The sequence below is a fragment of the Heterocephalus glaber genome, unplaced genomic scaffold (assembly GCF_053883595.1).
Source record: "Heterocephalus glaber isolate CG9 unplaced genomic scaffold, H.glaber_assembly_v1.0 deba00001610, whole genome shotgun sequence".
NCBI lineage: Eukaryota > Metazoa > Chordata > Mammalia > Rodentia > Bathyergidae > Heterocephalus > Heterocephalus glaber.
Window position 1 is genome coordinate 833,200 of NW_028258381.1, and position 288,358 is coordinate 1,121,557.

Below are 288,358 nucleotides of genomic sequence, written 5' to 3' on the forward strand. Positions count from 1 at the left end.
AGTTTGAGGCTAGCTTGGGCTACATAATGAGTTCAAGGCCAGCCTGAACTACATAGTGAGACCCTATCTCAAAAAAATTAATATTGAGGCAATTCTCTTCTAAATATTTCTCTAAGAGAAATCCCTCCAGCTATCCATTCAAAAATGCAAAGATATAAACTTTTGTTTCTAAAATGTGGCTTTTGGGGTCTCACTCCCAAATCTGAAGAATTCAGGAATCTGGATTTAACTAAATTTTCAGTCCGTGTTGAGTGCCTGAGGCAGCAGACAGCTCAGGAGGAAGCAGCCAGTCAGGGAAGAGCAAATAACTTGACCTCACCAGGGCACACAACAAAGGGAGGGGTATTCCCTGAGAACAGGAGGTGGAGGACCATTCTCTCCTGGAAGGGTTTTCAGCTGGAAGAAAACCAAATGGATCTGGAGTCCGCCAGCTCCTGAAGGTCCCTGGAACTGGCAAAGATGCCCTCTGCAGGGCATGCAACCCCACCTGGGTCCCGCCCCCACCCCCGGGGAGCAGATCTACATCTTGGAAGGGGAAAGAAGTCACTTGAGGTCATTATATTTATCAAAAGAGAGCCTGAGAAATGAAGCTGGTCATCTTGAGTGTGGCCAGCCTAGGGACAGGACATGGATACCACGCCACGTGTAGGAATTCTCATTATGAAAGATGAGCTGGGCAGAAACAAGGCGAAGTTTAAGAAACAGTTTCAATCCTTTCTGACAACGCTGTCAGTCTGCAATCTTTTGGGACTCTCTGCTAGAGGTCAGGCTCATCAAATCCAACAGGATGGTGCTCCCGTGAAGTGCTGCAGTTCATTCCATTACAGTGGCCCTTCCCTGGGGATGGGGACTCATCACAGTCTGTTAGTCCCTGTCATATCAGAGACTTACTTTCTCAGGGGCTGAATCACACAAGCATGCTGGCCTGCCTGGCTCAGTTGGTTTGAAACTGACCTCCCCCTCATCTGGAGGGGGCACCTGCAGTGAGGTCCTGGAGAATTCTGATCAGCAGCCTCTTTAAGGCCCCTGCTTACCAACTATGAAGCAGTTTCCAGGTCTGCCTGGGCTGCTGAGGCTGGGGCAAGCAGGATTCAACAGGAACCTAAGAGTGGGTTGCGCAATCATTCTGCTGCCACAAGTTTCGAGGAGAAAGATGAGAGGAGAAAAGGGAAAGAATGCTGCTATAAACTGATGGTTGTGTCCTCCCAAACCTATATGTTGAATCCTGGCCTCTAGTGTGATAGTCTTCAGAGACAGATCCTTTGGAAGACGATTAGGCCATGAGGGCAGAGCCCTTAGTAATGGGATTAGTCCTGTTAGAAAAGGGAGCTCTCTCATGCCTTCTGCCATGTGAGGATACAGGAAAAAATTGGCTGTCCATGAGCTAAGAAGCAGGACCCCACCAGACACCAAATATGCTGATGCCTTGATCTTGGACTCCCCAGCCTCCAGAACTGTGAGAAATAAATTTCTATTGTTTATAAGTCTATGGTATTTTTGTTACAGCAGCAAGAACAGACTAAGACACATGTTCAGGAAGAAATTCTTGGCATTTCATCTGGGGAGGGGCCTAGACACCCCCTTTATAAAGCTTTTCATAGCTCACACATGGGCAGGTTTGGGAACTTTGCTCCAAAACCCTACGAAGGGTCAAAGATCAGTATGAGAAGATAGACTCTGCTTTGAGAGTATCTCCCTCCCTGGGCTTGGGGCAAGCACTTGGTGCACTCATGTTCTAACACCGCAAGCCCAGTTCCCTAGTGCAGAGGGAGTGTGGAGCAGTCAGGCAGGAGTCACCAGGTTGTGGGTGTACGAAGCTGGAAGAGCATTCCCACGGCTGAACCCGGGCACAGGGCCCATGACCAGCTGCCAGGACATCTGCAGTCAAGATTCTCATTGGGAAACTCCTACATGTTTGCAAAATGCAGCTAGTGTTTCAGGCACTGTTGCCCGAGAAGCTGCTTTCTGTTCTTGACTCCAAGTGGACACGTGTCCTCCTGTGATACACACATATCTTCTGGTAGGCCCAGAACTGGGCCTCAGGCTTCTGCAGCCTCCCTGGTCAACATGGAAATCTTCTGAATCAGGCTTCCAGATGGCAGCAGTAGGCCTAGGTACTTTAATTTGAGACAAGAGCAATCCTAACACTTATGTGAAGAGGTGACAGTATTTTTACCAGACTAAAAGTACCAGAAAGTTTTATATTACAGCAACAAACCCAGTGTTATGGTTCTAATCAATTCAGGAAATAAAAAGTCTACAATCTATTTGGATCTGTAAGACTCAGAACTCTTGGCCAAAAAAGTGCCCTTTGATCCTCATCCCTTTAATCTGAAGTGTTCTCTATAAATGTATTTCCATTTTAACAAAAAATGTCTTATATTGGCATTTTTATTGAATAAATTGAGATTGCATTTTAGAATTCCAACCCTTGTATGAAAGTCAGTGTAACACTGAGTGCCTAAAGTGTGCCAAGTTCCTACCCTCAGTGAGCTTTGAGGCAAGAAGAAAGACCCAGGGACATACACTAACATCCAGAGCAGGGGTACAGCTGTAAATGCTGTGGAATGACAAGAAGCCAGGGTCAGGATGTTCTAAGGAACCTGTCGGGAGGCAGCCATCACGAGATGTTTCAGTTGGGTCTGTAAGGGTGGATGGATAAGCTTTTAAGAAGAGGAGAGAGGGCAAAAAGAACATCAAAAAGCCTGGAGGAGAGATAAGCATTCCTGCGAAGTAGTCGTTTATTTGGCAGAACCAGAGTGTAGGACAAGGATGATGGTGAAGATGATGCTATAGATGAGGCTGGCAAGACATTGAAGCCACAAAGTAATAAAGTGAAACTCCCTTGAATGAGCTCAAGGTGTACCGCAGTGGTTTAATAGTCTCAAAGAAATGTGTTCAAGTAAGGCATTCGATCTCCAGATGTGAAAGCATGGACAACAGCTGTTCCCATTGCTCTCTCTGGTGACCTGTGGTCTCTCTATGATGTTTCTTGTTATAGACCATGTCTTCTGCTCCTCTAATGGGACTGACTCTGGCCCTGACTCTGTGGAACCTGTTCCTCAAGCATCCATCGCCACAGTCTCTTGACTCTTAGCTCCAGCTCAAAGGAGACAATTTGATAGCCAGTGCCCAGTGGATTGGTTCCCACAATATGACCTCTTCCTTTCATAGAGCAGCTGTGCTGGTTGGTGGGCAGGCAGGGGTGTTTTGTGGTAAGAACATGACTGGGCCCACCCTTCAATGGAGTCAGTATGTGGAGAAGTTTAAGAAAGGGGCATGGGCTAGGCAGGTCCATTCCAGTAGTGGGGATAGGTTGGAGCCATTGCTTCTTTTGAGAAAGAGATGGACATAATCAGAGATATAATTCTGGAAGCTTACTCTCCACTGTGAGATGGAAGATGAATGGCAAGTTGCTAACACATACCAGTCTTCCACCATGCACCAAGCACTATGCTAGGCACCGTACACACACTGCTCCTTTTAGTTTTTACTGGCACCCATTTTATATGTGAGGACACTGAAGCTAGCTAGGTAACTTGGAAAGGTGAAGTCACTTGGCCCAAAGACACACTGCTAATGAGTGGCAGAATTGTGATTTAAACCTAAATTCTGCTCAGACTTGAAGTTCTCACTTTCCAAGCTCATTCAGCAGGAAATCTGTTGAGATAGCCTCTCACAGGTGGTGGCAGCTGCTTCATTTGCCCAGACTTTGCACCTGTCCTCTTCTGCCTAGTTTCTGTTCCTCCTCCTCAATCTTTTCTTTGTTAACGGGATCTCCATCTACCCAGTCACCTAGGCTCAAATCTCTCGAAATCTCAGCTTCCTTGTCTGTAACACTGAGATAATAATTTTGCATTCCTGTGGGTGTTGTGAGAATGAGCAGAGAGAATTTTCACCAAGGCTCCAGAGCTTGGTGCAGAGTGCAAGGTGTCTGCAGAAACCATAGAACAGCTGAGTGGGTGTGGTGACTCCAGACTGGGAGTCTAGTTTGTTTGTATCAGTACATGGTGAACTTTTCCTCTAAAGGGCCAGGTGGGAAGCAATGTCAGCACCGAGGTCATACAGTCTCTTTGGCAGTGACTCAGCATCACCAGTGTGGGGCAAAACCAGCTGTAGGCAAGAGAATTGAACTGGAGCAGCTGTGTCCTTACAGGAAAGTGGATAAGTGAAAAAAAAACTTTAAAAAGGCTGAAAAGGAACAGAAATTTGGGAATCATCTGGGAATCAGCTGCAGGAGTCAGTGTAGGAAACGGAAACCACTCTAGGGTTTACAAGCAAAAAGGAATTAAAAGATGTTTTAAAAATTTTTATTAGTACAGTACATGTCTGTACTACCTAATGATTGTACTCATCATAGGAGTTGGTACAGGTACATAACACATCTTCATTCTTTTTACTTCCCCTCCTTCCAAAGGAATTTTATATGATGAATTAGGAACTTTTGGAAGGGCTGGGAGAGAGTGCTCTGGGTGAATCCCAGAATGTGGCAGAACCAATCTGCCAGAGGAGCTGCCACCTCTGCCACAATCAGGAAAGTGAGACCCAGGAAGCTGCCATTGTTACTGTTGGCCTGGAGAACATTGTAGCTGCAGAGAAAGAAAAGAAAAGAAAGGCCAGGAAGTGGTTAGGAAGCCAGGAATGGTGTGTGCCTCCACCACCACTGCATTTGCCTGCCTGTTAGAATGTGGAACCCAGCTGCTGTCACCTCAGCAGCTGACTTTTAATTGATACCCACGAAGCTGGAGGCTGGACATCAGCAGCTCTAGACCTCGTTTCCCAGCACGAGATGGCCACAAGCTGCAGGAAACTGGTAGCTGCCTTCAAAATTTTCTGCAAAAATGTCTGTTGGTGGAGCCTAATCCACAGACATGATCCTAGCAGTAAGGGAATGTGAGAAATGTAACTTTTTTTTTTTTTTTAGCTTCCTAGATGCTGTAATGTAGGGAGGCATCCTAGAAAGATGTGGAGATGGAGTTACAGCACATTTGGTATAGCCTACATGCTCTGCTGAGTGGTTGCTGCAAAACAAATGATCCCAAACATTAGTGACTTAAAACCACAATCATTTATGCTGTTCAGATGTTTGAAATTTGGGCAGGACTCGGTGGGGCAGTTTGTCTGCTTTTTGATGAGTCAGCTGGGGTATTTGAACATGGTTCCACTGTGTAAGTAGCCCACACAGCCACGTGGAGCCCGAGTGAGGAGGAAGAGTCTCCTCCCCAGCTGGCCAGCTGGGCCCCCAGGGAAGCAGCCAGCAGCAGCAAGCGCCATGTGTGAGGGCCATTGTGAAAGCAGATCCCCAGTCACTGCTGAGCTGCCTCAGCTGATGGTGTGCACAACAGACATGTGCTGTCCCTGATGAGCCCACCCCAAATTATAGCTTTGTGAGCAAAATAAATGACTGCTCCTATTTCTGGCACTAAGTTTTGGGGTGTTTTGTTATGGAGCAAGAGATTACCAGTATGCACAGTTTGTGCCGAATAGGAAACGGAGCAGAACAGATGGGACAGTCAGCAAGAAATGAGGCAGCCAAAGCCAGAGAGGGGCCATGGTTGACCTAAGTACAAACCAAGTCCACCTCTCTCCCCTGCACCTCAACATTCAGATTTACCAGCTTTTTAGCTTGGATGCTTCCTGAAAGCCAGTTTGGTGTAGTTTTAGCTGTTGGTCTGCTTAGCTGGCTGGTCAGAGCTCAAAGCTCAAACTGTATGTTGAAAAAGTCTTTTTTTTTTTTGTACTGGGAATTGAACACTCAAGGTCTTCCCACTGAGTTACATCTCTAGCCCTTTTCAGTTTTTAAATTTTGAGACAGGGTCTAGCTAAGGTTGCCAAGGCTGGGCTTGAACTTGCAGTCCTCCTGACTCAGCCTTGCAGAGCCCTGGGATAACAGGTATGCAGCACGACACCATACCTAAATCTTTTAGTCTCATAGGTACTGGTGTCTGAGCACTCTGTCTCTTCCTGAAACAATCCTTGTCATTTCCAATAATGGCTGAAAGATTTAGATTTTGAAATGGACAAGAGTTATAAAAAGACAAGACTGATCTAGTGTGGCTGTGATTTTTTTTTAATGCAGAGTTCCAGGGTAGCTCAAGTGATTTCAAACAGTGTTGTCACATATAGTTGTGCCAGTTGTGTAGTGAACAATTCTAGGGAGCATCATTCATGTTCACATTCCAGTCATTATGCTTTAGCATATTTATTATAGCAATATTCTGGCAGATGGGAGCAAAGTGTCTTGAGATAGGGTGGATTTTTCTACTTGCATAAAAGTGATTTACAGCAAGTAGCAGAAGGCATAGGTACAGATCTAGTGTCTGATAAATCTTTGGCCAGTGGTAGGCATTGGGGGAGAGATGGAAGAAATGGGTAGGACTATCAGGACAGCAACTAAGAGATAAGCTGAGATTTGTGAGGTTCAAAGTTCAGCCATATAAGGTCAGCGAGGTTATGAGGTGACAGGATGGGTAAACAAAGGATGACTCTGAGAAACAGACAAACAGCCATGGCTTATCTTGAAAGGTAGGAATCGAGGGGCTGAGTTTAATGAACAAATACATTCTCTGAGGAGAGATGGGGATGTAGAAACAAAGGAACATCTAATAAACATTTTATGATTCTAATGGGATGGGGGCACAGGGTGTAGAGGATGGAAAAAGGAGGAGGAAAAGAGATGAACATTGTTTGGGAGAGCGTGCCATAGTGAAGTGAAGGATATCTGGTGTACCTGCAAATTCCATACAACCTCTGACCACTCCTGGTTGGGAAAATCTAAATTAGTCATGAGTGAGTCTCATGATTCATAGCAATAGTACAGCTTCTGACTGTTGAAATGTCTTTTTATTTCAGATGGATTATAGATTGCAAAAACCTTTATAGTTGGAACAATGTTCTCCATTTTGCATTTGATTTTGAAGCAGAATCCCAGCCAAGCACAGCTTTTTGTTTTATCTATGTATCTTCCAAGGTCTCCTTTGGCTGTATGCATGCTGTTTCTGTTCTTGACTTGCTGTTTAAGTATAGCTTTGCTACATTTCCATTTTCCCCCTACTATTCAGAAACAAGTACTTATTTGAATGAGAGCAGAAAAATACTAAATAGAATGAAGCATTGTTTTTCCACCTCAAACATGGTGAGGTCATGGTTTAGTGATAGCACTGACAATGATTAATGCTTTGCACTTTTACTTAGTGACCTTCAGGAATGTACAAACAAATATTTTCTGAAATTCACAGGTAAGAAGGGGGAGGTGAGGTATCTCACGAAGGATTGTGCTGATTACAGTCAATTCCTCTTCCTCTTCCTAATTATCTCACAAATGATGCTTTGGTGAACAGTCCTGGAGCTGCTCATATTTTAAATCAAACTAAAGTCTATTGAACTAGGAAAATAATTCATTTACATAAATGATGTGGGTAAATTATTATTCAATTTTTAACAGGATTTTCCCATCACTTTCCTGTGCACAATGTAATATGGTTAATTTACCAGAAAGCATTGTTATTCATTCCCTAATTCTCTAGGCAACTGCTGTCATTTGCTTACCATTTCCTCACTCTCTAGGAATTGACAGACCTTCCGGCTCCATTTAGGGTGGTTTGGGTTTCTGGGCCATCTCTCAGGGCTTGGCAACCCTCCTGGTATCTGCGAGTCACACCTCAGAAGGAGTCGAGGAAGTGAAAGGATTCGTGTCCTGGATCCAGTTTACCAGTGTCTTAAATGAATCTTTTTGTAAACACATCCCCCCTACTAAAAGATAAAATCTCTTCTGATATTTCCCCACAGAATTACATTTATGCTTTTCATTAAAACACTATCTCAGTAATACTCATTTCATTCTCTCTTGCTTCCAATTAGCTACTCATTGATTATTACATAGCAAACACTTGATAATTAACCAAAGGAAAAATATCTAGAGAGCCTTCCAGGCTGCCATACCTCTGCCTCCAGCACCGAGGAGCAGAGCCTCCTCTAGCACTGAGGAGGTGAGCCGCATGGGTGCCAGCAGCACACAACTCTCCCCTACCCTTGAGATGAGAATACACACAAACAAATCTCAAAACCAGACTCCCAGATCACCTACAGAAACCCCAATGGGAAACAAGATGGAACAATCCAATCGATACTCAACCACTTGGACACCCTGAACCGGCAAAAAAAGAGGATTTGGAAAAAATGAAATCAGAAATACTTTCTCAGATAACAGCAGAGATTGTGCCCATAGTGCAAGACATGACTAATACATCTAGGAGAACATAGATAAAAGAATAGAGGAACTGAGGAACATGATGGAATCCCAACATAGGAAACAAATGGAATCCATAAAACAGATGTAAACAGATTACCAGGAGATTAAAAACTCCATTGAAAGTCTACACAGCAGAATGAGCCAATGTGAGGACAGAATTTCAGATATAGAAGATAAGATTGCAATTAGTGACCAGGAAAAGAAAAATTGCTTTAAAATTGTAAGGGACCATGAGAAATCAATCCAGCAGCTGCTAGACCATGTAAAGAAGAATAACATAAGACTGATTGGAGGCAAGAAACAGGAAAGAGTGCAGATAACATTAAAAAACTCTTCACAAAAGTGATGGTAGAAAACTTCTCAAGCAGGGGAAAAGAACTTGACATACAGATAAGTGAAGCATATAGGACTCCAACTAGCCTTGATCAAAAAAATCTACACATAGGCATATAATTGTTAGGATTCCAGAAACCCAAGAGAAGAACAAAATTTTACAAGCAGTTAGAGAAAAGAAACAAATCACTTACAAAGGAAAGCCCATCAGAATCACAGCAGACTTCTCAATACAAACCCTCAAGGCAAGAAGAGCTTGGAATGATGTAATTCAAGCCCTAAAGGAAAACAATCTCCAATCCAGATTGATGTACCCAGCAAAACTATCTTTCAAAACTGATGGAGAAATAAGATACTTGCATGACAAAGAGCACCTTAGGAACTTCATGAATACCAAACCAGCACTCCAAAATATTTTAGACAATATCCTAGGAAAAGACAACAAGGATCACAACCCCAGGAAGCCTAGCAGAATGAATCCATCCAGCATGACAAGAAATTAAAGCAAAGGGGGAGAATCCAACAAAAAGAAAAAGTCATGACAATGATAAGTCAATATGTATTAGTTTTAACCAATGCATTTTAACCAATACATTTTAATTGGTCTCAATTCACCAATCAAAACAAATAGGCAGAATGGGTCAAGAAGCAAGATCCAACAATATGCTGCATACAAGAAACACACTTCATTCAAAAAGAAACTCATAGACTGAAAGTTAAAGGGTGGAAAAGTTAAAGGGTGGAAAAAAATACTTCATGTGACAGGAACTTGAACAAAAGCAGGAGTAGCTATCCTCTTTGCAGATCAACTGGATTTCAAACCAACACTCATTAAGAGAGATAAAGAATGACACTACCATCCTTGTAAAGGGAACAATCCAAGAGGAAGAGATGACAACCATAAATATCTATGCACCAAACACTAGAGTGCCCAACTATATAAAAAAAATATTAATGGACATGAAAAATCACATAACCACTAATACAATAGTAGTGGGGGACCTCAATACTCCACTGTCACAAATAGACAGGTCACCTAGACAAAAAATAAGCAACGAAATACTAGAACTCAATTGAACTCTTGAACAAATGGACTTAATAGATGTTTACAGAGTGTTCACTCCACAAAAGAAGAATGCACATTCTTTTCAGCTGCACATGGGTCATTCTCCAAAATGGACCACATACTCGTTCATAGAGCATATTTAGGTAAGTGCAAAGGAATTGAAGTTATCCCCTGTATATTATCAGACCATAGAACGATGAATTTGGAGATCAATAGCAAAAGAAACCGCAAGAATTTCATAAACACATGGAAATTGAACAACACATTTCTGAATAACCAATGCATCTCAGAGAAAATTAAAGAAGAAATCAGACAGTTCATACAATTAAATAACAATGAAAATACAACATAGTGGAATCTATGGGACACAATGAAAGCAGTCTTAGGAGGGAAATTCACAGCAGTGAATATTCATATTAGGAAAACAGAGCTAGCCCAATTAAACAACCTGATGCTGAATCTCAAGCTTCTAGAAAAATAAGAGCAGGACAACCCTAAAACTCAAATAAGGGAGGAAATCATAAAGATCAGGGCAGAAATCCATGCAATGGAGGTTAAGAGAATGATACAAAAAATCAAGCCAAGAGTTTGTTCTTCTAAAGAATAAACAAAATGGACAAACCCTTAGCTAATCTTATCAGGAAAAGGAATGAAAAGGTCCAAATTCATGCAATTAGGAATAAAAAGGATGAAATTACAACGGACCCAGCAGAAATCCAGAGGATCATCAATACCTACTTCCAGAACCTATACGCCAATAAGATGGAAAACACAGAAGAAATGGACAGATTCCTAGATGTGTATGCATTACCAAGGTTGAATGAAGAAGACCTAAAAATTCTAAACAACCCCAATATGCATCAATGAAATTGAAAACGTAATTAAAAACTTATCAACTAAGAAAAGCCCGGGTCCTGATGGCTTCACCACTGAATTCTACAAGACATTTAGAGAGGAACTACTGCCACTACTCTTTAAACTCTTCAATGAAATTGAAAGGGAGGCAATACTCCTGAATTCATTCCTGGAAGCAAGCATCACTTTGCTCCCCAGACCAGAGAAAGACCCAACTGAAAAGGAGAACTATAGGCCAATCTCACTAATGAACATAGATGCAAAAATCCTTAATAAGACAATGGCAAGTAGAATGCAGAAGATCATCAAGAAGGTCATATACCCTGACTCAGTGGGATTCATCCGAGGGATGCAAGGATGGTTCAACATACACAAATCAATCAATCTAATACACTACATCAATAGAGCCAAGGTCAAAAACCATATGATCATCTCAATAGCTGCAGAAAAAGCATTTGACAAAATCAACAGGCATTTATGATAAAAACCCTACAAAAAATTAGAATAAACGGTCTCGACCTCAATCTGATAAAAGCCATCTATGAAAAACCAACAGCCAACATCATACTAAATGGTCAAAAACTGAAATCCTTCACACTAAAATCAGGAACAAGACAAGGATGTCCACTATCACCACTCCAGTTCAACATAGTTTTGGAAACATTAGCCACAGCAATTAGACAAGAGAAAGAAATAAACGGAATAAAGATAGGAAATGAAGAAGGCAAATTGTCATTATTTGCAGATGACATGATACTCTATATAGAAGACCCCAAGAACGCCACCAAAAGTCTTCTAGACTTAATAACCAAATTCAGTAAAGTAGCTGGATACAAGGTCAACACACAAAAATCAATAGCTTTCCTCTACAGAAACAACAGACTCACTGAGAGAGAAGTAGGGGAAATAATTCCTTTCGCAAAAGCATCCAAAAATCTGAAATACCTAGGAATCAACCTAACAAAAGAAGTCAAAGACCTCTTCTCTGAAAATTATAGCACTCTGAAAAGAGAGATTGAAGATGATATCAGAAAATGGAAAGACATCCCTTGCTCGTGGTTAGGAAGGATCAGCATAGTGAAAATGGCCATACTTCCAAAACTGCTGTATAGATTTAATGCAATCCCAATTGAAATCCCAGCACCATACTTCACAGACTTTGAGAAAACAATCCAAAAATTCATTTGGAACAAGAAGAGACCCAGAATAGCAAAAGCAATTCTAGGCAACAGACACATGGCTGGGGATAGTACAACCCCCAACTTGAAACTATACTACAAAACTTCTGTGATAAAAACAGCATGGTACTGGCAAAGAAACAGACCCGAGGACCAGTGGAACAGATTAGAAGACGCATAAACAACTCCAGATATACTCAGCCACCTCATGTTTGACAAAGGTGCCAAACACCCTCACTGGAGGAAAGATAGCCTCTTTAATAAATGGTGCTGGAAAAACTGGGTTTCAACTTGCCAAAGATTAAATCTAGATCTATATCTCTCACCATACACTAAACTAAAATCGAAATTGATAAATGATCTAAATATTAAAACAGAAACACTTAACCAGCTGGAATAGAGGTTAGGTAGAACTCTTGAAGACATTGGTGTAGGAAAAGATTTTATGAACAGAACCTCAGTTGCACATGAACTAGCACAAATAATCAACAAATGGGATCTCTTCTTACTAAAAAGCTTCTGCACAGCAAGAGAAACCACCAACAGAGTGAAGAGACAACCCACAATGTGGGAAAAAATTTTTACCTGCTGTTCCTCAGACAAACGTCTACTATCTAGAATCTATAAAGAACTTTAAAAAGTTGGACCTGTCAAATTTAAAGACCCAATCCAAAAATGGGCATCTGAAATGAAGAGATATTTCTCATACAAAGAAGTAGAAATAGCAAGTAAACATATGAAAAAATGTTCATCACTGGTCATTCGAGAGATGCAAATGAAAACAACACTGAGATTCCACCTCACCCCAGAAGGAATGGCTGCTATCATGAAATCAACCAATAACAAATGCTGGCGGGCCTTCGGGGAAAGAGGAACCCTGCTCCACTGCTGGTGGGATTGTGGACTGGTGCAACCACTGTGGAAATCAGTATGGAGATACCTCAAAGATCTAGGACTGGAAGTCCCTCCCATTTAGCCCAGCTATTCCCCTGCTGGGTATCTTCCCCAAAGAATTAAAAGAATCATACCACAGTGATATTCAGAGCAACACAATTTGTAATAGCTAAAACTTGGAAGCAGCCCAAATGCCCATCAACTGGAGACTGGATACAGAAAATGTAGTTTTTTAAAAAAATAAAATGGAGTACTACTCAGCCATAAAAATGAGAAATTACAGACATTTATAGCTAAATGGATGCACATTGATGTGATACTCTTAATTGAAATAAATAGGACACACGTGTAAATACCGAATAGTTTCTGTAGTGTGAGAAGCTGAAAGTGTAAATAAGGACTAAAAGGTATAACAGATAATGTGAAATAGGAAGAAAAGGGGCAAAGGGGAGGGGGAAGTGGGAGGGGTAGGGGAAAGGAAAGAAGAGAATGGAATTAATATGAGAAAATGGAAAAAATGGAAAGAAAGTCTTTGTAACTAGGGAGGGATGGAGTGGTTGAAGGGGGGGAATGGGGAAAAAATAAGAACCAGGAGAGATTAAAGGTGCCAATTTCCAATGATGAATGTCATTAAAATGTACCAATAAAATTTAAAAAAAAAGAAAAATATCTAGAACAAAACGAGAACACCTTGCAATTGCTAGTCTGTAACTTCATGAATTTACATATTGCATGATTCACGCAAATAGCCTGCCTAATAAGTGGAAGGAAATATAATGAGCTTATAAACAGGACAGAAAGCCCTACTAATTGTTATTAAGAGAGGTAGTGAGAGTTATTACCAGCCTCTTTCCTAGCGATTCCTTTGTTCTCATACTCCATAAATATATTCCCAATTATACTTCAGCTGGGGCACTAGAGACAACAACCTGCTTAAAAATTGTTGTCTCTGGAGTTGAATGGTAATATCTACTGTCCCCTCCATTTAGTCCACTAATCAAAATAAATGATTTTATTGGGGGTGGAAGGGAGAGAGAAAAGCGTGGGGGAGAGATTTCTCACATGATTTTGGTTTTTCTTCATATTTTTATGTTTAAAGCTGAGGTAGCCCCAATTAGGGGTGGGAATCAAAAGGTAACATTGAAAGGCAAGAAATATTAGATCCCTACTATTAAGCAATACACTTGTGCTGAAGACTGAATTCAGGCACACTCCTTCCAGGAAGCCTCCCCTGAATTCTCCATACAGAGCCAGCGGTGCTGCCTTACCAACTTCCATCTGCAAAGAGCACATTACAGCTATATTAACGGGTCTCCATCCTCACTGGGCTGTGAATGTTAATTGTTTCTTTTTAAATTTCTGGTGCTAAGTATAGGATCTAGCCCTTACTGAATATACACCAAAGCCTGGGGAAGGAATGTCTTTGTCTCTGTCCTGTTGCTGAGACACAATACTTGACACCCACAACTTAAAGGAGTACAGGTTTATTTTGGCTCATGTTTCAGTTTTGGCTCCAAGGCAGGACAGCATAGCATAGGGGTATGGCAGAGGAAAGCTGCCACGGCAGACAGGAAGCAGAGAGTGAAGGGAGGAGCTTGGCGGAGGGAGATGCACCCTTCCAGACTGTACTCCCAGTGACCCAAGCTCTTCTGATTAGATCCTACCTCCTAACAGCAAATCAGCTATACCACCCCTGTAATCCAATCATCTTCTCAAAGCCATGGCCATGAGTACATGAAGCTCTTGACTTTTAGATGTAAACCATAAGAAGGAATGAATGGTTAGCTCTTACATGTATCCACAGTTCTTTCCCTCTTTACTCCAGAAGGTTCCTCTCACTCTGCTTTTGGTTTCTTCCCCCTGGTCCAGTGTCTACATCCTTCCTGCTCCCTCTTGCTGCATGTTGATGAAGCAGGTTGAACTGACCAGGCCCCTCTACTTCCAAGTGGCTTTGGGTGGTTTCCGTTCCTTTCCCAGGATCAAATGCCCTCCTTCCCTGTCCTATCTTCAATTGTGGGGCTGTTCTTTCCTGGATAAAAAAGGAAATCAGATAAGAGAATCCCTATTAGTGGGGCTAATGTGAGCTCCCCTACACCAACAGAAAGGTTTTATGGACAATTTCACACTGAGCTTCTCACTGGGCCACAGAAGCCCTTGGTCAGGCAGACATGTGTCAGGGCTTCTTGAAGCCACCGGCTGAGTATATTGTACAGCTGAATGATCTGGGTAATTTTACATGAAGACAGAGACAGGTAAGGAGTGGACTAGCAAGTTTCCATAAAATTACTAAGCTAAAATGAAACCTCAAAGTCACTTTAAGACTATGTATCATTTGGTGTCATTTATTCCATGCGGTCTCCACATTCCAAGAGGTACAGGTTTATCCACACTGGTGTTGGGATGAGTTCTGGGGAAAGCATCAATGGTGTCCACTCCTGGCAATAGATGGGGCCTTTGTGTCACATTTTGAAGATTGGTGACCACACATTCATAATGGGCAGAACTAGTGCTGAGGGCAGCAGGCAGTAAATCTATGTGCTTAGCAAGCTCTCAGGCAGACGTGTCATTTGAAGGTAAACCATTCATTCCCTTGGATGGTGGGCATCCATCTAACACTGATCCATCGTCCATCTGCCATAAACTCATCATTGTTCTAGGCGCAGGGAGGAGGAGGTGAACAAGACAGGCAGTTTCTGTTCTCAAGGAGACACAGTCTAGCAAGGAAAACACACTATAAGAAAAGCAGTATTATTAATACATCAACAGTACCAAATACACAATTTTAAGAGCTGCAAGTATTCAGAAGGAGCATGGTATTCTGGCTGTTGGGGGAGCAGTAGCTCATCACTGAGTGTATTCTTATTAGGATGATTCCTGACACACTGAAAAGCCACTCATTTTTATTTCCAGCCTCAAAATTTTTTTTGATGCTGGGGGGTTGAACCCAAGGCCTCATGCATGCTTGCCAAGCACCTTACCACTGCGATACAACCCCAGCCCTCCCCTGAGATTCTGGATATTTTGTAAATTGGGAAATAATGAGATATGATTTAGTTTATTAAGAAAACTTCCTTTGATATTTCAAAGATATTAAAGATGCTATTCTTTCATTATATTCTCCTGTGGAGTTTTAATCAATTGTTGAGAATTAAATAAACAGTGTAACTGGTAATGCTTTAGTAGTAGTATATATCCTACCATATTGTTTTTGGAATCAAAATTTGCCTGAGGTTTTTCTTCTTCCAAAATCAAAGGTAGCCTTCCTCCCTCTCTAACTTCCACTCAGCAGATGTTCTTGACAGCCTCACTGAATTTCAACATTATAATATATAGTGGTAAGAAAGCCAATAAAAAGATATCTAAATTCATTAAAATACATTTGAGGAACAAATAGACCAAACACTATGTTACACAAATACAATTTGTTAGGATGCCTGCTCTGTTCATCAAGGTTTTCTTGTCCGAGTCATGACAAATACATAGATATCATCCCCCTTTGCAGTGGACTTTAGTATAATTCTGCTGTGCATATTGCTGAAAATCTTATCTTCTTTCAAGACTCATGAAAGAACCATTCCAATTAATATGGTAGAAACTGATAAGGCCCCTTGGGGAATTGCAGATAAAATTTCACAGCTCCAGTGCTACCAGAAAAATCCTCTGCTGCCAAGATTCAGCCACTGGAGGACTCCTGCCTTTCTCAAGGTAGATACACCTTGAGAAGCATCTCTGGTGCTTGTCGGGAAACCTTTAGTACCATGGCTGTGTCTGAGGGATCCTTTATGCCCTTAGCTTTTCTGCTGAAAATACCTGGTTCTCAACACACAGCAGAGCCAAATGTGTCACTTGCCTTGTCTACACCTGGATGCACTAACATAGGCCACCCTCATCTAGCAGGAGCTCTGTGGACTTCCTCACCATCTGCACACTGTGTCTGAAGAAGCCTCTGGGGGCAGAACAAGCTGCAATGAGAATGGGGTGAACAGGAATCCTCCTGCTGTGATTATGACGTCCAAACTTCAGACCTGGCTTCTCCAGTAGGTTGACTTTTAAAGAAATAAAAAGAAATAGTTTATCAGAAAGGCTCCCCATCCAGCACCAATGCCCAATTGCAGCTGTCCTGAGGGAACAGAGCAAACACTCATTACCAGGTTACTAAAGGCAAAAAATATTTCACCATCACCTGACACCAAGGTGCTACCTTTCCTTCATAATAAGGGAACTCTGGTCAGGAAATGTGGGTTTCCTTGCTGTAAACTTCTACAACTGGTGAGTGACAGAGGGTTCCTGGAAGGTGATGGAATTTACTCGAGGTGATTTCAGGATTATCTCTTGAAAGCACATTAACTCCTTGGAAGAAAAAACCTAAATTTATCTGATTTCTTTGCACTTATACCTTCTTTTTAATCTCATTTTGCAACCCTGTTGTAAGCATTTCAGAACAGCTCCAGCACACTGCATAAGCATGCCCTCAAGCTGACCCAAGTCTTTAGATTTTGCTTTATATAAGGGGAATCCATAATGAGCTCAATTGATTAAAGGCTATACTTTGGTTTGAAGAGAGTATTTTTTTCTTGGAAAATGTTGTTTAAAACAAGTTTTTTTTCATATTTTTTGGAAAGAGTCAAAACATAAAAATCCTCTAGAGAGTATTTGCAAATTAGTCATCCTAGTGGGATGAAAAGATTAAAACTAAAGTTATCTTTAAAAAACATCAAGAATGTGTTAGTGAATTACCCAATAATAAAAATTATATGCAATAAGACTTTGAAATTTTATCAATTTACCAGTTTTATTAATACCAAAACAATACCATAATGTTTTGGTTTTGGTTTTTTTCCTCTCCAAATGTTGGAAACCCTTTCTAAATATAAAGGTTATTTGAACAACAACAACCACAACAACAAACACTGTCTTTAAGTGTCTCCATATGATGTCACAGGATATTAGAGCTGTAGGGACCTAAGAGGCAATCTCATCCAACCCCCACATCTCCACACACACAGGCTGAGGTGAGCTGCTTGCCTGGAGCCAGAAGGGCGCTCAATGTTGGAGCTGAATGATGGCACAGCCAGACCCGGACAGTTTAGCTGGGCTCCACCCAAGTCCTTTCTGCCCAAGTCCTTCTCTCCTGGTGCAGCAGCTTCATTATAGAGGCAGAGGGACACTTGGGAATATGTTTACTGATTCCATGATAAAAAGACTTCTTGTCACTGCCCCTTTCTCTTAAAAGTGGGACACAGCAAATTCCAGTCAGAGAAAATGTCTGATAAATGAAAATGTTAAGTCATGCCTACTCTCGCTTTAATAATCTTTGGAATGAGTTAGAAAACTGCCCAGCCTTTTGAGGAGGGAGGCATCTCTAGAGGTTTTAAATGTTTCTGTCATTTGGAAATCATGGCACAATGGCTAAATCCACCGGGTGGCCCCTTACCATCTGGCGTGGGACAGATATGTCACAGAACTACTAGAGTACCTTTTATGATTTAAACAAATGAACAAAAAAAATTCAAATGTAAAATGCTCTCTTTTTAATTACTAAATTAAGAAAGTTAAACAATTTTAAAATGTAAACACAAATAAATCATAACAAAAAAGGAATTAAGACTTCAGAGTTGCTACTCAATATTAAAAACTCAATAGAAATAGGATTTTTGATTTGTTGTTGTTAAACATGTAATTCAAGGTTGGTACAAACAGCAACTAAAAATGTAATACTTTTTTTTCTGCATCCCCATGAAATGTAAAGTAGTGCATAGTTATTCCACTGAAAAACTCTGGAACATATCAAGTCATCATCCATTAGCAGTACAGGACATTTAAAACACTTATTTTACAATGGGACATGTACAACCCCCCCCCACCTTCCCCATAAATTTTAGTTGCATGAGAAAGTTTAGTAGGTTGCCATGGCTACAATGTTATGGGTTTTAGACCATTTAAATCTGGTTACAAGATTTATTAAATAAAAAACATTTGAAACATTTCAGCATTTATATTTTTATACAAGAAGTTTGTGTGGTATCCATCTTCCAGTTCTCTTGGTAGGATTGGTTGCTTGCTTAAATACGTTCACTTTTAAGTTTCAAGAACAAACTGAAGCAAGTTAGAGCAAATACAGGTAACAGAACCTATGAACTCAGCCCAAGGGTTCCTGAAAAGAGTCAAAGTAACAATCATCTAAGAGTACAGTTGGGAACCAAAAAAATGCAATCCAAATGAACAGAAAGAAAGAAAGAAAGAAAGAAAGAAAGAAAGAAAGAAAGAAAGAAAGAAAGAAAGAAAGAGAAAGAAAGAAAGAAAGAAAGAAAGAAAGAAAGAAAGAAAGAAAGAAAGAAAGAAAGAAAGAAAGAAAGAAAGGGGGGAAAAAAAGGAATTATGCCTTCCAAAAACCAAAAATGAGGCCACTGGATTGCAGAGTAACACCAGTGCATCGATGCAGATAAAATCCTCCTTCTGGGTCCTGCAGCTTTAAGGCCCAGGCTGACCACAGCTCCACATAGCACCCACATGGTATATGTACAGGGACATATATTATATATACTCATATTTATAAAAAAGAAAAAAAACAAACATCTGTCCTGATTGGTTTTTGTTAAAACATGAAAAAAAATTTTATTGTTTTAGACAAAGAGGCCACTTTTGGAAAATAATACTTTTTTTTTTTAGTTGAATCAGGTGAAGACAGTTAAAATCACATAGGATTTGCATCTTAAAAAAAGGAAAGCACTAGGATTGTTGGCACTGGAGTAACTATTTACACTGAACAGAGGTTTGGCCTTTTACATAACATCCATACAATGCATTTTTCCAAAGTCTGAGAAATAACAAGGTTCTGTCTCGTATGCTTCACAGAGGAGGTTTGGATTTGGGGACAAGTGTCATTAATGAGGGCTGTGGAAGTTCATCAGCTTCAGAGTCACATGCAATCTGATCCTGGATGGTTCTTGCTGCTCAGGGCAGCTGGCTACAGAATTGAAAGCTAATGGGTAGGGGTAGGGAGCCTCTGGGACAAGGCCTCTGCAGACCTGGCTCTCACAGGTTCTCCCCGGGTTGGTACTGGGGCTCTGTGGCGGTAAAGTAGTCTTCCAGAAAGCCCTGCAAGTACTCAAAAGTGGGGCGCTCTTCGGGGTCCTTTTTCCAGCAGTGGATCATGAGCTCGTGCAGAGAGATGGGGCAGTCCTGTGGACAGGGCATCCGGTAGCCGCGCTCCACCTGCTCCAGCACCTCCCGGTTGTTCATGCCTGTAAAGACAAGGGCAGTGAGAGTGGGCCCCAGACCTTCGCCACCACCTCTGGAGCTCCTCTTTCTTCTACTCTGGACCCATGCATTGTAAGGACATGGAAGGCCCTTACCATACCCAGGGGTCCAAGCTGCCTTTCATGGGACGCCATAGCCTGCAGTCTAACAAAGGAATGCAGAACTCACATATGCAGAAACCTGGTAATGAATCTCAAAAGCATTCTGAAAGAAGCCAGACACAAAAAGCAACATACTACATGATTTCAGTTATATAAAAATCCTAGAAAAGGCAAAAAACTACACTGACAGAAAGCAGATCACTGGTTTGCTAGTGCCGGGTGAGGGGACACCCTGCATTCAAGGGCCAAATGCGCTTCCTGGAAAGGGCAACAGCAAGTATCTCTGCTTTCTGGGCTGCATACAATTTCTGCCTTTTTTTTACAACCCTTGAGGAAAATATAAAACGAAATCAGGCAGGGAAGCAGATCTGGCCTATCAGTGGTGGTTTGCCTGCCCTTGTTCTACAGCATGTGTGTAGTGATGGGTTTGCTGCAACTCACTGAAGTGTGTTCTTAAAAATTAAAACTGAATTTTATTGTATGTAAATTATACTCCAGTTGAGCAGACAAAAATATAGGAATAAAGCAGACCAAAAACAAACAAAAAACCCCCAAACACTCCATGGAATGAAAGCATGCTACCCCTTGTTTATAGTCCCTGGTAGGTCCATTTATGAACTTCATAAATCAGTTTTTCTCATACCTTTGCAAACTCTTGTTGCCCCACTCTCTGGGATCTGCCAACACGGTAGCATGGCTGAGTACTATCTTGCCTGATGACTGCACAGTGCTGGGAGGTTTGGTGACTTAGATAGGGAGATGATGTACCCCGGGCTCCTGTTCAAAGATGATGCCAGTCAGGCCATCTATCGTGGGAGTGGTCCTGACCTCCTTGGCAGCTTCCTTGTGCTAAGGCATCGGGTACCCAGTATAAGAGGGTACCACAGAGAGTACCAGACCTTAATTCACAAAATCAAGAATCTGATTTCAAGCCATACAGATACTTCAGACTTTCTCCCTACCTCTTGGGACTGGCACCAGCAGGAGAACACAACCTATGCATATAGTTCCCTTTAATTTTGGGGGAGAAGGCAACCTGTTAACCAGAACCCTGAATGCCTAGGTAGGAGACAATCAAGACTTTCGGATTTGTAGCCAGTTCTTTTTTGTTGTGCTGCATTTTTCAGCTGGGTGTATCCTGGCTTCTGGGTGTCAACAATGGCCCTATAAGTCACTTGCTTGTCCAAAGCCTTTTAGGATAATTTCTTATCCTTTGCCATTATAATTTCTTGAGGTGATAAAACATACACATTATTTCCACTGGAATGCAGTATACTGCCTTTCAACATAACTGATATAAAACAGCCTTGCTCACAAGTCAGGGCAACCCCTTGTTTTAAGCTGAGAGATTTGACACAGGCAAGGAACCTGCCTTGGGCTTCGTGTGCCTTCACAGACCTCCTTCAATTGGGGGTGTTTGTTTGGAGAGGGACAGCAGCCCTGCAGCTGGTTAGCTTACACTAGTGATGGCGAACCTTTTAGAGCTTTAAACAATACAAACAGCCTGCTGCAGGATGTGTGCTGTAGGTTTGACACCCCTGGCTTACACCCTCCTCCACATGCTGAGAACTCAAGACCTGGGGCAGGAGCTGGCAGTGGGGGACCTGGGGCAACCCTTTTCCGCAAAGCTCCTGCCAGCCAGGGCAAGGGATGTAGGCCAGCATGTCTTTCTCCACCATGCTGAAGTCCAACAAGCTCTGAAAACCAGCAAGTTTTTGTAACTCACTTGGCAGCAAAACTGATGTGAACTGGCTACAAACTTGCCGTGATGGGAGGCAACTGACTGTTCTGGTCCACACCCTCCCAGGGTGTTATATAACATATAGTCTCTGCATTGCACTGACTTTCTAAACACTGTCTGATTCAGAAGCACATCTGCTCCCGAGGGTTTGGCTGGGAAGCCCTGGCATGAGAGATGGCAGCTTCTTTGTCCCAGGCAGCCCAGAAAGGTTGGGGAAAAAAAGGTAATCACATGTCAAGATTGGCATTCTCTGGAGCATGTGCTCTGCATCATGTTTAACAGTCTTCGGTTTCATAATATTTCAGAAACTACAGAATCTGAGCACGCAGGAAGCCTCCTGGTCCCTGCCCCTGCCAGGAGAGGGAGGAAAGGCAGGCAGACGGCCTGAAGCTCCTCAGAGATGACAGGCGCTCCTGGTGGTGGCTACGACCCCTAGAAGGCCTCCCCGGGCTTGAATCTGGCCCTGAGACTCTCAGTCCAAAACGGCACCACAGAGTTTAATTAATCAATCACTCTCCCATGGCTCTGTGGAGCGAATGTCAGTAAATGCTTCATTTCATTAAAAAAACAAAATTACTCAAATGGAAGTATTTCTCTTAAAAAAAACAATTCCTAATTCAATCTCTTCCAATGGAAAGTTTAATTGGCCACTTGGGTCAAGCCTATTTTTCCAATGCTTGGCCCAAGGCTTGGACACAGCAGATGTGGCAACTTGCACCACAGCATGTCACATCTCCTAAGGCAGCTTGCTCCCCAGGCAGCTGCAGCCAGGGGATGGAGCTGTACCCTGGCCTACACTGGTGCGGGCAGGGCCACCTGGTGGGGCAAAGTCAGCTCATAGCACGCTCCTCTCCGCCTCCTTCCCTGTCTGCACCCCGCTCCTCCTCCCTGCTCCTCGCTCCTCCTCCCTGCTCCTCGTTCTCTTTTCATGCCTTCTTCTCCCTAGCATAGGGAAGCATATGTAAGCAGTTCCATGCACTTGGCCAAGTAGAAACATACCAATAACAGCTCTGCCAGAAAAGTGGGATATTCAACACTGCACTTGGCTGACAATGACAAGTAGAACGAGACTTGCTCTCAAGACTAGCTCTCTCCCCAACACCTCCCTGGAGGGGCTGACCTGAGGGCCAGGAGCCTGCACAGGGTCTCCCTGCAGCAACTGCAGTGTGTCCACTCAGCAAGGCTTGGGCTGGTCGTTTCATAAACATCAGCTCAATTAAAATATTCATTTTTAAAAAGTATTTTCTGCTATAAGAACTTAGAAAATCTTATTTACTACAAGAATTTCAATGAATTGAATTTTATTCTTCACATTATGGTAAAGATGGGCCTGTTTCATTTTTTAAAAATATGGTTTCATATTTTTGTTGTCAGAAAGAAAACTGTTCTTTCTTCTCTTTTAGCCACTTCCCCCAAGACAGTGGCTTTATGTGATACTTGGGAGGTAAAGAGCAATGAATGGGAAGGGGACACAAACAAGCCTGTGGGGCAGGGGTCAAGAGGGGTCCTGAGGGGCATGGGGACACTGGAGAAAAGAATTTTTTAAAATGGTCCTTCCAACTGAGGAGGCAGACAGGGAAGACAGTGTCTGGGAATAGTTTTGCTTTTTCTATTTTTAGTGGGCAGAAGGTAAGAGGAGGAATTCAAGACACTGAAACTTTGAAACACGGTGTCTGGCCACATTTTAGGGAAACTCATCATGGTTGGGCCTCCAGGTATCTGACTGGGAGCTGCAATGAGGACCGTTTTTCTACAGGAGGGGTGGCTCCTATCAACCAGTGGTGTCTGACTGTGATATGAGCCAGACTCACCAGATACCTGGATGCCATCTCCAGATCCCAGGCTTCCAGGTGAGAAAAGGTTCAGCTGGGCAGCCAGCAACCATGGAGACCACCAGCCAGTTCTGTCTCCACTCTCTCTGTGGGCTCCCAGGCCTAAGGGAGCCTGCCCCTTCTCTGTCACTGGAGAATGGGCTAGTTCAGAAGGTCACTCTCATAGGACACAAGAACCTTATAGTCTGCCGTTTAGGGGCCTCCCTTCAAATCTCTCTCCCCAGCCAAAAGATGGAGGGAAGGAGGTGGGGAAGGGAAGGTGAAGTGAAAAGAATTGAGATGTGTTATGAGCATGTACCAACTGCCGAGGATGAATGCAATCATCATGTACTGCAAAAATGTACTAAGACAACCCAAACAAACGAAACAAAACAAAATGACAAATCCTTCTCCCTTAGATCCTCCCTGGGAGCCTTCTGTCACACTGGACTTTCCACTTTCAAACATGGTCACACTCTAGCATTGTTTCTAATTGGTCTGCCCAGGTCACTGCAGCTGAGACTGTCCATGTGGCCTATACTCACTTCCCAACTAGATCATCTTTCTTCCAGCAAACCCAAGAGGTCAAGTTTGCAACTCTCACTTTGCAATGCTGACTCTGCACCTTGTTTCCTCCCCTTTTCCTTTAAATGTCCCTATTCCTCTTCTTGGGGCTGTACATGAACTCCATGGATCCTCTCCTCTTTTCTTTCAGATTCCTTAGGGTAGGAATCAAAATTTCTTTTATTTATTTAATTTTTTTGGGTACTGGGGATTGAACTCAGGACCTTGTGTTTGTGAGGCAGGAATGGCACCATTGAGCTAAATCCCCAGCCCGCAAAATTTCTTCCAATGGCAGAGCACTGAACTAGATCTTACTTCTTGACTTCTGACTTTGTATCTCTCTGCAGATGACTTGGCTTCCCCTGGCCTCACTTTCTCTATTAGTCAACAAAATGCCTCAATACTCACTGTGATTTTAGCTCTTGGAGAAAATGTGTCCCATGAAAGAACTGTTTGCATTTTATAGCTTTCCACTTGTACAGCTTCCTTGTACAGACCTCAAAGGGGCCATATCTGCACAATCAGTTTTGACTGTTTTCTGTTCATGTTTGCATCTGGACTGACTATGGCCTACGTGAACCTAGATTTTTGTTTGTGGGAATGATTCCACATTTCATTTGCAAACTGAGCTTTCCATTCACAGGAAGTGACACAATATTGTGCATGAGGCCTTCCGTGTGAGGCACCCGTGATTCTCTGCACAAACCCTGCAGAAAGGACCTCCTTCTTGGGCTGTGGAATACTCCGGGTGTCAAGAAGAAGGAGGCTGAGTTAAAAGGGCACACCTGGCGCCTTCATGTACATTCTCGATACCAGAGTATCATGTGCTCTTATTATCTCAGGGTGGTCAGGCTTTGGTATAGGATCGAGGTAAAAATCTGGGGCAGAGAGATGCTGATCAAAGAGTACAGATGAAAACAAAGGACTGATTTTGAGAAAGCACAGTAATTACTATCTTTTTTCTTTGCCCATCTTAACAGATAACCTCAGGGCAGGTTTTTTTATTAAGCTCACTGTATTAATAAACACAGAAATGAAGGCTGCAGGTACCATAATATACAAGGGTTATTGAAAGTTGATAATACAGGATCATAAAGAGATCCTTTTCCTCAGAAAGGAAGTGAAAAAGAGGGTGAGAGTGGCCATCAGGAGGCTGGGACCTACACAGCTAAGAAGGAAAAGAACCAGATACAGGATGTCCCTCCCAGGCTGCCCTATCCGCAGGCATGCTCCTGTCCTCTCTCTGCCTCTCACCAGCAACACTAGTCATGAGAAATCTTGTAGGGAAGGTGACAACATGACCTTTGTGCATACTAGGCAGGATTCCTCATCACAGGGAACACTATGGGCTGAAGGAAAGTTCAGGGGCCATGAATAGGACAGGGCGGGCAAAAGATCTTGGACCTCAAGTTAAGGTTAGACACAGGAACGTTCATACATTTATAGTTCAGGGCTCTAGGGCAAAGGGAGGACTGTGGTGGGACCTGCAATTCTTTAAGGAAAGTGCTCCTAGGTCACTATTTTCCTTTACCTCTTTTAGCCATTATCAAGTGACGATATGCATTCAAGAAAGTCAAGCAGTTGTCACTTGTTGAAAGATGTGAAAGCGCTTCAAATGCATGAATGAATGTGATTTGTTTCAGAGAACATTCCTGCTCCTCCAGATCCTGCCAAATACACAACGGCAGGTGCTCTGTTAAGGGCCAGGGCACGGAGTGGCCACAATACTCCCCAGAATGGTGCTGGAACATGGTGTCAATTTCCCAGAACAACTTTGAGGACAGAGGCTATCTCATAGCTGGGAAAATACATATTTGATATATCGATATATGTGTGAAGATGATGGACTAGAATTAAAAAGCTTTCCAAGCGATGGTCCGTCCATCCATCCATTCATCCATCTGCTTATAGAGTCTACCATGAGGAAGACACTATGGTAGGCACTGGGAATACATAAAGTGTTTTCTTCTCCCCAACAGAGGGCAGAGCTACTGGGAAATGTGCATACATAATAGAGACTTCCTTTCCTGATAACCTCTCTCCCCTTCCTCATTTTATTTTCTCCCTATCCATTACTACTACCCAACATCCAATATATTTTGTTTATTTGTCTTTGTTTATTGTCTGCCTCCTTCAAGAAAATATTGAAACTATATTCCTGGTGCCTGAGATAGCACTTGGGATATGATAGTTGTTCAATAAATATATTTATAATGATTGAAGTTAAAGACTTAGGAAGGATCTACAAAAAAAGAAGGCTTCTGATGTTTATCTGAGGGGCAAAGATAAGCCCTGAGCATTTTAAACTAGGGAGTGTGAGGTAACTGGGGTTCATGTTCTCTAGGGTAACAATTCTGTTGGTGACAACAATAGCATGGTGGTGGTGGAGGGGAGGCAGAGAGAGACTGGAGCCAGGATATCCCATTAGGAGATCACTGCCCAGGTGGGTGATAGCTTGACGTGGGCAGTGGTGGTGAAGGCAGAGAGGAAAAGGATTTGAGAGAGTTTTTGAAGATGAAATGATAGGTTAAAATGCGTAACTCTGATTTTCTGCATCAACCCCAGGAAACTGCTTTTACTTAAATGCTTTCATTTCTCATACATGACAGTCTATCAGTATAAAATCAGATCTAATTTTCATGCAAAGAGTGGTTCAAAACTCTGGCGTACAAAAAAGCAAGCTAGACTGCAATACTGAGAATGCATTCAGGTCAGGCTGCTGCAGGGAGGGGACAAATGAAGCTGTTCTTTGGATGGGCGTCCATCTCTGTCACAGAGCTTGGAAGCAGCGCTTCTCTCTGCTAAGGTGCTGTGACCCCACTTCACGACCTCTCTGGTAATCACAGTGTCACGCTTCAGTATTTCTTCTTTTGTTTCAAGGCTCTTGTTCAGTTTGAGGTTGTTCTTCTTTCCTTCCTTTTTATCCATTCCTTTCATAAACTGTGCTGACTAACCAACCAAGCCAATGTCGTACTGACTGTTAATCTGTTTGCCCTTCATTTGTTCACACCACACACACTCTATCCTACATTCCTCCTCTGATGCTCATTTCTAGATGTTCATCATTTCTGATGTTTATGCTAGGCAAAAATGCCCAGGAAGCTTTTGCAAAAATAAGTTATAAGTTGCTCCCCTCCCTCACTTTCATTCTTACCACCAGCCAAAGTCCTTTCCTATGCGACAGGGTGGCAGAGGGCCATTCTGAGGTTGAGAAAAACTCAGAAAAATATACCACCATTCTTAAAAAAAAAGAATTACTTGAAAATATATTGTATCCAGCTGAGAAATTACTATACTGAAATGCAGAATGGAGGAAAGTCCATGGTGGGGAGGGACTTGAGTCTGTTCTAGGCTATTGCACCAGGCACCAAGACTCCTCAGCACACTCTCACTGACCTGGCCACACCAACAACCAGCAAGAATGTGGAGGAAGGTCCTTTCTTTACAGGGACATCTGGATAAAGCTTAAGGAACCTATTTGTTCCTTGGAACAGTTATCCTCCATTAAGGTAATAATCCTGTAATTGCAATCCCTCTATAGAAGCTTCTCCCTCAAGAAAAGTTTTCTGTCACAATCAGGAATTTAATTACATACAATTACAGCCAAGTTATAAAAAACCAAAACCAAGCTGGGTGTGGTGGTATGCTGGTGAATGCCTGTAATCCCAGCTATTTGGGAGGCTGAGGCAGTAGGATGACAGCTTTGAGCCCAGCCTGGGCAACTTAGCAAGACCCTGTCTCACAATAAAAAAAAATAAAAAAGGCTAGGATACAGCTCAGTGCAAACACCCTGTATTCAATCCACAGTACCACAAAAACAGAGCAAAGCAAAACAACTTGAAAACACACCCAAGGCTAGGATAACAGAAACAATTTTTGTGGCTCTCAGTGGTGAGGAGCAGCTCATACTACCCCTCTTCCCTGAACAATTCCTTGGGCACTGCCAACCAGTTGGGGCCCAATGTCTCCCTGTGGCAGTGCACCATGGTCCTCAAAAAACGGCTCTTGGTCACCTTTCCAGGTATGTCTTCAAGTTTCACCTCATTTGCCCTCTCCCTCAGACTCCTCTGAGGCTCCTGGAACTGGCTCTGTCCTTCTAGAAGCTAGTGCCTTCCCACTCACCAGGTTTCCCTGTGATTTCCACTCTACTCGCCTTCCTGGGTCTGGTTCACTTGCCTTCTCCACAAAGCTCCATGTCTCCACTGCCACTCTGCATCTAGGGGCAGTCGTCCAAGCCCAGGGCACCTCAGCAGTTGCTCGTAGATGTAACTGCATAATACACTTGGCTCAGTCTCCCTTTAAACTTTGCCATTCTTGCGATTCTCAGTGGAAGCCCTTCAAGGTCCCTGTTGTCTATAGGTACATGAAGCAGGTGCTCCTGGCCCCATTATGAGAATTAAAAGTTTGGGCCATACAGTGGTTAAACTCAAGCAATTCACCTTTAGGAGTTCCTCTAAAACAAAGTTACAAGAAAGGCTCATTTCTTCCTGGAGCTGACACAGGTGCTGGTTGACTATAAACTTCGTGAGTGCAAGGCTACATTTATTTGCTCACTCTTTCTTCTCAAGCCCTTGGAACAGTGCCCTGAGACACTGCGAATGTCTTAGTTGTACTATTTCCCAGGTAGAACAAATACCTGGCATGGTTCAAGCTGACTGAAGAGAGGCTGAATGAATGAATCCTAGTCCAAGTTGTAAAATGAGGATATTTTCTTTATGCTAAGACCCAACCTGACAAAAGCCTCTCCCTCTGAAACACACATGCCTTCCTTCTCTAAGGCCCCCACCTCTACCCCTTTGTCTTGGTTTCTCTGTGTGACCCTGAGAAACAAAAAGCTGCTTTGTATTACTGGAAGGAAAGGCTTCACAGAAACACAAAACAACATTAACCTTTTCCCTCACTGCATTTAACACACCAGGTGACTTTAAACCTGGGGAAACCAGGAAGAAATTAGTTCAAAATGCAGACAATAAAAAGAAGTTCCTTCCCATCTTCAAAATCCTGAGACAATTCAAAAGCACCCATGCTGTGCTCCAGCGTCCCCAGGGCAGCCCTTTCTTCTGTGCTGGTTGGCTGTTCACAAAGAGTCTGACTACTTGTGTAAGCCTGGAGCTGCAGCCACAGCAGCATCAATAAAACTGACTTCCCCCCTGTATCTCCAAATGCCTGGTGCTGGCCCTGTGGAGACAGGATTCTGTCAGTTTCATCTGTGTGCCAACCTGGCTCTCCTAAACAGCTCAATCAAGGCTCTCCCAACCCAGGGAGAGGTCCTCTTTCTGCACTCCCTGTGTTCTCTGAAGAGGACCAGAAACAACCATACAAAATTTGGACAAAGGGATTACAAATTAATCGGCTCTCCCTTGTTCCTCTGACTGCAAAGATAGGATTACAAACCCAGGATTTGCAAGAGACCTACATTCCTCATTAATCTCCACTATCATTTCTATCACTGTGTGGTTTTTTTTAAAGCTCTCTTTTTAGCAGGGAATGAGGCAGAGCTATGTTCTTTCTTTGCTCAGCAGTAACTAAAAAATATGTCCTTAACATTTCAAAAAGCAGATTGTCTCTGTGCTATAACCACTAAAGCGTGGAGGTGAAATGGCACAAGTGTCCTTTATGTCTCCATCTGTCTAAATTAATGAATTTAAGCATGGACAACCTCAACCCATGGTATCTCTGGAGAGCATGAATCTGATAATCTAGAAAAATTCTAGGGCCTAAAGATCCTGTTCCTTTGTATTGCTCTTGCTTTTGGGTACTGTATTTTGACTGTCAGCAACAGGTGTTGAGTGGCCTCTAACTGCTTTCATGTGCCTCTGCTCTCTAGCCATCTGCAGCTGGAGCCTGCAGAGAGAACAGGTCCTGATAGCTTCCTGCCAGGTTCACTCCCCGGGTCAGTGCTTGAGTGTGATCAAAAAGCAGTGGGGGCTTTTCTCCTCTTTCCAGACATGCCTGCAAATTCCATTTAGGCAGAGGTGCTACCAGTGCCTTTCTGCTCTGGGATCACAGACGAGTGCTCCTACTGAGAAAGAAGAGATTCCATAACCTGATGCGGACTGAAGCATTCATACTGGCTTCTTATTACATTCATCCTGGCACGTGGGTCATGGTAGCTGCTTGTTGGCATGCCATGGTGGCTCCCAGCTCTACTTTTCTCTGGCTAAATAAATACCTTTTCATGTTCTCCAAATTCCTGCTGGGCAGAAAGCTGAACGTGGGGCTTAGAAAGGCAAGCTATCAAAGTCAGATTCTTGAAAGACAACCCCAGGCGCATTTCTGAGAGTCCTGCTCTTACCTGGGTATGGCACTCTTCCTTTGGTGACCAGCTCTGTGAGTAAGATTCCAAAAGACCACACGTCAGACTTGATTGTGAACCTCCCATATAGAGCTGCTTCAGGGGCCGTCCACTTAATGGGGAACTTTGCACCTGCAGAGAGAAGACCTGGTTATTTGTCAGGCAGACATTCTGCACTGGGTGCAGGGATTGGAGGAAAAGCACGCAAGGGCCTCTTTCAGGGGAGCATGATGAGAGAGAGGACATGAAAGAAGTCTGGGATTGAGAAGATGTGTGGTCTAAGCCTGGCTTTGTGACCTTAAGCAAATCAGTTTAATTTTAATTTTCCCATCAAAGAACTGGACTTCAAAGTCTCATAATACCTCACTGAAGGGGCAGGGGGCTGACTTCTTGAACTTGCATCTGTGACTACACAGTATTGTAAGTTTGGTCTGGAGTAGATTTCCTGATCTGTGACTTAGGAAACTGATTTTATATTTTGTTTCTCTGTTTTGAAGTAATGTCATACTTTAATAAAAACATAAAGGATTAGACTATCATGTTACTCTCATGAACCCTCTGGTATGTAATACTGCAGTTTGGTCTCACCAGCTGCATAAAACCCATCACCCCAAGATGAGACAAGTCAATGTAGCCCGTGAATTATGTTGAAATAGGATATATTACCCCAAGCCTTCTCACACACGCACATACACACATATATATTACCCCAAGGCTTCACACACACAGACACACACACACACACACAATTTTGCTCTGGCTGCTTCCCTCCTTATACTTTTGTCCCTTCACCTTTCCTCCCTAGAGGAATGGCCATCACCACTCCTGGAGTTTTTTCTTCTGCAGCATGTGGTCCCTTTCTACCTCCCCCTTTCTCCTACCAGCCAGAGAGGGAGCAATTTAATGTTTGTTTTTTAAAGAGAGGTCTTCCCTTGATGACTGTCTTACGAATCTCCGACTTCTCAAGACCAAGGAGCAAATTCATGCTGAAGTCAGTAAGACCATGTCTTTTGAATTTCGCTAACCATTAAAAGACTCCCGTTTCCAAACCAACAGGAAGGGTGGATCCACCCTGTTTTCCATGATGCTAAATGTGCTACGGGAATTAAAATGAACTCAGTAGCTGTGTTCTCACACATTAGGCTCAGCAATTATAAAAGAGTTCCATATATTTCACTGAAAAGATTAAAAGAAAAATAAGGAAACTTTTTGCTCACATAAATACAATTATATCTTTAAAGCATGTTAATTATGCTTAGGAGCTCCTAAAAATCATACAAAGGCTGATGAAACAGAAATTTTCATGATATTTTCTGTGAAAAGTCACTGTGCACAGAAATGGCAAATGATTAAACCTTTAAATTAGCAAGGTTTTAATAACCAGTCATATGATAAATTACAGTAATTAGATCTTTGTTTTAAATACAGTACATGATAACAACTTTAGCACATTTACTATGGCATTTTCTGGCAATATAATTTTCCTCTCCATCTATTCTATGCCAGTGTGAAATGAAATTTTAAAAAATCCTATTTCATTATGTAGAATCTTATATTGGAGCAGAAAAGTTATTCCATAGTTTTCTTCTGCTTTTATGCAGTTATTTTTAATTAGCTATACTTTTCAAGCATAATTATTCACATCTTCCCTTAGGTGCTGATGAATGCATGCAAGCCCGTTAAAACACTCATTTTGTTTTAACGTTTCTTTCAAAGCATTCTTCTTATACTTCCTGTCCTTGAACATTCTGTTCACGCAGACTCTGAGCCACTGGGATTAATGTGATAGATTTTCTTCAATGCTGAGAGCAGACTTTGCTCTGGACCAGACCGTAGTAGGAGTTCTCTTGCCTCAGAGAATTAAAGGTATATTAAATTAATTCCTATTTAAGCTATCTCTCAAGCTAAACAGTTTGGAAATCTCTGACCAACTCTGAAGCACATGGGACATTCTTCTCTGCTGGGCAGACAAATCTTGAAAACAAAATGACAATCACAGGGAGCCTTTTTTTCCTTCTTTGACTCAAGCAACATTGGTGAAGGTATGTGAGTTGCTGAGAGTAAATGATGTAAAATTTGGATGAAGTTATTTTGGTTTTTTTGAGAGATTTCATAATTTCAAGTTAAGAAAAAAAAGCCAGTAGATCAGCCAGTTGCACTAGTCTGCTTTATTATTTTCTCATTTTATAATCTATAATAATAATATGTAAATTTTCAAAAAAAAGTTAAAATAAAGACGGCATAATATAATGCATAATTGATAATTTCCTTTGTTAGGAAATTATTTGTAGATATGTACTTTGACATATTAGTAAGAGCTTACTTAAATAAATTTGTTTTCCATTAGACTTCTTATTTCTAAGAAAAGCTACGTTTTTGTACCAAGCAATGTATTTTTGACAATGTATTTAGTAGGACAAAAAAAATAATGCCTTTGTCCAACTTTTCCTACTTCTTTCCTCCTAAAATAGCACGTACTTATGACAAAAATAAGTTTCTTTAAAGGTAGCTCATATTTTCCTTTTCAAGGAAAACAAAAGGTTAAATTCAAACAATGATTTGCTATTAATAATTAACTGAGGGGCCGGGGATTTAGCTCAGTGGTTCCACTGCCTGCCTTGCAGGCACAAGGACCAGAGTTCAATCCCTGGTACCAAAAAAAAAAAAAAAAAAAAAAAATTAACTGAGGTTCTAACTGAAAAGAATTAATGGATGTGCACTTTCCCACTCTTTTTATTACCTCGGTTTCCCCTTGTCTTGGTTTCCTACCTCCTGTGGGTACACAACTATTGGTACCACAGGGGTCTTTAAAAATAGCCACACAGGTTGTTTAACGGTGGCCACTCCTTTGCAAGTTGTCTTTTCCAAGGTTATCTTCTTCTCTCCCTTTGACTGGCATTCTATATTCCAAAGAGAAGCCATGCCTAAATAATTACGATATTAACTGATAATCTTTCTTTAGATTTCTAGAACCCAGAAAATCTGGTGACCTTCAAGTTACACCAGAATGTGTAATGCCCTCTTATTCTGTAGGTCTGTGCATCTACTAACACAAAGCATGTATAAGTTACTGTGAGGTTTAACTTGCAGAAAAGTAGTATGTCTGTCTAAAGAATACAGGAACTAGCCCAGGAGACTGTGGTCCACTGTGATGTGCTGGCTAGAAAAGGAGATATATGCCCCGGATGATGAAGACCCTGCTCCTCACAAGGCCTTCCTACCTATTATCTGCTGTTCCTTCTTTCCTTCCCTACAAAAATCCTTTGTGTCCCTCAATTCCCTAAGATAAGGCCCTGAGGCAATAGTTTCCCCTCATCTTCTCAGAATGCCAGCCCTTGAATAAAACTGATTTCCTTCCTATCAACTCTTCTCCTGAGTATCGGCTTCCAAATGATGAGCAGCCAGACCAGGGCCCGGTAACAGTTGCACAGTATAAAACCCTAGTCTGTGACAACAATGTCCACAGATATAATGGCAGGTATAAAGCCAGGATCAAAGTTATTTTCTAAGTAGTATGGAGAAAATATCAGGAAAATTATACTACAATTAGCTAGGTATTGACATATAACTAGCTGATTCACCCTTTGAAATTCTTCTTTTTGGGAGCAGGATTCAGATGCCAGCACAAATCTCTCTCCTTTTCATTGCACTGGAGGAAAAGCAGTGAACTAAGAAGGTAATCTTCACTGACATCACTGATACCTTAAGACTGGGAGGACACTAACACTCAGTGTACTTGTTCAATATTTACAGGAATTACAAAAAAAGGAGTTATTATCATATTTTCAATTTCCTACTGAATTAGTTTAACAGCTTAAGATTCTCTTATATGCATGGACGTAGAAGTATCTTTTCCACTGAACTGTTTTTTAGGTAGCATTTGCAAATTCTAACAATCTCTCAAGCTAAATCATTGCTAAAACCTTGACATGGTACTGCCACTGGGAACCATGTCCTAGAACTCCCACGTTAAGAGTGTCTTTGTATTTTCGTTATTTAACTCCTTGGAATGATATACGAGACCAGTTTGTCTTTGGCTGCTATCATCTCATGTGGTGAGTAAACAGATCAGCGTTTTAAATAATTTCTTTTGTACATGTCAATTCCATTTCTCTAAATTCTTGAAATGTGAAATGAGTGGCCATAAGCCCTGTGTAACATAAGCTCTGTGGCTTCAATGACTATCTTGACTCCAATGACACTGGTATTTGTACCACCAGACACAACCTCTCTCCTGATCTCCTGACTCACAACCAATTTTCTTCTCTACACCTCCACTGGGATGTCTCAAAAGGCCCCTTACATACAACATCCGCAATTTATCTTCCACACAATTTGGCTCCTTTTTCTTACTTTGCTGCTATTGATGGTATCAGAATCCTGAGTATCATTCTCATGTAGAAGCTATGTCTATGTTTTCATCCCCACATACTCAGACAGCACCACAGTGCCTGCCTAAGGAGATCAGTAAACCTTTACCGAATAGTTTTTGACCCTCCCCACTTTCTCTCTCTCCATATTGAGTACTTCATTAAATCCTGTCCATTACATACTTTTGGATGTGCCCCCTCCCCTTTCAGTATGGTGATTGAACTCAGGATCTTGCATTTGTGAGGCAGGTGCGGTGCCACTGAGGTAAACTGCCGGCCTAGATGTGTTCTTCTCATCTGTTACCCTCACTCTAGCCTTTACCTGCTTGTTGTCCTCTGCCTGGATCCCTGTAATATCTGTCCAGTTGGATCTATGTGTAATCTGCTCCCTATTACTTCTCCAGCCTCTTATTACCCAAGACATTTTCACTCTGCTTCCCTTTTTATGCCTTCCCCCACCCTCTGGCTGCCTGTGACTGTTGTGTAAATGCAAACTGCTACCTGCTTCAGGTCTTAGGACGGGCAGTATCCCTTGTCAACAGTCCCCATCCCTTGCCACCTTGTGGCTAATTCTTGACCTTCCTTTGCCCTCGACCTAAATATTACTTGCACAAGGCACTGTGCCTGCTCAAAAAGACTAAGTAACTTTCCTAGCTCAGTGCTGCCAGAGCAACTTCTCTTTTGTAGTTGCTATTATTAAAGTGCAATGAACATGTGTTGTCTGAAGTGTGTGTCTCTTGATAGTCACATATCATCTTTGAGGGCTGGAATATGTCTTTTTGGCTGACCACTATGTCTCCACTACTGAGCCTAGTGCCTCGTGCACAGAAGGCTTGTGATAACAGATGCTGAATGAATGAGTAGCTGGACAAGTGATTAGCTTCTTTAGCTTTTCTTTGCAGGCTGAGTAACCATGGTTCCTTATAGGGCTCATTATCAGTCTCCTGCTCTCTGGTGAGTCCTCTCCTTATCCTTGGTGACAGCCCCAGTGTCACTGTTTATCATCATCTGGATGCCCTTATAAGGGTCTAACAACTTCCAACTACAATGGAAAAGCATCTGCCACATACTGGTGAAGCTTAAAAACACCTGGAAAACTGCATTTTTACTGCCAAATGTGTGCTCAGATGCCCTTTGGGTCTTAGTGAGTCTGTCTGAGAGATGTAGAGGGAATTTGGGACTCTGCTTTGACAACAGCATGGAGCACGGTTCGTGGGGGTGCAGTTTCGGGGGTGGAGTGGGGAGATTTTATCAGCAGAAAGAAAGGTGGCAAGAGGTCATTGGGTAATCACAGGAAGAGGAAGTGAAAATCCTTCTCTTAGTACAGTGGAGTGGAAGCTGGTGACTGGACTCCAATTATTTCAATCTCCTGAGGCCCTGGTCTTTCTGATTTGACACATAGGGTTAATAATCCTTCATGCTTCAAGTGAGAGAAAGGAGAAGGTTGTGAGTTCAATTATCAACGTTTGTCCACAAACAACAACAACAACAACAAACCCTGCTACTATTATAAATACTTCTGGAGTTTTCCTCACCTGCTTGACATTGTGCTTAGCACTCCACTTGGTTCATAATGACAAACATAACATGATTTTCATGGAGCTAAGCAGCTTAGTTTGCCAAGACGCTAAAAAGGACAATAAAATAGGGCATAAGAATAGATTTGGGGTGATACCTCAAGCCTCCTTAAGGAGTTTGGGTTCCATATTAAGTGTGAGGGGAAGCCAGTGGAACTTGTAAGCAGAAAAGCAAAGACATTCTTGCTGCCACTGAAACACAGAAGATAAGGTGTCACTACCTTGAGGACTTGTGATGAGACAGAATGTGAAAAGTATTTTGACTTTTCAAAACTCCTGGAAAAGTCATCATGACATCTCAAGGTCCCTGGGTATCTATAAGCAATTAGTAATTGGGTAGATTCTGCTTCTATCATCACTTCTGTCATGTTTGTTTAACTAGTGGCTTTTTATCACATTTGTGCTATGTTAGCATATTTCTCTTACTTGAGTGATAACTATAATCTCAGGAACAAAAGTAAAACATAGCTACTCCAACATTGTATAAAGCTCAAATATTTCTATGAGAAACAAGGTAACTATTTCTTCTGAGTTTATTCTTTCCTGGTGTTTTTCCTTTCTTTCTGTGCATTTTAGTCTGCACTACCAATTCTCCTTCACTATCCTACTCTATTTACTGTCTTAGAGGCTCTGTGTTCCAGATCATCTCTGTGCATTTATCCCCCTGGTGAGCATACCCTCTTGGACTAACCCTGCCCATATTCTGTGTGCAGGGGGCTGGATACACCATGCAGATACCATCTCTCATCTGAAGTCTTGGCTCACAAAGCCTCTACGGTGTTCTGCCTTTATTTCAAATATGGTAACTACAAATTTACATTTATTTTTTCACCAAATCAGCTTACTATGTGTAATATTATATAGGAGATTTCTGTACTATTGGTGGAAAATTCACCTAATAACTGACTTATAAAGGTAATTCTTACTTTGATATTCTAGGATGTAAACTGAATCTTTTTCCCCACTAGCCCCTTTCTGGGGGTCAGATCATCATTCTGTTAGGCCTCAATGTAGAAAAACTGAAGCCAGCTGGAACTCTCTGAACTCTCCAGATCTAGTCCATCACTGAGGCAGCTTGTTTCCTTCTTTGACACATCTCTCCAAGTTGTCCTTTCCTGTTTAAGCTCACTGCCAAAGCTAGATTTGGGCCACTGTCTCTGCTAAGTCCTCCTGCTGTGGTCCTTGACCTTCAGCTCACTGTCTCTCCACTTAATCACTCTAAATTGCAGCTTCATTCCCCCGCCCCCCAAAGTGGGGTCCTGGCTGCATTAGTCAAAATCCTCTACTTGGTTTCCATGGGCCCACATATCTATTCAACTTTAGGTTTTTCCTACTCCAAACATAGTTTAGTTTAGTTTGCTTTCCTATAACTTATACCCTGCACCTGGCATGACTATACTTGATTCTTTTACATTAGCTTGTTTGAAATGCCATCTCTTCTTCCACTTGCTTCGCTAAAGCTGCCTCTTTGTTGAAATCCTCTGCCATTATTCCTGCCTTTGTTGATCTCACCAACATACTTAAGAGTCAATGTTACAAATAACAGTGTAATTCTTGGTAATACCAGCTACTATAATAGCTGAACAAATACCAGGTGTGTTCTAAGTGTCAGGCTGTGTTGAGTGTTTTACATACAGCAGACAGGTACCAGTAATAGTTCCTGTTCTACAGATGAGGAAAGTGAACACAGAAAGGTAAAGTGATATGCCAAAGAATTCATGTAAATGGTAGAATTGAGATCTGAATGGAAAGAGATTGTCCCCAGAGCCAGAACTCTTAAGCACTGTATATCATTCTGTCATATTCACCCTTCCCCTACGGATCTACTAGTTCTTAAAGGTGTTACACGTATTTCCTTTATTAGAGTGTGAACTGTTTTGAGGCTGGAGGCCATACACTGTACTTGTATTACTCCATAGTACCTTGCCTAAGGCTGGTTAAACAGCAAATGCTCAATAAACATATTAACTGAATAAAAGGTCAACTCAGGCAGCAATTTATCCAGCCAGACAATCCACCGTGACAGCCAGAGATTATCTTCCTTTATACAGAATTTATGAAACTAAACACAAAGAAGAGAATGACAATATACTGTGTAACAAACTACTAACTTTTTTCACTCTTAGGGTTGTTAGCTATCAAATCACCTTTACATACTTTAGGCTCATCTGCCTGAATGACCTTATCTTATAAGTGCAAACAGTCTGATGTCAGGACGGCTTATCTCAACCTAAGTCACAGTCCAGTTAGTGGAGTCATTGTTCCTGGTGGCCAGGAAATCTGCTTTTAACCTCTGTCGTAGGTAGAAATGGCTCTTGATTTGGTTGTGTTCTGTAGCTGATGCATATTTGAGCACTAAGCCTATGGCAGAGGCATGTCAAATGCTCAAATAAAGACTACAGATACTTTTGTTTCCAAGTCCCCTTCTGCACTCAGTGTACATTAAGTCAGCCTGGAAACAGGGTGTTCTTCAATGACAGTGAAAAGAGGTCAACTGGAGGCTGGGTTTGGAGTGAATGGTCACTTGCAGAGGGGCCAGAACAAAAATTTGGGAAAAGAGCTTTAGTCAGGTAGACCTGGCCTCAGACGCTGGATTTTCTGGGTGACCTCTTAAAATCATTTCCTTGTCTGGAGCTCAGTGATGATGACAACCTCATAAGGCTGCCCTGAGAAAGACAATAGACATAAAGGGCTCAGCACAATGCCTGGCACCTGTTAACAGCTAATTCAATGCCTGCCACTTTTGTTATTTAGATAGTCAAGAAAAGGCAATGGGCTGTACTATAAATGGTATCAGCAATGCCAAAGCTCTCCAAACATAAAAGAGAAGAAGATGAAAAAACTCACTACACTCATCAATCAATCACTGAGAATTTACTGAGTGTCCATTAAGTCTACAGCTGGTGTAAGCCACTGATGAGAAAACTAGGCATGGGTTACCTTCTGCGGGGAGACAAAGTTCACAGGCAAACCCAGCAGAGAGCTAAACTGTGACCCTGGCTTGAGGAAGATAGTGGTTCAGAAGAGAGAGGAAAAGAGGAAGTGAGCAGGGAAGGAGGTCTCCAGGAAGAGATGGCACAGAGAAACAGTGTAGTGTGACACATGGTTCTCCCTGAGGCAGGGAGGGTCAAGCTAGGCACCAGGACAGGCCTGGTGGGGCCTAACTCATGGCACCAGCTAGACTGTCAAGTCTTTTGTTTTTGGGTTACCAGGCCAATTCCATTGCCCTGTCTCACAGGAAATCCCCCCTGGCTAAAAAACTGGGCCAAGGCGGAGAAGGGTAAAGTCAGTGCAGAATTAAAAAGGCCAACTCTGGGCACAGAATACAAGTTGTGCCCTATTAGCATTTTTAAAGAAGAAAAGCATTAGCTTCAACAATAGACACTATTTTTCTGAACCAAAAGCCACCCAGAATCTTCTTTAATTATGAAGCCACAAACTCTGCAAATCATTATATACAATATTAAATAATATGTTGTACTCCAACTTTAAAGTTACTCTGGGGAATGAAAGAGATCACTAACTATGCCAGTAACAAGCTGATTACATAGTGTGTGTGTTTGTGTTTGTGTGCATGTGCACGTGCACATCACGGGGGGAGAGGACAAAGAGTGACTGGGACAAGGTATCTTGAGAAAGAAATGAAATCAAAGCTGACCTGACCTGGAACTTTGTGGTTATTCAAACACAATAATGATTTCAAACACAGTGAAACTTGGCAAAGCAAAACTCAGAATTTTCATACTAGGCCAAGAGAATGACTTTCAAATTTCCCAAATGCTTCTGAAGTAAATACAATTGTGTTTCTCGTTATCCCTGATGACACATTCTGTTGAAATTTCTACTTTAAGTTCATAAAGGTTTAGTGCCATGTTTTAAAAAACAAAAATAAATGAAAAGCCAATGTTACCATAGATTGAAATAATACTCTATCTGGAATTTCAGCACATTAGCAGGCGAGGAGTTAAAGAAATGAGACAGGGATGAGGAGGAGTGGGATTGCGGGAGGATGTGGATGGAGGACAAATGAGCTATGCCAAGGAAGACTAGACCCAAGGGCCCGAAGGTGGGCCCAAACATATTGCAAAGACAAAGGTTGATTAACTAGGCATGTATCTTGTCTTCCTCACTTTCTTATAACTGGGACAAAATATCCAACACTCACAATTTAAAGGAGAGGTTTATTTTGGCTCACACTTTGTAGATGTTTTAGTTCATTGTTGGCTGGCTTCAAGGCAGGGCAGCATGGCACAGGAGGCTTGCTCATGGCATGGCAGCCAAAGAAAAGGATCAAGGTAGGAGGAGGGATATATGCCTTTGCAGCCCACACCTACAGGGACCCACCTCCCAACATCATACCTAGCTATAAACTCATCAGTGAACAAACCCAATGATGAGTATCACACACCCATGATCCAGTCACCTTCCAAAAGCCCCACCTATGAATATACAGGCCTTGGGGGGACTTCTAGATATAAGCCATAAAAGATCTAAAGTCTGGTTAGGATGAATCCATGGAAAGAATACTCTGGCTGAGAGAAGTGTACAAATTCCCAGGGAGCCCAGAGTTAAGGAGTAGATACAGAAAGGGTGGAAGATCCATCAGTCAGTATTAAAAACCTAGCCCCGGGCAACTAGAAGGACAGAGGGGTGCAAACTCAGCTGGTGGGAGAGCAGTATGGGCACTATCCTGGTCTTGTAGGCAGCAAGGACAGGCAGGAAGGTGAATGGGGAAGGATGTACAGTCCTTACATGGAGGGTGAAAAGCAGGGCATGAGGCTCCTTCTCAGGGAGAGACAGAAGGTGAAGAGAAAATGCTCTGGGACACTCCAGTGGGATGGAATGTGATGTTTGGTTGAGAACAAAAGGAAGAACAGAGCTGTATATAGAGTTCCATAACCACCTGTGTGCTGTTGCTCGGAGTAGTGGGCACTCACCTAAGTGATAAATACACGTCTGGATGGAATGTAGCTCAACACAAAATTGATTTCAAGAATCGGACTACCATCAGAGGGGCAGTGGGTCTTGGTCTGCCTAACATAACTGTGTTCTGGGCAGCACAAATGGCACTGCATTTGACAGTACTGCTGGGAACATGCTGGTCATGCCAGAGGTTGGTTGGGCATTTGGAAGAAATGAAGCTAGAAAGGGTATACAGAAGATAAGTACCAATTTGAAGCTGCTTTTCACGTAGTCCTCATTTTCAGTCTGGCACAGTGTCTGCCTTTGGGACATGCACTGGGAGTGAGGGCAGAACAATGCTCAGTACCCCTCCTTTGGTTGGAAGAAACAGGCTGTAAACTTGGGTCAGTTTTCCTGTGCACTGCCTGTCCTTGATTATCCAGATGATGCAAATACAAGATTTCTTCTGCTAGCCAAGCAAGACAAGGAAGCCAAATGACATTTTTGATGTTTGATGGCAGTTTGCAGTTCCTATTTATACACTATAAAATTACAGAAGGTGACCATCTGCTTCTTTTTCGACGATTATCAAGAAATGTGGGATGTGCTGACCAAGGACTTGCTGACCATTCATAAACAACCACTAAATGGCTCTGCCCAAAACAGCACAAAGGAGAAAGAAATGTCCACATGGAACAAATCAGGATTGCCCAGTGGGCACTGATAAAAGAGGTTCAGAGAAGCCAGGTTCCAGGTGACCAGTGAGGGCACCAGGCACAGCTGTATTCCCTGGGCAGATGCCGAGAGCTGCCCCAGCATGGAAGCAGAAGAAATCAGTCCCCTCTCCCCAGTATTTTTAATCTTAAAGGAGAGAATGGGGTAGGAAAGTGTGATTTAAAGTCCCTTTTCATTTAAATCTGGCTTTCAACACACCCTTTTTAGGAGGGAAACGGATGCTTGCTACCTTTCATCTCCATTTTCCTGCCTGTCTGACCTGCTCCCCCTGACTATTAATCTGGGTCTGCAGCAGTGGCTCGGCAGATAAACAAAGCAGTCCCTCTCAGAAATGCTGGAGAAAGCCTGGCGCTTGAACTGGTGGAATACAAATGAAGGTGATTTCTGCCTGGTGACAGAAGTGTACCAAAGTCAGCTTTGAGAGGCTGGAAGACAAGTGGTGTGGTTTCTGCATGCAGCTCAGCTCAGCAGAACAAGTGCCTGACCCCTGGGAGGGCAGGGGCCCTGCTGGGAGGCTGAGCTTCTCCCCCCAACAGCCCTCAGAATGACAAACTCCCAACATGGACATGGGTCTGTGGTGTGCTCATTTCATGGTGGCTTTTCATGGCTCCCATTGGGAACAAGTGAATTTCCTGCTCCATACTTAAAACAATGGCTTGCTTTGGAGAGGATTTGTTTTTCATCAGAGGGTGGTTTGCTTCTCTAGTATGGAAAGAATTAAATTCAATAATTAACAAGTTTTTTTCTTTTCCCCTTTCCTTCCCTGACATTTGCTGTTCAGGTCACAGTACACCGTCCAAGAATGGTGATACTGATGTTGACAGAGAACAAGAAATTCATGTGCTGTCGGGGGCAGAGGTAGGGCATCTCATGGTGAGATCAACCTTGATCTGCTACAGGATTACAGGGGCCTCAGAAGTGGCTGATTAATAATTCTGCAGGAGCCCTTGAACTGGAAAGCTGGTGCTTTGGGTCTAATAATTCCTAGTCGTTGTAATACAAAGGAAGGACAGGAACTGAATTCCCGGTTCTGAATTGTGAAATTCAAAGTCTAAAAGAAACAGGGATCCACTTCTTCCTGGCCATGTTCATCAACCTAGCTGTCTGCCTGTTTGTGTTAAATGGCCACTGTGCTTTTTTAATCCAAAATTTGATTATATTTAATTAGTACAGGCATCTGGGATTTCTAATACACAAAGAGTTATTAAAGTAACAAATCTTTCTAAAATATGTTCTCCATGAAAGAATGTGTTAATTTATGCAGTAACAATTTTTTTAACATGAAAACTGTAACAATTATGAATTCTTGGTAGTCTAATTTATAGTGAATTTTCCTCCAGACAACAATCTATTCAATTTAAACCCTCAATACTGGGAACATTTGAACAGACACATTTTTCTTCTCCTATTTAATACACAAACTGGCAGTTTTATACAAAGTCCCAAACACCCCTGTTTCTTAGTATATTCCAAAGATCCAAAGATTACATTGTCTTGACATTTGCTTCCTCAGCAACAATCCTGTCACTAATTTAGAACTTACAAAACAAACAAACGGAAACCACAGAGCAACTCCATATTCCTGTTCCTCATGATGACTGCAATGAAGACAGTTATGGAGGTGAATTCTCCACACAGCAGGAGCTCTGATGCAAGTGGATCAGGAACGCCCAATGCAGTGTGGATGTGTGCACACACATGCCTCTGAGTGTGTGTGTGTGTGTGCGCGCGCACACGTGTGTAGTAGCACCTACAGGGCCAATAATAATAATAATACAAATACCAACTACAACTAGTTGCTATGACTTACAAATAACTCAGCATTTGTTTATGTCTGTTCCCAGGGAAGCCATCTATCAATTCCATGATATAGATAACTATTATTAAAACTGTTTTCAGAGGAGGAAATGTCTATACACAAGGCTTGGAGACATTAAGTAGCTTATTCAAGGCTTCACATCAAATTAGCGGCAATGATGGGATTCACACCAAGGTAATCTGAATTTGTGGAACATACTCTTACCCAATCCAGCCCTGCCACCAATTGGAGGGAAGAGAGGCGTGTGTGAGCAGACTGAAGGAGGGCTGGTTTCCAAAAAGACACAACACAAAGTGCTGACAAAAAGTGGGACGGAGGGAATAACACCAACAGCATCTACATTTATTAATTATCTTCTCCAATCCTTACAGCCACCTTAAAGGTAACTGACACCAACTCTATTTTACAGATGAGAAAGCTGAGGCTCTGGGAGGCCAGAACTTATGCTGCAGAACATATGCAGCAGAGTCAGCACTGAATGCAGGCTGTCTAGCCCTGAAACTTCTGTGCTAACCTCAAAGGCAATCTTGTGCTGTGCAGGGAACACTGAGGTAACATACAATCCTTTCTGGAGGTTCTTGGAGGCATAACAGTATTTGATGTAGGGAGTGTTGTGCACCCTGCTCAGAGAGCAGGAGAGCATGTCTGAGATGGGGGGGGCGGGGAGGTTTGTTCTTGGCTATTTCTATTGCTATACACAGATATTCTCTAAATACCTACTATGTGCTCTGTGACCACAAAGGCTCTTTGCTGGTTTTCAGGCTAAGTCATCCCTACAAAGAAGGTGTAAGACTGATTGCACTGATACTCTGCAGAACTGCTACAACAGTGCTCGTGTATGTGTGTGTGCTTGTGTTGATGTGTGAAGTGCTGAGAATGCCCACCTGATACTCAGAGTTGATAAGATCAAAAACAACACGGACAGCACACAGGCAGGTCTCAACAGAGAAGGTAAAGAAGGAAAAAGAAAAGACTGCCCAGGATGGTGGCAACAGGGAGCTGACTTATACCCATGTTCAGGCCAGAGGGTCCCTTGGGGCATGTAGATATTATCAAAGTGGTGAGCACCCAGATAAGTGGCTCTGATTATAAAATAATGATCCTTGTTATCAGTTTCTTTCTTCTCTACTGATTATTAACAGTTTTTCTCTTTAAAAATTCTTTTTAGGTAATAAAGATCTCTCTCCCTCATTTATTTTATCTGTTTACTATTATTTTTGCAGTATTGGGGATTAAACATAGGGTCTTTACAGTGAGGTGCAACCACAGAACTTTTTATTTTTTAATTTGAGACAGGGACTCCCCAAGTCAATAAGTTGCCTAGGCTGGGCTTAACTTGTGATCCCCTGTGTTAGTCTCCCAGAGCTAAGGGAATTAAGGAATTCAGAATAATTTTTATATTTCATAACCCTCAAAGAATTTATATAGATAGCTCATTTAATTCTCACTCTAAGTATCTGAATAATATGGAAATGTGATATGGAAATTTTTATTATTTCCATTTTACAGATGATAAAAAAATGGGGCCCAAAAAAGTTAAGTATTTGCCTGGGGACACAAGGCTTGTAAGTGACAGAGCTGGTTCAACTCAGGGCTCCTAATTTCCAACACAGGTTCCCCAGTAGCCAGGAGTAGAGTACAGCACTGATAAATAGCACAATAACTGCATATTCTCCTTTTAGAGACATGTCCACCAAATCTGTGAGGCAGCACTGACAACTGCTCTCCTCAGCCTTGTACGTAACTAGCTCTTCCACTCTTGAGAATGTACCCTGGGTATATGAGGGCACACTTCCACCTGCACAGCAACTTTGTTCATAAAGGCCCCAAAGTTGAAAATTCCCCACTGCTCATGGACAGCAGGAGGGGTGAACTATGATGTATCTACACAGTGGAACACCAGTTAGCTAGGAGAACAAAAGAATGATGGTTACACACAGCAACAAGGATGAGGCTCCCAGACATGCTAATAGGAAAGGAGCCAAACAGGGTGACACTGCATGATTCACGCATATGGTGGTCACTTACAGGCAAAACTATCTACAGGGATGGTTACTGACTGGGAATGGGACTGGAAGGTCTTCCAGCATGCATCTTCCTCTGTGGGGTGGTTTCAGGTGCATACATGTCTATAAAAATGCCCCGACTGGCATACTTTACTGTATAAATGTTACAGCTCAATACAAAAAATAACAGTGTCCACAAAAGCAAGTTACAGCATTCTTACACTTAAGTCAGGGCTATCTGAACTTGTTAGGTTTAAATCAACATTAGTCAGCACCAAGCTGCCTGGAAGTTTATAAAGACAAAGCAAGGCAGAAGAGAATTCTCACTCTGCTTCTCATCTGCTGTATGGAAGAGCTGGTGGCTGGAGGGACCGCAAATGCCGGGAGCAGCATGTTGGTGGTCACCAGAGACCAGTTACACACAGCAGTGGAGTGTGAGGATGACAGTACAGGCACGGATCCTCACGCACTTGAAGCCCAGGCAGGGAGGTGACTCTGAAGACACTCTGGGGGAAAGGGCAGGTGATACAGAGGGAAGGGCCTAGCTATGGCCACGGAATGTGAGGACAGTTGGCTGTTTTTCGATGCACCACTGCAGCTGCCTCAAGCTCAACCAGTCCCAAATCCCTCATCCTCCCTTTCTGAAAGAAAATGCTTCTTCCTAATCCATTAGCTTTTGTTGGTGATAACTCCATTCTCACAACTGCTCACATCTGACTACCTGGGAATTGCCTTTGATTACTCTATCCTTTTCCTGAATAGTGTTTGAGCTTTTCTACTGCATCTACAACCCATTCTTTCTATTGTTTATTCTCAGTAACCTAGTCTTATGTAGGATATAACAATAAGAAGAAAGGAGAAGGAGGAGGAGGAGGAGGAGGAGGAGGAGAAGAAGAAGAAGAAGTAGAGGAGAAGTAATATTTATTTACCACTCTCTATGCTTGGCATTGGGCTAAATACTACACAAATTGTTTCTCTTAACCTTTGAAAAAAAGCACAAAGCAAGTGAGATGCATTTATATTTTACAGGTTAAGTATGGAAAAGTTAAATAACTTGGCCAAAGCCCCAGGTCAATAGATGAGAGAGTTGAGTTTCAAGCCCTCTGTGTGTCTTCAATGCTCCTAAGTGATCGTCCTCATGCCTGTTGACAGTTCCTGGCCTGCTCATAGGCTGCTTATTGTTCTCTCTCTCTCTCTTTCTTTCTCTCTCTCTCTCTCTCTCTCTCTCTCTCTCTCTCTCTCTCTCGTGTGGGTACTGGAGATCGAACTCAGGACCTTGTGGTTGCAAGGCAGACATCGGCACCATTGAGATAAATCCTGGCCCTATATATATATTTTTTTTTAAAAATTATTTATTTATTTTTGAGAGAGTCTCCTTATTTTTCCTAGACTGGTCTCAAGCTCCTGAATTCAAACAATCTACCCACTCAGCCTCCCTAGTAGCTACAACTCAGGCACAGGCCACCATAACTGGCCTAGCTTCTTTATACCAGCAGCTCTTAGCAAAGTCTCTTTCATAGACAGGGTACTCTAATAATAACTGACATTTTTAGCATTATTTTGAGATTCTACATGGGCAGACTTTAGCAAAAGTTTTATGACCAAAGGATATTTGCTCTAATCGAGTGAGATGTCCAGGCAAGAGAGTGAGCAATCTCAAATCATTTCTAGTGCCCTCTAGAATGCTGTCAGTGGAAGACCACCCTCACAGGCACACGGTCTGGTCTCGACCTCTTCCTGGAGACAGGGCTTCTGCTCACAGTCCAAGAGTGGGGAGCAGATGGAAGGAGGAGAGCACACATGTCACACAGCTCCAAATCCTAACCACTCTTCCGCTGTGTGCCATCAGACCTTTGCACTCAGATGGGGTGACAGGCATTTCACTGCACCCTGAGATGGGAAACTCACAACTGTTTTGCAAACAACTGTCATTCATGGCTCTAAAATATCTGTATTTGGCACGAATTTCTGAACACTGCCTACACTCCCATAATCAAGATGCAGCATGGCTGGGGCCTGCGGGTAACATAAAACCCAACTTGCAAATATTAGGCCCAAGGACCAGCTGTCTAGAGGAGCTGATTAATCCCTGGCAGAAACTTCAGCATGCAGCATGTATGCCATCTGCAGAATACACCAGCAGATACATGCTAGGCCCTTTCTGCCTCCTGAAGAGATGGAGGCAGGGTGGATCCTCGGGAAGAATTTTATAAGCAGCTCGGTTGTCCCTGCACTGGAAAATGAAAACGGCCCTCACATGCATATCAGACGGTGTTCCTTAAAACTCTCCCATAAAAGAGGAAAAGGGACTTAGACTAAACCTCTCCTTTTCACTTTCTGTTCTTTTAGTCATTGTCTTGATGAAAGGCAGTGAGCATAGTTTAAGAGGGTAAATGCAATAAGGGAAGCTATTCTTCAAAACTGGATTCAAATTCTGAGTGCTATTTTCCTACTGTCTGACTCTGTACAAGTGATTTAACCCGCCTGAGTCTGTTTCTATTGTTTTCCTCTCCATCCATCTTGCGCCCCTTTCAGGTTGGGTATTTGCAGGTATTATTTCACAGGTGCCTTCCCTTCCCTGTGTTGTAGGACAGTATTTCTTTTACTCTCTTTGGAAATCCTGGGGCTCCACAGGCTTTGTCTCTCTCACCCCCAGCTCAATGCCCTATGTCATTTATTTCTCCTTACTTATGTCTTTCCAGTGTTTGGCATACATTTAAAGATGTTTGGGAAAGGAAAGAAAGAAGAAAAAGCATTCCAGCAGGGAAGGCTGGGACCTTCTGATGGCAAATCACGTAAAGGAAAAGTGGAACAAAGGGTACGGGGCTGACCCTTGGAGAGGAGGTCAGGCAGCCCTGTGGGCATGGTGGTGGAGGCAGGGAAGCCACCTGAAAAACCAACATGAGAATGATGGAAGGGGGCTGAGGGGTCAGGGCCCAGGGCGGAGTCTGGGGCTCACCATTCATCCGGGCTCCCAGGGAATGATGCGAAGCTGAATCCCAGGCTCCGTGAGGCACCCGCCCAGCGTCCACTGGCTCCTGGCCCCACAGCCTTCATACACCTCTGGCACTGGGACTCATACACAGAAGAAAACTTGTCTGTTTCCCTTTCAGCCCTTCCTAAACCGAATGTTTAAGTCTCACAATGTCGTTAGCCTGCTCTCTTTCCAGGTTGGAGGGGTCACACAGGGCAGGGCTCAGACCATGGTCACTCAGACACCCTTGGCTCACCTTTTCTCAAAGTCAGGTCCACACTCCCCTCTGCACTGCCGTGCCAATCAAGGCTGCTGGGTGCCTTTGATTAGAGATTTGGCAGCCATCTGGATTTGCGAGTGTGTATGTGCTCACTGTGTGGGCATTTGGCTCCAGGACAAGAACTGTCATGTGTCGGGGAAATTCAAATAGCTGAGCTGTCTGACCAATATGTAATCGAACATTTGGCCAGTATCTGTACCAGCCAGGGTCTTGGTTTAACATTTTCCCTCATCACTTGAGACTGCTAAGAATGTTTCTGTTCTCAGAGTCTAATAAAAGGAGGAAAGAACTGGCATGAAATGAAGAATCAAAAGGGAAAGGAGGAGAAGAAAAAGAATTCCAGGGATGGCCAGTATGAAATTCAGTAGAACGTACCACCCTGTCCTGTGTTCCAGCCACTGCTCAACTTTGCTTGGAATGATGGGACTTCAGTTAACAACAACAATGAAAGCTACCCCCCATTCCTGGTGTTATAATCCACACAGGAGCCTACACTTACTCACAGATTTCCTACTTAATTCTAAACATTTTCCTGGTGACTACTACATGAAGATCCAAGAAGAGAGAAGTTATCCCTGGAAAATCCTTCCTGGCATCTCATATTCTCACTGCACCCCAACTGCTGCCCCACTGGAGTGGCTGCTAGGTTGGGCTGTGTTTATTTCTATAAATTTTTGCAGAAGTGAGGCAGATGATGCTGGAGGGTGGGGCTTTCTGAGGCACTTCGCTGTTTCCATCCAGTCCCTCTAGACTTTCTATCCTTCTCCCTGCTTGGACCCATGAAAATTCACCAACGGGCTCCTCTGACCTCTGGCTTCTGTCTGGGCTTGGCAGAAGAGTGAGATCTGGATTAATCTTCAACACATCCCTGTGCCTTGCCTCTTCTCTACCAGGAGGCCCTCTTGTTCTCATTTCTGCTCTCAATCCCTGTCCTTTACCAATCAGGCCCTGGCTCTGTTGCTGTCACTAGCTCTGAGTCACTGTACCATGATCTGTTGGTTTTCCTAAACCCTGCCTGTGCTTTTGTAAAGACTCCTTTATCAACATCTCCATTTTGAGTGTGCCTCCTGTTTTCTGCTGAGACTTTGAGTGAGCAATGAGCTCGAACATGACTTATCCCTTGGCTTTCCATAGCCCTCTTTGTTCAGAAGCAGAGTATCCTGGGTCTGGAGACTTTGAGGAGGGTGGCATGAGCAGAAGGACCATAGAAGTGGACATCACTCACTGAAACACAGTAAGTACCTCATCCATCCACTAAGTGCACTGCAATCTTCCACCTGCAGAGATGTCAAACTCTTGCCAGATCAAAGAGGAAAAAAAAAAACCAGCAAAAGAATGACATTTCAAATATTTTCTGTAGGAAGAGAAAGGAAGGAGGAAGACTTATGCAATAAAGAGCTACTATTTGCAAAGATGCAATCATGAGTCATCACCATTCAAGTGCCCACCTTGTCTTGCTGTGTACTCATTGTCTTCAATTAACCGGGCCAATCCAAAGTCAGCGATCTTGCAAATTAGTCCATTTCCCACTAGAATGTTTGCTGATCGCAGGTCTCTGTGGATATAATTCATGCGCTCAATGTAAGCCATTCCTGCAGCAACCTGTGAAAATCAGGAGAGAGGGCACACCCATTATACCATGACCTGATGTTCTGTGATGCTGTGACATCTGTGGCATTAATCAGATACCACTGGGCCCTACCTGTGCTGCCATGTCCACAAGATTTGGTAATTTCAGAGCTCTTCCTTCACCATCTTTTAAGAAATCAAGTAAGCTTCCTATGAACGAAACATAAAACCATTTCAATTTACTTTGAAAGATAAAAATCCCCAACAGTAGGCTATATTTGGTTTTCTCACTCTAAGTAAAAGGTAGTTGAATGGAATAATACTATCAATTAAAAAAGGGTTCATATAGGGAGCTAGGGCAAAAAAATTCTATGCATGGCAGGCAAGCTTTATCTTTTGAAAATAAACAGTATTGATTTCATTTCTGAGGATGACAAAAAATCCGATAAAAGTAGAAGAAATGAAACTCAATGTCCTTTTATCTCACAAGGAGCATGTGGGGATCTGTACTCCTTGAAGCTCATTCCCCAGTCAGCCCTGCACAAAGGAAATGATATGGGGAAAATTCAGTCCAATTGAATTGTCTAAAAATGTGGTTCCGGGCCGGGGCTGGCAGCAACAGTACCAGTAGGCTTGGGAGAAAAGCACATTCTCAGGCACCACCCAGGTCTACTGAGTCAGAAACTCTGGAGGTTGGGCTCAGAAGCCTGTGGGGTTTTTTTTTTTGTACTGTGGATCGAACTCAGGACCATGTGTTTGCAAGGCAGACGCACAGTGCCACTGAACTAAATCCCCGGCCAGGAGCCTGTGTTTTAAGAAGCCCTCTTGGTGATTCTTGCACAATGTGAGTTTGAGAATTACCACACTAGCTTATGTACAGATTTTAAATCAAGAAAAGGATATGTGAGGAACATGTGTGGGGCAGGCAGCTCCCCCTAACCAGAAGACAGCCAGCCAAGCCTTAAATCAGACCTCTGAAACAAAACAGCTGGAGCATCAGAGCCAGTGTTGCAAGGCAGCCCAAGTAGGCTCAGAACTAACACCAAGACAGAAATAATCATTTGCAGAGCCTGGAAGTTCATGGTGGCCATCAGTGATTTTTTAATGCTTTAATCATAAAGTTATTTACAAAATAACCCTGGATACAAAGGACAAACAATATGCCAAGGAAAAATTCTAATTATATTTTATAAGAAAGTATGTGGCAAAGAAAAATACACTGGTGTCTTCTGATGTACAATGCATTGCCTTTTAAGGCTGTTTCTTGTTTGGTTCATCTATTTTTCCAAAACAAAGTGATCTCTGGCCTTATCCTGAAAATGTTGGTTTGATTATAAAGACACACACACACACACACACACACACAGAATAAAATACACATCATTTCTTCATCTGATATTTAAGAAGCGAGCTGAAAAAAACAAACAAAGATGTTGAAATGATGGAGACTAAACTTAATCCAGAAATCAGTGCCTGATATTGTTTAGAGCTACAAAAAGGAAATTTAACAGAAGTTACTGTGTCCTGAGTCAAAGAAAGTAATCAAAGCTTCTGTATCACCCCTAATATTAAAGTGAATGTTTTAATTATGGAGAGAAACTTGAATTCCTGAAATGTGCAACATGCAGTGGCACTGCATTTCACAAGGACTGGGGGATAAACTCAAGGACAGTCTGTTTTAAAAACGTGTTCATTAATGAGCACAAACTGATGGGAGTGCTGGACTCCTGGAGAAAGCAGGGGCAAAAGCAACAGCCTCTAAGTCACTGTGGGGCGGAAACAGGAGAAGCACTGTCCAACCTTTATTCATGTACTCGGTGACAATGTAAATGGGTTCTTCAGACACCACTGCATACAGCTGGACCAACTTGTCATGCTTCAACTTCTTCATGATCTGTGCTTCCTCGAGGAATGATTCAGGGGACATTGTGCCTGGTTTAAGAGTCTTTATGGCTACTTTTGTATTTCCATTCCAGGTACCTACAAACATCCCACAATATTAAGTCAAACCAGAGATCCTCTTCTGATGGGAACAAAAATTTAAGACTAATAGCTAAAGTGAGACTTTAAGTTTTAAAAACCTAATGTAGTTTTTGTGAGCAAAGACAGTCAATTGTAAGGACTCTGTCTAGTATTTCAATAGGAAAAATGAATTTACTTATGGCTATGGCTATATTATTTACTTTTTTTCAATTTTTATCTGTCTGCCTGTCTGTTTATGTGGCTCAGCCATATGCTTGCAAATTTACATCAAAAGCACTGGACCCCTTGTTCAACAATGTAGAATGTCCAGGGTTTAGAACGGTACTGACAATCCAATAGCCATTCCTTGGATCATGGAGTAAGTATAGATAAATTTAGACTAAGTTCCATTGTATGGGTTACAGCATTCAAAAGAACACACTGAAACTGACTAGGCTTTCAGCTGTCTGCTCTGGATGAGTTACTGGACAGAGACCTTGAGCAGTTGAGCTAAATAAGCATGCAGATAAGCACTAGCAAGGCCTCACAGCTCCTTGTCAATCCTTCCCCCAGGCCAGGCACGCTTCTCAGGTTTACTAATGATCAGCCAAGACAAGAGCAATGGCTCCTATCAGATGGACTGGCAGCTAAGGAGAAACAGAAATGTTTAAATTTCCCATGTTAAAAAATCTAGTTGATCCAAAGGCAAGGGCCAGTTTATGATCATGGTCAGTTATATCATCTGTAAAATACAGGAATGGGATTGGATTATCTGTTGAATCTCTTTTAGCTCCCAAATTAAAACAAAACATAACAAAACACTGGGTTTTATATGTATTCTATTGTTAGTCCTCTAACTTTGAGGGATAATTTTATTGCTTTTTCTTGTTTGTGGTTTTTTTTGGTACCGGGGATTGAACTCGGCACCTTGCACTTGCAAAGCAGGCGCTGGAACCACTGAGCTAAATCCTCAGCCCCTTTTGTTGTTTTTTGATTTTTTTTTTTTGGTACCAGGGATCGAACTCAGGTCCTTCTGCTTTTGAGGCAGGCGGTGGGACCACTGAGCTAAATCCCTGGCCCCCCTTTTGTTGTTTTTTGAGACAAGGTCTTGATACACAGTTCAGGCTGGTCTTGAACTCACTATGTAGTCCAGGCCTTGAACTCATGGCAATCCTCCAGCCTTAGCCTCCCATGTGCTGGGATTACAGGAATGTGCCACTACACCTGGCTCTGAAGGATAATTTTATAAAAGGAAAAGAAAAGCTGCTGTTTTCTATTTAAAAGAGAAGACTAGTGTAAATTAAGATTCATTTTTATATTTAATTTATGATTTTAGGATCTAAGAATTCTATGAATTGGAGCAATTTTCATTATCCTGTTAAAAATGTGTTCCTGTAACTATATGCAACCTACAAAAATATAAATTATGGAAGAACCAGTGGCTTAAGGAAGAGTTCGTTTAAATGTCATAAAGTACCTTCCTCTAAGAGTAAATGGGAAATTTGACAGTGTGTAAGTGATCTTTGTGATTGGAGTCTTAGCAACCTCAAAATTTAAATACTGTGAGATCCTCTCGAATAGTAGTCTGGGTAATTGCATAGGCATCCATTCTGATTTTGGTGGTGTATTGTTTTACATTACATGGGAAACAAAGTCTCAGTGGTCTGGGTAATGATTTAAAATTGATAATTAAAAGTTTGAAAATAAATTTTCTTACAGGGTCCAATTCTTCCTGTGTGAATGATTTGATTAAAATCCTTGGGATCCACAACTTCAGTTAGGAATTGGGTAAATAATGGGGAAGAAAATACAAATATTTCTTACAGCACTTGAAGTCCAGAGAAGGACACAATAATCTGAATTTATTATAGCAGTGAATGCATGCATGTCTATGTGTGTGTCTGAGTGTATTTCTGTATCCTGTCTATTAAGGCATCTATCAATTTATGTATATATGTGTGTGTGTGTGTGTATAGTACTTACTACCTGTCACGCCCTCTTTTACCCAAAGACCTCTGCAGGTACCTTATACCTATCTATGTTGCTTTTAATAGACTCGAAGGAAGGGAGATTCCACAAGTTTTAGTACTGTTTTATTGACAAACATTTTTGGGTGGGGCTTAATTTCATTGAATGTTTCTAAGCAAAGCTACAACTGACCCAAAGTGGTTATAAAAGCAATTCCGAGGGACCACCTACTATTTGCAAGGGATTTTAAACATATTATCCTGACAGAATCCTGAAGCAACAATCCTGAAAACAATCCTATGAAGTAGGTAACACTTCAATTTACAGATGAGAGAACTGAGGCTCAAAGATATTAAAAAAAGCCACTTATTAATGGCCACTCAGCTCATAAGGATTCAAACCAGGCCCAGTGAGCAAAAAACCCATGGTCTTTAATTGTGGTCCACATATAGTATCTTACCTTCCCATTTCTTAGGAAAATATCACATTCATAGTATACTGGTTTCTAGTTGGGTAGGTGCTTAATTGACCACATTGAGTAGGACAGCTGAACACAGCCAGGTATCACCACATTCTGAAAATCTGGATGGCCCATGGCCATCTATTTATCCAGGTTAAATCTCTTTGTCCTAATGGCAATGTGTGTATTTTTGTTCAAAACTGTCCTTTCAATTGGCTTTTGAGATGCAGCCAGAACAAAATGTGCCCTCTGCCTTACCAAGCCACACTTCAGCGAAACACCCCTGACCCAGCTTCTTCTCCAGAAACAATGAATCACGTGCAACTTCCCAAGCATCTTTAGCCAATCCAGAAGTTTGTGGGGCACAACTCGATGAAATCACAGTTAAGTTAAAACACAAACCATCAGCTTTCTCTACAGGAAAGGGAATTAATAAAGAAAACACAGTCCTTATAATCCATAATCACGCATGCACTAGGAAAGATGGAAGGTGACATTCAACAAATATTTGGCTCTGGAAATAGAGGCAGGGCATATTATGCAGGCTGGAACACACCTCCTACCATTTACTGATTTATGAACTGAGGCTCATGTTATAGCACCACCACCTGGGTGTTCTGACAATCTTGCCAACTTATCTCTTTTTTTCTAGAAATTGTAGAATTTTGAAATCGAAATCATTATTCCCCTTTTAGAGTAATTCAAACTTTCTTCCAGGACATCAAGTCTTTATTTTCACCTTCCATCTTTGATGTTTGGGATTCCCAAACCAGGAAGCTAATAATAGAGTAACTGAGTCTCAGCATACCCATCCATACTTCCCCAAACTGCCCATTGCCCAGTCTCTTGATCAACTGCAGGGATTCTCGAGGGATTTCCCAGACATCTTTGGTTTTGACAGACAGATCGGTAAGCCTTGGCATCCCTTTGTGACAGGGGACTACTAGGCGGCAGCAGAGACCTGCGGCTCTCTCTGATGGAGTAGGGGTAGCAGCAGGAGAGGAAAGAAGAGCAGAATACATGTAACAACAACATGCACAGGTACAAACCCATGCCCCATGGTGCACAGCATACCTGGGCAGGCTGTGTCCACAGGGAACTACACACACCCAGATTAGACGCCTCATGGTGAAACATGTTCATTAGAAGTGGGATGGAGGGCATTTCAAATTAGGACTACTTTGTGTCACCAGGTGTAATATTGTCTATGCACAGATACAGATACAGAATGTTTTGATTTCTGTACTAGTAAGAAAACTGTTTTCAGCCAAGGTACTAACGACATGTCTTTTGGAATGCTAAAAATGCCTTTAGTGATTTCAAAAAGAGCATTTGGACTAAAGCATGTCAGCATGACTGTCCTTTTTTCCCTCTGGTATCTGGATTTCCTAGGGGCTTGGGGATCTCTCTGGTATGAATATGTTTAAAGCTGCAACTTCAGTACAAGATTCTTTCAAAGAATGGAATGTTATAAATGAGTCGGGGTGAAGATTATACCTGGAGGGGGAAAATGTCACATTTCTCTAGAGATTTCTTTGGCATTCTAACTGACTTCATTCTACCAGTTAGAAATGTGTGTACTGCTTCTTTGTGATTTTCTATTAAAAAAAAAAACCTTTTTAACAGTCTCCTACATGTAATGTCGCAGTCTGGATTGAAAGGAGAAAGAATGGAAACTAACATATGAAAAAACTCAATGATGTTGAAATAGGAAGGAAAACAGTAGTCATCACTCAAGAGGTTACTGGGAGGCTTTTTTTCCCCCTTCCTTTCTTTTCTAAAAGAATATACCTTTTAGGATCTAGCAATAGTAGGGGGAAATTAACTAAATGCCAAATTGAAAATCAGACGAGAAGAGGTAACAAAGAATAAGAACTCAGAGAAGCGACAAAAGCAGCACAGAGTCTAGCTTGCAGGTGGAGAGAGGCCCCACTCTCTCCGGAAGCCCTCAGATCAGATCTGGGCAGAGCATCATGGCACTGTCGCCTCATCTCTCGAATTAACTGTAACTCACTTTTCCTTTTTTTTTTTCCCGATGGAATCAGGTTCTGAGATGTTTAGGCAGGAAATTATTTATGTGTCAATATTTCAATTGCATTTTATGTGCAAAAGAAAAAGAGGGAAGAGGAAAAGCCAATATAAAAACAAATCTAACTTGAGATGGTTTTTTTCCCCAAGATTAAAAAATGTCTGTTGTTCTTCATATCCCTTCTCGCCTTCCAGCTTTAGGAACACAATATTGTGCCCTTTCCAACACAATATTTTCAAATGATCCAAACCCTGGGGATCCTGCTGATGTTTGGCTGTAATGAAATATATTTCAGCATCTGAAAAATCCTTACAACATACAGACATTTTGAGGATATCATTTAAGCTTAAGGAGATATTCTGCTCCATTTCTCTCAAATACTTCATTAGAATCACATAAACCAAGATAGCCAATGCCTGAACCAACCAGTATCAAGTACTGTTAATGCTTTCAATTTCTCATTAGTGATCAGGATCAGTATACAGGCACTTCTTATTGTTTTCAAAAGACTGCTTTTTTTTATGCTAAAAAACCTCCCACACATATTTTCCATCAATGTGTAGAGCAACAGTAGAGGTCAATGTTATGCTACTCTGGTGTTGTGCCATTGCTGGGTGGAACAATGCCAAATACACGGGTCACACTAAAACCTCCTGGGTTTAATATGATATAGACCTGCATCTGTATATGTGTACCTGTATCTATATTCACAGGTGGATATGTATGGTATAGTTGGATGTATTTGCTAACCAAAGAAAGAAAGAAAGCAATTTAACAATTTTACATAAAACCACATGTACAAGCTGTATACTTATTCACCTAATAATTTCGTTTCCAAAAACCAAAATAATATTTGTATGTGGTTATTAGGACAGAGAATAGTCTACCTTTAAAAAGTTCAACACAATAGCTGAAATACATGAAAGAGGTATGGGTCACATAAGTCCAACTCTAGTTAGGAAACAGAGGTACTGGTGGGGAAGTAGAACCTGATAAATGAATTGATGACTCCCCTTGTCACCAGCACGAAAACGCATATTCAGCTGTCCTGGAGCAGAACTGAGTGTGAAGTGATGGCAGGAACCAAATGTTACCTGAAACAGTCCCCAAGAAGTATCCTCCCAGTGACCCTTCCTTCTTCCCTTTGCAGGAAGGGGAGTGGGAAAAGGTAACTCGCAAGAGTTTTAGGATGGAAATGATACAAACAACTTTAAAGATTTAACTGACTGCTTTCTTCTTGGAGAACTAGAATGTTACAGAATCTTCTGACAACCATATGGAACTCATAACAACTGGTAGAACCACAACAGGAACACTCAGCCAAGCTCTACTGTCAGGGGCTGGCAAAACAAACAAAAAAAACCCAATTTGACTAGACTTTATATATATTTGTTATATCCCTCTCCCTTTCTCTTCCCTTTTGGAGCTCTGCGCCTAACTATTCCTCTAGCATTTATACCATTAATACAAAGTCAGAGTTAAGGTTACCTGAGTAATGTTGTACAAGCTGCTGAAGTGTTTCAAACTGGGCCCGGGTGGTGATATAGTATCCACCATTGTCAAGTTTGCGAATTTTATAATGTTTGACATGGTCTCCTTTCATATCATCCCAATCACGGATAGAAAGTGAATAGGCACCTGATAAATATGCAGATCATTAGGAGCATCGATTAGTTTATCTGGTCTCCTTTACTTGCCTATTCTAATTAATAATAATCATGTACACACACTCACACACTGATTCCATCGCTATTCTTTTTTAGCAACAAAATAATTTTGCCCTTGAGACTGGAAGCTTCCCAGCTATTTTTCTAACATCCTCTCTTAGGTACCTTTGTATTGCCTAATACAGCACAGACCCAATTCCTGCAGGGGAAGGTCAAGAGAAAACCCCGACTCCCAGCTGAGTGTGCCTCCCTGGGTACCTCTCCCTGGGGGACTGGGGGAGACAGGGCTGGAAGCCTGTACAAAGGAAATCCACACGCAATCTCTAGAGTGAGCTTCAAAGTTCTGATTCATAACACTATACAGGCACAATCAGTGTTTGACAGCTCAAGCTAGAAGGCCTGTGCCCTCCTTGACCTATCTCCTCTTCTGGGATTTAACAAGTTGTTAAATAACACAAAGGAAGAGAGAAAGTCCTCAGTTTCTAAAAAACAAAACAAAACAAAATGAAAACAAAAACAACCTGTATGATTGGCACCTGAGGAACTAAGAGTTTCAAAAAAAAAATCCTAATTTTATAGGACTTCTGAAACTGTGATCTATGTACCAGGAGCAGGGGGGCTGCCCAGCGCCCACTTCAGGAGGAAATCTCAACTCTGAGCCTCTGTAGCAGTTCTAGAGCCTCAAGGGGAAACTAAAAACAGAACTCCCCTCACAAGGCAGGGAGGAGATGTGCCATTGTAAAATCCTTGTACATTAGAGATAAGCCTTTCATCCCCTCTGACTAATCCACAAATTTGAATGACAAGTCAACTTCTTCAACTCCTTATCGTACCTTTGGTGGTTTCGCTCTCTCGGATAAGAAAGGTACCTCTTGGATTTCCAAAGGACAGAAGCTGTCTCTCAGCATCTTTGCGGCCAAGTTTTCCAAAGTACCACCTTTAAATGAGATCGAGGAAAGGAAATGACGATCATCTACAAAATGAAAAGGACAGCCTTCTCTGTCCACGAGGCTCCTTTTCTCTAATTCTGCCCTCAGCCTTTCCTGATATGTATATATTTTTCTAGCTTTATTCAGTTCTCTTTCAATCTATCCCTGCTTCTATACTACTCCATCTCTCTGAAAAAAATCAGACTTGAATTGTGGCTTGTTTTTCTTCTCCCCAGGAGGACAGAACTGGTTTGTGTTAAAACTGCCACCTGCATGCACAGAGAAATTGAAGATCTTGTTTTGAAATGGCAACTACAAGACCTTTGGTTTCTGAGCATAATTACAACCCCTGGGAAATAACAAAACAGTCTTAGTGTGGAGAAAGATCACTAATCAAGCTTTTTTTTTAATATATAAAAAGAAATCACTAAGAATGGATAAAGAATAAAGATGTGACATTTTCAATATACTCCTACCTACTGGAACTCTGAAAAAATTATCAAGTCTACCTCGATATGATGGCTACCTTTGGATGTTTGTTTTGACTTTCTAGTCCTATCCAGCAAGTGTGAGGACTTGGATAAGTAAAAGCCGTTCCCCAAGCACCTGGTCTGTTATCCCCTGCATGGCTTTTCTGGCACAGCTGCAGGTACTGCTTACTGTGCATGCTTCAGATCTATGCAGTCAATGAGCATGTCCCTAAGAATAACACCGTGGTGTAGGTATTTTAATATTTGCTTGGAACAAATTAATGGTACTTTGTGCCACTTCAGAAAGCATCACTTTAGGACTTTTGCTGTCTTTTATCTTCTCTCTGTACTGGTAAGCCCAGTCTCCTGGCAACTAGTTTACACTTCTGCCCTAGATGCTGAATGAGCAGCAGGTGCATCAAAAATCCAATTCCATTGGAATCTGTGTGTAGGAACAATTTTTAGAGTACTGAATTCTGAAAGGATCCAGATTCTAAAGTGAAGTTTCAATTCACTGCATGTAAACATAGCTATTATATGTTCACTGTCAGTCTTTGTGAATGAAAGAATTGCACTAAAGAGAAGAAAAGATAGCAAATGTTAGCTTTTCAGTGATTTCATAGATACCAAAATGTGTCACAAGCCCTAATCTGGCACTACTGATACAAAGAATATTACAGCAATTATTTGTGAGAAATGTCTTTCTGGTTTTGTATTAATGATCCAATTAAAATGCTTTGTAAAAACAAGACTGAAAAGGGACTTTCTATAACAATGGATTGCACCCAAACAGTAATATTTTAAGATAACTCTAATTGACTGCATTATGTAGAATCATAGGATTATTTTAAAATATTTTATTCTTTTAAAACAAAATAAAAAAACTGATCACTATAAATAAAACTTAAATATGCAATGACCAGATTCCTAGTTTAAATCAAAGTAAGGCTACATTTTAGTGGGATTTTTATTCTGAAAGATCACAGGTATTTGCAAATCTGGCTTAAAATATAAATTCATTACAAACACCCTTTCTCACTAATGATGAAATACATTTACTAGGAGGAAAGAAAAAAAAAATCAACTAGCTCAGAACCACTGAGTATTTCAGAGGGGGAAAACAAAACACATCTTAGGAGAAGAAATACAAGGGAATTAAAGAGCAGAGAAGAAGCCAATTGAGGATATGGATAGAGCTAAGAGACTAATCCTCCTTGCAGTACTTCAACAAATCCATGGCAAAATTCAATAACAGAGCCAAAGGCTGGGCTCTGTGGCTGACTTTTCTCTACCCCTTTTCTGGTGAGGGAAGTCCCTGAGGTGTCAGGGAAGAGGCCAATTTTCTGCATTTGGAAAATCACTGCCCCAGCTCCCTTCCCCCAACTCAGAGTTAGGGTTGGCACAAGCCATAGCAGCAAGTCTCTCCACTGGAAGTGCCAGCTCATCCGCACAGGTCAGAAGGGAAAGTGGTCATTCCTTCCAGAACCCCTCAGCTTACTGACTGCCTTCCTGAACACCTCTCAGTGGAATATTTGGGCCAAATATCTACTCATCAATATTTACTATCAAAAACAACTGAGATCTCAATCAAAGGAAAGAATCATTGGAAATCCGTCACTACAGGATTTCCAAGTTGTGGGATGCATTGTACTTAAAATACTTTCACTGGGGCATGGAAGGTAGCACTTTTAATATTTCTGATTACATCAAGGAAAAATAGAATCTTCCTTTAATCATTAATAATTATTTCCCCCTCCCCCAGGGAGCAGACTGTAGGCCAGTCTGGGGCTGTCAATAATATATACAGTAGTGAGAATTTCATCATATTCTTATGAGCACCTTTTAATCTATAAGAAGTTATATTAAGTTTCATTAAAGATGCTGATTTAAAGTTTCCTTTCAAAATAATAAATTAAAAAATGAGCAGACTTAGAGGGAAATATTCAGTTAATAACAGTATAAGCACTGCAGAAACATGACAAAAACCAAGGTATAAAACCTGGAAAACACAGAATTATCGTAACCTCTCAACTAGTGATTTCTTAACACGAGTGAAATTCTCCCTTTTGCCCAACGTTAATGGTATTTTACTGAAGCAACTTTTTTTTTTTTGGTACTGGGGATCAAACTCGGGACCTTCGGCTTGTGAGGTAGGTGGTGGAACCACTGAGCTAAATCCCTGGCCCAAGGCAACTACCTTTTAAAAGCATGTAGTTAAGTGAAAACAACAAAATAAAACATACTCCTCTGCTTGTATAGAGTCAACTGGTGCCACATAATTGCTGGGAATGTAACCTGTCTCTCCAGTTGTCAAGGAGCGGGCTTCCCACCAGTCTCCTTCCCTGGAAAGAAAAGAGAAAAAGATGTTAATGTTTTCCATTTCAGCATCTGATAGCTGGACTTGCTGCTATGAAAAGTTTGAAACTGTTATTGAGTTGTTCTTTCCCTCAGTTGCTCCTTTTCTGGAAACTGACACATCCCTGACCCTGCCTGTGCAAGTTGGATGCTTTACAATCAAAGTCACTCAATAGCTGAACCCAGTGCTGTCTCCTACCTTCTTTGTGAAATCTGGTGCTCTGGTCAGGAGCAGTTCTCTTGTTGAGGAGGCATTCTGCCTGGTAAGAGGCAGACTTGGAGATCTAGGAAAGGAGCCCAACCTCAGCTTCCTTTAGAAAACCATTGTGGCTGCAGATATTCTGGGGAGGGACACTGTTAGGAGGCCTGGTGAGGGGTGGATGCATACTCTGAATACTTGCCGTACTTGATCTCATGGAAGTGGGGGGACACACCTTTCTGAAGTGGAATTTTCAAGACTACACTAAGACAGGCCTTCCTTGGGCATTTTCAGTCTAAGGATATTCCATTAAACATTCCCAACACTGCCCTATTTATGTCTCATGGACAAGGGGGGGTGGTACGGGCACAGGCAGGGGGAGTACAAAAACTCACAGGGGCATGAGATTTTCAGTCACATTTCATGCCACAGTACAGTCTCATCCTGGAGAGTCTTCATAAGATGTGAAAGAGGGGTTTATAACACTAAGTCAATTAAACAGTGTAAGTTCACATCCTTAGATTCACATAGGTATGAGTGTGACAAACAGCAAGGATGCAGTGTGTCTCTTTTCATTAACAAGTGGGTCACATGCTGTGGGCCATGTGTGTAGGCAATAGCTGTGGCTTGGGCTGCATGTCCCTCCTCCTGCAGCCTGAAGTGAGGTGACTGCCCTCCAGCACAACAGACCTTAGACTCTGAAAACCACAGGTTGGGTACCTTCTTTTCTTCCTTTTTTGGTCCTTGAAGATGGCAAGAAATTTGAGCAAAAACTCCCATCCTCTTTAAAATGACTTTTTTTGGCCAGGCTCTGTGTGAAAGGTGGGAAGAAAATGTGTGGGCTATGGGATGGGGAATGATCCTTCTTAGACTGACTAAGCAGCCCCCATGTTATACCTGGGCCTTCCTTTAGTGTTCCTCAAGATGGCACCTCTGAACAAGGTGACCAATGAGTAAGACACCATGTAGGACTTCCTAAAGCCATGGCACAATGGTGACAAACCATCGTGGGTACAGTTAGGGGGATGGACTTGCTGGCCTAAATAACAGAATACCTCACAGAAAGCATGATGCTGGTAGGGACTTTTAAAAACTTATGCTTAGTTTTTCAATCACTTCTTTTTACTCTAGTAAACAAAAAGATCAATCAAAAGAGAGACATAATTGTTCTTAGAAAGTCTTTAAATCATAAGCTTAAATTCAGTTTCCACTGGTCCCATTTCTATGCACCCCAAAAGAAATACATGCAGTTGTAAATTTATACTCTAAGACCACATATATGAGTTTACTTTCTGTGTTTAAAATTACACATTGAAAAAAATGGGCCTGGAGACAATACTTTAATTTTAATACAGTGACAATGCTTATTGCTCTGAAACTCCACTAGATGGAGACATTTCATCACAGAAAATAACAATTCCCATCTCCCTCAATCCCCCAACCTGGGAAATGCTCCAAAATGGCGTAAGTGCTTGTAGTACAAGCTTCTTTTTAATGCACGAAAACCTTCATCAAGTTAGTTCTAATTGAATTAAACTGAGAAAAAGAAAGGCTAGCATAAATTTCAGGGGATGTGGGAATGTTAACAGGAGCAGGACGCCAGTATGTTTGCAGCAAATTGAAGTAATTTTAGATTCAAATTCACCATTAGCTAACTCATTTTGGTCTAGGTACCTAAACAGTTTCGCACAGATTAGAATCTAACTATTGGCTTGTCCTAAAGTCAGGTATCAAGAGTTTATGACTTTCTTATGTAAACCCACTAATCTTGCAAGAGTTTCCAGTTACTCGTAAGAAAGGTATCATCCTTAACTTCTTCATTTCTAGGCCATCCACAAGGCAGCAGACTCAATGAATTATTGGTAAACATCTTATTTTACTACATTTATCTCACAATTTACACACATTGGGCCCAGAGCGGCTGGTACAGATAAAACATCTATCAGAAGTAACTGAGCAAGTGAACAAATCTTTTTAACAGGCTAGAATCACCAATTCACCTATGAATAAATAACACACCCTACAAGTCACATTTGTTTAGGAGAATAGGATCTCTAATATGCTACCTTTCATTGTTTTACTTGAGTTATTATGGGTAATTAGCATTATTAAAGCTGCATTTCTTTTTTTTTTTTTTTTGGCGGGGGTTTTGTTTGGTACCAGGGATCGAACTCTAGTCCTTGCGCTTGCGTAGCAGGCAGCGAAACCACTGAGCTAAATCCCTGGCTCAAAGCTGCATTTCTTTAAACTGCTTTTACAGATCAGATTTTTTCATTAATTCACATTTGGTATGAGATTCTTTAGTTTTTATGCTAATCTGATTCAAATGTATGATTTAAACCCTAGTGTTGGTGTAGAATGGCTTATAAGTTTTTATAACAGCTTCTCCTCTTCCTCTGATTTAAAGACATTAAGAAAGCCTGTCCCCAATCCCCAAAGTCACTCACAGAGCTTATGGTCTCAGCAGCTGGGCTCCCAAATACTCTGGACCCCTCATGGAGCTAGGAAGTGGCCTTTGCCAGCTGAAGTCAGCCTTGATCTGCCCAGCCACAAAGCATTTTTAATACTGTCTGAGCAGCTTTATTCTCATTTGATGGATTCCTTTTACATTTGGTCACTGCCCATCTTACTTTCAGAGAACATATCTGTAAAATTTTATCAAATGTTTGGGTGGGTCTCAAAACCAGGATTTATTTTCATGACAGAAAAGAGCTCCAAAGCTCTCTGACCTCAGCAGTGACCACTACTCTACTGTGTATTTATTAAAGAGTCACTGTTTTGAGATAGTAAATCACTGCTTATGAAATGTGAAAAAAGGGGCAGAAAAGCCTTTTGTAACATGGGCTCAAGCTGAATAATGCCCTGGAGACACACTACACTGAGCTCCAGGGGAGTCATGCTGAGCATCAGCGCCTCTGCCCTCTGGACACATTTGTGCACCGCTAGCCCAGAGCGGATGCTGCACTTTGAAATAAAAACCCCAGGGCCTCCCAACAGGGAAAGGAGTGAAGGTCACACGCTAAGGGTGTGGCAGCTGCCCCAGGGAGAACAGAGCCCCATCCAGGGAGCCAGAGGTTGGGGGAGGGGAGGAGCAGCCTGCCATCTGCTTCTCTTAGTGCTTTGTTTATCCTTCACCTCTTTCTCTTCCCTATTACCCTTGCCTTCAGGATATTGTATTTGTTACACAAATCTTATTTTTCTTTTCCATAACCTTGAAAAAGGGCATTCAAAAGGCACATAGGATAAAGAATTGCACTGGCAAAAAAGAAAAAGCATTAAGAGGAAAAAAACCTTTTGTTATGTTTTCTTCTAAGACAAACAAGAAGGTCAGAGACTCAAAGGCCTCTGTAAACATCAAGACCATGCATACAAATCACAAATATATAGACCGGGATAGACTGAGTCTTCCCCTTACATGTTTCTCCAAGATTCAGTTTTGGTTTTCTCTTGGTACTGGAGATCGAACTCCGAACCTTGAGCTTTCAAGGTAGGTGCCGGAACCACTGAGCTAAATCCCCCACCCAAGATTCAGTGATTCAGTTTGATGACGCTAAAGTAGATCCTTTCCAGATTAACAAAGGAAGACATCATGAATGTGATTTCAGCAGGAGCTGACTTTCCCAGGGCCCTGCAACCTGAAGCACAGATCCACTTGTATCATGAAGACAGGTACTTCCTGCTATTTCTGGTTCTTACCTTTTAAACTTACAAACCATTTTAATTTTTTAATAAATATCACCATTTAGAGAATATTGTATAGACTGGAAAGGGAAAATGGGATGTATTTCCCAATTCAAAGTTACAAGACTGATAATGAGCATTTATCTGAAAATCAAACTAACAATAAAGACTCATGAACTAGAAGAGATCAAAGGCAAATTCTTTTCTCCTCACATCCAACTGTCCAGCCAGCCAACTGTCCAAGTCTTCATGTAACTCGAATGTCTCAGTTGCCTCTGACAGGGGTATCTGGGCCTTTCCAAGGTCACACCTGACACTGTGCTCAGGATCCCTGGCCCTCACGTCTCAGCCTGGGCTCTGCACCTGCCTGCTCAGTACACACGGGCAGTTCCCTGAACTGGGCCTGCAACCCATCAGATGTCAAAGGAAGGCTATGATACATACCTCAGACAGCTGCTGTGAAGCATCAATGAGAGCTTTTGTAACTTAGCACATGGCTGCTACATAAGGAGCCTTCAATAAATGGCAGCTGTTTACTAGTTTTGAAAAATTCCTATAGCTGTAAGATGTTTCCTAGGGTGGGGGAGGACAGGTACCCTTCTTGTCCTGGCCACTGGTCGCACAGGCATGTTCAGTTTGTGAAAATTCAGTGAACTGTATGCTTTTAAAAAATTCTGGTAAAGTATGTGTAACCATTTTAACCATTTTTAAGAGTAAACGTGCCTGGCAGTAAATACATTCACATTGTTGTACAGTCATTGGCATGCACACTGTTGATAGGTGCACTTTTCTACAAGTATTTCAATAAATTTACAAGACCCACCCACACATGTTAGCGAAGACAATAATAGTAATTTTTTAAAAAAACCCAAAACAAAACAAAGCCCGGTGGCTATGCAGCTAGTGTCTTCTGACGTCTATAAAAGTATAAGCTTGTCGGTACAGTACTCACGTCTTGCTGTTGAAAGGTAACTTGTTCTGGGTGTGCAGTCCTGAGAGCTAGGGCACCCTCCTGGGAAGCAGCCCCAAGGAGGTCATTGCTAAGGGAGCCTGAGTTCCTGGTTGCAAGTGCCCTCGGCTCCCACAGATGGATGAAGGTGTGTGCAGAGACCACTCTGGGCTCATCTTTTTGGGAAAGCTAAAGAGCCAGTCTTTAAGCCCTTTCATATCATACAATCCAATTTGCTCAGAGAGGAGAAGCAACCAGATGTGGTAGGCACAGCAGACCCTCCTGATGTGCTCTGAGTAGCTGGCAGCATTCCTTCCTCATCACTGGGCAGTGCTCATGTGGACACAGCAAGCCTAGTTTGCTGATGAGAGGCAACGCCATTTTCTTAGGAGCCTAGATTTTTCTGGAGGGCACTCATGCATGTGCACTGGCTCAATCTAAAGAGAAAATAGTTAAATACCATAAAGAAATCCAACCAATATTCTCTCACTTATGGAGGTAAAGATATAGAACTTGAACAGTGAGTGACTTGTTGTTTAATTGTCCCTAGTAGCCACATTTCAAATGCCTGCATTGTAGTCATTCATGAGTGGGTGAAACTGCTTCTTTCTTCTCACCAAGATTTAGTTCCTATGAAATTTTCATTACAAACGCCTCCATAGGCTTCAGCCATGGAATGTTTGGCAGTTGTGGAAACAGAAGGAACTTGTTGCTGGCCTGAAGAGAGGGCTTAGCTGGTACAACACTCAAGGGGTGCAGAAAAATCTCAAGGCAGAGATCATGGAATGTGAGTAGCGGTGCCCACTATTTAAGTGTAGAACTGGGGAAAGGCCAGGTGCTGTGAAGGTTAGTGCTGATGCTTTTACAACCTTTGAACTAAAATCTAAACCTAAAAACATAGACTCTGCCACTATAGCAGCCTCTAAAACATCCTTTGGCACACATTTGCATACGATACTTCACTACACCTTTGACTCTGCTCTCAAATTATATTGTGATGAACCAGTGAATTAGCAAACCTCTTAACATTTCAGGTATCTGATGAGATGAAGAATGTTTTCCCAATCGAAAGGCTTGTATGCTACCCCTTTCCTTCCCAGACTTACGAGCTATTTAATATTTGAAATTTTTCTCCTTTGTGAAAGCTCAGGTCATCTTCTGTCCGTGCTTCATAGTCATAAAGAGCCACGAAGAGTGTCACGCCTGACAAAACAAGGAAAATAATTACTACACAAGGGGAGATGAATTCCAGGAAATTGTGTATTTGCTAAAATCTCATTCTCCAAATCTATGTTTAGTCAAAACTAACAATTTTATGAAGTGTAATGAATGTGGTAAAACCAGTTGCAGAATTTTATGTCTCAGTTTCCACATGGGAGCAGTTTGACCTGATAAAAACCTGAAGTTGAAGGACTTCTCTTGGTATGCCTTTGAGAGTCCTGAGGAAAAGACATATGAACTTCATGTCCAATGTGGGAGGGCAGGGCAGCACAGTGGTAGGGTTCAGATTTATAGCAAATACCGGCATCCTTTATCCCAAACACATTTTCTTCCCCTTGGAGCCCATGTTAAGTTCTGGGTAAAATGGATTGCTTTTTCCCAATTCCGCAGTAACGTACAGAGTAACAGAAAACTTTTTCTACAGTGTGGGGAAATTTAGAGAAGATTCCTTCTGTAATGTTCACCCCAACTGGAGGATGTACTACCTGTGGCATCTATAATTGCTTTTGTAGTTTTTAGCTGTTCATTCCTACTGCTGACAATAGAATTCTCTGTTTTCCTAATTTGAATTTACTTCTCTTTGCACTATCTCATAGCACTCATTCTTCCTCATGCTCATCCCGTCTTCTCATCTGGCTGATTTCCCCCAGGGGCCCTTGCTGTGTCACAGAAATTTGCTATCAATAGTAAAAAATGTCCCGAGCCCCATTTGACCCAGAACTTGTTCCTCCAACGGGCAGGATTCTAAGAGCGCTCTCAGTGACTGCCTCTGGTATTCATGCCCTCCTGTAATCTTCTTCCCTTGAGAGAATGGGCTGACCGAATGACTCACTTCTAACCAACAGAATGTGCAAAGGTGATATGACCCTTCAATGTTAGGCTTCAGGAGATGGTGACTTCTTTCTATTTAGCAGACTATATTGCTATGTCAGCCTGCATGCTTTGATGACAAAGTGCCATGCTGGCAAGGCCCATGTGACAAAGGACCAGGCAACTGCCAGCAAGGAACTGAATCCTGCCAACACCACATGAGCTTGGAGGCAAATGATTCCCAGTTGAGCTGTGAGATGACCATAGCCTGGCCAACACACCTGGGCTGCGGCTAGTGAGGGACTCTGAGGCACAAGACCCTGTGAAGTCATTCCCAGATTCCTGACCCACAGAAGCTGTGCAAAGTAAATGTGTGTTGTTTTAAGTAGCTATGTTTTATGGCAGTTGGTTATATAGGAACTGATAACTAGAAAATTTCATCCATCTGCAACCTGGCTTCTCATTTTGATCTTCACACACTTCAAGCACCTGACAGGCCCTAACAGTATGCAGCCTACTCGTCTACCAAGCTGCCCTACTGGTGGGTACATAGTTCCAAGGGAACAGATGTGCCTATGGGACTAAAAGAGCCAGAGAGGAGCACCCCATCCCAGGAAGGGTAGGACAGCTGGCACTCAGTGGGCCTGATGATGCAGAGCAGGGCTCATCTGGCAACTCTCTGCTTTTTAGATTTCCTTGAAAGATTAGAAAAAGCACTGGTTTAAAAAACTGGGTGCCTCTCAGCTCATATCTGTTCTTATTTAATACTCTATTAGCAGATTTCCTTCATCATATCACTTTAAAACAGCTGAGCCAGCCCCACCGTGAGGAAGAAATGGTACAGGAAGATGGACACTCCCACACTATTCCTTTGTCTGCTGACAAGTCCTCACTTGAGGGTTTTTACGTTCTAGGGGCTGGGGAAGAAATCATGGTGGTCACAGAGAAATGCAGATATGGTTGAGTCTTGGACATAAGGGACTAAAAGCAGCGTTGGGAGAAACAACATGCATATATAATAAAACCAAATAATAAAAGACAGGAAAACCTGCCAACATCTAGGGGTACTGTGCTTTATCTAAGACTATTCCTGACTACAGTGTACACCTACATTTTCCAGTGACCTTAAAGAAGGATACCTGCAGACTCAGGGATTCACATCCAGTCTTCATGAAACAATGAATGGGGAAAATGCCCATGTCGGCAGAATTAAGTCCAGGCTGCAAAGCCCTCATGCTTCTCATAGTAGAGATATCTCTATGTGTGTGCATGTGTGCTGGGTGTACTTCTCTGCATCCTCCAGAGACAGAGGGCCCTAGATGGCCTTTCAGGTACCTTCTAGGAAGGCAGGAAGGACAGGCCTAGATGCAAGGGCCAACCACAGTCAACACAGAGCAAAGGTAAACAGAAATGTTTTTTCTGAGCAAAGCAGAATATGCCAGTATAGGAGAAGACAATGTGCAAAGCTACACTGCCATGTGTGGGGTATAGGTGGGGAAAGCCCATATAATGCCTCAGTAGTACTGATTCCTCAAATAAAAAAAGTACAATGAGTTGTAACATAAGACATAAGACATCTGTTCCTAAATAAGCCAAGAGATACTACATTCTTTTAAACTTTTGTAATGAAACAGTTTTGGAACAAATAATGTCAAATATCTAGTTACTGTGGTTCACATACCGGGAAAGGACTTGGAAGACAAAGAATGCATGAGATAACTCACAAATATTTTGGAAAACATATGTCTGAGAATGTATGCCAGATATTTTTATGAAGTATTAGCTAAATCAGCAAATACACATGGCAGTAAATTAAAGCCTTGTGGTGTGAAAGACAAGGAAGCAGCAAAAAAAAAAAAAAAAAAAAAAAGCAAGAAAATGGTCTCTTAAGCATACATAGGACTCAACTTTAAGATATACACATAGCCAGGCGTGGTGGTGCATGCCATAATCTCAGCACTTGGGAGGCTGAGGCAGGAGGATTACCATGAGTTTGAAGCCAGCCTGGACTACACAGTGAGTTCAAGGCCAATCTGAATTACATAGGAAAGCCTGCCTCAAACCTCACCCCCCTTCCTGCAAATATATATACGTAGAATAAAATAAAAAGATGCATAGAAAATTTGAGGGCAGAGAATCTCAGTCATATGGAAGATAACAGAAGTATTAGTGAGAAGTGGTCAAAATATAATGTTTTCAAATGACTCCATTGGCCAGGAAGAGACAGGCAAGCTAAAGATTAGGAAGAGGAGAGGGAAGGCACTGCTCCTCAGAAGTAGTGGTGGGAGGGGGAAAGGAAGTGTATATCTATCTGGAGAATTCAAAATACACCCAGAGCCTGTCCAGGAGCTTCTCATTCAAAAGATCTAGGATTGGGATTAATATTTTGAACAGGCTGCCCTGGTCACTCGGAGAGCACCTGGCCTTTGATGTCTAGAATGCTGCAGCTCACAAATATGCAGAATTCTCACAGAGGAGTGACGTGGGGTCCCTGCTACCCCTGTAGCCAAGCACTTATCTGTATATCAAGCTTTTGTTTTGTTTTCGTTTTTTTTAAAATGGACTCTCATTGGTAAAGGATAGTTAGAAACTGACTAAAAACTTCCATGTTAAAACCGTAGTCAAGGGCCGGGGATTTAGCTCAGTGGTTCTGCTACCTGCCTCCCAAGCACAAGGTCCTGAGTTTGATCCCCGGTACCGAAAAACAAAAACAAAAACAAAAACAACCCCTGATCAAAGGGTGCAGACCAGAGCACAAGTGTGCAGTTGCCTGCAGAATGAAGAGCAGCCGCACCCTTCCTACCTGCAGCCCTCCAGACCTATGACCTGACACTGGGGCTTACCTGTGCCTCCTCTTGTCCGCAAGGTCCCCGTGTGAGACGAGGAGTTCACACCTCCAAAGACGGTGAGCCCTTGGCCCCCGGCTGCATGGAAGTTGTTGTAGTTTGGGATGGAGGTCACACCGAAGCTGGGGTAGTGCTGCGGAGTGGGGTCTGTGCCATAGCGGTACCCAGAGCTCTGGTTCAGACTGCCATCCCTCTCCTCCGTCAGTTTTGTTGCTTCTTTGTCCTTACATTGCACACAGCCCATTATCTAAATTCCTGCAGAAAATAAAGAAGAGACAACATGAACTTGGATGCTCCCTAGTCTGGAGTTGCTTTGCTACTGCAGAGGAGTAATTTATCAAGCGTGCCCTTGGGTATTTCAGGCCTGTGGGGAACATGAAGAAAGGCAGTATAGTGTCTAAGGTAGATGGCTAGAGGAATGAATTTCAGTTCCCCTGACTCCCAATAACATTTTGTTCCCCATATGCTCAGCATTTTGGCGTCATAACAGACAACAGTGTTCACCATGCAGTAATTTTCCTCAAATGATGTCTGCACCCCTTAAAATTCTGTAACACTACACACTTGCCTAAGGATACTCCAGTAATGCTCATTATATTTTGTCATCTCAAAAAATAAAATATGCTCTATGAAACAAGTCTGTGCAATACTAGAATAAAAACTTTCATCATGGCCAAGAAAATCTAGAGGACCTAGGAGTGCTGGAAAAGCCAGAATATAGCCCCAAACAACTCACCCGACTTCTCCACTCAAGAGTATCCATCCTTCAGGGACAAAAGTAACAACTAGCTATTGAGTGAGAAATGAAATTGGCAGAACCTCAGAGGTCCAAATGTGCAGGATGTCCTGATGGCCCATGGTAAGAAAATCCTTTAAAGCTGCTAATTAACTTTTCAAATTTCCATTAGCTTCTGATGTCCTTCAAAAATATTTTTAAAAAATCATTCCCGTGTTCTGGAGCTACTGGTGGAGTAAGTACTCAAATCACTGTCTCCTCACCCTCCTCAAGCCTCCTCAGGCTCCCTGGGCTCCTCATCCCAGTAGTACCCCAAAGATCCAGCTGCTCAAGCCACAGTTCTCATAAGCAGCCTTGTCTGCTCCTCTTTGTTTGCATCTTACTCTTCCTGGCTCTCTCAGGCTACTGTTCCAACATGCCAACTTTTTAGTTTCTCTAAGTTTCTGTGTTTTCCCACTTATCTTCAGGCCTTGAAACATAGCCTTGAACATCCTTTCTCCCGCCTCTTTGAAAAACAGTGAGTCTTTCAAATCCTACTAAGAGACCACTTTCTCTACAAAGCCTTCTCTGATTCCTTCTGCTGGGATAGTACTTTTCCTAAATGCTCCCGTATGTATGTCTTGATTTGCCTCCTTAAGCACCAATGGCGCCATATTCAAACACTTGTCCCATCAACCAAAGGACTGCAGGTTCCAGGAAAGCAAGATCTTGTTTATTTCCTCATAGATATATTTCCAGTGCCTGGGACACAGTAGATGCTCAATAAATAATGCAATGAGTGAAGATTCTGTAGCCCATTGTGCTTCTCCTTCACCTGTTATTTCTCTCTGTCCCAAGGCAACCTTTCTTCCAGTGACTTTATCAGGACTGTGTCCTACATTTTCTCATCTATTGGCATGCATGTGAGAAGTGATAAAGATTCAGAACTACATACAAGGCAAGGTGGTTAAATGGTCCTGCTTTGCATGGCAAGCTGATAGGGAGTCGGTAGGACTTGCAGTGCACATCATTGCCAAAACTCTGAAAAGCAGCCCATTTGGAACCAAAGAATCAAGCTAAGAAACACATGACATCATGTATAATGACACGTATTCCCTGGGAAGGGAAGACGTGGCCCAGGACAGGAAGAAGCTTGAGGTAGCGAAGGGAAAGGCAAGCATCTGCTTTCCTGTTGTGCAAATTGACATGGAGACTGGGTGTTCTGAGCACTGCTGTTCTGCTGCACTAGGTCATGGAAACAGCATCAGAGCATTCTACAGCCCTCAAGTATATTTTAATGCATGCTTATTGAATAAAGTGCAGGTTCATGAGGATGGGAATGTCTGGGAATGAGCTTGCCTCCTGCTTGGGCTGAGGCAAATCTGGAACAGATTTTCTCAAAAATCATTTGAGAGTAACTTCCTATAGACTGCATCGAAAATGCTTTCTACCTTACAGAAATGAATGATTTTAACAAGTTTCCAACAGGAAATGCAAAATATCTCCAAGGCATGGCTTACTGAAGGCATTTCATCACTTCTTGCTGATGTTGCTTCATCATATGGATAATTAATTACCTTGCTTGCTTTATATTAACTCTTTTATATGGGCATTTGCTCTGGGCACCTAGAAAGGCCAGGCAGAAAACATTTCTTCCTTTCCCTTTCCCTTTCTCTTTTTCCTTTCCTTTCCTTCTTTTTTTGGGATGGGGGTTACTGACTTGCTGTAATCAGAAGACGTAAGACCTGGACCACAGAATCACATCATTTATACCAATCGTTTTCAGCTAAGGGTGACTCTGTCATCCCCTCCCTGCCAAGAGACATATTAGGCAATGTTGGGAGAATTTTTGGGGGTGTGGTGATGGTACTCGGGATTGAACCCAGGGTCTCTGAACTATAGCTACACCCCTAGCCTCTCACCCTCTTTTTCAAAATTTTGAGACAGGATCTTGCTAAGTTGCTCAGCTGGACCCACTCTTGTGATCCTCCTGCCTCAGCCTCCCACACTGCTGGAATTTCAGCTGTGCACCACCTCGTCCAGTTATCTGGAGACATTCTGGTTGTCAAAACGGTTGGAGTGGGGTGGGGTGGGGTGGGGAGTGGGCTGTTAGTGTTACTACTTGCTCCTAATGGGTAGAAGCCAGAGATGGTGCTAAACACCCTACGATGCACAGAACAGCCTCCCATGGTACGTACTTACCTGACTCCAATTATTAATAGCACTGTGGTTGAGAAACCCTGATTTATGCAGAATAAAGAATTTATAGCTATGTCTTCCAAACAGTATAACAGCTGCTTCCCTTACATGGATGTGATTAACACGTAACCCAGAATGTTTTCTTAGAGCAGGCATGCTAGGAAGGGGCAGTTTAAAAATGACATGAAATGCAGAGCATTTTTCCTTACAAGCTTGAAAGAGAAATAGAATCTAAAACCAATGAAAGCTCTCATTAGAAACTACCCTTCCAACTCCAACAAAATAAAACAAACCCTGCAAAAATAGGATCCCACATTTAACTAAACTAAGAAAAGACAACCTTCCATAATTCATTAAAAATATATACTATGCAGAATGACTACTTCTATATACCTTTATGAAATAATGGAGGGAAAAAACAAAAAATCCTTAGAGGCAGAGGTTAGTTTTGGGTTTCTGTTTCATTGATGCATTCCCAGTGCCCAACAACACTGGACACACAGTAGGATTCAATAAATGTTTGTTAAGTGAATACATTTTTTAAAATGCTCAAAATTATTTTGAAGAAAACAATCTGCTTTTACAGGAGGAGGACCACTGTCACCACTTCATTCATTTGAAATTTGGAGTTAAGTAACATTTCTACATAGGTCTTGCTCTCCACTGACACACATGAAGAAACAGAAACAAACCAGTAAATGCAGGGTCAAGTCATTAAAAGTTAATCACAATGAAAATATTTATCTAAGAACTTGTGGTCCTCTTCCTCCATCTTGGGGCAGTCACACTAACCATTTCCTCATGGAAAAGTCAAAAGACTCTGTATGAGTTGTACTCCACTGTCATCTGGCTCCTGCCACAAGGCAAACTTCAGGGCATGTGAGCTAAAATAAGAATAGCTTTACTGTGTACAGATACATGTTGTGGCTTTTATGTCCAAGGCTGAAAGCTTACTGTGTACACAAAATACACTAATACACTTGCCCTAGATCTGTGGCTCAATGAGAAATATTGAACAACGCCATTCTGAAAGTGGGGCCCTGGTGTTACTTGACCAATAAAACATCACACATCTCGAACTCACAGCTGTAATCCTCTACATGTTCACATGCCTAGAAAAGCTGATAGAAGCAAACCCTGACCAAAACCCTGACCAACTGGATCCTATGCCTGTGATTAAGTTGTCTGGATTAGAGCTCTTGGCCCCTATCCTTCAATTCTTTTCGCCAATGGAGGAACCCTGTTTCTACTAGGCAAATAAAACCCGATTTACTTAAAATGTCCTCAGTCTGGAGAACTTTTCAAATGCACTAACAGTATTATGCAACTGGGGAAGAGTTGCCAGACAGAATTCAAGGATTGTCCCACCCTGCTCCCATGAGTGTGGCAGTCATGATCAGTTGATCCTAGCACTTCCTGTTGTATGTCACAGTGTGGCCTCAGAGTCCTTCACATAGCCCTCTAGTCACTGATTGAAGCTGACCTAGAGGATTGAGTCTATCAACTACTCTGTGTACAGGGTTCTTTGGCCCAAAGTAAGTCAGGCTAAACACACACCTTCTCCTTCTGATGCCTGGGTGACAGTATGGTCTACCAGATGTACAGTAAATACAGACAATGTCCTAATCTCATCTGCCAATCAGGGAGTAATGCCAGTATGCTCAAGATCCAATGCTCCAGGACTGGTGAGAAGATTTCAAGTGCGTGCAGGAGCTGGACACCAAAATGGAAAAAGGCCACTGGCAGTCTTCTGCACCAGCAAATTACATTCTCTTGAGACACACACACTTGCAGGCAGCAGAGGGATGGCAGGAGGAGGAAAGGTGAAACTGACAACTGTAATTTCAGCAGTGCAAGCACTTTTGTTCAGAAACTAGCCTAGGTGGGTATGGAGAAGTGATAGCACTCAGGTATATGACTTGCCACCCCTGGCCCTGATAGCCCAGGCTGTGGAGAATGACAGGCACAGCCATGTGTGGCTAGCTGAGGTAGCTCATTTCTGGTGCTCCCTTTCACTATCAGTTTGTTCTGGTCTCTACTTTACCTGGGGAAATGTTGTAAGACAAGTAAAAGAACAAGGAAGGGAGCTGAACTAAGGATCTAGAAGCCAAACACAGAAACTGAGGTGAACAGCTGAAAGAGCAACTGAAAGCTGAACTGTAGATCAACTGTAGCTTCACATGCTTTGCTGGAAGAAAAGAAAAATCCAGCAGCTTCATGAGCAAATATCCCTTTTCAGTCAACAGCAATGAACAAAAGGATAAGATATGGCACAGGCACATCAGAAATCAGCTGACTTCAGGATATAAGGTTCACGGCAGTGGGCTCTTGATCCTTATAAAATTAGAAACACTCACAAGAATCCACCTGAGGTATTTTGCTACGTTCTCACTGGAGTGAGTTAATGCCTTGAAAGCCTGAATTTCAGCATGTAACTGTGGGTAGAAAGACAATTAGAGACACTTGAACATCACACTGGTGGCAATGGGAGTTGCTCCATAAAATCTGCTATTCAGATTTCCCAATTTCCCAGCATCTTTCCTGCCTTTGCAGTGGAGCTGTCCTCCTCTGCAGCACCCAATAGCTCCAGTCCTGGAGAGGCTGCAAAGAGAGCAGGACTGTGTTGTCACTCTAAGAAGCACAAGCATTGCCCAAGCTCCCAAGGGAAGGAAAGAGCACAGCGGAGTTGGCACTGTACAGATGTAAAACCTGAGGACAGATGTAAATACAGCATTGGTGCTGGGTCCAGCCAATGGCCCCAGCCTAGCTATGGAAAAGGGGGCAGACAGGGATCTGCCCAGGTGGGAAAATATTTTGCTGACAGCTGGAAGGAAGGAATGAAAACATGTGCTTCGTTAATATTTTGTTTTTATTAAATTATTTTATTGGTACACTGAAGGTCTACAACACAATTACATTTCTCATTGGGAATTGTACTTTTCCATGATGCATCTTGGTTCTTATTTTTTCCCCATTCCTAGCCCTCCCTTCACCCCCTCCACCCTTCCCTATTTACAAAGACTTTATTTCATTTTTTTCCATTTCTCATCATTTTTCCTTTCCCTTCTTTCCTTTCCCCTGACCCTCCCAATACCCTTACCCCTTTGGACCTTTGCTTCCTATTTTGCATTATCGATTATTCATTCTAATCATTGGTACATTTTAGGTATACAATATAATGACATTCATCATTGGAAATTTGCACCTTTACATAGTCTCTCTTGGTTCTTATTTTTCACCCTTGTCCAGCCCTCCCTTCAACCCCTCCATTTCTCCCTATTTACAAAGACTTTGTTCCTGTTTTTCCATTTTCTCATATTAATCCCATCCCCTTCTATCCTTTCCCCTAGCCCTTCCACTTCCTTCCTCTTTGCCTCTTTTCTTTCTATTTCACATTACCTATTATACATTTAGTCCTTATTTACACTTTCAGTTTCTCACATCAGAGAAACTATTTGGTATTTATAAATGTGTGTCCTATTTATTTCACTTAAGAGTATCGTCTCAATGTGCATCCACTTAGCTATAAATGTCTCTAATTTCTCATTTTTTATGGCTAAGTAGTACTCGATTTTATAAAAAAACCACATTTTCTTGATCCAGTCTCCAGTTGATGGGCAATTGGGCTGTTTCCAAGTTTTAGCTATTACAAACTGTGCTGCTATGAACATGGGTGCACATATATCACTGTGGTATGATTCTTTTAATTCTTTGGGGAAGATCCCCAGCAGTGGAGTAGTGGGGTCAAATGGGACTTCCAGTCCTAGTTCTTTGAGGTATCTCCACACTGATTTTCCACAATGGTTGCACCAATCGACATTCCCAGCAGCAGTGCAGCAGGGTTCCTCTTTCCCCACAGCCCCACTAGCATTTGTTATTGGTGGATTTCATGACAGCAGCCATTCTTTCTGGAGTGAAGGGGAATCTCAGAGTTGTTTTCATTTGCATCTCTCAAATGACCAGTGATGTTGAACATTTTTTCATGTATTTATTTGCTATTTCTACTTCCTTGTCTGAGAAATGTCTGTTCATTTCAGATGCCCATTTTTGGATTGGGTCTTTAAATTTGGGAGGTCTGATCTTTTTAAGTTCTTTATAGATTCGAGATAATAGACCTTTGAGGAAGAGCAGGTGAAGATTTTTTCCCACATTGTGGGTTGTCTCTTCACACTGCTGGTGGTTTCTCTTGCTGTGCAGAAGCCTTTTAATAAGGAGAGATCCCATTTGTTGATTGTTTGTGCTAGTTTACGGGCAACTGAGGGTTTGTTCATAAAATCTTTTCCTACACCCATGTCTTCAAGGGTTTTAGCTAACCTCTGTTCCAACTGGTTCAGAGTTTCTATTTTAATATTTAGATCTTTAATCCATTTTGATTTTAGTTTAGTACATGGTGAGAGATATAGGTCTAGTTTTAATCTTTGGCAAGTTGAAGCCCAATTTTTCCAACACCATTTATTAAAGAGGCTATCTTTCCTCCAGTGAGGGTGTTTGGCTCCTTTGTCAAAGATGAGATGGCTGAGTGTGTCTGGCGTTGTTTCTGCATCTTCTAATCTGTTCCACTGGTCCTCAGGTCTGTTTCTTTGCCAGTACCATGCTGTTTTTATCACAGTAGCTTTGTAGTAGAGTTGCAGGTTGGGGATTGTGATACCCCCTGCCATGTCTCTGTTACCTAGAATTGCTTTTGCTATTCTGGGTCTCTTCTTGTTCCAAATGAATTTTTGGATTGTTTTCTCGGGGTCTATGAAGTATGCTGCTGGGATCTCAATTGGAATTGCATTAAATCTATATAGCAGTTTTGGAAGTATAGCCATTTTCACTATATTAATCCTTCCTACCCAGGAGCAGGGGATGTCTGTCCATTTTCTGATATCATCTTCAATCTCTCTTTTCAGAGTGCCATAGTTTTCAGAGAAGAGGTCTTTGATTTCTTTCATTAGGTTGATTCCTAGGTATTTCAGTTTTTTGGATGCTATTGTGAAAGGAATTATTTGCCCTATTTCTCTCTCAGTGAGTCTGTCATTGGTGTAGAGGAAAGCTATTGATTTTTGTGTGTTGACCTTGTAGCCAGCTACTTGACTGAATTTGGTTATTAACTCTAGAAGACTTTTGGTGGAGTTCTTGGGGTCTTTTATATAGAATATCATGTCATCTGCAAATAATGACAATTTGCCTTCTTCATTTCCTATCTTTATTCCATTTATTTCTTTCTCTTGTCTAACTGCCATGGCTAATGTTCCCAGAACTATATTGAACAAGAGTGGTGATAGTGGATATCCTTGTCTTGTTCTTGATTTTAGTGTGAAGGATTTCAGTTTTTGACCATTGAGTATGATATTGGCTGTTGGTTTTTCATCGATGGCTTCTATCAGTTTGAGGTAGAGACCATCTATTCCAATTTTTTGTAGGGTTTTTATCATAAATGCATGTTGGATTTTGTCAAATGCTTTTTCTGCATCTATGGAGATAATCATATGGTTTTTGTCCTTGGCTCTATTGATATAGTGTATTACATTGATTGATTTGCATATATGGAACCATCCCTGTATCCCTGGGATGAATCCCACTTGATCAGGGTGTATGATCTTCTTGATGATCTTCTGCATTCTGTTTGCCAGTATCTTATTAAGGATTTTTGCATCTATGTTCATTAGTGAGATTGGCCTATAGTTCTCTTTTTCAGTTGGGTCTTTCTCTGCTTTGGGGATCAAGGTGATGTTTGCTTCCAGGAATGAATTTGGGAGTATTGCTTCCCTTTCAATTTCATTGAAGAGTTTAAACAGTAGTGGCAGCAGTTCCTCTCTAAATGTCTTGTAGAATTCAGCAGTGAAGCCGTCAGGGCCTGGGCTTTTCTTAGTTGATAAGTTTTTAATTACATTTTCAATTTCATTGGTTGATATTGGGTTGTTCAGAATTTTTAAGTCTTCTTTGTTCAACTTTGGTAATTCATATGTATCTAGGAATCTGTCCATTTCTTCTGTGTTGTCCATCTTATTGGTGTATAGGTTCTGGAAGTAGGTATTGATGATCCTCTGGGTTTCTGCTGGGTCTGTTGTCGTTTCACCCCTTTTATTCCTAATTGCATGGATTTGGGCCTTTTCTTTCCTTTTTCTGACAAGGTTGGCTAAGGGTTTATCAATTTTGTTGATTGTTTCGAAGAACCAACTCTTGGCTTCATTGATTTTTTAATTGTTCTCTTAGTCTCCATTGCATTGATTTCTCCTCTGATCTTTATAATTTCCTCCCTTGTATGAGCTTTGGGGTTGTCCTGTTCTTTTTCTAGAAGCATGAGGTTCAGCATCAGGTTGTTTAATTCGGCTCGTTCTGTTTTCCTAATATGCATATTCACTGCTATGAATTTCCCTCGTAAGACTGCTTTCATTGTGTCCCATAGATTCCGATATGTTGTATTGTCATTGTCATTTAAGTGAAGGAACTGTCTGATTTCTTCTTTAATTTCCTCTGTGACTCATTGGTTATTCAGAAGTGTGTTGTTCAATTTCCATGTGTTTATGAAATTTTTTGAGTTTCTTTTGCTATGGATCGCCAATTTCATTGCACTATGGTCTGATAATATACAGGGGATAACTTCAGTTCCTTTGCACTTACATAAACATGTTCTAAGTGTGAGTATGAAGTCTATTTTGGAGAATGAACCATGTGCAGCTGAGAAGAACGTGTATTCTGATTTTGTGGGGTGGAAGACTCTGTAAACATCTGTTAAGTTCATTTGTTCAAGAGTTCGATTGAGTTCTAGTATTTCGTTACTTAGTTTTTGTCTAGTTGATCTATCTATTTGTGACAGTGGGGTGGTGAGGTCCCCCACTACTATTGTATTAGTGCATATATGACTTTTCATGTCCATTAGTATTTGTTTTATATAGTTGGGTGCACTAGTGTTTGGTGCATAGATATTTATGATTGTCATCTCTTCCTCTTGGATTCTTCCCTTTACAGGATGTAGTGTCCTTTTTCGTCTCTCTTAATCAGTGTTGGTTTGAAATCTACTTGATCTGCCAAGAGGATAGCTACTCCTGCTTTTTTTCGGGTTCTTGTCGCATGGAGTATTGTTTTCCACCCTTTCACTTTCAGTCTATGAGTTTCATTTTGAATTAAGTGTGTTTCTTGTATGCAGCATATTGTTGGATTTTGCTTCTTGACCCATTCTGCCAGTCTACTTCTTTTGATTGGTGAATTGAGACCATTAACATTGATGGTTATACCTGAAACGTATTGACTTGTCATTGCCATGACTTTTTCTTTTTGTTGGGTTCTCTCCCTTTACGTTTAATTTCTTGTCATGCCAGATGAGTTCATTCTGGTTTGCTTCCTGGGGTTGTGATCCTCAATGTCTGTTCCTAGGATATTGTGTAAAATTCTTTGGAGTGCTGGTTTGGTATTCACAAAGTTCCTAAGGTGCTCTCTGTCATGAAAGTATCTTATTTCTCCATCCACTTTGAAAGATAGTTTTGCAGGGTCCATCAATCTGGGTTGGAGGCTGTTTTCTTTTAGGGCTTGTAGTAGGTCACTCCAAGCTCTTCTTGCCTTGATGGTTTGTGTTGAGAAGTCTGCTGTGATTCTGATGGGCTTTCCTTTGTATGTGATTTGTTTCTTTTCTCTAACTGCTTGTAGAACTTTGTTCTTCTGTTGAGTTTCTGGAATCTTCACAATTACATGGCTATGTGTAGATTTTTTTTGATCAAGGCTATTTGGAGTCCTATACGCTTCCACTTATCTGTATGTCAAGCTCTTTTCCCCTGCTTGGGAAGTTTTCTGCCATTATTTCTGTGAAGAGATTTTTTATGTCATCTCCACTCTCTCCTGTTTCTTCATTGAGTCCAATCAGTCTTATGTTATTCTTCTTTGCATCATCTAGCAGCTGCTGGATTGATTTCTCGTGGTCCCTTATAATTTTAAAGCAATTTTTCTTTTTCTGGTCATTAACTGCAATCTTATCTTCTGTATCTGAAATTCTGTCCTCACATTGGCTCATTCTGCTGTGTAGATTTTCAATGGAGTTTTTCATGTCCTGGAAATCTATTTGCATCTGTTTCATGGATTCCATTTGTTTCCTATGTTGGGATTCCATCATGATCCTGAGCTCCTCTCTAGATTTATTAATCATGTCTTGCACTAGGGGCACAATTTCTCCTGTTATCTAAGAAATTATTTCTGATTTCATTTTTTCCAGATCCCCTTTTGTTGCTAGTTCAGTGGGTCCAGGTTGTTGAGTATCAGAGTGTTCCATCTCATTTCCCTTTGGGGTTGCTGTAGGTGATCTGGAAGTCTGGTTTTGAGACTTATTTACGTGTTTTCTCATTTCAACTGGGGTGGGGGCTGTTGGCGCCTGCAAGGATTAACTCCTCTGAGCTGGGAGAGGTGGGACAGGGGCTGGGAGCAGCAGCAGGGATGGTGGCCCAAAACCCCTTTCCTCTGGTCCAGGAGCAGTGGGATGGCGGCTCAGCAGCCCCTACCTCTGGGCCAGGAGCGGTGGGAGGGATGGTGTCCCGGAAGCCCCTTCCTCTGGGCTGGGCGCAGCGGGAGGCATGGTGGCTGGGAAGCCCCTTCCTCTGGACCAGGAGCAGTGGGACGGCGCCTGAGAAGCCTCTACCTCTGGGCCGGGAGCAGCGGGACTCAGTACTGTGTTCTGGTGGTCCAGTGTCCTCTGCATTTTTGTAGTGTGGAACCAGGTGGCTGTGCAGAGGAGCGAGGATGGGGGTCCAATGGATTGTTGCTGGGGCGCAGGCTGATTCTGCGTGTTCTGTGCAACTTGGGACCTCGGTAGGGCGTGCACAGACCTGCCTGTCTGCAGCGGGCTGATTCGATGTCTTCTGCGTGACTGGGGACCTCGGTAGGGTGTGCGCAGACCTGCCTGTCTGCAGTGGGCTCCTTCGTTAATATTGTTAGGCAGATTTCAGAGCCATTCCCCAAGATTACTGTCTCTGGTGAACAAGCCCTGCATAATCCCTGGGATTTGTGAGTGGTGGGACAACCGTTTTCACGATTATCTTATGTAATTAGGCACAGCTGACTTTAAGAAAGGGGGATTTTCCAAGGTGGGCTGACCTGATCCTTTCCTAAAAGGCATGGTTCTTTCTAGGCATTTGTATTCGAAGTACAAGAGGCATTCAGTGTAAGGGGTCTTCTTGTTGCTGATCTTGAGGTGGAGGGGCCATGTGACCAGAGATGCAGTGGTTGCTAGAAGCTAACAGCTCATAGCTGGCAAAAAGTACAGAAATAGGATGTCAGTCCTACAGTCACAAAGAGACAAGTTTGTTCAAAAGCCCAAAAGAGCATGGAAATGGATTTTCCTCTAGTTAAGCCTGTAGATGACAATACAGTCAGCCAACACTGTGATTTCAGCCTTACTGGACAGAGTTCAACCCTAGGCTCATGACCCACATAACCATGTATTATTAAATGGGTGTTGTTTTGAGCCATTATATTTGTAGTATTTTTATGCAGCAATAGAAAAATAATACAAATTATGGTGGGATGGGGCACCTTGGAGACAAGGGTTGTAGTCTGGGCAGTGAGGACCAATATCCAATGAATGTTCACCACAAGCCTGGCTCTTTATTAGGCACTGGAAAACATGTATCCTTCTAAGTTCTTCTAACAACCCTAAAACATGGGTATTAGCTTCCCACACTTCACAAAGGAGGGACAGAGAGGTTGGGGAATGTGACCACAGTGAAGTCAGTGGTGGAGAAGAAAGAAGGCTGAAAACTGCATCCAAGGCCAGTACACAACCTTTACCAGAGTTGTCTCCTGCACCATGAAATCCTGGCTGGTTCATAAGGCAGAAGGTGCTGAGGGAGGGACCCCTGGTTCAAGAGAACCAGGGTCTCATGTTTCAGGGTCAGAGCCTCAGCCCTCTTTCATACTCCACTGCCCAGACAGTGGGTTTTGCGGAGGTGCTGATGAGTCAGCTCTTCCTTGCTATAGTTTGGCATCATAATGAATGTTTGAGTCAACAACACTAAACAGCCCTGGATTTCCTGATCTTTCCTAGACAAGGGTGTTTATATATACTACAAAGGAGTCAGCATTGGTCTCCCTGGTATAGAAGCCCTATTTCCTATTGTGTTTAAGTATGATTTTATTTACAGGCAAAACTGTTGAAATATATTTACTGTGCAAACTGAGATATTCATATTACACCCCCATCAAACACAAAACAACACATTTCTATTCTCAGTAGACCTGTGAAGGAGCACCCCCACCAAACACAACTCACAAAACACTGCAGTCTCCAAGGTGAGAACTCTGATGCAAAAGTGGCAGTGTGCACAAGGCTGATACTGGCATCAGACAGTCACAGGAAGCCTATTTAAAAGTCAAATCAAGGGTTTGGATCAGAAATAAGAGGTGGAATGGACCCATTCAATCACTGATGTGTGACATTGCAAGAACCCTCTGGAGCATAACAAGGATGGATCTTGTCCTATACCACATGGCAAGGGCACTGAGCTCATGTAATCACTCACAAGATGTAACACTACTTTAAGAAAAAGGCATAGTCCTGGCACCTAGAATATTTTTGTGGCTTCTCATCTCTGGCTTTTCTTGTTCAAGTGATCCTAGCATGTTCTTCTTTCCTCCTGCACAGCCTTCCATTCCCCAGTCCCTGGAGAGTTAAGAGCACTTAACACACGAAAGATGGAAGCATTAGACCTCAATGGTGAGACATAACACTGAAGTTAAATGAAGGCTGGAATCTGTCCCAAACCTAAATGGCCAAATGAAGTCTTAACACCAAACTGTGGAAAGGCTCCAAAAGGAGGGTAAGAACATTTTCTTCTTACATTTACTTTGCTTTAGACCTCAGGGTTTAGATAAGAGTGAAATGGTGAAGAAAATAAGGACTATGTGTCTTAACCCTGTCCATGCCAAAGGGTTTAGGAGGAATTAGGCAATGATGGTGAACCTTTTGGAGCTTTGAATGTTACAACAGCCCACTGCAGCACATGTGCGCTAGGTTCGCCAGCACTGAACTAAGGCAAAGGTTGTGAAGGTCTCCATCTTCCACCCCCTCCTTTTTGGACCCTAGGAAAATCCCTTGTGATTAATATCTTTAAATTGTAAGATACATTCCACAAACCATAAAAATACCCTCTTAAAGTGTACTGCCCAGTGGTTTTTCATGTATTTACAAAGGAAATCATTACTGCTATCTAATTTCAGAACACTTTCATCACCCTAAAAAGAAAACTATACCTGTTAAGCAATCACTCCCCATTCCCTTTTCTCCCTAGTCTCTGACAACTACCAATTTATGTTTCTATGGATTTGCCTATTCTGGGTATTTTATGTAAATGGAATCATATAATATGTAGCCTTTTGTGACTGGTTTCTTTCACTTGGCACGTTTTCCAGGTTCATCATTTTGTTACCTAAATTAGCATACAATCCCTTTTGAAATGACTGAAAAAACATTCCACTGTTTGTATATATTGCATGGTGTTTACCCATTCATCAGCTGATGGACATCTGGTTTGTTTCTGCATTTTGGCTACTGCATTATGAATAATTCTGTTATGAACATTAATGTCCAAGTGGACATGTGTCTTCAAGTCTTTCGGGTTAATATTTTAACATACAAAGAATGTAGGACAAACCCTAAGATAAGGTAAATGGGAAAACATGTGAATTGGCAATACAGAAAAAGGGAAAACAATTTGTAAAATTTATAGAAAAATATTAACTTCAGAGTAATCAGAGAAACACAATTTAGATTAGAGAGACTTTCACCTTTAAATACATAAATCTACAAAATGCCTATCCAATAGTGATGAAAGTCCCTCAAAATGAATATTCTTTTCTGCTGCAAGAGTGGAAATTAGTATTTAGCATTTTAGTAAACCAGCTTGGTGATACCAGAAAACCTGAAAAACAAGCATGCTCATTGATCTGTGAATTTGAGTTGAAGTGCTACCTTTAAAAAAATGATATGTAATATATGAAGTGTTATTTATCATTTGAGAAATCAGAAAACTTCCTAATTATTTAACAAGAGGGTGGCAAAGAATTTGTAAGGTATGCCCATAATGGAAAGTTAATCAGAAAACTTATGCTTATAGGAACGATCAGTAAATACAGAAAAATGTTCATGTTAAGAAGGGTTGCTTGATTGTAACTATGTAAAATGCTGCAGAAGGAAGCATAGTGAAGCTACTGGTAGTAGTATGTAGGTAATAATATTCTGGGAGACTGAATTATTTTTCTGGTTTATACAGAAAATGCACTGTTTTCATAATGAGAATAAATCATTTTTTCATAAAAAAACTCCCATTAGTTTTGTTTCCTGATTGAATTTATATATAAATTGAAAAAACTAAACATTAATCAGGTATTATTTCTTGAAATGAAGAATTAAGTGAGGGAGAGACAGTGATTGATGCCAAACCTGTTCAGAGGCGACTCCTCCTTCTGGAATGTGTGAAAGGTGAAAGGTACCAAAAGATGGTAAGACTTATAGGTGAGCTTTCCAAACCTCTTGCTGAAAAGTGGGCAGTATGCGGGGGAGTACAGGGAGCAGGCAGCAAGTCCACACCGATGTATGCTGTAGAAATCTAAGGTATACAGTGAAGGCACATACAATCAAGTACCCTGCAGGTGACAAGTGCAGAACCTGGGATAACAGAAACAATAGCAAGGAGGCTGGATTAGTGGTCTGAGAATGTGGCTGTCCCAAGCCCTAGGTAAATGGGGGAACCTACCAAGCTCACAATAACAGTTTATGGAAGTCAACCCTGGAAGCCATGCATAGTGCTGTGGTCTTGGAGGTATCTGCAGGTCTCTATGGAAGTGGGCTCCTGAGCATTATGCACTGGCCAAACTCCAGGGAAGCAGGGAGGAAGAAGCAAAACAATTTCGCTCTTTGGTACTTGTTAGTGGGAGAGGCAGGGGAACTGATTTTCATGCCTGTTGCCTTTACCCTTTCCTGGTGGGACATTCAGCTTGGCATTTTGATGCTCTGAATTTTAAGCCACTATCCCTAGAACTTGGGGCAATCCCAGCAGGGCACAGAACAGTAAGCAACACTGATCTATGTGATCTGAAAATATTTAAAAACACAAAAGGTCCAACAGAGTTGTTTCTTCATAATGTTGCTATTCAGCCAAACATGTTTCCATCTTCCTTGCCCTTGTTCTATGAAAATAACCTCAGGAAAACAAAAACAAAAATATGGGCTTCTATTCATGAACCAGCAAAGAGAAAGAGGAAGGTGAGTGTCACATCTGGGCCACGCTGGCAGAGCCTGGCTTTCTGGGCTGTGCCTGTTTCAAGAACAGTTGTGGCAAAACTGGTGGAGGTCCAAGGCTCAGGGTGTCACCTGGTGCAGTCTTAAGCAAACACCTTAGCACAAAGTGCTGTCTGCATAGGTGTCATCGAGGTCCCCTCCTGGGGAACTTGGAGAATGAAGGCGGAGGGGATCCTTCTCCAAAGTAGAACAAAACCCTGCTCCGATGATCCTCTATCAGATATTCCTCCAATTGTGCAACTGTGGCCTTAGCCCTTCAAAAAACAGTGAATTCTTTCTCCTTTTCTTATGCTCATTAGCTCTCATCAAGAAGATTGATTTTGTTAAAGAAACAGATGAACTTTGAACAAGGGAATGCAACTCTTCTTCTTTTTGCATGCAGCTCATGGAAGAGTGTCTGTGGTCTTCATGTCTTCTCATTTCACTGATCCTGGTTGTGGAGTCAGAGCCCAGTCAAAATCTACCAGCCTGAGAGCTTGACCATGGGGCCATGTGCACTGCGCTTTTACAATGAAGGCTGGTGTCTTTTCTTTGAGGAATGACATGGAGTTCAGTCCTTCTGCCTGAAGGTCTTTATGTTAGAACTTATTCAAGCTGCCAGAAAGTAGCAATGCCAGCAGCCGGTAACTTTTGCATCCCTTGCAGTGGTTTAGAATTTCAAAACTTTTTGGCAGCTGTTTTGGTGTGAATGCTGATAAATCAGGCAGCCAAAAACTGTACTCCTCTATAATTTCATGGTCTTTATTGGGACCCAAGAGTAAAGGGGAGCTAAGACAAAAACAAAGGGAATAGCCAGCCTCCTCCCACCTCCTCATGCCCCAAAGGAAAGGAGGGATCTCTGCCTCCCTCCATTGAGGTTCCTTACCCATGGTAAGCCAGGCTGCAGACTATATGGTGTTTACCTTGGTGAAGGCTTCATAAGAAGTGTGTACTCATGGATCTCAAGCTGAGAGCCACAAAGACACAGAGGAAATTAAGAGAGGAAGAGAACACAGACCCTCCTGAAGACAGTCAATGACATTTTCCCCAGAAACATATAAATACAGAATTTGGAATGACAAACTATGGCTACTTTATGTGGGAGGAATACAAGTGGCCAGACTACTTGCTGATGACCTAATATTTAGAACCCGACAGAAATCCAGTAAATCGGTAAGGTGTGCAGAGGATGGCAACCTAGTAGGGAATGGCACAGCAGAAGAGAGAAAGAACTTGGGGCCTGGGTGGCCTTGTGTGCAGCTGCTCCTTCACCTGAGAGTGCCATCTCTGACCCTCACTCAAGAGGGTCATAAACATCTTACTCGTGTGAGCCAGTTTTGTAGGGGGTGGGGGTGGGGTGCATGTATGTGCTGTGAGGTCTTTTTAGTGTAACAGGTATCCTGTACCTTGACACAAAGAGGAAGTGAATATAACAAGAGGTCAGATGGTGGGGAGCCTGACTCCCCCTCTGATACCAACAATGAATCCTTGATTAAGGCACATAAGTAACAATAATAATGAGTAATAACAAGACCTACCACTTATTGAGAATTTATTTTCTGCTTGGCACATTACATATGGTATTTCATTTACTTCTCAGAGCAACCTTGCGAACATATTTCATAGCTAAGAATCCATGGAGATCACAGAATTTAAGCAACTTACCTAGAACTACCCAGTCTGTGGGACTTGGATCTGAATCCATATCCCCTGTAATCACATCTTCTACCTACTGTAACATGCTGTCTTTTGAGAGAGGCTTTGTTCCCAGCCATTTTCTAGGTCTGGCTTGGTTGGTTCTTGAATGTTCAGGACATCTGAGTTTTCCAATATCAAGCTCTTGCTTTAAAAAAAGGTCTAGAAGGTTTGTTATCAGCCTAGACCAAGGCTGTGAGCAGTCTGGAGTCCTAGAGTATGCCTCTCTGACACTCTGAAGCTGGGTGTCCTCATCAGCTGAGATATGGGCTTCATCAAGGAGCTCTCTGAACTCTTAACAACACAAAACCACTGGACCCACAGACAACACAACACAGTTCTCCTTGGCATTAAAATCAAGATGACCTGGGCAGTGATCTAACCAAGTAGTTAAGTTTGGCTATAAATGTTTAAAAGCTCTTGTCGGAGCCAGAGCCCCAACCATGGCGTGATGTGAGAAGACCTGACAATTTCTATGTCCTACAGTTTTAATTTTTTAAAAATTTCTTTCTCATTGAAGCTTTTTGTTGTTGTTGTTTATTTTCAGGTTGTTGTTTTTTGTTTTTTTTTTAAGACAGGATCATCTGTGTGTTCCAGGCCAGCCTCAAACTTGGTATATAGCTCAGGGTTGGCCCTGAATTTAGGATCCTCCTGCCTCAGCCTCCTAAGTGTTATGATTACAGGTGTGTTTTGTCATACCCAGCTCTTTCTGTGGTTTTCACTTGATCTTAGCCAAAAGGCCAAGAAGCGATCTTTCTGTGGTTTTCAAAATACCTGACTATGTCTTCTGCATTCCCTTGTTGCTAAAATGAAGAACAACTTATGATCTCTCTCAACCAGTTCAGGTATTTGTGAGAAGCTTTGGTCCTACCCACCTCCTCCCTTATGACAGAGAGACTCCAATTCTTTCTGGCTCCACCATACGGATTGCTAGGTACAGCGGTGCTTCCTCTGAGCTGCTAGAGATCAGAACATAAGAAAAAAAGCAATACCAAGAATAAAGAAACTTCCTTCACCCTTCAAACAAAACTTAGTTGGAAATAACCATAGTAACAAATCACCTGTTTTCAACTGTTTCATTTCCTCTGCATTTTTGTCTCTTTCCAGACACCCTTTCATTTATACTCAGCTCAGCCTCCAGCCTTTATTCAGCAAACATGTTTTGACCTCCTCTATGGGATAGGCATGGTGCAAAGGACTGTGAGTATAAAGTCAAGTAAACATGGCCCCTGCCCTGGAGGACGTGATATATACTTACGAGGGAGGAAAGATGAGTAAATGAATGCACTGGCTAGGGAGAGAGTGTGGAGGGAATTCTGGTTCATCCAGGTCAGTGATTAGGATGATGACTGGACATTAATGTGGACAAGGAGTGGTAAGGAACCAAGGGCAAGGGCACAGAACATCTGAGGGCACATGGCACAGTATGATGCTCTTAAAAGAACTGGAAGTGGTCCTGTGGCTCCTTTGATTTCTGTCCATATTTATGGAGAACTCAAACATGGGTCAGGTGTATTCTAAGGCTCTGGGTGGTAAGGGTTAAGAAAACAGGCCCTTGCTCAAAAGGAGTTCTTAGTTTAATGGGACTGAAATATACAGCTGTGAAAGTGGCTGGAAATGAAGCTTGAGAAGCAGGCAGAAGTCAGATCTAAACAACTACACATGTGTTCTTTCTGCTGACTGCTTATTATGGTGACTGTAGCTTTGCTATGCAAAACATGTAAATTATCTTCTTTGATCCTTCATAACCTTCTGTGCTGGGAATTATTATTATTACTATTAACTGCCAATGGTATTATTTTATAGGCAGGGAAATACGTGTAGGGAGGTCAGGTTACTTGCTTTAGGCCTCACAGCTAAGTTGAGCTGGTTTTAATGCAGACCTGGGTGAATCTAAGAGCTATCCTCTTAGCTATGTGCCACTGACCTAAAGCACTTGTACATTACCCAGTTAATACTTTTACTGCAGCATAAATGGGCATGAAACAGGGTCTTGACAGACACAGTGAAACTGGGGAGAGAAGAGGAACAGGGGAAAGCCCAAGAAGCTATGAGTGGGAGGAGACTACATTCAGGTGGCTGTCTGGGGTGGCATCTAAGTAAGACAGTCAACTCCCTAAGCTGGACAAACAGCTCTATCCATTCCAGCTACCTGTTTATGTATAATTCATACCTCATAAATCATTCCCAATGGTAGCAAAGCAAAGCTTATGTTGCAAGTGAGAATAAAAATCCGAAACTATCAGTGGCTACACAGGTAATTTATAATAGGAGTGTAAGTTTCATCATCTGAAAACCCTGGCACAGAAAGAAGGCTGTGATTTCCTGGGGCTGGTAGGAGTGGGAGATGGAGGCTTGTTGCGCAGCTGTGTGGGTAGCTGCCTAAACATGATCAGAGACAGACCTGTGTAATGCAAGACAGCTGAAGGAGGACAACAATGCCACCCCGGCCCCCCAAAAGCACATAATAGCTGATATAGAAGCCAACAACAGAATGATATCACAGAGGAGTCTGAAGGAATGGCTAGGGTTAAAAGTATAGATGAATAAGAGGGGACACCACCCTTCTCCAGCTGCCCAGAGTTTGCTTTGTCAAGGTGAACAGGAACGTCTCTACCATGTTATACACGTGGTAGTCACACTTTTTCTTTGCACAAAATGTGTAGCTTATTTTTTAGCATGGAAGCTCTGCTCGGATATATAGGATCAACACAGTCAGAGGATGGAAACTTCTGGTCATCCATAGACAGAGCCATCAACTGGCAGCTCGAGAAAGAAGCACCTGGTCACAGAACTAAGCAAATCTGCCTGTCCCCAAGCACTCATCCTGAGCTCCAGTGGAGCTGCCCTATAAGACTCCAGGTGATGATGACCCGAGTATGGCTCTGTGCTCTGCTCCAATTCTGGCTCAAAACAACCCAAATTAACTAAGCAAGTAACAATGATACACACTTGGAATAAGCCCAGGCAACAGCTCTGCCATAATTCTTTTTGACACAGGCCGAATCAACACGCTGGTTATCAGCCCAGGTGGAAGAAAGTGGTCCTGCGTATAACCAGCCTAGACACTCTTGGTGTTCACTGTCCCGCTAGTATTCACCTTTTATCTGCACACATGCTCCCTGGATACACTCTCTAGACATCTGCTATTTCCTAGCCATCTTTTTTCTTTCTTAAGTTTTGCATTTTCTTTGCTAAAAGAAAAATGTTGCTTAAAAAATAGTAGATCTGTACAACTCTTAAAGAACGGACTGATTACATATAGCAATTTCTGCTTTTTCAACTGAAACTGCTTCCTAACTTTGTTTTTTTTTAGTTTGTTAAGTATATATCAAATGGTTTAAATTTTTTTCTGTTCACAAATGCTTTCTGATTAATTTTATGTTCTTCTTCACTATTTTTATTGTGTCTCAAATATGAATCTTAAAGTTAAAATAATGGCCTCAAAATTTTCCTCTTATTTTGACTGTTTCTCCATGATAAAACAAATTTTTAAAAGCCAACTTCATCTTTTTTTTTGTACCCATGCATTTTTGCTTTCCTACCCAGGCCACATAACAAAACCATTACCTTTCAATCTAACAACACAACACGACCACAAACTATGTATCATCTGTCATTTCAGTGTTGTAATTCCAACATAAAGAAGTGATGCTATTGCCAGGATCTTTAATCTGTAAGTAGCAAATACTGGAGAAAATGTGGAACAAGAGAAGTCACATACAGTGCTAGCAGTATGTAAACTGGTATGACCACTTTGGAAAAGCAACCTTAGGTTGTTTAAGTGAAGATGAAGGTGCACCTCTCCTGAGAGCATCAACTCTACTCCAACATTCATAGGAGCCAAGGGACAAAGGTGAGAATACTTGGACTCAGAAGGTCTAGAGTAAAGCTCAGCTACCTAAGGAAGCTTCCACAGTGAGCTCTGGCCTCACTCCATTGCAGACATCCCAGATTCAAGGTTTATAATTTGAACTCGAATCTGACTTTGGACCAAGATACCCCCAAAGTGCAGGTTGGGCCACAGGAAAGCTTGCTGGGAGGAGTAACGGGGACAGGCACAGTCAATGACAGCTCTTCTAAGGATCTGTAGAAACCACCCAGTATCATGCTATGTCCTCCCCATGCCTACTCTTTCTTCTCAGTTCCCCCTAGCTGCCTGGGTGGGGTCTGCCTTAGGCATCCTGCACTCACATCCTACCTCCTTTGCTAAGCTGCCTGGATTTCATCTTCAAGACAAAGCTTTGCAGTTTCTGCTCAGACCATGTGCTGCTAGGAATGTGCTGCTACTTCCTGCCTTTCAATAAACATTTCCGAATGACAGTGATCAAGTGAGATAATGAACTTCTTCAAAGAGGAGTGTAGGGAGCTTTCTGCTGCCTGTGTGAAGCTGCCCCTGCCCCTCTGCTCTTGTTCTTGTTCAGGAAAAATGTATAACGGTGGTTTCGTGTCACCCTCACTTTCATTTATTTCTCCTGCAGAGAATGACTTCCACCCTTTTTTCCTCCCCGTCTCTATAAACAAGTAGGGTAAGTGCATGAATGGGCCAGCTGGCCTCTCTGTTCATCCATCCCTATAATCCTCCTATGTGAAACAGAAACATACTCAGGACAAAGTGCAGATTATCGTGAGACTATTGTTTTTTAAGTCTAAAATTAACTTCAATGTGTTCAAAGCTCTATAGGATCCACTAGGCACCTGAAACTTGAGCTGTTATTCAGCACTTGTAATGTACTGAGGGTACACAATTTAGCTTAAATTATTAGCCAAGTACAGGGTTCTGGCAAGATGTATATGTGTGGGAGATGCTGGAATTATGTTGAGAGGAAACCAAGATGTTGATAGAATGTAATAATGGTGTCTGAAATGGGTTCCAAGGAGGACACGCACAGGCTGTCTTCTAATAACTTGGTCTACCTCCCACAGCCTGCCAGGGCTCCACCTCTGTGTGAGGATGCTGGGTTCTAGCTGGAGCTGCCTGACACCTGCCCAGCTCACTGTCTCAAGAGACCTGGCTGGGTGGCTCCTTATTTGAGGTGCTGTGAGGCAGAAGGGTAGAAGTGATTTTTCTTTTAATGCTTTCAATTCTACCCCTTGGGTTTTGAGACAAGTTTTCTTCCATTTCTCTTCTCATTTTCTTTTCTCATTTGCCAGGGTATCAGAGGGTAGAAACCCACAACTGAAGCAAAGGGCTTTTAGTCTGGGTAGGTGGGTAAAACTATTCTGACTTCTCTGGGAAATATGGATTATGCTAACTGCAGTGGTCTACTATCAATTACTGATAGTCACATAATCAGTTTTGACCTAAGACAAAAGAGCAATTCTATATGGTTCAAACTAATAGAAAGTATCTTAGACCATTATCGAGCCATATAGTAGGTAGAATGGGAAGCACAGGTATTAACAGGCATTTGTACATAGGGACAGGGTTCAGGCTAGAATCTGGGAGCTTGGAGGGTGTCATGGCTAGCCTTCCTACTCCAGGCACAAATGAGACCTAGTGACTTCTTGGCTGTGCAGGAAATGGCCAGTCTGCCACTGGAGCCATCCAGCCACCTCATCAAACTAATCACTGTGGATCAGAGATAACATTGAATGAGTTAACTGAGTACACACAAAATGAATTGTGCTAATAGTTAAAGAAAAATAAAACTGAAAAGGAAGAAGGGAGAGACTGTAATTCTGCCTAATCCATTTGATTTTAACTCAAGAAAGAATCCTTGCAAAAGTTACCAAAACAACAGTCTTACAGACTCATGTTTTTTAATGCATTATTTGGAAGGTGGGAGTGGAGGGCTGTTTATCTTTTAGAGAAAAAAAGAGTGTTTAATGTAATTCTTGTGTTAAAAATCTCAGTCTGAATCACATCATCAAAGGGTCAATTTTAAGGGTCACTAAAACTAAAGCAGTAGGACTGGGCAGCATTTCCGCCTGTAACCTACTTTTACCTAATACTGTTGTTTAAGTGCAGACTTTCTAGTCCTACTCTAATGACAGACAGCTTGGAGAAGAGCAAGTGGATCTCTGGACAGAATGGCTATACAGCATTTAGCCCCACTACTTCTTCAAAGCCATGAAGAGACAGTTCTGAAAATCCTAGCTTTATAGGCAGAGTCCTCATGGCCTGGTTTAGTACCAAATTAGAAACTCAAAGAGAACAGAAATGTATGTTTGGGGAATCCTGATTCAGATTCCTCACTGTTCACTTCTGTTGCTCCAGGCAGTGTCAGCCTCTCCCACTACTGACTCCCACTTCCCCCCAGGCTGGGTTTGCCTCCTGCAAGACCTCTCCTTGATGCACTGGGAGAAGTCACTCCAAAGACCTTTGCAGACCAGTGGAGCTACCGGATATAATCAGTCACTAGATGCTGGAAATGGGCCACCATCTCAGATTCATACATCTGAGCAAAGTCATCTGGGCCTTCCTTAACTTTGCTGAGCTAAGAGCAGAGGTTCTTCCAGCCAGACCAGACACTGACCATTTGACCAGGAAGGACGATCTGGAGGGACATGGCTCCGTAACTTATTGGGTAAACAGTATTTAGACTATGGCTTTGTCTGAGGGTAGCAGTTCTTGTTGACCATCTATCTGCCAACCTATATGCCCAACACTTGTGTGTTTGCTGCAGGTGGGTTCATTAGATTCAGTATGGAAAAGGGGGATGGGACAGAAGGAAAATATAGCTCAGAGAATCTCCAGAGCATCAGTAGTGACCCTGCTCTACGGAGTGATGGGCTGCCCAGTCCAGGAACTGTGTGAGGTTCACACCCAGCATGGGTCAAAAGTCTGCATATCCAAGGTGAAGAGAGCCATGTATATACAAGTCCTGCTGCTGAAGAAGGGAGCAGGGGATCCTACTACATATAAAGATCCTATCTTTGTCTTCAATTATCTGCTGAAAATAGTCTAAAATGCTCCTTTCCTTGCAGGTGGAGACCATGTGCTGGCACTGGTGATATGGAAAAGAAAAACAAAATGTAGAACTTAAAACCTACAAGGTCGTTAGAAGAGTTTTCTTTTTGGATTCGGACCAATTTTTCTTTATCTATTAAATAAAAAAGTTCCAACTTTTATTCCTCCAGTTTTCCTGGGAAGGTACAGAATTAAAGTCTGAGCAGAACATGGAAAGGAGCTGGCTGCTCTTGCCACTGAAGGATTAAGCCAATGACATGCCTAGTGAGACCACGATCAGTCCCACATAGGAGCCATGAAGACTCCACGTATAACCCACAGGCCAAATGAGCCAGACCACAGAGCACATGGAACACAGCCATTCATGAGTTCAGGGAAGGGAGGACACATCTGGATATAAAGAACATAGCTCGAAATAAGACCCTTTACCTAACACATATCTGAGTTTTCTATTTCTAATTACCTAAGAATGAAAAAGATAATGGAATCATACAATGATAATGTGTAACTAACAAATAAGTTAATATGGTATCATTGTTAATATGATACCAGGAATAAGCAAAAACAGATTAGAAAACAGAAACAAATCATTACTTTATGATTTTTCCTACATACAGTGCCAGAGACAGGACTAAAATGAGGTGAATGAGACATTGGTCTTGGATAAAAATTAAAGTAATACAGCATTGAGGAATCATTCATGTTGACTACTGAGTTTTCTTGGTGGGTTCTGTGAATGCACCTCACATCACACTCCAGTATCAGCCTGGTAAAACATCCATCAAGTAAAGGTGTTAAGTGATTGAAAATGGCCAGTTTAATAATTACTGATGAAATCAACTAACAGACTCCAGGAAAAGTTTCCAAATGTATGCTATTCTTGGCCAAGGACTTCCCCTGCTAGAAATTACCCTAAGAACAAAAATGTGTGCAAAACAACTGGAAATAACCTAGGTACTCACACCTGGGGATTAATAAAATACGGTATCAAACAGATTCCTCTACAGCTATCAAAAATGATAATGTGACAGAATACTGAAATGTTTGTAATAGGGTTAAGGGAACTATGTAAGTTACAAGACACTAGGGGAATATGGCTTCTTGCTTCCCTTCTCAACTTCTACAATCCATCCTCTACCTGACAAAGTGATCTTTTTAAAAATTACTCCCAGGCTTAAAATGGTTTCCTGTTACATCTGAAATAAAGTCCAATCATTTGGCATCTGCTCTGGCCCCCTCCAACATCTCTGGCCTCATCTTCTACAGCTCTCACCTCTGTGCCTCCTTCCAGCCACCCTGGGTACCTTTCTGCTCTTCTTTGAACATATACCCACCCTTGAACCTACCTTCAACCATCTGCACCAGTTTTTCCCTTTGCCTGAAATGCTCTTCCTCAAAATACTCACATAGCTGGCTCCTTCTCAGGTCTCAGCTTAAATGTCACTTCCTCAGAAAGGAAATCTCAATTGGCCACTCCCTCGTCACTCCTTCCCATCACTCTGTTTTACTTGTGCTGTAACACTTAATGCCCTTAGAAATAATCTTACTTATTTTCTTGTTTATTATCTACCTCTCTTTATGAAAATGAGAGCTCCATGAGGCAGAAGTTTTGCCTCACTACATACCCACAGTGTACCACCATGCCCCAAACAATGCCTGGCACAACCAGCTGCTCAGTGGATCGATGCTAAATGACTGTCATGAGATGTTGTATATGTACACAGGTTAGTGTCCACATGTGCCTTCAAATAAAAAGAAAAAAGGGGCCGGGGATTCAGCTCAGTGGTTCTGGCACCTGCTTTGCAAATGCAAGGACCCGAGAGTTCAATCCCCGATACCAAAAAAAAAAAAAAAAAGAAAAAAGGACAGGAAGAGCACAGTATGAAAGAAATTGCTGGAAACTGAAATTTTGGATGGTTCTAAGTTTCTTCTTTTTCCTTATACAGTATTCCTTTTCTACAGCAATAATGCATTACTTTGGAAATAGTAAAAATACGGGGCTTTACCTCTCCTGTTTATTTTTTAGAGTATGGTGATACCAAGCTTCTGCCACAGCTGGAGAAGATCTTAGAGGAGGTTTGGTTCAATTCCACACCTACTTTCCAATGTGAGGAAGCTGAGGCCCCACATGGAAACAATGATTCCTGGCTTCTACAGTAGAACACACATGAAAGCAGTTCAGTGTGCTTTTCAGTACACTAGTGGTTCTCAAACATTATGCACATGAGTATCACCTGGAGAACTTGTGACAACACAGACTGCTGGGCCCCAGCTCAGGATTTATGATTCAGCAGGTCTAGGGTGGATCCTGGAAACCAGCATTCTGATAAGGTTCGGGGTGCTGCATTTGCTTTTGCAGGGCCACACTCTGAGATCCACAATGCCTCATTGTCCCTCATGGCTGCCTTAAAGATGTATTATTCTTTTTGTAGAAACGGTAGTGATTAAAACAACAGCACAAGACAAATAATTTATAGAAAACCCTTTTAGGCTCCTTCCTGCAAGTTCCTAATGAAAAGAAAGGGGACAGGGATAAACAAGTTTTGAGAGCTTACTCTATCCTAGGCATTGTCCTGGATGACCTGCACTTTGTTTAGACCCTTTTCACCATAGAAAAATCTAAATTTAGAGAAGTGAATGAACTCAGAGCAAATCACCAGGAAGGGGTGGAGTCAGATTCACATGGAGTCAAATCACCAGGAAGGGGTGGAGTCAAATTCACATCCATTTGACTATAAAGTCCATGCTTATGCTACAAACTTCAGATCGAGAAGCTGTCACTGGTGGCATTCAGAATGGTAAATCACTGTCTCTAATGCAGATATAAATACTGTTAAGAAACTGTAAATATGATGTCCCACTCCCAGTGATCTTGGACATGGATAGTGCAACATTAAGATACAACCTTTTCTCTGGGCAAGAAAGCTGAGATTATTCATTTACATGATATACAACAATTTACAATCCCAGAGTAAAGAGGATTTGAGTAGATGCCTGGATTATTACAGCAAGTCTTCCGGGAGATAAGTGAGAAAGGGAGAATTTATGGACCTTGGCTTCTGACAAAGGGATGAATTCACATGTGTTCTTGGGGAAAAGACCCTAGTAGGCTCTTGTAGCTGAAAAGAACCACTTCTTTAAGGAATAAAACTTGAATTTAAAGGCTAAAAACCAAACATAAAGATAGGAATGTATCATTTACCATTTTAGGCAAAATTAACTAGCTATGAGTTATTGTTCCCTCTCCATTTACTGAAGAAATGAACAAGGGATGAGAAGTCCAAGTAACACCTACAAATACCCACACAATCAATGAGTTATAATTTATCTTACATTTTGGTCACACACAACCCCAAGTTTGAAAAAGCTTCAAATACTGAGACAACAAAGGGGCTTGATGACATTCTCTAGTATTGGAGTTTTTATCAGAATTCCAAATCAAGAACAAGGTTAAATATTAGTGGGTCATTTTAGGAACAAAACCAAAAATGTGGTTTTCTGTATTTGTCTCCCTGTATTTTTACTTTTCTTCATGATTTCTCTCCACATGTCTTATTCTAGATCCCAGAAGCAGCTGAATAAATAGGTTTTACAGAAAAATAAAAGGAAATACTTTCTGTATGGTTCTGGCTACATCATCAGAGGAATGAGGGCTCCAACTGAGACAGCTCACGTGATCAATTCCTTTCTGTGCCCTTTGCTAGGGGCCTTTGGTGCTGCTTCTCTTGGAAGCTCATTTTCCAATTGTGACATTTTCGCTGCAGTGGAGACAGACACATGGAAAGAACAACAGGGCAGAGTGTGTGTAAAAAATGACAAGAGGACCCCAGAGATAGGAACCTAAGAGCTGTAGAAATTGGATTTCAATGGCAACTTTGGTTGAAACACAATTATGAATATGTTTAAGATTTGGAGTGACTGCAGATTCCTTGGTACAGTGAGTCTGTAAGGTGGGCCAAATCCACAGCCTCTCATTTGTTAATGCTGAAAAGATCTTGCTCTCCCACTGCCAGAAAAATGAGTGGGATTTTATTTATTATAGAATAAAGAAGGTCTGTGAGAGCATGTAGAATAAGCCTAGGTTTCAAAGCTGAAGAGCCATCTCTCCATCAAGCTTCTAAAGGAGGCATCTAATGTGGAACACGGAGTGGGACTGTGCAGCATGAAGCATGAGCAAGCTTTCTTTTTGCTCTGACTCTTACCCTTTATGAATAGTTGGAGAAGAGCCATCTTGCCTCCCTGGAGGAATGATGCAGCTGCAGCTGCAAATGCAGCTTCAGTAGCCGCTGTCCTACTGTTAAATGTTTGCTTTTAAATATTACACCGGCCCAGCAAAAATAGCTGTCTTGCTGCACATGCTCCACTACTGGGCACAAACCTCCTCATCTGAATTAGTGCCCCATCTGTGGTCCTGCCAGGATTTAAGAAAAGACATTCCTCTAATTTCCACCTGAAAGAACAGTTACTTATTCTGTAAGTTTTAAGTATATTTCTGCAGTAGACTGCTTCTCACAGATTTCAGTGGCCTGCAGCCGGGGGTGGTTTAGACAAAAGAATAGCTTGGCATATAATACTCTTTAGGCCTTAGGGAGGGCACTCAGCTGGAAAGATCTCTTTTCATTAGAGATCGGAAGTGCTTTTCCAGCAATTATTTGATCCTTCCTGGGAATTGGTTCTTTTCAACAATCTTCCAGGCTAGTGGGAACACATGGGCTAACCAAATGTGTGACTTAGGAAAAATCATCTGGCACTTGTGCAGCAGGGATAATTCTCTCTCCTGTTTTGGTTCTTAGGATTTTTATGAAGATAAAACAAAGTGGTAGATGTAAAGGTATTTAGAAAACATAAGACACTAATTTATTGTGAGGAGATATTTGTATTATTTTTCCCTGCCCTGGTTCATATTATTAGTGGTATGTTTTCATTTTCTTCTTAGAACTGGGTAGGAATTTCCTCATGCAGAGAAAGAGAAGTAGAGTGCAACCCAGGCAGAGAAAATCAACAAGTTCTCATTACCACTTGGAAAAATAAAGCAAGGAGACTAGGATCAGAATCCTATAAGATTATCCCCAAAAGTCTGCTTTTGCTAGGCTGGAACATTTGGTCTTTATTTACCTTCTCTTCAGAAGTCTCACAAAGAAGGGTCCTGCTGCAGTGTTGAATGAATGAATCCATTCTCTCATCTACTTCTCTACCCACCATTTATGGACCAACACTATGTATCCAAGCAGGGTTCAGGGAACACCAAAATATAAAGTGTGCCCCCACTGCTGAAGAGCAGCCAGTGCCCAGAGACAATGCCACAGAAAGAATATGCACAGTCAGTGATGTGTATGTGCCAATGTACTCACCCACAGAGACACACACAGTGTGGAAGGAGCTCAGGTGTGAGGTCATTCCCAGCCTGGGGAAGGTGGGTCGGGATCTCAGAGGATAGGTACCTACTATGTTTGGGTGGGTTCAAGTGTCTCCCAAGGGTCCCTTGTGATAGAAGGCTTGGTCTGCAACGTGATGCTGTTGGGAGGGAGGCCCTCAGATCATTACAGTGTGCCCTTTGTGGCACTGTTTGATGGCTCTTTTTAGACAGCTATTGAAAAAACATGAGTCGGGCCCCCTCCAATTCTCTCTGCTCCTGACTTGAGATGTAATCACGTGTTTGCTCTTATCATTGCTATCTGCACCACAGGGTGATGCAGCTAGGGGCAGCCCTTGCCAAGTCTGTGAGCTAAATAAACTTCTTTACTTCATAAGTAGCCTGGCTCGGGTATTTTGTTATAGTGTCAAAAACTGACTAATACAGTATCTGAGATGGATCTGCAGCAAGAACTGGTGAAGGCAGGGGGTGGGTGAAGTACTTCCCAGGCTGAGGAATGATATTTGTGAAGGCACAGATACAGGGAAGAGCAAAGTGCATTTGGAGGAGCAGTCTTGTTTGGTGAGGCAAAATCTGAGAATGAGTGAATGGAGGCAACCAGAGAGCACCTACATGTGAAAGCAGAGCAGGGCATCAAGCCTTCTATCCAAGCCAGAGTTAAACAGACGATTTGTATTTTTAAAGGATCACTTACCAGCAGAGAGGATGGTGTGAGGAGAGGGTGAGAGAGTAAAAGACATTAAAATTCAAGATAAATATTTGCATTTCTTAACACAACACTTTACAAAAAGTTCAGGTTTAAAAATATTCTCTTCCATATTCAGAATTAACACAACAAATAATAAATTCCATATTAACACAACAAAGTATATATATATCAAAAAAATACATTTCAAGTAGTAAGTTTTCCTTGCACAACTTATGAAACACTGGTTTCCTAGTCAGTGGTACCTTGGTTCACAAACTTAATTCTTTCCACAATTCTGGTCCCAAACCAAATTGGGTGAGAACTGAATCAAATTCAATGGTTAGGTTCAATGTTGACCTTATGAGGAAATTTGATGTTTGCAACCAGAATCGTGGAAAGAATTAAGTTCATGAACCCAGGCACCACTAACTTCAGGACAATCTCTTAGGAAAAGGAAAGCATTCTATGCTTCTCAAATGTGTGGGACCTGGTAGCTGTCTTTGAAGAAAACATCTCATAAAGGAAAGAAAATTTCTAACTTCAGGAGGTTTTGCAAGGTGTATGAGATTATTTAGTTCCCTCCCCATTTTAGTCCTGCCATCTTTTCTTCCCTGCTTGCTCCTTTCCTTTTTGTTCCTCCTCTTCTTCTAACTCCCCTCCTCCTCTCCCACCCCGTGCTTCTCTTCCAAGTTTAGCTAGAATTTTTGTACAGTATAATGTACATATCTTAAGTTTATAGTTCAGTGAACTCTGATAAAATGTTCATAGCTGTGTGACTGAAAACCCCATCAAGATGGAGAACATTTTCATTAGTAAGATCCATCAGCGTCCTCTTTTAGTCAATCCTATCCCAGGCAAATAAGGTTGTGATTTCTACCATGGATTCATTTCCTCTGGTTCAGAACTTCACACAAATCTAATTATACAGTCTGTGCACTTTGTGTCTACTTATTTTACCCAACATAATGTTTTTGACATTTACTCCTCTTATTGCACATTCAGCAGTTTATTATTGCTGAGTAGTACAGTGATTTCTATTACCTTATTCATTACAGTAGCTTTTATTACTGAGTAATATCTCATGGTATGAATATCCACTATTTGGTAAGTTATTTATTTATTTATTTATTTATTTATTTATTTATTTGGCAGGTTTTTAACAGCTCTTGCTTTTACTGAATAAAGCAAGTGCCTACCCATGACAAAGAGAAAAAAGGGCATGAGTGAGTTCAGGTAAAGTTGTTAACTGTTCTCTACGCTGTCAGGCATTGACATCACCCTGAGGATCCTCTAATAGTAACAGGTAAATGCGTACCAAGAGGAGAAAGGCCACTCTTTGTATTGTCTTAGTGCTACAAGTTTGGATTATAGGAACAGATGAAAAATGGTTCTTAAAAGGATGCTGGTGGCTCTGTGGTGCAATGGATAGCACACTGGTCTTCTACTGATGAAAAAGAAGGATATCAACTTACTGTGAATTCATGCAATCAGGATGAATGGACAGAATAATTTAATTACTAAAATTATCTAACAAAATTTAAAACTTGCCCACAGAAGCTCACATATGGTTTGAGATTCTACATTTTTCCCTGTAACTGTCAATATTTGTACCCAAGAAGCACTTTAGTAAGTACACAAAAGGAGTCCGGCAGAGATAGGAAGTGATTCAGAAGTACTAAGGAATTTGCAAGCTTTCCATGGGAGAATCGCACCCTAGTAATTATCTATTGTGTTCAATCAAGAGACAATACCTAGAAACTTCAAGGAAAGCAATAAGCTTCAGCTACAAGGATTTACTGAGCAGAGCCAAGAGGCAAATTCAGGGAAAGAAGGAAGTTAATCTTGAAAGTCTAATGTTCTAAGAGCTCTATTTCCTTATTCTGTAAAACTGTTTTAAGAAGCATCCATCACCAAAGATCCCAAATGACATCCCAAATGTTTATTCTATCTTCTCCTGTGCAGCTGCTATGAAAACTAGACAGGAATGTGTTCTAGAGACTTGAAGCACATTATTTGTGTCACTTCCTCTGATACTGCAGGTTGCCTGTCCTTTGAAATGAACTAGTCATGTTGACTCCAACATTCCCATTACTGCTGAAAGTGATGGTAGGGTCACACTGCCATGCTAAGGACACACTGGAAACCCAAAGCTCTCTGCTCTGAGTAGATCTTGATTTGACTCCAAGAATCATGTGGATAATGTCCTAAAAATAAAAGCAGTAGGCTTCTTTTCCATTTTTGAGACTAGATATACTACTAGCCCCCTATTTTTCTGAAACAATTTAATATTTATTGAACATCAACTGTGGGCCAGATATTGTACTTTTATGGTTCATTCTCACAAGTCTCTGTGGTAGGCAATATTCCAATTTCAAAGATAAGGAAAATGAAACAGCCTCAGTGCCTACAATCATTCATTAGTATTTTGTGTGTTGCTGTTCCCTAGCTGGACTGAGGAAGAGGTTGGAAGATGTGAAAGATGATGTATGAACAAATAGAAAGCAAACTGACTTTCTTTTTTGATCTTCCTCCTTACATATTTTAACATTACATTCTATAATTAGGTCAAAGCGAGAGATGTCACTGGTGAGAGCCACAGCTACAGCTGAACAATTATTTTTTAGAGGACTGTTAATTAGACTAACTTGGGATACAGGCTTTGGAATATATGTTCATCCTGATAGCAGTTACAGTATAAGACATGTCATAAATAAAAGCCATTTCAAACATTATCCATAGGAAACAGTTGCAGCTGGTAAAGGAATTTCTGACATTAAGGAAATGTAGAACTTCATGGAATTAGAGGAAGGCAGGAGTAATATATCACATAGTAACTTTATCTTAGCAAGACCTAGACTATGTTTTCAGGAGATACAATCATTTCACACTAGTGCATATTTGGCTTACTTTTCTGGGTTTTCAAGAGACAAGCATGGTATATTAAGAACAAAATTCAAATACATGATCTAGAATGTAAAGAACTCATGCTTTCAAAGTTTAGGGGCTGTGACTTGGTGCCTGGCTTGGATCTGATCTGGTGTATTGATATATACTGTCTAATATGGTAAATGAGCAATAACCACATGTGGCTCGTCCAAACTGAGATGTGATGCAAAGGAAAACATATAACCAGATTCTAAAGACAGCATGAAAAACAGGATATCTATTAATAAATTTTAAAATATGATTATGTGTTGAAATTATGTTTTGGATATGTTACCTTAACTAAAATGTTATTAAGACTGCTTTCCTTTGTTCTTTTTGCTTTTTTAATGTGGCTACTAGGAATTTTAAAACTATCCACATTGCTTGCATGTACAGTCTGCATTATATCTATGAGACAGATACTCAGAAACTGAAAAGATTAGCCCAAGTTCAAGATCTGGTACATTTAATCAAACGTGGTGAACATTCTGCCCTGACTCACTGGGTCTCTGCCACTCCCATGGTTGGCCCCAGATAATTTTGACATTTCTAGCACTATCATTTTGAGTTTATGGCAAATTCCTAAAGGCCAGTAACTCATGGGTGAAGGTGAATTTAAAAATACTCCCCCTGAAAACCCTAGTATATTTGCAGTCCCAAATGTTACCTGGTGACCTCCCCAAATGTGAAGTACCTTTGGATAAGCCTTTCTGGAGCAACAGCTAAAATTTAATAGCAATAATAATCAGGTATATGATACATAGTCTGGGTTATCCTAAAAAAAAAAAGGATGCCACTGCTTTCTCTATGTACCCAAATAAGTGGGTTTTATATGACAAGATTATACTTTCAACATGGAAAAACTCAAGAGTTCTTTAATAGCCAGGTGTGGTGGCATGTACATGTAATCCTAGCATTCTGGGAAGTAGACAGGAAGGCTGAAAGTTTGAGGCTAGCCTGGGCAACTTAAGTGAATTAGCAAGATACCGCCTCAAAATAAAAAATAAAGAACTGGGGATGTGGCTCAGTTTGAAGGGTCTGGGTTCCATCCTCAGTACCACACACACACACACACACACACACACACACACGGGGGGGGGGATGGGGGGTGGGAGGGAGAGAACGATCTTTAATAACCCAACAAAAGTATATTAAAAAGTTAACTCAAACCATTCTAATATCCTCCCTTGGAGAAGGAAACAATTCAAGTTCTACTTTACTGCTTTTCATTTTCAGACATCTAATTATCTGCTGGAAGTTATTCTGTATCTTTGGGCAAAGTATCCATTTTTTATATCACTACATGACTTTGCTGTTTTTTTCTTTAAAGATAAAAAATTTAAATTGAGATAACTCAATTATAACTAATAGGATAAAGTTTCAGCACAATACTAGATAAATAGCATCATGCCTCCATAAATATTTTAAATAAATGTATGTTCAAAATCTATGTATGGAAACAAATGTGGAATTAAGAAACTGTAGTGATAAACGACCCACAAGATGAAAATCTTGGTTACTATGAAGATTTCCAGAAAGACTATGTGATTTTCCCTGGAAGGAACCTCAAAAATTTACATCTCCATTTCTACTATATCTAGCTTGAATTAGTATCTTTAACTTCTGGCCATAGGGCTACTAATACAATGTGTTCATGGCAAAATAGTCCTTTCCTTTATCTACTTGGTCAGATTTCTTCCATTGTGACTTTCTGCAGCATGACTAGAATACCCTGAATAGTGGTAAACCTTGTATGGACTAGAGGTAACCAAATAAATATTTAGTGAGCAGAGATATTTTGTGGATGCAAGTCCTTCCCTTCTCTTCCTCTTCTTCCTTTTGGAAATTTTCATTTAATGACTGAAATAAATGGCATGTGTTTCAGCCCATTCTATACTTTTGGGAAACTTATTTCAGAAAGTGAGAAAGAATTTTCAAAATTGCAGAACAATGAATGGATAAACCAGTCATCTTCACTTTGCAGATTGGCAAGGCAAGTGCAGGTCAATTTATGAATGAGAATGAGTCTTAGTGGGTCTATTGTACAAGTAAGGGTTTTATTTGGAAATGGGAAAACTGACCCTGGACTTCTTTTGCTTTGTTATTATCTACAGAACCATATTTGAAAAAAACACTAAGAGGAGTAAATTTAAAAAGTTTCTACTGGCTTTCCCCCAGCATTTTATAGTTTTATTCTTTTACTCTTGTCCAACCTCTTTCCCAACTATCCTATTATGGGGGGGGGGGGCAGCATGTCTGGGAAATATGACACATATTCACCTGTTTTCTCTGTCAATTCTTTTCAGCGTCTTTGTGTGGCAACAGGAAGGATGTGGTTCCCTTTCAGATTCAAATGAGGCAAATGTGCCTTGGGCCCCAACTTGGGTAGACAACATCATGCTTTTGTTACACTGCAGCTTGAGAACACAGAACCAAGGTCGGTGACCATTTTACTCTGGGGCCTAATCTTTATTTTAAACATCAGATCCCTGGCCCACATCTCACTAAAGCAACAACAACCAAGCAACTGTGGATATAGTATAACAGAGTGCCCTACTCTATTATGAGAATGTTGATTTTCAGTGTTGAAACAATCAATGGTTTCAATGTATTCACCAAACTGTGAGGGACAAACTTTCAGAAATGGCATTGTCTCCTTTCAAATTATTATTGAAGCTTAACAAATGTGTTAGGAAAAGTCTACCATATCTTTTGCTCCAAAAGCAAAACTAAGCATGCAAAACTAAGGGTGATAGATACATTTATACTATAGCAAACAAACATAAGACTGTTGGTCTAACTTATAAAACCACATGTTCATTACTAATACTTCCACAAAAAGATCAAAGTAAAACCATGGAAGAGTTTGCAGTGGTGTTATACAAATATCTTAACACAGATTTTGGGAACTGATTCTATTATTACCTCAATTAGTCTGACTTTGTGATGTTAACAAGTATTTGTCCTCTTGAGTCAGTTCCATCCATCCATCCAGTCTACAAAGTGACAGGTCATTGATGAATCAAAAAGATGAGCAAGCTATCATTCCAGCACCAGAGCTGCTTTTGATAAAATATACGAATAGTTCTACATATGTGTCACTTGGAAGTTGCACAGTGTTAACAGTAGCTTAGTGAAGAAAGAAATCTCTTCCAATGAAGAAATCAGCCAAGGATTCACTGAGGAGAAACATTTTAGTTTCTTCTTCATTGAGGAGAAACATTTTAAGATCCTCACTTGAGTGAGGATCATGATTTCTAAATCTAGAGATGGGTTGGGACATTTCTGGTCACAGAACAGTCAGAGCAAAGATGTGTGCCAGGGAAGCTTGGGAGACATTTAGGGAAGAGTGACACATCCATTAGGTGGTGTAGGGTCTGAACAATGAGGGAAGTGCTGCTCTAAGCAGGTAGGCAGTCAAGAGAAGAATTAATTTGGAGTTTGGACAGGAGATCACAAGGGGTTCTGAGCAAGAGTGACGTGGTCTGGTAGATCCATGCAAGGTGGCCTGGCCAAGAAAGGACCTGGAAGAAGGACATGCAGCCAGGAGGCAGTTGTAACAGTCCAAGTCAGTATTAATCTAAATTTAGGGAGATGATTGTTGGGGAATAGGACAATGGGCAAGGATGTTGACTGATGGGATAGGACCAGGGGACTCAGTTTAGCACTAATATTCTAGCTGGTTCACTCTTGTATTTGACAGTTTAGCATTAACTAAAAAAAAAAAAAATGTTAACTTGAATACCCACAAAATGGGCAAAAAATAGCTTTGGGTGAAATTCAGTTCCATTTCTATATCTGAAATTTCAGCAATAATTGATCTCACAGGAAAAATTGGTCTTATGGAAAAAGTGTCAAGATGTGACATGTGAAAAAATAAGCCAGATTTGGTAATTCTGTGAAAGTGTTTCAGCATTTGGTCTGATCCTTCACACAGATGCTTTCATGGGAGGGATATTTATCCCATTTTCAATTTTGACAGGGATCAAAGAAATGTATTTTTCTTTTTTTTACAGAATTCAGCTATGCATTATCCAAAAAGTTCTCTTTCCTTTGGACATAAAATAGGAACTTATGGGCTGGATACCAGGACAGAAACGAATGACAGTATTTAAGAAGCTAATGAGTAAGTCCCCATCCCCCTGGAAAGTAGAGTCTCAGGACATAAAATGGAGCTCTGGGCCCTTCAACAACCTGGCCAATATCTTAAGTGAAGATATGGAAAGCTAACTTGGTTAAATGTTCAGATGGGAAAAACTTCTGGGGAGATTTTTATAGCATTAGAGAATCCTGTAAGAGACAATCTCAAGACCCAAAATTATCTTGGTAGGCTGGAGTAATAAGCTACACAACTGAGATGATAAAATTAGTAAAAGGAAAATGTAAAGGTCGGAACAAAAAAAGTTGCATAACATACAGGATGGGGAACAAGTGGTTTAGTAGCAGCATGTGTGAAAAAGATTTGGGGGTTGTTGGCTGAAAGTAATTTCAATTTGAATCATCTGTTTAACATGGGTGCTTAACAGTGTACTCTAATGTATTTACTGAAATAAAGCATTTGTTCTGGCCTCACTTAAATTGGGGCTTCAGAAACATTGAGAAATGGGGGCGCTTTTGATATAAATATGTTGGGTAAAGTTACTTAAACATATCTAAATAGGCTTAGTCAAAGGGAGGTTTTGCTAGTCATCATGGAGGCCCTCCACTTATCAGACTGAGCTAGTGATGTTAACAGGAAGAAATAGCTATTGAGTGACTTGCCAAACCAGAGACAGCAAATAACCATTCTTTGTAGGAATGAACCCTGATTCTTCACATTGCAGTGATAACAAAATTTTAGACACTGAGATGGAGACTAGTCAAAAAGATAATATTGTCCCTTTATTCCTCATCACACACAATGCTAAGCAAAATGAAGATATTACTTGCATTGTCTATCTCAAGGCAAGACTCTTCAATCACCTAACAGTTCCAGGCCCCAAGCTGTGGTTTGCTTCCTTTCTTTTTTTTTTTGGTACCAGGGATCGAACTTGGGTCCTTGTGCTTGCAAGGCAGGCGGCAGAACCACTGAGCTAAATCCCTGGGCCCTGGGGTTTGCTTTCTTGATGGTCAGGGAGGATCAGGATAGTGAGAGGTAATGTGCCCATGATCTAAGGCTGACTTCCTTGCAAGCACAGTAGGGTACCACTGTCACGGAGAGGAAATCTTCTGACACCTCTTACTACCTTCCCTCAGTGTATAAACTGTGTTATCTGTTACTTCCAAATGTAACCCTTACCTCATATGGCAATGGTGGTCAAGTTTCTCCTTAATCTCTATAAGAAACATAGAAAGCAAGCCAGTGCGATTTCTAACCTAATTAAAAAAACAGCAAAACAAGAAATTTGTTGCTATGTGCTGTTCTCCTTCCTTGTACAGTATGTTATTTATCTTCAGGAAAAAGATCACTTAGATCTTAGTGTACATACTTAAAAACAACAGGCAAGTGTCATAGTCTCTTCATTTGCTTTACGAGAAAAAAGTCATATGATGCAATCAGTTGGTTTTAGCCTCAGGGCAGGGTATTTTCTGAGAGGCTTCCTTAATAATAATCCAATAAAACATTTTTACATACACATACACCTCTCCCATATGTATATGTGTACATGTATAATTTGAGACTCTCAAGCCTTGACTATGTAGAACTTAGAAGTTTTTAGAAAAGAGTAATTATGATGTTGAAAGGACCTAGAATTATGTTGAGAAAAATAACTGAAAATTGTTTTGCTTACAGAAGAAGATATTTAACCTGTCTTTAAAAAACAGAAACTGATGGGTTTCTAAAGAAGAATATTTTCTTATGAATTCTAATAATGAGAACATCCCAAAAGTGGTAGAGAATATCTTGACAATAAAGATGTACTGACAGAGTGGATAAATAGAAAGTGGTTGGATCACAAGAGCTTAAGACTCCTTCAAGTATAAATGCTATGAGTTCATGATAACATTTTTTTTTTTCCTAAAGGCCCATAGTGTTGAAGTTGACAAAGTGATTTGAGAATGAATGTCTTTAAAACCAGAGCTTCTAGAAACTGGATTCCTGGTTGTTTAGAAGCCAAATGAAGGAATCCATGTTCTGAGGAAAGAGGATAACGGTGTTGAAAGAGCTCCAATAGTCTACCTGCATAGTATAAAGCAAATCATCAGAATTATAAGGACAAGTTGACCGAGACTACAAGAGATTTTAACAACCCCTCCCTTAGAGACTGATGGATTAATAAGGACAGAAAACATATGAACAACACAATTAAGAGGTTCGATCTAATGCGTACATTTAGAACTCCATCCCCTCAGGCCTCACCGCAAATATGCACTTTAAAATGCATGGAATATTTTCTTAGAAATAGACTACATACTAGGCCAGGAACCAAGTCTCAAGAAATTTTGTGGAACTAGTATCATCATATAAACAATATTCTTGGGTTACAATAGTTTTTTTTGTTAGAAATCTGTAATAAAATGATTAGAAAACTCTCATTCATTTGGAAATTTAAGATGACACAGCCAATAACTTGTGAATCAAAGAAGAAACAATTATGGTGATTATACTTTTATAATTGAACGATAACAAAAATGATTCCACTAAAGGTGGACTTAGAAGAAAACATTTTAATTTTATTCTAGAAGGGAAAAAAAGGCTAAATATTACTGAATAATTATTCAACTCAAAATAGAAATAGCCAGGTACAGTGGTCCATTCGTAGAATCCTAGCTACCTGGAAAACTGAGGCAGAAGGCTCAAAAATTCAAGACCAGCCTGGGCAACTTAGACTATCTCATAAATGAATGAATGAATGAAAGATGGCTGAAAGCATAGCTCAGTAGTAGAGTATTTGTCTATCACACACAAGGCCCAAATTCAGTCTCCAGCCTCCCACCCCAAACCAAATAAGCAGAAAGTAAACAAGAGTAAAGTCAAAGTAGAAGGAAGAGAAAATAAGCATGAGTAAATTCAAATGCAGTGCAAGAGAGAAGTGATAAAAGGCAGAAATTAACAAAATCAGAAAACAGAGATATACTAGATTAACAAAGGAAAACCTATTTGAAAAGATTAATAAAATATCATAAATTACCAAAACTGATCAAGAAAAGCAGAGAATGTACAAAATAATATTAAGAATGAAAGAATATAATTAGTATAGATTCAGCAGAGACTAACAGTATACTATGAAAAATCGCCATTATGTGTGAAAGTATCCACAAAATGAAGAATTTTATTTAAAAAATTCTAATATTACTAAAACATTCTAATATTACTAAAACCTGAATAGTCTTATAGCCAATTTAAATAAACTGATTCAGTAAAAATCTACTGGTCCCTTTGCTGAAGAAAACCAAGTTAATAAACATCAGGTTCAGATAATTTTCAAGAACAGAGCCAGAAAAAAAAAAAAGGTGATTTTTTTTTTTTTTTTTACAAATATAAAAATCTTAACTAAAATGTTAGTAAAAGGTATCCAACAGTGTATAAAATACATTATGATTAATCTGGGCTTATACTAATAATGTAAAAGTTTTTGTTGTTGTTTTTGTGGTATTGAATCCAGAGCCTCTTGGATGCCAAGGGAACACTCTACCACTGAGCTATATCCCCAGCCTGCAAAAATAGTTTAACTTTAGAAAATTTAAAAATAATTCCCCCATTATCAAATTAAATGAGAAAAACCATATGGCTTATCAACAGACATAGAGAAACATTCAATAAAATTTAACACTTTGTGATTTTCAAAAAATATAAAATCTTAGTGAACTAGGATAAAAAGGGAACTTCTTTAACCTCAGATTGTGATTTTCAAAAATAGAAACTCTTGGTAAACAAGGACCAAAAAGGAACTCACATAATCTAAGGGAAAGTACTTATGAAAAGTCAACACTAAGCATCATACTCATTGGTGAACTGTCAGCAGGCTTCCCTTTACAGTCAGTAATAGGCTACAGATGTACGCCAACCTTACTTCTTTTTAACACTGTATTACACATCCTAGCCATGGTGGTAGAACAAGAAATATAAAAGATTGAAAAGAAAGGTCTAAAACTTATAATTATTTATAGATGATATGACTGATTACACAAAAACCCTAAGAGAAATACATATACAATTTTGGAACTGATAAGAGGCTTCAGTAAATTGTTGGGTATTAACTTCAATATCAAAAATTTTGTTCCTCTGCACCAGCAACACTTAGACAAAGTAATTTTAAAATTAGAACACTGTGCTTATTTTTCTTGACCTTCATCTCCTGCTCTTCAACAGGCACCTCACCCAGATAAGCACAGGATGATAAAAAATAATTAAGAAAAACAAGTAACCTGATTATACTGTGAAATTCTGAGAGGCAGGGACCATAATTTCATGGAAGCCTTACATAGTTCCCCTCCGTTCTGTGGTTCCTATGGAAAAATTCCACCTTGAAAAAATGAGGCATTGTAGATGGGATTACCTTGAACTGTGGTGAACTACACTATTACTGGAAACACAGTCAGGAGGTTCCAAATCAAACTGTGCCTCAGATAAAAAATAAAGTAGATATCTTCTTTTCTACACAGCTTATAATAAAGTTAGCAGGAACCAGCCATCCAAAGCGGCACCCACCTCAGGAAGGAGACAGGTGTCACAAAGGGGGACAGACACTGGGCAAAGCCCTTCAACACTAGGTATCTTCATCTACAGGGAGGTCATATTGAGACATATTGAGAGTTACTTGAAAAGAATCTGTTGGAATTTCACTACAATCAGGCACAGGATGACATTTAAATATTAAGAATTATTATACCTCTATACTTTTATTATAGGCTTAAGTATACCTATCAGTATAGGCTGGGTCTGCTGATGTTTCTAATAGTTTTAGAGATGCATGTGATAGCACATACAAATTCCTTCCATCAATGGATTGATTTGTTGTTGTTATTATTATTATTATTATTATTTTTGGTACTAGAGATCGAACTCGGGACCTTGCGCTTGCAAGGGAGGCAGTGGAACCACTGAGTTAAATCCCTGGCCCAATTTGTTGTTATTTTTGATAAAGTGACAATACAAATGAGATAAAACTCTGAACTTTCTATATTCACTTAGACCCAACTTAGGAACTCGTGAAATGAAAACAAAGTTATCTGAAAAAATTATATTATGATATTGCCTCTTTCTTGAGATAACGGAGATTAAATCCAGGGCCTACCACATGCATGCAAAGTGCTCTAGAGGTGTTATATCCCCACTCCTTTTAAAATTTCATATTGAGAGAGGGTCTCACTAAGCTGCCCAGGGTGGCCTTAAACTTGTGATCCTCCTGCCTCAGCCTCCTAAGGTAACTGGGATTACATGTGACACCATACTCAGCAGTGTTGCTTTTTACAACATATTAAAAACTAAATAACTTCCACACCCAAAATAATCAAAAGCAAGGTACTAATTTCCTACTTATTGGCTTCCTAATTGATCAATTGGTCCATTCTTAAAATGAAATAATATATAGCAGTAAAATCATACTGTGAAATAAATTTATTGACATAAAATATTCACAGTACATTGCGAAATTTTAAAAAGCAGAGAGGTCTCTGAAACATTTATAAACGGTTTCATTGGGTACAAAATAAGCAACAGAACAGTGTCTCACTGGAAGTTACACTGGAGGGTAGTCTTTTCTTACTTTGGTTCTCCTGTGCACATTTGCCCTGGCCTCTACCAGAGCCTCCAGGGGGAATCAAAAGGCCCAGTGCCATCCGGAGAAGGTACCTCCTTCCCTCTCTTACTTCTGCACCATTAGTAGGGGAGTGAGTTGAGACCAGCCCAGGATCTAGGGCAACAGGCCATAAATGAGAATTCTAGGCATACACAAAAGTTCCATTTACCTCCCACGTCATGCTGCTTCCCTGTTCAACAACTTGCCCTGGCTCTGAAGTATGCTTCCAAGTATGCTTCCAAGCCTTCTACTCCACTGGCTCCACCTCTTGTCCACCAACCTCCACTGGCCCAGTACCCCTGCAACTGGGATAGTACGTGTCTCCATACAATTGTCCAAGCAGTTCCCAGGCTACATCTACCTCCCAGGCCCTGCTGAGCCTCACTCTTCCAGCAAGGCCCCCTCTTAGCTCCTCAGATTCACACTGGGTTCCCCCCTCTCAATTTCTGGGAGAATCCCAGCACTCAATCCGTTGTAGCTAGGTGGCTGACACGATCTCAACGTTTTCTGTGTTCAGAGGTGGTTCTCCTCTTATCTTCTCCCAGCTCCTAGAATGGGACTGTAATGCAGTAGGTTCTCAAGGCCAGGAGAAGATGTTTTAATAAAGTGAGGCGATTTTGCCAGCTCTTTTTAAAAATAATTTTATAAACAATCTTTCCCTTCTGATCTGTCTGCCTTTCTGCTTTTCTTAAGAGCAGAGAATGGCATTTTTTTTGTTGTTCTCCTCTCTTTCTCTCTGACTCCCTTTGATATCTTCAGCCCTCATGTAGCTATATGAACAGATGGCAAATCCTAAGTACAGACAGCGTACGGTTGTTTCGTCCCATTCCCAGATACTCAAGGGTGCCACAACCTGCAGCCCCATTCCCCTTGAGGACTATGGACCTTTTCATGTCCCTCTAGCTCTTGCTTTTCAGAATGTTGGTGAACTATGTTATACATTTATTCACCCACTCCTTCACTTCAACACTTAGCTACTTAGTGCCCATTTAGTGCCTTCAAGTGACAGGCACTATCACTGAAACTCACAGTTGTGTGTCTTGTTTCCCCAAGTATACTGGAAGCTCCCCGAGGCAAAAGCTGTCTGCTACAATTATTTAATTGTCACCAAAGCATCTAGCAGTGCACTCAAAATGCATTTGGGAAATATTTGAACTGACTGACTAAAATGAAAAGAAAAGGAATAAAGCAGAAGGCTGCAGTTTTTATTTAACTACCCTCCCCTGTGTGATTTTCCTTGTAAAAGACAAGGAAACACTAGCTCTAGCAGAGTAAGTAGAGCTTTTGAAGACTCTGCCTCAGACCAAATAAGACAGTGACACATATGAAACAGTCTTTTAAGTTGCAGAATATATTTTACAAATATAAAGTGTCATCATCATGGTGTATATCATTCATACCTTACTATGAAAAGCTGAATCATAAGTAAGCAACCAAATCACTTCATTTGCAAGCTCCTGCAACTAGCAGCAAAATACAGCCAGAAAAAGCTGACAGCCTGGCAAAACCCAAATGGAAAATAAAAATAAGCAAGAACAGCCATACACCCAAAAAGAGAACAAAGCTGCACTGCTTGGAAGAAGAAATCCTCTAATAGCCTCCACACTCCTCTGCTCCCTTCCATCTGCTTGCATTAAGGAAACTCAAATACTGGGGTCGCAGCAGCTGTGGAGAAGGGATATATGTCCTAAGTGTCTGGATGGCTGCAGCAGGCAGAGACCAAAAGAAAGATGAAAGTGCCATAAACATGGCCCATGTACAGATCAACAACAATTTACTGTGTGTCAAGCAAAACTGAGCAAACAGGCTCTCCTGGTAGTGAGGCCACATGAAATAACGACAAGATGGCAGTGTCCTGTGTGGGCAGGAATGCTGCAGTCCTAGGAGCCTCCTCAGCAGCAAGGTGTGCACAGAACTCAGGCTGCAATTAGGTTTCTGGTGGAGAAGTGACTGGAAAGGCAGGCACCTACGCTCATTGCTGTGGTATAATTGTGGCAAAACTTTCAAGGGGCAATCTTAAAGTTTAGAAATGCCAACCCTCTGACTCCATTTCATTTTGATCCCAGTCTTCTGTCTGACCCCTGCCTTCACCCTTACTGATGTCCACTGCCCATGCTCAGGACATCTCTGTGCCTCCATAATCTGAGGGGTATGCTAATGAGTAACTAGGTAGTATAACTCTTTTGAAAGCCCAATAATACAGCACTTTGAAGAATAAATAGTCTATTTCAGGTGATGAAACGGGAAGAAAGATACAAAGAGAAAAGATGTTCGCTCCATCAGCTATGACACAGACAGAGAAGGCAGAGCATTCCTATCACATCTATAAGTCATATACAATGATGGAAAGCGGGAACCAGCACTCAGTGGCACTTGCTCTGAACCAGAGAGTAGGCTAGGTGGATGTTCATACATTTCCCAAGTTTAAAATTTACTGTTATCCTACAAGCTAGGCTCAAAAAAGTTAAGCAAATTTCCCAAAATATTGAAGCCCTTAATGATGAAGATGGTATTCATGCCAAGGTCTGACTACAAAGCCTGCTCTTCATTCTAACCTATACTACCTAGAGATTTGTGAATACAGTAAAGTGGTATAGTAGTTAGAAGACAAAACAGGTTATTCTTTATACTTTGTTCATAGTGAAACAACAGGATAATGGTACAAATATCAGACAGACCCAAGATTTAATTGGAATTTTGGAAGGTGAAGCTGGAAATCAATGGGAAGGGTTGTTATTGAAAACATCTTGGTTTTATGGTGTGACCATTGTTTTGCAATTTGTAGGGACCCTGGAGGACTCTGGAGAGTCACCTCCAAGTGGCTTCTTCCTCCACGGAAGGATGAAGCTAGAAAGGCAGACGGCCTTCTCTGGGCCAGAAGTCCTTGGCTTCAAGAATTCAATAGTGGGCTGGTTAGTTACAACAGTTGCCAAGCTTGGGAAGAAGAGTGGCCTTTGGAACACAGAGCTCTCTGCAGAGTTGGGAGAGGGGCACATGTGCTGCCTATCTAGGGTCTTCTTGTACCTTCAGCAAGAAAACAACTTCATGAATCCCCTGAATGAGTATCTCTGCCTTGAACCATCACTTCCCATATAGAGCTGAGACTGCTCAGCAGTTACTGGTCAAGCCAGCTCACCATCACCAGCTACATGACATCACAGAGTATGTGGCTGGCTGGTAGATAATTTTTTAGGTTGTGTAAAAAGAATGGCTATGCCATTCTACAGGAAGGAATAGCTTTAACACATATGTTCTATGTATGCAAAATGTTCCTTTGGGTAAATGATGAAAAAGAAATTACCACGCAATTCTATGTGGTGGCCTGAACTGGAAAAAAGAATCATTTCTCAGTCTGTCTACTTTGGCTTTCCATGAGCACTGACAGGAAGGAAACCTGCTGAGCAGTCAGCCTTGGGCCTCCCTAGGAAAGGCTCTGCTTCTCCATCCAGCTGTTCTCTAAGACCTCTCCAGTTGATGTTGATTACTGACCGCCAAATAATCTCTACGCCCGGCTTGCAATTTGCAAGGTCAAAATTCAACCAAGCCTCAAATCTGTCTCTTTGGAGTAGTTATCAACAGGACAGATATCTGAAGTGGCTTGTGTGTCTCATCCATTGCTTGATGGCTAAGACAGATTTTGCGATAGGCGTACCACCGCTCCCAGCCCAGAGGAGACTTCCAGTTCAGCGAGCCACAGCTCCCAGCTAGGAGGAGGCTTCTGGGTAGGCATGCCTCAGCTCCCAGCATAGAAGAGGCTTTCAGGAAGGCGTGCCATGGCTCCCAGACTGGAGGAGGCTTCCTGGTAGGCATGCCACAGCTCCCAGCACAGAGGAGGCGTCTGGATCGGCGTGCCACAGCTCCCAGCTCAGAGGAGGCTTCCAGGTAGGCATGCCACGGCTCCAAGCCTGGAGGAGGCTTCCGGGTAGGCATGCCACATCTCCCAGCACAGAAGAGGTAAGCCACACACACCCACACACACACCCATCGAAATGAGAAGACAGGTAAACAAGCCTCAGAACCAGACTTCCAGATCACCTACAGGAAACCCAAAAAGAAACGAGATGGAACATTCTGATCCTCAACTACCTGGACTCCATGAGCTAGTAATGAAAGAGAATCAGGAAAAAATGAAATCAGAAATAATTTCTCACATAACAGCAAAGATTGTGCCCATAGTGCAAGACATGATTAATAAGTCTAGAGAGGATACAGGTAAAAAAATAGAGGAGCTGAGGAACATGATGGAATGCCAAACAGGAAACACATGGAATCCATAAAACAGATGCAAACAGATTTCCAGAAGATTAAGAACTCCACTGAAAGTCTATGCAGCAGAATGAGCCAATGTGAAGACAGAATTTCAGATATAGAACATAAGATTGCAATTAGTGACCAGGAAAAGAAAAATTGCTTTAAAATTTTAAAGGACCATGAGAAATCAATCCAGCAGCTGCTAGATGATGCAAAGAAAAATAAAATAAGACTGACTGGTGTCAATGAAGAAACAGGAGAGTGCAGATGACATTAAAAAACTGTTCACAGAAGTGATGGCAGAAAACTTCCCAAGCAGGGGAAAAGAATTTGACATACAGATAAGCAAGGCATATAGGACTCCAAATAGCCTTGATCAAAAAAAATCTACACATAGGCATATAATTGTTAGGATTCCAGAAACCCAAGAGAAGAACAATTCTACAAGCAGTTAGAGAAAAGAAACAAATCACATACAAAGGAAAGCCCATCAGAATCACAGCAGGCTTCTCATGGCAAACACTCAAAGCAAGAAGAGCTTGGACTGATGTGTTTCAAGCCCTAAAGGAAAACAACCTCCAACCCAGATTGATGTACCCTGCAAAACTATCTTTCAAAATTGATGGTGAAATAAGATACTTTCATGACAAAGAGCACCTTAGGAACTTTGTGAATACCAAACCAGCACTCCAAAATATTTTAGACAATATCCTAGGAAAAGACAACAAGGATCACAACCCCAGGAAGCCCAGCAGAATGAATCCACCAGGCACGACAAGAAATTAAAAGCAAAGGGGGGAGGATCAAACAAAAAGAAAAAGTCATGACAATGATAACTCAATACCTATCAGTTATAACCATCAATGTTAATGGTCTCAACTCACCAATTAAAAGAAATACACTGGCAGAATGAAGAAGGAAGAGCCAACAATACGCTGCATACAAGAAACACAATTCATTCAAAAAGAAACTCACAGACTGAAAATTAAAGGGTGGAAAACAATACTCCATGTGATGGGAACCCGAAAATAAGCAGGAGTAGCTATCCTCTTTGCAGACCAAGTGGATTTCAAACCAACAGTGATTAAGGGAGACAAAGAAGGACACTATATCCTTGTAAAGGGAACAATCCAAGAGGAAGAGATGGCAATCATAAATATTTATGGACCAAACACTAGTGCACCGAACTATATAAAACAAATACTAATGGACATGAAAAACCATATAAGCACCTATACAATAGCAGTGGGGGACCTCAATACCCCATTGCCACAAATAGATAGATCAACTAGACAAAAAACAAGCAATGAAATATTAGAACTCAATCCAACTCTTGAACATATGAACTTAACAGATGTTTACAGAGAGTTTCACTCCACAAAATCGGAATACACATTCTTTTCAGCAGCACACAGGTCATTCTCCAAAATAGACCACATACTTGCTCATAGAACATATTTAGGTAAGTGCAAAGGAATGGAAGTTATTGCCTATATATTATCAGACCACAGTGCAATGAAATTGGAGATTAATAGCAAAAGAAACTGCAAAAACTTCATAAACACATGGAAATTGAACAACACACTTCTGAATAACCAATGGGTCACAGAGGGAATTAAAGAAGAAATCACACAGTTCCTTCAAATAAATGACAATGACAACACAACACATCAGAATCTATGAGACACAATGAAAGCGGTCTTATGAGGGAAATTCATAGCAGTGAATACTCATACAAGGAAAACAGAGTGAACCCAATTAAACAACCTGATGCTGAACCTCAAGCTTCTAGAAAGAGAAGGGCAGGACAAACCCAAAGCTCATACAAGGGAGGAAATTATAAAGATCAGGGCAGAAATCAATGCAATGGAGACTAAGAAAACAATACAAAAAAAATCAATGAAGCCAAGAGTTGGTTCTTTGAAAGAATAAACAAAATTGACAAACCCTTAGCCAACCTTATCAGAAAAAGGAAAGAAAAGGCCCAATTAGGAATGAAAAGGGTGAAATAACAATGGACCTAGCAGAAATCCAGAGGATCATCAATACCTACTTCCAGAACCTATACGCCAATAAGATAGAAAACACAGAAGAAATGGACAGATTCCTAGATATGTATGAATTAACAAAGTTGAGTGAAGACCGAAAAATTCTAAACAACCCAATATCAATCAATGAAAATGAAAATGTAATTAAAAATTTACCAACCAATAAAAGCCTGGGTCCTGATGGTTTCATTGCTGAATTCTACAAGACATTTAGAGAGGAACTACTGCCGCTACTGCTTAAACTCTTCCAAGAAATTCAAAAGGAAGCAATATTCCCAAAATCATTCCTGGGAGCAGGCCTCACCTTGATGCCAAAAGCAGAGAAAGACCAAACCAAAAAAGAGAACTATAGGCAAATCTCACTAATAAACATAGATGTAAAAATCCTTCATGAGATACTGGAAAATAGAATGCAGAAGATCATCAAGAAGGTCATACACCCTGACCAAGTGGGATTCATTCCAGGAATGCAGGGATGGTTCAACATATGCAAATCAATCAATCTAATACACTGTATCAAGAGAGCCAAGGACAAAAACCATATGATCATCTCAATAGATGCAGAAAAAGCATTTGACAAAATCCAATACACATTTATGATTAAAAACCCTACAAAAAACTGGAACAGATGGTCTCTACCTCAATCTGATAAAAGCCATCTATGGAAAACCAAAAGCCAATATCATACTAAATGGTCAAAAACTGAAATGCTTCACACTAAAGCCAGGAACAAGACAAGGATGTCTACTATCACCACTCCTGTTCAATATAGTTTTGGAAACATTAGCCACAGCAATTAGACAAGAGAAAGAAATAAAAGGAATAAAGACAGGAAATGAAGAAGTCAAATTGTCATTATTTGCAGATGACATGATACTCTATATAGAAGACCCCAAGAGCGCCACCAAAAGTCTTCTAGACTTAATAACCAAATTCAGTAGAGTAGCTGGATACAAGGTCAACACACAAAAATCAACAGCTTTCCTCTACACAAACAACAGACTCAGTGAGAGAGAAATAGGGCAAAGGATCCCTTTCACAATAGCATCCAAAAAACCGAAATACCTAGGAATCAACCTAACAAAAGAAATCAAAGACCTCTTCTCTGAAAACTACAGCACTTTGAAAAGAGAGATTAAAGATGCTATCAGAAAATGGAAAGACATCCCTTGCTCATGGTTAGGAAGGATCAACATAGTGAAAATGGCCATATTTCCAAAACTGCTATATAGATTCAATACAATCCCAACTGAAACCCAGGAGCATACTTCACGGGCCTTGAGAAAACAATCCAAAAATTCATTTGGAACAAGAAGAGACCCAGAATAGCAAAAGCAATATTAGGTAACAGAGACATGGCAAGGGGAATTACAACCCCCGACTTGAAACTATACTACAAAGCCACTGTGATAAAAACAGCATGGTATTGGCAAAGAAACAGACCTGAGGACCCATGGAATAGATTAGAAGATGCAGAAACAACGCCAGACACACTCAGCCACCTCATCTTTGACAAAGGATCCAAACACCCTCACTGGAGGAAAGATCGCCTCTTTAATAAATGGTGCTGGAAAAATTGGGTTTCAATTTGCCAAGGACTAAAACTAGATCTGTATCTCTCACCATGCACTAAACTAAAATCAGAATGGATTAAGATCTAAATATAAAAACAGAAACTCTGAACCAGTTGGAACAGAGGTTAGGTAGAACCCTTGAAGACATCGGTGGAGAAAAAGATTTTATGAACAAAACCTCAGTTGCCCGTGAACTAGCACAAACAATCAACAAGTAGGATCTCTTCTTATTAAAAAGCTTCTGCACAGCAAGAGAAACCACCAGCAGTGTAAAGAGACAACCCACAATGTGGCAAAAAATCCTCACCTGCTGTTCCTCAGACAAAGGCCTACTATCTCAAATCTATAAAGAACTTAAAAAGATCAGACCTCCCACATTCAAAGACCCAATCCAAAAATGGGCATCTGAAATGAACAGACATTTCTCAGACAAAGAAGTAGAAATAGCAAATAAATACATGAAAAAGTGTTCAACATCACTGGTCATTCGAGAGATGCAAATGAAAACAATGCTGAGATTCCACCTCACTGCAGAAAGAATGGCTGCTATCATGAAATCAACCAATAACAAATGCTGGTGGGGCTGTGGGCAAAGAGGAACACTTCTCCACTGCTGGTGGGAATGTCGACTGGTGCAACCACTGTGGAAAATCAGTGTGGAGATACCTCAAAGAACTAGGACTGGAAGTCCCATTTTGACCCATCTATTCCCCTGCTGGGGATCTTCCCCAAAGAATTAAAAGAATCATACCACAGTGATATATGTTCACCCATGTTCATAGCAGCACCGTTTGTAATAGCTAAAACTTGGAAACAGCCCAAATGCTCATCAACTGGAGACTGGATCAAGAAAGTGTGGTTTTTTAAAATAAAATAGAGTACTACTCAGCCATCAAAAAAGAGAAATTAGAAACATTTATTGCTAAATGGATGCACATTGAGGCGATGCTCTTAAGTGAAATAAATAGGACATACATGTGTAAATACCAAATAGTTTCTCTAGTGTGAGAAACTGAAAGTATAAATAAGGACTAAAAGGTATAATGTGAGATAGGAAGAAAAGGGGCAAAGGGGAAGGGGAAGTAGGAGGGGTAGGGGAAAGGAAAGTAGGGAATGGAATTAATATGAGAAAATGAAAAAAAGGAAACAAAGTCTTTGTGAATAGGGAGGGATGGAGGAGTTGAAGGGAGGGCACAGGAAGGGGGAAAAATAAGAACCAAGAGAGTATGTAAAGGTGCATATGTCCAATGATGAATGTCATTATATTGTACATCCAAAATGTACTAATAAAAGGATATATAAACAAAAAAGGACAAGATTTTACTTCTGTTAGGATTCCACCCCTTCCCAATATCTTACTGTGAGAAGTGTCACTCATAAAGTTTGAACAGTTTTACACTGAACATTCATAGTTACCAGGTACCTAGCTAATTAGCTTTGGGGGGGGGGGGTTACGGGGGATCGAACTCAGGACCTTGGGCTTGCCAGACAGGTGCCAGAACCACTGAGCTAAATCCCCGGCTAGCTAATTAGCTTTTAAAGTTATGACATGTCTGCCATATCACATAGATGTCCCTCTATACAATAAAGCTTTCAACTGCACATTCTTTTTCCATGGCCTTTATTCCTCTGAAGTAGAGCTGGGTGGGGAGAGGGGATAAGCATACTGTGGGAAACCTCTGGGTGTGAAGGCCTGCCTGCACATTCTAGCTAGGAAACCTTGGGCAGGTATGTGCTTTGGTTCAGTTTCCATGCCTTCATGGGTGACAGTAGCTGGGGGTGCTGTGAAGAGGTAATAAGATATAGAAAGTGACTGGCATGCAATCAATTCAATACATGGTAGGGACATGTAAACAGTTTTGTTCTCAGACTATTGTCTCTCTCTTATCTATAAAACAACACTGAATTAGTCAAAAAACAACAGCAATAATCCAGACATAGATAGGCAAGAATGGCAGAGAACTGATCGCTGTTAGAGCTAGGTGAAAGGTCCATGGGAGTCCCTTATGCTATACTGTTTACTTCTATATGATAAAATGTTTAAAAAAGCAAATTGATCATCAGATTTTAGTCATACAAAAAAGGGAAAAAATAAAAAAGGTAATTCTACATTTCCTATATATAACATACAATAAGAAACCTCTGGAGAATTATTAAGCTAAGGTGTGGTGATGCTGGGGTTAAGAATGCAGGGTTGGGGAGCCCTGCAAGCTCTCACCCTCATGGCTGTGGGGGATGGGAAGGAGGAAGGATGAGGTTTGGGTATTTTGTAAAAGCTCCCTAGGTGACTTGGTTCACTCCTGGGTGAGAATCTCTACACAGGCAAAGAAGTGAGAAACCACATTTTCCAGCATATTAATTGTGAGAATAAATACTTTGCATAAAGCAAATCTTGTGCCTCTAGCTAATTTGCAGGCAGATGAACACAGCACGAGAAGCCTCCGATTTAGCAGAATAACATTTGTAACTAAACAGCCTCCCTCTGTTAAGTCAAGGGTGGGTTAACTAAGGACTCAATTAGACTTCATGCTCCTACATCACTTATCAACTGTCTAAACTTGTTGAGCAAAAGGGTTTCTTCAGGGGCTTTCAGAATTAGGAACTTGGAGAAATTTGGAGGGGAAAAATCTGTGGATCATGGTAAACAGAGAAGTACAAGGAAAGGCTTCATTTCTTTCTTTTACAACAGAAGTATCACCCTCCTGATCTAGTTCCCTAATTCCTTCCCTTCCCTGATGAGGCTCATTCCTTCTTGTTTCCCTTCACTGGCAGCTACAGGGCAGGAGGGGGCCTGTCATGGAGTCATTGGGTGGGACAGTAGTCAGGGAACCATCACTGTGGGGGTGGAAACACTGTCTTTGTGGTGAAGGATCTTGTGGGGGCAGCCTGATTGGGCAGGCCAAGCCAGGCCACCATAGGGAAGCAAAGGCATCTGCAATTCTGAGGGCTTCCAGAATGGGGCCAGGGAGGAAGGAGAAAGCTCTTGACAGAGGGGACATAACCCTCCCTCCCATCTCCACATAAGAGGAACAGGCATAAATGAGCACACATACATACACCCTCTCCAAGGATCTGGTTAATTTTTATATCTATGTGTTATGGACTGAACTGTGTCCCTCTAAAATGTATGTGTTGAACCCCTAACCCCCAGTGTGACTGTATTTGGAGACAAGACCTTTGAGAAGGTAACTGAGTTAAAGAAGGTCATAAGGACAAGGCCCTGATCCAAAAGAACCAATCCCTTAAAAGAAGGGAAAGGAAAAATTACGAGAAAAGAAAAAAAATGGAAACGAAGTCTATGTAATTAGGGAAGGGTGGAGGGAGTGAAGGACGAACAAGTAATGGGGGAAGAAATAAGAACCAAGATTCATCATGTACAGGTACAAGTACCCAATGATAAATGTAAACGTATTGTATACCTAAAATGTACCAATAACAGAATTTCAGGAAAAAAAAAAAAGGAAAGACCACCTGGGGTGTGGATGAAGCATACACAAAGAATCACATGAGGACTTCTGAGAAGGCAGCCAGCTCCAAGCCAAGGAGACCAAACAGGCCTCCTCACCAGAAACCCACCCTGCTGGCAGGCATCCTGATTATTGAACTCTGGTTTCCATATTGTGATAAAACACATTTCTGTTGTTTGGGTCTCCCAGTCTCTGGTATTTTGTTATAGAAGACCTGGCTCACTAATATATGAGAAAATTAGTGTTAAACACAGAGGGTAAATTTCCAGCCTGCAGAACCAATCAGAAGAGGCATTTAAGATGAGTCCGGCTGCAGTCTGGATTTAGACTCTAAGAGACGAGTCAGGCATCCTGAGAGGGAATGAATCCTTGAAGCCTCTTCAGGGCACAGAGCTGGTTTGGTATGGGTACAGGATTGAATGCAAACTGAAAGTTGGATGTAGTGGGTAGGTGGGTTGCATATACAGATCATAAAAGGCCTTGAATGTGAGGTTCTGGTGCTTAGTTAAGCCTTTCTCAGGGGACAAGGGGAGCCTTGAAAAGGTTTGAAACAAGAGAACAAGATCAGTATATATGCTGAAAAGAGACTATTAATGCCAGTCATCATGTCAGCATATTTCTTATCTCTTTTAATCCTCAAAACCACCACCATTTTCAACATGAGAAAGCTTAAGTTCTCAGAGTGGAAATGACTTGCCCAAGACCCCACAGCTGGTCAGGAGTGCAGCCCAGTTTGAAGTTCATGCCTAGTACCAAAGCAAATGCCTCACATTTAAAGCCCCAAACCAGCTCCCACATCACATCTCTCTCCCTTCCAATCAGAATGGCTCTTTTACAAGGCCTGAAATTCACATTGCTTTTAGGGTTGGGAAGCAGGAAAATTAACTGCAAAAGTTTCCAATGATGGGGTACCTCTAGAAATATCATTCAGCCTTCCAAACAAAGCAATATGGAAACAGGTTCTTGCTGTCCTTTTCTATCAAACATCTAGGGGTCAAGTTGAAAATTTTCTTGATATGTCCTGTGGGACCAAAATAAGCAACAATGCTTACTTGAACTTAAAGTTGTGACCTTGCATGAGCAGCCATCCTGCATGGTCTATATTTTCAAGGCAGAATGTCTTAGTTACAGAATACCTGAGGCTACGTAACTTATAAAGAAAAGAGGTTTATTTTGGCTTCTGGCTCTGCAGGTCCAACAGCATGGCACCAGTACCTGCTCGCTTGGTTTCTGGTGAGAACCTCACAGTACAAAGACAAGTGAGCAAAGAGATCACAAGGCAACAGAGGAAGCAAGAGAAAGCTGAGGAAGCTGAACTTGCTTTTAATAACCTGTTCTCATGAGAATGAAGCCATTCCTGTGAGAAAGACATTATTCTCTTAACAGCCTATTTGCTTTATTGATTGATTGATTGATTGATTGATTGCAACACTGGTAATTAAGTCCAGGGCCTCTGCACTGATCTACACCTCCAGCCCTATTTTTCTATTTTTTAAAATTGTGAATCAGGGTCTCACTGTCATTAAGTTACCCAGGCTGGGCTTGAATTTGTGATCCTCCTGCCTCAGCCTCCCAGAGTGCTGGGATTACAGGAATGGACCACCACATCCAGCTTCTAAGCCTCTTAAAGGTTCAACTTTCCAACATGGTTACATTAGGGACTAAGCTTCAACATGAGTTTTGGTGGGGACAAACCATACTTGAAATACAACAAACAAGCATCTAATATCCATTAAGATACAATGCTATTTAATGTGGTTACATGAATGTAGATGATGTAATAAGGAATGCCAAGATCATCTGATCGTTTTGCCCAACTACTCTTTTAAAACCTCATGAAAATGAGGAATAAATAATAAAAATTAGGCTAAAAGAAGTTAATGCTTTGAAAATATAAATATCAAATCATATCTTAGCACACAACCACAGAAGAATTCACATATTCTTAAATGTGCTGTTCTTCAAGGACAAAGATTTTTCGTATTTTGTTGGCAATATTTACATAGGTAACTTGGGTGCTATATTGAAAACTATATGCAGTGACAACTACTCTAAGTCACTGCTGTGTCCAACAGTATGGGAGAGGAAAGACAAAGCTGCTCAAAGTATCACTTTAGCACACCTAACATGCTGTACACCTAACATGTACACCTAACACTCTGTACAGCTAACATGCTGTACACCTAATGTGTACACCTAACACTCTGTAGCTGGGGATTTGGCTCAGTGGTTTCGGCACCTGCTGTGCACGTGCAAGGACCCGAGTTTGATCCCCGGTACCCCGGTACCAAAAAAAAAAAAAATGAACACCTAACATGCTGTACATCTAACACTCTGTACACCTAACGTGTACACCTAACACTCTGTACACCTAAAGTGTACACCTCATACTCTGTACACCTAACATGCTGTACACCTAACGTGTACACCTAACACTCTGTACACCCAACATGCTGTATGCCTACTGTGTGCCACACCAGGACTGATCCTTGGATTATATGGATCAGGATAAACAAACTGAACAGTCCCTTTGAAAACAAATGGTATCATAAAGACTTATTTTAAACTTCAGAATAAAATTCTGAGAGCTATTCCTTTGATAAACAGGCAGCACTTTCTTCATTTTCTTGCCTATTTATGTCTCAGAAGTCATGTGCCATGATTTCTCTCTGAAATGTTTTCTGCAGCACCAACCACCTTCCACCTTTAAGAAGTTGGCGAGGGTAAAGTGGGAATGTGTATGTGTGCCCAGGTGTGCACATTTGTTGAGAATCTCCTTTCTTGTTCTAAAGATACATTCATATACACTTTTCAAACTGCATCATAATTGTTGGATATTGTTCTTATCCACCAACCAAACCCTTGTGTACCATGTACTAGGTCTCACTGTACAACTGATTCCCCAGGGAAGAACAATGTCTACTCCCACTCCTTAAATGTTTGTTGAGTGAGTGAATGTTTCAGCTGTGAGCTCTATCTTCAGACTCTCAGATGTTGAAATACCCTCCATAGTGGTGGTTGTCAAATATCTTAAAAATTGCAATGCGTGCATATAAATGGATTTCAAAATAAGTTTTTCTGAGGTATAATTTACACATAGTAAAATCCTCTCTAAGTTTTGAGAAGTCCATAGAATTAGAGTAGGCAGTGCACTGTTCCCTAGGACTCCAGCTGAGTGGAGGTACAGTGGGGCATAGGTACTGGATTTCTGACATCTCCTCAGGTGGTTCTGATACAAGCCCCAGGTCAGGAATCCCTAAAGCAGATGAGTCTGCCACTACATTTTTCCTTTCCTTTCCTCATCTCCAAGCCCAGCCATCATCTCTCATCAACTAGTAGTTCTGAAGATAAAACCAAAACATCCTCAGCCAGCATCCTCCTTGGAAAGAATGCCTAGGACTCACACTTGGCTGGAGCAGACTATCATTTCTGGCTATTTAGCAGAAATACCGTTACTTAATGATGTGGTGGACTGAACACACAATATCCACTTCAGGAAATAAAAAATGGCTTTGAGTGAGAATGGATGAAAAGGTAGTAATGGGGGAGCAGGTCTGTGTGTGGACTGGTTTATGCAAATTGTGGGATTTAGGAGAAAACAAGCCCTCACATCATGATGTTTTGGTTCCAAATACAACTTTATACCTGAAGCATTTTAAGCAGCAAATTTGAGAGAATCCGTGAATTGTAAGGTCAGTATCAGTCACAACTTAAACCATACAGCAGTGAAGGGAATTAGGGAAAACTCACTTTTACTGTACCTTCAAGGACAGTGGCTGGTTTTATAATGTCACCCATTCTTCAGTTGCTGGGAGACCCCAAAAAAGGGTATCATTTTCTCTACCACTTAAATAAGAATGTTGGAAGATAAGGGTCTGGCTTCTACTTAACAATAAAAGACAGTCTTTTCCCTATTCAAATTTCAATTCTTGCCCATCAAGGTATGTATTTCAGTAAAGTCCAATGTACAAACTCCAGGAGTCTGTCACCCTTCATTTGCCCTCTACCCCCAGAATTGTGATTACAGTTTCATAACTCAAGTAATGGGGTTAATGGCCAGAGATGTGACATTTAGTGGAAGCGGAAGCTAACCTTAACTAATGTTTTATTATGACTAATGCTCAAAATGGACTGATAGATTGGGAGGAGATCTGTTCAGTCACAAAGAAAGAAAAGAACATCATTAGTTAAAATGGAACAAATGAACTTAACAGATGCTTACAGAGTGTTCCACCCCACAAAACCAGAATACACATTCTTTTCAGCTGCAAATGGGTCGTTCTCCAAAACAGACCACATACTCATAGAACATGTTTAAGTAAGTGCAAAGGAACTGAAGTTATCCCAGGTATATTATCAGACCATAGTGCGATGAAATTGAGAATCAATAGGAAAATAAACAGCAAAAATTACATAAACACATGGAAATTGAACAACACACTTTTGAATAACCAATGGGTCACAGAGGAAATTAAAAAAGAAATCACACAGTTCCTTCAATTAAATGACAATGACAATACAACATATCAGAATCTATAGGCAACAATGAAAGCAGTCTTATGAAGGAAATTCATAGCAGTGAATACTCATACTAGGAAAACAGAGTGAACCCAATTAAACAACCTGATGCTGAACCTCAAGCTTCTAGAAAAAGAAGAGCAAGACAAACCCAAAGCTCATACAAGGGAGGAAATTATAAAGATCAGAACAAAAATCAATGCAAGAGACTAAGAGAACGATACAAAAAAAATCAATGAAGCCAAGAGTTGGTTCTTTGAAAGAATAAACAAAATTTACAAACCCTTATCCAACCTTATCAGAAAAAGGAAAGAAAAAGCCCAAATCCATGCAATTAGGAATAAAAAGGGTGAAATTATAACAGACCCAGCAGAAATCCAGAGGATCATCAATACCTACTTCCAGAACCTATATGCCAATAAGATAGAAAACTCAGAAGAAATGGACAGATTCCTAGATATGTATGAATTAACAAAGCTGAACAAAGAAGACCTAAAAATCTAAACAACCCAATATCAATCAATGAAATTGAAACTGTAATTAAAAACTTACCAACTATGAAAAGCCCGGGTCCTGATGGCTTCACTGCTGAATTCTACGGGATATTTAGACAGGAACTATTGCCACTACTGTTTAAACTCTTCCATGAAATTGAAAGGGAAGTAATACTACCAAATTCATTCCTGGAAGCAAGCATCACCATGATCCCAAAACCAGAGAAAGACTCAACCGAAAAAGAGAACTATAGGCCAATTTCACTAATGAATATAGATGCAAAAATCTTTCATAAGACACTGGCAAATAGAATGCAGAAGATCATCAAGAAGATCATACACCCTGACCAAGGTGGATTCATCCCAGGGATGCAGGGATGGTTCAAGATACACAAATCAATCAGTGTAATACACTATATCAGTAGAGCCAAGGACCAAAACCATATGATCATCTCAATAGATGCAGAAAAAGCATTTGACAAAATCCAACATGCATTTATGATAAAAACCCTACAAAAAATTGGAACAGACGGTCTCTATGTCAACCTGATAAAAGCCATCTATGAAAAACCAACAGCCAATATCAAACTAAATGGTCAAAAACTGAAATGCTTCACACTAAAATCAGGAACAAGACAAGGATGTCCACTATCACCACTCCAGTTCAACATAGTTTTGGAAACATTAGCCATGGCAATTAGACAAGAAAAAGAAATGAAAGGAATAAAGATAGGAAATGAAGAAGTCAAATTGTCATTATTTGCAGATGACATGATACTCTATATAAAAGAACCCAAGAACTCCACCAAAAGTCTTCTAGACTTAATAACCAAATTCAGTAAAGTAGCTGGATACAAGGTCAACACACAAAAAGCAATAGCTTTCCTCTACAGGAACAATAGGCTCACTGGGAGAGAAATAGGACAAACAATTCCTTTCACAATAGCATCCAAAAAACTGAAATACCTAGGAATCAACCTAAGAAAAGAAATCAAAGACCTCTTCTCTGAAAATTATAGCACTCTGAAAAAGAGATATTGAAGATGATATCACAAAATGCAAAGACATCCCCTGCTCCCGGTAGGAAGGATCAACATAGTGAAAATGGCCATACTTCCAAAACTGCTATATAGATTCAATGCAATCCCAATTGAAATCCCAGCACCATACTTCACAGACCTTGAGAAAGCAATCCAAAACTTCATTTGGAACAAGAAGAGAACTAGAACAGCAAAAGCAATTCTAGGCAACAGAGGTATGGCAGGGGTATCACAATCCCCAACTTGAAACTATACTACAAAGCTACTGTGATAAAACAGCATGGTACTCGCAAAGAAACACACTTGAGGACCAGTGAAACAGATTAGAAGATGCAGAAACAACACCAGACACACTCAGCCACCTCATCTTTGACAAAGGATCCAAACACCCTCACTGGAGGAAAGATCTCCTCTTTAATAAACAGCGGTGAAAAAATTGGGTTTCAACTTGCCAAAGATTAAAACTAGACATACATCTCTCACCATGCACTAAACTAAAATCACAATTTATTAAAGATCTAAATATTAAAACAGAAATGCTGAACTGGCTGGAACAGAGGTTAGGTTGCTCTCTTGAAGACAGTGGTGCAGAAAAAGATTTTATGAACAAAACCTCAGTTGCCCATGAACTAGCACAAACAATCAACAAGTGGGATCTCTTCTTATTAAAAAGCTTCTGCACAGCAAGAGAAACCACCAGCAGTATGAAGAGACAACCCACACTGTGGGAAAAAATTTTCACCTGCTGTTCCTCAGACAAAGGCCTACTATCTCGAATCTATAAAGAACTTTAAAAAAAAGACCTCCCAAATTTAAAGACCCAATCGGAAAATGGGCATCTGAAATGAACAGACATTTCTCACACAAAGAAATAGAAATAGCAAATAAATACATGAAAAAATGTTCAACATCACTGGTCGTTCAAGAGATGCAAATGAAAAGAACACTGAGATTCCTCCTCACCCCAGAAAGAATGGCTGCTATCATGAAATCAACCAATAACAAATGCTGGTGGGGCTGTGGGCAAAGAGGAACACTTCTCCACTGCTGGTGGGAATGTTGACTGGTACAACCACTGTGGAAAATCAGTGTGGAGATACCTCAAAGAACTAGGACTGGAAGTCCCATTTTGACCCATCTATTCCCCTGCTGGGGATCTTCCCCAAAGAATTAAAAGAATCATACCACAGTGATATATGTTCACCCATGTTCATAGCAGCACAGTTTGTAATAGCTAAAACTTGGAAGCAGCCCAAATGCCCATCAACTGGAGACTGGATAAAGCAAATGTATTTTTTTTAAATAAAATGGAGTACTACTCAGCCATCAAAAATGAGAAATTAGAGACATTTATAGCTAAATGGATGCACATTGAGGCGATACTCTTAAGTGAAATAAATAGGACACACATGTGCAAATAGTTTCTGTACTGTGAGAAACAGAAAGTCTAAATAAGGGCTAAAAGGTATAATAGATAATGTAAAATAGGAAAAAAGGAGGCAAAGGGGAAGGGGAAGTGGGAAGGGGAGGAGAAAGGAAAGAAGGGAGTGGAATTAATATGAGAAAATGAAAAAATGGAAACAAAGTCTTTGTAAATAGGGAGGGATGGAGGGGGGTTGAAAGGAGGGCAGGGGAAGGGGGAAAAATTAAAATCAAGAGAGATTATGTAAAGGTGCAAATTTCCAATGATGAATGTCCTTATATTGTATACCTAAAATGTACCAATAAAATAAAATTTTAAAAAAATCACTGATTTTTAGAAATGAAGCTGGGTTAGGGAATAAATCATGGAAACTGTACCCTGAAAAATTGGACGACTGCTTTACACTATCATTTAAAACCAGTGTATTTTGGTCTCACCAGCTGCCAGGAGAGAGGGAAACTGCTGAGTGGGCAGTTATGACCAAACCAAACCCCGCCCTATAATTAGAGTGGGGGAGGTAGCACAAAGAGATAGAAACATGTGGCCTCAGATTTGGGGGAGGGAATAAAGTTGATTAGGTTTTTCTCAAGAGATTTAAATTCAAGAAGACAGCTAGATGTGACCTTGGACTTGTCCACCAGACTGCTACACTGCCCAGGAAGGTGGTTGGTAGCCACATGGTGCACCTGAAAGGTGGCCTGTCCAAATTGAGATACCCTGTGACTGTAAAGTACACTTGATTCCAAAGATTTACATTTTAATAATTTGTAACACTGATTGCATGGTTAAATATTTTGGAGACATAATGCATTAAGTAAAATATATTATAAAAAATAATTTCATTGTTTTTTATACTTTCTTTTTTTTTTTTCCTTTGGTACCAGGGATCAAATTCCAGACCTTGTGCTTTTGAGGCAGGCAGTGGCACCACTAAGCTAAATTCCCTGCCCTCTAAACTGTCTTTTATCGTGGCTTCTAGAAAACTTCATACATGCTCCCTGCCTTTTTCATTTATTTAATGTGGTTGGTGGTAGAAACCTCGCTGATGGATGAGGGTTCAGATGGGCAGAATCATCGTGGCCAGTGGTGCCAAGTTACAGCATTTTGGTTATTTGGTGGCTGGAATCTTTAGCTGTACGGAGTGGGAGGAGTAATTCTAAGGGGCTTGAGCTCAGCTCTAACCTGAGCATCACTCTATCTCTGTGCCCAGGTGTTATGTGTAAAGTGGAGAGCAGGATCAAACTGCTGCATGATGAAGTAAAACCAGAGGAGCTCCATGGCTGCATCATTGCCATCACTCCAAACTCAAGAACATTTCTACCAAAAACAACTAGAATGAACCTGAAAGGTCTTTATTCTCAGCTAGGACCCATCTGGAGAAGCATCACAGTGTATCTGTTAGTTCTGCTCCAGTCCTTTCACAGGAACAGGCTTCCAGATTCTCCAGTGACCCACTAACCCAGTCACGGACAAAGAACCAGGAGTGTAAGATGGGTAAAACAGATCCCACCTCTGGCAAGGACTTGTGGGAATTTGTAAAAAAAATCCTATAGATAATATTCAGAGGGAAATGTATTGCTTCTTTTCAAATCTATGCAAAAATTCTACCACTGTGCTGTTCATTTATTAATTATGAAAACCAAGGTTTTGATTTAAAGAAATCCAGTCCCTTTGATTATTAAATAATGCTGTTAAATAACACTTTCATGAAACCTAACTTTTCCTCTCTTCAAAAATCTACAAACCAAACCAGTATCACTTCTCAAGTATTCTAATTTCTTACTGTGTAAAAAACGATGTTAAAAACAAACACAAACAAGAAAGAAAGAATTCCTTCTTTTAAAAACAGAGCCTGACCCAAGGCTGCTCCAGGCAGCAACAGAGCTGAGCTGAAAATTGGCAACTCAGAATCTCAGTCTCAGAATGTGCACAAGGGTTGCCTCGATTAACAAGTTGGGTAATACACAGGACAAGAGTTCTGCCAAAGCTGGCCCACAAACCTGAGGTCCAGAAAAGGTCCTGCCCTTTTAGAAATGGGTGGCTCTGTTTCTCCAGCTGCACTGTCCCCTCCTGACTAACTTGCTCAGGGATCTTTGTAGCCCGAGGCAAGGTCCATAAGGAGGGAAGCACAGCCAGAGGGAAAATGGAAGGACTGAAAACCCCCACCTGTAAGCCTGAGAGATCCAGCTTGATTTTAGCTCTCCCATATGGACTGGGAGACTTTGGGCAAGTAACTTTGCTAGTCTAAGCTGTTCTGTGGGAAGAAAGTGAAAAAAGTTCTTTCTACACATCAGGTGACTGCATAGTAAAAGTTCCTTTAAACTTGTTCCTTCTTATCCCAAAGGCAAGAAAGAAGAGTATTTAGCATAATTTACTATCACAGCAAAATCCAGCTGACCACCAGGAAGTGGTTAAAAAGAATTATTTGCAAATATATAAGCACCTAGATCAGTGACTGAGACTGAGTACTGAGACTGCAGCCCAAAACCCACTTTTTTACTGCAAAGTGCCAACACTGCAATTAAACCTGAATACTGAGGTTTTAGTTTAGAAAAACCAATTCATACATTAACATCTTTTGTCAATAGTAGAGCTTTCAATGATACCGACAGCTTTTTATTGAAAGTTAGAAGTTTGCATTTGGTGTGCTTTTGCACAATTAATGTGATCTTTGCTATTCTACGCAAGCTGATAATTTACTTGGTTCATGTACCAACAGAGGGCCAGATGCCCACTGCAGCATGAGGGCCACAGGTTCACCACCACTAGCCTAGATCATAAACTACAATGAATCCAGGAAAAGAGAGCAAAGGGGAAAAGTATGGGGTAATATTCCCAAATAACTGATCCTGATGAGGCTTGGACACTGAAGCCACTGGATGAAAGGGTGGCTGGAACAGGTTATTCCCAAAGGACTCATGTTCCAGCCCACAGGAGACTTACTATCTCAAAGTGCATCTTGACTCAGTTCGATTTGGTTACTGCCTTATCCAAGAAATCAAACTCAGAACTGAGGATGGTGGAACAAGCTGACATCATCTGCCCCATGATGTGATGTGGTATCAGGGACAGGAAATCACTTCTGTAGTATTCATGCCAAAAATGTTCAACTTTCACCTAGTAACAGACCTCTACATTTAATTCTTTTCAGGAAGAGGAGAGTAAGTTAAATGACACTGTGAAGAAACAAAAAAGCTCAGCGAGTAAGACATTCTACACTGCAACTAGCTTGGACTCTCCAAAAAGTCATAAAAAAGCCAGACATTTGTTTACAGGATCAAAGAAAACTATCAACAAAATATATCAAATGCATTTGATTAGATACTGGAGTTTAGGATGGGGAGGTGAGTTATATAAGATAGTTTGGACTAACTGGGGGAAATCTGAATATAGATTGGGTACTAGATAATATTATGGAATTATTAAATTTCCTAGACATGATAATATAGTGGTTATGTAGAAAAACATTCTTTGGAAACATACAGTTAAAATATTTACAAGTAAAATGTTAAGATGTCTGCTACATGCAAATGATACAGAAAAATGCATAAAATATGTATAATTATATATGTATTAAATATGTATAATTATATATATGTATTACATACATATATATAATTGTAAAAGGAGAGTAAAGCAAATATGACAGAACAAACAGTGAATTTTAGTAAAGGACAGATAAGCATTTGTTTTACAATTCTCCCAACAAACTCCCAGTTTGAATAAAAAATTGCAAAAGAACTAGAGAAAAAAGAACAAAAACCAGACACACACACACACACACACACACACACACAAACACACACATACACACCGCTACACAAAACAGGAAAGAAGGAAAAGAAGATGGGATAATATCATTACCTCTTTCTTTGAGAAGCCCCTTGACATTGCTATTCAGGTCAGCTTCCCTGGGTGCTTTCTCATTCAATGTGGTTTTTTTCCTTCACTTTAATAAATTTCATGTGTGCTCATTCAAACTGACATAGCTGTTTTGGCTCTTTTGCTGCCTGACATCAAAACCAGACTTTAAACAAAGCTCTGACAGCCAAGAGTGTGCCAGGTAGGTATGAAGCCTAAGATAACAAATCAAAAATTCCTGAAATTGATACCTAAAGCCCTATCAGGGTAGTTTTAAGCCAGTAAGATTGAATAAAAGGCTGAGGTGGTAAAGTATCCTATTGGGTTCTGATCTTTTCCAAAGACAGAACATGTCCTCTCATGTACACTGGGCATTGAGGGAAGAAAGACAGGTTCAGGGTGTTGGTCAGCCAGGCCACTGAGGTTTTAGAGACTTTGTTCCTGGGTACAATGTACTATGCCTGAGTTCTGGTGCACAGAGCTACGACGGCATAACTTGTAGAACAGCCACTCACCATCCCTGCCCCAGCCCCTACAGTACCACATGTCAACAGTGCTGCCAGACCTTGAGGACAATGAGAAACATGCACACACACTCCCAAATGCTTCCTGTGTTAGATACAGACTAAATTCACAAGTCCTAGATTTTATCTAGTGATAATATTAGTTCTACCAAATAAGAAGTGGTCTGGGGGGATCAAATGTGCCACAGCTCTTTATAAACTTAAGTTAGCTAAACAAATGGTATCCGAATTTGCATCCTCCAGGCAGCTACCAGTTAGAGGCAAGGCTGTAGGTTGGGGCTGACCACCTGAGTTGCAGTGAGATCTGTCCGAGTCTTGTCAATCTAGTGATATACTAGAACACCTGACAGTTTCCGGAACAGGAGAGCAGCTCTGAAAGAGTAACTGCAAAATGCAGACTACCACAGCCACCAACATATCTGTGCACACTCTGCTCAAGCTATTAAGCTCGCCTCAGGTCACACTCTGACAATGTTTCTCCTTAAAGTGGGAAATTCTGTTTTATAAGTGTTACTACAGATTAAAACCACATCACAACATGAGTTTTAGAGTGAAGGGAGATGGCAATGACATGGGCTACTGTGGCAGATAAGCAGGGTGGCAGCCTCACAGCAACTTTGCAGAATCTGGCTGAGGATGTTGCCCAAACTACCATGGAATAAAAATGTCACTTTTCTTGGTGAGCAAGTGATAAAGGATGGTGGGATAACTTTGGGGAACAAGATTACAGAATAACACAGAAGATAATGGCCCTGCCCCACTTATGGACAGGGCTGATTTTTAAAGTAAACCTACATTAGAGATGTCTTGCTTTTTGAAAGGGAATCTTAGAGGTTGTATGAGACCATAGCATACAACCTCTTGTGGAACTGTATGTTCTGAACAAAAGCCAAGAATGGAGAATGGAGCAGGAGCCAACAATTTAGTGCCTCACAACCACACACAAAGCGTGTTTTGTAAGAAGACACACCCGCCGCAGTGGTTCTGGTTCTGTCAGCTTGTGGTGGACCCAGGAAGCTGCACTTTTAACCAAGCTTTTGGGAAATTCTGATGCAGGGCCCACAGGCTTTTCTCGGGGAGACTCATGGACATCTTTCCAGAGACTTCTCTGGAAGCAGGTGGCTTTCAACTCTCATATCATGCCCTTCATAACTCAGCATTTAGGTAAAGGTGTTTCTCCTGCCCTTAGGTCTGGTTGAGTTTTCGGGGGAAGATGAAAAATCTGCCTGTTTTTACTTTTTATCTCTGCGTCAATGATAAGCTAATTTCATTGTGCTGACCTGATTTCTCCTTTAGCACGTGCTTTTAAAAGAGGCCTAGAAAATGCTTACAAGACAGAAAGCTCTGACTTCCCTCTCCTTTAAGGTCCAAAGCTTGAGATCTTAATAGAGAAGTGAAGACTGTCATAGAAAGCTGGGGCCAAGGAGACAGAGCAGGTACAAGGCATATGCATGTCTTGAAGAAGGGAAAGCTGATGCCTTCTTTAGGTCCTAAGCTGTTGGGAAAATGGCACTGAAGTGGCCCAGGGTAGGTCACCCATGGATGGGAGGGGGTACAGGACAAGTAGTTATAAATGGATAGTGTTTCCACAGATACTTATACAAGATCAAGTGTCATCAATGTGTTTTTAATAGTCTCATTCAAATCTCTTTACCTACTTAACTTTTGAACATTCCTCCAAATTTCTTCCATCTTAAAAAACAGCAGGCTGATAATGTAAAGTCCCTAAGTCTTTGCTATCTGAAACAACATCTTTCATCCTTCTCTTCTTGGGCTTTCCGGAACACATTTTCACAGCACTTCTACAAGAGCAAGGACTACCAAAAAAGAAAAATAGAAGATAGTAAAGCCAAAAGAGTGTTTGTTGTAGCAGAGGTGTTGGTATGAAAATACTTATGTCCACAGCACATGCCACACCCTTCCCAGGAAGTTATTACTGGCCTAGAAGTGGGGTTAGTATATCCCAAAATATACCCACAGAAAGCAGTTACCCTCCCGAAATAGGCCCTGTAATTAAATAAAATCTTTTCAAGTGGATTGTTCTGTATCACAGCTTGACATATGTTGCTTTAATCTACCCGTTTCAGCAAGTGTTGCTGTGTTGGGGTACAAAAGCTCTCTACTATACCTTTAAACCAGATTGTGGTTTCACTACCAAACTGAATGAAATAAACAGTCCTGTGTATCAAAATACTCGATCTCAATTATCTGTAATGAGCTCACTCTTCTCCCTAAGAACATTTTCATCACTCCAGAATCGCTATCCTTGATTCAAAAGGAAGGACCAACTCAGGGTGAAATACTATTTTATCTCTGAGGTCATCTTAAGACAAACACATCTGAGGAAGCGGGAACTGAAATTTAAAGCACATAACAACCTCTTTTATGTGAATGTGATCATGTGTGATCTTACTTTTATCTTTAAGGGCCAGCTTTCAGTACAAGCCTCCAGAGACCCAACTACCTGTCTGAATTAATTTAGGTCAATTTTTGCTTGGAGTCAGGGGTAATAGAAGAGGTAGGTTTTTTGAGTATTTTTGGGGGGGCGGGGGGGATCAAACCAGGGATCAAACTTGGATCCTTGCGCTTCTAAGTCAGGCAGCGGAACTGGTGAGCTAAATCCCCGGCCCCAAAAACTTCAGAAATCTGTTTAAGACAGGTTAAGTCCACGCATTTTTTTTTTTTTTTGGTGCCAGGGATCCAACTCAGGATCTTGCGCTTTCAAGGCAGGCGGCGGCACCACTAAGCTAAATCCCCAGCCTACAAGAGGTAGTTTTTAAAGAATCCTTTCAGTCCTCTGAACACACTTATTTTTACAAATTTATATATAATTAAACGTTAAAATATTTAAAATTTAAACCTTCAAGACAGTAAGTACTTACATTCAGATTTTTGTATTACTTCCAATCAGTTTCTCAGCCTCATCACTACTGACATTTTGGTATGGTTCATTCTGTGTGTGTGTGTGTGTGTGTGTGTGTGCGCGCGCGCGCGCACGCGCGCGCGCCCTGCTGTCCTGTAAACTGGAGGGCATTTAGCAGCATATCTGGCCTCCACCCACTAGATGCGACGAGTACACACTCTCCCTCCCCCATTTTGTGTGTGACCACACAAAATGACTTCAGATGTTATCAAATATCCTTTGGGAAGGCAAACTGATCCATTTGAGAATCACTGCTATTTAGGTACTTGTATCTCATCCCTGACATGACAGGATAGGATGGATCTACATTTTTTAAGGCACCTACAAGTTTAGTTTTAAAAATTTCAACTTCCTCTGACTCACAATGAAGAATCAGGATCTGTGATACACTACCACCTCAAAAGAGTTATAAACATGACTGGTGTCTCCAACTAAGGTTCTCTGGACCTGCTCCATTTTGGTCAGGACACTGATGATGTCTCCTGAGCTGCTACCCTTCCTTCCTCTCTCCCTCCAGGGGCTCCATTCTGAGAAGACTATCTAGCAAGAATCATTCATGGTCCATTGCTAGGCTATCAGTAGTGAGACTGACTGACTATGGTTAGGGCTGGGCATCTATAGACCTCACCCACACAGGTAATGTGTCTACGCCAGACCTCATGAGGGGCAGTGTTCTGTGCTGGTCAAATGCAGGGAAGGGGCTGGGGACACAGACACCTCTGAAAGGAATGCTGCGGAATGAGGAAGGATGTGAAAATAAAATCAAAGGACAAAGAGCTCAAGAATGGGAGTCAGGAAGTTCAGTCTGGAGAAGAGATGGTGAATGAGGAAGGAGTGTGTCTATCTAGTGTGCTGGTGTTTGGGAAGTCAGATGTGGTAGTGCATGCCTATAACTCCAGCATTCTTGGGAGACTGAGGCAGGATCAATTTTGAGTCCAGCCTGGACAAGTTAGCAAATAAAGAATAAAAAAGGGCTGGGGATGCAGCTCAGTGTGAAGCCCATGGGTTCCATCCCTAGTACAGTGAAACAAAAAGACTGAAGAGCAATATGTGATTAAATAAATATTTGATTATATCATATTCCTTTGATGTGCCTGGCACCGAGAGGACAGTAAGGGACAAGAACAAGGCCGTGTCCCCTGAAGGAGACATTACAGTCCAGTCTAAAGACTAGATTGTTATTTTTTTCCTCCTAGCTTCTCCCCTTTCCTTCTTATCCTTTTGTTTCTTTTTAACAAGTTGAGGTAACTGCATAGTTATTTAATAGCTCATTTTTTTCCCATTTTAAAAATTCAGGTTTAATTTACATACGGCAAAATTAACCATTTCTAATGTATAATTCTTGGAGTTTTCACAAAACCATAGTTGCATAAATACTACATCATAATGAAGATAAGGTACAATTTTATCTCTTCTCTAAATCATTTCCCTGTTGGGCTGGGGATGTAGCTGAGTAGTCGAGTGTTTGCCTACCACGTGCAAAGCTGTGGGTCTAAACCCCAGTATCACACAGACACACAATCCTTGTGTCCCCTAATTGTTTATTATTTTATTTTTTCATTGAGACAGATATTTATATATCTACATGGGATACAATATGGTAATTTGATACATGTATAATGATCAAATTAGGGTAATAAGAAATTGGGTCAGACACTTCCTGAGATCATGTCCATCTCTTTGGATCCATAAAACTAGAATGTGGTCACCTACAGACATAGAGCCTTAAACATCAGCCCACTCCCAGTGTGACACAGTTGGTTATTCAACTGCAAGTAAAAACCCCACCTTAAAGCCAAATTCTGTTGGACCAAAGTGAAAGTTTTCAGTTCAATAACTGGATCTTTGTGAAGCTACAAAACAAACATAGACCCAATAAATAAATAAATAAATAAATAAATAAATAAATAAATAAATTTGAAAATGAACGCAACTAAGGTACAAACCAAGGGTATTATCTTCCCCAAGCCCTCTTTTTCTTCTTTTAATGTGGTTCACCCTAACATTAACTGAGAAAAACTGAAAAAGGCTCAAACAATGTGGAAGGGAGCTTTAACAAGATCAGTTTGACTAAGAATGTGTCACCAGGGATATGGAAGAAGGCACATGTTACAGATGTTCCCAAGCTCCTTACGGAGTGGACATTGGAGGGGAACCGTGATGAGCAGCTGTAATGCCCCTGGTAACATTAAATGGGTATGACCAACTCATCTCAGTAGTCTTCCTGCTGGAAGATAAACATTTCTGGTGGCTTACCCTCAATGGCAAATGTCTAGGCTCCAAACAAGGCTGCTCGGTTGTGAAGAATGTCACAATATTAAGCATCCACTATGCCCCCAGCATTACTTAACTCATTTAGTTCTCATATAAACTTCACAAGGTAGGTAAAATTAAAAGCTTTATCTTATAGAAAAGCAAACAGTGACTCAAACAGGTTATGTAAAAACCAGTAGGTGCAGACGGTGGATTTAACCTAGTGTCCTGATCCCAGAGGGTACCTGTCCTCTTTATTACTGCCAGCAAGGCGTGGGTAGCTGCTGAACTGAATGTTCTTGGTCTCTCACTGCTGTTATCACACTGGTCTGTGGGTTGGCTCCCAGGCATGCTGGATTCTTTAATTCCCCATTCACTAAGCAGCTAGCTGCCTCCTTCTCTCTCATTTCAATACATAGGTCATGAAGATCTCCCTGCTTTGGAGACTATTTTATTCTGGTTTGCAAGTTTATTAGTCATATTATAAAGTTGGCCTGGAACATAAACTAAACTACCAAGGATGTTCTTACCCTGTATCTAGAGGCTTTCCCAAATCTAGACTTGTTATATTTCAGAAAATCCCATACTGCTTAATAACATTAGTAATAACATAAAAAAAAATACTGTCAGGAAACTGCAATGCAGTATTACATTCAATTATAAAATTCCATTCTCTCTAAATTCAGTGCAGATTTAAAAGGTACACAGAACAGGCAATGGCTTTCTTTCATGAGCATCATTTTAACAATGAAATGTATTAGAAATAAATGCAGCAACACTTACTGAAATTTCTGCCCACTACCACAAACTTTATATACACCACATATCTTCTAAAACAGCGGCAGGACTGGTCCTGAAAAACAATATAACAAAAGAAAAAACTCATTTAATAGACATAATTTAACAGACATTATGCTTTTCCTCTGTTAACAGTGACCTCTTTCCTCTGTTTCAGGTGCCCACTGATATACCAAACTCCACCTAGCAATTTTCCCTTTGTTTTTTATAGGAAAATTAAACCAATTTACAAATACCCTCAGCACACACTTATAAAGAAAAAAAGACAATAAAATGAACCAGAAAATGTGCTTACAAATATTTTGAATTTTAAACCCTAAAATAAAGACAAGAGAAAATGGAAAAGTATTTAAAATTGAACTCATAGCATTTCCTCCCCAAACCAATCTTCTTTCCTTTTCTTTCAATAACACCCTTCTTTCCAGCTCTGAGATCCTGGGCTTGGCTCTCTTGGAAGCTTATGAGGTCTTAAATATGTAGATAGAAACTTAACATTCTATACTTAGATTATAAATGACAGTTCAGGCAACAAATTAATATGCTCTTCTTTTACTTCTCTTCAGAAAGTGAATGCTAGCTGTTCAGTCATTACATAGGCACACACACGGCTCCTGTGTGACACAAGCACAGGAACAAGCCTTCTTAAAGCACCAAGTCTAGCTGCTCCCCCCAACTAGTCCTGAGTACCTGGGAATCTCTCATCCTTCTAGGCCTCTGCACAGACATTAAGAACAGGCAGTGATTCCCTATGTGTGGACCCATGTTATCAGGCCAGTTTTGAGTTCCTTTTCATCCACTCCAGACCAGGCAGAGACACTGGTTTGGGGGCAGGTGGGTCAAATAGGTGGCCTAATTCCATCTCCACCTCCAAGTATCCTCCTGAATGGTGCTGTGTTTGTTTAAGAAGTCAGAAATGGCAGTCACCAAAGTGAGTATCTCACAAACTGGCTGAAATTCACCACTGGCAGCACTGTCACACAGCAAGTGGCTCTGAGGGCAAGTGGGAGTGTACTCTCCCTCTCTAGTAACTACTATCACTGAGCTATGTACTTCGAGAACAAGGGTTGGACTTGGCCATCTCTCCCTCCCTCCCTTCCTTTCCTTGTATTGGGGATTAAATCAAAAGTTAGCCCTTTTAAAATTTTTTATTTTGACACAGAGTCTCATTAAGTCCCTAAGTTGCCCAGGGTGGGCTCATACTTGTGATGCTCCTGCCTCAGCCTCCTAGGGTGCTAGGATTTCAAGCATGTGCCGTGTGCCTGCTGGCATACTATTTCTATACTGATGAATACTTAGATCCATTTTATTTGTTCTTTTTGAGACACACTGGATATATATGGAATTAATTACTAATAAAAATAACTAAATGATAAGTGGGTGGTATGACTTAGTTTGTTTCTAGAATTACAATGTCTACACTGTCATCAATGTATAACAAGATGTTCATCCGTGCTTCTACGTGTATAGCTCTGCATATACTTTTTGCTTTTAATACATACCACACTGTTGAGTGCTCCTGCTTTCTCATAACACGCTGGTAACAAGTTTCTCTAATACTGTCCTCATCTCTGGCAAGAGTCATTACTTCTTCCGACAGACCCCCCCCCATATTTCTCCAGACACAATGCCCTATGAGCAGATGACAGTGCTCTCAGCTAAGGGGTGGGGACCTGAATGGTCCATGGCTTTGCAATGTGCCAAGCAACAACATTAGCATCACCTGTGAACTTCTTAGAAAACTCCAAGTTCCCTTCCCCAAATCAATCTATTTTACAAGATTTGCCAGGCAATCTGTATGGACACCAAAGTTGCAGGGGCTCTAAACCAAGAGAAACCCATTTTTCTTGACAAATATAAGCACTTGGCACAATTTAAGCCAATGAGATGTGAAAAATGTTTTGCCAGGAGCTCCTCCTCATTCTTCAGGGAGAAGAAACTCCTTCCTCCTAAAAGTTGCATGGGATGTGACACCTAGAACTCGCATAGCTGTCTTATTCCAGCCTAAGGATAAAGCTGGTTCTAGCTGGGAAGAATACAAGGGAGCAGAGTGCAGGCCCACCCAGAGGTCTGTGGTACTTCTGAGTTTCCAATAAATTTATTGTGTAAGCCTTCATGAGTTGAGCTTTCAATTATCTGCAGCTGGAAAACATTCTGATGAAATCAGGCCCCAGTAAAGTATTAGAAAAGGAATAGAATGATGTCCTGGGATCAACCTCATGCCAAAGAGCCTAGACAAGACAGTGTGTGAAGGGACCAGAGCAATAATAGTTCAGAGTCTTTTGTTCAGGGAAGCGACCTAGCATTACTTCCGGTCCTGACAGCCATGGTTCATTTGCATGTTTCTAAAAGCTTTCTAAATCAATTAGTCTGAATGACCAACCAGAGGAAATGCTGAACATTATTTTAACCAGGGTGGTCAACAGTGGCCTTCCCAAAAAGTCACATGGATGTCATTTCCTGCAAAGACAATGGGAGACTAATTGCTCAGCCTCAGCCTCCAATAGGGACAACAATTTGCAATATGTAATTACTGAAGGGTAAATAAGGAAGAGCTTGAGGCTCTCAGAATCTGTTTCTGGATCTGCTCCAATTGCATGGGGAAATGGCAAAAGAAAAAAAAAAAAGAGCCAGCTGGTCTGGGAAAAGATTTGGAGAGCAGCAACTTAAGCAGCCATCTATGCCATTTTTATACACCACTGGTACTTAGTAAAGACCTTCTGGAGGAAACCAAATAGACAAGCTATTATACAAACCACATGTGGTTCTGGTAATAATTTTGCTTCACATACAGGAGTGATGTAGTCAAGGAGAACTGGATGTCTAAACAGACATTCTCTCTTTAGTGAGCCCTAGTTTTTTTTTACCACAAGAACATATTTTGGGTTTGGGTTGAGGTTGGGTTTGTTGTGTTGGCTCAATGAAGAACACGTATTCTCTCAAGGAGTGGAACACTGATTGTCTCCACCAAACATTTCCCCAAGTTCTGTCTCCTGAGAATTCTTTCTTCTCAGCCCTTTGCTTTTTCTTTCCTGGCACCACAAACATGTGGGTGGTCCCAACTATCATTTCATGTGATGAGTTTCAAACTACACCTCTAGATCTATCACTTGTGCTCCCAGTTCATCTCCTACCTCTCGAAGGTACCTTGAGAATAGGTACTTTATTTTGGTCACTTTTATGTTCCCAATGCTTAGGTACAGTAGACACCACGGAGTATGAAGATGTCTGTCGAATAAATACCTGAAAGACTATCAAGCTCAAACTGTCTTACAGGAGCTCTTGCCATCACTTCCTAACTGGCACTATCCTCTCTTCTACCACCCTGTCTCACACATGGACTCTCTGGATCACAGTGCCTTAAAACATCTCAGAGGAGAAGGACTTGGAAAGAGAAACTTGGTCCATGGAAGACAAGAGGCCTGTTCAAGGTCTTATAATTAATGGGTGGCAGAGACCAGATTTTAACATAAGATGCTGATCCAGTACTCCGGCTTCCAGGTCAATGACTAGTGCAAAAATCAACAAGTGTCTTTCCACAAAATCTAAAATAGGACCTGATATGTAGCACACACTCAAGAAATATTTATTGACTAAATGAATAAATTAACATTTAATTAATTAATGTAAAGAGTGGGGAACCAACCTGTCCCTCAAGCCATATATAAATCCCTTCCCCTCAAGTACTTGCCCAGTTTCTTCCACTAGAATCAGTCTCCTCTATTTGTCTTCCCACAGACCTTAGCATACTATCTACTCCAAGATTACCAGACAGCTCTCTGCAGCCAAGAACCTAGTCTAAAATTTCCTTTGAGCCACAGGGACCCTTCTGGGCCCAATTCCTTGCACAGAGGAGAGAATCTTATTGCTTTCAAATGGCTTTGAGCAAGTAACATACATTTTTTAATCAAGTCTTCCTTTAGTTTTTGCAGGTTGATGATCCAGCCAGCACACACCAGCAGCCTACTTGCTGAGGAACAGTATAGGTCTTTGCTGAGTCTTATTTTCAAAGCAAAGATTGGGGAGGAGACAAGGAAAGAGAGCTCCCCTTCCCTTTTCAGTTCTCTGCCACTACTGGTGTCCTTTGTGGCACGAGGTACACCAGGCAGCCTGGGCACACAAATCACAATGGATTTAAAATATAGTCCAGATTCCTTCCATGCTGCAATATTCTCTGCAAGTCTTGAGTCAATTGTCTGAGAAATTAAGTTCCACAAGCAAGCACACAAAGCTTAATCACTAGGGAGAATGGTGGGAAGTCAAAAACATAGTTCCCCATGAAACCAACCCAGCTTTTTCACTGGCTGTGGCCTTCCCTCCTCATTGAGGGATTAGTGAGGTGCTTGGAGAAGTATCACTGACCCATCAGCTTCCCTTCTTGGCTTCCCTCCAACAAGCTGAAAGGACTGAAGCAAGGCCATGATGATTGTTTTATTATTTGCTAGAGTGGAAGTAAATAGTAAGGGGAGGGGGGAAGGAAAGGAGAGGGATTTGAGAGGCGAGAGATAAGCATGTGAAGACACTCAAACAATAGAAGGGGATTACTGACCATGAATTAAGAGGGTGGGAAGGTCAAACTACAAAAAGCTGGCTGCTCCTTTTCATTAGCTATTGCCAGGACAAGAAGGGATCAGAGGTTCACTGTTGAGCAAGGCACCACACCAAATCTGCAAAGAGCCCATCTTCAGCTACCTAAAAAGGCAAGTGTAGAGCTCCCCAGATACACAGCTCAGAAGGTACATTAGAGAGATACAGACGTTGGGCTCATGGGCACAGATGGTTGGGTTAAGTCATACAAAGGAATGGCTGAAGGAGAAGGGGTACTGCCTCCCCCATCATGTCCATCAACCTCTGCCCAAAAGTAGTAGTATTGATATTGTTTCACATTATCATTACTATATTTAAACCTGTAAGCCCACAGTACCTACTCTGAGTAAGAAATAAATGAATTATATACCACTGGAAAATCAGTTAACTGTCTAGAGGTCGGGGGGGGGGTGTTTTTGTATATATTTATAATAATCACATCTTTCTTTTTCTTTCTGGTAATGAGTGTCAGGGGACTGTATATCAAACATAAAAAAAAAAAACTTTCGTTTTTAGTGTACTTGAATTATAATCATCCTAAAAGGCTGATAATAAAGCTATTTCTAGGGCTTTACAATCCAGTCTGGATAGAAACACTACCTTTGCTATGATGTCTGTGCAGCTCCCCTCCTAACACTACTACCAAGACCTCCAAAGAGACATTTTGGAGTGACTACTAGGAAGGCCTGGGAAATACACACAGTGTCACATGGCTGCCCAGGTCAACATTAATAATGATGTGTGCAGGGCCCCTTGAGTGTAGGTTGGCTACAGTATCAGAATCCCAGAATCTTGGGGCTAAATTTAATGTTAAAGACTGTCTAGTCTGATAGCTTCAGAGTTAATTTTTAGTAGCAGAACTTGGCCTCTCTCTCTCTTTCCTCCAAAGTGTATGTTCAGCTGTAACATATTAGATGGAAGTGGAACAGAACAGCTCTCACTCAAAGGGGAAAAGACAAACCCCACTATCCTCACCATCTGATCTGCCTAGGCCACTTGGCACTCTGGCTAACAGTAAGGTTCTAAGGCTGCTGACAATTCCAGATCTAGTCCCCAATCAGATCTAATACCCAAATCTTTTCTCTGTGCTTCTTATGTGCTGGTTCACAGTGTTGTAGCATTAGTAACCCAACACCTTCTCTTTTTCTTTACCACAACCTATTTTAACCATCCCCAAGGACACCATGTTTTGAATGAATTTACCTCTCATAAAAACTACATTTTTGCCATACATGGTAATGCATAACTGTAATCCCAACCACTCAGGAAACCGAAGCGGGAAGATCACAAGTTTGAGGCCAGACTGGGTGTTATGGCTTGTGTCCAGATGTCTCCCCAAAGCCTCATGTGGTCATAGGTGGGGCTTTTTCAGAGGTGGCTGGATTTAGAGTGTGAGGCAGTGAGATTGATTCATGGTGCAATGCTAGACTCAAGGGCCCTAGGATTAAGGGTGTGAGTGCTACCCACCCTAAGTAATCTCGATAAGACAAAAGGGGGAGAAAGGCACTCTTATGGTCTCTCGTTGCTTTTGCTACCTCCTGGGCACCACGAACTGTTTCTCCTCTCTGCTATGTGCCACTCTGCCCTGGAGTCGGCCGACTATGGACTGAAACCTCTATGAACTGTAAGCCAAATAAACCTTTCCTCCTTTAACTTTGGGTGTCGGGTATTTTGTCTAAGCAATGAGAGAAAAGTAACTAAGACACTGAACAACTTAATGAGATCCTGTCTCAAAAAAATAAAAATGGCTAGAGATGTAGCTCACAAACAAAACAAAAAACCCTGAAAACAACAAAAAACAAAAACAAAAGTCCAAAACCAACAAAAACCTTGCATTTTTCAAGTAATTATTGATTTATTTGCCCAGCTCTGATTTGGGGTCAGTGAGATTTCAATTTAAATCTCAGCCTTGGTAAGCTTGATAAACTTGGAAAAGTTCCTTAATAATATGAAGGAGGTGATGCCTTGTAAAAGTTTTTCTTCTCTTTTTGCTTCTTAATTCATCAAAATAAATCTCCATCAAAAGAATACCAAATCCATAAGAATAAATTCATGAATGATGTGTAAGATTTTTACACTGAAAACTATAAAACACTATGCAGAGAAATTACAGACTAAATAATAAAAGGTTATGTCATGCACTTGGACTGGAAATTTCAATATTTCTAAAACTGTTAATTCTCCCCCAACTTGAATCTTCAGTGCAACTTCAAACAAACACTAGTACTTTTTCCCGGTGGAAATTAATAAGTAGATTCTAAAATTTATATGGAAATACAAAGAGCTAAAGCTAAGAAAATTCCCAAACCAAAAAAACAACTACCAGAAGACAGATTGTCAAACTTTATTAGATATCAAAACCCATTAGAGAATAAGAGTGGTTAAGAGTAGCATTTATGCAAGGACAGACAAACAGATGAACTCAACAAAATACTGTAGAAGATCCAAAAATAGGGCTACAGAGATAGTTACCTAATTCGTGCAAAGATGGCACTCAAGTTCAGTAAATGATTCTGGGTTCGTTGGACACTGTGGGTTGAACTGTGTCCTTCCAAAAGATACATTTTAGTCCTAACCTCCAACTACCTCAGAATAGGACCTCACATGGAAATAGAGTTGTTACACATGAGATTATACTGGATTAGGATAGGCCCTGAATCCAATACAACCAATGTCTTTAAACAAGAAGGAAATTTAGACACAAAGACACAAGGAAAGAAGGCCAAGTGGTGACGGGACAAAGATCTGAGCAATGCAGCTGCAAACTATGCAAGGTGAAGAGAAGTATTACCAGCCACCATCAGAAGCCAGGAAAAGCCAAGGAAAGATTCTTCCTGCAGAGCCTTCAGCCTTCTTCACAGCTGTGCCCACACTTTGATTTTGGACTTCTAGCTTCCAGAAGCACCAGAGAACAAATTTCTGCTGTTTTATGCCACAAAGTTTGTGATACTTTGTTACAGAAGCCTTAGAAAATGAATATACTTATTATTTATATAAGAAGAATGTCGATTTCTATCCCACATGATGTAAAAAATTAGTTCCAGATGGACGGTAGGACTAAATGTGCAAAGTAAAATAAAACTTTTAGAAAACAACATAGAGTACCTTCATACCTTACAATAGGTAAAGATTTTTTAAAAACAGAATACAAAAGGGGCCAGGATATAGCTCAATGGTGCTGTGCCTGCCTGGCAAGCACAAGATCCTGAATTCAATCCCTAGTACGGGGTGGCGGGGAAGACCAGAATACAAAACAGTGCTGACCATGAAGAAAAAATATGATAATTTAGGCTACAATAAAACTTAAAAATGTCTTCATCAAGCAGCACCAACAGAAATACAAGGTGAGCTACAGAGTGCAGGAGTTAAGTGCAAAACAGTACAATAAAGAAATCAGCAAATAGCTGAGAAGACAAAACAGGAAATGACCAATAAACATAAAAAGTTGCTCTAGTTCAGCATCAAAGAAAAGCAAATCAAAACCACAATGTGTTACCCACACACACTTACCATATTGGCGAAAATCTAAGGACAAGAACTATGAAGGGTCTGTGAAGATACGGACAAGTGAAAGTTTCACACACTGCTGGTGGGAGGCATCCACTGAAAACTGGCAGCATTCAAAAAAGCTGAACATACTCGTATCCTATGACCCAAGGATGCACCACTAGGAGTTTATCCTACAAAAGCGTTACATATGCACACCCACGAACGCCGTAAACACTCCCAGAACTGTTATCAGTAACAGTCCCATACTGGAAACAATTCAAAAGCCACCTACACAATACAAGAGCTAAGTAAATGTTGATCTAGTTATACCAGTGTATTATAAAGTAATGAGAATGAACAGCTACAGCTCAGAACAACATGGGTGAATCTCCCAAATATAAAGTTTATAATAGATAAAACCAAAGTTTGTTGTAGAAAATCAGGCTATTAGTTACTCTGGGTGGAAGCTGGGAGATTAGAGACTGGAAAGGGTCTGAGACCTTTCAGGGTCTGAGCAATGTTCTTTGTCCATCTGGTTGCTAGTTACAAAGAGTGTTCACCTTGTGAAAAATTCATTATCACAGCACTTAAGTGTGTGTGTGCACGTTTCTCCATGACTGTTATACTTCAATATTTAAAAATTCCTGGGGTTACCAGTTAAAACCAAAACAAAACACAGCCTTTTAAATACTGAGAGCAAAAGAGCACAATTAAATTTAAGCAAGATAATTCAAAAATTTGCTGTGCTAAAAGCTTCAAAGTGCCATTTCATTAAATTGTGTTTTTATTCATTTAAGATGACTGTCTTGCCAAAGCTATTTTATTATATGTTAAGATGGCACAAAGCAACAGTTTCAAAATAAAACATCATTTTAATTTTGTCTTATTGATTTTTTTTAAAAGTGAAGATTTGAATATTCAAGCCTTATCTTTTTTTTTTTTTTTGGTACAGAGGATTGAACTCAGGACCTTGCGCTTGTGAGTGAGGCAGCGACACCACCAAGCTAAATCCCTGGCCCTAAGGCCCTATGAAAGCCTTTTTTTTTTTTTGGTACCGTGGATCAAACTCGGGTTCTTGCGCTTGCAGAGCAGATGGCGGCACCACTGAGCTAAATCCCCGGCCCTAAGCCCTATCTTTTTATGTACATCAAAGACAGTTTCCTGGGGCCTTGGTTTATATTCTCTTGACATCCAAAAGATGGGAAAGCCCTGGGAAAAAGGAACAGAATACTCAACCTTTCCCTTCCTGAGTATCCACGTGAGAGCAGCTCATTCCTGCCTTTGCAGATGTGGTGTATACACACGGACAATTTTCATCCAATGGTCTGAAATACTGACAATAACTCCCAGACCACCGTTCCTGCCTCTGCAAATCTCTGGGTTCTTCAGATGCCTACTCTGGAACATGCATATTCCAGAAGTCAGGCTGAGTCTTGGACTACCTCAAAGCAGCCTAAGTCACACAGAGCAAGGAGATTCTGTCCCTCGGTGTTGTGGTCAGCTTGACCTCTGCTTTTTGCTAGGCCTTCTCCTGATTATCATTAGACATGTGCCAGATATAACAGACCCTGTGGGCACTGAAATATATCCCCTATTTAGATAACTTTGTTCCTCAAACCCTGTGGTGGAGATTTACCAGGGTAGCCGGACCAGCGTAAGAGACTGCACGTGCCCCCACAGGAAGTAGTAGAGAGCCATGCACTCTGTGGACTATATTCTGGGCTCTGAAAAGAACTGCAGAAGGCTGAGAAGGACGTGGGGTTCCTAAGGAAGAAATCTTTCTCAGCTGTCCCTCACCCTGAGAGGAAGGTCTGGGGGCTGGGCCCTGGAACTGAGCTGCTCTCCTTTCCCATGGTCAAGAAATCTGGCCCTATGGCTACTTCCTTTCCACAAATATTAGCCTTCCAAAGAAGACCCCTGAAACTCTAGCTCTGCTGTTCTCATGTAGACTTTCTGATGCTAACTCTACTCCTAAATTACCATCTGAAAAATGATTTTGTGAGTCCTTTAAGAACCTCTCCCAGTTCTCCCTAGTAAGAGAGTAACATTTGCTTTTTAAACAATTTTTTTTGTTATTAAGTGCCGAGATTTTTTTTTTCTGAAAAGATAAGTCACAAGAGTTAAATATGATAATCAGTTAAGAATTTACATGGACAGGGAGAAATCAGCCAGGCTGAGTCCTTGAGAGCCTTTTAGCTAGATGATTGAGCTCTACCACCGAGGGAGGGGTCACACTACAGCCTGTGAGTCAGAGCTGGCCCGCTGCCTGCTTTTGAGTGGCCTGTGAACTAAGAATGTTTTGTCACTTTTAAGTGGTTAAAAAAAAAATCAAAATAATATTTTGTGACACATGAAAGTTAAATGAAATTCAAATTTTGGTGTCCATAAATGAAGTTTTATTGGCACCAGTCTTGGTCATTTGTTTACATACTGTCACATGACAATAACAGAATTTTCTCAATAGAGACAGTGGGGCTTGCAAAGATGAAAATATTTACTATCTGACCCTTTACAGAAAGTGTTTATCAATCCTGAGTGAGGTGACTGCTGTGCTTGCAGAAGGCTGCCACACTGATCTTGCTTTGTCTTGGATGTTTTGTATCTCTGTGGCTATCTTTGCAGTAAGTCACAGGCGAGTCCTAATGCTGGTGCCACCCCCCCCCCAACCAGGTAAACCAACATCATCCACTATGGCAGTGTCTTTCAGCCTGTAGTCTGTAACCAATGTAGTGGGTCACAAACTTCAATGTAATTGGTTGTGCCTGACATTTTCTTTAATAAAACAAAAAAAAATAAATTGATTATCAAGGATATTGCTATGGATCGAGTTGTATTCCCTCAGAATCGACACATTTAAGTCTCTAACCCCCAGTATACCTCAAAATGTGACTGTATTTGAAGACAGGATAAAGAGGAAATGAAGTTCAAATGAGGTCATGAGAGTGGGCCCTAATCTAAAATGACTGGTATCCTTTAAAGGGAGGAACCTTGGGCACAGAACACAGGGAGAAGACAGTCATCTATAAACCAGGAGAGAAGTCTCAAAATAAATCAACCCTGCCAACACACCAACCTTGAACTTTCAGCCTCCAGAACTGGGACAAAATAAGTTTCTGTTGTGTCAATCATCCAGTCAGCGTTGCCTGGTTATGGGGCCCAAGCAAACCAATCCATAAGCATTATTTTGTGGGAAAACTTGTTTTCAATCACACATGCCATATGACAGACTGGTAAATTCTGTGTTTCACGCCAAAATAAAGTGAAGAACTCTGCCCTAGAGGGAGAGACATGAATGCTTGGCAGCAAAACCGCCCAGAGAATGGTGTTCTCATTGAACAGAGGAGGAGGAAGAACACATCCTCAAGACATCAGCACTCCATGTACATCGTGTCATTCCGTCCTCATAGTAACCCTATGCGGTGAGTCACCAATCACGCCTTCAGATGATGAAGAAGGTAAAGCACACAGCCAGGCATGACTATCATGAATCAATTTCTAGTTCCATGTCCCCCAGAATAGGTTGTAGTCTGACAATAAATAAAAGTCAACATTTCTAAGTAGTAATAGGTGACATTTACTGAATACTTAAAGGTCCACACTAAGCTTCACATAAATGACTTAATTTTGTCTTTATTAATAACTCAAAGGAGTAGGATCCATCCCGTTTTTAGCTGAAGAATAGAATCCGGAAGAAATTAATTAACTTGCCCAAAATTACAAGGCTAGTGAGTTGCAGACACAGGATTTGAATCCCCATTCTGTCATCTGAGCTACAGCTCTTGTCCACCACAAATTGCCTGCATTTATGGTGAATCTGAGTATAAAGCTGTTTACTGAAATTGGCAATCTCCACTTGAAGGAAAAAATGCAAACTTTTTATTCGTACACCCCAAAGTACTAAGCAAATACTATGTGCCAGATTCTGTTTTGAGAGCCAGGGATTCAATAGTGAGTAAAACAGATAGACATCTTGCCAGCATGGTGACCATCTGGGTAAAAAAAAAAACCCTTAATGACATAACTATACCAAGAAAATTAAAATCACCTCCTGGGTAATGGTAGTGACAAGTAAAATTCAGCTGTGTTGAAAACATATGCCAATGAAATTACAAAATTATAGAAAACAGAGGAAGATGGGTGAAAAGTAATTTCTGGTAATTTTATTTAATATCTCTTAAATCTGGGTTTACCTACCATGTGATCATATCTTGTCTCTAAGTGGACTGGAAGATTTTCAATGGTAAGAGCTATTTCGTATTTTTTAAAAATCTCCCCCAGTGTTTGGCAGAGTCCACAGTACTTTGAATTTACTTTCTTAAAGTTGTTTTTAAGAGAAATGTAGGAGTTACTTAGGGACATTCAGATTAATGACGAGAGTGAGACAATCCTTGGGAAGTCCCAGTAAAGGATAGATCTTGCTGCATGGAATCAAGGAGATGAGCAAAGAAACACATATTTAATTGGAAGAACTTTGGCTAAATCAAGTGGGATAGTGGTACTTTTGAAGAAACCAGAATGAATGCCTAGTTACCAAAATGTGAGGAAAAAAATAGGCTGAGAGAAAAGACTAGAGCACAGAGTCAATAACCTCCATATATTTGTGGCAAATACATTTTTCCTAGTTTCTTTGCTTTTAATTTCATTTAGGATTGTTATGTGAAAAGTTTGTAGTTTTACTTAGTCAAGTCTATTAATTCTTTAACCAGGAAATAACCAGAGAAGAAAGCAATAATTTTGATACCAGAATGTTTATAAGTGTTATTTGTAATATTAATTATGAGAATATTTATCTGAATAGTAATAAGATGGAGAATGGCTAGGCTGTTCACACAATGGAAAACTTCAGATATTATTTAATCAAATTATAAAATTATTACAATTTAATGCAAATGAAACCAGCAAGATCTAAATCACAAATATACAGTGTGTGTATATATGATACAGATATCACCCACACAAAATAGGGGAAATACATATGTCTTAACATTGCTTTCTCAATACTCTGACTAAGAGATACTTTTATCTTTTTACTAGAGTGAAAACTTTAAAGTCAGGAAAATAAAGAAACAACTTTTATTAAAATTCGTACCTGTGCCATACACTTGTCACTTGTTGAAGACCGGCCACCAGAGACCTCTAACAACACTGTCATGTGTGCCAGATTCTAGTAATGTATTTTTAAATATACGTTTCTAAATTCACTTGCAAAAAGGTTTCAAAATAGATTCAGCAGTGGCCAAGGGCAGTCAAGAGGACGAGATGATAAATTACAATAAGTTCTTTGGCTGTGACAATATAGTCACTTAACAAATATTTATTGAGTGCCCATCATGCTGCAGGCACACTGTTAGGTACCAGAGGGTCAAATTAGGTCTCTGGAAACAAATGACCCATGGGGCTGACATCGGTTCTGTGCACCAAGCTCAGTAGGATGCAGTGAAAGGCAGGGCTGGGCAGGGATCATGCAGCTTTGTTTGGCCCAGGGCTCTCCCAATCTGGGCTCAGACCCTTCCTGGATGTGTGGCCCCCGAGAAAGGCTGGCTTCACCTCTCAGGCTCCAGCTGCCTCATTTGTAAAACAAGGACAATCCTGACCCAGTTTGAAGCACTGTGGTGAAGAATAAGTGCAAAGTATTAAGTACTTGTTTTTATCTTTCCAGTGCCAGATGGATTCTACATGTTAATAGCAGCATTGCTTCCTTGGAAATTGTATATTTATTCTTTAAGAAAAAATAAAGGGTAGGAAGTGAAGGTCAGTGATTAAAGGGAAATTTCACTTTTATCTTCCTCAGAATATCCAGATTAACAATTACAGAAATGTATCCCCATTTCCCAACCCCAGACAAAAGTAAAGGGAATCCAAGTTCAGGGAAAGTTCAGTACCATTCCAAGGGCAAATCTAGAAATTTAGGTAAGATGCTGCCAGTCCCGATGGATAAAATTAACTAAACATTTTAAAAAATCTATAAAAGTAACTCACAGTTTTCTCTTTCTCCCTTTTAGAAAGGGTAATTTTTTAAAAAGCAACATTTAAATAGAAACAAGTTTTATAAAAGTTGCCATGTCAAAGAGACGGCTTGGGGGCACTGAAAGGATACCAACCATGAAGTTCAAAGTAGACATAAATGGACAAATATCTCCCTCTGCTCTCCCAAACTGTGTTGATTTCCCAACATTGGGGACATATGTGTAAATTAATGACCTATCACTTATGGAAAAGGGAGTGGAGAAAGATCTGGGGGTGGAGGCAACACAGAAACTGGAAGATGGAAGACGATGTCTATTTGGGGAAACTTTCCCCTTCATGGTGTTAAGGGAGATGAGTGATTGAAAATGCGTACCCAAGAAGCACAGCTCTCATTCCTACTGTCAACATTTCAGGCAGAAGACTAAGGATATTTTCTAGTTACTATAAAATACTTCTTTCTATACCATCTTCAGATTCTATATGGTCCCTCTGCCAAGGTTAAGTATTGTAAATGGAATGTTCAGATGGCTTCGCAGATAGATACCTGTACCAGAATTCTCCCACTCCTTTCCTCTCCTGTCAGATGCTATGGACCCAGGGAGGGCTGGATGCAAACAGCTCAAGGGAACAAATGTCTCTACTTTTCTCTGCCTTGTGGGTAACAATGGGTATGATTCTCATCCTGCTGCTCCTGCCCATCACCCTCATTACTTCTTAGCCTCCCAGACACTCAGCTCCCCAGTGCACATGTGCAGGAGGAGCAGTCCTGGCAGTACTTCCAACACTGACACCTAATTAAGTAATACAAAGCTTGTCACTTCCAATGCGGGTGCAGCAGTACTGCACAAAGGGCGACATGCAACATTTACTCTGAGGGACATGATGAGTGGGCTCTGATAGATTTGGTAACTGCTTTTAAAAGGGAGTTGTAAAAATTATCTTTAAAACGCTTGTTGATGCCCTGTGGGTATGAGTCATTTTGTGAAGCAGGATCAAAATGAATATGCTATTATGGGTTTCTGCTGGCTCTTTAATTCTAAACAACTTTATTAATGTTAATAGGAGTTATGCAGACATCAATGAAAGAATAAATTCCTTGGGTTTAGGGGAGCTTCAATTAATGATCTGTAATAAGTGACATAAAATGCTTTTTAATTTTCTTTCAAGTAATGATATACCATCCCAGAAGAGCTAAAAATCAGGCTCGGTGGTCTCAGCACAGAGCAGGAAGGACCAGGGGGTGGGAGAAACAAGGCTCTCCAGCTCTGCAGGGGCTCTGCAAGAAAGTTCTAGTCATCACTCCTCACTCCTGGGAGTGCAGCAGGAAGGACAGACACAATTTGCTGAAGGCAAAACAAATGTGATGAAGGGAGAAGAAAACGCATAAAAAGTGAGACTGACACAGAAGGAATTTACTATTTTCTAAAATGGGAACCACTGCAACCATGCTTCCCAAATCTGTCACAGCACTGCTCCATTTTTTTCAGAGAATAAGTTAATACTATTCATTGACTTCCAAAAATACCAAGACAAAATGGGAATTTAAGTTGCAAGGTTGATGCAGCAGAATTCTTAAAATGAACAGGTTATTTTGTAGTGGCACAGAACCCTGCCTCGAATTTCTGAAAACTCAGCTTTTGATTTAACCCTCTTCTGGTCAGGACTGTGGTTTTCACCTCAACTTTTCTAAGGAGAAACCAAATGCCAGATTACTAATAACCTCCGAGGACAACAGGTAGTATGCCAACGGGGTCTGCAGCAGAGATGAACATAAATGACAAGTATCTAAATTCCATGATTTGAAAATTTTAATCTAACAATCTGCCCAACACAGTATTTTCTATTCCATGTTTAATCATCTTATGCTTCTTTACATTTTATCCTAATGCTTCACAGACAATAAAAAAGATCTCTGCCAACCAATACCAAGATCCACATTAAGGACTAGATACCCAGTGACAGAAGTAAGGGGATTATCTGTGTTCAGCTGCTGAGTGACTAATTTCAGAGACAGCTTCTAACCTCTGGCAGCTAAGGGCATTATCTGTACTCTATGGACACTTCCACTTGTCAGATTTTAGAGCACTTGGTTTTGAAGGGTATTGCACTTAGACATTCTCATGTACACCATTTCTACCATAATCAAGGCAGAACTCCATACACTGTGTACACTTTATTTAGAAATAGGTAGCTCTTCAAGGAAGCCCCCAATTTTTCCTATAACATTTAGCCTTATAAAACTGAAGGAGAATAAATGGTAAATCTATGACACAGTTTAAATGAACAAATATTTATAGGGATAGAAATTTGCTGGCTGAGAAAATGATTGATTGAGTAATACTGGAATATCAAAATTTAGCAGAACTTCCATACTAACCAGTCAGATGTACTTCAGAATACATCATTCACTCTGAATTATCAGTAAACTGTGGAGTTTCTCCAGGGGTCCAGATCACAGTAGAAAAACATGAGCCAATTATAAAAATACCAAATGAGTCTGAGATGTGACAAATAAAAATGATGCCTGGGTTGTGTGCTGTTTTTGGATCAATCTTTCCTCTTACTCTGTGTTCTGGAGACAGCCTCCCTGTGAGCAGCAGACTTGGAGAAAAAGGTTACTCTTGGGTTTTAGCTTCCCATAATGCCTGGCATGAATTTGTTGGGCCCCAGGGGGAAGATCTGTGTAACAGGTGACAGAGTAAGGTACAAGATACTGGACAGGTGACAATGAACAGAATAAGACATCATTTCAGCATTCAATATGTTTGTAGCCGACTTGTCAGATAGCTATACACACATCCCAAGTTAACTGACAATGCAATACTTTGACTATTTACCAAGACAGATATACACCGGGTGTTGAAGAAACTGGGAAAAACTTCTAGTTTTTTTCTCTTATATGTTTTTCTTGGCAAGAAAATCCCAAAATCTAGTATCAGAATATGACCAGAATCCAGCTAAAGTTAAGAAAATGAGTGAGAAAAATGAAAATGAAGCATCTCTGTTTGCACATCCACTTTTCTCTAGTAAAAGGCCCCACTTGTTCTGAGAACTATCCACAGGATCCTCCGTCTCAGGACAGCTGCTTCCCGTGAAGCTGTTCTGAGGGCATGCTGCTGCTTTATCCTCTGAGAACTGTTTTAAGCTAATTGACAAGTTTTTGGGTTGTCCAAGACAGGCGTCTTTCAGAGGTATGCTTTGGCTCCTCTAAAAGTATTCAATCGCTTAGAATATCTGAGCTTCATTAAAAGGTTCTAAGTCATGCCACTTGTATTGCTTAACTCTGAAGTAAGATTTCACCCTATAAATCTTTTTTTAATCAAAAGGTAGCATTAGGGCCGGGGAATTAGCTAAGTGGTTTCGTCACCTGCTGCGCAAGCGCAAGGACCCGAGTTCAATACCTGGTACCAAAAAAAAAAAAAAAAAAAAGACAAAAGGTAACATTAATAAATATCCATGAGGGGTGGCTGAGGATTTAGCTCAGTGGTACCTAGCCTGCCTCACAAGCACCAGGCCCTGAGTTCAATCCCAGGTACGGCAAAAAACAAAACAAAACAAAATAAATATCCATGAGTTTCTTACTGTCAAATTACTCTGTATCGAGGACCAATACAATAAATTACAATGTTGCTCAGGTCCCAGGTAGGTTCATTCATCATAAACAGGTTTTTAGTTTCACATTGTTTCATATTCTCCAATCTGTGAAGAGAAGTCAAGTGTAACTAATGTTAAGGTCAGGAAGGAAGTGGCCAACCACATAATGTGTTGAGCCAGCAACTCCTGGGGCTAAGTGGGGAAAGACCACAGACAGAAGCTCAACAATAGGGTGCTTGCCTATGACTTTGACTGGCCACAGTGTTTAACAGTACCACTCCTGAGATAAAAGAAGAAGCAACTGCCAAGGATAATTTCTTCTCTGCAGCCAACAGTATAAAGGTAGAGTTATCTGAAGAAATAATCTGTGGGAGACAGATACACACAGAATTTCAGATTATGTTGATATTTTGCTCTCTGAAGAAATACTACAAAATACCCATAAAGTCAGGAATGGCACAAACCACATGAAAATAGAACAAGAAAAGCATCATCTTTTCCCAAAATGACCTTCTCCCCTCCAAATAGTTTCCCATGCACTAATTTATTGAGGATACAGCTATTGGTTTCACTGAGTCTTCTCATCCTCAAATCCACAGTTTATGTTGAAAAGTGCTAAAGTAAACCAAATAAACTTTAAAAGAACATTTCATTTCCGTGAATTTAAAGGCCAAGAAGAAATATTATGGTCCTGAAAATACAGGAAGGCCACACTTAAGGATTCAGAAAAACCAAGGCGAAGTTGTGCCTTGGAGCACATCCACACTGCCTGTCACCATTCAACTCTCAGGCCCCGGAGGAACTAGAGTGGAAACCTACATGAGAAGAAACACCTTCCTCTACACCGTCCTCCTGCATATTCCTTTCTTCCCAGCAGGATACTACAGCCATCTCTAGGAGCTCACAAACAGAATGGTTGCTACTGTATCTCTGTCCCACACCGGAATGGGTTATTGCTCTGTAAAACACATGACTTTTCCCATTTCTTTTCTTTGCTCCTTTCCTTCCATTCTCCTTCCTTCCTTCCTTGCTTCCTTCCTTCCACCCTCCCTCCCTCCCTCCTTCCTTCCCTTCTTCCTCTCTTCCTTCTTTCCGCCAGAAGGTAGCAACACTTTGGGTTTCTCTTTCATTCTGCTGAGTAGCTGAGTTTGGGAAACATACATGACATGTCCTACATTAATTTCAATGTAATGAGTTGCACTACCTTGATTTTTGGTTCCTAGTTCTTAATTGGGATAGAAAACACAACCTAGCCTTTTGGTAACAGGCAAAGGCAGTCCTTACACCAACAGAAATTAAAGCAGAATGTGGTCCTTTCACACTAGTCTTGTGTGGAAACTCAGCAGTTTAGTAAGAATTCCCTATGTCAGCACCACGTAGTAGAATGAACTCTGTGAGCATGAAAGAAATCTTGATCCTGCTCCAGGCTTCATTGATCATTTTTCCAGTGATTCAAGTCGTCACATCATGTCATTAGTCCTCAGCTTTCTTATAAAACAAAGAAGAAAGGCCAAGTGATTGCCATGGTTGAAGAAGGTAGGCCTTGGTTGTTCTAGGCCTCTCTGCTAGCCCTCTAAACTGGGACCATCACTGGTCTGTGTTAGTCTACCTGATGGGCCTCTCAGGAGTGAAACGGTCTGCGCATCCTTACCTCAGTTCTGTGTCCTCTCTGCCACCCCCAATGACACTAGAGGGCTCAAAGTGTGTTTTTACATTAGCAGTTTGGTCCTACAGTGCATTCTCCATAGATTGCCAAGGGCTGGGAGTGCCAGCTTTAAATGTTGCTTTCCCACCAACTAAAAGGCCATCAACCACCACCCCATCAGCCTTGGCTTCCCATCACTAATATTCGCTTAAAACTGCCAAATATCAAGTGCATGGCCACTGTGAATACTGCCAGATTAAATTCAGGACATCAGATTAAATTTAATAAACAATTTGGGCCATATTTACATGAAAAATGATTCATTGTTCATCTGAAATTCAAATTTAACTGGGCATCCTGTAGTTCATTTGTTAAATATGGCAGTCTTACATGTGATAGATGCTGTGTTACTGGTATTAGGTCCCAGGCTACTTCACCCAGCCAGCTTCTATGCAGAATCACACCACCATTGGTCTGACTTCTAGGTCTTAGGAATTCTATGGAGTTTATGCTCCTTTCTCCTTAATCCATTCTCCTCCCTTCTTGCTGCTCCTTTCTGGTATTTTATTGGCCTCACATCATCACACATCCTACACCTAGGTTCCCTCCTCCTGAAGTCCCAGAATTGTCTACTGACCATAGCTCCTTTATCTTGGCTGATGGACATAATCTGATGGAACTAATTCATGCACATGTGTCACTCACCACTTAACGAGTCATGAACCCCCTATGAAGCAACTGCCTTTCTTTAAAGGTCATTTACAACCTCAAAGTAAAATGATCAAATTAAAGGCCTTCTAAAAACTGAAGTGGAAAAAAAATGTAGGCTGTGCAGAAGAAAGGCACTGAGGGTGAGAGCTGGCTCTCACAATGATTCCTCTAATGTTTCTGCCTTTCCTAGCATCTTCCTTTCTCTTCTGAACCCACAACAGTTTTCACAGTGGTAAAACAACCTATGTATAAAAAACAAGGGGAAGGAGGAAGTGAAATGAGATGGAGTAGCAAGTTGGGGTTTACTTGTCAATGGATCTCCCACTCTGTCCTCAACTTGCAGCCAACTTCTAGGAGTCTAGTTCAGTCTAAGGCTTAACAGGAATAATTTAGATTGCACAAGACATAACCAAACTTTCTCCTTTTTGACCTTCATGTATTCTGAGATGGAATACAGTTTGACACAGCTTATATGTTGGTTAGAAATAACAGGAGCCATTCAATGCCATCTCTTTCCAAGGCAAATCAGTATACATGGTACTAAAGTAAAGCTTGAGGCCCATGAGCAGCCTTCAAGCTTGTCACACTGGGTGAGATATATCCTTAGGCCCAGGTCTACTCTCCTGGAAGGACTTGTCCCTTAGTGATTCTAAGGTGATCGTCTTCTGTAACATCCACAACTCATCAGCTAAAAGCATTAACCAAGTCACTAAAAAGAAGAGGCTTAAAATGAATGAAAAGCAAAATAGTATAAAATAGTTCACTGTACTTCTCAAGTAGTTAGTGACCCTCTTTTGACCTTTTGGGAAGACAGAAAATGCATGTGTCCTGGCCCACTACTGCAGATGAGGTGAATTATTATTTTTTATTCTTTTATTGGTACATTTTAGGTATAAAATACGTTTACATTTATCATTGGGTGCTTGTACCTGTACATGATGTATCTTGGTTCTTATTTTTTTCCCCATTACCTGTGCGCCCTTCACTCCTTCCACCCTTCCCTATTTACATAGACTTTGTTTCCATTTTTTTTTCTTTCTCATAATTTTTCCTTTCCCTTCTTCCCTTTCCCCTTCCCCTCCCGCCACCCCTACCCCTTTGGACCTTTTCCTATTTCAAATTACCAATTATTCATTTTAATCATTTTAATCCTTATTTACACTTTCAGTTTCTCACACCAGAGAAACTATTCGGTATTTACACGTGTGTCCTATTTATTTCACTTAAGAGTATGGCCTCTATATGCATCCATTTAGCTATAAATGTCTCTAGTTTCTCCTTCTTTATGGCTTAGTACTCCATTTTATTAAAAAAACACATCTTCTTTATCCAGTTTCCAGTTGATGGGCACTTGGGCTGTTTTCCAAGCTTTAGCTATTACAAACTGTGCTGCTATGAACATGGGTGCACATATATCACTGTGGTATGATTCTTTTAATTCTTTGGGGAAGATACCCAGCAGGGGAATAGCTGGGTCAAATGGGACTTCCAGTCCTAGTTCTCTGAGGTATCTCCATACTGATTTCCACAGTGGTTGCACCAGTCTGCACTCTGACCAACAATGAAGAAGGGTCTCTTTCTCCCCACACCCCCGGCCAGCATTTGTTATTGGTTGATTTCTTGATAGCAGCCATTCTTTCTGGAGTGAGGTGGAATCTCAGTGTTGTTTTCATCTGCATCTCTCGAATGACCAATGATGCTGAACATTTTTTCATATATTTATTTGCTGCTTTTACTTCTTTGTCTGAGAAACGTCTGTTCACTTCAGATGCCCATTTTTGAATTGGGTCTTTGAATGCGGGGGGGGGTCTGATTGTTTTCAATTTTTTATATATTCTAGATAGTAGTCCTTTATCTGAAGTACAGCTGCTAAAAATTTTTTCCCACATTGTAGGTTGTCTCTTAGCTCTGTTGGTGGTTTCTCTTGCAGTACAGAAGCTTTTTAATAAGATGAGATCCAGTTGTTGATTCTTTGTGCTAGTTTCCGTGCTACTGAGGTTTTGTTCATAAAGTATTTTCCTATGCCAATGTCTTCAAGAGTTCTACCTAACTTATCTTCCAGCAAGTTCAATGTTTCTGTCTTAATATTTAGATCTTTCATCCACTTTGATCTTAGTTTAGTACATAGTGATAGGTATGGGTCTAGTTTTAATCTTTGGCAGGTTAAAATCCAGTTTTTCCAACACCATTATTAAATAGGCTATCTTTCCTCCAATGAGGGTGGAAGATGAGGTGAATTATTACTAAGCTGGGGCTGAGAAATTCAGACTTACAATTTTGCCCACTCATTGTAGGGTAGCTGGAGGTCCCCAGAGTCTGTCCCATGACACAGCAGAACACATGTACCAATTATCTTTATCTTTGTCCTGCACTTAGGGTGTGAAATGCTTTAAGTGGCAATAAGGTTCTGGTTGGAATGGGAAGTGTTGGGGGGGTGACATTTTTCTAAGAATTTTACATTGTCACTTAATGATCCTAGACACTAAAGGAGCAACGGACTCTTTGGTCTAAACAGGATTTGAACTTGTGTTTTTGGACACTTGCGCCCTGTGTAAATCATGCCCTATTTGTTCCATTCAGGGCACTGGGCAGCAATTTCCCTTTCCCTAAGACAGTGCAACTCCAATGTTTTCACTGGGGATGCTTACTCATACACACAGACTGAGCATTTCATGGGCTTACAACAAGGGCTCTACTGAAGTAATTTCAACAGAGTTCTTATAATATTACTTGCAGCAAAACACTGTCCATTATTTAGGTGATTATATATTTTGGTGGTCTATAAGAATTTTTTTTTTTTCTTAGCAGATGATGGTGAGGAACTCTGGCAAGACCAATTCTGAACTTTATCCTGCATCTTTACAACCTCTGCTGGGGATTCTGGAGCACCCCAACTTTGGGAACCACAGTGGTATGGAATACACCGCTGTTAGAGCTGAGGTCAGAGGTCATCCCTCTGGAACCAAACAGCTTTGCTGTGTTACAAAGGCACCCAGGCAGCAACTCTGCAAATGAGCCTTCCACCAGTCAGAGTGCCAATGGAAACAGGCAGCACCCTTGAACTGTGACAATTTGAGGAAAATTTCAACAGAGGGTATTTACAAAAAAATGAACAAGGCACAGAAAAACCACAAGGCCTAGTGTGGTCCAGTAATGATGGAAAAGCAGTTAAAGGCAGGCTCTGTTACACTTTAAGGTTTGAGCGGTCAGGTGAGAGAGCAGACACCTGAACCCAGGACAGAAATGCTAGTGGAGAGGGAGTTGTGACCATCACTGTAGGGCCACTGGCAGTTAGGAGGGTCCCCACAGAGAATAAGTATCCTGGCTTCATTCTCTTCCCTTCCTTCAATCTCTTGAGTGCTTCCCTTGCTAAACCCAACTGGAAACCAGAGCAAATAAGCCCACTGAGACAATGCACAAGTCAAACTGCTGGGGCACTGAACACAGTGGCAAAAGGTGAAAAGGGGCAAGGAAAGATGACTGGTTGGAAACCTGGAAATTAAACTTATCAGGAATTATCAAGCTATTACCATCACCATCACCACAGAAAACAGCATTCTGCTGCTGAAGACTCTGAAGGCTGTATGTCACATCCACAGAAGCACCTGATGCTACAGGGAAAGGAGATACCTACCAGCCATTCCCAAATGACATAACTTTGTCCAGGCAAATGCGTATTTTGTAAGCAAGTTCACAAATGTACTTCTCAAATATTTATGAGGCATCTATTCCATGAAAGAAACGATATTTTACTTTAGCCATGTAAAAAAGTTTGTGTATTTTATGTCAAACTCAATGAGGCTGTTATAAGAAAAAGTGTCAGGTTTTGTGATGCCTGTTACTATTTTTTTCTAATAAAGTAACAATAAATATACTACAGAAAAAAGGAACTCAGACTGCTTTAAGCAGAAAAAAAGCTTCAATTGTACGCACTCACAACCTATAGCAGTGGTGGCTAATGTATGGCGCACATACCACAGTGGCCATTGTTGGCAATAAGCCAAGTTCCTCCAACAGCCAAGCATCAAAGAACAGGTGTTTTTTCTAAATTAAAACCTCAGTATTCAGGTTTAATTACACTGTTGGCACTTTGTGATAAATAAGTGGGTTTTGGGTTGCAGTTTGGGCACTCAGTCTCAAAAAGGTTCGCCATCACGGACCTATAGCAAAAGTGATCCACTGTTTGCTTAATACATAGGATTCTCCAGTTAGGTTTTACTTCCATCTAACTAGAAAAATGCATAATATTCTTCCATGTGGCCTGAAAGAAATGGGTTAAGGGATAGATTTGTCCTATCTTTCAATTTCTACCCAACTGACATTAGTTTCCCAAAGCTTAAGAAGTTCTCAAGAAGACATCATGTTGACTGAAATTCTTTGTTTCATAATTAGCACAGTCAGTATGTGCTTCTAGGGATACCTCAGGTGAGTTCAGAGGCACTAGGAGATGCTAGGTGATGCTAAGTAACCTTAAACCCATAAAACAAGACCCTCATTCCATTTTCAATACTTTTCAAACTTTCTCAAGCATCAAAGTCTCAGGTAGAAGCTGGCATGCCCAGGACATCTTCCTGTAACAACTGCTAATGTTCTCTTCATCTAAGAGGTGTCGCTTTAAGCTCAGGGTCTTTGGCAGGCAAGGCTATCTCTTACTGTCACTGACTGATTTTAATTTACCTCAAATGATAATGGTTTTCTATTTGAAGTGGTTATGAAATAAATTTTGTTTTTTTCTATAAAACTACATTTTTGCCAAGGATTTAGCTCAGTGGCACTGCACCTGCCTTGCAAGTACAAGGTCCTGAGTTCGGGCCATGGTACCAAAAAAAAAAGTACCCAAAAGAAACCCCATAAAGCTACATTTTTAAAGGAAAATATGTAAATAATACAGGTGGCACATGTGATACACAAATGGCTAAAATTTTGGAAACACTGATGTAATGTTAAATGTGACCCATGAGTCAGAGACATCTAAATTTTAGTTCTAATTGCCATCAAATAGGCAATAATGACTAATTTTACTGCCTTTTAAAGAAGTAATTCTTTCATCAAAGGAAGCAGCTCTTCTGGTCAGAGCACTGTGGCTCAAAGACAGTAATAAAAATTGAGTAAAACTGCTTTGTAATCTGAATTCTGTCTTATTCATAACAACAGAGATAGTTATGCTAAATGATTAAACATTAAAGTTTAAAGATTTATGTTCATAGTATGATGAAAATAAGAAAATATGAATTATGAAGCAACAGGAACAGAAGCTAAGTGTTGCTTTCCTGGCACACTGGCACTAGATCTAACATGGGGGCCTCTGGCTGTTGGGAGTGTGAGGAGAAAACCTTCTCTGACTCACAAGAGGCCTCTACTTAGAGTATTCCAAGGCCATGAGCAGAATTAAATTACAAAAGTAAGCTATCATGGTACATGAATCCTTTTAATTCAGTCTGATAAAAATACTGCATATTCCATGGTACTGATTAGGGAAAACACTTTCAATAGTCATCTATGTGAACTGTAAATCTCTGGCTTTTTTTTTTTCCCAGCTCTGTTACATCCCAACTCACTTACAACTCCAAATTCTAACCTCTTGAAAAATTTACATTAATTCTCATGTTCACGTTAAGACCTCGGAAAGCAATAAATCAATTACATAGAATGAAGAAGCCCAGTGAATGGGTGCAGGCTTGAATATCCTGCTTCCTTGGCCCCACCCCAAATCCACTGTGGGCGGAGCCAGAAAAAATGTTGCTTGTCCACTCCAGGAAAGTGTTTGAAACAAAGTGTTCTGCCTTTCGGTACCCTATTTATAGTCCCACTTTGTTAAATACCACATCTCACTGCGGAGCTGGAGCCCTTCTATGTACTGTTTGCTGTTTACTTGTTTTAAAAATATTTCTACAAAGCATTCATTGTTCTCCATTCACTATATAATTGCATGAAGCACTGGCAAGCAGTGGTTCCTCCATGAATAAATGTGTTCACCAAAGAATAACAGGAGTTGCACCGCACTAGGAGGAGGTCTTGCTCAGCACTAGCTGATACATGTTGCAAACGTAGCTGTCCTTGACCCTCCAAGCTTCCGAGAGCGCGTAGTAGGTTGTTAATTCTGGGACCTCAATTTTAGTCACACAAAATAGATGCTTTCTTTAATAATGTATGATTTCTTTACTTACTAAGTTGTTAGAATAACAAGAAATAAATAGGCTTTAATTTTACTTAAATCATAAAGTTTAGATTCAAAAGGGAAGGTTTTAAGCATGCCACAATAAGTAGCAGCTGATTTAGGGGCACTCATAAGGCGCTGAGTTCAGAGCTATACACTAAGTACGGTATGAGTCAAATTACTCTGTGCTCTTCATCCTAACAGAATTGAGTTTCATGAAGAGATCTATATGAGGATGGGGCAGAATAGGGGTTGACATTTCATGGTTTCTGAAATTTTGCATTCAAGAATTCTGAATTCAAGTATTCTGTACAATGAATACTTTGGGGTGACTGCCTCATCGTTGTGTCCTTCAATGGGAATCTCTTCTGCCTACAGCTTAGCAGCAGGCCATATGACCATAGCTTGTCCACCACATATATTGGGCAGGGGTGAACAACTACCAAGGGGAGGTTCATCCTTCTGCTGGCTAAGAACCTACATGTGTTCAGCTTGATTTCAAAAGATAAACTAAATTAATGTAATTGTTCTACCTGAAATTTGGAATTAGAAAATGGACAGGCTGGTACTAGCTAGCTGTGGGTTGCCAAATTGATAGACTACGGAGACTTTGGTGCTGCAGCTTCTATTTTGTTTCAAGGACAAGTAGTGGAACTTGGTGTACAGATCTGGAAGAACAGAGTAGGCAGAGACTACAGGCCTAGGGAGAATGGGTTTCATTCCTCATGGCTTTCTAGCTCCCAAGAGGGCTCCCTTACTGTTGTTTCTTGTTCTTAAATTCTGTGAAATTTTTCCATCCAAGAGCAACAAACTTCCTTTACCTGAAGTATCACTAATAGGTCTTTATTACTGCAACTGAAAACAATTTCTGAACAAGATAATAATCCACCAGAGGATCTACAAATTGACCTTCTGCAGTACTAATGATTTTAGAGTATTCTAGTAACATGAAATAATATAATACTAAGTGAAAGAAGACTTGCAAATCTTAGAATTATTAAATCAACACTCAAAGGCCAAGACAATTTGAAAGAATAATTGAGACATTATTTGTTACAGTTACATGTGAAGTCTTACAATAGGATTTTTTTTAAATTTGCACAATCAATAAATGTGCAGATGATTTGAACAGACAATGCTCAGAAGAAGTAGAGATGGCCAATAAGTATATGAAAAAAATTCACTGTCTTTAGCCATTAGGAAAATACAAATCAAAACTACAGTGACAGGGCCAGGGATTTAGCTCAGTGGTTTCGCCTGCTGCACAAGTGCAAGGACCCGAGTTCGATCTCCGGTATCGAAAAACAACAACAACAAAAAAATTCAGTGATAACTTCGTTCACAAACTGAATTTGTTCTACAGTTTTGGAAAAGATGGTAACATTCATCCTTGTGTAGGAAAGATGGCTGGGGTTGTGTTTGTCACCTGTTGCAGAGTTTGCAAACAAAAACAAAATTTTGCAAAACACTTCTATTTGTGAATCAAACTGTTTACAAACAAAAGCGTTTGTGAACTGAGGTACCACTGTACATTACAGAAAGATTTAATCTACCACTGTACATTAGAGATTCCACTGTACATTACCACTATACATTAGAGAGATTCCACCTCACACCAGTAAGAATGATTATCATGAAGAATATGAAAAACAATAAATGCTGGCAAGAACATGGGGAAAAGGGAACCCTTCTACATTGCTGGTGGAAATATAAACTAGTACAGCTACTATGGAATTGAGTATGGAGGTTCCTCAAAAAACTTAGACTAGAGCAACCATTTGATCCAGCTATACCACTCTTCAGTATAAATCCCAAATAATTAAAGTCAGCATAATATACGGGTACCTACACACCCATGATTATTTTGGCAAAATTCACATTAGCCAAGATATGGAACCTGCTTAGAAGTCCATCATCACATGAATGAAGAGAAAATTGTGGTATGTATACACAATGCAGTTCAGCCATAAGGAAGAACGAAATTCTGCCATTTGCAGGAAAATGGATGGATCTGGAGACCATGTACAGTGAAATAAGCCAGACTCAGAAAAACAAATGCATGCTTTCCTAATATGTGGGATCTAAAAGAAGATGGCAAGAAAGTTGAAGGGAGACTATTACTAGATAAGAGAAAGGGAATAAAGGAGGAGGTGTAAGGGGTGTAAGGGTGGGTAATATAGGGGGTGGATAGGAGCAAAATATACATATAGAAATCCCCCAAAACTGTGAAAGGAGGAGGAAGCCAGGGCAAGGGGATGGTGGGGAGGGTGACCAAAGTGTGTTATGTGGATGTATGAATCCGCCAAAACGAAACTATTAATCTGTACAACCAATAAAAAAAATGAAAAAATTATTTGCATAAGGACATGATGTGGCAAGACTGAGAAATCAAGGGGGTCAGTATCTCACTGTATTATATCCTGGATGAGCTATATCTAGAAAATTCATCTCTTTCTCCACCAGGATGATGGAGCTATGATGCTTGCTCTGTCGACTTAGAAATACAACTATGAGGCACAAATAAAGACATGCATGTGAAAACAGCAATGCCCCTTAAAAATACCGCATCTGTTACTATTAGATGGCCAAGAAACAGTTACCTGAATGGAATATTCAATCTCTTTCATTTCTAAGACCCAACAATGCTTTATGTCCTCTGGTGGAAACTGGACAGGCTTACAGCTAAACTGCTCGAAGCGAAAAGCAGAGCAGTTGCTATCAGCACTGTCTAAGTGAGCAGGGGACTTTCGGAAGGACAGGATTGTGTGACTGGCTGGGCAGGAGGGGAGGGTGCCAGGCCTCTGGGAGGAGGCAGGGCAGATGGTGATGGTTCAGGGGAGTGTAGCACAAATGCCCATGGCAAAACCCTGGGACTCTTCCATTTAAACAGATGTGTTAATGGCTCTCATGGAGCGGGTATAAGAGAGCTTAGCACATATGCCTCATCTACTGTACTGGCTGTAAATAATCCATGCGCTTGTCTGTGCCATCTGTTTGGTGTGTACTTTATGGAACTGTGTGAAGAAAAAAAAGAGCAGGGATAAATGGCTAGAAACACTTTAGTTGTATGCTTAGAACCCAAATACGCTTACATAGCTAAATTTTTCACTCTTCCTTTAAAGAAAATTAGATCAAAAATTAGATCAAAAATCAAAAAAAAATTCCTCCTCTTTTTTAAAACAGGAGAGCTATATATCTTCCCAAAGGTCAAAGAACAGGTCACAGGCACAAAATTAAGCCTAAGAGAAGTCCCCTACCACCAGATTTAATTGATCTTGAGTAAGTCACAATTAGTTACAACTACAAATTCTTCACTTATAAATTCATTTATAAATTTATAAACCTCCTTTGAATAGTATTTGAGAATTAACTAATGGCAGAAACATGAAGTTCTTTAGATAAAAGACATTTATGAACAGATGAAATATTTTTACAGAGTCATGGCCTCTATAAAGTGTCAAGTATACATTACATGTGATTGTTGCTCTCATATATATAGTGGGATTGCTCATGTACGTTCCAGTTCCTCACAGTCATATAAATAAAATAACTAATTCATTCATTAAATAACCACTGAATGAGCATTTATGATATTATTTATTTCTATCTTTTATCAGAAGATGCCTACAAATACAGTTGAGTTGTAAAATCATGGACTTAATGTGCTGCAAGTTTATTTCCAAACTACAAAGCTGCATCTGTGTTTTGAAATTTAAATACTTGGCATTTTCCCTCTTCTAGACTTCTGATCATCTACAACTTAGTGATCTGAAAGAGGTCAACAGAGAACCAACAGCTTCAGGAAAATTCTATAAAACTCAGCATGAGCAAATGACCCAGGTTATGAAATTCAACCTTGAGAAAAGAATCCTACTGCATTTGCTTCATTTACAAAGGATGTCTCATCTTGAAAGAATCCTCAGAAATAACATAGGTCAAATCCTGACAAAATGAATTCTCAGGGTTGCTCAAATACTTTTTATGGCCTTGAACTTTGACTCTATCAGAATTTGCTTGGAAGAAAGGAGAAGTAGTGAACCTACATAGCGGTTAAAAGCTATCTGGTGGGTCTCAGACAGTAAGTAAGCTACAGACTTTAATCAGCTACTCAACTTTCTAGGCCTCAGTTTTATCATCTACAAAATATAGATAGCAATAGACCCATCTCACAGAATCTCCAAGAAGCATCAGTAAAGGTTGTGGTACATGTCCAATGTGTGTCACAGAGGTTTTTGTTGTGTGGTAACAAAGCTGGATGGATGTCACAGTGGCATGAATGAGGAATTACTTCAAACTTGAAAGTGGCATAAGGCTGGGTGGGAAGCCCCTCATATTTCTAACTTCCCATGGACAGAAGTGCCAAGAAACTTGAGGGAGATGGCTCTTCCTTCAAATCTCTCCCAGAGAGACACAGCTGTAATTGAGAATGCAGGTCACCCTGGAAGCAGCACTACCAAAGTTTAATTTCTCATCTTGTCCCCACATAGGAGTGCCTCCTTGCCATCTTGATTTAAGCTAATTTTGTAAAGAGAAAGCACAATGTTATGTTTGCTCTGAAGGAGTTGAAAAACACAAGAGAAAAATCCTGTGCCAATAGTGTATTTCAACAGTATTTTCAGTAAAAACCTTAAAATCATGTCAAAATGGTGGGAAGAAAACAAAACTTAGAAGAGGCTTTGGTTTTATGATTTAAACTTTGATTCCAAGAAAAAAGAGAGGAGAGCAATAAAGTCATAGGATAAAGCCATTTCCGTTTACTATGACCCAGCCTCTCATTAAAAACAAAATGAAGTGAAAACCTGAAGCGTGAAAAGCTTTTTTTTTCACTACAGTATAAGCTTCTGGAATTTCCTAAAGGTACAGAAATAATTAAAGCTGTGAATTTAATACAGGTAAGTTTCGATCTTCCCTTTCAATGAAAGGTTGAAAATAATTAAGATCCTGAAACAGAGAAAAGTTAACACAAAAAATTTTACATATGCAGTGTTTATAGTATTTTTTTTATTCGTTACATTTATTGGTACATTTTAGGTATACAATATGATGCCATTCATCATTGAGAGTTTGTACCTGTACATGATATATCTTGGTTCCCATTTTTCCCCCATTCCCCTGCCCTCCATTCAACCCTTCCACCCCTCCCTATTTACAAAGACTTTGTTTCCGTTTTTTCCTTTTCTCATATTTTTTCCCTTCTTTCTTTTCCCCTACCCCCCTTTCCCCTTCCCCTTTGGAGCTTTTCTTCCTATTTCACATTATCTATTATACATTTTGGTCCTCACATATACAGTGTTTAAATATTTATATTACACAGAATTAGATTAAGAAGATATAAGCCTAATTTATGAATCTCATCCAGGAATGAGAATATTTTCAAGGATTAATACTGAATGCAGTAACTATTTTTAAAATATCCAGTTATTCTGAGCCTTCAAAATAACTTGTACTTGTTCTAAAGCAAAAAAAAACTTTAAAAATATCAGTAAAGTAAATACTTTTTCATCTAAAATGAACGCGCACACAGGGAAGTTCTACTGTAGTGGAAATAGAAATGCAACTGAAGATTTGATTATTAAACACATAAGCATAAGTGCAGAGAATATTTGAGTATGAAATGCAATTCCTGGGCAATCTCACCATGCAAATTGGTGAATTTAGACTTGTATGTGTGATTTCATTTCCCAAAAGGCTTCTCTGAAGAATGTTTCCCTTAAATTTGATAAATAAAACTTTAATTTCAACTATTTAATAAATTAAACTATCTCAGGAAATCCACTTCAGCCATACACAAGAGCCCTAGAAAGCTGAGGAAGATCAGAAGAGCCACCTGTTCAGGAAATCCACGTTCTGTGAGTGTAAGACTACCTCCATGTTCTCCAGGGAGCAGAAGCAGTGTGGACCGGTTTTAGCTGGGGCCTTCTGCAGCCTACAAACTGTTTAAACATCTTCTCAAACAACACAGAAAATGGTCATATGATTTGATTACATAATGGGCAGCAGCTATGAATAATAAATTAAGATGAACTGTTTATATAGTTTTAATTGTTCCAATCTTTCAATTACACTTAATCTTTATCTAATGAGGGAAAACATTAAGTCCTCCAAATATCAGAGAGACACTGATCATCTTTGGAAGGTGGAGTTTCAGTAAAGAAGCTATATCCTTTTCTGAGTGCTTCTAACCTAGTTAAAATTTCCTATAATCACAAATATAACAAATATGGTACTTATTATATTAAGTACCAGGAATGTGTAACATGCTTTATCTCACAGATCCTCCTAGCATCACAATGTGACTATCACCATTATCCCTGCAGATGTGGAAGAAGAGATTAAAGCAATTAATAATTGAGGAGAAGGGAAATAGGATTCAGGCAAATCCGTCTCATAATCATTAGGTTACTGCTAAATTTCGCATATGGCAAGGAAAAAAAAAAGTTAAAAAAAACCCCACATAAACACTACCTAGCTAGGTGATAAGTTAAATGGGAACAATAAACTTCTAGGCATTTATTAAGCTTTTTATTAAGTATTCCTAAATGCCTCTATGATTGTTACATTTTCAAAACTACAGTATCTATTTGAAAACAAAAGGAAATTAATCAAGTTGTACAGATGTAAACAGATATTAAATTTAAAGTGTAAATCTTACCTAAGACACATTAACTACTAGATTTAAATCTCTAATAATAGTTACCCAGTGCTAAAGCCAACTTGGTTTAAGGTAGTACATTTATACAACACATTCCTTCAATGAGGATTTGGGTAATTATAATAAACAACCTTTCACTAATTCTAACTTGACCCTGAAGAAAAAGAAGAAAAAAAACCCAGAACTACCCTTTTAGGGGGTTTAAAATAAAGACCAAAAGAAAATGATACCTCAGACATCATATGGAGGTCACTATTTTTTGGTAATTAAACTTCCATTCTAAGCATACTAAAAAATCAAAGAAATAAAAGTTAAAACAATGGAGTATCATTCTTCATCTATAATATTTGCAAAAATAACCATTTAAAATATTATCATAAAACAATGAAACACTAGCACCATTTTACACTTTTGCCAGATTATTTAGGCAATAAATATGAACCCAACATCAAAATATGCAAACCACTGACCAGCCATTACTCCTAGAAACTTACCTAAGAAAAAATGAGTAGGTATGCAAGGACATATGCTGTAGACATATACTGATATTCAATGCATGCTGCTTCTAACATAGAGAAACCAGTAATGACCTAAATACTCACTGACAGGGACGTTTGCTGCTGTATCCCCAGAATTTATTATCTGCTACATAGTAGGAGTAAAAATATTTAGTGAATGAATGGCAACATGAATGGATTAATACAATATAGTTATGCAACTGAATTTTATGCAAGTATTAAGACTTTTTATGTAAAACTATATTCAACAACCCAGCAAGAAGTTCATAGTGTTTTATTAACTGATCAAACCAGATTACAGACTAGCCTACACGGTACAATATCAGTTACATAAAATCATTTATATACCTACCTGTATGTATGTGTGCAGATTTTCAGAAGGACAATATAAGTAGAATTTGGATATAAGTATATATAAGTAGAACTGAAAAAATTTCAATTTTTCCTTCATATTTTTCTGTACTCATGTTTTCTATTTAGTTTGGGGAAGTCTTAGCTAAGTTTTCATCTTAACCATTCAAGCTATGGAGGATGGTAATACTACTAAGTAATAGATAACAGTAAGAGGGTAAAACATTATAAGACAATCTTTTACCCATGATTTCTCAAATACTGCTAGAAGTTCTCTTTTCTGCAAGTTACTCCTGTAAATTACTCCAAATCAAAATTAATATAGGCATATCCATTTCAAAATAGCTGCAATAGATGCCCTGGTAGCAATCACACCGAAGACAGAATCTCAATGCATGCTATTTCACTATTTTGGCTTTCTCTGACCATAACCCTTCTGAACCCTGCCTTGTTAACTTTCTGGCTGACTCTCATAGCCCAAGGATGCTCTCCTGGGCTCAGTATTCATCCAAGTGCATTCATCATGGGCGATCTCCATCTGTCACCTCCCCACACAAAGACTTCAAGTCATCTAGCAAAGAGAAATTCCTTTTTCTGAACACTGGATTGTTTAAAAGTAGACAGCTTATATTAATAACTAATGGCTTCTTGGAATTTTTGCTTTCAATCCAGGAGGGAATATAAGCATTCCCTGAAAAACAAATGACAAAGTGTCTCTCTCTGGATTCCAACAAGAGCAATGTGATTCCTCCACTGGGGCACTATCCGGTTACAACCATGCCTGGCTGTGATTCTGGCCAGCCTCTGAGATCTGGAATCGGGGCCAACAAATGCTGTGTCTATGCACATGTGCCCTGAAGAATTGGTCAACTGTGAGAATGGCAAAGAGAACACAGATGACATGATGACTGCCTATTACTCGAGGTGCCATCCGCCTGAATTACAGAAATGTACTGAAATTTATCTTGCGCCATGCTGATGCATAGGTTCCCCAAGCCAAGAAAAAGCTTTGTATTTTTCCTCAAATAATCCTGCCCACAAATAGCAAGGGGGAAGGCTAACAGAAACAGAGAACTGCAGGAAGAAAACACATACGTCCAACTCTTTCCTCCTCACAATTCCTAGGTGAGGACAGCAGCAGCATATGCCTAACACACAAAGCATTCTAGCACCTCAGACATAAGGATGGCTGCCTTGAGTTGATCATAATGATTATGGCCTTAATGTTGCAAATAGTCTATTATTTTTAAGGCAAATTTGTATCTGAAGAGAATTCTACTGATATAATCCTACTTATGTTTTCAGCAGTAGTGGTAGTTCTGTAAATCAATTGTTTTATGTCTTGACCTCAGTACCACTTGCCAGCCCAGTAGACTAATGTTCAGGGACCACAGGCTGCCTGACAAAGGAGCCAGACCACAGCCACCTCAGGAGCCCAGCTCCATGCTCAGTAACAGAAACGTGATCTTTCACCTTGCTGCCACTGCAGACTGATTCTTCCCATGCTGCTGTCATGTGTCTCATCTACCCAGAGCTGACTGCATCTAAGCCACAACTATTTCCTGAGGGGTATAAAACTCAATGGCAAATAAACAACACAGAACATGATCTCATGCTGTTATGCTGCTGTTTCTCCAAATTGTAGCATTGTGGCAGCTCCCTGATTTACAAGTATCACCGGACCTTCACTTTTCCCTTTGTTACTTCTGTCATTTCAGTCCCTCAGCTCTCTCCCTTGCCTAACTATGCCCCTTCTTGGAATACTTCACATGCCCTTCTCTGATCAACCCACTCAGAGACTGATTCTCAAGCTCCCTTCTCCCTTTTTAATCCCCTACATCCAGGTAGGCTGCCACCAGCAATGTTGGGGATTCAGTCTTCAAATGGCTTATGGTTTTCACCAAGGTTTAGTGCTGATAAAATAAGGTATCGTTCCCAAAAGTAATCTTTAAACTACAGCGCACTCTGCAAACAGAAGGCATCAGACATATAATCATTTTATTTATTTTTTGTTTCCTGTTGAAGTCATTCAAACTCTTATTCCAACATGTAAATCTTTCTGTACTCTGGATTCATTGTAAGTATTCAACTACATCTTCAATTGAAGAGACTGTTTCTGAAATCAAATATTCTTTCCTCTCTGAACCTGTCTTTAAAACAAAACACCTGAACCTCTTTCTCCAAAACCCTGATTGTAGTAAACAGAGTTTTAGGCACTGCATTAAACTCTCAGGCAGACTTTTAATTAGTTTTACAGGCATGTGTATTGTAGTTTCCATTTTCCTGTTTCTTTATGGTCTAATTTGTGTTTGTTTACTCATTTCTCAAATTTCTTCAAGTGCAGATCATGTCTTGAGTATGGACTGTTAGTGATCAACTGATTTCAGCTCATTACTCATAACAGAGTAGTCCGAACTACCCTACTTTTTAAAATACCCAAATAAAATTTTAAAATATTCCCACACACTCACCCTTGGTGTCTCCTCCAGAGTCTGGTGATGAGAAAGTTATTAAGAGTATTTAAAAGTCTCATTTCAACTCAGCAGTAAGAAAGTCATCCATTCCTAACAAAACATCTTATGGTTAAGTTCCAAACACCCAAGCGCTGTTTTCTTCACCCTACAGTGCTATTTTGTCCAACCCAGAACATTATATGACCATGACACAAGCTTGGATAGTATCCCACAGCTATCAAATGATAGATGTTTTCATTGGTTCAGCCTTAAATCAGGGCTATTAACAGCAGCATGATACTGAATGAGAACACTCAGCAATAGAGTCAAATTGTATCTGACAAGGCTCACTTCATAAACCTCAACTATTTTCCTACTGAAGAGATGTTGTATTAAGGCAATTCTGTTTATGCAACCATTGTGCATTTATACTCCCTTTAAAGATAAATGATGGTTTTACGGAGAATGAATTGCATATAAACTACTATTTGCCTTGGTAAGATGCCAAAACACTCATTTAAAATATACAAAACAAAAACAACCAGCTATCAATACTTCTCTCAAGCAAAACAAGTGGCATACAGATTTCTCTTCTGAACAGAAGGATGATCTTACAAGTAAAATAAAATTAATATAATATTTATAATAATTACAGAGCTTGGGATATTTAACTTTGAATTTAAATTATGATATAATTTAATATTATATGTATAATACACATTAGAATGACTTAACTGAATGGGAAAAATACCACCATTCACTCATTGACTCACTCATAACATTCACTCATACACTGTATTGACCAGTACTTTGACAGACAGGCAATATGAAAAGATACTATCCCTATCAGTTCAGAGTTTTAGTCAAAACAGATACACAATCATACGAACAACATAAGTACTGTTATTATTCAAAATGCTATGCTGAAAAGCACCAACATTCAAGTTTCTGTCAGATCATACAATAGGTAAAGCTCAGCTCTATTTATCCCAACCAGGGTCATCTCCAAGTAAAACAAAGCACTATCCACAAAACAATCCTATTTGTGTTAAACAGCAATCAAACCATTACATGGAAAAGGCACAGGAAAAGAGAAACATCCAGATGATCATCATAGTTAACTTTGGGAAAGTGAGTGGGAAGAAAAATGGTTTAAAAAAGTCTTTATCTTTTTTACTTCATATACTTTCGTAGGGCCTGAGATTTAAACATAACCTATGTAGCATGACACTTGAACAGTGAAAAAAAGGTAATAATGGCAGAGGACAGCAGAGAAGGAGGCAGCAAAGCTAACAGAGAGACAACCTAAAAGTGTAAGGAAACGCAGAGGAGGGTGGAGTATGGAAGCCAGTGATGGCAATGCAGAGAGGCACTGTTGGTCGACCACACTGTGGACCACAGGGGAGAGGTGGAGGAGCAGGAGAGCCCAGAGAAGGCTTGTCACACAAAAACAGAAATCACTGATTTAGGGCATGGCTGTTTCAATGGGAGAGCAGCAGTGGAACTAAGACTGCAACAGGTGAAAATGGTATGTAGGAAATGAGCCACAGGACCAGACCAAATGCCACAGGCCAGGTAACATTCATGAGCAAAGTCAGCTGTAACCAAGTGAAACTAGGCTGCCAAATCCATATAGGAAAATATTTGCCCATTTTCAGAAATCTACGTGCAAATGTGACTGTGAATACAATAGCACTTGTGGGGACTACAGCTGTGGGGACACAAAAGAACCAGAGACAGGGCCCAGAAATTACTAATAGGTGCTATTAGGCAATTCTCACCCCAGAAGGGGGTCTAGTATGGCTAGATCATCCTGTTTTTAAATAGAATCCATAAATCTGGATCTTTAAAAAGTATGAAACATTCAGATTTTTAAATGCTGGCTCAAAATTTTTCAAAAACACTAGACTATACAAAATATGTTGGTGGGCCACCTCTAGCATTGACACTTTGTATAAACTTGGCCTTGAGGAGAAAAAGACAAGTAAAATATAAAACATACTCCTCCTCTTTTTTAAATGAGAGCTTTTCACATGTTGCTTTTATTTTTAGAACACCCAATATTTGAATTAAAAAGAGTTCTCTTTGCTTCCCTTTAAGATTGTACACACTCACATGCTCTGCTGGTAAACATTTAACCTAAACTCTTACATCACGGTAACATAATAGATTTCGGCTGACTATTACAAGTATTAAAATTTGTGTCTGGGTGGGAAGCACAAATTAACTGGTAATTTTAAAAAGGAAAATATAAGGAAGGGCAAAACATTCTCAGAGAAAATACACAACTCAAGTTGACTTTCAATTTCCCAAATTTTCTCAGAAAAGAACTTCCCAATTGCAGTTGACCTATAACAATACACTTGACAGTTTCATTAGAATGTTACTGGTAATCAGTTCAGCAAATCACTATGCCTCAGGAACTGAAAGCAAAAGGTACATATATTCATCAACTTTAGATACAGGGGACTGGGAAGTACTTTAAATAGACTAACATCTCTATAAAGGTGATGTGTCAATTGTTCATACTGTTCTGTGAGCACATGGTCTTCAAAAAACTCTTCATTGCAAACTCTGGAAAACTGGAAAACATCTATTGTGACATGTGAAGACTGTATTTGGTGATGACTCATCTGCGATAACATCACTGGGTGGGTCACTGCCATAGGGTCTATTTTTAAGCTCATTCCACTGTTCTCTGGTCTTCATAGCTTAGTAGGGACAATTTGGAAGATGATAAATACTAATGCCTCTATTTCCAAATGGTTTTCCTTCTGAGGGAGCAAATACAATCTCAGGCACTGGAAAGAAAACTCCTGTGAATGAACACTCAGTGAACACCAGGCCTAACTTTCTACTGAAATCCAGGAGAGCCATGACACAAATCTGACAAGAAAAAATCTGAGAAGTATCTTGTTAACATCAGGTGACATACCTACCTGTGGCTCCCTGCATCTTTGTCTCTTTGCGGTACATTTTCTGTCTTGAGCCCCTTGTCTTCAGTTTGCATGTGGTTCTGCTCTAGCTCATCTTTCACAAACCTGCTCACACTGTCTCATCTGTTTCGACTAATTTGCTCTCATTCATTGCCCTGGATTTTGTGCTGGCTTAGATTTGGGTTTTCTTCGCTGGTCTCCATTTCTAACCCTTTTCCCTCCCCTACTCCCTACCCAAATTAACCCTGACTTTCAGTGAAGGTATTAAGCAGCCACAAAATGCATTCTGCACATCCTCACCCCTGAGGTTCTTATTTGTATCAAGTTCACAAATGCACATAGGGACCATTGTGTTTGTCAGAAAGCATCTTTATCTTATCCTTGTGACAAAGGAACTACTTAATATTTCCTGTATTTTTCTCTGGGCATTCCAAGCATCACCTCAGATGGCCAGGCCCAACATGAACACTATGTGCTAAAAAAAACAGAGTCAGAGCGCCATCTCTGACGTGTCAGAGCTACATTAGGCAGAATTTGCTGGATCTCTGGACTGCAGGCAGAAAGAAGGTCTCAGAGCACTTTCAATGTTTTCAAACAAGACAGAGGTTACACTCCTCAAGCTTTTCAGGGAACTCCTCTTTTCTATCCTGCTACTATTTATGCTTGCAATATTTTTGCTGAAAGTGGACTTAATTGACTCAGTCCAAATACCAGAATTAGGGTAATAATTTAGCAATAGAAATGACACAGAGCTTCTGGAGTTTATGTCATTTAGTGGCAACATCGTATAGGAAGAAAAGCGCAGCTTGTATAACTAGACAGACTTGTGCAAAAACCCTATTTACTGGGCACATTACTGAACTTGTCTGACCACATTTTTTCATAAGTGAACCAAAGAAACCAATACTTGGCATATAGGATTCTGTGAGGATTAAATTTATGAGGCAATGTAGAAGAATGAAGAATGCCCAGCATAACACAGCAACAAGCAGGGGGGTGAGGAAATGGAAATGAGTAACATTCCCAGGCTCTCCCCTCCCAGCTGCTGATATGAATTTTGTCTTTGCCTCCTGGTTCTTCCCTTTGCCTACCCCTTAGGAAAGGTCTTAGTTCTGGCCTGTGTGATGCAGAATCAGAAGGCAAGGTGGAAGGGCAGATGGGCCATGTTTAGAAAAGGGCAGGGCAGGATTAAGAGGATAAACTGAGGAAAGTTGGAGGGAGGGAGAGGAACTTAAGGATCACTGTAGATACTCTCCCTATTATGGCATTCAAAAATAGGAGTAAAGCACTTGCTATTTTGAAATCATTATCATCAGACTGTATTTTTTGTTTTGACTCTACCATTATTGTGAAATTGGATCTGGAACTAGATACCTAAGGTTTGGAGAAAGTATTCTATCAGTCTTTTGTTTTACTATTTAATTACACAAACATGGGAGAAGTACTCCACAGCAAGAAGGAAGGGAAGGGGAACAAGTGTGTCTCCTGTCTCACTGCAAAAAGCACCCAAGGAGGTCACAAGGGAGGTGACTGAGGGTCAGAGGCTGCACACTAAGCCCAGTGCCCATTCCTGATTCACTCTGATTCTGTTGAGTCTTTAGAATTTTTGTGTTTCAATTTTTTTTCTTGTAAAATGGCAGGATGGCTGTATTATTATGGCACACCAGTTAGGCATTTAAAAAGTTTACAAGGGCCAGGGATTTAGCTCAGTGGTTCCACCTCCTGCCCCGCAAGCGCAAGGACCCGAGTTCAATCCCCAGTACCATAAAAAAAAAAATTGCTTTGAAGATACGCCACAGCTAACTACTCCCAATCTCAGCTTCTACTGCTCCTCAACAGGAGAGAGTGGGTGAGTGTGTGTGCATGTGTGTGTGCATGTGTGCACGTGCACATGCACTTGTACACACATCTAGATATGTATGTTTATATGTGTGGACACCCACAGATACACAAATTCTGGGGCTACCTCTGCACAAATCACTAGAACATTTAAAAAGAAGGCCTTAAAAAGGAACATCTTACCTGTCTCTGTTCAATCAAGAATATCTCTGACTAGAGATGAGTAGATTTCTTTTCCTGAAAATTTCCAAAGGAAAGGTGTATAGCACCCTATTAATGACATACTTGGTTTTTCTAAGGACCCTAATGATGGCAACATTCTTTGAAATCTTTGATAAAGTCACAGAGCTATGGAGCTAGAAGGGACCTTGAAGGGAATGTTTAGAAATGACAAAATTGAGCGCACATGAGGTAAGTGGCTTGACAGTGTACACTGACTTTCTGTTGCTCTTATCGGGGATCTTTCCACTTGATCTCCGTTCCTCCCTCACAACTGTGAGTTTGGAGACACAGCTCATGTGGGTAGGAGGTGCCACTGCGAGAGGCCAACTCGAAACTCATTTAAAGCAAAAGAGTCAGAGAAAATAAGCTACAACATTTATTTACAGACTGGTAAAGCTTTGTAGAATAATAATAGTTTATTCCTCAGCAGTGGCTTTCATCTAACAATTTTCGAGAGCTTATGAAATTCTCATTTCATGATGTGAGGTATCATTATCTGCTCTTGGTCAAGTGAGTGAAGAAACTGGGTGCTCTGTGGCCTTATTGCAGGCTGCTTCAAAGACTGTGGGGCTGCACAACCTCACCATAGTTTTTTTTCTCTTTATCAATATCACAAAAAAGCTTTAAAAAGCTATAACGGCTACAATAACCACCCTGGTGTTTCTATAACCATTCGGTTCCTCTGAATTTCTGACCCATGTCTACAGAAGTGACACTGGGCAGTTTGTTGAATCATGTCAGGCCTCCTGTCAGGTTTTCTTGAGCTAATCCTAGAGTAAAACCAACCACAACAACATCTGGGGTATATGGCGACTTTCTGGAGTACAAAGAAGTGTTTTTGTTTCTTCAGTTTACTGACCTTGTCCCATACTCTTTCCATCTGTGGAAGACCAATCAACTTATCTGGAGTTTTGTTTTTGCCTACCCACACAATTATAGTGCTTAAAATTACCCCTCAATTATTTAAGAACTATTTTAAAGGCCAATTAGATAGAGGCAACAAAACAAGACGTACCCCATTAGATCCTGACTAGGTGGCATTCTTTCTTCTTTGGGTGACAAGGGAACAAGCTTGTTGTCATCCAGCTCCCCAGACCCTGCTGCACAGGCAGGAGGGCTCCTCCCCCTTGGCTTTCTTGGCCAGTGCTGGTGCCAGGCTTACCAGTGAGAGCTAAATGACTTCAGCACCACAGCAGCCTCTTTACCCCATGCCAAGTTCACAGCACTGGTCTTGAGCTGAGGAACTCTTGTATACTCCAACAGGTACTCCTGTCCTGCAGTTCCTGGAACTATGCTGCTGATCTTGCCCTTGGGCTGGGAGCTTCATGGCTGAACTCTCTAGCCAGCATCCTGAAGTTTTATGGCCCATTGGAATAAGTGGAAATTGTTACTGAGCTCAAGACTTCCCTAAGTGTTTTCTGAGAAGCCTGTGTTCTGTGGGATACTTGAAGGTATAATGTAGGGAAAAAAAATTCTGTGATGAAATAAATTCCTGGAACTTAAGTATAAAATATGCTAAACAATGATGGTTTCACAAAAAATTAGAAATGGAATTACTATAGGATTTGGCAATTCTACTTCTAGGTATATACCCAAAGAACTGAAAACAGGGTCTCTGAGAGATATTTGTACATCAGGTTCACAGCCGCAATATTCAAAATAGCCAAATGCTGGAACTATCTCAAGTGCCAGGAGAAAAATGGATAAACAAATGTGGTCTATACATACAAAGGAATATTATTTAGCCTTAAACAGGAAGGGAATTCTGAGACATGCTACAACATAGATTGCTCTAAAGAACATATGCTAAGTGAAACAAGGCAGTTACAGAAGGGAAATATCATATGCCCTATTTTATGAGGTATCTAGAAGAGTCAACTTTGTATAAGCAGAGAGTAGAACAGTTGTTACCAGGGGGTTGGGGAAGGGAAGGAATGGTAAGTTGTTCAAAAAGTATAAAGTTTCAGTTTTGCAAGATGAAAAGAATTATAAAGCCTAGTTGCACAACACTGTGAATATACCTAAAACTACTGAACTACAGACTTAAAAATGACTGAGATGAAAAATCTTATGCCACATGTATCTTCACATCATGAAATGAACAGATCAGTTTTCTTTGCAGCAGGACTTCTCAGTGCCTTTAAATACTAATGTGTATTAAGAAGCCTCAGAAGGAGGATATAACAAGCAGCTTTCTCAGCTTATCTGGCGACACACAATCCATTTTTCACAGAGCAACTCATGGGTTCTGTGTGCTTCACAACTGCTGGAAAATAAAAAATCCCATGTTTAGCAGTTAGATAAAAAGAAGGCAAAATTCCAAAGCCTGTAGCCAGATTTTCAAAATAATGTAACTCTCAATTATCCTTTGATAGAGAAGAACCAGATTCTGTCTTCAATGATGTCACTCACCAGCCAGATAGTCTTGAACAAGTGCTACTCTCTCTGGGCCTCCAATCTCTCATCTGATACATGGGAATAATAAATGTTTAACCGATTTCACTGGTTCATGGTAAAATGCAACAAGAAAACCTATATGAAAGAACCCAAAACATACCAAAGGTTATTTGAAATGTAAAGATAGTCAGTACTAATCTGATTAAGGAGAAGGCAGAGAGGCAGGGTCTTTCATATTAAGAATTCAGAGTGTTTATTAGGCACCAAACAGACACCAAGAAGCACAGAAACAGAGGGAAAAGAACCACAGAATGAACACTTGCAGTGTAGCAAACAGAGACTGAGTCAGGAGACACAGGCTGAGAAGTCAATTTATTGCTGTCTGATCTTGGACACGTCATGTAACCTCCTTGATTTGCAGCTTGCTCAGCTGTCAAACAAAGCAGTCAGAAGAGAGAATCCCAAAGGTTACTTCTAGCTAATGGGCCTATGAAATGTTGAAATAGACAAGCTGTGGATAACAGCCCAATTCCCTCATCAGACACTCAACGGCCTAGCCCATGCCTGGCTGGATGCTAGACATGGAGAAGAGGAGACCACTGTCTCCATGCTCCCTGTTGAACAAAGAGGAAGCCAGTGCCCTCCAAATGGCCAAAGATGAGACTGTCCATACATGGCAGCCAGGAACTTATTTCCCATGTAGGATTCTCTTGGTCCTCTTCACCCCACTTTTAAAAATGTTATTTCCAAAGTATCTTTATTGAGGTACTCACTGGAGCCAGACAGAGGGTATAGAAAAGATGCTAAATGAATAGAAGTACAGACCTCCACAGGAATAAGGCTGACTAGTAACGGGGAACCATCTTCTGCAACAGTGACTCTACACATAGAAAATATGAGAAAAGGAAAAGTGGGGAGGGGGAACGCCATAGAATAGCAAAAACTAATGACATTGGCAAACATGTATAAGTCAGGTATTTTACATTTATGATGTTAAAAGCATATGTGAACTCTTAAAAGTACAAATTCCTTACAAAAACCTTAATATATTGCTTCTTGGCCTTTTGGCTAAGATCAAGTGTAGTACAAAAACCTTAATGTGCATGGCCCTTAACACAGAAAGGTACCTGGACCTGTTAATATCCATATTCATAGCTAGATAAAGGACTGCCAGAAACAGTTGTTGGAGCTACTTTTAACAAGTCATGACTTTCTTATCCTCCCTTAAAGGATGTTATCAAGTAGACTGTGCAGTAATGACTATAAATGTGATATGCCTACGTTACTATAAATAAATACTGCACATTCTTCCAACCCATTTAATTACTGTTCACCTAAAGCAGTGCAATTAAGAAAACTGTCTGAATTCTGAAAATGGAAAAAGTCCTCCTGTCTCTCTTAGGTAGTTTTACAATTCTAACAACAGACTTAATGAAGTCTTTCAGAAAAAGAATGATTACATTAAAATGATTAGGGAAGAGAAGGTGAGCTGGTCCCAGCATCCGGGAGGAAGCTCTCCACCTCCATCCCAGGCTCCAAGGGCAGAGAAGTTGAGTCGGTCCCAGCACCCAGAAGGAAGCTCCCCGCCTCTATCCCAGGCTCCTAGGGCAGAGAAGCTCATCTGGTCCCAGCACCCGGAAGGAAGCTCCCCCGCTGCCATCCCAAGCTCCTAGGGCAGAGAAGGTGAGCCGGTCCCAGCACCCAGAGGGAAGCTCCCCCACTGCCATCCCAAGCTCCTAGGGCAGAGAAGCTGAGCCGGTCCCAGCACCCAGAGGGAAGCTCCCCCACTGCCCATCCCAAGCTCCTAGGGCAGAGAAGGTGAGCCGGTCCCAGCACCCGGAGGGAAGCTCCCCCACTGCCATCCCAAGCTCCTAGGGCAGAGAAGCTGAGCCGGTCCCAGAACCCGGAAAGAAGCTCCCCCGCTGCCATCCCAAGCTCCTAGGGCAGAGAAGGTGAGCCGGTCCCAGCACCTGGAGGGAAGCTCCCCCACTGCCATCCCAAGCTCCTAGGGCAGAGAAGGTGAGCCGGTCCCAGCACCCAGAGGGAAGCTCCCCCACTGCCATCCCAAGCTCCTAGGGCAGAGAAGCTGAGCTGGTCCCAGAACCCGGAAAGAAGCTCCCCCACTGCCATCCCAAGCTCCTAGGGCAGAGAATGTGAGCCGCATGGGCGCCAGAAGCAACCCCACCCCCGTGGAAATGAGAAAACACATAAACAAGCCTCAAAAACAGACTTCCAGATCACCTGCAGCAACCCCAAAGGGAAACGAGATGGAACAATCTGATACTCAACCACCTGGGCTCTCTGAACTGGCAACAAAAGAGGATCTGGGAAAAATGAAATCAGAAATAATTACTCAGATAACAGCAAAGATTGTGTTCATGGTGCAAGACATGATTAATAAATCTAGAGAGGACACAGATTAAAAAAATAGAGGATCTGAGGAACATGATGGAATCCCAACATAGGAAACAAATGGAATCCATAAAACAGATACAAACAGATTTCCAAGAGATTAAAAACTCCATCGAAAGTCTGCGCAGCAGAATGAACCAATGTGAGGATAGAATTTCACATACAGAAGGTAAGATTACAATTAGTGAGGAGGAAAAGAAAAATTACTTTAAAATTGTAAGGGAACACAAGAAATCAATCCAGCAGCTGCTAGACAATGCAAAGAAGAATAACATAAGACTGATCCGAGTCAATGAAGAAAGAAGAGAGAGTGCAGATGACATTAAAAAAAACTCTTCACAGAAGTGATGGCAGAAAACTTCCCAAGGAGGGGAAAAGAACTTGACATACAGACAAGTGAGGCATATAGGACTCCAGCTGGCCTTAATCAAAAAAAATCTTCACATAGGCATATAATAGTTAGGATTCCAGAAATCCAACAGAAGAACAAAATTCTACAAGCAGTGAGAGAAAAGAAACAAATCACATACAAAAGAAAGCCCATCAGAATCACAGCAGACTTCTCAATGCAAACCCTCAAGGCAAGAAGAGCTTGGAGTGATGTATTTCAAGCCCTAAAGGAAAACAGCCTCCAACCCAGATTGATGTACCCTGCAAAACTATCTTTCTAAATTGATGGAGAAATAAGATACTTTCATGATAAAGAGAACCTCAGGAACTTCATGAATACCAAACCGGCACTCCAAACAATTTTAGACAATACCCTAGGAAAAGACAATGAGAATCACAACCCCAGGAAACCCAGCAGAATGAATCCATTGGGCGTGACAAATTAAACGCAAAGGGGGAGAATCTAACAAAAAGAAAACGTCATGACAAGGCTTTTAAAACTTTTGACTTCATCTCCCTAATGAGTGTCTAATTCAATCTTATTATTGTACTGATTAGTATTTTTCTGATTCTAGAGTTGCACACCATTCCTTGTGCTGTACTGGCTATTTATCATCTTCTTATGTCTACATTTTAATTGGGTTGTCTATTAATGAGCTGTAAGAGTTCTTTATATACTCTGGTCATAGGTTATATGCATTGGAAATATGGTCTGTTTAAGGACTACTTTTCATTTTAATGATGTCATTTAAAGTTCTAAATATTGATGGAATCTCATTTATCAATTTTTCTCTTTTATACATATTTTTTGTATCCTAGGTAGTTCTTGCCTACCCTGAATTCATAAATATTTTCCCTTATAATTTCTTAAAGTTTCATACTTTTAGGCTTTCATATTTAGGTTCATAGATCCCTTCAAGTTATTTTCATATATGGAAAAAAAGGGTTGAGGTTAAGTTTTTATATACGGATACCAGGTGTTCTAGTGCCGTTTGCTGAAAACACTATCTCTTCCTCAGCTCTTGAATTGAGTTTATATTCTATAAAATGCTAATGTTAAATAATCTTTCAAAACTCAGTGGACCATATATGTGTGGTTCTATTTCTAGATTCTCTGTTTTATTCCAATGATCTATATTGTCTTTCCTTACACCAACACTGCCTTGATTACTTTAGCTTTAGAAGAAGTCTTAAAATAGGCACTAAACGTCTTCCAACACTATTTTTGTTTTCAACTTTTCTAGGTCCTTTGTACTCCTACATAACTTTTAAATTTCAGTATCCAATTCTTCATTTATAGCAAGTATACACAGACCTGAATTTTTATATATACCTTGTGTTTTCTAATCCTGCTAAATTCAAGTACAAGTACTAAGGGCTCCTAGAGATTTTTTAGTATTTTCTCTGTAGATGATCATTTCATCTACATACAAAGATTTTGCTTCTGCCGTGCCAATCCTATCCTATTTGTGTCATTTTACTGCCAGACTATTTTGGTGGGGCCCAGGTTTCAAAGTTTAATGGACAGATAAAGAGTAAGCATATCTGCCCTTGTTCCCCACCTTAAGGAGAAAGCATTGTATCTTCTCCATTCTTACAGGGTGTGCTCGCTGAAAGTATGGAGTACATGTCTTTAATCTGTTGAGAAGTTTCTGTTCTACTTCTAGTCTCCTGATAGCTTTTACCATGAACAGCTGTAGATTTTAGTCCAATACTTTTTCTCCAACTAGTGACAGGATCATATGGCTTTTTCCTTTCCTCTGTTAAAATGATGACTTTTGGGAGTGGATCTTCCAATGCTGAACCAACACTGCCATCCCTATAACAAAACCACTTTCTACATCCTGCCAGATCTGACTTCTAATAGTTTGTTTTGTTAAACAAATTTCTATCTATGTTCATACTTTTTTCTTCTATTATCTTTATCCAGTTTTAGGATTAGCACAACGTTGAGTTCCTAAAATGAGGGGAGAAGTGTTCTTTCTTTTTTCTGCTTAAATTGTTTGATATAATTTATCAGTTAAAATGTTTATGAGCCTGCTGTTGTCATATAGGTAGGTCTTCAAGCTAGGAATATACTTTCTTTAATAGGTACTATTCACATTTTATATTTCCTCCAGAGTTAGTTTCATTAATTTGTCTTCCAAGGTACTTCTTAGAAGTTGTCAAATTTATTTCAAAAAAGATTTTTGTAATATGCTTTCTATATCCTTTTAAATTCTGTAAAATCTGTGGTAATGTCTCCTAGATCTTAATATTGTAATTTTTAAAATGTATAACTGATATTGTGTAACAGGAAGAAAAGGTCTAAAAGAGCAGGGGAATTGTGAGGGGTAGGGGAAGGGAAAAAAGGGAAAGGAAAAAATATGAGAAGAGGAAAAAAATGGAAACAAAGTCTTTGCAAATAGAGAAGGGTGGAGGGGGTGAAGGGAGGGCAAGGGAAGGGGAAAAAAAATAAGAACCAAGAGACTCATGTAATGGTACAAAATCCCAATGATGAATGTAACTGTATTTTATACCTAAAATGTACCAATAAAGTTAATGGGGAAAAAAATAAAAAATAAAATGATTAGGGCATATACAAATTCATTAGGTAGATCCTCTGGTTGTCTGACAGATCAAATGCCTCATCACACCCTAGAGCAGTGACGATAGTGAACCTTTTATGAGCTTTTAATGATAACAGCTCACTGTGGCCTGTGTGCCATAGGTTTGCCACCACTGCCCCAAAGAGTAAAAAGAACAAAGAATAAAGAGAAATCACAACCTTCTGAGTGAACATTGTAGGCCTGAGACTTAATCTAGCCCCATCAATCACTCAATACTACACTCCACACCAAAAAGAGGACGAAGGCATGCTTGGTTTATCAGTAAGTCATTAAAATGGCCCCAGGAATGCTGCTTTTTTTAAAAAAAAAAACATAGATTGACATCATAATTCATGAAGGTAAACAACAATTATGCAAGTTGATAAAACTTTTTCTCTTGGAGAAAAAGATAAGGATGACTGGTGCTTACATGAATACGGGCCTCTTTCTGAGCCTTTGCTAAGGGTATTCCCTGCACCTGGGGCAAGATTATCTGGGCTGTCTGCCAGTCTGCAACTATTACCATTCAGAAATGAATTTTTATATCCTGGTTCCCTTAGTAAACTTACTATGAAATATAGTACATTAGATGCTAGTTTCTCACTGAACCTCTCTGGTCCTGTTTATCACCTACTGCTAAACATGATCATCTCAGCATCATCAGTATTAAAAGCTCATTTTAACATGTTAGAGCTCTCACACAGCCCTTGGGGATCCTCGCTTATTTGTACTAGGATCTTCAAAGAATCTGGCAGAGCCCAGAAAATCACCAGTCTTTTTAGAAAACATCTAAGAAATTTCCTCCCCAGCAGACAGGGGAGTTTACAAGGATGCCCTCAAATTATCAAGCATATTTCTGTTGATCAAATACATGATTTGAACAGTTGAAACTCTAGGGCTTTTAGGAAGTTGGATTCTTCACATTTCTCCTCTTGTCACATAAGGCCAAGCATACTTACTCATCAAACACTTCTCTAAAATTATCATCAGTTGTCACTACTAAAACAGAAGTTCTAAGAGGTTGTGTTTACTGAGATCACAGCTGGGCCACAACCGGACAAAACAGAAAGCAGACAATAAAAGATCATCACTCGTTGCTGTTAGGTGTGTACTACTTGGCAGGCGAGGCTAGTTTCACCAGAGAAGAGGAAGTTGGGAAGGATAGGAACTACATACTGTCTATTGCAGAGGTGTCTTGGGAATATTACCTTATTTGACTGGCAAAAACTGTGCAGGGGTAGATACAGTATCTTTTTGCTCCGGGGCAGCCAACTCCACAGTTACATAGTTTGCCCGAGGTCAAATAGCTGGAGAAAGGTAGAGTAGCAATTTGAATCCAGAATGATCTCTCTTAAATCTGCCATTTTAATTAATTTTATTATAAAAATTATATAGCCACATTAACAAACAGGGAGAAGAAAATGCCCATCATCTTATAACCCAGGTAAAACTGTTAGCATTTTGGCGCAGTTTTTGTAGGCTTTTCCCACACTGGCATTTTATCTTCAAACTTAAACTCATATTCCATTAATAATTTGGCACCTTTCTCTCTTAATTAACAACCTAAACACTTGTCTAAAATAAATAATTTTGATAACCCTCATTTTAACTAATACATAAATAGTCCATGGATTATCAGAGTTTACATAATGAAACCTCAATTGTGGGACACAGGTTCTTTTCAAATTTTTTTTGATAGAACACAAATGCTGTTTCCAGAACACTATGCTGTCTCCCCAAACATGTACTGTTAGTATCAAAATTTCAAACAGACAATTCTAGTCAACAAATAAAGAAATACTGCGAGTGAGTATCCTGAAAATGTCACCATCAGTGATTTTTTTTGCTTGGAATCAAATAAATCTGATGAACATTATTAATGAAGAATGCCCCAAAAATAACAAGTTAAAAAAAGCTGTACTTCTGAGCCTCCAGAGAACACATGCTTCTGGTGATTTAATGTTCTACTTTCAGTTTCATAAGAATCCCAACAAAAGAAGTTTCTCTTACTAAAATCTCCATTTGGAAGAATGGAAATTCTTTGAAAAGAAAACATATCCCATCAGGTTTCCATATCAGAGTGGTCAGAGCTCACAAACAGAGCCAATATGTTCACCCTAGAAAGTGAAAGAGACAGCAACATCAAACCTAGTATAAGTTTGCTGAATCTGTAAGATACAAGCATAGCTGTCAGAAAAATCTCTTGTGTCTGGAGGACAATGATCTCCAAAATATTTGTGTGCCTCTTTGTGGATAACTGTTTTGAAAGCTTTATTAGAATCCATGCCAACAGCAGATTGATGTGAAAACAGGACACTTCAACACCTGGCAACATTTGCGCCCCAGAGAGCACACTAAAGATGACTGCTGATCAGTGGAAACTGAGTGACAATGAAGAGAACTGGGCATTTTCCATTCTTTCCAAGGTGGAACCTGCTCCCCAATGACAGTGCGACTTCAGTCTATACAGATAACCTTTCACTCTTTCCACAATGGTGGTTTAAGACCTACACCTTTCTGTTCATTTCCCCAGCTTGATCTACCTCACACTTTGAAGGAGAGCTGTACTTCTTTGGAACCTAATGACATCCTTTTCTTCTCTAATGTATAGCTAATCCTGCATTTCACCTTTCCCTAAGTCTTCTCTTCTCTTCTACTTCTTCAGAACCAAATGACATCCTTTTCTTCTCTAATGTGTAGTAGCTAATCCTGCATTTCACCTTTCCGTAAGTCTTTTCTTTCTCTTTCTCTTTCACCTTTCAACAAAGAACCAAAAACAAAATGGTCAGGCGTGTTGGCACACACCTGTACTCCCAGCACTCTGGAGGCTGAGGCAGAAGGACTGCCACAAGTTTGAGGCCAGCCTGGGCTACATAGTGAGTTCAGCACCAATCTGAACTACACAGCAAGACCCTATCTCAAAAATTCAAAACAAAAACAAAAAAAGTTTATGTTTTCTCATGGAAATGACAAATGGCAAAACCACTTTGGAAAACAATTTGGTATTATCCAGTAAAGTTGAAGGTACACATGCCCTACAACCTGGACATTCTTCCTTTGGGCACCTGTCTTAGAGAAACTGCAGCAGGATACACATTTTTAAAAGTTTACTGCAGCACTGCTGAAAATGGCAAAAACTGGAAATGACCCAAATATCTACTGATACGAGAAGGAATAAACTGTGTAATATTCATATAATAGATGACCACACAGCAGTGAAGACAAATGAATTTCACACACAGAGCTTCATGATTCAATAGGGATGAATCTTTAAGAAATATACTGATTGGGAAAAGCAAACTAGAAGAACACCAGTTATATACAGCCTTGAGGTAAGCAAAACGAGAATGCGGGGCCTGGTTGGGAGGAAAGAAAAAAAGCAGACTGTTAAAGAAAAGCATTTGTGTTGGGCAATTCTTTTAATTTTGAGGGAGAACAATCTTGATGATAAGAGGACCAAGGGACATGTTAATAGGAAAGCAAGTAGAAACTGTTACTCACTGCCTCAAATTTGACTAATGGGTTAAACATCAAGTGGAATTATGGCCACCTAAAATTTATACACAAACAGGCTTCTCCAACACTGGTTTGGGCTTTATCTCCCAAAAAGAAAGAAAGAACAACTATATTTCCAACAGATAACAAGAGCTAGTTCCTGAACTAAAACAATTTTGCTCTGTTGGGTATGAAATGATTGTTTCTGAATCTTTTTCCTGGAGACCAGAGTGTCTGTTGTTATTGTTAAATAGTACCATCTAGAAAACATAGGAGCCTAATTTAAATTTTCTTCTTGCCCACTGTAAAAACAGAATAATGAAAAAGTTACTTGACTGGCTAGTAGCCAACACTGATTAATACCAAATATGAGAAAATAGCAAATATTACAGTAACTGTCCAAAGATTTTTGTTCTACCAGTTGATGGCCATATGTGAAAGTGTTCTTTTGACATTTTGCCCATGAGGCTCCCCACCTAAAGCCTCACTACAGATCACCACAGCAACTTATAAGTCATTTTCAGTATCTTTTTTTTTTTTTATACTGGGATCAAACTCAGAACCTTGTGCTTGTGAGGCAGGCACGGTGCCACTGAGCATTAATCCCCAGCCCCATTTTATTTTCAGTATCTTGAGGATGTTCAAAACTTTCCCATTATCAAATTTACTTTTTTTTACAATAAGCAGCACTTGAATATATGTCAAGCTCTCTTTTAAAGGAAATTTATTTTCCTTCATCTGTTAACAGTATAACAGGAAAAATGACAGCAAATTTATTTTTTTAATTACTATTTTTCCAAGACAGAAAAACTACTTTTTAGAATATTCTTCTAAAGAACAAAATCTACCCCACACAAAGGTCTTGCTTGTTTGTTTTAAATTACCATAGCACTAAATGTTGATATAAAACAACAGGAAAGAAAAAGTAATCTGGAAAGGAATCTTTCTTCTGGCTGATTCTTCTGTCATCTATCACATACATGAATCTATTCCCCATCAGAGCTGGAAGTTACCCAACCCCTGACCAGTACTGCCCCCCAAAAGGAGGACAAAAACAGGAGTTGGTAAAAGCTCATTGCTTTCCCCCTCAGTGGCGTTTCTTCACCCAACTCCCACTTAAGGTCCCCTTCACAGCTTCCCAACAACTCTCCTCCTCAGTGTCACACCTGATGGCCACCTGCTTCTCCCACAGCCACTGTCACATGATTCTGTAGTCAAGACTTATTTAAACCCACTCACTCTTTCCACTATACCGCACTGCTTCACACTTGACTCTGAAACCACCTCATTTCCCTTGGCATTCTTATCTGCAGGGATTATTGTAAATGGACAATATAACCCAAATGATCCACACAGCATCTCACTTTCTTTCCATTGACTTTGCACACTAACTATACTCAGTAGTGGCACCCTGCTCAATTTACTGAAGACCCTTACATCTTCTGAGAAGCAGCGTGTTCACCTGATTGGGGGCTGCACTTCAGACCACACAAAACCCACAAAGGAGGTCCAATCTTTAGTAGAGATGTACCCTTCAAACAAAGATTAGTACTTCATTCCTGAATATAGAATTCCAGGACCACTTTAAAAATAAAAATCATTGGCTAAATTTTGGGGGTGTTACAGGAGGTGAGACTCAGGGTTTAAACTTACTGACACCAGCAAGGACATCCAGATGCCTCCACCCTCAAAGAAGTAGCTAACCAAGCATGCTACCAACTTTTCCTTCCTATACTACTGACCCATCTCAGGTCATGTTCACAGGTCTGTCTTAGTGATAGACCATAGATGTAAAACACTTTGATGTCAGCAAAGCACGCGATAGCCACTCAGACGCATATCAGATGAAGATGGGAAACCCTGAGCTAGGGATGATGTGGTTTGGTGGACTCAGACTTGGCCAGATGAGCACATGCAAGGGCACCAATACCACAGAAGGGCAGGGACAGTCACTCCTTGTTATAGGGTTTTACACATTTTTCTTTGATTGCTGTTTTAATCCAGATATCCTTCTAGAGGGTTCAAGTAACTCACAGCTGAAAGAGGATAGCTAATTAATTGGAATTAAAAATAAAGATTTCAAAAGATTTTAATAGGAGCTGGCAGTGGTGGAACATGCCTATAATTTTAGTACTCTGGGAGAATGAGCAGGAGGATAGCAAGTTTGAGCTCTGCCTAGGCAATTTAGCGACTTAGCAAGACTCTGTCTCAAAATAAAAAAATAAAAGGCCCTGGCATGTATCTGAGTATGAAGGTCCTGGGTTCAATCCCTAATACCAACAGTTGGGGCAGGGGGTCAAAAGGCTAGAATGATAGTCACAACTGACCAAAACACACACAAACAGAACCTTTAAACCTTATTTAAAAAATAGATGTTGCTTTTAATTGGAAAAAGTCTCATGTGTGTCCACGTGTGCAGGTATAGGACATTGTCATCACCTGCCTTATACCTGCCTATCTGCTCAGCTGGGACAACGCACCGTGTTTACCAGGTCTGCCAGTGACCCTGCCCGGGCTCTGCGTGGTACGGCTCTAGATCAGACACTTCGAATCCTACCAAGTTTATGACTCTGACTTCTGAATAGGGTTTCCTTTTACTCTCTTGCTCAAGCTCCTGTCTTGGGCCCTACCTTATTTTTGTAGTTAACTCTGTAACTCATTCTTCTGAACTCAACTCTTTGAGCTGGCTTTCTGACTGTAGTCCCTCCTCCCTGTCCACGTACACTCCTCTTATGCCCCATGACTTCCTCAGCCAGACAATTCTGCTGCCAAACAGCTGCCCTCTTAGCCTGCCACCTGTAGAAGAGTTTTCCTGATGTTCTGCCTTACCAGATTATCCAAACTGCTTCCTGTTTACTGCCTGCTACAGCAACCATCTCCATGAGCATGCCCCAGCCCATCCATCTCTTTATTCTTTGGATCCCTGTCTTGGAATCTATTCTGGATTCCAAGCTGGTCCACTGTGAGACTGACAGAAATCCAAATCTTTTATGTAGGAGGGGGAAGGGGATGCATTTAAAGCAATTCACATTTAGGAATCCTAACTAAGAACTTTCATGAAATGCAAGTTCACTTCCAGCTGAAAGATGGGACAGGGTAACAAAGTTAAGAGATGTAACCTTGACCTACACGGTATACTGATGTAGAAAACATGTATCTCATGAGACCTAATAATGACCTCTTCCTCTGCTCTGGCTAGCCATCTCTGAAGTATTGTCCAAGGGCTATATTAACAAAGAGACAGTGACATACAAGGATTGTATCCAGGAGGAAATGGCCAAAATGACAGACTTCCTGACCCTAGCTAAGATAAGCAAGTTGGAAGAACCATAGCTGTTGGCCTAGGGAAGGAGGATTTTCAAAGGTGAGGTTTTCAGATACTGAAGGACTCAGAAAACAATAATGATGTAGAGACTAATGTGAACAGCACAAGGGTTTGCAGAAACAGAGAAGAGATGGGCTGGAAGAGGAAGAGCTTGTTCCATCTCTGCTTCTGACTTGGGTGACCCTGTATCTCCAGCCTCAGTTTCCATCTGAGACTAAGACAACATGAGTTCTAAGGCCCCTTTCAGCTCTAAAAGCCCATGATTCCTTGTTCTTATATTAACCTCAATCTGACAAAGACCAGCCTGGTCTATTCTAAGACCTATTCTAAGGCCTGGAAGAAGAGGTCAGTTTTTAGATCTTCCGAGTATTCCCTTTCAAGAAAACAAAACTGATTGAAGTAATGAGTAAAACACAAGCTTTACAACTTGTGGTCACAAGCTTTACATTTTAGATGAAAAATTCAGAAATTTTCAAATACAAGTTATGATAGGAAAGAAGCTATGGAGGTATCCCTCCAAAAGATTTTTACTTCCCAATTCCTACAATCTGTAAATATTACCTTAGATGGTCAAGATGTAATAAAGTGAAGGATCTCAAGAGGAGAGATTAGTCTGGATTATCCAGCAGGCTCCAAAAACCATCACAGAACCCTTATAAGAAGGATACAGAAAGAGATGCGAAGGGAAGACACAGACTAGCATGATGTGGCCACAAGTCAAGGAACACATGCAACCACAAGAAGCTAGAAGAGGAAGGAATAGATTCTCCACAGAGCAGAGGTAGCAAGGCACTGACACCTTAATATTGGATATTTGACCTCTAAAACTATGAGGGAAGAATAAATCTCTTGTTTTATGTCACTAAGTTTGCAGTAATTTGTTACAGAAACCAGAGCAAACCAAAAAGAAGGTTTTTTGCTTAAACAGAATTTTATTGTAGGTTAAAAGTGGATAATAAGACTCTTCTTTAAAGGATAAGCTTGAATTTGTATGTACTCTTGTGGCGCAGGCCATACCAGTCTCAGAACAAGTGCAGCTCCACCTTTAAAAGTGTTCAGAGGCAATAACAAAGGCATCTTTTAAGACATTCTTCATACATATTTTATTAATCATCTTTCCTTCACATGTGACTTCAGCAGACAATAAGTCTATGCAAGACAGACAACCAAATGATGCCAACCCCTATTCAGCAGTTTTGCTGCACCAAAACCAATTATACAGTAACAGCGACAGAGGAAAGCTTCTGTGTAAAAACAACTGGTACAAAATAGGTGAGGGCTTGTCTCACTTCTCTCTTTTAACAAGGACAGCACTTCTCCCCACTTTCTCCTGGCCAACATCCAGCTCTTCTCTTCTGGAATGATGAATGCTACTGCGATGAGGAATGTAATAAAATGATCCCTAAGCCTGGGAACAAGCAGCAGCAAGAGAATGAGTGTCTCAAAGACTTTCCCACTCATACTGCCTGTAGAATGCCATCCCTGGAATTCACTCTCCCACTACCACAAGGGATTACTTCACAGCACCAGCTCAGGTTTAGAGATGTTTCTCTTTTTAGGTTTCTAATTATTACTTCTTGATTAAAAAAAAAAGACTATTACTTTTAAAACCACAAGTAAGGGAGAAAGTCCTTTTAAATTCAGTGAAGAGAAAATGAAAGACGTTTGTAAAATTGCCAACTGAACTGACTGAGGCTAATGATTTGTCTTCTACAGTGCATTGAGAGAGGGCATCCACTGTGGAGTGGAAGAGAAGGGCGTGCCAAGTCTGGGCAGTACTTTGGTGCCTGGCCACTTCTTAAATGTCAGTCCTTTCACAAATGGCCGATCCTTTCATTTCTCTTGAGCTGCATTTTCCTCCTATGCAAAATGGGGTGACTGGAAGACAACATGTGGCCTATCACTGTGAGTAAAGAGCCCAATGGTGTTCACTGATGTTTGAGGAATGAATGAACGCGCTGTTTTGTATCTAGGACTAAACAATCTTCTCCACAATTTTCCACTGCTTCCTTGAATCACAGAGGTAACATTTTTATCTACAGCTCATCCAACTGCCATCAATATCTGCCTGGGTTTATAATGTCTCAAAAGAGGGATCTTTTATTATTTTGGAAAATTCTAATTGGCAGAGGAATGTTTTTTCTTCTTAGATAGTAGCACTCTTACAATCCAGAGATTTATGTAAAAGAAAATTGGTCAGTTATTATGGTTGAGGTACAACAACTATTTTTGGTCCAGAACTAAAAATGTTTGCTTTGCATCTAAAGCAAAACCCTAAGTATACGCCTTCCTTCTAATTTCACATATGTACCTCTCTCTCTTTCCCCAAGCCAAAGTCACTCCCTTCTCCTGTCCCCCAGTCACTAGGAAAGTGGACCTTGTGAAATGTGACCCTCACTTAACGACACAATGAGTCTGGCTCCTTCTGCTGCCTGATCACCAGCAGAGTGGGTCAATCTGTGTGTGAGCTTGAGGCTAGGGACACGCAGAATGTAAGCAAACATGGCCTCCAAACAGTCCCCGGCTGGCAGCTCTGGGCACATGCATCAGGGAGGCTAGGGGACAACTCCCACCTGCATGCATGAGCTACTCTCTCCAGCCCCTATCTCTGGAGGCATCTTAAGCGACGGTGCCTCCAGTCAAGAAGCAAGAGTGCTGTGTCCTTCCTCCTCTTCATTCATTCTGCCACCTCCCTAAGATCTAGTATAAGATCTAGCACAAAGGTGAGGTGATGCATTCCCAACCCAAACCCCTCCTCCAGCCACACTGGAGACTCGGCCGCACGCCCTGCTTCAACCAACATTTTGAAACCTCTGGATGCCCTATAGAAACATTGTTGACCTTCTGATCCTAGGACATTCTACACTCCCAACTAAAGAAAAACCATACATGAATTAATTTTTCTAGCTCTTAAGGAGCAGGGTAGGACTCATGTACACAGTGCTTTAAAGCTTGACTCCAGATGCAGCTCTGAATTTCAAACTCTTGACTGTTTAGAACTAGATTCTTATTTCCCATAAGACTACTAGCCACATGATAAGAATGTAAGTTATTTTTATAATATTGCTTGGGATTTAAGATTAAGACCAAAGAAACACTGAAAATTGGAAGGCCTACCATGTATATTCTCTCTGTATAGACCAACACATTTCAAGGGATTCACTCAAAGGAAACGGAAACAATTCTAAAGTAGAAGGTAATTTTTCTGTTTATTTTTCTGTTTGAATGAAAATTTTTGTATTGGAAGGCCTCTGTGTCTATCAAGTAGGAAGTTGTATTTGTGGCCTGAACACAGCTGTCTAAACCCTGAGAACAGTTGGAATGACAATATAGGAATTCTCTCCCTGAAACTGCAGAAATGACAGGGCCTCTCGCACAGTAGGCACTAAAATTCTCTTTACTGCACTAGACAAAGGCAATTGGGGCACATGAAAATCAAACTTCTCTCAGCCTTTTGAGAGTACTTATGACCAAAGTAGATGTTATTTTAATCAAATCCTTTTAAATCATGATTTATGTTTCTAAAGAAGGATGACTCAATTTAATCAGCTTTTTTATATTAAAAGTGCATTTTCTTTCTGACATAACCTGATTATACCTTCTTCAAAATTTGGATGAGTATCTATTTTACTTATAAAGATATACTTTACAAAGCTGTACTTTTAAAGCAATGATTTATGGAAATCATACTCAGAATTGGATCTCTCAAGAATTCGAGGAGATTCAGTGCCAAAAAAAGGTTTTAATATTTCCTTTGTACTTTAAAGGCTTTTCACCCCTTTATCTTTGACCTCTCTTTGCTTGCCCCAACTACTTCATCCTTAAGAATTATCTATTAATTTGTCTGCTTGAAACTTTGTTTTCTTGGAGAAAAAGCCAGTGAATGATTGTCTTATGGATATAAAAGGTTATTAATAAGCACACTTTCCACAGATAAAATCCCTAGATGGAGAAGAAAAACCATGGTTTCTGGTGTGTACAGTAAGATTTTTTTACTTTGACATATGCTATATGAAAATGGCTTTGGGCTTTCATTACCCTCTAATTTGATCATGTGTCCTTCATTCGCATGTCAGGCATCAGCAGTCAACATTTTTAGAAGGTCTACTATGAGCCAGGCACTGAGTTCAGCAGAGATGAGGATTCTGACCTGACAAAGCTTACCATTCAACAGAGAACACAGTTGGTTACACGGACATCATATAAATGACCACACAACTGTGAAGACAGGTTTGAAGGAGCACAGCATTGATAGGTAACCCCATTCGGAGTAAGAGGCTCAAGGAAGATCTCTCCAAAAAATGACAATGCTTTCATATTACTTACTCATAAAACTCTTCAGGAGGGGGCCCACAAATCTGTTGTCTCAAGTATTATATCAGTTCCAAGGTAAGGAGGGGTATAAGAAAGAGAAGGCTCTGGACCCAGACAGATCTTACTAGAGTCCCTGCTACAACAGCAGTGCCCTGTGCAACTCATGGGGAGGAACATGGTTCCCACACAGGACTGTTACAACGGTAACTATAACATATACAAAACATTCAGTATATGGTAAAAGTTCAATAAACTACAGGTATTAATTAACTTAGAATTGATGCTTAATGATGTTTGAGCTTTCATGTCAAAATAAAGCTCATTTTCCATACAGAGTCCTGTTTTTACAAAATGTTCAACTGAAAGAAAAAACTCCAAAGTCCATTTAAAAAGCAGTGTGAGGTTTGTGATTTTTCTTTACTTTATTAGCCAACTGGTAACATTTCTTTACACAATGGAGGCATTACATGCTAGATATAGTTTGTCAGATCCACAAGCACAGGCAAAAAGAAGACTTAGTGCATGCACGCAATAGCTTTCTATCAGCATTAGAACGATTCTGAATTAGAGATTTTCAAACAGTGAAAAGCCCCTAAGGTAGGTAAGTGTTTTTCAGGTCATTAACTGCTTGACTGAGGGGTAGCAGGCAGAGCCCTTTAGAGGCAGCTCAAATTCACTTTTCAGTCCAAGAAGCATTTCCCACCCCTTGTTTAGCTTTCCTTATTCTGGACTCTCCTGGTACCTACAGACACCCACAGGACAGACCCAGTTATATTTGCTCAGCCCTTGGTCAGACACTCAGCACTGCCAGGTTGTACCTGGAGGTAAGGCTGGCAAGGCTCTGCTTTTCCTCTCTGTGCCCCTTGAGTACCCAAAACATGTTAAGAGAATGAATGAGCTGTTAATACAGTGGCCACAACTTCAAAGCACAGCTAAGGCAAAGGCAAGCAGTAACCAGCTGAGAATGGAAGAAAAAAATCATAATGAATGGACTAAAAGGGAACAACCCTTGGCCAGTCTGCAAACAGGGCACTGCTTACCCCTCACTGGCCCAAAGGCTCATGAGCAATGGGACAGCTGTTCCAATCTATTATTTCTGGGACTGGGAAGATAGAACTTATGCTAAAATATATGTTTCTATAATTATCAAAACTGAAGTGAACTAAGATTTTTTTTTTATTCATATGCCAGGTTCCAACCCCAACTCAACTTCTCTCATAGAAACCTATGAATAAACTCAACTCCAATCCCAAGTTAAAAGCAAACTTTATCCCAGGTTCCAACCAGAAATGCTTTCTAATTCACAAAATACATGCCTCCAGCACAAAACTTGTCAACTTACTTTTTCCACGTCTAAATCAGCATCCTTCCTCTTCAGAAATCTGCAGAAGAAGAAAAAAAATAGACATCAAAAAAGAATCAAGTACCCTGCCTGTAAACCACCCACAGAGTACCATCACAGAATTTCCATTTGTTACAATCAATTTATCCACAAATTTTTTCTTGTTCACACAATGGTTGCTAGAGCACAGTTGACACAAGCACCCGCCTGAAACTACAAACACCTGATCCTGTACCACAAAGGAAGCCAGCATGAGACTTTTAACTTTCAGGAGTCAAGAAAGATAAGGACAAAAGCCTTGAATGTGTATGTACAGGGAAACACACACACACACACCCCTTCTTAAAAGTCAGTACAAGTCATCTATTTTGGGGGTACATTAAAAATGAATCTTCTGAAATCTTATTCCACTCTCCTCTCGGCTTAAATCTCCCTCCAGCCCCCAGAGCTCACATCTGTTCCACTTCCTGTCCTAATGTCAAGCCAGTCTTCTTGACACAGCCTCTGTTTCCCATCAGCTACAGTTCCTGGTTTGCTACACACTAGCCTATACCAACCCGTCTGGAACTCCAGCCCCAGGACGACCTTAGAACATTATTCCCACTCCCAGCAAGGCTGAAAGCTGCTTCTAATGACTCCATGCCCACTTCACACTAAACAAAATGGTCAAGGGTGAGATGGCAGATTTCCAGTTTGTTTAAGTACTCTGTTTACAACCTATCAATATCATAGTACCTCTTTTATTATTTGCAATTTTAGCTCATCTAAATAAAGTTTCAGTTTTAATAAAGAGAACAGTAAAACTGGTTGAATGGAATTGTGCTCACAATATTTTAGGGCAGAATGCATAGAGTTTTTGTTGAGGAATCTGAAGTAGAAAAAGGCACAAACAACTTACACTATCGCAGGACAGATTCTCAATCTTTTTCAATATGATTCTCAGCATCTTTCTTCCTGGTCAATGGTTTAAAACACCCACAACATAAATTACTATTCCCATCAAGACCATCCTCTGCCAAAAGAATTTTTTGCACTGTTTGAAAAGATGGATGCTTATAGTAACATCTCTGTTTTGTTTAATCAAAGATGACTCAGAATGAAGGAAAGAAAAAATGACCGTGGGGAAATGAATTAGAAACTCATATACTGTTCTCTACAGATGGGCATTCAAATCATGAACTCACCACAGACAAGCAAAGACCCACCATGGAGGCTGAGGGGAGAATGTGCTAATCAGCATGCCACTACAACTACCTTAGCAACCCACATCATCACCCATCTCTTCTGGCTTCTGAGACATAGCCAAGGAGCCCTCATGATATTCATCCTATCTTCTGGCTAACTCTCTGAGGACCTAGACATTGCTGTGATGTACAAAATGGGAAATCGATTTGTCCAAAAGTTTTAACTTGCCTCCTTATAATTAGAGAAATTTGACACTACAAGAACTTCTCCCAATGGGAACATATTTACAGAAGTTTGACTTGCATTCTTCAACATGTCCATAAAGGTTTGGGAAAGTTGTTCTGATTTGTAGGTCATTAACAAATTGTTTCCCATTGGCAAGGTGTAAAATCCCTTCATTGGCTATGGAAAGAGCACTTGGAGAACCATTACCCTTTTCCAGTGCCAGAAAAAAAATTAATATTACTCTCCAGTGCATACGGCACAACTGCAATAACATAGGATGCCCAAGTCACAACAGACTCTGAAGGAAGGAGCCTTCACTCTCTAGCACTTTAGCACCTGATACCAAGAGGAAAAATGAAAGCCCACTTGGAGCCCTGGGCACACTACTGCACAGTGTTATCTATTCATCCACATAGACGCTATCATCCAACTTCTTTTTCAGGCTTACTGAGCAGATGGAGTGATCTAACAAAGACAATATATATCCATCATTTTGCAACCATAAACCAAAAGAACAACGCCACAGCTTTAACTTCAAAGACTCCCAAGCAACATAGCTCAAGATATTTTAGGCAAAAGCTCTATTGTTTCAAAGAGGCTAAGGACAGATAAAATAAACTGCATAAAAGTAAAATTCACAAGGCAACCCCATTTAGAATGAAGAGTGATGTCTGCCTTTAAAACCATGCTTATCTTTCTTAAAGAAAAGCTGTGTCTGCTGGGCATAGTGGCACATATCTGTAATCCCAGCACTTTGGGAGGCTGAGGCAGGAGGATCCCTAATTCAAGCCCTGGGGCCAGGGATGTAGCTCAGTGATTCCACCGCCTGTCTCACAAGCACAAGAACCCCAGTTCGATCCCCGGTACCAAAAACAACAAAAAAAAAACATAATTCAAGCCCAGCCCAGACAACTGAGTGACTTAATAAGACCTTGTCTCAAAATAAAAATGAGCTAAGGATATACCTTGGTACAAAGGTTCAGGGTTCAATCCCTGGTACTTTGAAAGGTAGGAGGGAGACTGTGCTTCTGAAAAGTTGAGGAAAAGTTTTGGCTATCAAATGCTTAAGTGAAACAAAGACACTTTTTATTTAAATGACAGTTTTTTTTAAAAAAAATCTGTGCCATTTAAGAAATTTAACATTTATCCTAATTTATTTTTTTCTAAACCTAATTTTCTTCAATCCAATTTTTAGGTTTCCAAGGCAAGATAAGGTAAGACAAGATAGGCCCTTCTCACTTCCCTGAGTGTGCATTTATGTACAGATGTAGATATGCATACATATTATACAGGGATTGTAGCTGCCTACAGATTCATCTGTGGGCTTTGGGGCAATAAGGCCTTTTCTATGCTTTTATTCTTCATGTTGAAGTGGTGCTGATGTTTTGATAAACATAACTAAAGTGACCTGGAGGCGCCAGTACAAAAGGCTGCTTATAAATGCTGCAAATGTCTTGGTTGACTGCTGGAATGGAAGACAAACAGACAAGACCTGGATCAAAAATGACTTACTCCCAACTTTAGATCAGATCAAGCCTCCATTCTTAGAATGCACAAATTCTCTAACAATAAACCTGAGCAGTGCTCAAGTTGGAATTCTTCCTCTCCAGAGCAGGCCCTCCACTACCAACTGTTCTGCTTCCAAATGCCCACAGCGCATCACCCCCGGAGCCTCACAACAGGACAGCACAGACAGAGCGCGACCAGGACAGTGAAAGGGGCATTGGCCATAGGCTCAGTGAATGGCAAGAGGCCTCGAAGTGCTACAGGGCAGAGGTGGCTGAGAGGATGGGAGCAAGCCATGGGGAGAAATGAGAGAAATTGAGGCAGGAGCTAAAGTGTGGGAGAAGGTGTATGCCAACTGAGAAGTCAGCCAGGGTGAGAATGTGCGCACAAATATCTGTGCTGTACTATTGTATTTTCAAGCTATTTCTGTCCCAGGGAGGGGCAGAAAATAGACACAGCACCCAGCATATGCTTGGCACTGGGCTGGGCATTGTCATTCCAACCTCACAAACCCTGCTGGGTAAGTATAATTTTCTCCTAATCAGCTTTTAGGCCTCAGCTCACAATCATCTTTTTACTCTTATATTCCTTTGCTCACATTTCTCTGCAGAATTAGCTTTCCTCTCAGCTGTGTTCTTTTTTTTTTGGTACTAGGGATCAAACTCAGGACCTTGTGCTTTCGAGGCAGGCAGCAGCACCACTGAGCTAAATCCTCAGCCCTTGGCTGTGTTCTTATTGCACTTAATGTTGGTGCTGTTTCACTGTTTCCCTGATAGACTGTCGGCTGTTCAGTGGCCAGGACGACACTGAGCACAGTGCCTGAAACATGTAGGGGACCTCTGCTGACAGATGACTAAAGGGATGGCAAGGGCTGGTGACAGAGTAACTAGTGAAACCACATTAAATCCTGTATTACAAGGCCTTGTGTGTGTGTGTGTGTGTGTGTTGTTGGTTGCAGGGGCAGGAACTAAGTATATAAATCCAGAGAATGACCACATCCCACACATCACATACACTTAACTACAAGATGATCTGTCTCTTAAATGTAGTCCTGGGTTTTTAGCTTTGAAATAAATGACAAAGACTCAATCTGGAGATGTTACTATTTTTAAGATTAACCAGTGACGGGCCAGGGATTTAGCTCAGTGGTGCTGCCGCCTGCCTCGAAAGTGCAAGGTCCTGAGTTCAATCCCCAGTACCAAAAAAAAAAAAAAAAAGATTAACCAGTGATTCTTGTTATTTAAAAATGTATTTAAGAAACTGAAATTCAATACACGAGGGTCATACTCATATTTCATATATGATGCAGTAAGATTTAAGGGTCATAAGGAATCCAAGAACTAAATCATCATTTGGATTTTTGTTCATTTTTTTAAATTCATTAAGTTTATTGGTACATTTTAGGTATACAATATGATGACATTCATCATTGGGAATTTGTACCTTTACATGACATAGCTTGGCTCTTATTTCTTCCCCATTCCTCTGCCCTCCCTTTCACCCCTCCCTATTTACAAAGACTTTGTTTCCATTTTTTTCCTTTTCTCATATTTATTCCTTCCCCTTCCCCTACCCCTCCCACTTGGGTTTTTGTTTATTTTTAAAATGGGAGCTTGAGAGAAAACTGAGGTATGTTTTTCTCTTGTCATAGCATCTTCTCTGTTCCAAGTTCAACCTTTTTTACTACTTGGGAGAAAGATTTAAAATGTTCATTGACCTGCCAAAAAACATCTGCACATTACCATACACGTCTGCACTTAGCCACATCTGAATGGCTTCTTTCTGCTCCAGTGATCATAGCTCTATTCAATCATAAAGTGGGAACTTCAGAACTGTGCGTGGTTGTGATGTCAGTGGCAACCGAGAATAAAATAGCCATTTGACAGCAACTTCTCCATCAAGCCTGTCAACAGGGACAAGTGTTCCTTCAGTTATTCTTCACTTAGGATCCACAGCACAAAAGACCAGGCAGGCCTAGACTCTGCTATAGCTCCAAAGAAAGCTGAGACACATACAGAATATACAGAGAAGCTCCTCAATGCTCTCTTGCGAAGGGGTGGCCCTGGCTCCCTGCCTGGAGCCCGGGAACAGGCCACTTTCATAGTGGGCTCCCGAAGCCCGCACAGCTGCAGACAGGCATGCAGTGTGTGGGACTGTCCCTGCTCCAGTCACTACGATGCCCTGTGTGCTCAACAGCTGGGTCAGCCCAGAGAGATGACTCAATTCAGACAAGGCCCTTTGTTGAGTATTCCTGCACTCCATTTCCTCAGGAAAAATGTTATTTTCCCCTAGCCATTCATCCTGTACCCAGACTAAATCATTCTTCCACATGTCCAAACTTTCTAAAAAAGGTTAAAGACGACAGCATCATGGGGGCATCTTCAGCACACCAGCATCAAGGAGAAAGACCCTGGTCTGACAGAGTACAGTAACAGAGGCTGGGGAATGCTCTCCTGTCTCCAGCATGGGCAGGGTGACACAGGGCCCAGTCAGTGCTACATGTGCTCAATCTCATTTATTTTATGTAAAATATTCACTCTGCTTCCTTCAAAAGGTAAAACATGCTCATTTAAAATTTGTAAAACATGGAGCCCACATTATACTGGAGCTTTTTTCTCTTCTGGCCAGGCTTTCTATGCACATGTAAATGCTAAGGTTGACTGCAGTCCCTCCATCTTGTACACAATGGAGAGCACACAGAGCTTCTGATGTAGGTAACCAGGAAGGGAAGGGTCCCAAACAAAAATAATGTACCTAGCACTATTAACTCTAGGGTCCATTTCAATTAGGAAGGTACAAAATGTAGCCTCTACCCTTTAACGATGCTCTTGTCACCAACCTATGAAGTATTCTCTAAAATAGAGAATTCTGGTCCACAGCCAGGGAGGAAGCAGTTGGCTGGGAAACCAAGTTCTCTACTCCTAGCTCTGCCCCCTGTGATTGGGTAGGAAGGGGTGCAGAAAGGGTCACACATCAAAAAACCCACTAGGGCCAGGCAAAAACAAGCCAAGCAACTAAGATGAGGCTGGGGAGCCCAGCCTCCTCCCCTGAGGACAGTCACAATGTGGGCAGTCTGATACCCTTACAGACTCAGGTTCAGTTTTGCCAGACCCTCCATTTCTTCAAGAGAAATTAGAATCCCAGCTTTTATATAAAACTGCCATATTTAAAACTGTCAAGTTTACATTTCTGAAATGCTCTGTGTAAGTCCTAACACCTATGTCTTGGTTTCTCTTTCTGTTAATAGTAAACTGCCTGCTATCTGCTCACCCATGGGGGTTTATTTAGGACCATAAAAGGAGTTCTTATTATCATATAATAAAATAATCCAAATACATTCAGATTCACAAAGCAAGGTGACACATTTTATATTTTTTAAACCAGGGTTGACATAAATTGGGCCTGAGATTTTGCAGAAATTTTTGCAAGATACATGTGCACATTTGCTTCTAAGTAAACAGGGGGAAACTGTTTTAGACTGAGAAGATAAGGGTGTGACCAACTAGTGATTCTGGATCAGTTGGTAGAGTGAAACCCTGATTGGAACAGCTCTGATGCTAACAAATGCTGTGCCCAGACAGGTAGTGTAGAAAAGTGTCTCCTAAAGAACTGCAATAAAGGGCAGCACAGAATTGGGTGATACCCAGAGCAGAAGGACAAAGATAGCATATCTTAAAAATAGAGAAAATTACAAATGTGCATATATTGAATTATCATCACATTAAAACAAACAGACAAAAAACAACCTAGAGCCAACTAAAAGAACTGTTGGGAAAATAACTAGTCTTCAATGTAGTAAAAATTTTATTAGTAAAAGCTAAGAAGCCAAGATTTAGTTATACAGGTTTTCCTAAACAAGAAATCAGAAAAAAAAGAGGAAAAAAAATCCTTACTACAACACATACTGCCCTACATTTCTCACTGTGCCATTTCTGTATTTGTCCTTCTTAGCCTACTTCTATCACAGTCTCTCTTTGCTAAAATACATTAGTTGCCATGGAAACGATGTCATAGTGTGTAAAACCATTTACTGTCCTTGGAAAGGCCTTTATGATAAAACTGAACAGTAGGATGTTTTGAAAAGAGAAGCAACAGAAAGCAGCTGTGCCAGAACACAGGGTCTCAAAATTGTGACTTCAAAGTATTCCTCTACCACCATCCCATGTCCTGAGAGCTTTTGCATGTCAAATTCCCGAAATCATCCAGAGAAGCACCTTTCTGAGCTATGTAGGCCAAATGTGCTTAAAACAAAGTCTCTGATCTACTGCTGATAAAAACAATAGCCTCCTTACAATTTACATTTATTTCTATAAGGTAGCCAGGGGCTGGGAGACTGAAATCACAATGGTAGCTGAAGGACAGAATGTAGTGCTGCAATACATTCTGCTGTGTAACACTATTATCAGAGATAGAAGTAATATTTGGGACCCAGAGACTTGGGCCCAAATCTCTTTATTGTCATGAACTAACAAGATACTCTTCCCACCCCATTTTTTTCCTTTCAAATCCAAGTAAACTACATTCATTCCATAAAGAAAATACTTACAAACTGAACCATAATAAGAAAACAGATAGTCAGGTATATGTCCCCTGAAAGTTTAATATCTAGAGCAGGGCAGCTGGGCAAAAGGGCCTCCTGAGCCACTGTGAAGAGAACTTCATTCCAACTGCAACAAGAAAACACTGAAAGAAGTGAGGTGGGGGGTGTGTGTATGTATGTGTGTGTTTGAGACAGAGTTCTGCTATATTGTCCAGAGTTCTGCTATATTGTCCAGGCTGGTCTTGAGCTTATGATCTTCCTATCTTAGCCTCCAGAGTGCTAGTATTACAGACATGCACTACTACACCTGGCTTTCAGTTAGATTTTTCAAAACTCACTCAGCTGTTGTAGAAAGTAGGATTGGACAGGTCAAGAGCAGAGAAGGGCAGAGCAGTAGGAGGACAGAAAACAAGAAAAATGCAATGTCTAACTAGGGTGTCTATATGCGTTCCCTTGTTAGTGGAAGTGCTGCTTTTTTTCTGGTGTCCATCAGGGTCTAAGATGTTTCACTTTATAAATCAAGTGTTATTATCATTTTCATTGAAACTACACCAGGATTTGGTTTTGTAATCTTCATTTGATACTTACACCTCCTGCCACTGTCTTTCCTCTCTACCAAGGAGACAACTATACGGTAAAGAGGATTTCCACCTTAACACTGGATTAAATCTGAAAGATGGCCAATGACAATCCACCTCTTTTCCTGTCTTTTTCAATGATATTGTAAGTAGCACCTCCCTTTCAATGACGGCCTGCTCACCAATAAAATAAGGAGGACTTGAGCACAAGCAACTCAGGGGAGCTAACTGCACTCAGATTTGTTTTGGGTTTTTTTTGGGTACAAAGGATTGAACTCAGGTCCTTGCACTTGCCAGGCAAGAGGGAGAACCACTGAGCTAAATCCCCGGCCCCTGCACTCAGTTTTGATCAGTGGTGTGAAATCTCCCACACTGGTTCTCCTGTCAAGCACTGGATGTCACTGTGCCATGACTCACACTGAGCCTTAAATGCACAGAACACTGGTCAGAAGGGTTCATGGCAAATTGAGAACATTATAGATTAGGTTGTATGTGAAATGTCTGCAGGAAATAGACCTGCTAAAAATCTTTCAAGGAATCATCTGAATGTTCCTATTACTATGTTTTTGTCAGCTAGTGAATGGTTTTATTTTATTGTGCAGTATCCCTTTTGGCACTGATGAGGTAAAAGAAAAACCCCAAAAATATAATGATAAATTAATAATTTCTGGTTGTTTGGTGCTCAGATGGAACCCAGCACCTTACACATGGTAGGCAACTGCTATACCACTGTGCTACATCCCAGACCCAGATTTTGTTTTTCAAGAAATTGATAAATGTTAATTAGCACAAAATGCTTATTGATATTTATGATTCACCATTGGTGCAGAAATGATATCCATGAGTACATAAACCACAAGTCACAAATCTGCTAAAGAAGTATTAGCAGCTACTTAAATATTAATAGTTACTATATTAAAACTGTGCTGCTGCTGATTTTATACATGCAACTACCAAAGGTTCACTAATGGCACTCCAGGAAATAACTCTTCTTTTAGATCAAAAGACTTGTTCTAAATTGCTGTTGGTTCTTTTTGAGTTCAGTTTTTTGTGCATATATGTAAAATGAAGTGATTGCTTTAGTGTATTAGCTTCATTAGCAGAAGAAAAAAAAACCTCATAAGCAGTAGATTCCAATTTTATGTTAGTATTAGCAATTGTTTTAAACAAAATCATTTAATTCAAATAATGGCATTTCCCCCAACTACTTCATGGAATCAAAAAAAGCTTGTGGAAATACACTCTGTCACAGGTGAAATATTTCTTTTTTTTTTTTTGTTACTGGGGATCGAACTCCGGTCCTTGTGCTTGCCCAGCAGGCGGTGAAACCACTGAACTAAATATCCCCGGCCCAGGTGAAATATTTCTTATTGTAAATGCTTCTATAAATTGTAAAAAGATCAATGCAGGAGATGGAATGATTTGTTTTTGCAGTGATGACACAAATTCAAATTTTGTTCTTACTTTTTAAAATCATGTTCTTACTTTCCAAGAAACCTATAGAGCAGAAAGTTTCTGAGAATTTGAGATGGCACACACATAATTCATAACTGCATTCAAACAAGTGGCTATTTCCCATCAAATACAAGAGACCAGATGTATAAATTTTCAAATTGCATTGTATATAACCAGTCAGAAAAACTGAACTAGAAAATTTCTGTGACAAAGCCAATGTTGAATGTAAAAAACACCTCAACATAGCTTAAGTACCTTCCCCTTTGCTGCCTGTCATCATCACCCAGTTGTAAAAGTGTTTGAGAAATGCTTCTCTAAATCAACCTGGGTGTGCCACAATGCCACAAGAGATGAGTCCTCTGAAGTCTGAGTGCATCTGTTCCAAACCAGTTGGAAATCTTTGATCAAAGCAGTGAATTCAGCACCAAAATACTTCAGCTCTAAAGCCTTCAGCCAATTGCAGTTATTGAAAATAAGGCTTGTGAACAGAAGATGTTGAAATTTATCCCAATGAAAGCAAAGGGGGAACTGAACACATTAAATGATAAGAATCTGAACTGTGTCCAAGATTCAATTCTGAAATTATGCTTTGTAATATCTTGACTTGTGACAATCTTTTGATGGCGCTCCTGATTTTTACATTTATTTTCTATACCAAAAATGAAGTGAAATCAAGACCTATGGTTTTACTTCCAAATTTGACAAAAATTCAAGAAGACCATGAAGCATCTTATTTTCTTCAAGTTTTGTCTGGTAAAAGTATTTGTTAAAGACAGGAATTCTAAATGAGGGAAAAAGACCTCTGATAATACGTGAGCAAAAATATTTATATATTTCAATATTTTAAAAATTGCCTTATAAGAGCCTGTATTTTGTAGAATTTGCACTAAGCTTACCAAGGATTTTGGATCTGCAAAAAGAGCTATTTTCTCAATGAGAAATATTGTGATATACACATAAAAGCCAATTGAAGATATTTATTTCAAATATTAACTATGAACACAGCTCTGAAGAGACTGCAAGCAACTTTATGAAAAAATTGAACAGAATCCACTCTTCATAAAAAGATCAGTGACACAGTCCTGGAGACATGGTTAAAGCATTGACTAAAAAATAACTGCTGCCTATGTTCTTGCTAATACTCAGATAACTGATAGAAAAGACTTTTGTCTAATGTATATAGATTGCTTTTAAGTTTTAGAAATTTTGCTTTTAAATAGATTTTGAATAGGACTATTTCATGGGTACAAATTATAAAAACTGCCAGTCACTAAATCAGTATTTTTTTAATTGTATGATTTTATTTGTGTTGATTCCTTGATTCAAAATTATGATTCCCTCATCACTATTTGTCTTGGCTCCCACTGACACTCAAAGGAAAATGTGAGATGTATTGTGAGATTTGCCCAAAGTGTGACAGTAATTTTCAGGTAGGAAAATACATAAGCAGCGTCCCAACAGAGAGCTCCTATTATACCCCCAATTGAGGCCCACTTTTAAAGCAGCCCTAAAAGTCTTCCTTTCCAAAATTACTAAGTATTTCAAGGAACTGCAGCTTTTAAAAGGTATCTCCTTAAATGTAGCATCATCCTTGTATGAATGTCAGGAGTGAAATGTAATTAAAAAGAGTTTTCCTCCTCATTTGAGTGTTCTGGTAAGTACTTATGAATTATACTTGGAAATGAATTCTTTCAGAAGAATGAATAAAAGTAAAGAACATCTCCCCAAGTGGTTGGGGAAATAATTTCTAGTATTCACCCTGTTATCTTTAAAATACTATATAGAGGGCCGAGGATTTAGGTCAGTGGTTTTGCCACCTGCTGCACAAGCGCAAGGACCTGAGTTCGATCCCCAGTACCAAAAAAAATACTGTATGGAGCTGAAGAATCTCACACAATAAAAATTCTCCTCTGGTTTCCAATACCACAGCAAGTTCCTCCTAGAAAGGCCTAAAGTTCTAATATTTTCCACTGACCTGAGACCTCAAAGCAACTGAGTCTTTCCTTTCAAAGCACCACTAGCTGAAAAAATGGGAAATCAATGTTCCCAAGATACTTTGAAACATCAAGTAGACAGCTCGGGTCCGTGAGAGGACAGAAGTGTCCACTTCTTGCTCCAATTAAGCGGAGTACAGGTATACTCAATGAGGATTTACTCAAAGGAAAAATGGAGTTCTCTATGAGAATAAATAAGTAAATTAGCCTTTTACAAAAAAGATAAAAATATAGCCCAAATGCAGTGGGGCAGGCATAAAATGCATGCTTATTTCTCAACTATATCTAAAAGACGTTACTTTATTCCTCCATGAATTCAATTTGATTATAATCACTGAATTTCTGCTTATCATAGAAAAAACAATCACGGTATTTCCAGATAACTTAATCTCTTCAGAGTTAAAGGTTTACTTGCTTTTAGGCAATTAGTCAAATTAAGCTTATTTCCAACTGCCTCTCAGGGCAGTTCCTTTCCTTTTCCTCCTCTGCCCTAGGGTGAAGACTATACTTCTGGTGCTGACAGGGAGGTCTGGCCCAGGTGCCATACTCCAAGCCCTTCTTTGATGGCTCCTAGGGGATGTCTCATGCCTGTGTGTTTGGGTGCAGGCCTGTCTCTGCTGACATAACTGCTCACTACCTCACCAGGGCTCAACAGTATGTGCAGTCACATCACATCCAATCTCCAGGGGTAAGACTGGCAGGGTTCCTTCTATTCTGAACCTCTGCGCTGACCCATGGGGGCAAGCAGGTCTGTGGCGATGTCTCCTATACCACAGGCAGGATTGGGGAACCCTGAGGAATACCATCTCAGGGCCTGTGTCTGCCTAAACATGCTCCACTCACTTCAGGGCACAGTAGAGATGGTTTTCTTCCAGAGTTCCAGATAGAATGCAAGGCACAAGTGCCCTCTGCTTGCAAGGATTCCTCATTCACCAGTCTTCCAACATTTCAATGCCCCCTCAGGCAGAAGTCATGGAGAACAAGCTTTGGATCTCAGCAACCCAACCATATCATAGCTCTAGACTCCACCCACCAACCCAGGAAGAGATTGTCTCCTTCCTGGATAAAGAGAAACTATCAGGCAGCCTCCCTCCTACATGGCACAGTATGTACTCAGATCTGGGTCCTTGGAATCCACAAATCCTTCTTCTAACAAACCCTGCCTCTTAAATGAAGGCCCAGGCTAATTCTGGTCTCTGAAACATGTTTGAAGGGCCCATTGTGGATGTCAAAAGCGAATAATGTCTTCTTTGTCCTTGTCCATGGTCTGTCTTTCCCTGGAAGTAACAGAATCCTTAGCCTCAATGGGGAGACTCCCAGGGTAACAAGGACTATGAGGAAGAAAAAGTACATTGAATACCAGTTCAAAATATTATTCCCCCTAAACTAGCTGCTCATGATGCAAGGTCCCTGAGGTCCAGAATACTCAACCAGGATTGAAAACAAAAACAAAGTGGCAACATACAGATATAGGCAAAAGGGGTCTATGACTTTCTGTTCTTCAATTCTTCACATGCAATATCTTTAATCTCTACAGATATTCTATTGAGGATGGAGGTCCACTCAACAGGAAGCCATCCTAGCATCTGCATCTGTCTAGAACTCTCCAATTCCCTGGGTTTCCCCCATCAAGGCTCTCTACCCCTTCTCCCTCCTCCATACCTATGTTCACTCATCATGTCCCTGAGACCTTAGACCTTTCACTACCCTTAGCTAGAACCCCTATGAAGCTTGTTTCCTACTCTCAGGTGATTCAGCTGATGTTTTCTTTAGTCTTTTAAAACATCTTTCTCAGTTAGCTGTTCATTACACCAGTCTTTAGAGAGATTCTTCCCTTATTGGTCTTCACTGAGTAATTCTCAGCTTCTAAGAGAAGTCCCTCTAACTCTTGGCATCTGAAACCATAAATATGTTAAATAATTATTCCAGGACAGTGGGAATTGCAGAATCAACTACACTTACATGAAAAACAGGTGAGGTACAGCATATTATCTATTATTTCACCATAGTTTTCAGGAAGGGCAGGACCATTGCATTTTCACCTAAAATGGAATGGAAAGTAGAATCTAAAACTTTACATAAAACCAAAATCTGAATTCTAAACCATAATTGTAAGGATCCATCAATGCAGAAGACCTAAGATATTTCATGGTTGTTGTTTGGATCAAAAATTTCCCTCAGAAGTCTTCTGTATTCAGTCAGAGGTGAGGCTTTAGGAAGGTGACTGGATCATGGAAGCACTAAACTCATCAGCTGATTAATCCATTAATGAGTTCACAGCTAACTGTGCTATGTTAGGAGGTGGACCTGGCTGGCGGAGATGGGTCACTAGGATGACCTAGAAGCATGCAGTCTTGTTCCTGGCTACTTCTCTCTGGCTTCTCCCCTGCTCTCTGCTTCCTGGTTGCCATGAAGTGAGCAACTTTCCTCCGGCTCACCCTTCTGCCATTATATTTCTGGCTTGGAGCCAGCCAATCACAGACTGAAACCTCTGAAACCACGAGCCAAAACAAATCTTTTCTCCTTTAAGTTGCGTATGTCAGGTATTCTGGTCAGTGTCAAGAAACTGACTAACACACACGTGGAGTTTTCTCAAGATGTATCTCATTCTAGAAGTACTACTGAAAATACATGCAAAACCTAACTTGAAAGCTTAGAATCATAATCAACAAGCGTTGAATAAGTACACAGTTTAGTGTAGTGTTACACAGCCTTCTAAAAGCTTGCTATTAAAAATGGACAGTATTGACACTTACATGCACAGAAGTAGCTGCACATGAACCGACTGGGTGAATACATGAAGGGCAGAGCACATTTTGTCAGAGCAGTGTGTGATCTCCTACACTTAACATGGTGACTGTGTTGGCAGGGAAGAGACAGAAAGGGTTTAAATCACAGGCAGTACATGGTTAATCAAGGAAAAATACCTCATCACCAATTCTCTAAGCTCAAAATAGCACTTCACACAAGAGCGAAACATCATCTTTTCACTATAACTGCTGGCCTACATGCACAGAAGACATTCTGACTGCCCTTCATCCCAGGCATCCAGGTGAGGCCAGGCAGGGGAAGTCATTAAAGAGGAATCCCACTGTGCTGTTCACAGGTAGCTGAGAAGACTCTTAATGAATTCTTGATAAACACTTCCTGTTGTGCTGTTGTAACTTTTGTTACAGAAAAGACCTGAAGTAATTCCTCCCCCAACCATGGAAAACATTTTATAAAACTTATTTCCTATCATTCTGTTGAAGGATATACAAAGAGAGCCTGAAGCTGAGCTGCAGTGTTAAATCTTTCTTTGTAGGACCTTAAGTCCAGGACAGAACCCTCATTCCCCCTGCTAAGGAGATTCTTCAGATGATGCCACAAAGAACACAACTAATGTGTGGGGAGGAAGGCACTCCTCCAGCCAAAGGACTCAGCTTCAGAGGTCCCCAAATGGGTGGCATACGGGAGTACCTGTTTTCTCTGCCTTTCAGACTTTTGGGCACAATGCTAGCAGCCCATTCAGCTGCTCTTTTCTCTCCTACCATTCACTATTCTTCCACTCTCTAGATATGGAGACTTTCTGCATTCTCTCCCTGGTCTTGCCTATCACTCTGTTCTATTGATAACTTTCCCATTTTGATTTTGCTTTTTTTTGGTGAAAACTTAATGGCAGACAGCAAAGAAGTAGCTCCTTCCTTGATCATCACAAATTTTTAACAAAAAGCTCAAGAATGTGAACAAAAGTTCTTTAAGCATATATCATTCTCAAAATAACAACAGTAGTTCCTAAAATGGTCTAGAACAATTACCAAAGCTAAACCATGTCAGGTTAGTGGGGAATAAACCCGCTGTCAACAGAAAATACAGAAGAAGCTCAAGGTCCAAAAAGATGCCAGCCTATCACCTCAGATGCCTGGGAAATCAAATGTACAACCCAAGGCCTTGCCCCTGGGCCTGTCTAAATAAACATCACCTGAGTATCTAACTTGTGAGAGACATTGCATTACATGTTATATTTGGACAGAAAAAAATAGCAAGCTGAAAACAGTTTTGTAGGAGACCTGGATTCTAGTCTCAGCTAAATTAGTAACTTAAGTATGAACTTGGGGAAGTCATAAATCTCTCTCAACTTTGGATTTCATCAATCAGAATTTAAGTAACAATGTAAGGCACCATTTATTAGGAAGCAAGTGAGAGATACAAATGTTTCACGCAAGAGAAGGAACCTACTGGAATTCTAGCTAGGTCCTGGTGAGTAGACAGAATTTTAAGAATTTTAAGAGTAGATACAATTTAGGGACTCCAGGAAAACAAAGCCAGCTCATATACACTATTCCATATTAATGAGACAGTGGATGGAAGTCTGGCTATTGAAAGTTAGTGTAGTGGTAAATGAGATGGACCAGATATGAAAGAGAAGGACAAGGAGACTGTGGAAGGCAAAAGGCCAGATTCAGGTGTCTGGTCTTTCTTCTGCTTTCTCACTGGGTTGTTATAAACGGGAAAAAGCAAAAGAACCAGGATGCACATCAGCTGGCACCTCCACTTTGATATGAATCAATACCTCACTCAACTAGAAAGTATGAGAGTGAAACAATTTTTATTTGCAAATTACCAAAGAGACTGAAGGGTGTAATATATCAAGAGAACATCATAATCCCAGATTTAAAGTTATATTAAAAAGCTACAGTAATTAAAAACAGTATAGTACTGGCACAAAAACAAGACATGAAGACTAGTGGACCAGAACAGAGAATGCACAAACAACCCCAAGCATATTCAATTCTTTTATCTTTGACAAAGGGGTCAAAAACACACTAGACATCTTCTTAAATAAATGGTGCTGGGAAAACTGGCTCTCCACATGCAGAAGATTGAATCTAGATCCGTATCTCTCACCATGTACTAATCTAAAATCAAAATGGATCAAAGAACTAAATGTTAAAACAGAAACAACCTGCTGAAAGGTAAAACAGGGAAAATTCTTGAAGTCACAAGTCATAGGCAAGGACTTTCTGAACAGAACCCTGGTTGCAAAAGGAATAGTACCAAGAACCAACAAATGGGATCACATCAGATTAAAAGCTTCTATTCAGAAAAAAAAAAAAATCAACAGAGTGAAAAGACATCCTACAGTATGGGAGAAAAATTTTGCCAGCTATTCCTCAGACAGAGGACTAATTCCAGAATATATAAAGAACTCAAAAAAATCAGAGCCCACAAAATAAAAGATCCAATCAAAAAATGGGCAAGTAAAATGAAGTTTATGGAAAAAGTACAAATGGCCACTAAATATATGAAGAAATGCTCAACATCACTGACCATTAGAGAAATGCAAACTAAAACCACATTGATATTCCATCTGAACCCAGAAAGAATGGCTATCATCAAGAAATCAAAGACTGTAATAAAAAAAGTTAGGGAGGCTGTGGGGAAAAGGGAAGCTTTCTACATTGTTGGTAGAAATGTAAACTAGTACAACCACTATAGAAATCAATACGGAGATTCCTCAAAAATTTAAAACAAGAAATTCTGTTTGGCCTACCTATTTTCCTTCTAGGAATCTTCCCAAGAGTTAAAGATATCACATTACAATGATACATGCATACCCATTTTGGTAGCAACATAATTCATAATAGCTAAATCTTGGAAGCAGTCTATATGTCCATCAACATATGAACAGATAAAGAAAATATGGTATTTACACACATCAGAGTACTACTCTATCATAAAGAAACATAAATTTGAGTGGTCTGTGGAAAAATAGATGCACTCTGAGATCATGGTGTTGGATGGAGTAGATCAGACACACAAGTTTAAATGTCACATAGTTTCTCTTATATGAATACAAATTATAAAGAGCAGAGTGAAAGATGGATAGTAGGAAGTAGGGAGATAAAGCTTTCTCAAATGGAAGGGCGACTAGAGTTAGAGGTGAGGGAGGGGAGGGAAAGGGAATTAAAAAAGGAATCAGGATGCACTGTACAGATGTACCAACATCACACAAGGAGTGTGAACATTATGTACTGCAAACATGTACTAATAAAAAAAGAGAGACAGAGAACATGAAGAGGATGAGGATAAGTTAAAGGTGTACAAAAGATGACCATGCAATGACATTTTCAAGAATACAATGGTAAGAACTATAGAATGACAGAATGTTAAGAGTTCACTGACAACTCAGCCCCACAGTTTTACATCTGAAAACAATGAGATACTGTGTTAGTATTTCTAGGTCAGAAAACAAACTAGAGAATATAAAGTGATACTCTCTGAACTCTGAGAGCAACCAGAGAAATCATTAACAGAAATCAGTACTTTTAAAAATAAATGATATATATGATATGTACATATATGTGTATATCTATACATATATATATATCAACATTTCTGGACTGAAACAATAAAAACAAAATTTTTAAAAAATCAACTTTTAAAAGTGACAATATTTGAAATTCTTATTGTTTCTGAATAGTACATTTGTATGGAAATAAAGAAACTGGGTGTTTGCCTTTTCGGTAGAATTTACACTGGGCAGGATTTCACAGAAATACAGATTCGTAACTTTTTCTAAGGTTTAAAGGAATGCTTGGGAAAAGTTCCTTCAGCTTTCTTGCGGGAATGGAGATCTGGCTCATTTTTAATTTTTCATTGAAGTCCTACTTTTCAATTTGAGGCAGATGGAATCTTATACAACTCCTGAAAAACCTACTATTTTTGGATACCTCAAAGATGGAAACTCTGAAGAAAATGAAAAGGTTTGAATTCAGATAAAATCCCACCAGCACATTCAAAGGGCACAAATACTTAAGACACCTTTAAAATACAAGAGTGTTCCTATGACAGAGACTCAGCCCCCTCTGACTAGCTGACTGATGAGTTCTACCATTTTCTAGCTGCTCCCACCACTAACTACAGCTGGACTCCTGAGCTTGCTACAAGCCCCTGACTTCCAAAGAGCTCACAAGTCAGAGCAGAAGGCCAAGAAGAACCCTCCCCTCTCCCAGAGCTGACTCCCTCTGCTTCACAGGTCAGGCTGTGAGGAGTCAGGCTGTGACAGGGTGATGATGAGGGTTAAACAAGGGCTATGGGAGCCCAGGTGCAGCAGTGAAGGGAGGCTTCCTAGGAGTGGAGTCTCCAGTAGAGTCAGTAGGGAGGTTCCACAGTGGGGGAAAGGTGCCTCTCCATGCCCCAACATACAATATAGAAGTGACTGCAAAGCAGAGGCAAGAAGGGAGGGAATGAGGCAACACAGCTGTGGAGCAAAAGCAGGAGTGAGTTCAAGAGTCACAAAGGCCAAGCCTCACTAGTTATTAACTGTGTAACAATGAACAAGTCACCTTACAGCTCTGGGCCTCAGTCTCTCCATTGGGTTAATGGAGATAATAATACTGTGCAAGCCATGGAGCATTATTATGATTAAGTAAATTACTATATATAAAGCATTGAATGCAGACCTCCAGGGTTTGATGAAGGCAGGTGTTATTATTTGCACAGTGTATTCAGGGAGGAGCAAGCAGCTGTGGTATGCTGTATGCTTCTTACACCATCAAAGACATGGGGAGATAAGGCCAGAAACAAGTAGCTCCCTCACCCCCAAAAAAGCTTTCTGAATGGAAATAAGCAATAGGCTGAGTTTCTCACACAGCATTTTGTTTCCTCTCAAAGTTTACAGTTAATAGGTGCTCAATATATATGATATAGATATATAAGTATAAAGATAGATATATATCTGTCCAAGTCAACCAGGTGCTGCTTGAAGCATGGGCTTATAAGCACAGAATATGCAGTACTCTGCTTCCTGAGGCACCAAAAAGACAGGCATGGTCCTGTACACAGAGTGAGGGCAGGGCAGCCCATTTAGAAGCGGGCTGAGCAAATGGGAAAGCTCTCTCATCCAAATATTACAACAACTCAGTCTTATGAACACTGTTAAAGTTTCATGAGTCAGTAAGCATTATCTTTTCCTCCCACACTTTTATTAGACCATAAATCCAGTTCAATTTATATCCTTCCAGGATTAGTGCATTCTAATCAAGTCCAGAGTGCCACTTATTCCTAAATTGTCTATACTGCATGTCACCCAAGTTCATCTGGACAGTACTGTTTGGGCTATTTATCTGTTTTAGTAGCTAAAAATTTGATTTGCTCAACTGGAAACACTCAAAAAAATAATTATTTTCCTCTAAGTCACTTTTTTCTCAGGAACCAGGTGCATGATACTCAGGACCCATGTTTTTTTCTTACTCTGTATTCATTTTACTTTTAGAAAGTCAAGCTACATTCTGAAGTCAAACTCAAGGGCGTTGATTGTAAATAGGTTAAAATTCTAGTCTGACTAAAACAAAGAGACCATTTATAGGTATGAATTCAGAATGTTTTCTTGTTTCTATTTTCAAGAATAAAGAAGGCTCTGAATTTCTTACAAAGATTTGCTAAAAACAATGTTGTTTTCAATCATTCCACAAAAAGGAATTCCCTATCTGTCCTAACAGTTCTTGATCCAGAAGTGACAATCACCTATATCTTTTCCTAAAACACTCAAAATTTCTTTTTCTTTTCTCTGTCTCCCTCTCCCTCCCCCTACCCTTCTCCTTTGTAGTACTGGGAATTAAACAAAGGTCTTCTCATTGAGCTGTATCTTTATTTTTTATTTTGAGATAGGATCTTGCAAAGTCACTAAATTGCCCAGGTTGGGGTCAAACTTATAATCCTACTATTTCAGTTTCCCAGACTGCTAGGGTTATAGGCCTGCAGTTCAAATCAGGCCCAGTTCAAAATTTCTTTATATGCATATATTTTAATCCTCTCTTCCTTAAAGGCTATGTGTATGCATATGTCTGTATGTGCATATGTATACAGACATATGTATTAACAACAGAAGCAAGGGCTGGGGATTTAGCTCAGTGGTTCCACCACCTGCCTCGCAAGTGTAAAGGACCCAAGTTCGATCGCCGGTACCAAAAAAAAAAAAGGAAGCAAACATTTACATAGCTTTTCCTTATATAAGGTACTGCTCTGAGTGCTCTACATTGATCAACTCACTGAATCTGCAGTCATTCCTATTCTATGAAGAACTATAATCTCCATTCTAAAGATGAGGTAAAGGAGGTGCCGAGAAATTAGACAAGCCAGCCCAGCTCACACAGCTGGAAGGTGTCAAATCTGTACCCTACACCAACTCCATACTCAACCTCACCTCTCACCTGAGCTCAAAGTCTTTAAGCCTGGCAAGTATGTCACCTTGGACAGGTCACTCAACCTCTGCAGATCTCATTTTTCCTCACAAGTAAAATGAACATGTTAGACTACATGATCTAAGACTCTGTGTTCTATGACCTAAGCCCTTGAACTACTACGAGAGAGATCCTCATGACTGTATGTTTTGCAGATTTGGCTACATGCTTCTACCCTGGTCTGGGTTCTACCTCTTTATTTCCCTAACATTGCTCTGGCCAGGTTCAGAAATCTTTGGTGCTAAATCCAACGGCACTTTTTATTCTGAATCTTGTTATTCTGCAGCCCTGGCTCCTAGCCAATACCCTGCACCTCTCTGGTTCAAGGCCTGGGCTATTTCTCCTCTATTGCTGGGCTCATCCTTGGCCCCATCTGCTCTTTCTACACTACATGCTCTCTCTGGACAACCTTACCCACATCCATGACTTCAGATATTTTGTAATTTGCTGCCAATAAATTTATATTTGAGTCCTACTCCTCTTCCCTCACTCCAGAGCCATCTATTCAACTGCCTAGGAGACACCTCCACCTGGAGGCCCGAAGTCATGGCTTTGCACAACCTGGCCCTGCAGGTCTGAGTGCACTGCTTATGTCCTCACCTCTCTCTGTCTTGTTTCCCAAAGACCCCTCTTATCTGTCCACCTCCATATCCTTTCTCAACCTCCCCACTCTTTCTCTCTATCCCACTTCCATTAAGAGCCTCATGTACTGCTCATCTGAGTTTCTAGAAACCACCTTCTTTTTATCTAGCAGCTATTTGACCTGTATCTACTAACTACCTAGCCTGCCTCTGGCTAAAAGCCCACACTGTGGCCAGATGACCCTTATAAAATACCAATCAGGTCAAAGCCACATCTCCACTTACAAATCTTAAGTAGCACTTAGGATAAAGTACCTACAAGAATCTCTTCAATTTCTCCTCCAACCTGACTTCTCCCTTTTGTCCATTTCTCTTGCACCACTCTATGTGGCCCTAAATTAATTACAGCATCCCCAATGGTCTGTGTGTTTACCCTCTGGGCTTCTCTTTCCAGGCCAGGGCCCTTCCCACAACACTCAGCTAACCAACTGCTACTCCCAGACACCTCCTCCACCTTCTCTGCCTGGCTGTGCCACTTTCCCACCTCTTTGCTGAGTTCATGCTCCCTTATGCATGTTCTCTTGCCCCTGGACCCTCAGAATCACAGCATTTACAATAGAGAGTTCCTCGTTTCTCTGCTGAGCTAGCAGATAAGTTCTTTGGGGCAGGATCATCCTTTCCTTTTGCTCCCAAACATATAGTTCAATGTCTGGCAAAATGTAATGAACGGGAGCCAGGGATTTAGCTCAGTGGTTCCGTGGCCTGCCCTCAAAGTGCAAGGACCCAAGTTCGATCCCCGGTACCAAAAAAAAAAAAAAACATTGAAACCATTAGGGCTGGGGATGTAGCTCAGTGGTGCCACCACCTGCTCGAAAGCACAAAGTCCCGAGTTCGATCTCTAGTACCAAAAAAAAAAAAAAAAAAATGCAATGAATGAATGAAGAGGTAGACAATTTGTCAACTCATACAGACCTATCTGTGGACTACAGAAAGATCCAATTTAAAGTAAAGAATCAAGCAGTAAAACTATTTCCAATATCAACATGCTTTGCTTTTCTGTTTTCAATTTTTATTTTATTTTTTATTTCCCAGATGAGTAACAGGATCTGCATGGTAATTTACTTTTGGACATAAAGTTCTGTTTCTCAACAACCAGAAGTCTCAGTTTCCAAAATATCGTCGTCATCCCTTCCCTACAGCACCTAACATTAATTCCATCTTTATGAGTATTCCAAATATTGTCTAGTGGCTTAAGACACGGCCTTTGCAGACAAACTAATTGGGCCTGATCCTGCCTCTACCATTTACTGCTATATGATCTTGGGTTAATTAATGTTACTGAAACTTGATTCAATTTCCCATCTGAAAAATGGTGGTTATAAATGAGATCATTTCATATCATTATTTTAAGATTAGAGCTTAAACAGACTGTAACACATGTAAGCGTTCAATAAATGTTGGCTATTATTTATTATTTTAATCTCCTCTAGGTAGACTGTAAGCTCCCGAAAAGCAGAATTATTCATTTCCACAGCCTATCTCTCCAATACCTTGTACAAAATAACAAAACAGGCTGATATTTGTTGAACAGATGAATATAATGAAGTATTCATAGCAAAAAAATGCATTAGTAATTATGACAACTGGTATGGCAGAATTGCTCCTTTAGTTTGGAGGCATGTGGAAAATAGGGGCCACACAGAATATTAACAATTTCCCCTGCTTCTGGAGGGGTGGAAGGTCACTTAACCTTTACAGAATATAAGGGATTCAAAGACATCATCAGACAGCTGTTAGTGGAGGGGCTGAGGAAGGCGGCAGAACTGGTTGGCTGAGCCTCTGACCTTCCCATTAGAAAGCTGCATGGCCTTGGGACAAGGAGTTTTGCCTCACATACTGTGCTTAACTTCCTAAGAGAAGGTAGTACTGTGATTTCTAAGGACCCATCTAGCCACTTTAGGAGTCTATGGACACACCAGATAAAAATCAGGTGCAGAAAGGTGCTTCTGGACTGAAAGAACCACATCAAACTCAACACAGGAAGTATCAGATGACTGGCAAGGAAATACTGGGTGAGAACTGGCCCCTTGAGACATGACAAAAAGCAAGGTTTTATCTTTTTTTTTTTAACATGCTTGAGATGAAAATATTTGAACTTATAAAATCAAAAGAACAAAAGCAATGACGGGTGTTTGCTCCAAGTTTCTATTTAATTCTCATCAGCCTATAAACTTCTTGAGGCCGGTGGCTATGTCTTGCTAAGTGGCATTGCTTGGCGAAGCTGTTCACCATAAACACATTTCTTCTCATCCTTTTTTTTTTTCTTTCTGCCCTGGGCCTATGGTTAACCTACATTTCTCAGGCTTCCATGCAATTAAATGTGGTCATAGGACTAGACCTCACTGAAAGACTGTGAGGAGGAATGACATTGATCACTTCCAGGCCAAGGCATTTTAAAAATGGTTGCACCCTACTCCATCTTGTGCCCCATCTGTCAACTAAAATAAGCTACAATGGAAAGCTACAATGGGGCTTATGAAGTTGCAAGACGGGTGTGGGACCCAGAATCAGCATATAGAAAAGCCACCTACTGACCAGAAACAACCTATTTAGGAATAAATATCTATTGCTTTTGAGCCATTATTTGTTTGTAGGCCTATTTTTTTTTACAGCTGCTAATATTAGTCTAATTTAAAAGAGATGTTGACCTAATTCACATGTGTAGATCTTTAAATGAAACCACTGAGTACTTGGTAAGGTAAAACTTGGTAGGAAATGAGGCAAATAAGATTAGATTCCTTTTCTCAATATGTGGACCAACTAATGGTAAACGTGTAGAAACAGACTTATGACAAACATAATGCCTGCTGCTAAAGTTTGAAAACAAAACTGGAGGCATGATGATGTATTTGGAAGAAAGAAGATGGAGAAGGATTCACAGAGGAGTTGGCACTTGTGCTGGGCCCCAAAGGTTAAACAGGACTTCAAACAAGTCATATGGTGTTGAAGACCCTGAGAAAAGGTAAAGTGTTCACATTCAACCTTATCATTAAGTTTCTTTAACTTGGTCAGTGTGAGTTTATTGTGCCCTGACTTTCCTTTCTCAGTCTGGTATCAAACAAGCCTTTGTCTTTATAGTACTCTCATTAATCCTACCTTTTTAATGTAAAGTCCCAGGATGAATGTCCTTAGAAAGTGCAGAAGTAGTAAATGTGTTATGAATTATAACAACTCTTTTCCAATAAAATTCTTGAAGGATAAACTTGAGATAGTTATGCTACTTATGATAGCTGAGAACCCATACTCTTCAGGAATCAATAGGGCCAATCTAATTTTTGACACTATAAATTAGGCACGGGTCACTGGCTTACAAAGTCTAACATTAAGCCCCAGATTTACATGAACATTTCCACTTTAAGAGGAACATCTGATGATTCAGAGTTCTACATCCCCTGTTCATAGCTAAGTGCCCCAAAGACTCAGATAGTTAAGCCACTTCCTCCAAGAGTCTGTGTCCCTTCCTCTTAAGAGCGCAGTACCTAAGGGGCAGGTACAGCTGGGGAGAAAGACTACACAAAGGGTGCGGTGTCCCCGTGGTGAGAAGGATATGGTCATCTGAAGGTTATCTTGAGGCTGGCAGGGCACAATCTCCAGGGGTCTTTCCAATGCCAACTCAATGATATTTTATCAATGTCCCCAGATACTTACACTTCAGTACAAAGGTAAAACAGCATCATTGGGCAGACCCATTCCGTTTCAAAGGACTTCAGCAAAGCTAATGCTTTAGACTTGAGAGAAACAGCAACTCAAGTTGCCTCACTTTTGCCGAACACTAATTTAATTCTGATTCAGAAACAAAATCCTTCTCATCTTACACCAATTTATCCCACCCCAGCTCTCAATAACTATCCGCCAAAGACGAGGAAACGAAGAGTAGGGAGGCTACTTAAAAGTAAAACAACTCTACAGACGGCTGGAATCACGTTCCCCTTAAAAATCTAAGAAACACTGCAGCTGCCAGTCAACACTACTGGTCTGTGAACACAGCAAAATGCCGGCACCTGCCACCCGGCATCTGGGGAGCCTGCCTTTCTTGCTTTCTTCCTTCCTTCCTTCCTTCCTTTTCTCTTTTCAAATTTGGCGAATGTGGCAGGAAAGACTCTGAGAGATCAACTGGTTCACTGGGAAGAAAGGGAAGCCCCAGGGTAGAGAAACAAGAAGCATCGTGCCTATCCTTGAGTACTTTGTATGCCTCCTCTCTAGAATCTGAAAGGGCTCTTTGTGTCACACACACACACACACACACACACACACACACACTGACACACTCAGCGAGTCGAGTCTCAGCTTTATCGGGGGAAGGAGGGGCAAGAAGGGTGATTTTATTATCCCTCTCCCCCAGTGAGTTCCAGCAAATCCCAATGGGGCGCAAGCTCAGTTAGTGGTCTCTTTCTGGCCCAGTCCCCTCGGCCTGTGGCTGCGGAGATAAGAGAGGGGAGGAGACCAAGCAAAAAACAGCCAGGGATCTAGGGAAGTGGTGAGGAAATCCAGGGAGTGAGCGAGGAAGGGAGGAGGAAAGGCGCCCGAGGAGCAAAAGGGGTGGGGGACAGGGGAACCAGGAGGGAAGGCTCTGGCACGGGGGAAAGGGGAAGGGTGGGTGGGTGGTGGCACCGGAAGAGTGAAGGGGAGGATGGGGGAAGTGCAAGGGAGGTGCCAGAAATAGGCAGGAGGATGCGCTGGGGAGGGCGACGGCCGCCAAGGGAGGAGGCCGAGAGGTGGAGGAGTGGGGCAGGATTTGGGTGGGGAGGGAAGCTGCATGGGGCATCAATTATTAAGTGATTACATCATCCCTGACATTAAAACAACACACACAGCCCGGGTCCCCGCGGGGGGCCCCCAAAGGAGGGAGGGGGTGGAGTCCGGGCCAGCCTCTCGCCCAAGCCAATTCCCGAGGAAATGGAGCCCCCATCCTTGCGCCGCCCGGAGCCGCACCCCACGCAGCTGTCTCGGGCTCAGGCCACCGGAAGACCCCCAGCGCGGGGCGACCCGGAGAGGCGGCGGCCCGGGGACTGCAACGCGGCGCGCCGCGGCGGGGTCGCCCAGCGCCCAGCGCCCACGGCCCGGCGCCTCCGCAGCATACCGCGGCCTCCCCGGCGCATCCCAGCCGCTTACCTGCGCGGCGCCCGGCTCCGGAGCACAGGCACATGGTCCTCTCCCCGCCCTCCTCCGGCGCAGCCAGGCGTCTCCGGCAGCTCCGCGCGGGTCCGGGGCCGCGGGCCTTCTGAGGGCGCCAAGGGGGCGGCGCCGGTGTCCTCGGCCCGGCGGCCCGGTCCCTCCCTGGCGCGGGAGGCGGCTTTGTGTGCACCCCGGGAGTCCTCGGTGCGCACCGGACGGCAGGGAACGCCGGCTCCGAGCGCAGCCTCGTCTCTGCTCCCGTGGCTGGCCGGCGGGCGGGTCTCGGCGGCCTCTGGCTCCGGCGACCCCTCCTCCTCTCCCGCAGCCCCCTCCCCGCCGGCTCCGCTCCTGACAGATGGCGCAACTGCAACGACACGCCGTCGCCGTCGCGGCTGCTCGCTGCTACTCTAGTTGATGCTCGGGCCGCTCCAGCCCCGGCGGGGAGCGAGGAGGGGCGGAGCGCGCCCTGAGAGTGGCAGGTCACGCTACCTATCAAAAGGGGCCCTTGGAGGTTCGGCCTGCAGCCTTTGGTGTTTGGGGCGGGAGTGGGACGGCCTTGGGTGGGGCCGCCGAGTGGGCTGAGCATTACAGGGGCAGCCTTCATCCTGGCTCGCGTGCAGGGTAGGGTGTGTGAGAGGATGCGAGGTGGTGGAGAAGGTGCGTGCGTGTTTTAAGGACTGTGTGGAGTTGCGAGTTGGTGGGATAGGGCTGGAGAAAGGAAGGGTGATATTAGCTACGATTCTGCTTTGAGGAAGGTTGAGCAGTCACTAGAGAGTAGCTCCTGCCATTTTCCCTCAAACCAGTAGAACTTGCCTGGATGAGAAAGAACTCCCTTGTCTTTCCATTTGAAGGTGGGAAGACCAAGTGTTAGAATAGTGATCGCAGCGTGTCTTCTGGTCAAGCTAAAACAAAGTGAGGAGCAAAGTAGAAATCCCACCTCCAAAACCTGAAAAAGCTAAAGAGAACCGCACAACGAATAACAAGCAAGAGAAGAAGAAATAAATATTATTTTTTCAGTCTACTTTTGTGGACACACATATATATTTGTTTTGGAAGAGAAGTTTGAAGAAAGTACTGCAAAACATGAAAGGGGCGGGCAGTCCCTAAGGAACCCAAAAATCACAGAGTAGAATTTTCTGTGTACATTTTTCCTCTAAATTATGTTTAATTGTAGCCATTGGTTGTCTTTGGTTTCTTAGGACATTCAAACCTTTCATGTTCTTTCTCCCTCTCCACTAAGTCTGAGCTTTTGCTCAGATTTTCCTTGATGAAAAAATTGCCAGTTTAGTGAACAGTTGGGAGTGCATCAGTCTTTATTTCCTATCCAGCGTTTCTATGGCAGGATGTAAGTTCATAAAAAGAAACACTTTGGCTTCCTGATTTTCTTTATAGGTAATTCCTGTTTACTGAAAATTTAACTTTAAGGCATGCTCAGAATCATTTTTCTTAATGATTTTGGCTTCTAAGCTCAAAAATCCATAATATTACCTTCCTGCCCACTATTTTTTTTTTTTACTGTTTAAAAATATTCACTTCTGCTGACTTTTTTTCTTTTTATACACTACTAGTTTTTTAAGTTGCTAATATTTATTAAACAATCCATTTTATGGATGGGAGAAAGAGGACTAACTTAAGATAATAGTATAGGTGGTTGCTAGTTTTTCTTTTTAAACAAAATGATATGTGGGCCCAAGGATGTAGCTCAGCGGTAGAGTGCTTGCCTAGCATGCATGAGGCCGTGGGTTCAATCCCTAGTACCACAGAAATAAACAACAAAAACAAATTTAAAGAATGCGAAATTAAATTGTGTGGTAATTCATCCCATAGTCCCAAGAAATTAAGCCATATCTAGACCAGTATATTTCTATACAAAAGAATATGACCTTCATCTACAAGAATTTCTTATCCCAAAGGAAAGGGCTCCTCTTCCTCTCTGCTAGCTACCTTGTCTGTCCTGTTTACTTGAATTGGAATGGAGAGGCAGTTGTCCAGAGCAATGATTCAAACTTTAGCCTGTGTCAGAACTGCCTGAAGAGGTTGTTGAAACACAGATTACTGGGTTCTACCCTCAGAGCCTCTGATTCAGCAGATTTGGGCTGAAGCCAAAGATGTGTACATTTCACAAGGCCCCAGGTAATGATGCTAATAATGCTCCTGCTACTGGGCTGAGTTCTACACCATGAAAACCACTGATATGGAGCTGGCTTCTCCAATGCAGTAGATCATAGACACACATGGCTTTTAAGTACTTGAAATGTACTTCAGTGCTTGAAATATGCCTCCTGCAAATTCAGGTGTACAGTTAATGTAAAACATATTGGATTTTGAAAATTTAGGGTGAAAAAAAGGAATGAAAATGTAATGTTGGTTGCATATTAAAATAATAATAGTCTGGATATACTGGATTAAATAAAGTATGTTAAAATTAATTTCAGTGGGGTCAAACCCAGTGCCTGTGATACTAAGTAAGTGCTCTACCACTGAACTACACCCTTCTTTCATTTTTTACCATATATATGTGACTTACATTATATTTTTACTGGACAGCACTGGCCTAAAGTTGTTTTTTATTTTAGCTCCATAATGCACTATTGGGAGCACATTGATAAAGCAAGTGATTTATGCTTTTTGAACCTTAGTGTTTTCATACTTAAAATGGGAAAAATAGCAAAACTGATCTCACACTATTCCTGCGAAAACTAGATGAACATGTATGCAGTTTATGCACACCTTCATCCTTTTTAAACAATCTTGAACCTTAAGTAAAACCTTTCCCAGCACATAGACCTCCTTGGAATTTTGTGTTTACTTCATTCCAACCTTCATGAAAAAGAAAGTAGGTGGAGTAAGTCATCCCAGGCATCATAGTTTCCTTGAAAGGAGTTACTTATTAGTGTCTGCAACTCTAATAGCTTCTTAATCTAATTAGTGGACAAAAAGAAGAAATAATAGGATTAGAATGACAGATTAACCAGTTCCCATCAAGACTTCATCCTGTGCTTTGTAGTTCTTTTCTTACCTTCTTTTTTATCTACTCTTAAGTGTCATTTTAAATGGATTTGGCCTCCTCAGGTGGATTTGCTAATGGTCTGGACAAGTGTATAGAGCACTGCAAAAGATTTGGGTACTATTATTTATTTTGATCTACTCTGAATATCGCTACAGAGAACTTGATTAAAGATCCAAGATACTGTCCATAGCCTGTGTAGGACACATCCTATTGTCCTCCATTACTAGCATTTTTTGTTTTCTTGTCTTTTTATAGGCAGATTCTATTATACAAATTAGAATTGTTCTAGAATTTCTCTTTTATGTTATTGTTATTGGTTATTTTTCTTTTTCTTTTTTTTTCACCTTAAAGTTTTCTCTTTTTATCCTGGCTTTATTTTGAATCATCTAAATTTTCTGTTCTTTTGATTTCAAAGTAGTGTTTTTTTGTTATTTTTATTATTTAAAATATTTCTTGCCTTATTACTCTTTATTTTCAATCTTAAGTGTAAATTCAATGGCAACACATGACAAAACTAAGAACTTTCAATGCAGAGTTTTTACAAATCAACAAGAAAATAAAAATGAACACTCCAACTAAAAGATATACAAAGAAAATAGATTCCCAAATGGTTGGTGATGTGAGAAGTGGTTCAACTGCACTTTTATCCAAAACCAAGCAAAGGTATTGTATTAACTACCTAGTTGGCTGAAGAACTAAAGGATGTGGGGAAGTGGATAACACACCTACACATGCTAGTATTCATTGGTACAACATTTCTGGAGGGCAATTCAATAGCATTTGTGAAGATCCTTTTATAAACTAAATACTTTTACTCAGCAATTGTACTTCTGGAAAAGAACCAAAGAAGTTTGCAAAAATATATAAGAGTAATGGAATCATTTTTTTAAAATAGTGAAAAGTCCACTAATAAGGGATTTGGTGTATAAATGTGCTATATCTGTAATAGTGTACTACTAAGCCATAATAACAATGATTATGATATTAATTTGTTACATAATATTTTCACCATAAATTAAGAGAAAAAGTGAACAATGAGTTAGTACTGTGCACTGTTTGTGTATATGTGTGTTTATATATTAGTATGTGTTTATACATATATGTCCATTATTTTAAAATTATCTTTGTAATTTTCATAGAAACATGTGCATACATACAAAACAATTATAATAATAATTTCCTCCAAATTATCAGATTATGGGTCAACTTATTTTACTTAATTTTCTCAACTTTTTTGCATTGGGTATTTATTGTGTTATTGGAGAAAACATTAAAAACAGATTTTAAACTTGTTTCTTCCCTTACGACTTTAATTTTTCCCTTTTCTCTTCTTCTTCTCTGCTATTTTCCCTCCTTTTTGAGGGAGAATTGCTCTGGGGTGGTAGCCAAGGGCCATGAAGCCTTTGGCTCCATCTTCCCACAACCACCCTTCCAGCTTTGGGGGATTTTCTGAGACTTGTAAGAGCGATTCTCATAAAACTTCCCCTGAGAGGGATGTCACTGGGAAACCAGCCTCAGGGCTAACCCCTCTTAAACAAAGACTTTTGTATAGTTTTAAACACATGACCTTCAGAGAATAGCCAATTGGGCCAAGCTTGCTCAGAGTCAGCAGGAGATGATGCTGTGAAAACTCATGTGAGAAGAACATGCCGTAAAGTACCCATGCCTGAACTCAGGAAAGGTAGTAGGTAGTGTTACACCTGCTTCTGAAGCTGAGATTCTGGCTCCACTTTGTTACCACTTTATCTTGTAAGTGCTCTCCACACTGGACAGGTGCTCCTCCTGGCAGGCCATCCCTGGGAGGGGTGTCTCTACAGCTCCCTTCTCTCTCTCTCATAAAGGTGGTGAGTGGGCTGACCAGACAGGGGTGTTATTGATATAGGGGAAGAGGTGTAACTCCCAAACCTACTAGATGGCCGAAACACGAGTTCCTGTTCTCTAAAATTGAAGAATGAATTCTAGGAACAACAGAGGTTAAGAGTAGGAAAAATTTATCGAGAGAATGAAAGCTTCTGCCTAAGAGAAACAGAAGGGGGCCTGGAAAGTGGGTTGATCGCTCACTCCACTTTTCAAAGATGTTTTATACAGCAAAGCCATGTGGTGAGGTGGGTACAAAGTGGGACAAAACCATAAGACCCAATGAAAATTTACAAGGTGGACATGAGGTGGGACAAAACCATGACCAACCAATAAGATTACAAGTACAGTTACCCAGGTAATATTGATTAAATGGGGATCAAATGGGAAGACAAGTCACATACAAGGAATTTCCCATTTAGAATATCAATCACTGCTATGTATCTCTAGGGGAAGTAGTACTTCTTTTCCTTTTTATAATGCTAACCAGTGAATGTGCCTCAATTGTTCTGCGTGTTGATTCCTTGTTGTGTTGGCTCCTGGAGGGCTAGTCCTGTCTAACTGCGCACAAGATATCTAACTAACTTACCTATCTGCAATATTATGAACTTGGTTTTGGAGTTAGGCATAGGAGACTTCTGCTGATTGCTCTCTGTGTTAGGGGCAGTATGGGGAAAGCTAGGTCTGTTAAGGGGAGGGGGGGCCTGTTTCCCAACCCAGTCACAGACAGGGCAAAAGGAATGGTGCTGATTAAAGATGATCTTCTTTGATTCTTTGCCTAACTCCACAATGGAGGCATAGATGATCATTTGGGAGAGTTCAAGTGTCTGGAATGGACCTGGGTCAACCTTGAGGGTCTATGGAAACACTTCTAGTCTCATACAGTTACTGTCAATAGAACTCCCACAGGGATCCTGCAGGAAGGCTCTTCCATCAAAAGGTGGCCTTTCCCTTCTTTCATTTACATTGTAACTAGCTGTACCTCCTATCCTCATTCTTCTCTATTTCTGGGATCCACTTCATGCAGTGATGGTCCTTTGTGGCCTATCTGCTAAAAAGCCCCACTCTGGTAATAGTAACTGGAGGAGAAGCCTGCAGACTCCCTTGCAGGAGCAAGTGGTTAGCCCTGATTATCTTTGAGGGAGCTGAGCCTAAATTGCCCCCCTGGAAAGTCATTCAAGAGCCAGAAGGTGCTTTTTTTTTGGTACCAGGGATCGAACTCAGGACCTTGCACTTGTGAAGCAGGCATGGTACCACTGAGCTAAATCCCCGGCCCTTCAGGTGCTTTTTAAAAAAAATGTGGCAGGGTTTCTAGAGTATGCCCTCGATGATTCAGATTTTTTTGCATTTCTAAAGGAAAAAAGATATCTCAGCCTTTAATTAATTTAGTGATCTACATCTCAGATGCAGATCTTATAAGACACTTTCAAGAATTTAAATATTATATCTGTCAAGATTGTCAAGAAAGAAGAAAAAATTATTTTTACCAGTCAAGATTCTTAGTTGCAAGCATTAAAAATTATGTCTGGTTTAAGCAGAAAAGGAATTTATCAGAAGGAGATTGAGTCCTACAATCAATGGGGAGACTTGAGACCTACGTTGTTCAACCAGCCACCAGGGATCACAACCGTGGGGGCAGTTCTGAGACTCGGTTAGGACACCTCTTCAGGGACCTTCACATTGCCGGAGACTTCCGCCTCTGCTCAGAGACACCACCCTGGATGTGCATTCTGAACCCTTTCTTCACCTTTGCCTCACTTGAAGATTCAAATTCCTGAGTGGCAGCATTCAATAGGCTGATCATACTCTAGCTATCAGTTGGGGCAGGAGGTATTGGGGAAGAAGAAGCAAAGGAGGGTATTTTATTCTTTAGTTTCTGTGAAAAGTGGTAAGGTCTTGCCTCCATTCACCTCAGATAACAGGACTTTCCTCAAAAGGAAGACAGCTGAGATGCTGAGCCAGAATTTTAAAAAATGTCAAATGTCCACTGCAATTGTTCACCTAAACCTCAGTGTTCCATGACTGAATGTCACTATTCATTTAACAGGAGTATCTTCTTTGCCACTCATGTTTCTGTTCCCTGGCAAGAAGATAATGGGCTATTTCTCATCCTTATGTTCCCCAAGCAAGAAGAGCATACTTAATGTCTGTTTGAACATGATGTCCAAGAGAAATGATCTTTCAACTTTTATGCTATCTATATTTCCCAAGAGGGAGGGTTAATTGTCTCCAAGAGTGAAGGACTGATGACAGGTCCTATAGGGATATGATGCTTGTGAGGAATGGGAAGAATGATGGAAATTTTGCCCTTTGTCCTATCCTGATAGCTTCTTCCTGCTTATTATCTTTCTTCATGTAGGAGACACTCTTATAATGGCTGCCCTGAACACAATGACTCCTCTTTTCTGGGAATAACTCCCAACATTCAAGAGTGGGCACCTGGCGTGAACCTGCAACACCCCAGGGTCAGAGCCATATGATCAGTGTTAGACACCCCAGAATGAGCTAAGTACTGCTTATTGAGAAGTCAAAAACTGGATCAGAGAGATATGGACCTGAGTGCATTAGTAATAAAATAGCAACTGCTATAACAAACAATCCCCAAATCTCAACAGCTTTACCTAACAAGATTTATTTCTCTTTCAAGTCACACACAGTTCAGTTGGGTTTTGATGGGCAGCTGTTCACAAAGTAACTCAGGAACCCAGGCTCCCTTCAACCAAGATTTCACTGGATTCTGTTCACACAACTGGGAAACAAGGGAAGACAGAGAATTGCATAGGAAGCTTTAGGGGTCAGGCTTAAAAGTGACACACTTCATCTCTATACACATCATTCTATTGACCCAAACTAGTCACCTGAACACACCTATAAGCTAGGGAGACTGGAAATGTAGTCTAGGTGCCTCACGGGAAGAAGAGGAAGTGGCTTGGGTGAATATCTTTCCTATACCTAACATTGGATGATAATAAATCTAAGCAGTGCTCTGGAGACAACAGATACATTCACATGGACACAAAATACAGTTTACATTTCACATGGATATAAAATATAAAAATGTAAGATACACTTAAAATGTGGAAGTAATGTCAAATATCCTCCTCTAAATTTCATTTTGGGCATTGCTTTACTAACTTGGCATTTTGTTTTTTGTTTGCTGTATCCTAGCAGTCCTTCTCAAGCAAGATACTAAGAGGGCAAGGGACGTTTTTGCCAAGATACATGTCAGATGCCAGGGATTTTATGTTTGTGTCCATCTGTTGTTAGTATAGAAGGACAAAACTTCTTCCTAGAGAAATCCTGGGTGTAATTTTTAACCCTCGGAATGTTAACACTTTTGTCCTCATGGATATACTTTGAAAATTGTTCAGTGCACCTTATTCTTTTCCCTCTCCTTATTTTCCTCCAGACTAATAAAAGCAGGTTCTAAGCTGTACTAAAGTGGAAGATGACAGGAGAACTAACACTTTCCACTGGGCCCAAAGAAATTAAACCTATTTTAAGGCAGAATCCATTGGAAGTATCTCAATTTATTTAGCTAGTAACTTATAGGTAGACATTTAAGACGTTTCCAGTCTTTTGCAGTTACAAAAATGCTGAAATTGTGTCTTTAATGTACATAATTTTGTGCATGTGAAAAACTGTACGTGGCCACCTTGAACATAAAAAGACATGCATTGGATAGGTACTGAGACATCTTACTGAGTCCAAGATGAAACACACATAGATATATTCTGTGAAATTTATGTATATGAAAATATAATATATTTGGGTCTGTCAGAACTAGTAATAAGAACAGAAATAATTACCTGGGATGTATGAATTTGGCACACAAATATCCACAGTGTGACTGTGGAACTCCAGATCCCTGTTACATATTACGGGTTTAATTTTTCTAGCTTACAAATTAAATGCCCTAAACTTTGAATGTCCCAGCCCAATTTGAAGAAACAGTGCTTTCTTATATAATCCACTCACTCAAAAGAGTAATGAAAATAAAGCAGCCAGAGAATATCTCAGACGGACTTCAATTGTTGATGACTTTATAGAAATTAAACTTATTTTAAGTCAGGAGGATCAAGTTTACTAAGAATGTTTTTTTGAAACATCAGAAAGTAAACTAAATAGAGTGGCACAGACCTGTAATACCAGCACTTGGGAGGCTGAAGCAGGAGGACTGTCAATAAATAATTCAAGGTCAGTTTGGGCTGTGGAGTTAGCTCAAGGCAAGCCTGGATTATATTATGAGACTCTATCTCAAAACAAAAACTAAATCAAGATCAGAAAATATTTCATACTAGGAAAAAACTTAAATTTATTCTATCTTGCATGTAACATCATTTTTTAATAAATTGCCTTTGGAGAAGTTATATGTGTTCCCCAAACTCTCCCTCTTTTCCTCTCTTCCAGTTAAAAGAGAAACATTCTGTCTCTCTATAGTCTGAAATTAGGCAAAGACATTCTTTTTACCACCAGTACTTAACATTGTTCTGAAACTTCTAGTAAATTCAATAAGACCAAAAGAAGAAAGTATATGTATAAATAATGAAAATAAAATAAAATTCTTATTTCCTATTAATATAATTCTCTACCTGGAAAGACTAAGAGTATTGAAATACTATTAAAACTAATAAATTAATGCAGTATTGGTGCCAAAGACATCGAGGTTAGTTTCTAAAAACAAGAAGTGAAGTTAAAATTGTACATAATCAAAGTCACTCTTGAAAATTCTTCAAATTGCCTTTGAAATATAGTATAAATGGGTGCTATATACACAACTCTAGATGCTCTATCTGTATAAAATATGCTGTAATTTGAAGCACAAGCATATATGTAAAACATTTTAATAGTTATGTTTACATGCCAAAAACTTATATTTGAATATGATGTTGTATGCACATAATTCTCTGCCATACACAAAAGAATCAAAAGCTTTCTTGTGGATTTGGTTATAAGTCATGTTTTTAAAAAATCCTATTTATAATAGAACCAAAAATACATATGGGGTGTGTCTTAGTTTGAGCTCTGCTATAAAGTGACCCTGAGATGAAGATGAGTCTTAGAGTTGTTTACTCAAGAATGATCTGGGGTATCACAGTCTGAGAATGAGCATGGGAGATGAAGAAGGGAAAGAAATCAACAGAGGATACATTATCAAGCCAGTCCTCCTGGGGGCAAGCAGACTGCCACTCCATAGGAGGCTTCTGGGATACACTGTTAGAAGACATCAGAATCATTCCAACTGAAGGCAGAGGAAGCTGGGTGTTTACCCTCTGTATTAGATGGGGTTGTCTATGGAAACAGAATGTGTAGGACACACGCACACACAAACATCACGTTATTTATTATAAAGAATTGGCTCCTGAAGTTATGGAGGCTGAGGCATCTCATTATCTATTGTCTGCAATCTGGAGACCAATGAAAGCTGGTGGTGCAAATCTCAGAACCAGAGAGCTGCTGGTATAAGTCCCAAACAAGGGCAGGAGAAGGTTGATGTCCTAGTTCAAAAATTTGACAGAGAGTAAATGTCCCCTTTCTTGACCTTTTCTTTTTCCCCTTTCTCAGCAGATTGGATGATGACCGCCCACATTGGGAAAGCAATCTGCTTACTCAATCCACTGATTCAAACACTAATTTCATCTGGAAACACCCTCACAGACACACTTAGAATATTCTTTAATCTGGGCACCCCATGTCCCGGTCATACTGACACATAAAATTAAACATCTCATACACTCAACTCATTGTGCCCTCAAGGCCTCAATCACTCATAGGTGGGGCTTTGACTGGACCATACGTGTGTGATATTGGATTAGTCCACTGATTGGTTTAGCATAGTTCTGCACATGAATAATGGACTTACTGAAGATGGAAGACACCTTGGGTGTGGATGGCACCAACCAATAGTCATGTAGCCTGGATGGGATAAAAAGAGAAAGAAGAAGGAAGGCTGGCTCTTGCCTGCATGCTATAAACTGTTTCTCCTCTGCCAGGCCTCCCTGCCTTGGAGCCAGCCAACTATGGACTGAAAGCTCTATAAACTGTGAGCTAAAATAAACCTCTCCTTGTGGGTGTTGGGTATTTTGTCCCAGTTATGAGAAAATGACTAAGACAGGGATGTAAATTCCAGATTTTCATCTTGCCTTGCTAACAGGCTGAGTGTGTTCCTATAGCCAGAATAGATCCCTCATAGAGGTGTAGGCATTCACAGTAAAGCGCCCCTGGCAAGGAGATGGGAACATGGGGGGAATTTGGTAAATCAGAGCCTAGTAGTGGCTACCATGTTAACCTATAAAGGACTGGGCTGTATATGTAAAAATCACACAATTTTTATTGAGAATCATAAATTAAAAAGAATTAAATTAAGAGGTGGACTATGTTCCTGGGAGGGAAGACTTAATAATGTTAAGATTTCAATTTCCCCATATTAAACTATAAATCAAATGGAATTTCAATTCAAATTCTACTGGGACATTTTTTCTTTTAAGTTTATCAGAGGGAAAATATGTGAACTAGAATAGATTAAAAAATTTTTGAAACCTTGGATATAGCCAATGGATACTGGGCTTATCAGGAAATAAAACAGTGTGGTACTAATTCAGGAATAAAAAGACAAGTAAAAGGGACATTCTCATGATTTCTAGAATACAACCAAATACTTACAAGCATGTAGTATGTATTACATGTGGCATTTCAAATAAGCCATAAATGAAAGAAATATTGGATAAATAGTGTTGGGATAAGTTAAGTTTTACATCATATCCTATAACAAAATAAAATCCAATATAAATTTAAGATTATAATGTAAATAAATAAAGATATTAACATATGGGATAAAAGAAAATGAATGAGTATTTATGAGTTCAGAATGGGTAATTCTAGCTGAAGCTTGGTATTCTGAATCTTAGAAGAAAAAAAGATAGAATTGAGTACATGAAAGCCAAAATATCTATGGGCCAAAAACACCACAGAAAGACCAGAGTAAAAGACAAAAGAAAAAGCACTCATATAATATTTAAAGGGTACTTGAAGTTTTTATAAATCAACAAGAAAATGTTAAAACACCAATAAAATGAAACACCAGAATATTGACTAATAATTCAACAAACCTGTTTAGAAATCCAGTTATATGGGAAGCATTGTGTAGGGACTGGGGCTAAGATAAATAAGTAGCATGGTCTCCACTCCCATGGATCTTAGGGTCCAATAGGTAAGATACAACTGCTAAAAAATGAGTATATATGCAATTAAAAGCTGTAATAAATTCTATGAAGAAACCAGTTAGGGCAGAGTCACAGAGAATATTTTGACAGAGGCTCAGGAAGTCCTCTCAGAAGAGTGCCGTACAGTAAGTCCCTTAGAATGAAAAGGAGCTTGCTAACCTAAGGGAGTGAGAGGAACACCAAGCTGTTTAGTGATTCGAAGAACAGAGAGGGGGCTAGTATGGTAAGGGCAGGGGTAGGAAGACTGCCAAGAATGAGACTGAAGAAGAAGACAAGGACCAAATATGCAGAATCATCTAGATTATGATGACTAATTTGGAATTTATTGTATAAATTATGGGAATCCAATGAAGGGTTTTAAGCAGAAGAATAACCTGATTAAATTTTACATTGGAAAAAAAAGTCTACCACATAGACAAGAGATTGGAGAGATGTGAGAGCATAAACAAGGTGACCAGGTTGGGAGTTTCTGTAGTGGTGTGGGGTTGGCTAAGCGATGATAACCTCTGCTGAGGCTTGAAGAGGAGATGGAGAGGAGTGTGTGTGTGTGTGTGTGTGTGTGTGTGTGTGTGTGTAGAGATATTTTGAAAAGAAAAACAGTGAGATTTGCTTAAGAGTGAGAAGGGAAATCAAGAGAGAAATCAGGAATGACCTTCAGGTTTCTTACGTAAGTAGCTCTGAAAGCAGTGATGATGATTCCTGAGACAGTGAAGTCAGGGGGAAGAGCAGGGGAATCAATGTTTTAAAATCTGTTCAATTGGAAGTTTCTCTCTTTTGTACTATTTGTGGGAATGTAAATTAGTATAGCCACTATGGAAAACAGTATGGGACATTCCTCAAAAAACTAAAAAATAGAACTATCATGATCCAGCTATAGAACTTCTGGGTATCCATCTGAAGGAAATGAAGTCAGCATACAGAAGAGGCACCTGCATACCAATATTTGATGCAGGACTATTCACAATAACCAAGATATGGAATCAGCCTAGATACTACCCATCAACAGATGAGTGGATTCAAAATTTATAAATTAGGAAATTGGCTGCTTCCAATATTTTCTTTATATTTAAAATTATATAAATTATATTAAAAATTATATATATATAAAATTACCAGCTGTAGAGATTACTGGCCATAAAGAAGAATGAAATCCCATCATCTTGTCATTTGCATGAAAGTATATGGAACTGAAGTTCATTTTGCTCAAAGAAATAAGTCAAACATGAGAAACAAGTATTGTGTTTTTTCTCACATGTGGAAATTAAAAAAAAAAGATGACCTCAAAGTAGAAGGACTATCAGGGACTGGCAAGGGAGGAGTGGGAAGAGGGAGGAAAGAGGGAGGTTGAGAAAGGGTAGAAGGAAATGTGGACATCATCAATGCACAATATCAGCACATATGGAAATGTCACAGTGAAACCACTGATTTGTACAATTAATAGATGTTAATTTTAAAAATTTATTGCATTTTTAACATGGAGATTCCTGAGACACTCCAAGTTGAGATATTGTGTGAGTCTGGAGCCCAGGGATTTGGAAGTAAAAATGTGGGAACTTGCATATGCAGTAATCAAAGTCACAGGGAGTAAATGAAGATGACATCACCTGACTGAGCTATAGTGGCAGGTCAAGGAGGGCACTGAAAAGGAACAAGGAGAAGCAAAAAGAAACCCAGGAAGATGTACATTTTTTTGTTCTTTTTGTTTGTTTGTTTTTTGAGACAGGGTCTCGCCATGCAGTTCAGGCTGGCCTTGAATTCACTGTGTAGCCCAGGCTGGTCTCTAACTTGTGGTGATCTTCCTGTCTCAGCCTACTAAGTGCTAGGATTTCAGGTGTGTGTCATCACTCCTGGCCTACATGGTATCTTGAAAGGCAAGAAGAGAGTGTTTCAGGAATAAGTGGTAAAAGGTATCAAAAACTGTCCTACCAATAGGCTTAGAGAAATGAGATAAAAAAAAATTATCCCAGGGTTTGATGAAGTGGAGGCCACTGGTGATTTGTGGGAACAGGATGAGAGGCCAGTGAACAATGAGGAGGTGGCAACAGTGTATAGAAGTGTCCCTTAGCATCCCAGGGAGACTGGTTCCAGGCCTTCATGGATACCAAAATACTAGCTATATGAGCAGATGTGCAAGTCCTTCTATAATATGACATAGTACTTGCATATAACCCGTGCATGTCCTCCCTGTGCAGTCATCTCTAGATCACTCAGACATAATACAATGCTATGTAAATAGTTGTTATACTGTATTGCTTAGGCACTAATAACAAGACAGAATATCTGCACATGTTCAGAGCAGATACAATTTTTTTAAATGTATAGAATTTTCAATCTGTCATTGTTGAATCCATGAATATAAAGGGCTGATCATAACCTCTTTAAGGAGTTTGATCCTAAAGAAGTGCTAGAACAGGCATGACACAAGACCAAAACACAAATGTCAATTAAAAAGTTTTTTGCTTTAGTCATAACTCACAAAAAGCAAGTTAAATAGAAAGGTGAATCTTTTAAAACTAGTAAGCTGGAAAAATACTAAATATGTTCAGAGAGGAGGGATGTGCTCCTCCACACGCTATACCAAGAGGTTGCAAATTCATAGGACATTTTAGTTTTCTACTAATCATTTTAACATAACAAGTTCATTACCAAGAACATATCTGAGGAAATAATTATGAATGTGTGCAAAAAAGGTGCCTTTTTTTGATTCAGTGTCATATAAAATAATGAAATGTTGGAAACACATGAAATGTCTAACAGGAAGAGACCAGTTAGGTTATAAAAAAATGGGATTTAATACTCTCATATAAGAAGTCTAGAGATAAGTGGTTGCTGGCATGGATTCATCTTAGGGTCATCAAGACATGGGCCTTTGTTTTATTTTACTTTTTATTTTTAAAATTTTTATTAGTGGATGTTTGCAGTTCATAATGTTTACATTCTTTATGTGGAGCTGTTATGTGTACATATCACATCATAATTTGTTTTTTCATCTCCCAGCCCTTGCATCTCTTGAGCCCCTTCCCATTTGAAAACAGTCTTTCTTGTTACTTCCTGCTATCTTTCATTATGTTCTTTATTTATAATTTGTGTTTCTCATACAAGATAAACCTTGCAATATTTAGGTTTGTGTTTCATTTATTTCACTTAACATTATGGTTTCAAGGTACATTCATTTTCCTACAAATGACTCAAGTTTATCTTTCTTTATGGCTAAGTAGTACTCTGATGTGTGTAAATACCACATTTTCTTTATCCATTCATTTGTTGATGGACATGTAGGCCACTTCCAAGATTTAGCTATTATGAATTGTGCTATAAAAATGGATATGCATGTAACACTGAAATATAATATCTTTAACTCTTTTGGGAAGATACCTAGAAGAAGAATAGCTAGGTTAAATAGAATGTCTATTTTTAGTTTTTCTAGGGATATTCATACTGATTTCCACAGTGATTATACTAGTTTACATTCCCATCACCAATGTAGAAGGGTTCCTTTTCCCCTGCAACCTTGCCAGCATTTATTATTCTTTAATTTCTTGATGATTGCCACTCTTTCTGGGATAAGATAGAATCTCAGTGTGGTTTTAATTTGCATTTTTCTAATGGCCAGTGACACTGAGCATTGCTTCATGTATTTATTGGCCATTTGCACTTCTTCTGGAAATTATGTATTCATTTCACATGCCCATTTTTTGATTGAGTCTTTTATTTTGTGAACTGTAATTGTTTTGCGGTTTTTTTGTTTGTTTGTTTTGTTTTTTTGGTACCAGGGATTGAACTTGGGACCTTGTGCTTGTGAGGCAGGAGGCAGAACCACTGAGCTAAATCCCCAGCTCTGTTTTGAGTTTTTTAAATATTCTAGATATTACTCCTTTGTCTGAGGAATAGCTGGCAAAAATGTTTTCCCCTTCTCTAGGTTGTATTTTCACTGTTGGTTGTTTCTTTTGCTGTGCAGAAGCATCTTAATTTGATATAGTCCCATTTGTCGCTTCTTGGTACTATTTCCTGTGTAACCAGGCTTCTGTTCAGAAAGTCCTTGCCTACATTATGACTTCAAGAGTTTTACGTATTTTATCTTCCAGCAGGTTTGTTTTAACATTTAGTTTTTTGATCTATTTTATTTTTAGTTTAGTACATGGTGAGATATATGAGTATGAGTTCAATGTTTTACATATAAATAGCCAGTTTCACCAGCACCATTTATTAAAGAGAATATCTTTCTTTCAGTGTATGTTTTTGGGCGCTTTTTCACAGATCAAATAGTTGAGTGTATCTGAGTTTGTTTTTGCATCCCTTATTTTGTTCCAGTGGTCTTTGTGTCTGTTTTTATGCCAGTACCATGCTGTTTTTAACAATGTAGCTTTGTAATAAACTTCAAGTCTAGGACTTTGATGTCTCTTGCTTTGATCTTGTTATCCAGGATTGCTTTTGCTATTCTGGGTCTCTTCTGTTTCCATATAAATTTTAGGATTGTTTTCTTCATTTCTGTGAAGAATGCCTTTGGGATTGACTGGGATTGCATTAAGTTTGTATATCAATTTTGGAAGTATGCCTATTCAGGAATAGGGGATATCTTTCCATTTTCTAGCATCCTCTTTGATTTACTTTTTCAGAGTGCTGTGGTGTTCATTGCAGAGATCTTTCACTTCTCTAGTTGGGCTAATTCCTGAATACTTAATTTTTCTTGGTGCCATTGTGAATGGTATTTTTTTCCTAATTTCTTTCTCATGGGTTAATTATTGGTGTACAGGAATGTTATTGATTTTTTTGTGTTGATTTTATGTCCTGCTACATTAATGAATTTGACTATTAATTCTAGGAGTCTGTTGGTGGATTTTTGGGGGTGTCTTCTATGTAGAGGATCAAGACATGGGTCTTTGTATCCCTCTGCTTCACCATCCATGGTATGTTAACTTTTCGATTTAGGACTAAGGCTATCTTGGTTACAATATGGTTGCCACAGCCACAAGCTTCACAATATTAAAATACCAGAAATGGCAGGGTTGCTGGGAGAGTTGTTGGACCAGTGACAGCCAGGCAAGAAGTGTCCTTTCCCTTTCTACATATCCAGCTTTTTACAAGGAACAGAATCCCCCACCCCAAGCAAAATTCCCCTCAGGTGGTGTTGGGGAGTGGGTAATGTCCTATTACATCTCATTAGAAAGGATGAGATTGCAGCTCATGTCTCCCTGGACCAGAGCCATAACTACCTTTCTTGATATCAAAGTCTCCTTGCTGAATATTTGAATGAAATGGGGCATGTGTTGGGTAAGCAACAACAGTCTGCCAGTCTCCTCCTCATGGCCCCTGAGCCAGAGTCCTTCTCCTCCCACATGATGCTTGTCCACCAGTGCTTCCGTCCGTTCTGTTTCCTGCCCAGTTTTTGAAGCCCTTCTGACAGGGACCTTGCAGACAGCATTGCTATCTTTATACATGAGTCTTTATTCTAGATGAATCTACTCATTAAAGAAAATAAAAAAGAAAAACTATTATATCTTCTTTACTTCTCCTAAAGTTCCAAACACCAAAAAATCCAGTAACTCCAATGTTTTGATGACTATATGGGTTTGCTGCCAAGTTACTAAAATTTCAATACAATTTGAAGTTTATTGAAACTTATATATTGGTCACACACATCAGAAATAGGAATCTCTCTTTGCAACCTTTAAAGAAAAAGCCAGTAAGTTCAGATTATTTATTAAAAGCTCCAATATTTTGCCAGAGCCCAGAATGGAATGAAGAAATAAAACCCACCACCTTCTTTTCTCATAACATCTTTAGGCAGATTCATGTTAGAGTTCAATTTCTAGTGTTTTATGCTATGAATATGTACTGTGGGAGCTCACAAGCAAACATAGAACAGTCACCGAGGACACAGCTGTGGTCCACCTAAGCTGTAGATTTCAGTGTCTCTAGAAAAGCAGAGCTAGAACTTGAGGCAGGTTAGCAAGACAATCACAGGCAAATGTTTGATTTTTTAAAAAAAGTTACCAGAAATCTCTTACTTTGTGTGGTATTTGGCTACCAGAAAGGCCTATAGTGCATAAAGTTATTTTAGAAATAAGATCATACAAGCTACTTCAGCAAGTACTGTAGCGTATTTTCTCCAACTAGCAAAAGAATAAAATTGAAACTATGATTCTTAGTAGGGCTTTGTTAACAAGCAGCTGTCTATGCATTTAATTACTAATTCACTTAATATTTCTCCTCTCTTTATCTCTTTTCTTACACTGTCCAATATTTTCAGTTTTTTCAGCATCATAGACTTGGAGTCTTGCATACATTTCTGATGAATCAAGAATCAGGATTGCTTCAGAATCTATTCTTAAGAAATCTATAAAGAGGGTTTCCTTTTTGCTTACCCCATGATGTGAGTTTTTTCATTCTTTGTGTTGCCATAGCTATTTCCACTGTATCTTTCAAGTTATACAATGCAGTGGTGAGGAGAGGGAAACTAGCTGAGAATTTTGAGGATTGGAAAATTGGGCCCATGCCAAAAAGTATGAGCCTGACTTCCCGTTTGCTCATCTAGTTGCTCTGTTCGCTGAGGACTGGAAAAGCTGAGGCTGGATAAGATAGGGGAGTTATCTTTTGTCAACTTGAACAAGCAAACACTCAGGGACGCACATTTTGAGTAGTATTATACAATATGAGGTAAATGTGCTCTGAGTGATAGCAGATCCCTGAAAACGGATAAGGTACGGAAACAGCAAGTTGGTCTGAGCATTTTTTAAAAGACTTGTTATAATTATTTTACCTGAAACTCTTGTTATGGCTCATTTCCTTCCTAGTCCTTGGTATTTTCCTCCTCAAGTCTATCCTCTTTTGTTTTCAAAAAAGGAAGAGTGTGGCTTTCTATTTAACTGGATACTATACTTAATGCCTAGCTGGCAGCAGGATGCTCTCCACACAGAGGAGGAGGGGCTCCCACTGAGACAGCACAAGCTTCTAGCTGGAGCAGAGCTGAGAGGGAGTCAGAGAGACCTCCATAGGGGCTTCACTTTTCAAAGCTGCTCTTCCCTTTTGAAGCAGGAGAAGGAGGATCAGAGAGAGGAAGTACCCTCACAGCACTTTTAAAAACTGCTTCAAGCTTTACCACGCCTGAATTAAGGCTAAAATACTGTGTACATTTGGTGGCCCATTTTAGTTAATGTGATTAGAAAACAAACAGAAAATGGGTACCCACTCCAAGACTTAAACAAAAGCTTAGAACTGTGGGTGCCAGGTGATCATTACAGGCACCACCTCCCTTTCTGAGGAAAAGTAGCCCACTCTTGCTCACACATCTTGGGGAGTTTCAGGCAAAGCACCCAATTAAATAATGACAACTAATTCCTGTCAAGATTACCTCTAGGGAGTGGCCCTGGGGCAATAACATGTTGAAGGAAATTTTATCTTTTGCTTAATAGCCTCTGTTCCGTTAGAGCTTTTTATAAAATCCATTCATAATTTTCATTTAAAAAACTAATAATTCAGCTTCTAAACTGTTGAATTATTATAATTTTTTTAAATGTGCACTTTACTACTTACATGAAGATAAAGAGAGGTCAAGAAAAGCATTAGAGAAAATTCCTTGTTCTGGAGTCCCCTCCCACCTGTCCCGAGACTAAAATGTCATACATGTCCGTTCAGATAGAAAGAGGGTCAGTGTGGTAGGGGCCATTTAGAAATAGGTGAATTTAAATATGAATGTAGCATTACAAATACAGATGCATTTTATTGAATTCATCTTCTTCTTTTTTCTTTTTTGAGCTTTTCTCATTTGCTTTTGATTGGTGGAACAGCTTTCCTAAAACCAAAAGGAGCTGTGTGCCGCACTTTCTAGAATTCCATTGTTTCATCTACTTCCTGAAGTCTCTCTCCCACAGGATTGCATGCATGGCTTCAATGAGATTTCTTCTTTCTATTTCAATTTCTGCTTGTAAACTGAAAACTAAAAAGCATGCAGGTTAGAATGAACAAAGGCTTAGAATAGATCCATCCCCTTCCATTTAGAGCCCTGAATAAAATCATGGCTTAGAAGAAGGGAGTGGGGGAGGACAGATGGAATTCATGGGCCTAGTCTAATTCTACAATTAAATACAGAAAACCTGAATGGATATGTGGATATTCCTCATGGGTAATAAAGCAGCATCATATGTGTTTCTACAATGGAAGTTCTTTGTTGAAATGATGTAAACCTATTTGTTTTGCAAAATCATAGGATCATTTATGGGCCCACAAGGAGTTTTCCATTTAAAGGATGTTATAAGAGGGAGCTGGGGATTTAGCTCAGTGGTTCTGCTGCCTGCCTTGCAAGCGCAAGGTCCTGAGTTAGATCCCCAGTACCAAAAATAAATAAATAAATAAATAAATAAATAAATAAATAAATAAATAAAAATTCCTTAAAGGATGCTACAAGAAAATTTTTATAAACTTTGCTTCATTAGTTACCTCTCTTCTTTAGATATCTTCAGTATTTTTTATTATATTCATTTTTCTTTCTCATTAAATAAACCTATTTTTTATGTTTTCATCTTAAAGAAAAAAACCCCTCTTCTACCCTTGACATCTCCAGTGTTCTCAGACCCTGCTGGAATTCTCTCCTCCTTGAAACATTTTTCTCATTGAATCTACAACTTCACTTTCTCCCATGTTTCCTCCTTCACTTCTCCTTTGTTCCTTCTCACCATCCTGTATGTTGTCTTCAACTTCAAACAGTAGCATGTTCCACGTTGGGACTTCAGTCTTCTCACTCCCTTTGAGATTGCATTTACTCAGTCAGATATTTAAGTGTCCACTGTAAATAAAGCAGTGTTCTTGCTCGCTGAAATTATAGGGAGTGGTAGTTTCTTTTACATATGTGCTCGTATCACTTAGGGTTCATCAGAGGAATATTTAACAAAAAATAATACATGATATATAAAGGATTACAAGGTAGGCTTACAATGGCTGCCTGCAGAGTCAGGGGTGGAAGAGTACAAAAGGGCTGTCTGTACTCTGGAGAGTCAGAGGATGCAATAAAATATTGGAGGTCTGGGGCTCAATGCAAAGTCCCCTGAGAGTCTGTGTGGGGAAGATGTGGGGTCTGCACTGGAAGGCTGAAGAGTGCCCTGGAAGGCTCGAGGTGGAAATCCAAAAACAATGGCAAAGACTGGAGCTCCTCCAAAGAAGCAAAAATGAGCTTTCCTTGTCCCTTCTCTTTTTATTTCATCCAGGCTACAAGCTTATTGGGTGGTTCCATCCCAGACCCACAGTGAGTCTTCCCTCTCTAGTAAGTCAATCATCCAATCACACCCAGAACTGTGCTAAACTAATCCACTAGGCATTTCTTATTCAAAGTGACACCACATTTAACCATCACAGTGCCAAAAACCATTGAGACTAAAAGTCCAGCCCAAGTGTTCCTTGGAGTATTAGATTCATAGAGCCAACTTCTGCTGGATATTTCTATTTATAGGCCTCAAGCCACTTCAAATTAAATGTATAAAATGCAGAATTATTTCTCTTTCCAGTCGTACTCCAAATCTCCTTCTTGGAATATGTCACCCAAGTAACCACCCAAATTAGCAAGTTGGGAGAATTTCATAGCTCCTTTTTCTTCTTTAGCTTGTCCATCTAATTTGTCACCCAGGTTAGCTATATCTTTTTGATTATGACTAGAATCTGCCCTCAATGCTCCCAATTCCCAACATGTCCACCTTAATTCATTCTATATCATTTCTTGCCTAAATGGTCTTCCTGCCTCTATGATCACCTTCTTATTTTTACCTCTATTTCTGAATACTGTTAAAACAAATGTGATCATGTCACTTGCCCATTTAAAAGCCTCTGTTTATTGTTGCTTCCTAAATGGCATACAAACTCCTTAGCATGATATATTAGGCAAAATACTAGGCACTTGTAACAGATTGCAGTGCTTGATCCTTCACAGACTTCCATACCAGCCATATTACTTTGTATATAAAAACATATATTACTGTGTTTTTGTAAGTACTAGCAAATTCTCAGGCCTTTTGTCTTTGTATAAATCCTTCCCTATTCCTGAAATGCTCTTCCTTCTCTCACTGTCTAATCCTCACTTTTTCCTGAAGACGTAGATCCACGTCAGGTTGACCATGAAGCCTTTGAAGATCTGCCACTGTGGCTGAGACACTGCCTTGTGAGGTTCCTTCTCATTTTGTGTGTTATGATCTCACATACTAGAGACCCTCAATAAGTGTTTTTGAACAATTTAACCAATAAATGATGAACATAACCTTCTAATTTATTTTAGAAATGTAGCACTAAATGTAATACTGGTAATACTAGAAGGGATCTCAGTGAATGTCTAGTCTATAGATGAAGAAATCAAAGCTAATGAATAAGTAGATCTCATGAGTTCTATTTCTTTTGTCCTCTCCATGCTTTCTGAAATCTGTGTTTCTGTATTTCTCCATTGATTAAAGTGAACTATCTTTTTTTCTTTTTTTTTGATACCAGGGATCGAACTTGGTACCTTGTGCTTGCGAGGCAGGTGACAGGTACACTCAGCTAGATCCCCGGTCCCCCTATCTTTTTAATGAAGGTTTAACTAGAAAGCAATCAAAGTTATTCAAGGGCATTAATATAGTGACTATACATAGGATCTTCACTGCTCTCTGAGGGTCAGACCATTACTACTCATCTAAATATGTACAACGTGCCCTACCATTATTTAGCATATCACTTTTATTTGATGATATTGGTATTTTAAAACTGTTCCTCCTTAAGTTAGTAGATAATAAAATTTATTTTTTGGCAGTACCAAGGATTGAACTCAGGACCTCACGCTTGCCAGGCAGGCACAGTGCCACTGAGCTAAATCCCCAGCCTGATAATAAATATTTTTCAGGTAAAATTTTGGTTCATCCTTTCCTTTGTAGTATTTTCCTTTTAAAATCATCATCATCAATATCATCATCATTATCATTATCCAGAGAACAGCACTATAAGCAAAGAGTTTGCTTGACACATTGGAGAAAAGCCAAAAAAACTATAATATAGGTTAGAGGGCATATGTTTAAGAAGCAACAAAAATAATTTGCCATGTATAACCTAGAAGAATGGCAGGAAAACAAGGTTATAGTGATCTATAAGTAACTAAGAACTGCTAAGAAGAAAAGGAAGAATTATTTTGAATATGGTCAAAGAGATCAAGACAAGAAAAGAGTGAAATAAGAAAAAAGTATATAATGTGCAAAATCCATGTTAGTACACAAATTCAGCAGGAAAATAAATAAATTTATAAATAGTGAATCTTTGCTAAGTTCCAGGCGCAATGTCTAAGCATGTTCCATGTACTTTTAGCTTATTTAATCCTCAGAACAACTTAGTAAGAAAGGCATTTTATGATTGCAAAGGAAAAGAACTTAGCCCTAGAAAGGTCCAGTAACTTGCTTTGCACAAATGCAGGCTATTTAGTATTTATAGTAAAATACTAATTAGAATTTATAAAATGTTTACATTTTTCTAAAGAACTTCCATACATGAGTTTATTAGCTGTCACAATAAGTCTATTATTCTTCCTATTTTCAGATGAGGTTAGGACTTTTCCATGGTCACTTAATTGATAAATAGTTCAATTGAGTTTTGACTTGTTCAGTTATAGCATGCAAACCCCTGAGAGTACAAATCATAACTAAGTGGATAGAACTTAAAAAGACAGGCCTGAACTTTTTTCAACTGCTTTTATTTTCACAAAGACATGTATTTGTTATAGGCTTTGTTGAGATTTAATTCACATACCATAACATTTTTTTACTTAAATTGTATACTTCTGTGATTTTTATTATATTCAGAATTTTATAACCATCACCAAAATATAATTTTGGAACATATTTATGACCTCCCACTCAAAGAAGCCCCACACTCATTAGCTTTTACTTCATATTCTTCCCCACCCCCAGTCTCTAGCAGGTACTAATCTGTTTTGTGTCTTTATGAATTTGTCTACTCTGAACATCTCATATAAATGGAACCATACAATATATGCCCTTTCATAACTGGATTCTTTCCACTTAACATGTTTTCAAGGTTCATTCTTGTTGTATTCTTTCTTCATTCTTTTTTGTGGCTGAATAATATTCTATTGTATGCTTACCACATTATATGTATTTACTCATCAGTTGGTAAACACTTGAATTGTTTCTACTTTTGTACTATTATGCTATGAAAATGCATGTAAAGATATCGTGTGAAAATATACATTAAAAAAAGTAGTTATTGTTAGAATTATCTTATTGACTAGCTCCATAGAGGATGGGTCCCTTGAAATATTCTGTAAAACAAATAGACAAATTCTGGGGCCAAATAAATTTGGCTGGTACTTCATAATACAGTCCCCTGGTTTATAGAGTCATATTGCATAAGAGGAACAGAGAAAATCTACCCTAGGACCTGCTTAACTTTCCTGCTCAAGGTTCCTCCAACTTCTATAATGGTGGAATTTTCTTTCTTAAAACACGATTTACCTTCTAAGGAACCAAAGCATTATGAAACACATTTTGAGATATGCTGCCCCAAATATTTAGCAAAGAGAATCTTTCAGGAAGTGAAGCTGAATGTTTGGAATTCGTTCCAAGATATTCCCTTTCTTTAATCCAATCCAGCATCTTTGCATATGAAATATACATTATAATAATAGATCTAACATTATGGCCCCATTTCTATTTTGGGTTGAGGAAAATTGGTGAAAATTTTCTCTTAAAACATGGCCTTCTTTGATAAAAATAATCATAGTTTGCTCTGGCAGCATTCCCACCTGTCATAGCAGAGCTCAGTGTCAATCAGCCACCAGTGACACCAGGAATGGAGTTTCCTTTGGGGTTTAGCTCATGCCTTTGTCATCTCTGTGATTTCTCTAGAACCCAGGAGAGGGTTTGGTGCACAATAGGAACCCAAATTGTTGATAAAGAGTTGGGTGTGTACTATAGATTTGTGTCCAATCATTTTACACAAATAAAATTGTTACCCAGCATTTTACAGAAAAGACAAACAAACAAATAAAAAGGCCCAGAAGAACTGTGGCTTGCCTAAAGTAACACAGCTACTCTCCATATAGCACCCTGGCTGGACTCATATCCTCTAGCTTATAATTTTGTATTGTTTCTGATATGTACAACTTAGGATTCGAATCTTAGTTTTTAATCTAAATTTCAAATGAAATTTAAAATTGTTTTGCACCTTTAAAAAAAAGGAGAATTAAAAAAAAAAAAAAGGAGAATTTAGCTCGAGCTGTGCTAAAAAGAATCGTGCCAAGAAATTGAGGTCAGTGTTTCCTTTCCTTGAAATGGTGGAATTTGGGAAAGAAAGTAAGCACTGGTCCCAGTTGGAGTCTGAAGCTTCCGGGCCTAAGCAGTGAAGAACTAAGAGAAAGATGAAGGCCAAGTGATGAAAGCTGAACTGCAAACATTCTGGAGAGTTGTGCTGGGCTGCTATGTAATGCATTTTCAGCACCACTTATTTATACACCCAATGTTTGGAGTGGCAAAACTACCTCCAAAAAATATATCTAAATACAGCCCATGCTAAAAAGGCTTGGAAAGATGAGCAGCTTGTTTTTCTTTTGAGAGTTGACTGGGTTGCTAACCTTCACTACGACACACAAATCCAGTGTGCAGCAGTGCAGAGCTGTACTGTTTGTGTATTATGGAAATCTATATTAAAAATGCATTAAATACTCTGCGGGTAAAAGGTCTGCTAAATTTTTATTTACTAATATTCATATGATTACTGTAAAAATGACTTCATTTCAAAATTTTATGGGAAGATGCTGTCACATTAGAAACTAAAAGTAACCTCAGGAATCTTCTGTCTTAATCTCCTTTGCTATTTTAGATAAAATTGTGAAATTCCTAGAGAAGGAGAATTTCAAGTCAGCAGATTTTACAGTGTTTTTTGAGTCATTTTGTCTATTTTCACTTGAAGTTATGATAGGCTGTGTGGGTCCTTTCCTGGGACCCCACTTTGCCCTCTTGACCTGAGTTAGAATGTGAACCCCTATTTTGGCTTTTCTTCACTGTCATGCTAGCCCAGTGTACTTCCCCTCATATTTAATTTTATACTAGCACACTGCACTTGCATCATATTTCATTTGGATAATAATAGAAATTCTCCTAACATTAGCATGATGCTGACCTGGGTATTCAACATATATACTTGTTGACTAGATGACTACCTAAAATAGCAGATATTTTTCTGAGAATAGGAATCAAATGTGGAAAATGATCTTTTTACCATTTGTTTGCAGAAACTCACTGGCAAGGAGGCTCTGTAGATTATAAACCAGAGGCCAATGCCCTTCCTGGTATAGAGGACAATTCCTCTTCCCACCCAGTACCTCTGATCCTTGACTCTGGCCCACCTGCCAGCAGGGGAAAAGGATTTGGTCCTCACCAGTAGAATTAGCAAGACTTGGTCCTGGGAACTGGACCACTTCAACCTCAGCACCTGGCCTCTCATGACACTCCCCTGAACATTATCTCAGCAGTGTGGGGCAGATGCTTCTCCTTGCTGGACAATCTTCCTCATTATTCTGACAGCACATAACACAGATTTAGGTGAAACAACCATTGACACCTAATATAGCCTCTTCTTAAGAATGACATTGATCTTGCTGAAATGAGGCCTAAGGAAATGTGTGGAGGTGAGAACCCCTGTGTTCAAAGCAGAGGAAGTTTGCTTTTGGCCTTTTCATCATCTGACTCCTTTGTGTAACTCACTTAACTTCTGGAGGCCTCTGTTTTCATAAGGGTAAGCAGGATGAGCTTCTCAGCTCCAAAGCACTCATGAACTTGCTAGGAGAATTCTAGTAAGGACTAACAGACTTGAAGAACTTTAAAATAATGAAAAGAATTACAGAAATGCAGCAGACATTATTGGTTTTCCCTGCTAAAGTCTTCTGGCCAACCTCTTAGAGTTTTAACAAACAGATCTGCAGAAAGTAACAGATTTCCTGCTGAGTGAAATAAAACCGTACAGACTCAGTGAAGTAAACTGATGGTTAAGCAGGCAAGGAAATGGCTAGAGACTCTGGAAGAACACAAATCTGGATTTGAATCTCAACTGAACAACACAGGGTAGATTATTTAACTTCATTTTCTTCACAGGTAAGATGGGAAAGTTGATGCATGCTTTTTATCACTCATATGAGGATTAAATAAAATAGGGTCTAGAAGCCCCAAGGCAGTTGGTCAAGGTTATCTGGGGCTTTGGACTTGGAAGATGTATGTGTACATACCATTTTTCAGAGTAGGACTTGGAACCAGATAAAGATTCCTTCCTTTCCCATTTTACAGATTCTTAAAATAATCCAACACTTTCATTTAAGCAAAATCCTGGCTCTGCCTGTGGAAATCCTTGTTGTCCGCTCTCTGGTTGAGGTGGGTTGGTCTTGGGTCTGACTGAGAATGAAATACAGTGTAACTCTTCCATATGTGACTTCTAAGTTACTGGTTTTCAATCTACCAACAAGATGAATTTTGCACTACAGATTTTTGTTGGAGATTTGGTGAAGAATAAATTCTTCCAACACATGTAAAGGCTCAACCTAATTAAGTCAATATTTGAAAGAGAGAACTCTTAGGATGTAGGGGCTCTAAGTTCTAGTGAATGTGTACTTCTTCCTTTTCTACTTTCTTTTTTTTTTTTTGGTACCGGGGATGGAACTCAGGTCCTTCCGCTTGCGAGGCAGGCGGCAAAACCACTGAGCTAGATCCCCGGCCCACTTCTTCCTTTTCAATTTAAGCAGAAATAAATGAATCCAAGTGTCAGAGACGAAAATGTACCATTCAGGCCTGGCTTTTTATGAATGAAGAAGCCTAAGTGACTTGCTGCTGCAGACCTCTGATTCAGTCAGCATTGAATTTTACACCTACTGAGGCTCTCAGTACCTGGGCGATTTACTTAGCCCTTGCAGAAATTTGTTAGACAAGGAAGGATGGATAGATGCAGTAAAACCTCTTTGAATTTTGTTTCCTGAAAAAAATTGGTCCTTCCTAGAAAAGGTTGTCTTTTTGTTTGTTTTTAGAGTCAAATCTAAAAACCAAACAACCCACAGTGTTCTTTGGAGACCTCAGAGCCTATGTTAGGGCTCAGTTATAGAGAACAGCTCTTCTCAGATGCCTGGAAATATCTATTTTTTCCAGACCCCTTTGGTGGTCTCTGCTTTGATTTTCTAAATCATGTGCTTTAGCTTACTCTGGCAAGGCACCTCAATTCTCAATTCCTTTTGAAATCCTAAGTAAATATAAATCCTAAGTAAATAAAACTATGGAGGGTGGGGCGGATTGCAAACTGGCTCTGAGCTGCTGTCATGGACTGTGATCTGTAACCTGCTGTCTCTTCTCCAATTCCTTCAGTACCTGTGGTCCTTGTAACCCTGGCTGCAATCCCTTGGCAGCCATGAATGCACTAGCGAGAAAGAGTGCTCCAATATTTCTTTTGGCCTAAAGATGGAACAGGTAGAGAAACATCAGGGTGATCATTAGAACTATACTTTATTATCAATTTAATCAGATATCCTACTTTATGTCTTCTTGTGCATAGGAGGTTGAAAGAAAAGTTGCTTAAAGTATTAGGAATTATTCCCTGAATATATTCTTGAGATTGAAGCTTCACCCGCTCAATCACTAAAATCAGAAACTTACTCTGAACTTTTCTTCCTCTGCTGTACAATCAGATAATCACTTGACCCTTGGGCTTCTATGATTTATGCCAGTGTTTTCAAGCCTGGAGGCACATTATAATCACTAGAGGGGCTCTGAAAAATGTGAGGCCTGGGTCTCACCTCCAAATATTAATTCAGTGGTCTCAATATGGGAACTTGGCATCAGTATTTTTTTTTTTTTTTTAGTACTGGGGATTGAACTTGGGTCCTTCCGCTTGCAAGGCAGGCGGCGGAACCACTGAGCTAAATCCCTGGCCGGCATCAGTATTTTTAAAAACCTTCCCAGGGGATTATAACGATGGGGCCAGCGTTGAAAACCATTTGTCTAAACTAGTTTTAATCAATGCTATCCTTTCTTTTGTGGTTCCATAGTCTCATCATTTTTCTCATGGATTATTGAAATAGCCTCATAACTGATCTCCCTGCTCTTTAGCTCTCTGTCAACATTATAGTTTATCTCTATTTTTTTCTTCCTTAAATTCTTTTATTGGAACATTTTAGGTATACAATACATTTACATTTATCATTGGGTGCTTGTACCTGTACATGATGTATCTTGGTTCTTATTTTTTTACTCCCATTACCTGTGCGCCCTTCACCCCCTCCACCCTTCCCTATTTACATAGAATTTGTTTCCATTTATTTTTATTTTCTCATAATTTTTCCTTTACATTCTTTCCTTTCCATTCTTTCCTTTCCCCATCCCCTCCCACCACCCCCACCCCTTTGAACCTTTTCCTATTTCAAAATATCAATTATTCATTATTAATCCTTTTAATCCTTATTTACACTTTCAGTTTCTCACACTAGAGAAACTATTCAGTATTTACATGTGTGTCCTATTTATTTCACTTAAGAGTATAGCCTCGATATGAATCCATTTAGCTATAAATGACTCTAGTTTCTCATTCTTCATGGCTGAGTAGTACTCCATTTTATAAAAAAACCATATTTCTTTATCCAGTTTCAAGATGATGGGCACTTGGGCTGTTTCCAAGCTTTAGCTATTACAAACTGTGTCGCTATAAACATGGGTGCACATATATCACTGTGGTATGATTCTTTTAATTCTTTGGGGAAGATACCCAGCAGGGGAATAGCTGGGTCAAATGGGACCTACAGCCCTAGTTCTTTGAGGTATCTCCATAGTGATTTCCACAGTAGTTGCACCAGTCTGCACTCCCACCAACAATGGAGAAGGGTTCCTTTCTCCCCACAGCCCCACCAGCATTTGTTATTGGTTGATTTCTTGATAGCAGCCATTCTTTCTGGGATGAAGTGGAATCTCAGTGGTGTTTTCATCTGCATCTCTTGAATGATCAGTGATGTTGAACATTTTTTTGTGTGTTTATTTGCTGCTTTTACTTCTTTGTCTGAGAAATGTCTGTTCATTTCAGATGCCCTTTTTTGAATTGAATCTTTGAATTTGGGGTGGTCTGATTTTTTCAATTCTTTATATATTCTAGATAGTAGACCTTGTCTGAGGTACAGCTGCTAAAAATTTTTTCCCACATTGTAGATTGTCGCTTAGCTCTGTTGGTGCTTTCTCTTGCACTGCAGAAGCTTTTTTAAAATTTTGGTACCGGGGATCGAACTTGGGTCCTTGCGCTTTAATAAGATGAGATCCCAGTTGCTGATTCTTTCTGCTAGCTCCTGTGCTATTGAGGTTTTGTTGATAAAGTCTTTTCCTATGGCAATGACTTCAAGAGTTCTACCTAAATTATCTTCCAGCAAGTTTAGTGTTTCTGTCTTAATATTTAGATCTTTAATCTACTTCGATCTTACTTTAGTACATGGTGATAGGTATGGGTCTAGTTTTAATCTTTGGCAGGTTGAAATCCAGTTTTTCCAACACCATTTATTAAATAGGCTATCTTTCCTCCAGTGAGGGTGGTTGGCTCCTTTGTCAAAGATGAGGGGGCTGAGTATGTCTGCAGTTGTTTCTGCTCTTCTAATCTATTCTACTGATCCTCGGGTCTGTATTGTTGCCAGTACCATGTTGTTTTTATCACAGTAGTTTTGTAGTATAGCTTCAAGTTGGGTATTGTGATACCACCAGCCATGTCTCTGTTGCCTGGAATTGCTTTTGCTATTCTAGGTCTCTTCTGGTTCCAAATGAATTTTTGGATTGTTTTCTCTAGTTCTGTGAAGTATATTGTTGGAATTTCAATTGGAATTGCATTAAATCTATACAGTGGTTTTGGAAGTATGTCCGTTTTCACTCTATTGGTTCTTCCTACCCAGGAACAAGGGATGTCTTTCCATTTTCTTATATCCTCCTTGATCTCCTTTTTCAGAGTGCTGTGGTTTTCAGTGTGGAGGTCTTTTGCCTCCCTTGTTAGGTTGATTCCTAGATATTTCATTTTTTTGGATGCTATTGTAAAAGGAATTGTTTCCCTAATTTCTCTCTCAGTGAGTCTGTTATTTGTGTATAAAAAGGCTATTTTTGGGGGGGTGTTGACCTTATATCCAGCTACTCTAGTGAATCTGTCAATTAGGTCTGGACGTCTTTTGGCTGAGTTTTTTGGGTCTTCTATGTAAAGTATCATATCATTAGCAAATAATGACAGTTTAAATTCTTCCTTTCCTATCTTTATTCCTTTTATTTCTTTCTCTTTTCTAGTTGCTGTGGCTAATTTTTCCAGAACTATATTGAACAGGAGTGATGATAGTGGGCATCCTTGTCTTGTTCCTGCTTTTAGCGTGAAAGTTTTCAGTTTTAGACCATTTAGTATGATGTTGGCTGTTGATTTTTCATAGATAGCCTTAATCAGGTTGAGATAAAGACATCCTGTTCCAGTTTTCTGTAGGGTTTTTAGCATGAATGGGTGCTGGATTTTGTCGAATGCCTTTTCTACATCTATTGAGATGATCATATGGTTTTTGTCCTTGACTCTGTTAATATAGTGTATTACATTTATCGATTTACGAATGTTGAACCATCCTTGCATCCCTGAGATAAATCCGACTTGATCAGGTGTATGATCTTCTTGATGACTCTCTGTATTCTGTTTGCCAGTATCCTGTTGAGGATTTTTGCATCTATGTTCATTAGGGAGATTGGCTTGCAGTTCTCTTTTTGGGTAGGGTCTTTCCCTGGATTTTTAATCAAAGTAACACTTGCTCCAGGAATGAATTTGGAATCCTTGCTTCCTTTTCTATTTCCTTGATGAGTTTAAAAAGTAATGGTGATAGTTCTCCTTTAAATGTCTTCTAGAATTCAGCAGTGAAGCCATCAGGACCTGGGCTTTTCTTTGTTGGTAAATTTTTTATTACATTTTCAATTTCACTCATTATAATTGGGGTGTTTAGAATTTCTATATCTTCTTCATTTAACTTTGGCAATTTGTATATATCTAGGAATCTGTCACTTTCTTCTGTGTTTTCCAGTTTATTAGAGTACAGGTTCTCGTAGGTGCTGATGATCCACTGGATTTCTGCTGGGTCTGTTGTGACTTCACATTTTACTTTCTTAATTGCATGGATTTGAGCTTTTTATTTCCTTTTTTGATAAGGTTGGCTAAAAGTTTATTGATTTTATTCTTTTGAAAAACCAACTGTTTGATTCATTAATTTTTGTGTCGTTCTCTTAGCCTCCATTGCATTGATTTCTGCCCTGATCTTATAATTTCCTCTCTTCTGTGAGCTTTTGGTTTGTTATGCTCTTCTTTTTCTAGGAGCTTAGGTTCTGCATTAGGTTATTTATCTGAGTTCTCTCTGTTTTCCTAATATGGGCATTCACTGCTATGAATTTCCCACATAGAACTGCTTTCATTGTGTCCCATAGACTCCTGTATGTTGTACTGGCATTATCATTTACTTGTAGAAACTGTCTAATTTCTTCTTTAATTTCCTCTATGACCCATTGGTTGTTCAGGAGGGTGTTATTCAATTTCCATGTGTGTGTGGGAGTTTTGCAGTTTCTTATGTTATTGATCTCCAATTTTATTGCATTACGGTCTGATAATACACAGGGGATAATTTCAGTTCTTTTACATTGACTTAGACATGTCCTAAGAGCTAGCATGTGATCTATTTTGGAGAATGACCCGTGTGCCACCAAAAAGAATGTGTATTCTGATTTTGTGGGGTGGAACACTCTGTAAATATCTATTAAGTCCATTTGTTCAATAGCTTGGTTCAGGTTTTGAATTTCATTGTTAATTTTTTGTCTAGATGGTCTTTCTATTTGTGATAGTGGGGTATTGAGGTCCCCCACTACAACTGTATTAGTGCTTATTTGGTTTTCATGTCCATTAATATTTGTTTCGTATAGTTAGTGGCATTCGTATTTGGTGCATATATATTTAGGATTGTCATCTCTTTGTCTTGGATTGTTCCCTTCACAGGGATGTAGTGACCATTTTTGTCTCTCTTAATTAGTTTTGGTTTGAAATCTACTTTGTCTGCAAATAAGATTGCTACCTCTGCTTTTTTCTGGGTTCCTGTAATGTGGAGAACTGTTTCCCATCCTTTTACTTGCAATTTATGAATTTCTTTTAGAGTAAGGTGTATTTCTTGTATACAGCATATTGCTGGATTTTGCTTCTCAATCCATTCTGTCAATCTGTTTCTTTTGAATGGTGAATTGAGGCCATTAACATTGAGAGTTATAATTGATAGATATTGACTCATCCTTGTTATGATGTTTTGCTGTTGTTGGCTCTTTTCTTTCTTATTTTTTCCCCCTTTCTCTTTAATTTCTTACCTGGCCTGGTAGCTTCCCTCTGTTGAGCCTTATGGAGTTGTGACCTTCATTGTCTTTTTCTAGGATATTGCTTAGAATTGTTTGGAGTGCTGGTTTGGTGTTCATGAAATTTCTCATGTGTTCTTTGTCATGGAAGTATCTAGTTTCCCCATCGGTTCTGAAAGATAATTTTATGCAGGATACAGCAGTCTAGGTTGGAAGTTATTTTCTTTTAGGGCTTGAAATACTTCATTCCAGGCTGTCCTTGATTTGAGGGTTTATGTGGAGAAGTCTGCTGTGATTCTGATGGGCTTTCCTTTATAGGTGATTTCTTTCTTTTCTTTAACTGCTTGTAGGATTTTGTTCTTCTTTTGGATTTCTGGGATCTTGACTATTATATATCTAGGTGTAGATTTTTTTTCGATTGTGGCTAGGTGGAGTTCTATATGCCTCACTGATCTGTATGTCCAATTCTCTATGCCTGTCTGGGAAGTTTTCTACTATTACTTCTGTAAACAGTTTTTTTAAAGTCAATTGTACTTTCTCCTGTTTTTTCATGGTCTCCTATCAGTCTTATGTTATTCTTCTTCGCATCATCTAGCAGCTGCTGGATTGATTTCTCATGGTCCCTTACTATTTTTAAGAAATGTCTGTTTTCATGGTCCTTAACTGCAATCCTGTCTTCTATATTTGATATTCCATCTTCAGGTTCTCTTAATCTGCTTTGAATGCTTTCAATGGAGTTTTAATCTCCGGAATATCTGTTTGAATCTGTTTCATGGATTCCATTTGTTTCTTATGTTAGGCAATCATGGTTTCCATTTCTTTTTTATGGTGGGTATTCATGGCTTCCAGCATATTTCTGAGCTCATCTATTTTCTTTTTATCAGTTTCTGTTCTAGAGCCTCTAATCATATCTTCACTCTGCTCACCATATCTGTAGTTATCTAGGAGATTATTTCTGCTCTGAATTTTTCTACAGCCTCATTCATCTGTTGTGTTAATTGCTATGCTATCAGTTCAGGGTGTCCAGGTGGTTGATTATCAGACTTTTCCACCTTATTTCTCCCAGAATTTGCCTTTTGTGCAGTGGAAGTCTGATTTTGTGACTTGCTTAAATATCTTCTCATTTTGTTTTTGGTACTGTCCTTCGTTTAGTTCCTCAGTTGATATTTTGAAGTTGCTTATTGTAAGTATCTTTGTTGATGTATTTAGAACCCTTATGGAATGATTTCTTCTCAGAGGTGTCTTCCAGATATAGCTGGTCTTTAGGTTTTGAATCTCGAATAGCTCTGAGGCTATCTCATTTTCATTATACCAGGAAGGACAACTGATTAGATCAATCACAAAACCTTAGCCCAAGTGATACAATCAGCAATATCATAGCATCAAGTACATCTTAGAAAATGACAATTTGTGGTACTTATTAATCTATCATTTGTAACTGTGTGAATTAAATCAAAATCAAGGACCAACCCAACATATGGTTATATTGGATAAATTTCAACATAGGAACTTTACCCTTTAGTATGGGGAGTTAGAAGGAGTTGGGATGGGAGGTATAGGTTGGTAGAAGGAGAGGGGAAGGTTAGCAGTGAGGCCAGAGAGCACAGGCAAGAGTAGGAAAGAGAAGAAAAGACAAAGAAGAAATATAAATTAGGGCTAGAATAGGAACACAAAGGGGAGATGAAGAACAATATGGGAAAGAAAAGCAGCAAGGCAAAGAGAGAGAGAGAAGAGAAAAGAAAGGAAAAAGGGAAAAACAAAAATTTTAAAAGAGTAGAAAAGAAAAAAATACTAAAAATAAAAGCAAAAAAGAAAGTGGTAATTTTGAATATAACAAATAAAAGATACAATTGAATGGCCTCCTTCGGAGTATGTCTCTGGTGTCACAATAGACAATGTGGGCAGCAATGTACAGATATAAGTCAGTGAGTCTCAGCAAGCTAGTCTCAGACCCATGAGATTCAGGCAGATTTCTGGCTGCAAGTCCCAAGCTGAGCTCCCTGTCCTCCTGCAGGGTTGAACTCTGAAAGGTTTCAGTTGCCCTTCCCCTGAAGATAGTCCAGGTTACGATGGGAGGAGATGATCCCTCCAACTTACCAAGTACGCTGGTCTGGTGTGCCTTTATTGCAGAGATTCTCTTCACTTTTCCAGTGGGCTTGTTTTCATCAGGGAGCCTGAGAGAGGCCCTCTCTCTGTTCACTTCTGCAGCTCAGGACAATGCCTTTTATGTCCCCCTGTGCCTCTGTAGTGTGTGGAACCAAGTAGCTGCACCACCAAAAGGCCAGAGGCGGGGAGTGGGGGGGTGGGAGCGGGGCAGGGCCGGGGTCTGTTGTTGGAGGAGCCTGTGTGGCTAAGCTGGTGGCTGGTGGGCCTGCTGGAGGGGGGGGGGCGGGGTCCGAGCCTGTCTGGGTCGCAAGCCTGTCCAGGTCCAAGCCTGTCCCGGCTGAAAGCTGTTGGAGCAAGCCAGAGGAAGCAGTTCCCAGTCACCCTGCAACCTCTCGGCCCCGTGCGGCCAAGTTGGCCTATAGTTTATCACTTGATAACACTAATTTGACTTATTATTTCTGGCCTTATGTACCAAAGGTCCCTCTCTTGCCTGGATAATGTCAGTCTCTGACATTTATTAAGGAGTCGGTGCATGTCAAGCACTGTGTCAAACATAAATACAGTATTTTATTTGATACAGCACCCCAAGTGGTAGGTGGCAACAGTATCTCCATGTTACAGAAAGGAATTGAGATCTCCAGAGGTGAAATAAATTGCACCATCTTAGAGGCAGTAGTTGATGAGGCAGAGCTTAAATGCGGTTCTATTTGTGCTCTTAACCATTGCAATGTTTTATCACTTGTTCAAAATAAAGATAGAAGAAAGAACTCATAGGTTTACAGGCTCTTCTTTTAGATATCTACTAAAATATTTGAAAGTATAAAAGATGTTTAGGCTCACAAGTACAAAGAGTAGGAGAGAGGGCACTAGTAGAAATGTTTCAATCATATTTCAAAAGACAGAAAAGGGATGAAGGAGAAGTATCTTATATAAGTGTATCCTGAATGTTATGTCTTTTTTTTTGGCGGGGGTGGGGGGGGTGGTATCGGGGATCAAAACTCAGGACCTTGCGATTGCAAGGCAGGCGGCGGAACCACTGAGCTAAATCCCAGGCCCGTGACTGTTACGTATTATAGGACAGGTGAGGGGGTGGTACCAACCAGGAGAGTAAGTTAGTCCTGTAGCATTATAGCTCAGGAACCAGGAATCTAGTACAGTACTGAGTGTGGGAAGTCAAATACATGAGGAATAGTCAGTCTACCTTGCTTAGAACCTGTGCATAGAACCCCAACAGCTGCACAGTCACCCCTAGGCAGAAGGAAGATTTGTTATTTGGAGAAATAGAAGGGAAGAGGCTAAGGACTGGAGACAGAATGCACAGCATGGCAGGAGTCAGGCTTCATGCTGTGAGGGAATTAATTGCAAATCTGCCTGTGGAATGGTCTTACTCTATACCTGGCCTTCTGGTGCTTCTTGAATGCAGGAAGCCTTTCAGACTGGACATCAGAGGACTATTCTGGAGAAATAGAAAGGTTTCTGGGAAAGGATACTGGCTTATCTTTCATACTAGCATTTCGGAGTTCTCCAAGAGAATGATTTCTTAACCAATCATCCCAAAGAGAATCCATTATGCAATGGGCTAAGAGAAGGAACTCCGATATTAGTATTGTATTGTTGGTCTGGTACATTGCTACAAACTGAACTCTCCATTGTTGCTGTAACACATTTATTACTTTTCAGTTCTGTGGATCAGAAGTCGGACACAGACCTTGCTGAGCTAACATCAAGGTCTGAATACATATCCTTTCTGGAGGCTAAGGGAAATTTATTTTCATGCTTTTCTCCAGCTTCTAGAGACTGCTGCTTTAATTGGCTTAAGGTCTCCTTCCTCCATTGCCAAAGGCAGCAATACTGTCAGAGTACTCATGCTGTCTTCTCTCTGTTTCTCTTCTTCCAGCCTTTCTGCTTTTATTTTTTAAATTTTTTATATTATTACCTTTATTGGTACATTTAGGTATACAATATAATGACATTCATCATTGAAAATTTTTACATAATCTCTCTTGGTTCTTATTATTTCCCCCTTCCCCTGCCCTCCCTTAAACCCCTCCATCCCTCCCTATTCACAAAGACTTTGTTTCCTTTTTTCATTTTCTCATATTAATTCCATTCCCTTCTTTCCTTTCCCCTACCCCTCCCACTTCCCCTTCCCCTTTGCCCCTTTTCTTCCTATTTCACATTATCTATTATAACTTTTAGTCCTTATTTACACTTTCATTTTCTCACACTAGAGAAACTATTCAGTATTTATACATGTGTGTCCTATTTATTTCACTTAAAAGTATCACCTCAATGTGCATCCATTTAGCTAAAAATATCTCTAATTTCTCATTTTTTATGGCTGAGTAGTACTCCATCTGATAAAAAAAACCCCACACTTTCTCGATCCAGTCTCCAGTTGATGGGCATTTGGGGTGTTTCAAAGTTTTAGCTATTGCAAACTGTGCTGCTATGAACATGGGTGAACATATATCACTGTGGTATGATTCTTTTAATTCTTTGGGGAAGATACCCAGCAGGGGAATAGCGGGGTCAAATGGGACTTCCAGTCCTAGTTCTTTGAGGTATCTCCATACTGATTTCCACAGTGGTTGCAGGAGTCTACACTCCCACCAGCAGTGGAGCAGGATTCCTCTTTCCCCACAGCCCCCACCAGCATTTGTTATTGGTTGACTTCATGATAGCAGCCATTCTTTCTGGGGTGAGGTGGAATCTCAGTGTTGTTTTCATCTGCATCTTTCGAATGACCAGTGATGTTGAACATTTTTTCATATGTTTATTTGCTATTTCTACTCTTTCTGTGAGAAATGTCTGTTCATTTCAGATGCCCATTTTTGAATTGGGTCTTTAGATTTGGGAGGTCTAATTATTTTGAGTTCTTTATAGATTTGAGATAGTAGACCTTTGTCTGAGGAACAGCAGGTGAAAACTTTTTCCCACATTGTAGGTTGTCTCTTTGCACATTGTAGGTTGGTGGTTTCTCTTGCTGTGCAGAAGCTTTCTAGTAAGAGATCCCACTTGTTGATTGTTTGTGCTAGTTCACAGGCAACTGAGGTTTTGTTCATAAAATCTTTTCCTAACCTAATGTCTATAAGAGTTCTACCTAACCTCTGTTGCAGCCAGTTCAGGGTTTCTATTTTAATATTTAGATCTTTATTTTTAATATTTACATCTTTGATTTTAGTTTAGTGCATGGTGAGAGATATAGGTCTAGTTTTAGCCTTTGACAAGTTGGAACTCAATTTCTCCAGCACCATTTATTAAAGAGGCTATCTTTCCTCCAGTGAGGGTGTTTGGTTCCTTTGTCAAAGATGAGGTGGCTGAGTGTGTCTGGCATTGTTTCTGCATCTTCTAATCTGTTCCACTGGTCCTCAGGTCTGTTTCTTTGCCAGTACCATGCTGTTTTTATCACAGTAGTTTTGTAGTATAGTTTCAAGTTGGGGGTTGTAATGTCCCCTGCCATGTCTCTGTTACCTAGAATTGCTTTTGCTATTCTGGGTCTCTTTTGGTTCCAAATGAATTTTTGGATTGTTTTCTCAAGGTCCATGAAGTATGGTGCTGGGATTTCAACTGGGATTGCATTGAATCTATATAGCAGTTTTGGAAGTATGGCTGTTTTCACTATGTTGATCCTTCCTACCCAGGAGCAAGGGACGTCATTCCATTTTCTGATACCATCTTCAGTCTCTCTTTTCAGAGTGCTATAGTTTTCAGAGAAGATGCCTTTGATTTCTTTTGTTAGGTTGATTCCTAGGTATTTCAGTTTTTTTGATGCTATTGTGAAAGAAATTGTTTGTCCTATTTCTCTCTCATTGATTCTGTTGTACCTGCAGAGGAAAGCTATTGCTTTTTTGTGTGTTAACCTTGTATCCAGCTATTTTACTGACTTTAGTTATTAAGTCCAGAAGACTTTTGGTGGAGTTCTTGGGGTCTCCTATATAGAGTATCATGTCATCTGCAAATAATGGCAATTTGGAGCTTCTTCATTTCCTATCTTTATTCCTTTTATTTTTCTCTTGTCTAATTGCCATGGCTAATGTTTCTAAGACTATGTTGAACTGGAGTGGTGATAGTGAACATCCTTATCTTGTTCCTGATTTTAGTGTGAAGGCTTTCAGGTTTTGGCCATTTAGTATGATATTGGCTGTTGGTTTTTCATAGATGGCTTTTATCAGATTGAGGTAGAGATCATCTATCCCATTTTTTGGTAGGGTTTTTATCATAAATGCATGTTGGATTTTGTCAAATGCTTTTTCTGCATCTATGGAGACAATCGTATGATTTTTGTCCTTGGCTCTATTGATATAGTGTATTACATTGATTGATTTGCATATGTTGAACCATCCCTGCATCCCTGGGATGAATCCCACTTGGTCAGGGTGTATGATCTTCTTGATGATCTTCTGCATTATATTTGCCAGTATGTTATGAAGGATTTTTGCATCTATGTTCATTAGTGAAATTGACCTATAGTTCTCTTACAATTCTTTGCTTTGGGGATCAAGTTGATCTTTGCTTCCAGGAATGAATTTGGGAGTATTGCTTCCCTTTCAATTTCATTGAAGAGTTTAAACAGTAGTGGCAGTAGTTTCTCTCTAAATGTCTTGTAGAACTCAGCAGTGAAGCCATCAGGACCCGGGCTTTTCTTGGTTGGTAAGTTTTTAATTACGTTTTCAATTTCATTGATTGATATTGGGTTGTTTAGAATTTTTTGGTCTTCTTCATTCAACTTTGGTAATTCATACATAGCTAGGTATCTGTACATTTCTTCTGTGTTTTCCACTTCATTGATGTATAGGTTCTCAAAGTACGTATTGATGATCCTCTGAATTTCTGCTGGGTCCATTGTTATTTCACCTTTTTCATTCCTATTTGCATCGATTTGGGCCTTTTCTTTCCTTTTCCTAATAAGGTTGGCTAAGGGTTTGTCAATTTTGTTTATTCTTTTGAAGAACCAACTCTTGGCTTCATTGATTTTTTGGTATCATTTTCTTAGTCTCCAATGCATTGATTTCTGCCCTGATCTTTATAATTTCCTCCTTTCTATGGGCTTTGGGTTTGTCCTGCTCTTCTTTTTCTAGAAGCTTGAAGTTCAGCATCAGGTTGTTTAACTGGGCTTGCTCTGTTTTCCTAATATGAGTATTCACTGCTATGAATTTCCCTCGTAAGACTGCTTTCACTGGGTCCCATAGATCCCAATATGCTGCATTGGAATTTTCATTTAATTGTAGGAACTGTCTGATTTCTTCTTTAATTTCCTCTGTGACCCATTGGTTATTCAGAAATGTGCTGTGAAGTTTCCATGTGTTTATGAAATTCTTGCTTTTTTTTTTGCTATCAATCTCCAATTTCATCCCAATGGTCTGATAACATACAGGGGATAACTTCAATTCCTTTGCCCTTACTTAAACATGTTCTGTGAGTGAGTATTTGGTCTATTTTGGAGAAAGATTCGTGTGCAACTGATTGTTCCATCTCATTTCCCTTGGGGCTTGCTTAGGTAATCTGGAAGTCTGGTTTTGAGAATTGTTTATATGTCTTCTCATTGCAACGGGGGTGGGGGTGGTGTGCTGCTGGTGCCTGGGAGGCTTACCTCCTTGGCACTGGGTGGGGCTTTGTTCCTCTGTGCTGGGGGTGGTGGTAAGGCAGCCCAAAAGGCTCAGCTGCTCTGCACTGTGGGCCTGTGCTCCTCTGCCTCTACTTTGCCCGCATAGTTCCCAGTCCCTTCTGCAATTCTTCTACATCACCTTTTTATCATTCATCCATGAATGGTTACCTGGGTTCCATCCAACCTTTGGGTATTGTAAATAACATTGGTAGGAATATATTTGTGCAAAAACATTTATTTGAATCACTGCTTTTCAATTCATTTGGGTATATTGTTAATTCTTTTGCTTATCCTATGGTGAGTCTATGTCAAAAAATTTAAAAATATTTATTTATTTAACTCAGAATTGGACCCAGAGCCTTTGTGCTGAGCCATATTCCCAAGTATTTATTTATTTATTTATTCATATTTTGAGATAGAGTCTCTCTAAGTCACTAAGTTGCCCAGGCTGAGCTCAGACTTGGTATCCTCATGCCTCAGGCTCCCAGAATTCTGGGATTACAGGAGTACAACACCATGCTCAGTTTATGTTTATGAAGAAATTGTCATAATGTTTCATGTAGTTCTGTACTGATTCACATTTCCATTTACAGTACAGAAGAGGTCCAATATCTGCATATCCTGGCCAATTTATTTTCTGTTTTTTAGTATAGTCTTTCTAATGAGTGTGAAATGATGTTTTATTGTGGTTTTAAATTGCATTTCTCTAGTGATTAGTCATTTGAACACCTTTTTAGTTGCATATTGACTATTTGCATATCTTCTTTGGGGAAATGTCTATTCAATTCCTTTGTCCATTATTTTATTTGGGTTTTGTCATTGTTGAATTGTAGAAGGTGTTTGTATATTCTGTATAACCCTTTATCGGATAAGTAATTTTTACCTATTTTCTTATTCTCATTGCCTTTCACTCTAGACTGAGTCCTTTGATGCACAGAAGCTTGATTTGATTAATGCTAGCTATTTATTTTCTCTTTTGTTACTTGTGCTTTTAGTATCATTTACAAGAAATTACTGCAAACCCAATGTCATGAAATTTTTCCACTATGTTTTCTTCTAAGAGCTTTAGTTTTAGCTCTTATATTTAAGTCTTTGATCTAGTTTGAGTTAATTTTATTTATGATATAAGGTAAGGATTCAACTTCATTCTTTTGCATGTAAATATATCTTAGTTAAATTCTAATTTTGTTAGTTTATTTGTATATTTCTCACATATTTTTGACTAAGCAAAGGCCCTGGTACTTTAAACAAAACTTGGTAATTTGTTTGCTATTGTAAGTGGACCCCTCTCTCAACTTTCTCCCTTTTTATGCATGTACAGTTATATTTTGTAACTACTTCTTACCAACTTGTAAGAAATGCATTTTTATGTTGATACTATATGACTGAGTTCTCTTAGGTGTTGTGAATTTCAGTTGCATATCCTAGAATTCTCAGATAGATACGAATATTACTTGCAACTGCCTCATGAAATTTGGGAAACATTTTAAAATCATGTGTTACTGGGAAAATTACATTTTTTACTTCCAATTAAATGCTACTGTGATTAATCTTGAAGCCACAGACGTGTGTTTTGATAGTTACCCTGGCATATCACATAGCTTCTCTCTCTCTCTGTCTCTGTCTCTGTCTTTGTCCCTCCCTCCCTCCCTCTCTCCCTCCCTCTCTCCCCAGCACCTGCTTCATCAGTGTGGTCCCCATTCAGCAAACATCACCTCAGAGCTTGTTAGAGATGTACATTCTTTGGCCCCACCCTTGATCACTGAATCAGAATCTGTGTTTAAAGATCACTGAGTAATTTTTATGCAGGCTAAAGTTTGAGTAGTACTGCTTTAGAAGTTAATGAAATAGCATTTCTTCCTTTCCCTTTAAGATTTCCTCCACTTTCCAGCCACAAGTAATGAGATACTATGAAACACCAGCAAAAGATCTTTCAAAAATAGCAGTAACTGGACTGTGAAATCATAGGATGCTAGAAAGGAAAGCAGAGTTAGGAAGCATCTGGTTTAGAATGTCCAAAATACAATCTTTGTAGCAACTTCTTGATTTTTGGATATAGTGAGGTAGCCCTTGTACAATTATTTACCTTTGTTATGGTTTGGGTCTAGATGTTCCCCAAAGCCCAATGTGGTCATAGGTGGCTTTTTCAGAGCTGCCTGAATCTACAGTGTGTGATGCTGGGGCTAAGGGCGTGTGATTACTAAACCATTACACTGATTGGTTTGGCACTGCCCTAATCCCAGTAGTCTAGGTAAGATAAAAGGGGCAGAAAGACACTGTTAAGTTTCCCTTGTTGCCTTTGCTACCTTGTGGGTGCCATGAACTGTTTCTCCTCTGCAGCACCTCTCTGCCTGTGCTACTTTGCTTAGGAGCCAGCTGATCATGGACTAAAACCTCTACAAACCATGAGCTAAATAAATCCCTTTTCCCTTTAATTTTGGGTGTCAGGTATTTTGTCTCAGAAATGAGAGAAAAGTAACTAAGACAACCCTACATTACCTTATATGTTTCTTTACATAGACCATCTTTTAAAAATTGAAATAATTTTGGTTAAGTTTATATCACTTCCACAATGAAAACTGGTATTACTTGACAAAATAGAGCATAACTGTAAAAATAAGTCAATGAAAACAAAAGAATATTAAGACATAAACAGCAGTGAGTTACAAGTAATAATGAACACACACACATACACACACACACAGGTAGCATCCCTCAGGGAAATCAATGGGGCCATTTGTGGTTGACTGGAAACTCAGTGTTGCTAAATTTAAGATCAAGATAAAGTTCTACATCAGTGAAAATAGTTTTTTCCAGTATTGGGGGTTCAGTCCTTAAAAATACTAGGCAAGCAGTCCACCACTGACCTATTTTCCTAGTCCCAGTGAAAACATTTTAAAATTATTTGAAAGCTAACACAGGTAGAGGGTTTAATGTGTATGAGGCACAAAGGGCTTTAATGCATATTTAATCCTCTCCAAGGGGCTCATGAAGTACTTAGTAGAATCCTCTTATTTTACAGATGAGGAAACTAGGGCTTACAGAAGTTAAACCACCTGTCAGATGTCACAGTGCTAATCGGTGGCAGAGGGAGGCTTTGAGCACAGGCAGGTGCAGGATCTTGCATCTGTAGTTCCTTAAGTATTTCCAAAAAACTCAAGCCAGTTGTGTGTATAGTTGGGGAGAGGAAAGATATTTTTCTACTTTTTCTAGTAATACTTATGTTCATGGATGCAGACTTTTTATCCTAGTCTACTATCAACTTTTTAAAGTAATAGCTTCACATATTGCAGATAGAAAACAACAATGCAACTGGGAATTCAGGGCATAAGAATCCAAGTCAGGGATGGACAGCATCTGCTTAACCACACTTCTGAGCACTGATGGCTGAGAATCAGGCTCCTTGATTCTGTGCCCAATATAAGCAGTCTTGTAATTCAAATGCTTTTGTGATTTGTATCACCAGTGCCAACCCAAAGCCGTGTCCTAAGCAATAATATATGGAAACCACAAATTTCATGGGCTAGTTTTTATTTTCTAATCCTTATTAAAACATCTACTTAATTACTAAGATGAAATGTTGTTGTACCTCCTAAAACTCATGCTTTTGGAGTTATGAATGAGGTTCAATCCCACTTTTTTTCTTCTGGTTCTAGGATTTAGAATCCAGCACCTTTCACATGCTGAGCACACATGCTAGTTAGTATTGAAGTACACCTCCAGTCTCTCAATTTTAAAGAGAAGAAAACTGACATTCATGGCTACGTGGAAGGTGAGTGACTAGCACACTTGTCTCTACTTCCATGATACTGCCCTGTCTTTGCATTCAGGAATAAATTCTTCTGTCCTTTAAAACAAACAAAGCAGATTACTTCTCATAATGAATTACAGTATTTTTTATTGGTAAAAGGGTTAGTACTTCTTAATGTAGTTAATTTATATGGTGGAGATGAATTACAATCCTCAAATTAGTGTATAAGACATGAAATTTAATTAATCAAATGAAGCTCCCACCATGGTGCTTGCATCTCACCAGCCTGGTAGAAATCTATTTGCAGCCATACTTAGACTTTCCCTCTCCCTAAGCCCAGATGTGTGTGTCCAGGGATCCTAAGCAGTAAAGTCCCCCAGCCACAGTTTTTAACGGTTATGGCCAAGGTTTGCCAGCGTGATAATCCCTTTTCTCAGGGCTTTAGCCTCCCAGCTCCATTTTGTCAGGATTTGCTACAAGTGATTCCATTTTGATTCTGAAATTTTCACAAGGACACAGAGGACACAGTGTTCATCCTTTCTGTAGGACAATGCAACTAGGTGTCATTTTGGAAGCCCAGAGCAGCCCTTGCCAGACCCTCAGTCTGCTGGCATCTTGATCTTGGATTTCTCAGCCTCCAGAACTATGTGAAAATAAATTCCTGTTCTTTATAAAATACCAATCTAAGATATTTTGTTATAGCAGCACAAGGAGGCTCAAACAATAGAAAAAAGAGGAAGTTTAGTAAATTACACTTTCATATACAAAGTAATTTGTTTAACCAAAGAAATGCACAATGATTATAAACTAAACTTTTCAGATTTGGCTATAGGTGATGTGTCATAAGCTATTATGGGCCAGTTCTATTAGCTAGTCTAACAGAAGACAAGCCTGACTTTGACACCTCTCTTTCCTCCAACTAGCTGGTCACACAACCTTGGTGGAAGAGTGTTGCACTTTTTAAGGGGTAAACCCTTCAGGTCTAATGTCAGTGTGTTATTATATATGCCTTGCTTAGCCATAGTACTGAAATAGAATATTTAATAATATATTTTTTAACCAAGGCTTCTAGCACCTTATTGCCAAGTTTAAGGCTGGTATGGACACTTGAGCAGCTGTGCCTGGTCCAACTGTCATTTCCTCTGGGGACCTGTGTGTGCCTTGGCCTGGCTGGGTTTTCTCTGTAGACTCATAGCTGAGGTGGAAAATATCCTGAGTTCACAGAAGTTGGCCCATCCCTTGCATGGGTGTAGGCCAAGGATGTTGGGGTCTGGTTCCTGCCATGGGTAGAGCCAGGGGGTTGGCAAAAACTGGCCTAGGATGTGGGTGCAGCTACATTCTTCATTCCATGCCCTCTTCTTGTACTCATTTTCCTTTCTCCTCTCATGCCCAAGTTCCTTTCAGGCAGAAAAACATTGTGGGCCACTCTGGTCCCTTTTCCCTTCACTCCAGTGCTCCATGGTGGTCAGACTGTCATCCTATGTCTTTTCCCTGGTCCCTGGAGCCACTTGCTCTACCTCTGACTTTCAGAGTAAAGTGATTTTCAGTTATTCTTGGGCATCAATCACCCACCCCTCAGAAGGGAAGCTACATCTAGCAAACTCAAGATCATCTTCTAGCAATTTTCTTCCTGGAAAAGTGAGAAGACCACTCCAGTTTGATTTCTGTGGGCACTCTATTAAATGTTTTAAAAAGTCAGCCACACAAACAAAGACTATCAGTCTTTATGTGCAGCCCAGAGGAATGAATCCTGATGTGGAGGAGAAAGTCCTGGATTTGGGGTTATGGAAGCTGGGTTCCCCAACAGCCCTACTGCCTGCTGGCCGAATGTCTATGGTTAAGAGAGCCATGGAACCTCTCTGGGCCTCAGTCTTCTCATAGGTTAAGTGGTGTGTTTATTGGAGAGTTGTGAGTGGGGAGATGGATAAACCTACCTCACGGTTGTGTTGGTAGGATTAAGTGAAGTTAGGAAACCTCAGGATTCCTTTTGTAAATGGTATAGCTCTCTCTAGGTGTGCAGTATTACTGCTGTTATTACATTTGTGTTTTCTCATGCCAGTAAGCACATATACTTCAGAAAACACTGAATTTTTTATTTGTTAAAAGTAAGTTAACCACTACTGCCTGCCTTGCAAGCACAAGGTGCTGAGTTCGATCCCTGGTACCAAAAAAAAAAAGAGTAAGTCAACCAAGAATTGGTGTTTGTGTAAATCAGGCAACGTTCCTCAAAATGTGGCCATATCATGGGAAGGGATAGACCAACAACCCCAGAGAGAATCTCAAAGTGTCCAAAATGGGCATTTCTCAAGTTCAAGCTCCACATTTCAAAGTTCACTTGCTTGGTGTTCCTGTCTTCAGAGGAAACTCTTCCTTTTCAAGGCTTGGCTCTTATCCCTGTGTCCCCTGTGCCATCTGTCCTTTCATCCACAGTCACTCCCATCCCCATAGTCCAGCAGCTCCATCTGCTCCCCTCCTGGATGGCCTGTGGGTGTTAGATGCCAGGAGAAGTCAGAAGAGTCCTCAACAAAGTGTCATTTAAGGGGTGAAACCTGCAAAATAATTAGCCCTCCCCCTGTAAGATCTTCCCTTCGGTGCTTATGTCAAAACAACTGCCTGGTCCAGGTGAGAGAGGTAGAGAAGAAAAAGCCTATCCTGCAACATAAACCTTCAGTTCTTGGTTCGTGGCTGCAGCCTACTGGGGGCCCTGTTCTGCTTGTGTGAAGAGGAATACCTGCTTAGTGGGTGTCAGGCCTTGGATCTGAAAGGGTCACTTCAAAATTTATTCAGATTAAAGTCAAATATACAACTAAGTTTGGAAATACCTAGTACCAACCAAATACGAAGCTTTTAAAAATCCTTTCACTCCTTAGGTAAATGGTCTCTAAGCTAAAGCTAATATTTCAAACATTCATTTATTTAGCATTTACACATGACTATCAGTACCAGGTCCCCATCCAGGACTACATCTGTGGCTCAGCTCCTGAATATCTGTGACCTCTGAGGATGATGGATTCCTTATGGCTGCTGGTCACCAGCTTACTTTCCCTAAGATGATTCCCTGCCTATTACTTGATGACAATCAAAGCCTGTTGCTTTGTGTTGATAAGAACTACCTACTGGTAAGTACTTGTTCTGTTGTACAAGTGCTTTTTAATTTTGTATTTAAATTCTGAGAGTCCCTTAGATGCTAATCATTTGCAAACCTGACTCTAAAAATACCAAATTATAAAGAACTTATAGCACAATAAGTATTTTAATCACTTTTTATTGCTTGCAATCAAGTTGACAAATAAAAAAATTACTTGAGTATTATTTTTTAAGACATCTGGTAATTAGGCCTCTTGTTTTCCATCTTCTTGGAACCTGATGAGCTCTGCAATGCAGGCTGCTTAACTCTAAAAGGAGCATGAGAGGAGTGGCATCTTCTAGCAAACAACCCTTAATTTCTTTATTGAAAAAATCCTCCTGATGAATTTAAACCATCTTGAAATGACTTTCAGCAGCGTTTTCTCATGAAGCTTACCTTCTCACTCATAATTTAATCACACAGGTACCTAAAAGGTGTCTCCACAGCATTTTCCTGTCCACCACTGACACAACACGTAGCACGCAGAGGGAGGGTCCAGTCATTTCCCAGTGGAACTGTGTTGCAAACTACCCTCTTTGCCCTAACTCTTCATTGTGCCTCCTTCTTCTCTTGATTTATTTTCTTCCCACCTTAAAAAAAACCAGATTTATGTATCCAACAAGAATGATTAATTTCTGAGAAGGCATCTTGTCACCCTAATTTCCAAGGTTGTAAAAAAATCACTTTAGTTTTAGTTTATTAGGTACACATTCACAGAGTGCTGAAATTATTGACCATTAATGACATCAGACTTTTGGGAGGTTCATAGTCACAGACTAATTTGAGTTACCATTAGAATCTGATGCAATCTCAGTGGGTGTTGCAAGAGACACCCTTGCAGAGATTTGAAGACTATTTGGAAGCTGCTTACTTGTATTCTTTTAAATGTATATTCCTATGCATGAATTATAGTTAACATGAATGTTCTGTCATAACATAAGGATTGTCAGTGGGTTTTATAAATATGCATTTGTTTCATAATTACTCCATGCAACTGAATGCCAGCCACATACTATCCACCTTTAATCAGTTTGCACCTCTGCCAAGGACTTAATTACAAAAGTAAAGGTGAGATCCTTTCAATCAGCTATGAAATATCTCCTAAGGCATATTGCATCATGGGGTATTTAGAATTCCAGGTTGTTTATCTCTATTTCTACAATACTTACTTTCATGTATGTTGCATTCATGTATTCCTTCTATCTTTAATGAGTGATATTTATACCATTGTTCTGGGTTCTAAAGACAGGCAGAATATCAGAAAAAAGTTCACCCTATATTTTCAGTTCAAATTCAATTAATCAATACCCTTAAGATGGGCAACTCAAGATGAGTCATGTATTACTCAAAGGGAGTGAGAAAGAAATTTTTATGAATAAGTTTTCTGTTCTGAAACTTTTATGTAGCACCAGGATACAAAATCAACATTAAAAAAATCAATAGCTTTTCAGTTTTTTGATTCTGAACCTGTTGAGAAGGAAACCAAGAAATTAGTTCAATTCACCATAGCTTACAAAATATTTCCAGGGATCAACCTAACCAAGGACAATGAAAGTCACAGAACACTGAAGAAAGAAATTGAAGAAAACACCAGAAGATGGAAGGACCTCCCATGTGCATGGTTTGGCAGAACTAATATTGTCAGCTAGGCATGGTGGTACATACCTGTAATCCCAGCACTTGGAAGGCAAAGTCAGGAAGATTGCCACTAGTTTGAGGCCAATCTGGGCTAATAGTAAGTTTAAGACTAGCTTGAATTATGTAGTGAGACCCTGTCTTAACAACAACAATAAAAACAACAACAACAACAAAATTAATATGGTCAGAATGACCATATTACCCAAAATGATTTGGAGATTCAGTGCAATACCCATCAAAATTTCAATGACGTTCTTACTGAACTAATTAGTAAAACAATCATCAAATTTTTATGGAAGTACAAAAGGCCCAGCATGGCCAAAGCAATCTTGAGCAAAAATACTAGGGAAACATTACAATACCAGATTTCAAATTATACCAAAAAGCCATAGTAACAAAAACAGGGAGGTACTGGCACAAAAATAGGCATACAGACTAATGGAGCACAATAAAGAACACAGAAACAAACCCATGCAAGTATAGTCTTCTGAATCTGTTCAAAGGAGCCAAAAATATATGTTGGAGAAAAGATAGCCTCTTTAACAAATGATGCTGGAAAACAGGATTTTCATATGCAGAAGACTGAAACTAGATCCCTATTCTAAGTACAATAATATAGGAAAAAATACTTGCTAACAATTTTTCTGGCAGAGAATTGATATCTGAAATATATAAAGAACTAAAAAAACCTTAACACCGAAAATATCAAATAGCCCAACCAATAAATGGGCAAATAAATTTAACAAACACTTCTCAAAAGAAGAAGTACAAATGGTTAATAAGTATACCAAAAAAAAAAAAAAAAGTTCAACATCTTTAGCCACTAGCGAAATACAAATCAAAACTGCATTGAGGCTGGGGATTTAGCTCAGTGGTTCCACCGCTTGCCTCACAAGCTAAGGACCCGAGTTCGATCCCCGGTACCAAAAAAAAACAAAAACAAAAAAACCCCCCAAAACTGCATTGAGATTCCATCTCACTCTAGTCAGCATGGCTAGCATCAAGAACACAAAAAACAATGCTGGTGAGGATGTAGGGGAAAAGGAACTTTTCTACGCTGTTGGTGGGAGCATAAACTAGTAAGGCCCCTATTGAAATCAGTATAGAGGTTCCTCAAAAAATGAAAAATAGAGTTACTCTTTGATCTATAAATACTATTGCATGGTATACATATGAAGGAATTGAAGTCAGCATACTATAGGAATAACTGCATACCCATGTTTATTTTGCCACAACTCACAATAATCAAGATATGGAACCAATAACAGATGAATAAAGATAATATGGTATATATACACAATGGAATATGATTAAGTTGTAAAGAAGTATGAAAACTTTTCATCTGCAAGGAAATGGATGAAACTTGAGGCCACCATGTTAAATAAAATAAGCCAGATGTGAAAGACAAGTATCACATGTTCTCCCTAATATGTGAACTCTACAAAAGATTACATGAAAGAAGAAGGGAGACTTATTAGACCAAAGGAAGAAAATAAAGAGGAAGGGGAGGGGAGTGTAAAGAAGGGTGACAGGCGGAATGGATATGATCAAAATATATTAATATACATTTAAATCCAATATTTTATAAAATTAATACACATAAATAAAATGAAACTTCTGTAGCACCATCAACCAACAACTTAATGTAATTGTGGGTGATAACTACATTGGAAATGTACCTAAAAAGGAAAAGATTTCAGACTTCTTTCATCTGAGAATAGAATAACTGCTATGGTTTGGTCCTCCAATAGCCTGTGTTTTAAAAGCTTGGTTGCCACCGGTGGCACGAATGTGAGGTGGCAGAACCTTTAAGAGGCAGGGCCTATTGAAAGTTAGATCACTGAAGCTGCGTCCTTAAGAGCAACATCCCAGGCTCTCCCTCTTTCTCTTTCACTTCTCACCTGCCATGAGGTGAGCAGCCTCCTCCACAGTGTGCTCCTGCTATGAGGTATTATCTCATCATAGCCCCCAAAGCAAGGCCACCTCGGGAACTGTGACCAAAATAAACCTGTCTTTCTTTTAAGTTGATTTATTTCAGGTATTTATCACCGTAATGGAAAACTAACACAGAAACATGTTGTGGAATGCTTTGTAAACTCTAAGATCTACAGAAAGATATGAAAAAGTTTGTTGTTGGTGGTCAATATTGCTCTGGTTTTTGTTTTTTCTTCTGACTCTTAGTTTTATTTCATAGGGATCAATATAGGAAACACAATGTTGGAAAATAACCCATGGATACTCTGTGCAGAAACAACTTGATCATAGTGAGACCTGATCTTTTCTCTTGCCTTCCCTCCTGGAAATTTTGGTCTCTTCCCCATTATGTTTTCCTCAAAGAAGATATTTGAAGGGAAGCTATATCTACTTGCCTCAAACCATCACTGTGAAATAGACATTGGAAACTCCATAGTATTTGGTTTCAATAAGACAAAAATAAACACAAATTACATCCATTTAACTTTTATTTTAAATCATCTGCTGGGATTCTAGTCTCTTTCTAGAAACATAATTGTGTATCAGTTAACAATCCAATTTAGGAAGATTATAGGTATAATTTAGGGCCATAAAATGACTGGGGGAACATTTTCTATAATTGTAAATTGAAACAAAATCTTAGAAACAGCTAAATGACTTTTGCCAAAGTTAAATCCTGACCACACCAATAGAAGATGTATCTAGCTCTTCAGATCAAATGTCTGTTTCCTATCAGGTTCCGACTGTTGATCACGTGTTCTAAATTATGTGTTCAGCTGCTCTAGGTCAATTTGCTTAACTACTTTATTCTGTGATGTTCTAAAATATTGGTTGGTTTATGTCTATTTCAGTCAGAATACAGGTTTGTCTGCAAGTGACAGAGTCTCAAAATAACTATGGCTTAAATAAAGAGTTTATTTTTTCTTTTATTTTAAAGTCCAAGATAGTGTAAGGGCTCTTTCTTCATGATCTAAAACAACTTATCTCCACCTTATCTTCCACTAGTGTAGGAGAGGGAAGGAGGCAGGAATGCCCTGTTTTGTCCCTTCAGGTACATCCTGAAAGTCACACACATCGCTACCACTCATGTCCCATTAGGTATAACTAGATCACATGTCATACCCAGCTGCCAGAGAGCTAGAAAAATATTCTCTCAGTTTAGTTGGCTCTGCATTCAGCTAAACAACTGGGGTTTCTATTATGGCAAAAGAAGAGAATAGACGTTAGGGAGCAACTGGTAGTGCTTTTTCCTCTCTAAATATTGTGTGTATTAAATATTCACTCATTTTTAAGATCAGTGCTAGGTACTGATCTTAGTATTGATTAGTGCTAGATACTGATCAGTTTCCAAAGTGCGTTCTCTGGAACAGAAGAATCAACATTACCTGGGAACTTTATAAAACCCTACATTTCTCTCCCCTGACCCCCAGTCCTGAGTCAAGAATTTTGGGGTGAGGCCCAGTAAATTGAGTTTCAAGCCTTCCAGGGGATCCGGACTCACACTAAAGTCTGAGAACCACTAATCTAGGATGTGTTTTCCAAATGGCCAGAAGGGAGTCTGGGGACACTGAGGAGGTGAGTCAGGAAAGTCCAGCTGCGGTCAGTTCTGATCCTCTTGGCTTTGTGAAGTTGTTCTCTGTCAGTATCTCTTCCAGAGACCCTGCTTAGTGACTGGGAACCCATCCCGCTTGGTGGGAAGATCGTAGCATGATGAGGGACCTTTCCCATCACCATACTTCACCTTGTTGTGGCCCATTTTTCTCCTATATATAAAAAATGAGACAGATATAGGGAGGGATGGCAAATAACCTGGACAATCTCCTTTAGCCCTACTAGTCAGGGCTTGCTGATGGGTTGCTGGAGTCACAGTTTTGTCCTTTCCCTTAGCAGTCTGGGACATAAAATGAAGGGCCCCGAGAGTTGGGTAGGTTTGGGTTTGAACCAAGGTACCCCTACTTGCTAGCTGTGTGAACTTGGCCAAGTTGCTTAGCTTCTCTGGGTCTAATTTCCTCACCTGTAAAATGAGAATAATAAAATGAACTCACTTTGGGGATTAAATGAGATATACGTATGAGTGTAAAGCACAGCACAGTGCCTGGCACAAAGTAAATGTTAAATAAGCATGGGCATTGCCATGATTTTGTGTTTCACTGGGACACATATCAATCGAGCAATTGTATCTTTCAATGTACCCCTCTGCATGTGGGGAATTTCTGTCATATGATAGTTTTCTCTTTTTTAAGATTGTGTTAGCCCCGATCGAGAGAGCCTACACTGACACTTTTCTGGAAATCTTAAGCCTTTGTTATACAGAAAAAGGCACAGCTCTAGGAGTAATGCTGTCTCTGTCTTTTTCCCTCCCCCTGTCCCTGTCTCTCTGACACACACACACACACACACACACACACACACACACACACAGTTTACAAACTTGAGCTGTCTGTGAAAGAGAAAGCCAGCTTCATTCCTCTTTACTGGTAAGGAATTAAAGCTCAGGAAGATTAGGGATTGAAATAAAGCCACCTGCAAATCAATAGGGATCAAAATCCCAGCTCTTAACTCACAATAGTTGCCTCTACAGAAGCCACTGGGGAGCTGTGTTGTGAATTCTTCTTCTGTCTTTGTTCTGTTTCTGGAAGCAGCCTATAAACTCCTTGCATCTTCCAGCGCTTGTGTAACTTTTGGATCTCCAGCATCTAGTCTGGCACCTGGCATGGAGTAAATACTAGAGAAATGTTGAATAACAAAATGAAAGAAAGAAATAAAGATTTTGGATTCCCTACCAGGCCTTTTTGTATTCCTTGAAGGACTGGCTTTCTTTTTTCTTTGCAGGTGTTCTGAGTCATAGCATAGATTTTACAGACAGAAGAACTTCCTTGGGTGCTCCTAGCACATGGCTCAGTTAGCTTGTCACTGGTGTGTTGCTAGACAGCATACAATGGTAGATGTAGTAAAGCAAGTATCTGATCTCTGCTTTCTCTCCTCTTCCTTTCCTCTGACACGCACCAGCCCAGTATTTCCTTCTGTGTCCTAGACTTATTTTTGTCAGAGCTCTGCAGAGCAGATGTTCCTGAGTGGGGCCCAAATCTTGTTGGAATGTCTTTACCTAAATAAATAGCCAATTATGTTACTGATAATCCTTGATGGGGAAGGAAAGAGGTGAGTCAATGATGAGTCAATGTCATGGGAGAATTGTGCCTCTCAGACATCACACTCTGCCCCTCCCTTCCCCTCCTCATGGCAACACTGGTGTCTGTCAGGTGATGGCCAGATACTTTAACAGACTCTGCCATTTAGAGAAGTCACACCTCTTGTTTGGCAGGCACACGCCATTGTACCTGGGCCCCCAGCAGGGAGCCATATGGCTTTCAGGAATAGGTTTGCTAGAGAGAAACAAGGGGTACCCTTGAGGCGTTAGTGTTGGATCAGAGGTCCCCTCTGAAGCTTTCCTCAGGTGAAGACGTGAGTGAACTCTTATTTGATGTGGGTTTAATTTTGAGCTTTTGTTGCCCTGCAACAAACCATTTTATTTCATTCAGGGGAGGGTTACACTGAGTTTGTCTTGGCAGCATTAAAACCCTCTTGTTCTTTTGTTCTTTATTACTTCTCTGCTTTGCCTCCCTTTTTTTTTGGTGAACTCTGAGTTTTGCCAGTCTCTATTGAGAACACTTAGCAGAGAAAATAACACCAGTAGCTCCTCAGAGTTGTGAAGAGTTTGCAAAGCCATCCTGCATCACTATTCATTCAATTCCCAGGGTAATTACGGATGATGCAGGAGAGCAGATAGTGGTGTCTTCATTATTCTGGATAAAGACACTGAATTCCAGCAGGATTAAATGATTTGTTTTCCACATGGGGGAGAAAGAAAAAAAGAAGCCTAGATTGAGAATGTGCATTGTGATGTTGATAGGCCACAGGCTGGCTGTATATTCTGGATCACTAGATTACCTTTCTGGCATGAACTTTCTCACCCTTGATTCAAGGGTTCCTGAGGTTTTCTTGGAGTTCAAGAGTCTATTTTCAAGGCCACTTAAATTACAATTCATCTAAGTGAAATTAGATCACCATGTGGACATGTCCTGG

General features: G+C 40.3%; 1 protein-coding gene and 1 long non-coding RNA gene across 8 annotated transcripts; one reads left to right on the forward strand and one right to left on the reverse strand.

Annotated features, from left to right (window-relative positions):
* Positions 1-19,162: 19,162 nt before the first annotated feature.
* Positions 19,163-232,693, reverse strand: Fyn (FYN proto-oncogene, Src family tyrosine kinase). Of its 7 annotated transcripts, XM_004874614.4 has the most exons (15): positions 232,617-232,693; positions 206,157-206,196; positions 194,889-194,987; positions 144,761-144,830; positions 72,125-72,382; positions 68,357-68,453; positions 62,310-62,408; positions 59,501-59,604; positions 58,489-58,638; positions 55,780-55,944; positions 52,382-52,561; positions 50,715-50,791; positions 50,461-50,614; positions 30,350-30,481; positions 19,163-19,821 (listed from the first exon to the last, which is right to left on the reverse strand). In XM_004874614.4, the coding sequence occupies exons 5-15, from the start codon at positions 72,369-72,371 to the stop codon at positions 19,613-19,615; spliced, it is 1,614 nt and encodes a 537-aa protein (XP_004874671.1). In that variant the 5' UTR covers positions 72,372-72,382; positions 144,761-144,830; positions 194,889-194,987; positions 206,157-206,196; positions 232,617-232,693; the 3' UTR covers positions 19,163-19,612. The 7 variants fall into 7 exon arrangements, with proteins under 7 accessions (XP_004874671.1, XP_021107677.1, XP_021107674.1 ...); XM_021252018.2 differs by lacking the exons at positions 55,780-55,944; positions 194,889-194,987 and adding an exon at positions 55,230-55,385 and having other exon boundaries at positions 232,617-232,673; XM_021252015.2 differs by lacking the exon at positions 194,889-194,987 and having other exon boundaries at positions 232,617-232,670.
* LOC147822575 (uncharacterized) lies at positions 46,626-61,251 on the forward strand. The gene is made up of 2 exons (XR_015445363.1): positions 46,626-50,246; positions 59,833-61,251. It is a non-coding gene; the product is annotated as an uncharacterized LOC147822575 (long non-coding RNA).
* Positions 232,694-288,358: the final 55,665 nt, after the last annotated feature.

What these genes read in the sequence shown, in the direction of transcription:
- Fyn (XM_004874614.4), bottom strand. Translation starts at nt 72,371, where the DNA reads ATGGGCTGTGTGCAATGTAAGGACAAAGAAGCAACAAAACTGACGGAG. An exon ending in GCGGACAAGAGGAGGCACAG is followed by an intron (nt 68,454 to 72,124) that starts GTAAGCCCCAGT and finishes TTGTTTTGTCAG; the next exon opens with GCGTGACACTCTTCGTGGCT. An exon ending in AGAGAGCGAAACCACCAAAG is followed by an intron (nt 58,639 to 59,500) that starts GTACGATAAGGA and finishes CATATTTATCAG; the next exon opens with GTGCCTATTCACTTTCTATC.